The 278,450-nt window shown below is 41.4% G+C and overlaps 1 protein-coding gene across 1 annotated transcript; it reads right to left on the bottom strand.

Annotated features, from left to right (window-relative positions):
- Positions 1 to 124,213: 124,213 nt before the first annotated feature.
- Ola1 (Obg like ATPase 1) lies at positions 124,214 to 271,714 on the bottom strand. The gene is made up of 11 exons (XM_004660331.3): positions 271,582 to 271,714; positions 269,890 to 269,990; positions 256,157 to 256,300; positions 254,534 to 254,661; positions 185,687 to 185,862; positions 169,876 to 169,956; positions 169,454 to 169,551; positions 130,946 to 131,086; positions 130,162 to 130,258; positions 128,066 to 128,188; positions 124,214 to 124,729 (listed from the first exon to the last, which is right to left on the bottom strand). The coding sequence occupies exons 2-11, from the start codon at positions 269,988 to 269,990 to the stop codon at positions 124,628 to 124,630; spliced, it is 1,191 nt and encodes a 396-aa protein (XP_004660388.1). The 5' UTR covers positions 271,582 to 271,714; the 3' UTR covers positions 124,214 to 124,627.
- Between the last annotated feature and the right edge of the window lie 6,736 nt (positions 271,715 to 278,450).

The raw sequence follows: 278,450 nt of genomic DNA, 5'->3' as shown, positions 1-278,450 counted from the left end.
CCTAAGGACCCCAGTTTGAGGCTTGATTACCCAGGTCCCATGTTAGCCAGATGCACAAGGGGGCGCACGCGTCTGGAGTTCGTTTGCAGTGGCTGGAGGCCCTGGCACGCCCACTCTGTCTCTTTCTGCCCCTTTCTCTCTCTCTTTGTCTCTCTCAAATAAATAAATAAAAATGAACAAAACAAAATTAAAAAAAGAAAAACCTCAAGGGTTATATCATCCTGCCAGCAAATATTCTTATTTTGCTATAAATATGTATGTATTGTATATACATATTTCAGTGAGTATTTTAGTCTATCAAATTTTCTATAGTCAATATTTTGTCTTATTTGAATTATTTTATTTCTACCATGGTTATTTGATGATAAGTTCTTCTGACTGCACGCTCCTGTGAGGTAATCTTCCTACTTCATATTTCCTCACACTGAACTGAATAAGCCACTTATCTACTTATGCTTCTAGTCCACTCAAGTCATTTCATTCCTCTCTGTATTGACTGGCCCTCCCTCTAGTTTTGTATAACAAGCTTACTGCATGTTCCCTCTTCCAAGTCATTGACATATAAAATGAATAAAATTGGTCCTAATATTGATCGTTGGAACTTTGTAGCCCATCCATTCCAAACTGTTCCACACTTTGATATCAAAATCAATGTTTAATCGACTTAAGTAGTTCATCCCTATGCCATACTTATCTACTTCTAGGTTAGCTGGCTGTATAGGATCTTTTCATAGTACTTTATCCCAAAGTCCAAATAATTGGTTCATGGCTTCTCTTAGCTGATATTTATTTATTAGACTTGGAGGTTCTTTCACATCAATGAGGCAGATAAAGTGTGAGTCCATGCTGGCTCCTTTTAAATTAAAGCATAGCTTTCTGATACTCCCAATTGTTGACTTCCTACAAAATCCACTCATGTCTTCTCTACCGATGTTAAATTTAATAATTCAAATTGTGTACTCAGGAGAAAAGGGATGTTTAGAGAAATAATACTTCAATGAGAGTTGTACCTATTGTGGCTTTAACAGATATATTCAAAGCATTTTCAGGGTCCTTTTGTTCTTATGGAAGAATCCAAATATTTATTAAGAATCAAGGGCTGGAGAGATGGCTTAGCAGTTAAGCGCTTGCCTGTGATGCCCAAGGACCCCAGTACAAGGCTCGATTCCCCAGGACCCATGTTAGCCAGATGCACAAGGGGGCGCATGCATAGGGAGTTTGTTTGCAGTGGCTGGAGGCCCTGGAGCACCCACTCTCTTTCCCTCTCCCTCTCTCTCTCTCTCTGTCTCTCTCAAATAAATAAATAAAAATAAAAAAATAAATAAAAACAAATGGAAAAATCAAGGAGCTAAGGAGATTGTTCAGCAATTAAAGGTGTGTGCTTCCAAAGCCCATCCAGGTTCAATGCTCCAGCCAGCCATGTAAAGTTGGACCCAAAAAGTGGCATAAGTATCTTGGCATTCTTTTTTTTTTTTTTTAAACATTTTGTTTTTATTTTTATTTATTTATTTGAGAGTGACAGAGAGAGAAAGAGGCAGTTAGAGGGAGAGAGAATGGGCGCGCCAGGGTCTCCAGCCACTGCAAACGAACTCCAGACGTGTGTGCCCCCTTGTGCATCTGGCTAATGCGGGTCCGGGGGAACTGAGCCTCGAACCAGGGTCCTTAGGCTTCACAGGCAAGCGCTTAACCACTAAGCAATCTCTCCAGCCCTATCTTGGCATTCTGTTTCAGTTGGCAAGAGGCCCTGGTGTGTGCATGCACAAGTACACACACACACACACATACACACACACACACACCAATAAAGTTTTAAGCTGGGCATAGTAGCACATGTTTTTAATCCCTGCACTTAGAAGGCAGAGGTAGAAGGATGACCATGAGCTCAAGGCTACCCTGAGACTACATAATGAATTCCAGATCAGCCTGAGCTAAAGTGAGATCCTTCCTCAAAAAACCAAATAAATAAATAAGTAAATAAAACCAAAGTTTTACAAAAAAGAAGAATCAAGGAGAGGGTTGGGGAAATAGCTCAATCAGTAAAGGGCTCACCTCACAAGCACAAGAGCCTGAGTTTAAACTCCAGGATGCACATAAAAATATCAGGTGTGGTGGTATACACTTGTAATTCCAGTGCTGGAGAGGAAGAGACAGAAGGGTTCCTGGGGTTCACTGGTCAACAAGTCTGTCTTAATTAGTGAGCTCTGGACCAGTGAGAGACCCTGTCTCAAGAAGAAGTGAACAGTAATATTCCTGACTCACCTCCTGAGTGCTAGTATTATAGGCTTGCATCATAATGCTTAGAGGTGGTGTTTTTGTTTTTGTTTTTTGGTTTCTTTTTAGATAGGGTATCACATTAGCTAACTTCATACTCATGATCTTTCTTTCTGCCTCCGTTTCCCAAGTGTTAGAATTATAGACATGTACCAATACGCTACCTTATTTAAAAAAAAAAATTTTTGTTGTAGTTGTTGTTTTTTGTTTTTCAAGGTAGGGTCTCACTTTGGTTCACACTGACCTGGAATTCACTATGTAGTCTCAGGGTGGCCTCAAACTCACACCAATCCTCCTACCTCTGCCTCGCGAGTGCTGGGATTAAAGGCATTCACCACCACATTGAGCTTTTTTTTTTTTTTTTTTTTTTAACTGCAAATGAACTCAAGATGCATGCGCCCTGTTGTGCGTCTGGCTAATGTGGGTCCTGGGGAATTGAACCTGGGTCCTTTGGCTTTGCAGGCAAGCACCTTAACCTCTAAGCTATCCCTTCAGCCCCCTGGCTTTTCTTAAAAAAATTATTTTATTTATTTTATTTGAGACAGGGAGAGAGAATGGGCGCAGCAGGGCCTCCAGCCACTGCAAACGAACTCCAGACTCATGTACCACCTTGTTACATCTGGCTTATTTGGGACCTGGAGAATTAAACCTGAGTCCTTAGGCTTTGTAGGCAAGTGCTTTAACTGCTAAGCTATCTTTCCAGCCCCATTACCTTATTTTTAAAAATAAACTTTTTTGTTTTTTGGAATGCTTTTAGATTTACAAAATACAACAAAGATAATATAGAGTTCCCATATATCTTTTACCCAGTTTCCTCATTGTGGGCTGACCAATCATCCCAGTCTATCTAGACTGTCTTGGCTTCAGCACTGAAAGCCCCGCTTCCCAAGAAAACCCTCTTCCAGGCAAACCAAGGTGGTGAATGACCCCACACTGTTAATATCTTCCATTACCATGGTATATTTGTCAAAACTGAGAAACCAACTGTGGTGGTTTGATTCAGGTGTCCCCCATAAACTTAGGTGTTCTGAATGCTAGGTTCCCAGCTGATGGAGATTTGGGAATTAATGCCTCCTGGAGGGAGTGTATTGTTGGGGGCGGGCTTATGGGTGTTGTAGCCAGTTTCCCCATGCCAGTGTTTGGCACACCCTCCTGTTGCTGTGGTCCACCTTATGTTGGCCAGGGGGTGATGTCCACCCTCTGCTCATGCCACCGTTTTCCCCTGCCATCGTGGAGCTTCCCCTTGAGCCTGTAAGCCAAAATAAATCTCTTTTTCCCAGAAGCTGCTCTTGGTTGGGTGATTTCTACCAGCAATGTGAACCTGACTGCAACACCAACTCTAGTGTGTTTCTCAGCTCTTCCTGATCTCTTGTCTTGTTTGAATGTGAAATGTCCTCCACAGGCTGATGTGCTTGAGCAAACCTGTCCCCAGCTGGTGGCTGTTTCAGGTCTGGAGAGCCTTGGAGGCAGGAGGCAAGGCTGGCGGAGGTAGGTCCCTGAAGGCAAGGCTTCTAGGGCTATAGCTCCACTCCACAGCCTTCTGCCTCCTGGTCCTCCTGGGTGTGAGGAGCCTCAGATACAGCTCCCACCACCATGAACTCAACCATGCTTCTCCCCATGATGGACTAAAACTAAAACTGTGAGCCCAAATCAACCTTTGCTCCCTTAAGTTGCTTCTGCCAGGGAGTTAGTCACAGTGACACAGAACTAGTATGGTTACAACCTTTATTCTTGCAGGAAGATTGGTAGAGCATTTCTCTCAATCTGAGTTCATCTGGTGTTTTCGGTATGCTCAGACTGTGTTGTGGGCTTTGGGGCTCTAATTTATTTTGACACTGCAAATGTTCCTTATGGAATTTAGACTCCATCTATCTCAAGGAAAACATGGAAGAGTCATAGGGGAGAACACCTGACATTCTCTGACGTCCACATGCGTGTGCCTGAGGCATGCACATCTGCACATACACATGCATACACCACACACATTAACTGTTGCAGTCAGGTTCGCATTGCTGGTAGAAATCATCCACCCAAGAGCAGCTTGTGGGAAAAGTGGTTTATTTTGGCTTACAGGCTCAAAGGGAAGTTCCATGATGGCACGGGAAAATGATGGCATGAGCAGAGAGTGGACATCACACCCTGGCAACATAAGGTAAACAATAGCAACAGAAGAGTGTGCCAAACACTGGCAAGGGGAAATTGGCTATAACACCCATAAGCCCGCCCCCAACAATACACCCCCTCCAGGAGGTGTTAATTCCCAAATCTCCATCAGCATTCAGAACACCTAAGTTTATGGGGGTGTTGCAGTCCGGTTCGCCTTGCTGGTAGAAATCACCCAACCAAGAGCAGCTTCTGGGAAAAAGATTTATTTTGGCTTACAGGCTCAAGGGGAAGCTCCATGATGGCAGGGGAAAACAATGGCATGAGCAGAGAGTGGACATCACCCCCTGGCCAACATAAGGTGGACCACAGCAACAGGAGGGTGTGCCAAACACTGGCAAGGGGAAACTGGCTATAATACCCATAAGCCCGCCACCAAAAATACACTCCCCCCAGGAAGCATTAATTCCCAAATCTCCATCAGCTGGGAACCTAGCATTCAGAACACCTAAGTTTATGGGGGACACTTGAATCAAACCACCACATTCCGCCCCTGGCCCCCATAAACTGATATCCATACATGATATAAAATACAATGCATTCAGTCTGACTTTAAAAGTCCCTATAGTTTTTATCAATCCCAATGATGTTCATACATCCCCATAGTCCAAGATCTTTTAACTGAACCATAATACCAAAAAATAAACTCAAAAACCCATAATAGCACAGAATAAATTTTCACACTGCAAAAGATGGCATTGGGCATAGCAAAGAAACATTCAACCAATACAAGATTTAAAACAACCAGGGCAAACATCAAACTCTGTAGCTTCAAGTCCAGCAACTCTAACCAGTGACAAATCTCCAAGACTGATAATTCTAACCAGCAACAAGTCTCTGGCATTCCAATTCTGCCCCTCCCACTCACAGTCCTGGAAAACTTCACAAGGGCCAGCAGCTCCTTAGCAGCCATCTCATGGTCCTGGCATCTCCACTGGGTCTCCACTGCAAGCCACGGTTCATCCTCATGGCCCCATGGGGTCTCTATGCAGGCAACCAGCAAACCCGCTTCACACTGCCCATGGCCATTTCCAAAACACAAGACTGTGTTGCAAACTCAGTGACCCTCTTTCCAGCATTTCTTATACTCCGCGATACCAGGTAGGGTGCCAATTTGTTAATCCAGGAGGGAAATAAAGCAGACTTTGAAGAACAGGACACTCCTTGAGCACCCAGGCCCCTTCAAAAGAGTTGACATTCTTCCTGTTGCCCCAGCGAGGTCAGCTAGCCCAGTCTCAAAGGTTGTAATCTCTCAGTTGCAGCTGAACAGGCAAGAATTTACCCAAAGATTTTTCTTTCTGTGCCATATCCCTCTGCTCACACCAGTTCATTTCTATGCAAAGCAACCCTGCACAACTTCTCAGGACATGGGCATAAGAGCAAGCTTCTCACACAAACTGCTAGCCCAGTTCAAGCAAAGCTCTTTCTCACCCTCATAAGCCAAACCTCATAGTCCATAGTTTTTACTGCATTCAGGTCTTGCAGCTCAGACCAGAACAGTCCATCAAGCTGTACTTACAGCACTGTAAGGTATCTCTTAGACCAAGGTTTCAAATCCTCACAAATTCTTCTTGAAAATCAGCTCCAAAAGGCCAAAGGCACACAGTCGGGTGTCTAGCAGCAACCCCACTCCTGGTACCACTTTCCTGTTGCAGTCCGGTTCACATTGCTGGTAGAAATCACCCAACCAAGAGCAGCTTCTGGGAAAAAGAGATTTATTTTGGCTTATAGGCTCGGGGGGAAGCTCTGCGATGGCAGGGGAAATCAATGGCATGAGCAGAGGGTGGACATCACCCCCTGGCCAACATAAGGTGGACCATATCAACAGGAGGGTGTGCCAAACACTGGCAAGGGGAAACCGGCTATAATACCCATAAGCCCGCCCCCAACAATACACTCCCGCCAGGAGGCATTAATTCCCAAATCTCCATCAGCTGGGAACCTAGCATTCACAACACCTAAGTTTATGGGGGACACCTGAATCAAACCACCACACTAACCATACCCACAACACACACCAAAAAGAAAAGTTTTTAAACTTCCCAAGTGCCAGAGCCCACTGCCCAAGTTACCTTTGAAGCCATGAAACTTTTGTCTTTTTTTCTGTGTATACACACACGTTTTCTTTTGTAAAAATTAGATACTACTATATGCCAATTTTAACTAACTTTAAAATTCTAATATACCATGTATAATTACACATCTCTGGCACTGTTTTAATACTTGTGTAAAATTTCATTGTATAGTTTATATATATTTAAAGATTTTATTTTTATTTATTTGAGACAGAGAGAGGGAGAGACAGACAGAGAGAGAGAGAGAGGAAGAGGGAAAGAGAAAGAAAGAGAGAGGGAGAGAGAAAGAGAGATGAAAAGGGAGAGAGAGAGAGGGAGGGAGAGAATGGGCATACCAGGGCCTCTAGCCACTGCAAATGAACTAGAGATGCATGTGCCACCATGTGCATCTGGCTTATATGGGACCTGGAGAATCGAACCTGGATCTTTAGTCTTCATAGGCATGCGCCTTAACTGCTAAACCATCTCTCCAGCCCTAGATTATATATTATTTAACATACTTGTAGTTAAACATTTTCACAAAGCCATGATAGTTATTTTTAAAGAGTAAGTTCCTTAAACTATACTTGCTATGTAAAGCATATACTCATTTTTAAGGATTTTCTCTGTCTCTTCCTCTGTTCTTTTGTGAGACAGGGTCTCACACTGTAACTTAAGTTGGCCTGGAACTCATTATGTAGCCCAGACCTGCAACTTGCTGCAATCCTCCTGCCTCAACCCCAAGTACTGGTATTACAGGTATGCACAACCACTTAAAGTCCAATTTTATTTTATTTTATTTTTGGTTTTTTGAGGTAGGGTCTCGCTCTAGCCCAGGCTAACCTGGAAATCACTTGGTAGTCTCAGGGTGGCCTTGAACTCACGGTGACCCTCCTACCTCTGTCTCCCAAGAGCTAGGATTAAACGCATGCGCCATCACACCCGGCTTGTTTTATTTTTTTGAGGTAAGAAGTCACTCTACCCCAGACTGACATGGAATTCACTATGGAGTTTAGTGTCAGGGTGACCTTGAACTCACAGGAATCCTCCTATCTCTGTCTCCCAAGTGCTAGGATTAAAAGTGTGTGCCACCACACCTGGTTTAAGTCTAAGTTTAAAGTTTCTGATATGTATTGCCAACTTGCCCTCCAAAGTATATAAATTTACCCGTTCATACACTTGCAACTTATAAAGGTACTCATTTCACAACATACTAACTCACTTTCCTTCCTTTCTTTCTTTCTTTTCTTTTTTGGCAGGGTCTCAGTCTAGTTCAGGCAGGTCTTGAACTCAAAGTGGTCTTCCTGCCTCAGCCTCCTGAGCGGTTACATGCATAAGACACCACTTTTGTTGTTGTTTTGTTTTGAGACAGGGTATCCTACATAGTCCAGGTTCACCTTGAACTCACTAGGTAGCTTAGATTGGCCTAGACTCATGATCCTTCTACCTCATCTTCCCAGTTGCTAGGATCTATGAGTACCACCACTCACTTCCAACTTGACTTTCATTTGTATTTCTTGCCCATTTTATTATTATAAAATATCATATTTTTGTTTAAAATTGCATTTCTTTGACTACCAGCGGTGGTGAACATTTTTATAGGGTGAGTACCGTTTGTAATATATTGTGAGTAGTTGTATATACCTCTAATCTTCTATTAAGCCATTGTCTCTTTCAACATCCTTCATATATTTTTTTCCTCAGTTTTTCATTTGTCTTTCAATGATGTCTTGTTTTTTGGAAGTGTGAATTGTTGTCTATTTGTTTTCTGGCTTTGAAAGTTTTGGGGTTTTGGTTGTTTTGGGTTTGGGGGTTGATTTGATTTTAATGTGAAGCTCAGCAGTGAATCTGGTTTGCTCCCTTCCCCCTCAGGGCAGTGGCTTAGTCAGTCCTCAAATCTCAGAGTTCTGTAGTCCCCTTGTGGTTGATAGCACTTTCCTTCCTAATGAGGCAATCCCCCTGGGTCGTCACAGTCCCAAGATTTATCAGTTTAAAAAAAGAGAGAGAAAGAGATAGCTCAGCCATTAAGGTACTTGCATGCAAAGCCTAACAACCGGGGTTCAGTTTCTCAGGATCCATGTAGAGCCAGATGCACAGAGTGGCCCATGCATCTGGAGTTCATTTGTAGTGGCTAGAGGCCCTGATACACCCATTTTTTTCTGTCTTTCCTGCCCCCCTCCTCTCTCTCTCTCCCTCTCTCTCTGTCCTTGCAAGTAAATAAATAAATAATTGCCAAATTCATAGGCACATTGACCTGAAAACAACCAGATTCAGGCAGCCTTCCACCTCTAAGGAAACAAATCCCAAAGACAGTAATAACCCCCAGTTAAAAAACAAACAAACAAACACCCACCATCTTTTATACAATTCAGCTCCAAAACCTCCAAATGGTTTGTTTTACTGTCTTTGCTGTGGGAAGCAAATAAAGATTCCTAAGTGCACTGGCTGTGAGCCACCCTACCCTCCAGGCCTGTTCCCTGAGCAAGGACTCCTATCCTGGCCCTGGTGTCTGCCTCTGGGAGGCTGAGGTTTCTCTTCCTTTTCTCTCTTCTTTGCCTCCATTGTCAGACATTTAAAGTATGCCAGTTTGAGGATAAATGTCAACAGAAAGTACCAGAAAGATTTAAAAACCTTCTTCCTCTATTTTTTCAAATTTTTATTTATTTATTTAAGAGTGACAGACAGAGGGAAAAAGAGGGAGAGAGAGAGAGAGAGAGAGAGAATGGGAATGCCAGGGCCTCCAGCCACTGCAAATGAACTCCAGACGAGTGCGCCCCCTTGTGCATCTAGCTAACATGGGTCCTGGGTAATCGAGCCTCGAACCGGGATCCTTAGGCTTCACAGGCAAGCGCTTAACCTCTAAGCCATCTCTCCAGCCCTCTTCCTGTATTTTTTTAAATGAAACTGTTTAAAGTCAAAAGCTTTACAGTGTTTACATTAAATATAAATAAAGGGAAAAATGAATAAAGGAAAAAGTAGAGTCAAGAAGCGAAGCCTGATTCACAGGTAGTAAGCATAATTTCTTTCTTTCTTTCTTTTCTTTATTTTTTTTCAAGGTAGGTTCTCACTCTAGCTCAGGCTGACCTGGAATTCACTCTGTAGTCTCAGGGTGGCCTCGAACTCACAGTGATCCTCCTACCTCTGCCTCTCAAGTGCTGGGATTAAAGGCGTGTGCCTCCATGCCCGGCTGTTTCTTTCCTTTTTTCTTAAAAATTGACCCAAAGTGTGTGAATTATGGAGTGCAACATAATGTTTTGAAATATGTACACACCATGGAATGACTAAATTCAGGAGACTTCATATATATATATCTTCATATACTTATATTTTTAAGTTTATTAGAAACACTTAAAATCTACTGCCTTGGGGTTGGGGAGATGGATCAGCAGTTAAAGGTGTTTGCTTGCAAAGCGTGCTGGCCCTGGTTCAATTCCCCAGCACCCACATAAAGCCAGATGCACAAAGTTGCCCATGTGTCTGAAGTTTATCTGCAGTGGCAAAAGATCTTGGTGCACCCATTGCTGCCCCCCCCTCCTTCTCTCTCTCTTCCTACAAATAAATAAATAAATATTTTAAAAATCTATTGTCCTGGCAAATATACAGTATATTGTTATTAGCATCTGGTCACTTGAATTTATTACACCTAACAAAATATCTTGTATCTCTTCATGAATATTTCTGCACTTCCTCCTGCTCCAGGCCCTGGCAACCACCCCACCCTCTACTGTGTTTCTGTATGACCAGCTTCTTTAATTCCAAATATAAGTGAGATCATGGGGTATTTATCTTTCTGCGCCTGACTTATTTCATTTAGCATAATGTCATATAACTGTGTCTAATTCTAAAGCTATAAATCAGAAACAACTCAATATTCAGCCAGCAGCCCCAGGTCATTCCGCTGGTTCCAACAGGCTTAGCCCAGCTTCTGCTCAATGAAGCTGTGTTATAGAAATATTTTCGTTAACACTTGTAAACTGCCTGCTTTCTAGAGTTTCCCTGCTGGTGACCTTATTTTGCCATCCAGTTTCAATATTAATGCAGCATGGAAGAGGAGAAGGGAGGTTCTAGCCTGAGCTGAAGCTGGGCTCCAGTCCAGGATTCAGACTCGACTGGGCATGTCCAATGGGCTTGCCAGGAGTCTCTCCACAGGAGGGATGGAGGATACTCATAGAAAATAACATCCTACGGCATTGGGTGTGGGGGACACATCACAGTTTTCAGAATCACCAGGGAAACTGAAAAATATGGGCTCCCTGCACAAACCCATTCCTCTTTCTGGCAGAGAGAGAGAAAGAGAGAGAGAGATACATAGGCCCATAATAGCAAGGAGTACTTCTCAGCACCACACTTGGCCCTTGGCTTTATACAGACCAGCCCATACCAGGGATGTTAAGAGCTCCAGAGAAAATAAAGGTGACTTCAGTACCTACGTGCTCCCAGGCCTCTGACAGTGTGAGCCTGCTAGGTAGCTCTGAACACTAGAAGCTTCGGGCCTTCAGAGACTGCTTGCCATAAGGAATTCTTAACCCTAGGCGGTCCACCCTTAGTTCCCAAGGTCAAAGAGCAGCTGCGGCTCCCGACAGTCCAAGAGTAGGCATAGGGGTCCAGGAATTCCCTGGACACACAACTTAGTGAGTGTATGTGCTTATTTTTCTAAAGAGAGGTTCTGTGAGTTTCACTTGGTTTTCAGAGTTGGATATGATCCTCCAAAGGCTAACAACTACTGCCCTGGCAACTGCCAAAAAATATTGGAGCAAACAGATTTTTGTAAGATTCTGAAAGTGCTAGTAAGGAAAAACAACCCTGTTTTCTGTTTTTCTTTTCTTTTCTTTTTTTTTTTAGTTAATGTGACTTTTTGGGGGCGGTGGAAGGGATGTGTGTGTGGTAAATATGCATGTTCACATATATGTGGGTGTATGTATTTGCCAATGTATATGTACATGGGTGTATATGTATATGTGTCTATGTGCACAGGGGCCAGAAATTGATGTTGGATGTCTTCCTTAATTGCTCTCCACCTTATGTGTTGAGACAGGGTCTCTCACGTGAACCCCGAGCTCATGATTTAGTTAGTCTAGCTAGCCAGCTTGCCCTGGGGAATCCCCTGTCCCTGTTTCCCAATCTCTGGATGACAGGCAGGCTGCCATGCCCACCCCGCTGGGTTAAGGATGCAACCTCAGGTTCTCATGCTTACACATGTTCTACCAACTGAGCCGTCTATCCCATCCCATGTGGCATAGTTTTACCTTGGGGCATCAGTGACCTGGCAAAACATTGACTATGTGCAAAATATGAAATTGAAATCCTATTTTTAAATTTTTTGTTGTTTATTTTTAATTTATTTGAGAGCGACAGACAGAGGGAGAAAGAGGCAGAGCGAGCAAGCGAGAGAGAGAGAGAGAGAGAGAGAGAGAGGGCACGCCAGGGCCTTCAGCCACTGCAAACGAACTCCAGATGCGTGCGTCCCCTTGTGCATCTGGCTAACATGGGTCCTGGGGAATCGAGCCTCCTACCAGGGTCCTTGGGCTTCACAGGCAAGCGCTTAACCACTAAGCCATCTCTCCAGCCCTGAAATCTATTTTTTGCTTAAGCCCAATTCAAATGCTTCTACCTCCTCTCCAGCCAAAACTCATTGCTCCCTCGCCTAACTCCTCTTTCGTAATACCCAACTTTTTAGCTAATGTTTGAGACATGAATATACACATCCCATCTCTTCTAATTATAGCCTTTGAGAGTAGGCATTGTTTCTTGTCTGTCATCTTTCTAGTTCACAGTACCCAATATAGCACATTTACCTAGTTACAATTACGTGAGAGAATAAGCAAATGATAAATGTATTACATCTGGCAGACTTTCTAACTCTGCTAAAGAAAACTAACCCTGTACACTATGCATTTTATTTTATTTATTTATTTATTTTTAATTTTTAAATTTTTATTAACATTTTCCATGATTATAAAAAAAAATCCCATGGTGATTCCCTCCCTCCCCACCCCCACACTTTCCCCTTTGAAATTCCATTCTCCATCATATTACCTCCCCATTACATTCATTGTAATTACATATGTACAATATCAACCTATTAAGTATCCTCCTCCCTTCCTTTCTCTTCCCTTTATGTCTCCTCACTATGCATTTTAAGTGTATTCTTTATAACTGTTAGTGATGTGCTCAATTAATTTACCTAATTAGTTATCATCCAATATTTGCCTATGTTTTCTGTTTACTCGGTTATGAACTGTTTGGAGGTAAGAGTCACATATGAACCCAAATTATGTAAGCCTACACGCCTCTTGTGAAGAGCGCAGTGTCCTGCTGTGCACGTGTCTCACAGCATGGATACACCTTGGGAGATGTTTCATAAGATACAGATCTGGGACTGGAAAGATGGCATAGTGGTTAAGGTACTTGCCTGCAAAGCCAAAGGACCCAGGTTGGATTCCCCAGGATTCACATAAGCCAGATGCACAAGGTGGCACATGTGTCTGGAGTTCATTTGCAGTGACCGAAGGCCCTGACATACCCATTCTCTCTCCCTCTTTCTCTCTCTCTCTCTGGCTCTCTCTAAAAATAAATAAAACTCAAGAAAAAAATTTAAAGAAGACACAGACCTGGACTGAGCAGAGGCTGGGAGAAATGGGAGGGAGAAAATAAAATACAACTACAAAAATTGGAATTGAGTGAAAGAGCCAAGTCATCAGTTTATGCAATATCACTTTAAGCAAGTGCATTAACCGCTGAGCCATTTCTCCAGTCCTTCCCCATCCCCCACTCCCGCTCTGGAGTAGGATTTTTAAGAGGAGATACGCCAAAGGGAAAGCAGCTCAAACCTGTCTAGAGGAGAGAGCAAGAAGGCAGCCTAACCCCAGAGATGGGTGTCGCTTTGCAACAGACCTGAGTTTTGGAATTGGCTCCACATGGACTACGCAAGTGCTGTCAAGCTTTTGCCAACACTACAACTCTGTTTGGTTTATTGCAGATTTTTTTTTCTGTGTGTGTGTGTGTGTGTGTGTGTGAGGTAGGGTCTCACTCTAGTTCAGGCTGACCTGGAATTCACTCTGTAGTCTCCGGGTGGCCTTGAACTCATGGCGATTCTCTGACGTCTGCCTCCCAAGTGCTGGGATTAAAGGTGTGCGCCACCACGCTCGGCTTATTACAGATTTGTGTCAGACTTTTCTCCTGCTCAACAATCTCTGCCTATAGTTATTCAATGTGAAATGATGTTGGTGAGATTTAGGTGGCCTGTTTTCAAAGTGGAACACAAACAGGACACTTGTAAACTGACCAGAGGCACCTAGGGAGACTTGGCACCTTTCTCCTCTTTTTCTCCTTTTCTCCTCAGTTTAATATTGCATTTACTTATTCATCCATCCACACGTTAACACATTTTTAGTTCCACACAATCAACATTTCCAGCAATTGTGCGACCTGCTGACCATTTCATCTTAGCAAATGAATTGTGTTATAGAATGGTTCTGGAGACGTTGATTAACAGGCAGTGGGCACAGTCACCAATGTCAGACCAACTATGCCACAGGCAAAGCTCAAGTTAGGGACTGTGAAAGTCGTAGAAATTAAGCCCAAGCCAGTACATGGATAACAGCTCAGCTAGTGAGTCTTAAATAAACTATTGTAACCCCCCACAGTAGCCCAACGGCCCAGGTATAATTTTAGAGTTAATTTACTTAAATAAATGAATGTTATATTGTCCTTTTATATTATCATGAGGTTAAAGTATCCATTAGTCATTTAACAAGCTTGGTGAATGACTATGTGCAGGATCCATTATTAAAACAAAGTCTCACTCTGGTTAAGTTACATTCTAACAGCAAGAGCCCACTTGGGTGTCACCTGTCAGTCCTTGTGATAATTTGCATCTCTTGATCTGAATCTTTCTTTTCATGTCTTGGCCCCAAATGACTTGCTGTTCAAGCCCCTGGGTATTTGGAGACGCTCTGCATTTTTAGGCTTCAACCCTCTCACAAAACAATGTGCACCTGCTCAGAGTGTTACATTCCTCATCACCTCAGCCTGGGGTTCTTTGGCTCTGGCCATGAGGGAACTCAGACCAGTGAGAAAGGCTGCAGGAAAGAAGCTGGGAAAATATGTGTGTATTCAGCAGCTCAAGCTTCCTTGATTCGTCATGGAGGAAACGGTCCAGAAAAGCAAAAGGACTTGTCAGTGTCACACACTGGGCTCAGAAGTGTCTCTTTTTTTTTTTTTTTTTGAAATTTTGTTTATGTTTATTTATTTATTTGAGAGCGACAAACAGAGGGAGAAAGAGGCAGGTAGAAAGAGGGAGAGAGGGAGAGAGAGAATGGGCGCGCCAGGGCCTCCAGCCACTGCACACGAACTCCAGACTCGTACGCCCCCTTGTGCATCTGGCTAATGTGGGTCCTGGGGAATCGAACCTTGAACTGGGGTCCTTAGGCTTCACAGGCAAGCTATTTCTCCAGCCCCAGAAGTGTCTCTTGACCTCTTCCTCCCAGCCTAGTTCTTTATATCATATTAATCCCTACTCCCTACACACAAACATACAGAGAGAGAGAGAGAAATGACACACTGTGTGGGATCCAAAAGACCAAAAGAGCCAGAGACGTGGCAGGCCAGGGTCAAGGAGAGCTCACACTTAGGAATAACAACAGAGAGGACTGAATAGATGGTTGCACAGGAAATTCACCCTAGACTATGTATTTGAGTTCTTCGGTACAGGATTAAAGCAAGGCACAAGGTGCTCTGAAAGTAACAGTGGTTGCAGGCTAGATGATAATTATTAGAATTAAAAAAAAAAAAATCTAGGGCTGGAAGGTTGGCTTAACGGTTAAGGCATCTGCCTACAAAGCCAAAGGTCCCAGGTTCGATTCCCCAAGACCCACATTAGCCAGACGCACAAGGGGGCACACACATCTGGAGTTCATCTACAGTGGCTAGAGGTCCTGGCGTGCCCATTCTCTCTCTGTCTCTCTGCCCCCCCTTCTCTGTCAAATAAATAAAATAAAAATCTAAGTCCATTTATATGTGTTACTTTATTTAAGTGTATCTATATTTTCTTTCTCAGTTTACTTTTTGAGAGGGTTCAATGTTGTCACAGTTGGGCTGGACTAAGCTAAGAGGAAGGAATTTTCCTAGATCGCATTTACTAATGGAAATCATTGCCTGAGCCAATGGTTTTGATGAATGTGGGACACAGATAACCGAAGCCTTGGGAAGCTTAAACTTGCCTTATATTTTAAAAGAGTCTTTAAAAAGCCCTAACAAAATTTACATATTTACTATGAAACCATATAATCCAGGATATATATACATATCCAGCAGCTCTTAACTAACCAACTATCAGTTAAATAGAAGTACAGGTTTGGGGTCATATTTAACTTCCTCACATACCAAGTTTATGACTGGGGCAGGTTCCTTAACTTCTCCGAGCTGAGCTCTCTCACCCATAAAGTAGACATAATAAAAACTGTCCCAGTTACCTCTCTAGGTTGTGAAAATGAAGACAGCAAGCACAGAAATTCATGGTATAAACTGCAAAGCACTATAAAATTTTGGTTATCGTTATTAATTATCATTCAACTTTAAAAGTTTCTTTATTGAGTTCAGCCTTAAATTTGTTATAATATGAACTTGAAACTCATAGTTATAATTATGTTAATGAGATGTTCTTTTATTTTTTTTTATTTTTTTTGTTTATTTTTATTTATTTATTTGAGAGTGGCAGACAGAGAGAAAGAGACAGATAGCAAGAGAGAGAGAATGGGCGCGCCAGGGCCTTCAGCCACTGCAAACGAACTCCAGACACGTGCGCCCCCTTGTGCATCTGGCTAACGTGGGTCCTGGGGAGCCGAGCCTCGAACCAGGGTCCTTAGGCTTCATAGGCAAGTGCTTAACCGCTAAGCCATCTCTCCAGCCCTTTGTTTTTTGTTGTTTTTTTTTAATTTTTTTTTTTGGTTCATTTTTGATTTATTTATTTGAGAGCGACAGACATAGAGAGAAAGACACATAGAGGGAAAGAGAGAGAATGGGCGCACCAGGGCTTCCAGCCTCTGCAAACGAACTCCAGACACGTGCGCCCCCTTGTGCATCTGGCTAACGTGGGACCTGGGGAACCGAGCATCGAACCGGGGTCCTTAGGCTTCACAGGCAAGCGCTTAACCACTAAGCCATCTCTCCAGCCCTGTTTTGTTTTTTTGAGGTAGGGTTTCACTCTAGCCCAGGCTGACCTGGAATTCACTATGGAGTCTCAGGGTGGCCTCGAACTCACAGCAATCCTCCTACATCTGCCTCTGAGTGCTGGGACTAAAGGCATGCGCCACCACGCCGGGCTTTTCCTCCTCCTCCTCCTTCTTCTTTTTGTTTTTGTTTTTGTTTGTTTTTTGAGGCAAGGTCTCTTTCTAGCCCAGACAAACCTAGAATTCACTGTAGTCTCAGGGTAGCCTCGAACTCACAGCGATCCTCCTACCTCTGCCTCCCAAGTGCTGGGATTAAAGGTGTGTGCCACCATAGCCTGCTTTTTTTTTTTTTAATTTTTTGTTTATTTTTATTTATTTGAGACTGACAGACAGAGAGGAGGAGGAGGAGAGAGATAGAATAGGTGCACCAGGGTTTCCAGCCACTGCAAACGAACTCCAGATGTGTGCACCCCCTTGTGCATCTGGCTAACATGGGTCCTGGGGAATCGAGCCTTGAACCGGGGTCCTTAGGCTTCACAGGCAAGCGCTTAATTGTTAAGCCATCTCTCCAGCCCGTGCTTTTCTTTTTTTTAATGTACAATATATTTCCTTTAAACAACATTTATGTATCTATTTGTGTGTTGGGGAGAGATGTGTGCCATGGCACATGTGTGGAGGTCAGAGGACAACTTTGAGGTGTCTGTGTTCCACCTTCTTAGAGACAGGGTCTCTTGCCACTGCAAATGAACTGCCAGCCTGCGCAGCAATGTCAGAGTAGCCACTCCACAGGCACTGGCATTACAGATGCAGGCACCACTTTGCATACTGGTAGGAATTATACCTAGGCCAGCCATCTCTGCAAGCAAGTACCTTTAACCATGGAGAAATCTTCCCAGTCCCCAACTTATTTTCTTTGTGACAGATAAATGTTTTATTTATTTATTTATTTATTTATTTATTTATTTATTTATTTGGGAGAGAGAGCGAGAGCAAATGGGTGCATCAGGACCTCTAGCCACTGAAAATGAACTCCAGAAACATGTGCCTTGTATATCTGGCTTACATAGATCCTGGGGAATCGAACCTGGGTCCTTAGTCTTTGCAGGCAAGCACCTTAACAGGTAAGCCATCTCTCCAGTCCACAGACAAATGTTTTAAAATAGAGCCAGTTTTTACACACTTTGTGGGGCAGATATTGCTACTCAATTTCTGGGCTACTCAGCTCAGCCAGGAAAGTGCTTGCCTTCAAGCATGAAGACATGAGTTTGATCCCCAGAATACACATTTAAAAAGCCACGCATAGTGGCATGCATCTATAATCCCATGCTGGGGAGGCAGAGACAGGCGAGTCCCTGAGGCTTACTGGCCTACTTGGCAAATTCCAGGCCAATGTAGGCAAAGGTTCTTCCTCAAGAGAAAAGATGGGTAGGGTCTGAAGAACACCACCTGAGGTTGTCCTTTTGCCTCCACATGCATGTGCACACATGTACACACATGTGCACCAACACCCACAAAATATACTGATTGCTCTGCTCTGGAGCAGAACTCCAGCTGTTGTTTTCAGGAGTTCAACTCCTCTTCCTTCAAAGGGCTCACACCTGGATGATGAGGAAAATTATGTTCCTTCAGATCCCGTCCTCTCATCTTCCACCGTGGAAATGTTTATGATTTGTATGAAAACGTTCTTTGCTGAAAGCAACATCTAGCCACTTTCTGTCTCTTTGCTCGAAAACCAGTTGTACAGATTTGGCTGCCTAGACCAGATGATGGATGGACAGATTTACTAGCTGTCCTTGGGTGTTAGCAGAGACAATGAGCACATTCGAACAAAGAAAAAATCGGGGAACAACCGGTAGCTCACAGTAAGTAAAAAGAAGTCTTATTTCTAGGCTCCTGGGGACAAGCCAAGTCCTTTGTTCATGGAGACTGAGGCACATTTGCAAGAGAGTTTTCCTAAGCAATTCAAGAGACAGGAGTTGATGGAGGGAAGAAAAATTACAAGAGGAGAACAACAAACTTTTGGAGCAGCAGAGTGAGTGAGCTACCAGCCAGGCCCAGGAAAGTCCCCAAGTACACTAAAGAGCATTGCTGAATGACCTCAGATGGTCAGGGGTGTATCTGATTCTGGAGATGTAGAGTCCAACCTTTATACTTAATTAATGCCTTCTCTGTTTAAGTTTCCTATCACTCTTAGCTGGCGTTATCACCGTCATTTTCCAAAATAGGAAAAGATTGATCTCTCTCTCTCTCTCTCACAAACACACACACACACACAGTATTGGGAATGAAAACCCAGGGCCTTAAATTGCAAACCAAGCACTTCACCACTGAGCTATTTCCCTAGCAGCTTCCCATGTTTTCTTTTTTTAGTTCTATATTATTTTATTTTTATTTTTATTTTTATTTTTGAGGTAGGGTTTCACTCTAGCCCAGGCTGACCTGGAATTCACTAGGTAGTCTCAGGGTAGCCTCAAGCTCATGGCAATCCTCCTACCTCTGCCTCCCAAGTGCTGGGATTAAAGGCGTGCACCACCATACCTGGCTTCTATATTGTTTTAAAACTTAAATACAATTTATCTATTCTGCACAGGCAAATCATAATATTAAGCATACAGGTTATAAACAAATGTACACGTACATTTAAATACTCACACATGCATGTACAGTACATATACTCACATGTATGTCTGTGAACTTAGCCCCCCTTCCACAGCAATAACAACACAGGGAAACATAGTTAATCCACAATCCAAAATACTGGGCCACTCAATTTGGTTTCCTTAAAATGAGCACACCCTAATTTTTCTTTAAGCTGCTACAAAGTTTTGCATTGCTATCAAAATATTTTTGGAAATTTGGTAATGTTTCTCCTTTTCCCCTGGCTTCTTATTTCTGGCAAGGACTAATTCCCAAAATATCTTTCCTCTGGGACACTGAAATAACAGTCCCAAAGCAGCTGCCAGAGCTCGAGCTACGCAGAGACCTGGGACAAATTTCGAAGGAAGGCCACTTGTCATTGTAATTGTTTGGGTCAAGAGCCCAAGCCTTCTAAGATGTTCAAAGGGCAGGTGTGCACAGGGGTTTCATCTCTCTGGGATCCTCTCATTTTCCTTCACAAGTCTGTGTTGTTTCACTTCCATTTCTTCCCCTGTTTTGCCTCAGCCCCACCCCTCCTCTGGGTTTTATTTTAGATGTGAAAAAAAAAAAACAAAACAAAAACAGTCAACCAGCCCCTCCCCCAGGGCCCTGAAGTCATATTTCTCCTCGGCTGACTTCCTATAATGGTGCCTCACAACTGGCTTCTTGTTACCCAGAACCACCTCCCCTAAGTTCAAAGCCACTTAGAGGGCACATCTGGCAGAGGAGGAAGTTCAGTCTCTGCCTACAAGCTCAGCTTGCCTGGCTCGGAGAGGCTTTCTACAGATAAACCAGGCTCAGGCCCATTGTGTGGTACACAGGGTCTTTTCCACGCTTGTGCCCAAGACACTCACCCTAAGATCAGTGGTTCTTGTCTCAGAATCACCTGGGCATTGTTTTTGAAAATACCTTTGTCAAAAAAAAAAAAAAGTTTTCAAACAAAAACAAACAAACCTTTGTTCCAGCCTGTTGAACTGAATCCCTGGGCCTGTGCCTGGGCGTTGCAATTTTTTTTTTTTTTTTTAACAGCTCCCAGATGATTCTATTGTGCAGCCTGGTTAAGAACCACTGATGTAGATTCCGCTCATGGAAGTTATCCAACCCTGAGCTTACTCCCTTCCTTCCAAGTGCACCCCAGGAGATTCCTCTGCCTGTTCTCACACCAAAGATTTCTGGGAGCCAGGAAATAAAGTCAGGCAAGCCTAGGGAATGCAGCTAGGTGGGGAGAGGAAGAGGGTTGAAAATAGAGACTGTGCCAAGCAGGGAGGCCAGTGCTTAAGCCTCTCCCTCCCCTCTGAGCGTGTGGGATGCATACAGCTAGCTGGTGGCCTTGAAGCCACCTCCTTTCTCCGGGACCTGGCCCTCCTAGCCTTTGGGGAATGACATACTTTAAGTGTCATCATGCTCAATTTCTTCCATGCTGGGTGCAAGAGAGGAAAACATAAGCACCAGAGGACCCTGGAGGCTCAGGAGCCATGGTGCAGAGATCTGAAAAAGAATGTCATCCTAAACCAGCAGAGGCCAATTCAAAAATTAAGTCCCATTTACGCTGGAAGGGGCCAGGACAAATGTAAATAGGGTTTTATGTGCAAAGGAGCCTTGAGAGACACATAGCTGCTGGCATGTGTGATATGATGCAATCTTTTCCTGGTCATATGAAGGACAGAGGTGTATGTGTGTGTGTCCTCAAACCAGCATGGTCCCTTCAGACTCTCCAACTGCTTGTCCCTCAGTTAAGAAATGATGAACAACAGCAGTTAAGATGCTTATCTGCAAAGCCTAAGGAGCCAGGTTCGATTCCCCAGGACCTACATAAAGCCAGATGCACAAAGTGGCACATGTGTCTGGGGTTCATTTGTAAAGGCTAGAGACCCCAGCACACCCATTCTCTCTCTCTCTCTCAATCTTTTTGCAAATAAATAAATAAATAAAATATTTATTTAAAAAAAAGATGAACAAGTCCCAGCTTGGAGCCTAGCACTCAGAGGAACTCTGCCTCCCTCAGCTTTGACCTCTGGTTGCTTAGGCAACTGGTGGACCCCCATAGGACATGTGATTGTGCCTGGAGAAGGACCTGCCCCGTGGCTGAGCTTTTGCACAGAGCTTCTTGGCCACTCGCCTGCCTTCTTGGCGCGGTTACACTGCTATTGCACTCTTGGCTTATTCCGTAAGAGAAGGTCTCCCAGCCTCCACCCTTCTTTCTGTCTGCCTCTCTCCCCAGATGTCTCCGAGTTTATGTGGGAAAGAATGTTTTTACAGCCGATTTGAGACTTTCAAAGTCAGGCCATCCCCTGCAAGGATGGGAGTCAGCCCAGCCTAGGTAGCCTGTGAAGGGGACCCGTTAGTACGGTGTAACTGGGATGCATTCATTCTCTGGGTGGAGTAGCTGAATAGCTGTGGGTTTCCCCTGGCACTGTCCTCTGATTCATGAGCATCCAAATCTCAGGTCCTCGTCCTGAGAACAACCCTTGGCAGCAGGATTAATGCAGATGTGTGATATGGAGGTGTGCCAGTGGGAGAGAAGCAAGGGTTTCTGCTTTGTTTTGTTTCCCACATTTTCTGGTGCAAAGAAAAATCCTCCCCATTCACATAACCTCAGCCCCTCCTGTTCGCGAAGCTCTGTTACCTGGAATTTGGATGTGTTTCGCGTTTTGCTTTCGTCCACAAGATAGGCAGGCAAAGGCTCAATGCAAGAGTGATGTCAGATACTGGACCTCGGGAGCGCTCACCCTGCTGTGCCCCATCACCGTACCAGCATGTGTCAGGGCCTGTGCCAGTCACCACCTCTCCCTCCTGTACTCAAGCCAACAGCACAGCTCCTCAGGGGCAAACGTGCGCACCTCCCAACCTGAAGAATCGCTCTGTACATGAAATGTACCCACACAACCAAACTGAAATTTGCATTCTGATCTAATGGTCACACTAAGGCACTCCTGAAATACTGAATGTGATATTACTTTAAAACTTGGGGCTGGAGAGATGGCTTAGCGGTTAAGCGCTTGCCTGTGAAGCCTAAGGACCCCCGTTCGAGGCTCGGTTCCCCAGGTCCCACGTTAGCCAGATGCACAAGGGGGCGCACGGAGTTCGTTTGCAGAGGCTGGAAGCCCTGGGGCGCCCATTCTCTCTCTCTCCCTCTATCTGACTTTCTCTCTGTGTCTATCGCTCTCAAATAAATAAATAAATAAATAAATAAACTTGTCCAAAGGGTTTGGAGTAGAAATGCCCTAAAGGCAGATCCTCCCACTAGAGCAACTGGCTGGCCAGAACACCCTGCCGGGGTTTCTTGCCACTCTCATTTTTAGAAGCCAGAAAAACATCAAATGTAGAAGGGCTCCAGTTCTAACCATTCCACCTAGGTCCGGCTCCAAGAAAACCAGGAAGTGGGCCAAGAGGGCAAGCGCAGGAGGGCAATGCCAGGCCTCGATCTGCCCCTGTGAGAGACCAGGAATCTTCTTCACAGCTCAGGGTGGCCTGGGGTGGCAGGCGGGCTTATGCCACACAAGACTTATAGCCCAGCAGAGCAAGACTCACACGTGTGTCAAGGAGTCAATCTACTGGTCATCCCGTGTTGCGGTGTGAATGAAGTGCCCCTCCTGGGCGTGTATGTTTTGAATACTTGGTCCCTAGCTGGTGGCCATTTGGGGAAGTTGAGGGGCTTTGGGGAGGTAGAGCCTTGCTGGAGGAGGAATGCCACCGGGTGTGGGCCTTGGGATTTCATAGTCCAGTCCTCCTTGCCAGAGCTAATGCAGCTGCCTGTCTCTACTACCTGCCTATTAATACACAACCAGGTGAGCCAGCCTCCTGCTTATGTCTGCTTCCCCACCATCATGAAACTTCCTCTTGAAACTGTAAGTCTCCATAAGCCGGTCCGGCCCATGTGGGCCTTTGTGCCAGCGATAAGAAGGTAACTACCAAATCCATAACCATGGCCATGAGGGTACTTATTCTACCCCTGCTACCAAAAGGTTTTGTGACCTGACCCCAGGCAAATCATTTAAAATATCTCTCTCGGACTGGAGAAATGGCTTAGCGCTGAAGCGCTTGCCTGTGAAGCCTAAGGACCCTGGTTCGAGGCTCTACTCCCCAGGACCCATGTTAGCTAGATGTACAAGGGATGCATGCATCTGGAGTTTGTTTGCAGTAGCTGGAGGCCCTGGCATGCTCATTCTTCTCCCTCTCTCTATCTGCCTCTTTCTCTCACTGTCGCTCTCAAACAAATAAATAAAAATAACAACAAAAAATTTTTAATCTCTCTCTCCCTCCCTCCCTCCCTCTCTCTTTTTACTTGTAAAGTGATTACCATGCAAGCCTGTGGTTTGTCGCAAAAACCAAATGAGAGCATGTGAGACCTTTTCGAAAATACAAAGTTGAGAGCCGGGCGTGGTGGCGCACGCCTTTAATCCCAGCACTCAGGAGGCAGAGATAGGAGGATCGCCTTGAGTTCAAGGCCACCCTGAGACTACAGAGTTAATTTCAGGTCAGCCTGAACCAGAGTGAGACCCTACCAAAAAAAAAGAAAAGAAAATACAAAGTTGGTTTGTAACTTACTTAGAAAGTTCACTCTTAAAACTACTTAACACAAAATAGATACCATACTTAATATTAAACCTAGTAGACAATATCTTGGGTTTTTAAAAAATGATTATGCAGGATTGGTGAATACATGTGCCATATCACATTTTTTTCTAATATTCCAAATGGGATTTGTAAACAAAGCAGTTATGTCATCCAGAGCAGGCTTCTACCTAAAGATACGAACTAGTTTCAAGGGTTCCTCGGGGGTGCTTGATGTGACTCTGAGTGGGTGGTGCAGATCTCTAACTAGACTACATAAAAATGCTGTCTATTCTCATTGAGTGCAGCCATCTCTATAATTTGTGAGTTGGCTGCACAATGCGCTCAGAAAAACATCTCCCTCCAACTCCATCTGGCAAGATGTCAAGACTGGAAAACATATTTCCCGCTTCTCCTTCTTGCCCCAATTGGGATAGATGACCCTAATTCTCACCACCCCATTTCCCTAAGCTATTAGCAGTGATTGAATCTCTGCCCATCCCAATGAGCCTCACAGACCATTTTAATGCACAGCAGCACCCGTAATAGAGAGAACTATGTTGTGAAACTTCAAATCTACTTTTAATTCCATCTTTGACGGACCAAATTGAAGCCATGGGTTATACTTTGCTATGGCCACTTAATGCTAGCTGCAAACTCAGGCATCCTCCGGTCTGTACAAGTTTCCCTCTCTCACTAGCTTTCCATCAGATAGAAGCTACATTTCCCTCTCCACCCCCCTCGGTAGGGTCTCGCTCTAGCCCAGGCTGACCTGGAAGTCATATGTAGTCTCAGGGTGGTCTCGAACTCACAGCCATCCTTCTACCTCTGCCTCCCAAGTGCTGGGATTAAAAGCATGAGCCACCACGCCCAGCCTGCATTTCTCTCTTGATGATGGCTTTCCATCCACAGAAAGGGTTCATCTGGACAGCCAGAAGCAGGTGTCCCTGAGCAATTGGGGAGCTAATAGGAGAGAGATGGTAAGACAGACAAGAGTCCTTTCGCTGTGCACTCATTCACTACACACTTGGTAAGTGTTGCTGGGCAAGGACGCAGTTTCATTAGACACATGCAAACATTCCAAGCAACATTCACAGTTATATGTGACCAAGCAACATATACATATTTATTAAAACTCATTGTTGAGCTGGAGAGATGGCTTAGTGGTTAAGTGCTTGCCTGAGAAGTCTAAGGACCCTGGCTTGAGCTCGATCCCCCAGGACCCACATAAGCCAGATGTACAAGGGGGCACACGCGTCTGGAGTTCATTCATAGTGGATGGAGGCCCTGGCGTGCCCATTCTCTCTCTCTGTCTGCCTCTTTCTCTCCTGTCTGTTGCTCTCAAATAAATAAATAAAAATAAACAAAAATAATAATAAAGAAAACACTAGAAAAACTTATTGTTGACCAGGTGGTGGCACATGCCTTTAATCCCAGCATTCAGGAGGCAGAGGTAGGAGGATCGCTGTGAGTTTGAGGCCACCCTGAGACTACATAGTGAATTCCAGGTCAGCCTGGGCTAGAACGACACTGGACCTCCACAAACCCAAAACAAACAAACAAAAGACCCATATTGTTTATGTTTTTCATTTATTCTACTATATATTTATATATTTTTATTTGTTTGTTTTATTCAAGGTAGGGTCTCACCTTAGCCCAGGCTGACCTGGAATTCACTATGTAGTCTTAGGGTGGCCTTGAACTCATGGCGATCCTCCTACCTCTGCCTCCTGAGTGCTGGGATTAAATGCGTGAACCACCATGCCCGGCTGTACTGTAAATTTTCAAAGAAAGAAAAGATGAAGCAACATCATTGCTACCTATTATCTTGCTTTATCCTCACAACAAACACATGATCTGCATGTCATAGATGGGAGGCTTAGCAACATTGAGTAATTTGCTCAGTATTTCATAGGTGCTTGGTAGTGAGCAAAATTCCAACCCAGATTTCTCTGATCTCTAGATCTTTGCTCTTAACCAGTCCCCTCAGCTGTCTTCCAGAGTCAGGCAACCTTTCAGAAGGTGAATTTTGGATTTGCCTGGAAGGTAGCGGCATATGATGCAGATTGCTGTAGGTTTGTGGGAGAAAGGGAGAGGGTGTAATTCAGATCTCTAAGCTTATTTTCCAAGGACCCCCCCCCAAAAAAAAACAATGATGGATGGATGGATGGATGGGAAACAGCATAAACAAGGGAAGGAAGATGGGTATTAGGATGAGAATCAGAGTTGTGAAAGGGTATGGCATAAGATGGTGGACAGAACAGAGACGTAATGGCAGTACAGTGTTTATTCTATGTAGGACCCAAGGTCATGTAAACTAAGGAGAACCGTTTGGAAAAGATCTTGGAATTCTCAGGTGAGGAATTTGGATTTAGTTCTATGAACCATTGGGAAGCTAATTCCCAAACATGAGCCTGATAAGGCAAAGCTATGATTCATCTGGTTTGAATGTATAGAGAATGAGACAGGATGACTCGGAGGAACATGCCTGGATGGCCCGAGGGTAACTAGGAAGCTAGAGGAAGTGTCCCACACGGACACAGTTAAAGAAGCAAGAGAATTGGACATCCTATTATGACTGGATCACAGAGGATAGCAGGTTCCTCTGTCATCTTCACAGGGGTTCAGATAGAGATGCATTTCAGACTTTCCCACAATTTTACTTAAATAATCACATTTTAAATCTTTGGTGAGCAGGCAAAAGAACTGGCTATTGGTCTGGGGCAAGTAGGGACAAATGCTTTTAGTATTTTCCATTGGCTTTAGGAGGGACAATAGAAGTCCTCAAAGTAGAGCCATCCCTTTGTCAAAGTTACATGGATATTGCTATTGATGGTCATGAAACATAAGTCAGCCATTACTGTAGAGGCTGCCCCAGTAAGATAACAAATTTGTTGATAATAATGGCCCAGACGTCTCCACCTGGGAAGTCCCATAGAAGGACCAGCTCCAGGTAGATAGAAATGAATGCCTCACAAATTCATATTGACTTGTTTTTCCAGAAATGGAGAGAGTTTTCACCTTATGTCTTGTACAAATTTGGCACCTGGAGGCAAATGCTCAAAGACCGTGGCATGGTGACACACGTCTGTAATCTTGGCTCTTAGAAGGGAGAAGCAGGAGGATGAAGAGTTCAACGCTAGGGCTGGAGAGATGGCTTAGTGGTTAAGGCGCTTGCCCGCAAAGCCTGAGGACTCACGCTGTACCCTCCAGGTCCCATGTAAGCCAGATGCACAGTGACCCAAGCACGCAATGTTGCACATGAGCATGAGAGGGCGCACATGTGTGGAGTTTGATTGCACTGGCTGGAGGCCCTGGCATGCCAATTCTCTCTCTCTCTTTCATATACATACATACATACATGCATGCATGCATACATACATACATACATACATACACCAGTCTGTTGGGCTTGCCTCAAAAAAAGAAAAATTAAGCCAGACTTGGTGGCACACACCTTTAATTCCAGCACTTGGGAGGCAGAGGTAAGAGGATCGCTATGAGTTTGAGGACACCCTGTGTCTACATAGTAAATTCCAGGTCCACCTGGGCTACAGTGAGACCCTACCTAAAAAAAATGAATTAATTACTTAAAAAATAAAAATCAAAAAGTTTAAGGCTAGAGCCTGGCGTGGTGGTGCATAACTTTTATCCCAGCACTCAGAAGGCAGAGATTGGAGGATTACTGTGTTCTCAGGAATAGGCACTAGATAAGAGAAGCCAGCTAGCTGTCAGTGTTTGCTGCACAATTATTTCTGTTTATAACTCTGCCAGTCATGGGGACAGAGCACTAATGGTACTAATGATAAAGTAATAAGGACAAGTGATGACTATCTTACCTTGTCCTAGACTTCATTTTGAATGCAAGACCCTTCCTTCCCTGCCAACGAGTCACGGCTGCGTAAATAGAACTGCAGTTTCCTCTTTCTTGGTGGAGCCAGCAGGATGCCAGGGCCTGCATCTTCCCAGTTAGTGCATGGCTCTTTTCTGCCCTTGAACTTACGAAGGACCTTTATATACTTCTTGTGAGGTGCAAATGTTAAGTCTCTGTTCTAGGTGCCAAGCTATTATAACACACTTATTTTCAAGACTTTCAAATTCCAACTGTCAAATGCAGAAAATTATTTTAACTGGTCAGTGGGCCAGGGATATGATCTTGAACAGCCTAATTTGTAGAAAATTCTCACACGGGCCTTTCAGGAATCCTGAACTATAGCACACAGCTGAGAAAGGAAGAAAGTCCAAACACGTTTCTGTTTCATGACTGGCTTGTGAGTGGAGTTCATTGCTATTAAGAGGCTCTGTTCAGACACCCCGACCCACATCTGCAAACCACGTCCTCTTGCTTCCCGCCCTGCTCCTCATCTTCCCCCTCACCTCGCTCAACACAGCTCGGCCTTCCCCGGCCATCAGCTGTGCAGACCCCGAGCTTGGGGCTCCAACACTTGAAAACTCATGTGCGTCAAAGACGCTGAACTTCTCCTTTTAGGTAATTGACTGAAAGTTGCTTTATTTCCTTTCCTTCTATTAAGCAATCCTCTTTGCACAGAAAAACACAACCGGCCATTTAGATTTTAGAATTCAAATAATAAAAGCAATGGTAATAAATATGACAGACTGACATAATTGATTCCATGTTCACTATACACCTTTCTTTTTTTCTTTTGAGGTAGCATGTTGCTCTAGCCCAGGCTGACCTGGAATTCACTATGTAATCTCAGAGTGGCCTTGAACTCACAATCATCCTCCTACCTCTGCCCCTCCCCCCAACGTGCTGGGATTAAAAAAGTGTGCCATCATTTCTGGTCCACCAGATATGTCTAAGAGTATATTGTGAGCCCTTTCTGAGGAAAAAAAAATGTTACAAGATGAAAGCATCTGTCTTTACAAAGAAAGAAAAAGAGCATGGTTTAATCGTGATTTGAAGTGGTAAGCAACACTTCCTATTCAAGCAAAAATACCACAGGCCATCTTACACATTCGATTTCACGTTAACAATGAAGCCACTTATTTATTTCCAAGCCTGGTGTAGAACCAATGGACCCTATTAAAGCACAGCAAGCAAATGGAAACCTTCTTCTTCAGGAAACCTCCACTTATAAACATTTTCCCTCTGCTCTGTCCACTCATTCATTCATGACTCTTGACATCTACTGAGCAATCCTGCATCTCACCCATCTCAGCCAGCCCCCTTACCTGGGACAAGATGAAGTGATTTGGCCATGATTCTAGAACAGGTTCCAAGACTAGAAGCAGAACTTGAGTGCCCTTACTCCAGGCTAGTGCACTTTTGCCCAAAGTCACTAGTGAAAAGTTAAATGACTGTCCCAGCTTCTCAGCTTCTGACAACACCAGGCTTCTGTGACACCCCTCACTTACCTCAACGCACACAGCACAGTACACAGGGGACAGTGTTACTGTGGCAATGTGACCTGCACACAGTGTTTCTCTACATCATCTGCTTGAGTGCTGCTTGTCTTCCATTAAGGGCCGCTATTCAAGCTATGTAACTGGGCTGGCCGCTGACCCAGGAGACACAGGCTTACTGCTGAATCAAGGAATAGATGGTTCCTTCTCCCTGTAATATGCCCAGTTAGCTGAAGGTCAGTGGGGTTCCAGGGAACCTTGTGGAAGGACCAGTCTTCTGTAACTTGTGTACCACATGTATACTACTTCTGATTTTCTGCCCCATATCGATGAAGCACCAACAACATGCAGAACCCTATGGGAAAATGAAGTCCTTCAGAGATGATCTTATGTGCCCCTTGATTTCCTGGTAGGATTGATACGAAATACACACTGATAGTTATAATAGAAAGCACAAAGTTGATTATGTTTGAAAATATATCCAAGAAAATAGGTATAAAAAGTGGGGGCATCTTCTCTAGCTGAGGGTTTCCCAGAGCTCAATTTTAGTGGGACGTAAAGGGTGGGGAGGACTTGGTGAGGTGGGCGCACAATTCAGAGGTGGGTGCTGAAGGGGAACGGCAGCAGTATGGCCTGGCAGGCTTGAATCCAGGCCCGGAGGTCACTGATTGTGCAAGCTCGGGCATTAGTGCTGAGTGGATGTGATAAGGAGGAGAGGAAAGGATTGACCACCAGGCTCCCAGTTGAGTTCCTGGAGGTTCAGGGCCTGCTCCCTGGAAGTCCTCTGGTTTCTAAGTCTAGCCGGTATCCTCCTCCCCTGGGCTTGGTTCTAGCCCTCCTGAAGAGCAAGCAGGCATTGGCCCAGCAGTGTAAGGGATTACATGTCCTTTCTGGGGTCTACAGGGCCAGGAAAGAATTGGAGATTGAATTCTGCCCCCAAGCTGCTGGGAACAGCAGGCTCTCACAGGATGCTTAGAGGCAGCCAAGCCCCAGCGGGGCACTAGACAGCCTGACTCCTGAGCCAGGAGGGAGCACGTGGAGAGGTGGGCGGTGGGTGCTCCCTGGTTCCTAGCACCGACTCAGTGGAGGCTGGAGGTGGGCACAGGCCAGGAGAATGAGTGACGCTCAGGGCGCTGTACATGAAATTAGGAAAGTGTTCTAAAGTTGCTTTACTTTTCAGACAGGATCTTACCCTGTAGCCTAGCCTGGCCTTAAACTCCTGGCAATCTGCCTGCCTCACTTTTGCACATCACGTGTAGTACATAAAGGTGCTTCATGAGTTTAGTTCAAGGGCAGAAAATAGCCACGTGCTAACTGGGAAGACGCAGGCCCTGGCATTCTACTGGCTCCACCAAGAAAGAGGAAACTGCAATTCTATTTACCCAGCCGTGACTCATTGGCAGGGAAGGGTCTTGCATTCAAAATGAAGTCTAGGACAAGGTAAGATAGTCATCTCTTATCCTTTTTACTTTACCATTAATACCATTAGTGCTCTGTCCCCATGACTGGCAGAGTTATAAACAGAAATAGTTGTGCGGCAAACACAGACAGCTAGCTGGCTTCTCTTATCTAGTTAGTGCCTATTCCTGAGAATAGCCAAGTCCTTCCTTATGACATTTACCACTCTGCCTCCTAACCTGCCGCCTGGTGCCCTCAGTGAACCTGCTGAAGTACATCCTGTGTACCCACACCACCCGGTTCTCAAGCAAAGCCCTTCCCTATTGTATTTTTTAAAATTTTTGTTTATTTTTATTTATTTATTTATTTGAGAGTGACAGACAGACAGACAGAGAGAGAAAGAGGGAGAGAGAGAGGGTGGGGGGTGCACCAGGGCCTCCAGCCTCTGCAAATGAACTCTAGATGCATGTGCCACCTTCTGCATCTGGCTTATGTAGGTTCTGGGAAATCAAGCCTCGAACTGGGGTCCTTAGGCTTCACAGGCAAGCGCTTAACTGCTAAGCCATCTCTCCACCTCCCTATTATATTCTTTTTAAAATTGAAATCTAAATTATATTCCCAGAGCCCATGAATTCATTAGAAAAATCTTTAAGGACTTTTTTGCATTTGTTTTCATTTTAAAGATATATATAGTTTTTGTTTGTTTGATTTCTTTTTCTAGGTAGGGTCTCACTCTAGCCCAGGCTGACCTGGAATTCACTATATAGTCTCAGGTTGGCATCGAACTCACAGCAATCCCCCTACCTCTGCCTCCTGAGTGCTGAGATTAGAGGCAGACATGGGCCAGGGCAGAGAGAGAGAGAGAGAGAGGGAGAGAGGGAGAGACACAGAGAGAGAGAGAGAGAGACAGAGACAGAGACAGAGACAGAGAAACAGACAGACAGATTGGGTTCATCATGGCCTCCAGCCACTGCAAATGAACTCCAGATGTATGTGCCACCCTGGGCATCTAGCTTTATGTGGGTCCTGGAGAATCAAACTCCAATCATCAGGCTTTGCAGATAAGTACCCTAATGGGTGAACCATCTCTCCAGCCCCAATACAAACATTTTTAATCCACATATCAACAGCGTCACACCCTTTTTCCAGAGCACTGATGGGCAGTGCCAATGGCCAGTCTAGAATTGCATCCAAGGCTGTTTTGGCCAAGTTTCACCTGAAGTCGCACGTTAGTTTGAAGGATATGTTTCTCAAACTGGGGTCTATTCAAGAGTCTATGTTATCTCAAGTGTGAAAAATGCTTCCTACTGCAAATAATCTGCCAAGCTGTTTTACATATCAGACTGCTATATGCCACAAGCTGCTGACTTGATCCTTTTTCATTTACTTGCCTCGAGTTACAGGGCCCAGAAGTTACTGGACCTGTGAGGCTGAGCGTGAGAACTCTTTTATTGGTACCGATATATTGCAAATCGGTGAGTAGCAGCCAGATGGTCCCCTCCTGAAAAGCCCTATTTACTTGTGCATAACAGGTGTATCAACAGTGGTTGACCAGACAGAGTAATCTTATTTGAAATAGGAGACTTTATGTATCAATACCTTAATAATTACTCTCCACTTCCTGGAGCACAGATAATAAACTGATGCAGGTCACGTGGGGATGTCACGCTCGTCATTTCATGCTTCCTGTCACGCTGGGTTGGTCTGTCCCTCCTCCAGACCATGCTCTAAAGGAGTCTGCAAATTGTCAGAACAGTGACATGGGAGAGGCATGATGTTGCACTTACCTCTTATTGCAGGGACAAAATACCTGACCAGAGGTGGCTTAAGAGAGAAAAGGTTTGTTGCAGCTCACATTTCTAAACTGTAGTCCATGATGGTGGGGAAGGCATGGGGGCATGCGCTGGTCACGTCTAGTCCCAAAGTGAGGAAACAGAGCCGACTGATGAATGTTCAGATAGCCTCTGCCTTTTCATACGGTCCAGGAACCCAGCCCATGAGATGGCGCTGTCCACAGTTAGGGTGGGTCCTCCCACTTCAGCCAATCTAATCTAGAAAATTCCTCACAGACAGGAGCAGAGGCTTGCTTCCATAGTGATAGTGGAATCCTGTCAAATCGATAACCTGAAATTAAACATCATGTTGGACCAAGAAGATTAGAGAAAGCTGTCTCTGGGGTCTACAGACTAGCTCTCATGGAACGGTGAAGAGTTTCTTAGGTCTATCTGGAGCGGTTAGACATCATCACCAAAAGAAAAGAGAAAAAATGCTGGGCGTGGTGGTGCACACCTTTAATCCCAGCACTTGGGAGGCAGAGGTAGGAAGATGGCCGTGAGTTTGAGGCTATCCTGAGACTGGATAGAGAATTCCAGGTCAGCCTGGGCCAGAATGAGACTCTACCTCAAAAAACAAAAACAAAACAAAACAAAAATAGTTAAACAGACCTTACACCATCCCCAAAATTAACTCAATTCAAAGCATAGAGCTAAATGTAATATACAAAGTTATAAACTATTGGGGAAAAAAACATGAGTGAAAACCTGGGTTGTTATAAGTATGGTGATGTTTGTTTATTTATTTATTTATTTATTTATTTATTTATTTATTTTTGGGTTTTTGAGGTAGGGTCACACTCTAGTCTAGGCTGACGTGGAATACACTATGTAGTCTCAGGCTGGCCTCAAACTCAAGGCCATCTTCCTACCTCTGCCTCCCAAGTGCTGGGATTAAAGGTGTGCGCCACCACGCCCAGCATTTTTTCTCTTTTCTTTTGGTGATGATGTCTAACTGCTCCAGATAGACCTAAGAAACTATTCACCGTTCCATGAGAGTTAGTCTGTAGATCCCAGAGACAGCTTTTAAAGGCGTGCGCCACCACATCTGGCAAGGTGATGTTTTTTAGATACAACACCATACTTACCATCTATGGAGGAAAGAGCTGATAAATTCAACGTCATTAAAACTTAAAACATCTTGGGCTGGACACATGGCTCAGTGGTTAAAGGCACTTGCTTTCAAGGCCTGCCAACCCAAGGTTCAATTCCCCAATGCCCACATAAAGTCAGACACACAAGTTGGCACATGCATCTGGAGTTGCAGCTGGGAGGTCCTGGTGCATGTATTCTCATTCTCTCTGCTTGTAAATAAATAAAAATATTTTTTAAAAAACTTAAAACATCTGTTCTATAGAAAACTGTCCTGAGAATGAGAATAAACCACATATTAAGAGAAAATACTCATCAGGAGATAGACGATAAAAGACCATTATCCTCAACAATAAGAAAACAAACTCAATCTAAAACATGGGCCAACCATCTTAAGAAACACACACCAAAGAAAATATACAGATAGCAAATAATCACCGAAAAAGGTGTACACATATATTGCTAGATAAATGCAATTTGAAACAAGAGAGATACCACTGCACATCTTTCATTTATTTATTTATTTTGGTTTTTTGAGGTAGGGTCTTGCTATAGCCCAGGCTGACCTGGAATTCACTGTGTAGTCTCAGGGTAGCCTCAAACTCACAGTAATCCTCCTACCTCTGCCTCCCAGGAGCTAGGATTAAAGGCATGTGACACTATACCTGGCCACCTCTCTCTATATATCTATCTATCTATGTGTGTGTGTGTGTGTGTTTTGACTGGGCTGGAAAAAATGTATTAACAGTTAAGGTGCTTGCCTGAGAAGCCTAAGGACCCAGGTTTAGTTCCCCAGATCCCATGTAAGCCAGATGCACATGGTGGTGCATGTGTCTGGAGTTCATTTGCAGTGGCAAGAAGCCCTGGTGCGCCCGTTCTCTCTCTCCCTCTCTAACAATAAATAAACAAATAAAATAAAAGAGAAAAAAACTTAAAAACATTTATTTATTCATCTTTGAGTGAAGAGAGAGAAACAGATAGAAAGACAGAGACAGAAAGGGTGCACTAGGGCCTCCAGCCTTTGCAAACTCCAGATGCATGCTCCTCTTTATGCATCTGGCTGCACAAAGGTACTGGGGAATCAAACCCTAGGCTTTGCTGGCAAGCACCTTAACTGCTGAGCTATCTATCCAGCCCTGCACATCTCTTTGAATGGTCCAAATTCAGAACATTAGGTGCTGCAGAAAACGTGAAGCATCTTTGTTACAACTGATGGACCTGAATTAGATACATCATTATCCCCCAAATCCCAGAGTTTGCATGAAGCATCAGTCTTGATGTGTATTCCATGGGCTTGGGTGAGCACAGATGTATGATGAGATATATCCATTATCATAACATCATACGGAGCATTCTCATGGCCCTAAAAACCTGCACACTCTGCCCTCCTGTTGGCTCTGCTTGCTCATGGGCAGAGTGTAGTTGCCAGAAACCTACAGGTCACATACATGCCTCCTCATATAGGGACATTCCTGCTTAGCATTCTCAGCAAGTATTCCAAGATTTACCCTGATCAGAGCCCACTTTTTTCTTCTTTAAAATATGGCATGCATCACTTATTTGGGTGTCATCCACTTTGATATCTCTTTTCTCCCACATTCCACATCTAGCCTGTTAGAAAACTGATTCTACCGCTGGGCGTGGTGGTGCATGCCTTTAACCCCAGCACTGGAGTGGCAGAGGTAGGAGGATTGCCATGAGCTCTAGGCCAACCCTGGGACAACAGAATGAATTCCAAAAGGGCTGGAGACATGGCTTAGTGGTTAAGGCGCTTGCCTGTGAAGCCTAAGGACCCAGGTTCAATTCCCCAGTATCCACATAAGCCAGATACACAAGGGGGCGCATATGTCTGGAGTTCATTTTCAGTGTTTGGAGGCCCTGGTGCGCCCATTCTCTCTCTTTCTCCCTTCCTCCCTCTCTGCTTCTTTCTGTCAAATAAGTAAATAATATACATAATATATCCAGGAGTCTGCAGAAAAATGGATGGACCTGGAAAGGATTATACTAAGTGAGGTAACCCAGGCCCAGAAACCAAGCGCCACATGTTCTCCCTCATATGTGGATCCTAGCTACAGATGATTGGGCTTCTGCATGAGAAGGAAAAAAACTCAGTAGCAGAGGCCAGTAAGTTAAAAAGGAGATATAAAGGGAAGAGAAAGGAAGGGAGGAGGATACTTAATAGGTTGATATTGTATATATGTAATTACAATGATTGTAATGGAGAGGTAATATGATGGAGAATGGAATTTCAAAGGAGAAAGTGTGGGGGTGGGGGAGGGAATTATCATGGGATATTTTTTATAATCATGTAAAATGTTAATAAAAATTTAAAAATATATATATCCAGGAGTCATCATCTTCTCCGCATCTCCACTGTTGCCACCCATCAACATCTCTTGCATGGCTGACTACCATCACCTCCTACCTAGCCCCCTGGAATCAACATCTGCTCCCCTACAGCCAAGGGATAGTTTATAAATGGCAGATTATGCCTCTGCTCAAAACCTTCTAATGGCACCCCATCTCCTCACAGTAACAGCCAATAACCTTCAAATGCCCTTGCAAGGCATGATGGAGCTCCCTTGCAATCCTAACTTCAACTCTTTCACTCTCTCCCCCTCTTCCACCCATCCACTATGGCCTATCCTACAGTGGGGAGTGTTGCCGTAGCAGGGACAAATATGGGTGCATAGAGCTTGGATCCGAGATTCCGCTCTAAGAAAGAAACTGGGGCTCTCCTCTCTGCTCCTTGTCCACCATGATGTGAACCGTTCTGCCACATCCTCCCCGCCATGACGGATAGAAACATTTCAAGCCATCCCACCTTTGTGGCTGACTGATGCTCCGTTATGTCTGTATGCCACAGTCTGTTTGTCCACTCACCCGTGGCTGAGCACATAGGCTAATTCTGTAACTTCCCTCTTGTGAATAGTGCTGCAATAAACATGGGCATGCAAGTTAACAAGAAAAGAAATTGGTAAGAATGAACAGAAAATCAGTGAGGTTAATGGCATCTGTGTACACAACGTGTTTATTCCTAAGTGCCAACACAGATCTCAAAGCAAAGCCATTAGGGATAGGAGACATAAATCTGCTTCATTTTCTTTTTTCTTTTTTTTTTTTTTTTGATTTTTCGAGGTAGGGTCTCACTCTAGCCCAGGCTGACTTGGAATTCACTATGGAGTCTCAGGATGGCCTCGAACTCATAGCGATCCTCCTACCTCTGCCTCCCGAGTGCTGGGATTAAAGGTGTGTGCCACCATGCCCGGCTCATTTTTTTTTAAACTAAACAGGCCCAAGTGATTTTTCTATTCATTGAAACTGAGAATAGTCTGGGGACTGTGTGTAAATACTTGGAATGAGCAATACTGGGAGATATACACTGGAGTGTAACTAAGAAAACTGAGACATTATAAATGATCTTAACACATCCGGGGCTGGAGAGATGGCTTAGCGGTTAAGGCATTTACCTACAAGGCAAAGGACCTCAGTTCGATTCCCCAGGACCCACATAAACCAGATGCACATGATGGCACATGCGTCTGGAGTTTGTTTGCAGTGGCTGGAGGACCTGGCACACCCATATTCATTCATTCATTCTCTCTCTCTCTCTCTTCCTCTCTCTCTTTCCCTCTCTCAAATAAATAAAAAAGAAAACATTTAATGCATCTAAAGAAAGACCTTGGATTTAGGAAAAGGACAAAGAAAGTCAAACCAATGTTTTGGAGAGTTTTTTTTTTTTTTTTTTTTGGGCACTGGCCAAGAGATGAAGCATTACATCTAGGAATTACAACAGATTTTGTCACCAGACAGGGCTATATGGTGATTTGTCAGGCTCCACCATGTGAACAATCCTCAGAACCATCTAAATGAGCTTGTCAGGGCTGCTATTAACAAGACACCATAAACCAGAAGGCTTGGACCACGTGCTGTCTCCCAGTGCTGGAGGCGGGAAGTTTGAGGTCAAGGTGTCAGAAGGGTTGGTTCCTTGTGAGAGCTGTGAGGAAGAATGTGTTCCATGCCTCTTCTGAGGTGCTGGTTGGGGGGGTGGGGTGTGCTGTAATCTTTGGCTCATGGAAGCATCACCCTGCCCTGCCTTCATCTTCAGAAAAAGAGCACCCCTCTTGCGTGCCTGTGCCCAGTTTTCACTTTTCACAAGGAACATGTCACAAGTCATAGTGGAATGAAGGCCCACTCTACTCCAGTTTTATCTCTTCACTGATTTTACCTTATTTCCAAATAAATTCATTTTATGTGGTATCATAGGCTAGGAATGTCAGACACAAATAAATTTAGGGAGACACAATTCTACCCATAATATCATTCATTTCCCTTTCCAGGTTTTGAGGTCTTCAAACAATGTCCTGGAGGCTGGCAGTGTAAATAAGGGGTAGAACATTTGCCCAGCACATGGAAAAGCCTAGTTTCCATTTCTAGCAACAAAACAAAGAACTATGGTTATGTTGTCCATTTCATAAACAATTTTCTGGTTACTAGAAACCTTTCACACCCAATTTAGCAATGAGGGTCCTGGGGAAATACATGAGTCTATTGGTCGCCAGAGATGAATGTCCTCATTGTGAACTGAAAATCTTGTCACTCATGAGTCTTCTAAGTCTGGCTATCAGGAATGAAACCCTGAGAGCCTGGTCACTACACATTGATGATGTGAGGTTTGAGGACTATAAAACTATGATCCCATTAGGACCTGCTGTGGTTTAAATATGTGTCCAAGAGTTTCATGATTTGGAAACTTAATTCCCAAACTTAAATATTAATAGCATTTGAAGGTGGGGCCCCTGGCAAATAATTAGGCTTAGATGAGCCTATGAGAATGGGACCATATGAAGGATTTAGTGACTTTCTAAGGAGAGGAAGAGAGACCACAGCTATCCTGAGTGCCATGTTGGCCATGTAATGTTCCCCAGCATGTCATGATGAAATAATATGACCTTCACCAGATGCCAAGCAGATGCCAGCACCATGCTCTTGGACTTCCCAAGCTTCAGAATCATGACCCAAATGTACTTCTCTGTCACACTTCCAGCTCTGGGCATCTACTTAGAGTAAGAGAAGCCATGCTTGCAGAATTAGTAGGCTTTTCTCTATGACATTATCAGGCCCTCTGTCTAACTACAAGAGGAAAACTCCATCTTAGTAAAACAGAGACAGTAGACATCACAGTACACATTGTACCCTAATCCTCTCTCTCAGAAATCTTTGTATCAAGGATCTAGGCCAGACATCCATAAAAAATGAAGGCTATTAGTGGAGTGTGGTGGTGTGTGCCTTTAATCTCAGCATTTGGGATTAAGGCCACCCTGAGACTACACAGAGAATTCCAGGTCAGCCTGGGCTAGAGGGAGACCCTATCTTGAAAGACAAAAAAAGAAAAAAGAAAAAGAAAAAAAGAAAAGAACAGAACAGAAGTATCTGAACCACAGGTAGAGATTCCCAGATATTTTGCAACAGACTGGCATCATCATCTCTGAAGAACAGGAATTTTGCAAAGGGGTAAGCTTCTGAGAGCTCATCCTACAGACCAGAATAAATGAAGCTTTCAACCCAGGAAAACACTCACCTTGCCTTTATTATGCTGCTTGGCAGAAAAGCACCCAATGGCTTTCATGTCTGAGAGCATCCAACGAGGAGAAGAAAGGTCTTAATTTCAACCTAAATAGTCTTGCTTGTCCTACCCTTTTCTGATTCTACCAAACATATTTCAGATTCCATGTCTCTGGAGAAAATATGGTGCTAAGACTTAAATGGAGAGTCTCAGAAATCTCAAACATTGTCCCAAGCTGGGATAAATATTTTCTTAGATTAGCTTAGACATTTTCCTAGTCCATCTCATTGTTCTATACAGAATAAAGGAGATGATCAAATGGCTTTAAATTGGCTCAGTGATGGTTGGTTAAATATGTAACAAGAACTTTGTGGGCCATTAGTACTGACTATAAGATTGAGAGCTTTAGATCTAAGCCAGGTATCATTAAAACTCAAACCATAACAGCCAAAGCTTGAGTGACCTGAGATTTCCAAACCCTGGTGGTTGAACCAGAAATTTAATCCAACAATATTTTAATACAGTAGCTTCTCGCAACTGAACACTGCTTAGCCAGCTCGCTCTGGATGGAGAGAATCTCTCACTCTGTCCAATAGCCATTTGTGTCAGTGTCAAGAGTGCTAGAACTCTGGGTCAATGTACTGGGGTGAAATACATTTACTAGGTCATGACTGGTATTTTAAAAATAATACAGGGCTGGAGAGATGGCTTAGCAGTGAAATTGAATGCCTATGAAGCCTATGGACCCAGGTTCAGTTCTCCAGGTCCGACATAAGCCAGATGCACATGGCGGTGCATGCGTCTGGAGTTCATTTGTAGTGACTAGAGGCCCTGGCACACCCATCCCCTCTCTCTCTCTCTCTCTCTCTCTCTCTCTCTCCCCCTCTCTCCCTGCCTCTCTCTCTCTCTCTTTTTCTAATAAATAAAAAAATAAAAATAAATCTTAAAAAATAAAAATAATACAGAGTAGATGAGTCAGATGTGTAGAGTTATTTATTTATTCCAAAACATGGCTTAGAGGTTAAGCGCTTGCCTGTGAAACCTAAGGACACGGGTTTGAGGCTAGTATTCTCCAGGACCCACATAAGCCAGATGCACAAGATGGCCCATACATCTGGAGTTTGTTTTCAGGGGCTAGAGGCCCTGACACTCCCATTCTCTCTCTCTGCCTCTTTCTCTGTTGCTCTCAAATAAATGACAACAACAAAAATAACCATGAGAAAGTTTCATTAAAAAAAAAAAAAAAAAAAAAGCCAGGTGTGGTGGCTCACGCCTTTAATCCCAGCACTCTGGAGGCAGAGGTAGGAGGATTGCAGTGAGTTCTAGGCCACCTGAGAATACAGAGTGAATTCCAGGTCAGCTTGGGCTGGAGTGAGACCCTACCTCGCGAAACAAACAAAAAAAAAGTACAAAGAGTAGTCTCATGGTCTCATGTCAGGAAGAACTACCTAATTATAATGTAGCCAAATAAGGGAGTAGAATAGGAAGCCATTACCTTATGAATGGACCAATACCCCCATCTCAAAAGTGGGTTATGGGGCTGGAGAGAGGTTCAGCGGTTAAGGTACTTGCCTGCAAAGCCTAATAACCAGGGTTCCGCTCCACAAGTACCCACATAAAGCCAGATGCGCAAAGTTGTGCATATGTCTTCAGTTTGTTTGCAGTGGCTAGAGGCCCTGGCATGCCCATTTTCACCCCTCCCTCTCTCTCTCTCATCGCTCTGCTTGCAAAATAAACAAATAAAAATATATTTTTAAAAAATTGGATTATTGGGCTGCAGAGATGGCATAGCAGTTAAGGCATTTGCCTGCAAAGCCAAAGGACCTAGGTTCAATTCCCCAGGACCCACATAAGACAGATGCACAAAGTGGCACATGTGTATGGAGTTTGTTTGCAGGACTGGACGCCCTGGTGCACCCAATCTCTCTGTCTGCTTCTTTCTCTCTCTCTCTCTCAAATAAAAATAAAATAAAATATTAAAAAAACTTTTTTAAAACATGGATTATCATATCATGAAGGGTAGCTTCATTTTGAAAGTGGGTCTGGGCTAGAGAAATGGCTCAGCCGTTAAGGCAAAAATGAGCCAGGTTCGATTCCCCAGTACCCATATAAAGCCAGTTGCACAAAGTGGCCCATGTGTGTAGAGTTCATTTGCAGTGGCTGAAGGCCCTGGTACACCCATTCTCTCTCTCTTTCTCTCTCTCACACACACACCACACACATCTGCCTCTCTGTCTCAAATAAATAAATAAAAATATATAAAAATTATTTGTTTTTTTTTTGTTTAAAAAAAATGAAAGTGGAAGTCAGGAGTGGTGATGCATACCTTTAATCCCAGCAGTGGGGACTCGGGGGGGGGGGGAGGTAGGAGGATCACCATGAGTTGGAGGCCACCCTGATACTCCATAGTGAATTCCGGGTCAGCCTGGACTAGAGTGAAACCCTACCTTGAAAAACAAAAAAATAAAACAAACAAGACAGTGGGTCTGATCCTGTCTTGCACCTTCATGCTCATCTCTTGTTGACATTCCACCTTCTCATGCATAACAGCATACAAGCCATTCCCATGCGCCTGCAACATGCCCTTGGACTTCCCAGGCTTCAGAATCCGGAGCCACCTCCGCAGCCCCTAGTTTTTTTTTTTTTTTCTTATTTATTTTCTCAATTTTTATTAACATTTTCCATGATTATAAAAAGTATCCCATGGTAATACCCTTCCCCCCCACACTTTCCCCTTTGAAATTCCATTCTCCATCATATCCCTACCCCATCTCAATCAGTCTCTCTTTTATTTTGATGTCATGGTCTTTTCCTCCTATTATGATGGTCTTGTGTAGGTAGTGTCAGGTACTATGAGGTCATGGATATGCAGGCCATTTTATGTCTGGAGGGAGCATGTTGTAAGGACTCCTTCCCTTCCTTTGGCTCTTACATTCTTTCTGCCACCTCTTCCGCATTAGAGCCTGAGCTTTGGAAGGTGTGATCGAGATGTGACTCAGTACTCCAGTCACTTCTTTCCAGCACTATGATACCTTCTGAGTCATCCCAAAGTCGCAGCCCTTAGTTTTGATGTTTTTTTTTTTCCTCGTTCAGACTGACCTGGAACTCACTCGAGCCCAGGCTGGCCTCTAACTTGTGGTGATCCTTCTACCTCAGCCTCCCCAGTGCTGGGATTAAAGGTGTGTCCCCACCATACCTGGTTTATTTTTATAATCCTCACTTGACAACTGTGAAAACTGATGTAGGGAGCTTAAGTAACTTGCAGGAAGTCTTAGAACTAATTGGTGGCAGAGTTCAGATTTGACTGTGAAAGTCTGTCTCCAAAGCCCAGCTGTTAATATGGATTCTATGCGAAGTCCAAAAGCCTGGAAGAGACATCCATCCAATCACATGTGGGCAGAAACAAATGTCAGAACTTGCAACCTGGGACTGGAAGAAGGAAGCGGAGGGGAGGGAAGGGGAGGGGAGGGGAGGGGAGGGAAGGACTGTGGGTCACTGAGAAATCAAGCTGGAGCTGAGCTGGAACCTTCTCCCTGTTGACTAGCTGTCAGGATGGTGGAAAGAGCTATGCATCCTGTTGGGGGAGAAAATCAACAATGAAGACCATACCAGCAGTGGACCCTGCAATTCATACGGCTGGCCAGCCAGGCCAAATGTACCAACTGGTACAATGGTGGCATGTTTGTTATGGGGGAAACCAACTACTCTTTTATCAGATCTGAGACCTGCTCCACAAGAGGGAATTCGTGCCTGGTTCTGAAAACTCAATCAAAATCTATAGCTGGGGGGAGGTCATAATCCCTATGGGGGAAATTACTACTATGGTCTAGCTAAATGCATATATTATGCCCACCAAACTGCCTTCTGAATACATGTTTATGCCCATGTATTAATGTTACTCTCACTTTTGGTGAGAGAAATTTCTCTTTTCAGATGGCAGTGACCACTGAGGAGACTCAAAACTCACCAAAGTGCTTAGAAGAAATGACAGATGAGTGTTCAACAGCAAGTGACACATCTCTATCACACCCTGCAAGGTTCAGCGGACATTGTTGAGAGGTGGTAGAAAAAAAAATGTACCAGTTTGGGCTGGAGAGATGGCTTAGTGGTTAAGCACTTGCCTACGAAGCCTAAGGACCCTGGTTCAAGGCTCGATTCCCCAGGACCCATGTTAGCCAGGTGCACAAGGGGCGCATGCATCTGGAGTTCCTTTGCAGTGGCTGGAGGCCCTGGCGTGCCCATTCCCTCTCTCTATCTGACTCTTTCTCTCTGTCTGTCGCTCTCAAATAAATAAATAAAAATGAACAAAAATTTTTTTTAAAAATAATGTACCAGTTAAAGGAAGGGGAGGAGTGTTTTGCAATATTGTCTTCTAGATACAAAGTGGCCATGGTATCCATGACCTCACAGTGTCTGTTGCTACCTACACAAGACCTGCATAATAGGAGGAAAAGATGATGACATCAAAATAGAAGAGAGACTACTTGGAAAGAAGAAGAAATTCAGTGGAAGGGGAATTTGGAAGGGGCAAAAGGGAGGACAGTGGGAGCGGGGTATGATCGTGGTATATTGTCTATATGTACAAAGGTTGTCAATAAAAAGTTTTAAAGAAGGGGCTGGAGAGATGGCTTAGCGGTTAAGCGCTTGCCTGTGAAGCCTAAGGACCCCGGTTCGAGGCTCGGTTCCCCAGGTCCCACGTTAGCCAGATGCACAAGGGGACGCACGCGTCTGGAGTTCGTTTGCAGAGGCTGGAAGCCCTGGCGCGCCCATTCTCTCTCTCTCCCTCTATCTGTCTTTTTCTCTGTGTCTGTCGCTCTCAAATAAATAAATGAAAATTTTTTTAAAAAAAGTTTTAAAGTTTTGCAACATTGATTCTTTTTAGTCACGATCATTAAAAAAAAAAAAAAAACTACCTTGCCATTTTTTTTTTCTTTACTAACATGCATCTGAGAAGAGGGATGTTACAAAATCATAGAGTGTCAAAATAATGAAAAGGGAAATGATTAGGAAACATTCAGTTAGCCCAAATAAAACAGCTTCCTTGTTGTTTTCAGAATCCTTTGGGCCTTTGACAAGTGTGTCGTGACTCAGAAGAGGTGCAAGGGTCAGCACTTCTGGACTGACTCCAAGCCCACCTTTTACCCACTTCCTAACCTGCCGTGTGGACTAATCTACTCACGATTTCTGAGCTTTTGTACCTGAGGCAGAATACTGTGACAATTTATTCACCTGTAGCCAAGAGCTTGCACATAATTTAACCTCATAGATTCATTAAGTAAACTGTCTTGAGTGCCTTTGTGCCAGGCATGGGCTGCGGGTTCACAAGCACACAAATAAGGAATACTCTAGTCCACAAGGCTGCCAGAGACTCTGGAGAAAAACACCAGTGGCAATGCCATCAGCCAGCCATTCTGAGCAGGTGTTTAGTGTCTGGGGGTGAGGTCTTAGATGCAGGAGCTCCTAGAGGCCAGGCAGGGAACATAAAGATGACAAGCAGGAGGTGGGAAGAACTAGAGACAGAAGGCTTTTCGAGGTAGGGTCTCACTCTAGCTCAGGCTGATCTGGAATTCACTATGTAGTCTCAGGGTGGCCTCCAACTCATGGCAATTCTCCTACCTCTGCCTCCCGAGTGCTGGGATTAAAGGCGTGCGCCACCATGTGTGTGTGTGTGTGTGTGTGTCCGCACACACACACATATATATTTTTGAAACAAGTTCTCACTATGTAGCCTAGGCTGGCCTTGAACATCCTCCTGCCTCAGCCTCATGAGTGCTGGGATTGCAGACGTGTGTCATCATGCCCAGCTTGTGATCTATATAGTATGTGCATTTTACCACAATAAAAGTGTGCCCTGTTTTGTTAGGGAAAAAAAGTTGGGCTGGAGAGATGGCTTAGCGGTTAAGCACTTGCCTGTGAAGCCTAAGGACCCCGGTTCGAGGCTCGGTTCCCCAGGTCCCACGTTAGCCAGATGCACAAGGGGGCGCACATGTCTGGAGTTCGTTTGCAGAGGCTGGAAGCCCTGGCGCGCCCATTCTCTCTCTCCCCCTCTATCTGTCTTTCTCTCTGTGTCTGTCGCTCTCAAATAAATAAATAAAAAATATTTTAAAAAAAGAAGTTAATGCTTGCTTTCTTTTTCTTCTTCCTGGATGATGTTATCCAGGCTCCTATTATGCCCCTGCTCCTGTTACCATGTTGCAAAGAACAACTCCGATCTGTTTCTCAAGCCTAGCACTGGGTCATTAACTCCAGGTCATTGTGGCCAAAGAGTACACATTTCTAAAATGGTGTCAGACACCCCTAGAACGCTTCCTATGAAGACCTGGATGTGTCACCGATACCCAAGTCTTTCTCCCCTTTTCCTGTCCTTGTTGATGATACCACTGCCAATGCTGGAAACCAGGAGAAATGGTAAGCCCCTCATCTTCCTACCTTCCCCCCACTGGCTCAGGCATTAGGTTAGACCTCAAAAGAGTCAGTCATGCCTGCTCCGTGCAGGAAGCCACCTTGCTTCAGTCCATCTCTCATCTCCACCATGCATTCAGTGGTAACGTCGCTGACCTCCTGTCTCCAGGTTCAAACCCCCTGTGGTGGCTTGAATGTGAAATGACCCCCCACGGGCTCACAGGCTTGAGCACTTGGTCCCCAGTTGGTGGCATAGGTTGGGGAGCCTTTTGGTTTAGGAAGTGGAGTCTGGCCGCAGGAAGTGAGTCAGTGGGAGTGCATTTTGTGGCTTTAAATTGGCCACCCCCTCTTCCTGTTCACACGCTGTGCTTCCTGCCTCTGGCTGCAATGTGATAGGCTGGCTTGCCTTGCCGCCCTCACCGTGATGGACTGGATCCCCTCAAAATGTAAGCCAAAATCAACCCCTTAATTCCTTAAGTTGCTTCAGGTCAGCTTTTTGTTCATTGCAGTGAGAAAATAGCTAATACACCTTCTAATTTGACCTCAGGCCAGCTGGAGGGGGCCACAGATAGCAATCTGGGCATGTCACCCCCACTTGGGCTCCTCACGCGTCTCTTCCGCATTAGAATAATATCAACCTCTGCTGCCTGTCTCCTCAGCTCCTGGGTGGTGTAGGTCTCACTGACCCCTCCTGCCTTCATCCTCAGCGCTTCGTTCCTTGCATGTTTTACCCTTCAGCAAGTTATTGTGGCAACAAGCCTGTGACCCCAGCATGTGGGAGACTGAGGCAGAAGGGCATCAGCGGCCAGCCTGGCTCACATAGTGAGATTGTCACCAAAACAAAATGAGCGGCTGGAGCGAAGGCATCGCGGTTAAGGTGTTTGCCAGCAAAGCCAAAGGATCCCCGTTTGATTCTCCAGGACCCACGTTAGCCAGATGCACAAAGGGTCACATGCATCTGGAGTTCATTTGCCGTGGCTGGACGCCCTGGCACACCCATTCTCCCTCCCTCCCCCCCTCCTCCTATTTCTCTCTCTCAAATAAATAAAGAAAAATAAAATATTTAAGAAAAAACACAATGAAACCCATGAACATTATTACCATTGTACTAATAATGTTGGTGAACTCCAAACGTGTGTGTTCCAGTGTCTTTGTCAGCTCCAGGCCTGCCAATGACAAAAGTGCATCATACTTAAAGGACTGAATTGATGTTTTTGTCATTCTAGAGTTGGGTAGCGCCTCATGAAATAGTTTCATGCAGTAGGGCAAAGGAGGCCGGCTTTCTAGTCAGGGAGAGTTGAAAGAAGAAACAAAAGCAAAAGTTGATTTCCTTATAAAGCTTAAAACAGGAAATTTCTTTATCTTGCTAGCTAACATTGGCTTATTTTGAGGATTTGACTTTCTCTCTCTTTCTCTTTCTCCTCAGAAGGTCACATAACTGTTTTAGTGAGGTAGTATGCATGACTCTGAGTTTGGCCAGCTGGGCCAAGTGCAGGAGGTCAGTATAAGCAAGAAGTCTAACACAGATGTGGGCTGGTGGAGAGATGGCTTAGCGGTTAAGACGCTTGCCTGCAAAGCAAAAGGTCTCAGGTTCGACTCTCCAGGTCCCCCGTAAGCCAGATGCACAAGGGGGCGCACGTGTCTGGAGTTCATTTGCAGTGGCTGGAGGCCCTGGTGCGCCCATTCTCACTCACTCACTCTGTCTCTCTTCCTTTCTCTGTCATTAATAAATAAATAATACAGATGTCATTTAACAAGGCTTCACCCAGAAGGGCCGCTATGTTTTTTCCTGTGGGCAACAGCCCATGCAAAGCCTGCACAGGGCGCCCCAGGCACTTGAGTGTCCCCAGAGGCACCTCCTTTGCAGGCTTCTGGAGCGACTTCCACCCTCGCTCTTCCCAGCCACCTCGCCTTTCATTCTGGGTGACATCAGGAGCCGTGGTGCTTGTCTCATCAGCAGACACGTGACCCTGAGTGTTAGAAGGGCTGGCTGTCAGTGGCATTGCCTTGTTTTGGAGAAGACTGGAAGGCTGCGTTTCTCTTCTGGGCCCTGTGCAGTCTGTTCCTGCTTCCATCCAGCGAGGCTTGATGGAATTCCCTCAGAGCAGAGAAGCTGCCCAGCCACTGATGGAGCTCGAGTGACATTTCTCCATGGCAGCAGAGCTCGATGGCTCTATGTGTATCATTGATGAGGACCAGGCTCATTGGGGCAGTCATGGTTTTCAAAACTAGTTTGTTAAAAGAAAATGTAGCTTTGCATGGTGGCGCATGCCTTTAATCCCAGCATTTGGGAGGCAGAGGTAGGAGGATCACCGTGAATTCAAGGCCACCCTGAGACTACATAGTGAATTCCAGGTCAGGCTGAGCTAGAGTGAAACCCTACCTCGGGGGGTGGGGGGGAGAGAAGAAAGAAAATGTAGAACAAATAATAACCTAAATATTTTTTATTTTTTATAATTTTTTATTTTTATTTATTTTATTTGAGAGTGACAGACAGACAGAGAAAGAGGCAGATAGATAAAGAGAGAATGGGCAAGCCAGGGCCTCCAGCTACTACAAATGAACTCCAGATGCATGCACCCCCTTGTGCAACTGGCTAACGTAGGTACTGCGGAATCAAGCCTATAACTGAAGTCCTTAGGCTTCACAGGCAAGTGCTTAACCACTAAGCCATCTCCCCAGCCCATAACCTAAATAATTTATCTATCTGTATATGCCGATATATACATACATATACATATATATATATGGAGGGGGGAGAGAGGATGAAAATGGATATGCCAAAGCATCTAGCCACTGCAAACTCCAGACTCATGCACCACCTTGTGCATCTGGCTTATATGTGTACTGGGGAATTGAACCTGGGTCCTAAGGCTTTGCAGGCAAGCAGTTTAACCACTAAGCCATCTCTCTAGCCCTGGTTGCACTTTTATACTGACTTTGTTTGTTTTTGAGGTAGGGTCTCCCTCTAGCCCAGGCTGACTTGGAATTCACTATGTAGTCTCAGGGTGGCCTCGAACTCACAGTGATCCACCTACCTCTGCCCCTTGAGTGCAGGGAATAATGGCGTGTACTGCCATGCTCAGCCCTATACTAACTTGTATACTTTATTTATTTATTTGGTTCTTCGAGGTAGGGTCTCACTCTAGCTGAGGCTGACATGGAATTCACTACGTAGTCTCAGGGTGGCCTTGAACTCATGGCAATCCTCCTACCTCTGCCTCCCGAGTGCTGGGATAAAGGCATGTGCCACCACGCCTGGCATTTATTTATTTATTTATTTATTTATTTATTTATTTATTTATTTGAGAGCGACAGACACAGAGAGAAAGACAGATAAAGGGAGAGAGAGAATGGGCACGCCAGGGCTTCCAGCCTCTGCAAACGAACTCCAGACATGTGCGCCCCCTTGTGCATCTGGCTAATGTGGGACCTGGGGAACCGAGCCTCGAACCGGGGTCCTTAGGCTTCACAGGCAAGCGCTTAACCACTAAGCCATCTCTCCAGCCCTTTTTTTTTTTTAAGACAAGATTGCATGTGGCTCACAGTGGCTTTGAACTTCCGGGCCTCCTGCTTTCACTTCCGAAGAGCTGGCATGACAGGTGTGTGTCACCAAGCCACTCCAGCAGTTTCATGATGTTGCACACTACAGTTAAGACTGTCCAGGGATTGCCTTTGGATGCTTGCCTGTGTGCACACAGGGACGGTCACAGCTGTCACCATGCAGCAGCAGATTATCTGTTTAGTTATCTATTCATGCCCTGCACACAGTAAGTCATTCAATACTTTCTCTGAGAAAAACACGTCCACACTGTCAGCAGTGACCCTGTTTCTTGGTGAGTGATTGTGTCACTCACTGTTAGTCCCGTTAATTTTTTTTCCCCACAAAATGAATCCCTCAGCATTGGCTGATCATTTTTAGTTTAGTTTAGCTTTTCGAGGTAGGGTCTCACTCTAGCCCAGGCTGACCTGGAATTCACTACGTACTCTCAGGGTGGCTTCCAATGTAGCAATCCTCCCACTTCTGCCTCCCAAGGGCTGGGATTAAAGGCGTGTGTCACCACACATGTGGCCATGTTTTTTTTTTTTTAATTTTTATTAACATTTTCCATGACTATAAAATATATCCCATGGTAATTCCCTCCCTTCCCACCCCCACATGCGGCCATGTTTTTTAATGGCCAAATTCAGTGCCATATTAAAATAGTTACCTAACCTTCTGAGAAGAAAGTGGGGGGGGGGTCCCCAAGCCACTGGCCATCCAGGCTTCCTGCATCAGTGTGAGTCGAGTGACCCCATCTCCACCACTGGTCAGCAGCTCAGAGGAGTATGCTGGCCTCATGTGATGGTGACCAAACTAGTTATGAGTCAGGATTTGGTTGTTCCTTCTTCTAAGGACTAAAGTTACATGGTTATCAACACTTTCTACTGAAAGAAACTAGCCAGTATAATTTGTCTACCATAATGCTTAGCCTACACATCAAGGGTAGGATAATACTGAAAGAATCACAGATTTAGGTTGCAATAAGAATAAATTACAGAAACAACTAGAACATAACTCAGAGGTAACAAATGTTCCCTGTCGGTTAGGCCATGCCCTGAGTACTTTGTATATATTGACTCTTCCTCTAAAGCCTCTATGACATAGATGTTGTTGTTAGCTCTATTTTTTTTTCTAGCCCATCTTTTTTTTTTTTTTTAAATGTTTTATTTATTTATTTGAGAGCGACAGACACAGAGAGAAAGACAGGTAGAGGGAGAGAGAGAGAATGGGCGCGCCAGGGCTTCCAGCCTCTGCAAATGAACTCCAGACGCGTGCGCCCCCTTGTGCATCTGGCTAACGTGGGACCTGGGGAACCGAGCCTCGAACCGGGGTCCTTAGGCTTCACAGGCAAGCACTTAACCACTAAGCCATCTCTCCAGCCCCTTTTTTTTTTTTTTAAATGTTTTGCCCATCTTTTTTTCTAAACAACTTCCGTGATTATAAAAAATGTCCCATGGTAATGCCCTCCCCCTATTCCCCCTTTGAAACTCCATTCTCCATCATATCCCCTCCCCCTCTCAGTCAGTCTCTCTTTTATTTTGATGTCATGATCTTTTCCTCCTATTATGATGGCCTTGTGTAAGTAGTGTCAGGCACTGTGAGGTCATGGATATCCAGGCCATTTTGTGTCTGGAGGAGCATGTTGTAAGGAGTCCTACCCTTCCTTTGGCTCTTACATTCTTTCCACCACCTCTTCTGCAATAGACCCTGAGCCTTGGAAGGTGTGATAGAGATATTGCAGTGCTGAGCACTCCTGTCACTTCTTTCCAGCACCATGATGTCTTCTGAGTCATCCCAAGGTCACTGCCCTCTGAAAAGAGAAGATTCTCTACCAAAAGTGAAAGTAAAATTAATATAAGGGTATGAACATTAAGAGAAATGCTTACTGTGCAGTTTGATGAGCATAGTATATACATTGAGCCAGACATCAGCAGACGTTACACCCCTAGGGCTCATGACTACCCCTGTTGTAGGTTTTCAGTATCAGGGGTTCATTCCCTCCCATGGAGCGGGCCTCCAGTCCGATTAGAGAGTGTTTGGTTTCCACCATGACAGATGTGCCACTATTGCACCCATTGGCTCATTTGGCCTGGCTGGCCAAATATAAGGCTTGCAGTGCCCACTGTTGAGTATCTTCACTGGTGACTTCTCTTTCTCCCATTGAAGTGCATGCAAAATGTTAGCCCTATCTTTTTCATAAGAGAAACTGAGTCAGGCAGTTTTTACTGAGGACACAACCAGCCAGTTTGCTCCCAGAGCCCAATCTCCACCTGAAACAATAACACCTTCTTTACCACCAACAACTATGGATCAAGTCCTGTGACAGGCATGTGGCTGGCTTTACCTGTGTTCACTTAAAAAAAATTATTTATTTGAGAGAGAGAAAAAAAGACTGAATGAGCTCACCAGGGCCTCTAGCCACTGCTCTAGACTTGTGCATCTGCTTGATGTGGGTCCTGGGAAATTGAACTTGGGTCCTTTGGCTTCGCAGACAAGTGCCTTAACCACAGAGCCATCTCTCCAGCCCAGTGTTCACTTTTAACACTCACGGAAACCCCAGAAGTAACTGTGATCACAGTTTACAGCAGAGGAGCAGAGAATAGTTGGATTTATTTAAGATAAGTTGTCCAAAGTCACATAACTTAAAATATATATATTTGGGCCAGGAAGATGACTCTGTGGATAAAAGCACTTGTACAAGCACAAGGACCTGAGTTCAATCCCTGGCATCTACATCAAAACCTGAGGGTGACCATGGGCACTGGCAACCCCAGCCCTGAGGGCGGCCAGGAGCAGGATTGCTGGGGTTTGCTGGTTAGCCAATCTACCCCCAAAACCATGAGTTCCAGGTTCAGTGAGAGACTGTGTCTCAGAGCCATCAGACAGAGGAGCAATACAGGAGGATCTTCTATGTCCTTTTCTGGCCTTTGCATGTGTGCATATCTGCATAGAACATCTGTGTACACCACACACATACTTACCAGAATTTTATTTATTTATTGACAAGTTTATACTTTTTTGCTCATTTTTATTTATTTATTTGAGAGTGACAGACAGAGAGAAAGAGAAAGAGAGAGTGGGTGCACCAAGGCCTCCAGCCACTGCAAACAAACTCCAGATGCGTGTGCCCCTTGTGCATCTGGCTAACTATGGGTCCAGGGGAATCGAGCCTCTAACCGGGGTCCTTAGGCTTCACAGGCAAGTGCTTAACCATCTCTCCAGCCCCTACATTTTTTTAAAATATTTGTTTGTTCATTTTTTATTTATTTACTTGAGAGCGACAGACACAGAGAGAAAGACAGAGGGAGAGAGAGAGAATGGGCGCGCCAGGGCTTCCCGCCCCTGCAAACGAACTCCAGACACGTGCACCCCCTTGTGCATCTGGCTAACATGGGACCTGGGGAACCGAGCCTCGAACCGGGGTCCTTAGGCTTTACAGGCAAGCGCTTAACCGCTAAGCCATCTCTCCAGCCCCAGCCCCTACATTTTAATAATGTATTCTGAGCACATTACCTTCTCTTGTCCCCCTTATACTCTTGGTAGACCCCTTCTTCCTAACTAGTCCTCCTTCTCCTTTGATGCCTTTTCTTGCAAGAGCATGGAGAAGGGAGTTATATACCTGACTATAGCCAACTTGCCAGTGCCCACTAAAGGAAACATCTTCCCTTCCCCTAGCAACCATTAACTGCCAGTATATTCTTGTGGGGGTGGGGTGGGAAATTTAGACTCACAAACCCTTCCCCCATCCGTGATGGAATGTAGATAGGCCCAACGTTGTGCGGCTGCTGTGAGTTCACAGCCATGTCATGTCCAGAAGGCAGCATTCCACAGCACTCCTCCCCATCCTCTGGCTCTTAGATTCTTTTCAACCTGCTCTTTGAGATGTTCCCAAGCCCTGGAGGGGGTAACGTAAATGTAAATGTTCCATTTAGGGCTGAGCACTCAACAGTCACTTCTTCTCAGCACTTTTTTTTTTTTTTTGGTGTTTCGAGGTAGGGTCTCACTCTAGCCCAGGCTGACCTGGAATTCACTATGGAGTCTCAGGGTGGCCTCAAACTCACAGTGATCCTCCTACCTCTGCCTCCCAAGTGCTGGGATTAAAGGCATGTGCCACCACGCCCGGCTCTCAGCACTTTAATATCCAGTTGTGAGTCTGTTCTCTGATTAAAGCTGAAAGCAGCACTAATCTAGAGGCATAAGCCTAAATATTTAGAAGGCAGTTTGACGGACACCACATATCCATTTAGCAAAATAACAATAGTAGTCCCTCCCCACACAACACCCTTCCAGGGACGAAGACCTCCTAAGCCATGGGCTTTTGGTCAGGTTTACAGTACTAGGCATGAATTCCCTCCTGTGGAGTAGGCCTCAGATATAATCAGAAAGCAGTTACGTTACCCTCCAATGGGCACATCTTGCCTGGCAAGTTGTGCAACATGCAGGGTCCACAGTTGGTGAGTTTTCTCCCCCAGCAGTCTGTATCGTAATGTTCCTACACTGTGAAAGCTAGACAGCAGGAAGGAAGCTTCCAGCTTAGTTCCAGCTTGATTTTCCCCTTTGGGAACCAACATGTGGAATGACTCTAGCAATAGGAGCTCACTGTCTTGTTCCAGTGGGCAACCAAGAGTTGTGATACTAGCTTGTATTGTTTGGGGCTTCCCTGACCAATAGGTCATAGACAGGTATCCCACCCCTGGCACTAGGATTTTATTTAATAATTTTATGGCTTTATCAACTTACACAGGGTACTGTGTGTATGTATATGTATGTGTGCGCATGTGCCCATGCACACAGGTGCATGTGTTAACAAGGCAGGGCATCTTGCTGCTGGAAAGTAGCTGTCAAGTTTTACGTAGATGGCCAGGGACTTGAAACTGGATTGGTAGGTTTTGCAAACAAGCACCTTTAACTACTTAGCCATCTCATTAGCCGGCAAAAATATTTTCTTTTTGTTTTTTGAGTTTTTTTGAGGTCTAGCCCAGGCTGACCTGGAATTCACTATGTAACCTCAGGCTGGGCTCAAACTCATGGCCAGTCTCCTACCTCTGTCTCTGAGTGCTGGGATTAAAGGGCTGTGCAACCATGCTTGGCCTCAAACATTACTTATTTATTTACTTATTTGAGAGAAGGAAAGAGAGAGAGACAGAGAGAGAGGGAGTGAGAACAGGTGTGTCAGGGCCTCTGGCCACTGCAGACGAACTCCAGATGCATGTGTCACCATGTGCATCTGGCTTACGTGGGATCTAGAGAATTGAACCTGGGTCTTTAGCCTTCACAGGCAAGTGTCTCAACCACTAAGACATCTCTCCAGCACCCTCCCCCAAGGTTTTTGATACTCTTTCCTCCAGACTAGAAGCCAAAAGCCTTGTCCCTGGAGTGTAGACTGAGCTTAGTGACTTGGTTCTAATAAGTAGAGCCTGCAAAAAAAAAAAAAAAGGACTATGCATGTAGCTCAGTGGTAGATCACTTGCCTAGCATGTGCAAGATCCTGGGTTCAATGTCTAGCACAAGAAACATGAGAGAGGAATGGGAGGAGAAAGAATAAGAAGAAAAAAAGAAAATAGTAATGGCAGAGTTGTGAATTTTGGCATCTGGCACCTTGATTGAGGTCAGTTTTATCCTTTATGTGGAGATCAATATCGTGTATCCCCTTATATGGTGTCATAAGAAAAGCACTTTCTCTCAAGGTCACAAAAAAGCATGGAAATCCCAAGAACCTGTCACAGGCTGGAAAAGATGAAGGACACATGATGACTGATTATTATGTGATATTCGGGACTGGATTCTGGGACAGAAAGGGATATGAGAAATCTGGCAAGCTCTAAATAGTCTATAGTTAATAGTCTCATGGCAGTCAGATGTGGTGGCACACACCTGTATTCCAAGCATTTAGGAGGCTGAGGCAGGATGTTCACAAGTTCAAACTACATAGCTATAAGAACTAAGCTCAGCAGGTGTAAAGCCCAGGGTTGGAGCCCCAGCACTGCAAAAAAAAAAAAAAAAAAAAAAAACAGAAAATCTCAATGTTAGTCTCTTGGTTTTTGTAATTGGATCCTGGCTATGCAGTTTATTAACATCAAGGGAAACTGGTTGGAAGTCTAAGGGAATGCTCAGTGAGGACTTTGAGGAGGTGGGGAGTACCTGGAAATTGAGAGCTGGTGGATTAGCTAGATTTAACCTCACCATGACTAACACAGCTCAGGGAGACAGCTTAAGGACAAAGGATTTATTTTGGCTCACGGTTTCAGAGGACTCTCAGTGGTGGCCCAGGTGCTTGGGCAAAACTTCCTGACAGCAGGAGCCTTTCACATCACTGCAGATATGAAGCAGAAAATTGGCAAGAAGGGACCAGGGGCAAGATACCATCAAGGACCCTTCCCCAATAACATACTTCTTCTACCTAGGTTCTAGCTGCTAAATTTTTCAGAACCTCCCAAAATAGTGCCACTAGCTGGGGAACAAGCTCCTAACACATGAGCCTTTGTTGGGGGGAACACCTCATATTCAAACCACAGTAGCCAGGAGGAAAGTATTGGAAATACCTGGCATTTGAAGATTGCTTTTTTAAAAATATTTTTGGTGTTTATTTTTATTTATTTATTTGAGAGTGACAGACAGAGAGAGAAAGAGGCAGATAGAGAGAGAGAGAATGGGCACACCAGGGCCTCCAGCCACTACAAACAAACTCCAGATACATGTGCCCCCTTGTGCATCTCGCTAAAGTGGGTCCTGGGGAATTGAGCCTTGAACCAGGGTCCTTAGGCTTCACAGGCAAGCACATAACCACTAAGCCATCTCTCCAGCCCTGAAGATTGCTTTTTAAAGCAGAGACAGAGAGAGAGAGAGAATGGGCACACCAGGGCCTCCAGCCACTACAAACGAACTCGAGACACATCTGCCACCTTGTGCATCTGGCTTACGTGGGCATTGGGAAATCGTGTCGGGGTCCTTAGGTTTTGCAGGCAAGCGCCTTAACTGCTAAGCCATCTCTCCAGCCCTGAAGATTGCTTTTGATGCTTCTATATGTTTTCTCATTAGACGACTCACCTGTGGTAGTTTGAATGGCTGTCCCTCAATAGATTCAGTAGTTTTATTTGCGCTTGTAAGTTGGTGTCACTGTGGCTGGATCCTAGGGTCTAGCCCTAAGGTTTGGGGGTGGATCTGGAATTTCAGATTAAAGATATATAGAGTGCCTGAACTCTGCCTGGGGATCCTGGGGTGTATTTGCTTATGTGTTGGTGGTGGTATTTCTCTTCGTGTGGACCTGTGAAAGGTGGCTAGCTTCTCCTGCCATTATGGAACTTCCCGTAGATCTGTAAGCTTCAATAAAGCCCTTCGTCTTCCCCTAAACTGTGTGTGGTCTTCCCAGCAATGTGAAGCTACTGCTTACCAAGACTTGCGATTTTTCTGTATTATTCTTTTAAAGCTTGGATGAGAGTTTGAGAAAACAGGTAGCCGGATTAGGATGTGGCAGAGTGGCATGTAAGTCCAGATGGTGATAAAAGTTACAATATTCAGAATAAAATACAGACTTTAGTCCACCATTTATCACTGTTAGTTCATTAGTTATAAAGCATGTCCTACGGTAATGTGAAAATATTAATAAAGGAAGCTGGATATAGCCAATGGGGGAAATTTCTGTGTTTCCTCAATTTTTAAAAAATTGTTTTCACAAATGATCATAAATGTTGGCGGGGATGTGGAAAAAAAGGAACCCTTCTGCACTGCTGGTGGGAATGCAATCTGGTCCAGCCATTGTGGAAAACAGTGTGGAGGTTCCTAAAGCAGCTAGAGATTGATCTACCATATGACCCAGCTATAGCGCTCCTAGGCATATATCCAAAGGACTCATCTCATTTCCTTAGAAGTACATGCTCAACCATGTTTATTGCTGCTCAATTTATAATAGCTGGGAAATGGAACCAGCCTAGATGTCCCTCAACAGATGAGTGGATAATGAAGATGTGGTACATTTATACAATGGAGTTCTACTCAGTGGTAAAGAAAAATGAAGTTATGAAATTTGCAGAAAAATGGATGGACCTGGAAAGTATTATACTAAGTCAGGTAACCCAGGCCCAGAAAGCCAAGCGCCACATGTTCTCTCTCATATGTGGATCCTAGCTACAGATGACTGGGCTTCTGTGTGAGAATGAAAATACTTAGTAGCAGAGGCCAGTAAGTTAAAAAGGAGACATAAAGGGTGGAGAAAGGAAGGGAGGAGGATACTTAATAGGTTGATATTGTATATATGTAATTACAATGATTGTAATGGGGAGGTAATATGATGGAGAATGGAATTTCAAATGGGAAAGTGTGGGGGTGGGGAGGGAGGGAATTACCATGGGATATATTTTATAATCATGGAAAATGTTAATAAAAATTAAAAAAAAAAAGAATTAAAATAAAATTTCCACTGAAAAAAAATAAAATAAAAAAAATTGTTTTCAGTTCTAAAAGTAGTTTATTTATAACAACATAATAATGAAAATAATGTAATAATAAAAAAGTTGTCCCGTCTATGATTAGTAAACAGCACAGAGAACCCCTGATGGTCACGCAGAGCTGCCCTGCTTTGGTTTCACTCCAAGGGACTTGGCAGGTGTCCAGAGAGAATTCGAGGTGGCAGAAGAAGAGACACAGCAGTGCTGGGAAGAGGACAGTTAGCTTCAGAGAGAAGGAAGGGCAGGGGGAGAAAGGAAGGATACCACATGCTCCCAGCAGGTCCTTGTCCTTGGCTCCCCGCCTGCCCCTGACTCCTGCTCTGCCGCCCTTACCTCTCACCCGGCAGGCTCTGGCTTCCTCCTCACAGGCTCAAGGGCTGTGGTAGCTATTCTGTCCTCAGGGTCTCACCAGTCCTTTCCACCCCAGCTGTGGCTCCCCTAGACCAGCAGGAGCTCTGAGAAGAGGTGGGAGACCCTTAATCCCTTTGTCCATCCTAGTGCCCCTGGCTGGCTCCCGCAGAGGCCATAGCTCCTGAAAGCTGGCTCTGCCTCCAGCTCTTTCCTGGGACTTCTGGAAGCTGCCCCTGCTTTGGTCCCCTCAGGCCCTCTAGGAGTGGAGAACGACTGGGCAGGACACTCCTCCTTGTTGTTTTCCCTGAATTCTGCCCACAATTTGGTAAATTGTCCTGTTATTAACTTCTCAGTTACTTGAGTATTTTGTCACAGCAACTTACAGAGAAAAAGAGCCTCACTCATACTTTTTCACTGTCTACTGTGTTTTTCTTCCTTTTTAGAGTGTGACCTCCAAGATGGGCGAGATTTTGTATACTTTTTCACTGTGGTGGGAAACCATCAATATCTGGGAAAGAAATCCGTGCATTTGTTTTGAACTTTTTTGAGGAGACATGAACAAATATCCACTCATCTAAGACAGGGCACCAATGACAGAAACAAAGAAACAATCCTGCAAGTGGAACTCGATGAGCCAATGAATCTAACTGGAATTACTTACAGGATCATGGGTGAAAGGTTACCTACAAGGGAATGGGTGAAAGGTTACCTACAGGGCTGGAGAGATGGCTTAGGGGTTAAGGCACTTGCCTGTGAAGCCTAAGGATCCAGGTTCGATTCTCCAGGTCCCATGTAAGCCAGATGCACAAGGTGGTACATGCTTCTGGAGTTTGTTTGCAGTGGCTAGAGGCCCTGGTGTGCTCATTCTCTCTCTCTAATAAATAAATTAATAAAAAATATTTAAAAAGAAAGGTTACCTACAGGGTCATGGGTGAAAGGTTACATACAAGGGCATGGGTGAATGATCACTTACAGTGGCATGGGCAAATTATGGACAGCTACCCTGCTGAAGAAAATCTCCCCCCACCCCTCCTACCAGTGGTTAACCATTTATAACTCCTAGGGAGGGGTGTTGCCTCATGAGCCTTCTCTCCCCTGTAACCAGTAACAAATATATAAATCCTTGGGGAGCAGTGTGGCCTGGTAAGCCCCTCCCCTCCTTCCAATGACAGAAGGTTAATGAGCCCAATCTCATGTGGGTCTCCTGGTAATCACAGTAGTGACAGTTCAAGATGGTAGTGGTCATGCCATGCCTAGGAAAACAGCATTCCATAACTGTTGTATCTGTACGGCTTCATATGGCTGTCACTAGCTGCTGGGGACGCTTCAAAGGTGATTAAAGTGAATGGAAAAATAATCCTTTGGGGGATCTTTTTAGGATCTCTCTGTATATTCTAGGCTGACCACACATTTACCGCCCCCCCCCACGCGCCTTACTTGGGTTTGGCATTACAGGAATACACCACCATGTCTGGTTTAACTTTCAAGATAGAATAGCTGCTTTGGCTAGTGGCTAGCGTCAAAGACAGTGTCTCTGCGTCTGAGGCAGTTGGCTCACATCTAAAGTCCACTCTCCTCCTGGTGGGGTTAAGACAGTTGAAGCGGCAGCAACAGTAACTGGATGGTTTTGGTGGCTTCCTTGTCCTTGGATGCTGAGCTTTCTGGCTTCTTTCTGGGCAGGCCTACTTGGGAATATATGTCCTGCCTTTCAGTTTTTCCATTTGAATGCGATAAAACAGTTATAGTGCTTGCCAGGCCTTAAAACACCCGCCTCTTCTAAGAGCTCTGGCCCCTGGCCAAGGGAGCCTCCAGCTGCTGACTGGCCGTGCCTGGAAAAGTCAACGTGGAAGAGACGCAAACGTCCTAATCCTCTTGCAGACCACTCTAAGTAGGTTTATCCAGTGACCTGTAAAACCAAATTAGTAAAGGGACACTTTAATTCCACCTCGCTAGAGAGCTTCTATAATCTTTGAAAAAGCCCACACAACAAATTCTGTGCTGGGGCACTAAGACAAACATCCCATTTTCAAAAGCAAAAATACCCCTGCTTTTCAACAGTTTCTCTTACACACAGAATTTGGCATGTAGAAGATCCCCCCTCCCCCCGGGCTTCCTCTGGAATCCCAGTGAAAGGGGAAAGCGGTTTTTAAGGAGAAAAGTATAATGGTCCAGCGAGGTCCGGTGACAGCCACCCCACTACCAAGTTGTGCCCAATCCGGCCGGGCTCAGGCCTCCTGTTCTTACGAGCAGCCCCTGGAGCCGGCTGATTGCACAATATCAGGAAATAGTCCATATGCAAGCCTGGCCCACAGAGTGTTCATGTTCTGGTTTTCATTCGGCAGCTTTTTTTATAATACGTGTTTTCCTTTCCCATAATGTCATCTGGAAGCAATTCTCGCCGCCAGCTGGATCTGCTTTCTCAACTGGTAAACACGTAAAAGGGAAGGCCGCCGTGGATGGGTGGGGGGGGGCTCCACCAAGAAGCTTCGAGCTTCGCCCCCACCAGCTTGGCTCGCGTTCTGAGGTTTATCTGGGCTCTCTGCACAAGCCTCATCAAAACCCAGGGTGTCTTCAAACAGGCGACCCACACGTTGCATTTCCTCCTGCACAGGGTCACCATGTTCTTGGGGGGAGAAATTTTCTGAATACTTTCACAGACAAAAACTGGTCAGATGCAAGCCCCGATTGCCAGATTACCAGCTGCCAAGCGGGTGCCGGCTCCATGTGGAGGCCAGCCGAGCGTCGGACCACGGCGCAGTCAAGTCCTGGGGAGGTCGCCCCGAGCGCACACTTCCCATGGCCCCTGCTGTCCATGGCCATCCAGACACGACAAGAGCCCCAAGTGGCTCACGCCCCCACGCTGCTGCTCCAGGACCACCATCCTAGGAGCCACCGCATAGCTGGTTTGGTTTTCAAGGAGTTCAGGGGCATGATAGAAACTGGAGTGCCACATGAAGCTGATGGTCTCCATCTCCCACAGAGAAAATCCTAGTCTTTTGGTCAAAGTTTCCAGCATTGGGGGAACTCAGCTGAGCACACGGCCAGCCCTTGGAAGGATCTTGGAAACGTGCCTGAGAACACTGGCCCAGCTGTACTAAGGGTCAAAGCACAACGCTGGCCAGCTTCAGGGCGGGGTGGGAGAGACTTCCTTGTGGGCACCACGCCCCTTCTAGATGATCGCCGGAGTTGCACTCGCTCCATGTGAACAGGACCCGCTAGTGAAATAAGGCTTTGACTACGAAAGTCTCCAGCGATGGGCATCCTTCCCGCTGTCAAGGGGGTGCGCCAAAAGATCCCCGGGAAGGTGACTGCCCACCCACGCGCCTCCACCGTCCACACCTATGCAGTGTGCGCCCTCATCCCTCTATCCCGTGGTCTCTTCTCTGTCTCCTCTAGCCTGGGAGGAGCTTTATCTTGGTGGGAACCCAGAAATAGAAACTACATCACACACACACGTGTGTGTGATATATTGGCAATTTTTTTTTTTTCCAGATTTTATGGTCTCTTCTGGACCTTGAAAATCCTGGAGTTTCTGGTTCCATGCCAAGGTCCATTCTTTCATTTGCTCTGGTCTCATCACATGGATTGCTGGGAAGGACCTGGGAGTAACTTGGAGAAATTCATTGAAACATAGGATAGAGGGATGGGGGAAGGGTGAGGGCAGCTCACTGGTTGATATGTCAAACTGACCTTCCAGATTAACGAACTGACGACATAGCAACCAGATGGGAGGTGGGGACCTTGTCTGTATCCTCACTTTAGTCAACTGGGAGAAGATAGTTTGAGATCACAAGGAACATTTAAATAGGGACTGTGTGTAAGAAACCATTATTGAAGAATTACTGATTATACAAGCTTATACAAGAAATGACCTTTTTTGCTTTTCCTGAGCTAGGGTCTTGCTCTAGCCCAAGCTGATCTGGAATTCACTATGTAGTCTCAGGCTGGCCTTGAAAGCACAGCGCTCTTCCTACCTCTGCCTCCCTAGTGCTGGTACTAAAGGTATGTGCCACCATGCCTGGCAGAGAGAGAGAGGGAGAGATAATGGATGCATCAGGGCCACTGTCACTGCAAACGAACACCAGATGCCTGCGTCACTTTGTGCATCTGGCTTTACGTGGGTACTGGGGGATCAAACCTGGGACATTAGGCCTTGTAGGCAAACATCTTAACCACTGAACCATCTCTCCAACCCAGAAATGTCCTTTGAATTTAAAAGGTGTATGTGGAACTATTTAAAGGTAAACTGTAATGTTCGGTTTTTGTTTGTTGTTTTGATTTTTCGAGGTAGGGTTTCACTCTAGCCCAGGCTGACCTGGAATTCACTATAGAGTCTCAGAGTAGCCTAGAACTCACGGCAATCCTCCTACCTCTGCTGGGATTAAAGGCATGCGCCACCACGCCCGGCCGGGTTTTGTTTTTCAATACTTCAGAAAACAACAACAAAAGATAAAGCAAATATGCCGGGCTGCTGATGGTTAGACCTAGATGATATGTATGTGGTATAGAATTCTCTATTTTTATGTGTGATAAAAATACTTTTCTAATAAAGCTTCATTTATCATAAAATCAGATGTCGCTCTGTTTCCAGCCTCTGTGGTAACAGAATTCTGGACCAGGGTTCACACTCCTCCCAGGGATATAGGGGGAAGTGACAAGAGGGGTCTGTCCAAGAGGCTGCCACAACTTTGACCCAGGTCCTCAGGATGCTCTCGGCACCTCTGCCCGGCCGGAAGGCAGGCGAGAGCATGTCTCAGGACAAACCAGCCCCTGCCCCCTGTTCTTGGCTCCCAGGGTTGTGATTTCCTCAGCTGGGCTGCAGTCTGAGCAGCTGAAGGGCGTGACAGGGAAAGGAGGACATATACCATATGCCCCTGAGTGACAACTGCTGTGATTGCTTCAGGCTGTGCTGCTGCGCAGCCCGTGCCCTCCCGTCAATGTGTTGACCACTGACTTACTCAACAGACTGACCTCCAGGAGCTGCCCCGTGCCTGACCTCCTTTTGGACACTGCGTGCAGATGGAGGCTAGAAACCATCCTTCCAGGGCCCCTGAGATGGCCTCTTGTGAGAAGAGTTAAAGACAGGCTTCGTATGTACTTTTCCACTCCCTGGTCTTGCTACCAGCTCCCACGTCCATTCAACGCTCATCTGTGACACCCCTCCCCCCACCAGCCTCGGCCCCGTCCAAAGGCTAAGTTCCCTTGCTACACTGTGTTCTCTTTCTGGCCTATTCTGCAGGTTTTTCATATTGTGTCGTGTTGTTATTTTTTGCCTGGTGTTGCAGTCCGGTTCGCATTGCTGGTAGAAATCACCCAACCAAGAGCAGCTTCTGGGAAAAAGAGGTTTATTTGGCTTACAGGCTCGAGGCGAAGCTCCACGATGGCAGGGGAAAACGATGGCATGAGCAGAGGGTGGACATCACCCCCTGGCCAACAGAAGATGGACCACAGCAACAGGAGGGTGTGCCAAACATTGGCATGGGGAAACTGGCTATAAAGCCCATAAGCCCGCCCCCAACAATACACTCCTTCCAGGAGGCATTAATTGCCAAATCTCCATCAGCTGGGGAGCTAGCATTAAGAACACCTAAGTTTATGGGGGACACCTGAATCAAACCACCACACCTGGGTATGTAGAGTATGTGTATGGTGTAGTGTCTGTGAGATGTGGTTTGTGCATGTGTATGAGCAGATGCCTGTGTGCCCGTGCATGTGCTTGAGGAGGCCAGAGGAGAACATGGTGGGGGGGCGTCCTCTTTTTATTTTATTTTAAATTATTTATTTTTATTTATGGATTTGCAAGCGGAGAGGGGAGGGGGATGAAAGAGAAAGGGAATGGATGCACCAGGGCCTCCTGCTACTCCAAAGGAACTCCAGATGCATTCACCACTTTGTGCATCTGGCTTTCCATGAGCACTGGAGAATTGAACCCAGGCTGTCAGGCTCTGCAAGCAAATGCCTTCAACTGCTGAGCCATATCTCCTGACCTTTTTAACCCCCCCCCTTTTTTTCTGAGGTAGGGTCTTGCTCTACCTCAGGCTGACTTGGAATTCCCTATGTTTTCTCGGGGTGGCCTCAGACTCACAGTGATACTCCTACCTCTGCCTCTCAAGTGCTGGGATTAAAGGCATGCATTGTTATGCTGGCTCTCCTTTTTAAACTTAAAAAAATGTTAAATATTTTATTTATTTATTGGCCTTTTTATGTGTGTGAGAGAGAGAATTGGAACACCAGGACCTCCAGCCAATGCAATCCAGCTGAAGACAAGTGCGCCCCCTAGTGCCTACGTGAGCTCTTGAGTGCTTCTGTCACTGTGGATCTGCCTTAGGTAGGAAGGACCTGCAGAGCAGAACATGAGTCCTTAGACTTGGTAGCAGGTGCCTTAACCACTGAGCCATTTCTCCAGTCCTGAGACTCTTTTTTTTTTTTTTCCAAATTATTTATTTATTTATTTGAGAGCGACAGACACAGAGAGAAAGACAGATAGAGGGAGAGAGAGAGAATGGGTGCGCCAGGGCTTCCAGCCTCTGCAAACGAACTCCAGACGCGTGCGCCCCCTTGTGCATCTGGCTAACGTGGGACCTGGGGAACCGAGCCTCGAACCGGGGTCCTTAGGCTTCACAGGCAAGCGCTTAACCGCTAAGCCATCTCTCCAGCCCCTGAGACTCTTTTTTAAAAAAAATATTTTGCTTGTTTATTTGAGAGAGAGAAAGTATGGGTGCACCAGAGCCTCAAACCACTGCAAACGAATTCCAAACACATGTGCCACCTTGTCCAGCTGCTTTACATGAGTACTGGAGAATCAAACCTGGGTCCTTAGGCTTCACAGGCAAGCTCCTTAACCACTCAGCCATCACTCCAGCCCAAGACTGATGTTGCAGTCAGGTTCGCATTGCTGGTAGAAATCACCTGACCAAGAGCAGCTTTTAGGAAAAAAGGGATTTATTTTGACTTGCAAACTCAAGGGGAAGCTCCATGATGGCAGGGAAAATGATGGCATAAGCAGAGGGTGGACATCACCCCCTGGCCCACATAAGGTGGACAATAGGAACAGGAGTATGCCAAACGCTGGCATAGGGAAACTGGCTATAACACTCATAAGCCCGCCCCCAACAATCCACTGCCTCCGGGAGTCTTTAATTTCCAATTGCCATCAGCTGAGGAACCTAACATCCAGAACACCTAAGTTTATGGGGGACATCTGAATCAAACCACCACAAAATGACGACTCTTTTGAGGGCAGAAATAAATTTCCTCTCTTAGGGTACTTAACTCATTCATAACTGGAATTTAGTTGTGATGTCGCTGAGGATGGCCCTGAACTCCTGACCTTCCTGCCTCCACCTCCTAAGTGCTAAGATTACAGGCTTGTGCCGCCACACCCCACTTATGGGCTGCTGGGGATTAAACCTAGGGCTGTGTGCAGGACAGGCAAGCTTTCTCCTGGCTGAACTACATCTCCTGCCTGCGGGAATTTAGAAAACCTAAATCATCTAATTTAGCTAATCACTAAGAAATTTGAAAACCCAATCCTAATAAGGTCATGGAAAACCCCATGATGGACAACTCTGGTCCCCAGAAGGCTGAAAGTTCTCTGTGGGAGTCAATTTCCTGCCTCAGAAATCTAGCAAAAGAATTCATTTGAGGATTGAAGTCTCAGAAAAAAAGACCCAAGGAAGGAGGCAGAGAAGGGGAGGTCCTTTCCAGGACCCAGAGATGAGGGGTGTTTAGACACCACTTAAGAAAGGGACTGGATGGAATCTACATGTGTGCTTCCATTTGACCGTGTTCCTTGAGAACAGGGAAGGAAGATCAGAAGCCCTGGACGTCATTAGGGCAGTGGATTCAGAGGAATGCTTACTCCCGGCTGAAGAGACAAGAAGTCCCAGTCTTTTTTGTCTATTTGTTTTTTGAGGTAGGGTCTCACTCTAGCCCAGGCTGACCTGGAATTCACTATGTAGTCTCAGGGTGGTCTCAAACTCATGGCAATCCTCCTACTTCTGCCTCCCGAGTGCTGGGATTAAAGGCGTGCGCCACCACGCCCAGCATCCCAATTTTTTTTGTTTGTGTCTACCTCTATTGAAATATGACGTTGCCAAATCTAAAAGGGGACAGATTTGGGATTTTACAACTCTGATGAAAGTGAAATGAAAGGACATCCGTATCATCGTAATCAAAGCCTGTGCCACCTGAGTCCCTTGGCATTGGTGATGCTCATGTGCTGGAGGTTAAGGGTTTGTTAAAGAAGATGGGTTTTGATTAAGTGTCACATTTAGTGTGATGCAACATGCTCTTTATCATTGCAAGGGAAGACTGGAAGCTGGGGGCGAGCTTTATAGTTAGTTCCCAATATAAATTAGGAGTATTGGAAAGTGGGTGCTTTGCAGCTGGCCTTGATCTTGAATGTGTGTGTGTGTTTGGAGAGACATCAGAAAAGTCAGCTTCCAGGCATTGGCTCTAATGAGCTGGTTCTCCTCTTGGAGTTTGACGTTCAATTGTAACACAAGGCTCTGGTTCTAAACTTATCCTCGTTCTTAAAGTACCAGGCAAAGGTTCCCCCATGCCTTCACTGTTAGGGAATTCCAGTGCTGCCACTGAATAGATCTGGAGATGGAGAAGAACAAGGAAGCATTCTAAGAGTTAATGTCATTTCTATGTGGAGTCCATGGACAATGCTTCACCTTTCACTAGAAGAAAGAGAACGGGCAGAGCTAGGCCTCCTGCTTCTGTGTCTACAATGCTCAACATGCCTCGAGCTTCAGATTGTGAGGAACCAGGCGCAGTGAGAGCGCAGAGAGCCTGGGACGTGGAGAAGCCTCCGATTGATCCAGAACGTTGATGAGAAGCAGGTGTAGGGATAGGAATAAGTCAAGAAAAGCATGTCCAACCTCCTGGTACATCTCCAGACTAATCTTCCAGAAGTGTCACTTGTGTTTGATCTCTGGCCTGATCAAACCCCTTCCATGGTTCGTTCTTTCCCTCCCATTTCCTACAGAGGACAATCCACACTTCCCTCCCCTCCCCACCCCCCATGGCAATGGAAACCCACATCCTAGACATGTCCCAATAGAAACCATCTGCTCATGGCCTCACAAGTGCCCAACTCGTTTCTATCTCCAAATCTCACCCCGGGTGGTTCCCTAGGTGGACTGCCATTCCATTTCTCATTCCCATGGAGAGGCTCCCCATCTTCCCAGCAATGGTGGAGACCCTTCTGATGCATAAAGGAACCACCTCCTACTGTGATAGCCTCAACTCCTTTTGTTTAATGCATTCATGTGAGCTGAGAGCCTACTTGAGTGCCTGGGATGGATGGAAGCAAACCCAGGATACCCGTCTTAAAGGAGCTGGACTGTAGTCCTTCGAGGACTGCCAGCCAGTGGAAAACAGAATGCAGAAATCGTCTGAATTGTAGATGAGAACTGTCGTGGGGAAATGGAACTAAGTAGTAGAGAAGGGAACAGGAGCTCCAGTAGTGTGGGGGAAGAGACAGTAGCAGGCTAGTAACCTGTGCTCCTCCACACTGTGTGTCTTATTGGGGTTCCAACGTTACCCACATAGACCCCTGGAGGGAAGAGTTCTAGGATGAGTTCTCAGTCCTCTGGGGTGGTGGCACCCTCTCCTCCCCAGTGTGTGGTTTTGGGAAGATTGCTCTCTGGTGCCTTCTCTGGGAGACTCTGCAGACAACAAGGAAAAAAAGAAAATCCACGATGTTGAACACTGAACAGAAAGGTTTCTGACATTTGCTGCAACATTAAGAAAGAAGTTAGAGCTGATGCTGAGCAGAAAACCTTCTCCCTGTAGCCCAGCCAACTGAAAGCTGGAAAAAGCTGCACTGTATGCAGCCCATGGAACACAGAAGTCATCAGCAGTGAAAACAGTGGACACTGGAAGCCTCAAGCTTGGCCAGACAGGCCAAATGACTGAACAAGTGCAATAGTGGCATGTCTGACCTGGGGGAAACCAACTGCTCTCTAATTGGACTGAAGGCCAGCTCTAAGGGAGGGAATACATGCCTGGTACTGAAAACTTAATCAAAAGCCTATGGCAGGTGAGGTCATGAGCCTTAGGGGTATAAAGCCTGCTCTTGTCTGAATAAATGTATATATTATTCTCACCAAACTGTCCTGAAAGCACTACACTTAATGTTCATATTCATATATTAATGCTACTCTCAGTTCTGGCTAGAGAAGCTTCTCTTTTCAAATGGTGGTGACCACTGGGATGACCCAAAAGACAACATAGTGCTGAGAAGTGACAGAGGAGTGTCCAGCACTGAAACATCTCTATCACACCCTCCAAGGCTCAGGGTCCATTGCAGACGAGGTGGCAGAAAGAATGTAAGAGCCAAAGGAAGGGTACCACTCCTTACAATGCAACTGTCCAGACAGAAATTGGTCTCGATATCCATGACCTTGCAGTGCTTAGCAATACCTACATAAGACAATGACATCAAATTAAAAGAGAGACTAATGGAGAGAGGGTGGGGGAGGGGATATGATGGAGAGCAGAGTTGTGAAAGGGAAAGTGGGGGAGGGGAGGGAGATATCATGGTTTATTGTAAGTATAAAAGTTGCCAATAAAAAATAAAAATTTTATATATAACAAAAAAGAAAGAAGTTAGAAAAATAATGGAGGGGGTTGGAGAGATAGCTCAGCAGTTAAAGGCATGTGCTTGCAAAGTCTGACAAGCTGAATTTGATTCCACAGTAACCATATAAACTAGAGACACAAACACATGTCTGAGTTCATTTACAGAGGCAGGAGGCTCTGGTCTGCCCATACATTCTTGCTCAAATAAATAAATAAATAAATAAATTTTTAAAAAGAGAGAAAAGTTAGGAAGGAGTGCTTAGATTTTTATTGCTAAATGCAAAAGTAATTTCTTTTTTAATTTTTTTCTTTTTTGGTTTTTTGGTTTTCAAGGTAGGGTTTCACTCTTGCTCAGGCTGACCTGGAATCTACTATGTAGTCTTAGAGTGGCTTTGAACTCACAGCAATGCTCCTACCTCTGCCTCCCAAATGCTGGGATTAAAGGTGTATGGCATCATGCCCAGCTTCTTTTTTATTTATTCGAGAGAGAGAGAGAGAGAGAGAGAGAATGGGCACACAGATGCATGTGCCACCTTAAGTACATCTGGCTTATGTGGGCTCTGGAGAACAGAACCTGGCTCCTTAGGCTTCACAGGCAAACGCCTTAACCCCTAAGCCATCTCTCTAGCCCCCAAAGTAATTTCTATTTTTTAAAATGTTTTGTTTATTTTTTTATTTGAGAGCGACAGACAGAGAGAAAGAGGGAGAGAGAGAGAGAGAGAGAGAGAGAGAGAGAGAGAGGGAATGGGCACGCCAGGGCCTCCAACCACTGCAAACGAACTCGACACGTGCGCCCCCTTGTGCATCTGGCTAACGTGGGTCCTGGGGAATTGAGCCTCAAACCGGAGTCCTGAGGCTTCACAGGCAAGCGCTTAACCGCTAAGCCATCTCTCCAGCCCAGTAATTTCTTAAAGACACGAAAATTATAAAAAGCCAGTCTAGAGATGTAGCTCAGTGGTAGAGCACTTGCCTAGCGTGGATGAACCCTGGGGTCATACCCAAGTGCTCGGTGACTGCTTGCTACAATAGAAAATACCAAACACATGAATCACCTGGGATCCCTCTGCTCGGTGACACAATCCCGCTCCTCTCCTCATCTTTTGGTGACTCACCACTCCCCTGTTACATGGCTCTGCCTTACCACCCGGCCACCTCCTCACCTCTTTCTAGGGACAATCTCCCTGGACAATTCCCCAGCCCCATTCTCACTCAGGTGTGCCTGTCCCCCACTTCCTATCTGTGTAACCACAAGCAAGTTCTGCAGCCCGTTAGAACCTCATTTGATGCCTCTGTGAATGGGGATAGCTTCATGTTCTGTGGTTTCCTGGAGATAACGCATGCACAGCGCTGGATACAGGACCTCAACACCACAGGAGCACCTCTTGGTGCGCTCTGACCAGGGTTTCACGGCCCCTGCTATCTGTGGCTCGCTTCCTCTTTCTGCTTTAGCTGCTCCCCACAAGTCCGTCCACCCCACAAGTGCTGTGGTCTCCCTGGCCTCTGGCGGCTGCTTCTCCCCACACTCCCTCTTCATGGCCACCCATCATTTACATTACAGTAGGGGCCACCACCCCAATTTCTCTAGTCCAACCACAGCACCCCTCTTCCCAGGTGCTGAATGCCAACCCAGAGGTCTCATTGCCCTCCATGCAAACCGGCCTTCCCTCCTCACCTCCATCCTTTTCCCATGCCCTTAATGCCGCCCTCAGTGTCCACATATTGGTGCCAGAGATCTCATGGAACCAAATTCCCACATGTAAAATGGTGTTTGCATATAACTTAAGCACATCCTCCCATATACTTTAAATCATCTCTAGATTACTTATAATATCTAATGCAATGTAAATGTTATGTAAATAGTTGTTATACTGTAGTTGAGGGAATAATGACACGGAAGAAAAAAATTCTGCCTGTTCCATACAGATGCAGCCATAGGCCTAAGGAGGTTCCTACCTTCAGGAATCTCCCAGGGCCAGTCCCAGGCGGATTGTTAAAATTCTAAGAGGAAAGTAGTTTGGCAAAAGTTAGATCAGGACCTGAGCTAGTGGGGAGGAGAGGGGCCGACCGAGCCCAGGGTCTCCTGAGACCTTTCCAAACAGGGCTGGAGTTGTCCAGGCAAGACATGGGCAGCAGGAAGGGACATGCATAAGTGGTCATTGTGGAGTAGCCCAAGGGTAGGATGGGAGGCCTCTTGATTAGCTAGCTGCTTTTTGCTTCAGGAAAGGGACAAATACAGCTTGGCTTGCAAGACCTTCCAGCCTCAGGCACTCTTACCCTGCCCAACACTGGAACAGTTGTTAATCATGCATCTCTCATCCACATCTTACATCATTATGTTGCTGATTCTGAGATTTATCGTATAGCTTCACTTTTTGAAAATTATTTGGTTACCAAAGTCAAACCAACTAGCTTGCTATTATTAAGATTTCTCTCAAGGAGAGAAACCCTTATATATGAGAAATCTCTAAACTCAAGCTTGATAACAAACATGAAATATTTATGCTCTCAAAAGTTAACAATTGGGGCTGGAAAGATGGCTTAATTTAAGGCACTTGCCTGCAAAGCTTGATGGCCCAGGTACCATTTTCCAGTACCCACGTAAATCCAGATGCACAAAGTGGATTATGTGTCTGGAGTTCGTTTATAGTGGCAAAAGGCTCCAGTGTACCCATAGTCAGTGTTTGTCTGTCTCTCTCTCAAATAAATAAGTGAAAATGAAAATAGGGCTGGAGAGATGGTTTAGCGGTTCAATGCTTGCCTGTGAAGCCTAAGGACCCCGGTTCGAGGCTTGGTTCCCCAGGTCCCACGTTAGCCAGATGCACAAGGGGGCGCACACATCTGGAGTTCGTTTGCAGTGGCTGGAAGCCCTGGCGCGCCCATCCTCCCTCTCTCCCTCTATCTGTCTTTCTCCCTGTGTCTGTCACTCTCAAATAAATAAATAAAAAATGAACAAAAATGAAAATAAAGTTAATGATTAAGGGTACTGAGCTTGACATGGTAGTACAAGCCTGTATTTCTAGCAATTGAGAAAGAAGGTGAGAGGATCAGGAGTTCAAGGCTGTCTTCAAACTACATAGTGAATTTGAGGCCAGCTACATGAGATCTTGTCTCAAAAAAAAGGGTACTGACATAGTTCACCTTTCATAATCATTGAAATATTTACTATTTTCATGACTTCACTTTTCTTTACTGCTGAATAGAACTCCATTGTGTAAATGTGCCCCATCTTCATTATCCAGTTGAGGGACATCTAGGCTGGTTCCATTTCCCAGCTATTGTGAACTGAGTGGCAATAAACATGGTTGAGCAAGTATCTCTAAGGTAATGAGATGAGTCCTTAGGATATATGCCTAGGAGTGCTATAGCTGGGTCCTATGGTAAATCTACTTTTAGCTGTCTTAGGAACCTCCACACTGATTTCCACAATGGGTGGATGAGATTGCATTCCCACCAGCAGTGTAGAAGGGTTCCTCTTTTTCCACATCCCCGCCAACATTTATGGTCCTTTGTTTTCATGATGGTGGCCAATCTGACAGGAGTGAGATGGAATCTCAGTGTAGCTTAAATCTGCATTTCCCTGCTGACTAGGGATGTAAAACATTAATATTTACTATTTTCAACTTGGCATTTGTCTTGGCTTTGGAGATAAAGTTCTTCCAAGTCCATTTCAAGTGCTTCCATGGAACCTAGGCAGGTCTGTGGTCCTAGTATTCAGTGGGTACCCGCACCATTGGAGCAAGCCCGAATCGGGTCCGTGGGAAAGAGATACTTACAGTGTAGATCTGGTAGAAGTTAGTGAAGGATCAGCTGTTGTACGAAGAGAGGAATTCAGAATGACTCTGGGAGTCTGCGTGCTCCACAGGGCGATTCCCCAAGGACATAATGAAGGAAAAAGACATTCGTACTGAAGGCCCCAGAATGCGTAGGTGTTCCGAGAACTCTGCATGTATGGGTCTGGGGAGGGGGGTGGGAAGAAGTCTCCAGGTTGAGCGCTGATCACATGACCAGGGGCGAGCACACCCTGTGGGCTGTGTCCTCCCTACACCCCACGCGGTTCGCAGGGCTCTTTTCTGCACCCTGCTGCAGGGAGAAGGAACCGGTCCAGTGTCCCACAGACGTAGGTCACTGCGCTCTGCCCTAGCCAAGCCACTCAATTTAGATGGTGGGAAGGAAGGAACAGGAGGTGATTACAGCTTTGGGATAGGAGGCAAAGGCTAGAGATTAGAGAGAGATAAAATGACTCCCGGGGGATGGTTGGGGGAGGATGCCCAATATGTTTGGAGAGTCCAGGTGGGGGAATAACTAAATAAGAAGTTGCTTGCTGGAAGGAAAGAAGGGGAAAAAGTGCTCTCTAGAGGGGAAGCAGGGTAACTGGACGAGTCTCAGACCGTGAGTGGATGAGGAGATAAACTCCATGCTACACACACCCAGGTAGCTAGACAACTTGCCAACTGAACCTGCCTTGGCAATCACCAGATACCAACTCCAGCCCAAATTACCTACGCCTCACCTCACTGTTCCCCACAACAGTGACAGTTTTCAGTCAGTCCTGTAGAAGGAAGAAAGCCAGCCAGACAGCTTTCTCCAACATAATGCTGAGTCCATGTAGCCTGCAATATGACATTGGGCCCCTGAACACAGATTGCTGAGGGCATGCAGGGCACAGGGCAGCACCTGAAGGCAGCACCTGCCACGTACAAGAGATTGAGATTCACACATGTGGCTAACTCTCCACGTACCACCACCTACTAAAGCAATGCAGGCTGCTTGAAAAGTACACCTCACAGACCCACCCTCTAGAAACAACTATGACTTGCTTTTCTAATCTTCTGGCAATTTTCTCTCTCTCTCTCTCTCTCTCTCTCTCTCTCTTTTTTTTTGCTATTGTTCATTTTTATTTATTTATATGAGAACGAAAGAGAGAGAAAGAGGCAGAGAGAGAGAGAGAAGGGCCTCCAGCCACTGCAAACGAACTCCAGATGCATGCACCCCCTTATGCATCTGGCTAATGTGGGTCCTGGGGAATCGAGCCTTGAACTGGGGTCCTTAGGCTTCACAGGCAAGCACTTAACCACTAAGCCATTTCTCCAGCCCAATTTTCTCTTTTTTTTTTAATTGAATTTATGTATTAGCAGAGAGAGAGAGAGAGAGAGAGAACGTACACCAGGGCCTCTTACCACTGCAAACAAATTCCAGAAGCATGCACCCCTTTTGTGCATCTGGCTTTATGTGGTTACTGGGGAATTGAACCTGCATTGTAAGGCTTTGCAAATAAGTGTCTTTAGCCACTGAGCCATATCACCAGCCCTCCTTTTTAAAATATTTTTTGTTTATTTGTTTATTTGAGAGCAAAGAGACAGAGAGAGAGAGAGAGAGAGAATGGGTGCACCAGGGCCTCAAGCCACTGCAAACGAACTCCAGACACATGAGCCCCTTTGTGCATCTGGCTTACATGGGTCCTGGGGAATCAAGCCTCCAACCAGGGTCCTTAGGCTTCACAGACAAGTGCTTAACCACTAAGCCATCTCTACAGCCCCCCCATTTTTTATTTCTTACCCATTAAACTTTTTTCCTAATTTTAATAATGTTTTAATCAAGCAGTGTAGTTGTTTGAGACGGGAGATTATAAGACATTTCCTTAGAGCAAAGTGAAGGACTGCTCATGTTATGATAACTTCCATCAAAATCAAGTCCAGATTACAGGAATCTGAATTCCGTGAGTTTGGCACCAGGCTGAATGCTGGTCAAAGACTAAACCCTTTCCTTAGCGTCAAGAAGCCTGGAATGTGCTTTCATTCAGAGTAAAAGCCACAGCTCCCCACAGCACCTCACAGCTTGACTTCAGAGAACAGCAGATGGACCGTGTGGGAAAAAATTAAATATAGTGCTGTGAGTTTGTAAAAACCTCTTCTTTTTAAAGTGATATTGGACATTCCCTCCACGTATATGGATCCTGCTCCAGTTTTTTTGTTTGTTTGTTTTTTGAGGTAGGTTCTCTCTATGGCCCAGGCTGACCTGGAATTCACTATGTAGTCTCAGGGTGGCCTTGAACTCACAGTGATCCTCCTACCTCTGCCTCCTGAATGCTGGGGTTAGAGGCATGCGCCACCACGCCCAGCCTAAAGTTTTATTTTTATCAAATGCTTGTGTAATTTCCATGTGAAAACATTTTACATGTGTTTCTTGTTAAACCCTCCTAATTTGTGAGGCCATCGCACAAATTCATACTCAGCTTTTCCAATTTACCATGTTGTATTTCTTTTGGTCGATTACTCAGTTTAGTTTACTTTAATGAATGCATAAATGTGTCAATGTTTACTTAAACATTGTCCTGTAGGTGGGTATTTAGATTGCTTTAAATATTTTGTTATGGTAAATTTTTTCTTACTATAAATGTTTGAGCAATGTATATGTACTATTAAGATGGAGTCTCAGAAGTAGAATTACTGAGTAAATAGATAAGAAAGTTCTCTGAGTTTGAGATAGAGTGTCACTATGTAAACCCAAGCTGGCTGAGGTCTCTCCATCCTCCTGCCTTAGCTTCAGTGCTGGGATCATAGGTGTGTGTCACCATCTGCAGCCCAAGGCTTAAATTTACATTGCCAAATTGCTCCCCAAAGAGGCCTGGATTAATGTATGCTGCAACTAACAGTGTCTGAAAAATTTAATCATGATGACTTCAAACTCATAGACTATGCTCATCATATATATTATATAAACATATCTGTGCATATTGATGTGTTAAGTAGAAATTGGGCTTGTGCTTCATGTAAAGTTACATCACTTACTCAGAAAATATATTTCTCATAAAGAAGTGCATTTTCTTTTTGGAATATTTTTATTTTTTGACAACCCCATGCATTTCTATTACTGTGCTTTGATTATATTCACTCCTCATTACCTCCTCTCCTGTGCCCCTCTCACACTCCCTGAATTTTCTTTCCAGCTACTTCCTCCTCCTATCTTCATGATTTTTTTGCCTTTAACTGTGACCCACTGAGTTTAATAGGGTTGCTTACATGAGCATGGGAGGGGCGTTACTTACTGGAGCATGGACAACTCACTCCTGGGAACCATTAACTGCCAGGGAGGGGTGGGGGCCTCACAGGCCCCTCCTCTATCCACGGTGGGATGTTGAGGGGCCCAATCTTCTATCAGTCCTGTGTAGTTAGGCACAGCTGCTGTGAGCTCCTGAATGCAACAGCCAAGTCATGTCCAGAAGAAGGAGGTGGGTTTTTATTCAGTGAATCCCTTTGAGTAAGCAGTACGCACATCAAGACACAGTATTTCCAGAACCCTGGGCCTGGCCCAAGGGGAAATCACCATCCTGCTTTCTCACACTGCAGGCTAGTTTCGTAAAGTGGCTTTGTTGGAATTCTCATTTCCTGGATTGCCAGAGGGGCCGACTGTTTTTCCGCATCTTGGCTGATGACTTGCACTTCCTCTTCTGTCCATTATCTTTTCAAGTTCTTTGTCCAGGAAATGGTGGATTCTTAAGCAACCTCTTAATGTTAACCTTGGCTGAAGTGGGAGTGAGGCTCAGAAATGGAGAGGAGAGGCGTATGCAGTGTGGGTTCACACTCTGATGGCCTCCCTGCCCCCCACAAGCCCCTCCTCCTCTCCCTTGTGCTTCCCTCAAGCAAACAAGATGGCCCCGCTCTGGGCAACACCTGGCAGGAGTATTTTTTGGGTGACAGAGAGCTGAGCCTAAATAGACCCTGGTGTTCTTTCAGTGCCTGTGAGCATTACAGAAATAGGTCACTGAACCTTTTTAAAAATAGAACTGACAGATTCGGAGAATGCATGTTTTCTGTTGAGATAGCTCACAGCACAGGACAGCAGGATCTTCAGAGAGTGAAATAATTTAGACGGTGTTTAAAATGAACATGTACTCTTAATGATAGTGACTGACACATCGTGTCTAACGTAAAAGTGTCTTTATTAAGAAAGATCTCTAAGCAGTGTTGTTATCTGGATAGTCAAGCCAGTTCTCTTATATGGATTTTTCTGAGGCATAAATGATTGCTTGCAAATCTGTCCAGTCAACACTTGGCAACACATTTTGATGGACAGGAAAGGCCACATCATCAGTCAGTCACAGACAGTATTTTCCCTCCCACCGAAGCCAGGATCTTCTGTCTCACTGTTTGCTTCCCCCTGATGTCACAACAGCCCCCCACCCCAATCATCCGTGGGCTGCATACATGGCTGCATTCCCTGGGACAAATTTCTCTTTCCACCTGTAAGCAACAGCGATTCAACTCTTCCAAGAACTTGGCTGATCTGCGACAGGCCCACCTTAGTTACCTTTGCCCAGGGTCCCCCGAGGGTGACCACAGCTCCAACTCTGCTCTGCATCAGCTCTTTGTGGCCTGCACCTGTGCTGTGTGACCTCAGCTCCTCCTCGCCTGCTGCCCTACTCCCCTCAGAAGCCCACCACATTGGGGTGGTGGTTCGGGTCTTTCCAGGACTCTGGGGGAGCCACCTCTGCTCCCAGGATGTGCACCTCACTGCTGTGACCAGCAAGGCCAGCTGGCTGGGGAAGCTGAACCTTGGGTGACTTCGAGGAAGGCACTTGACTCACTCCCAAGAATTGCAGGAGAAGACATACAAGGGATATGTCTGTCCCTCAAAAGGGAGGTGAATAGGCAAAAAGGGTGGATACAGAGCTGGGGCAGGGTAAACTGAGTTTTAGGAAGGGCAGCAGGGAGAAGAGGGGGCAGACTGTTATTTACCTGGTTAAGGTGGGAAGTAGGAGGGACAGAGGGATGGGTGTGAGTCGTTGTTTAGAACACCCTTGACAACTTGATCGCTTATGCATCTACACTAAGGCAAACAGAAGCGTCAGATGCTGATACAGCATTTCTTTTTTGTTTGTTTGTTTCTGTCTATTTTATTTTATTTATTTGAAAGGGAGACACACAGAAAGAAAGATAATATGGGGATGCCAGGGCCTTTAGCTGCTGCAAACAAACTCCAGACACATGTGCCACCTTGTGCATCTGGCTTACATGGGTCCTGGGGAATTGAACCTGAGTCCTTTGGCTTTGCAGGAAAGCGCCTTAGCCACTGAGCCATCTCTCCAGCCCTGATACAGAATTTCTAACAAGAACCAGTTCTTTTTCACTCTACATCCACCCATTCGTAAGGATGTGCAATGTGCCCAATTTGCATTGATTATGCTGTTTACTCTCTATGCTGTTGACAGACTTCCCAAAGGGTGTGTCCAGTTCAGCAGAGAGGGGCCAGGCTGTACTGACAACAAGCAAGTGAATAAATAAAAAACAATGATTGGGCTGGAGAGATGGCTTAGCAGTTAAGGCACTTGCCTGTGAAGCCTAGGGACCCATATTCAACTCTATAGATCCCACATAAGCCAGATGCACAAGGGGACACAAGCAAGGTCACACATGTGCACAAGATGACACACACACGTCTGGAGTGCTATTGCAGTGGCTGGAGGCCCTAGTGCACCAATTCTCTCTCTCTCATAAAAATAAAAAAATGATGATTATCCATATTTATAACCACTCTTGGAAAACAAATGGGGCTGGGGGATGTGTGATTGGAGACAGTTTCTAAGGAAATGAATTCCTTTTGAGACCTCAATGATAAAAAAAAAAAAAAGCACCAATTAACAGAAGACCCTGGGCAAGAGCATTCTGGTTAAATAAAAGAGCCTCAGCCAAAGGGGTAAGAATGACCTTAGCACACCTGAAGAAAGAAAGAAGGCCCCTGTGTCATGACCCAAAGTTTAAGAAGTTTGGATGGTGTCTGACCGGCTTGCTGAGCTGGGCTGGAAGCCTTCCTACCTTAGGGCTTTATCTTTAGCTTGCAGGCACTCTAGGGCATGTCCACATCTCTTTTCTTTTTATTTCCAGATGCGTTTAGAGCCAGGAGTGAAACTAATAGACATAAAACCCCACCTAGAGTGTGGGAGGGAACTGGAACCAACTCCATCCTTCAGAAGCCAAATGGAGAGCAGGCTGTGGGGCTGACCTGGCTCCTTTTGCCAGGATTGTGGTTCTTACTCAATCTTAAAAAAAAAAAAAAAATTATATATATATATATATATATATATATATACACACACACACATATACATTTATATATACATATATGTATACATATATATATTTGAGAGACACGGGTGGGGGGAGAATGGGCACACCAGGTCACTGCAAATGAACTCCAGTCTAGCTTTACGTGTGTCCTGGGGAATCAAACCTAGGCTGTCAGGTTTGTAAGCGAACACTTTTAAGCACTGAACCACCTCTTCATCCTCCTTAATTACTTTTGATTCACAGATCGCTTCAGCAAAGTGCTAAAGGAAAATTGTACACATTCATAATTCTGTGGATGGCTTCTGGAGGGTTAACAACCGAGCAAAGCTGATAGGAGACCCTCTCCTACCGCCTCTGCTTTGACAGCCCTCTTTAAGTGAGCCTATTTCTTCAAGAGGCATGTCCTTCTGCAAAACAGAGGGTGCAGGGTGTGGGGGTGGGGGGGAGATGGAGAATTCCCTTATAAAGAATGAATCAGCCTTTTGTTAAAGTTTTTATGACTATTACCTCTTCAAGAGAGATATATCTGTCAACAACAGAATATAACCACAGTGGTAAAAACATGCTTGTATAGGGGTTCTTACTTTGCAGCAACCAGATCATGTAATGCCATCCACGTCTTACATGGAGCGACACTGAAGAGCTTTAGGCTAGGCAGCATGCCCGTGGTGACACGGCCCTGGAAGAAAACACAAGATCTTGTCACTCCCAGGCCCAGGTTCCTCGGGAAGTCTGTCAGGGTACTGAGCATCATGACTTCTCACTGCCTTCCCTCCCCCATTCTTGACCTGTGGGATAGGTAACATTTTCTTGAAAGGCAGTCCGAGTACAAAATTGGTCCATGCAGGCCCCTCGTGGGAAACCCAGGTGTGGGAAGAGACTCATGGAGCCTGCCTGGGAAATCCAAGATTGTGTTGACGAGGGGAACGCTCTACAAGGGCTTCCTCTTGACCCATTACACCTTCGGCGACTTCCTCTTCTGAAGGTTTACAACGTCTCTTCCTCACTTCTGCAAAAGTGAGTCTGCAGGACCGCCACCTAGTGGCGCAGACCATAAGGGCTGTCAATCATTTTCCCCACCCACCCTTACCCCATGGGGCGACCTTGCCTCGAAAATTGGACCCATACTTCTTGTCAACCACTAGGATAATACTCTAAAAAGATCAGAAAATCCTGATGTGAAAATTAAAGCCACGCAAGGGTTAGAAGAAACCTGCAGGGATGTACTCGGATCTTGTGTAGGTGGGGGGAGTCGCCAGTTCAAACTCGGGTTGCAAATCAAAGGTTATTCTAGAAATCTGTTCCTCCAGCTGAGACAGGAGACGTGGGGCAGCTTCTGCCCATCCCAGGGAGGGCCCTTTTTCCTCAAAGAGGGAAACAGAGGAAAAGCCAATTAGGCTGCTTGGGTCCACTCCCCAATAAGACCTTGTTGAATGGCAAAAATTTCTCCCCAGGAAAGACGTAAACAACTACCGCCAGGTTTTAGGAAAAGCAGCTGGGACAACTCAAGACCGCCCACCTGAGCTCTCGGGCTCCCCCAGTGCCAGCTGTATGCAGGGATGCCCAGGGTCACATGGCCTGCGGGGAGGTAGCGAATATAAAGGGCAAAAGCTCAAGGAATGCTGAGCTCCACGCAAGCAGTTTCTTTGGGGTGTCTACGCTCTGTAAGTCTTTGCCCCAAGACTGAAGGAGGAGCATCCGCAGGGGGGATCTCCCACATCGTGAGCCCCACTGAAGTGCTGCTTTGAGGTCATCACCCCCTCCAGGCACGGCCAAGGACTTCCTTGGAACAGCCAGGGGCCAGATGTCATCAGGGTGGGATGAGACTTCCCAGGGGTGCAACTCTTCAGGAGTCCCCTTGTTCTCCCTAGTAAGTAAAGCCCTGTGCTGAGGGAGGAACCGCTAGGCAGTAATGTTGATTTTGCAGGAAGCCCATCGAAGCCGCTGCCTTGGGGCTTCCTGGAAATAACCTGCCATCCTGCTTTATCATTTACCCCAACAAACTCAGCGGTTCTCCAAACTGGCGGTGGTGCGCTCATTCTTTGGTCTACCGTCTGAGCCCTGTCTGGGGTGAAGACAGGTATGCATGTCTCCATAGGGGGAAAAAAAAAAGTTCCCAAGACAGGCCTTAAAGATAAAGGTCTTCATGGTGGACCTCACCAAAGGGAGACAATCTGCTGGGCACGGTGGTCCACAGCTGTAGTCCCAACTATTGCAGAGGCTGCCGGAAGAAGATCAAGTGAAAAAAATCAAAGTAAATACAGCGTAGATGTAGCATGCTATTTTGTATATAAGTAAAAAAAAAAAATATAAGAAGATTAAACTAAAAACTCAAATATGTCCCATGACACCCTTTGTCCTGTACAAATAATATACCTTAATAAAATTTGCGTGTGTATAGTATGTGTGCTGTGTGTGGTGTGTGCATGAGCATGTGCTGATGTGTGCCCGGTGCCCAGGCCTGCAGAAGTCAGAGTAGAAAGCTGGGTGACCTTTCATTACTTACTTGCTTGCTTTCCCTTGAGACAGAGTCTCTTACTGATTCTGGAACTTTTTCAAAAAATATTTTTATTAGCCGGGAGTGGTGGTGCACGCCTTCAATGCCAGCACTCGGGAGGCAAAGGTAGGAGGATCACCATGAGTTCAAGGCCACCCTGAGACTACACAGTAAATTCCAGGTCAGCCTAGGCTAGAGTGAGAACCTACCTTGAAAAAAAAAATATTTATTTGCAAGGAGAGAGAGAGAGAAAAAGAGAGAGAGAAAATAGGCATGCCAGGACTTCTTGTTGCTGCTGCAAATGAACTCCAGACACTTATGCCACTTTGTGCATCTGGCTTTATGTGGGTACTGGGGAATCGAGACCAGGCTGACAGGCTTTGCATGCAAGCTCTTTAATCGCTGAGCTGTCTCTTCAGCCCTCTGGTGCTTTTTTTGCAAGCTCCAGCGATTTTCCAGTTTCTGGTCCTCACAAGACTGGGGTTATAGATGGATGTGGCCACACCTAGGAGTCTATGTAGATGTTGGGGACTCAAACTCAGGTGGTCTCAGGCCTTCATGACTGTGCAGGAAGTAAATTTAACCAACGAGCCATTTCTCCAGCCCCTAATTTAAAAAAAAATAAGTTAAAGGAATAAACAAAAACTAGTAAAAATGGTTGTATATAGGGGATTAATAGAAAAAGAATGGAAGGAATAAAGATGAGAACAAGGCTACTCAGTATACTTTTTTAAGGCACAGTTTATTTATTTATTTATTTTTATTAACAACTTCCATGATTGTAAACAATATCCCATGGTAATGCCCTCCCTCCCCCCACTTTCCCCTTTGAAACTCCATTCTCCATTATATCTTCTCCTCTCAATCAGTTGCTCTTTTATTTTAATGTCATGATCTTTTCCTCCTATTATGATGGCCTTGTGTAGGTAGTGTCAGGCACTGTGAGGTCATGGATATCCAGGCCATTTTGTGTCTGGAGGAGCATGTTGTAAGGAGTCCTACCCTTCCTTTGGCTCTTACATTCTTTCCGCCACCTCTTCCGCAAAAGACCCTGAGCCTTGGAAGGTGCGATAGAGATATTGCAGTGCTGAGCACTCCTGTCACTTCTTCCCAGCACCATGATACCTTCTGAGTCATCCCAAGGTCACTGCCATCTGAAAAGACAAAGTTTTCTACCAATTAAGGCACAGTTTTGATTTTTATACTAGGTGAAAATTTTTCATATTTACAATAATTTAAATAAAACTTAATGCAAATAGAAACCATGTAACTTAACTGCATATGAAGTTGATAATGGAAGTATACAAGAGAAAGAATTTAATGACTTGTGAATACAGTATTATGCCCATATGCCTTTAATGGGACATATATTTTTGTTTTAGTGTTCTGGTTTTTTTATTTTTTTTTTTGAGATAAGATCTCACTCTAATCTAGGCTGACCTGGAACTCACTCTGTAGCCCACACTGGCCTCAAACTCATGGTAATCCTCCTACTTCAGCCTTCCAAGTGCTGAGATTAAAGGCATGAACCACTATGCCTAGCCCAACTTCTTTTAGGAGATTTGTTGTTGGAAATAGCATTAGAGTAGGAATTCTGAGTGTTCAGGCCACATTGGAGGAAAGAGGAAAAGGAAATTATTGAATTTGTTGATATTGAGAATTGAGTTTTTTATTGTTGAGGGAAAAACATCAACTATAGAATGGGAAGATAAGGCAGAACTCTGAAGATGGATTTGAATTGGAGAAAGTTTCCTTATAAAGAAAAATCCTTTTTCTTTGAACAAAAATGCATGTTCTAGCTCTGTCTACTAAAATGGCTTTTAAGTAATGATATACCAACAGCAACAAGCAAACATGTGGCCAGAGCTTAATTTCAGAATGTCATTCACCACTAAAGGAAGCTGTGGAGAAATGGCTGGTTCTCTTCTGGGGCAGGAAACTACAAAGGGAACCAGAAATCTAGGATGCGTGCAAAGAAAAGCCTGCAGACATCAGCTTGAAGGAACTTCCACTAACTGGATTTCAAGTGATCTGACTATAAAAATAAGTCAGTGCAGATCTGGGGGATTAACTCAGTGATGGAGGGCTTGGCTAACGCATGGTAGGTCCTGGGTCTAATCCCCAGCACCACAAATGAAGAATAATAATAAGAGAAGGGGGCTGGAGAGATAGCTTAACGGTTAAGCGCTTGCCTGTGAAGCCTAAGACCCCAGTTCGAGTCTTGATTCCCCAGGACCCACATTAGCCAGATGCACAAGGGGGCACACGCGTCTGGAGTTTGTTTACAGTGGCCGGAGGCCCTGGCGTGCCCATTCTCTCTCTCTCTCTCTCTCTCTCTGTTGCTCTCAAATAAATAAAAATAAATTAAAAAATTTAAAAAAAATAACAGAAGGAAGAGGAAGAGGGGGAAAAGGAAATAGAGGAGAAGAGAAGGAAGAAGGAGAAGAAGAGAGTGTTATTATAATGGTCTGTTAACAACATTCAAGTGGCTACTGGCCAACTTCCAGGGTCATTCATGTGGGCTCCTCCACAATGGTGATTCACAACATGGCAGCCGGCTTCTTCTAGAGAAAAGGACACAAGAGAACTCCAAAAGGGAAACCAGCATCATTTATAATCTAAGGTCAAAGTGACATTCCATAATTTTTAAGTAATTCTATTTTTTGGGAGCAAGTCACTAAGTCACATTCAAAGGAAGGAGGACACCAAAGGATATGAATTCTAGGCACTTGGAGCTTTGAGGGACATTTTAGAGACGATGGAAAATACGCAATGTCACCTATGTGGTGGTGTTGAGGTTGAAGGGAAGATAGACTCAACAGAAAAAACAATACAGAATGGGGGGCAGTCTATGAAAAGTAACTCTCAAAATGTCAATATCATGGGGGAAAAAAGTCAAACTATTTTAGAAGACTAAAGAGACTTCAGTGTTATATGTGATCTATTGTGGGGTCTTGGATTGAAAAGCTACAGCACTTAGAAGGCTGAGGTAGGAGGATTGTATTGAGTTTGAGGTCAGCCTTGGCCACGGAGTGAGTCCCAGAGCCGCCTGGGCTAGAGTGAGATCCTGCCTCAAAACAACAGCAGGGCTGGAGAGATGGCTTAGCGGTTAAGTGCTTGCCTGTGAAGCCAAAGGACCCCGGTTCGAGGCTCGGTTCTCCAGGTCCCACGTTAGCCAGATGCACAAGGGGGCGCACGCATCTGGAGTTCAGTTTGCAGAGGCTGGAAGCCCTGACACGCCCATTCTCTCTCTCTCCCTCTATCTGTCTTTCTCTCTGTGTCTGTCGCTCTCAAATAAATAAATAATTTAAAAAAAATTAAAAAAAAACAACAGCAAACAGTAACAGCCAAAATAATAATAATAATCAACCAGTTAGGAATTTGAATATAGACTATATATTAAACTATTTTGTGTTAACTTGTTAGGTGGGGTAATGGGATTTTGGATATGCAGGAGAATTCCTTTTTCCTACAAGAAACATGCTGAACTCTTTAGGAGTCAAGAGCAAAAGAAAAAACAAAACTTTGGAAATGTAAATTCCAAGTGTTTGATGTCTGCAAGTTATTTTCAAGTAGAGAAAATGAAACCAAATCTATCAGATAAATGCATGTGTAAGTATTTCTCATGTTCATTGTTCCACTCTTTGAACTTTTCCCAATATTTCCAAGCAAGTTTTCCAAGCAAACCATTGTGGAAGTAAAGACTGCCAGGAACTCACCCCCATCTCTGTGTACACCCTTTCTTTAAAAAAAGTTTTCTGACATTTAATTTTCTTAATTATTATTATTACTTTTTTTTTTCTTTTTAGATAGGGTCTCATTCTAGCCCAGGCTAACCTGGAAGTCACTCGGTAGTCTCAGAGTGGCCTTAAACTCACAGCAATCCTCCTACCTCTGCCTCCCGAGTGCTGGGATTAAAGGCGTGTGCCACCATGCCTGACTAATATTTTATGTTTATTTATTTATGGGGGGGAGGGGGGAGGAGGAGGGAGAGAGTGGGCATGCCAGGGCCTCTAGCCATTGCAAAGGAATTCCAGATGTATGTGCCACCTTGTGCATCTAGCTTATATGGGTGCTGGGGAATTAAACCTGGGCCCTTAGGCTTTGCAGGCAAGTGCCTTAACTGCTAAGCCATCTTTCCAGCCCTGTGTGAGTACTCTGGGTGTTTGCTAGGCTTCGGGAAGAGTGCGGGAAGCCTTCACACAGTCTCTCAGGAGTATACAGTCCACATGTTGAGAGTGCTGTGAGCTGGTCCTCACTATGCGATGGGTAAAAAGGTGTTCTACAAGGGGGTGCACACGTCTGGGGTCCATTTGCAGTGGCTGGAGGCCCTGGGGTAACCATTCTCTCTCTTTCTCCCCCCACCCATCAAATAAAAATAAATTTTTTTTTTTTTTTTTGAGGTAGGGTCTCACTCTAGTTGAGGCTGACTTGGAATTCACTATGTAGTCTCAGGGTGGCCTTGAACTCACTGCGATCCTCCTACCTCTGCCTCCCGAGTGCTGGGATTAAAGACGTGCGCCACCACACCTGTCTAAAAATAAAATATTTTAAAAATAACAAAGTGCTCTCTTTGTGCTGCTATGACATAATAGCTCTACAATTGATAAGAACAGAACTGTATCAGCTCATCATACGAGGGGCTGGAAAGTCTGAGATCAAGAGAGCAGCATGTGTTAAAGGCCTCCTTGCTGTCTTACTGTAGAAAGGCAAAGGAAAAGGGGGCTAGAACAGCATTAATCCCACCCCTGAGGAATGTACCACAATAGCAACAAAATTTCTATAAGTTTTGGAGGAGACAAACATTACAACTAACTGAGTATGGTGGCATTTGCCTGCAATACTAGCACTAAGAGGCTGAGGCAGGAGGATTGCATATTTGAGACCAGTTTGGCTAGATAATGAGATGCTGTCTCAAAAAAAAAAAAAAAATTCAAACAATACCAGGTGAGGTGGTTTGGAGAGTCAGTCAGATATGTATTCTCATTCTTCCTCTGTAACTTTGGCAAGCTAATGAAACTTCTCTGAGGCTCGCTGTCATCATTTATAAAATGCAAGTGAGCCCTCTCACTCTGCAGGGAATAGCTCTCGACCCTTGCAGTCCTCGCCCAGGCTCGTTCCCACACTGTCAATTCATCCAGTAGCCAGCTGTTGTTATTTACAACGGGGATAGGAGACAAATACAAATAAAGTTACTTCAGGGAACTCAGATCCAATGGGGTGAATCCATGTGGTCAGTGCTGAAAGGTAAATTGCTGGTCAATTTGGGCTGAGGACTTGCCCCAGAAGGTTTCACAGAAGCTGTGCAGGAGGTGCTGAGTCTGCAGTGGTGAGCCGGAGGTCTGCACAGGAGGTGGAGGAGCATGGAACTGCTACGAGGGTTTTCCCCAGTACAGGTACTGGGAGGTAAGGGGTCCCGCAGGTGGCTGACCAGGGGAAGAAGAAGTTGGAAGTCTGGGCAGGTCATGTCCTTCAGGCCCAGCTATGCATTTCCAAAGGCTGTCTACTCCCAGCATGGCAGACCTGACTTGATGGTTGATTCAGAAAATGGGCAGGGGAGCCAGGTGTGGTGGCGCACGCCTTTAATCCCAGCACTTGGGAGACAGAGGTAGGAGGATCGCCATGAGTTCGAGGCCAGCCTGAGAATACAGAGTGAATTCCAGGTCAGCCTGGGCTTCAGTGAAACCCTACATTGAAAAACCAAAAAGAGGGCTGGAGAGATGGCTTAGCGGTTGAGCGCTTGCCTGTGAAGCCTAAGGACGCCGGTTCGAGGCTCGGTTCCCCAGGTCCCACGTTAGCCAGATACACAAGGGGGCGCACGTGTCTGGAGTTCGTTTGCAGAGGCTGGAGGCCCTGGCGCGCCCATTCTCTCTCTCTCCCTCTATCTGTCTTTCTCTCTGTGTCTGTTGCTCTCAAATAAATAAATAAATAAAAATTAAAATATTAAAAAAAAAGGTGTGTGCCACCACACCCAGCTTAAAAAAAAAGAAAAGAAAAGAAAAGAAAAACCAAAAAGAAAAAAGAAAAGAAAATGGGCAGGGGAGCTTGGCTATGCTGTATTGGTTAAAAAGAAAACTCAGCTCCTACCAAATCAGACAGCCAGAGACCCAGAGGACCCCAACACCTCATCACTGCGGCAGACCAAAAATGAACCCAACATGGCTCAGGGAAATTTTGTGGAAGAGGGGGCAAAAAGAATGTCAGAGCCACATGTTGGGTCATGATATGCAGACTTTTATCCTACCCATAACTGTGGGCTAACTCCAGAATGCATGACCCATGTACCTCAACAAGGAGGGGCCGAGGGGAGGGGGTAGGACATGGATGAGCCTAATAATGGTACCAAACTGCCTGTATCCGCTGAGTACAAAACTAATTAATAAAAAAAAAAAAAAGGAAAGAAAACTCAAGAGGCTGGAGACATGGCTCAGCAGTTAAGGAGATTGCGTGGAAAGCCTAACTTCCAGGGTTTGATTCTCCAGTATTCATGTAAAGTCAGATACACAAGGTGACACATGCATCTGGAGTTCATTTGCAGTAGCTAGAGGCTCTGGTGAGTTCTTTCTTCCTTCCCTTCCCTTCCCTCCCCTCCCCTCCCCTCCCCTTCCCTTCCCTTCCCTTTCTTTCTCTTTCTCTGCCAGGTGTGGTGGCACAGGCCTTTAACCCCAGCACTAGGGAGGCAGAGGTAGGAGGATCGCCATGAGTTCCAGCCTGAGATGACATTATGGATTCCAAGTCAGCCTGGGCTAGAGTGAGCCCCTACCTTCGAAAAACCAAACAAGAAAAGAAAGAAAGAAAGAAAGAAAGAAAGAAAGAAAGAAAGAAAGAAAGAAAGAAAGAAAGAAAGAAAGAAAGAAAGAAAGAAAGAAAGACCACTTGACTTGACAAACGGAAGGAAACTATGGGCCTTAACATCCTCGCAGCCTTGTTCCCAGAAGGGGAAGAGAACAGCTGAGTTGGTACCTACCCTGACAATAGAGGCTGCTCCTCAGAAGGGAGTTACTGAGCGAAGAGAGGGAAGCTTGTCTGCCACCTGTTGCCACCATTTTACCCAGTCTCTCTGTCCCCCAAGCACCCAATGCTCTCCCCCACACACCTAGAATACAGAGGGTACTATATCTTTGAATTAATTGTTATTTTATTTATTTATTTATTTTTGGGTTTTCGAGGTAGGGTCTCACTCTAGCTCAGGCTGACCTGGAATTCACTATGTGGTCTCAGGGTGGCTTTGAACTTATGGCGATCCTCCTACCTCTGCCTCCCCAGTGCTGGGATGAAAGGCGTGCGCCACCACGCCCGACCAATTGTTATGTTAATTGTACAGTTGTAGAATACAGTGTGATCATCCGTGTGAGAATATAGTGTGCAGTATTATCGAATCAGCACACTTTTCACTCCCATCTCTCTAAGCTTTCTAGTTTGGTTTCGTGGTGTCAGAGATGGAACCGAGGGCCTGGTGCGTGCCAGGGGGCATCCCCCGCGCCCCGTGAGCTGTAGAGCCCTTGGCCTTACTCCGCGAGGTGCTTGCTCGCAGGCTTACCCTGCTGCCCCCAAACTGCTGCTCTCCGAACCACACCTCCTCACAACGTATTCACTTTCTTGTTTCCACATGTGTAAATTACTTTTGTGATCAGACCAAAAATAAAATCAAAAGGAGAACCCCAAAAGCCCACTTCCCGCACCAATCTAGGTTTATCTTTCCAAAACCCATTTCTTCCTGCCTTACCACCATAACTCCAGCACCCTCATAAGTCTCTGTTGCCCCCTTCCCATTTTTAGACAGTTAAGAAGGAGGAAGGAAAGGGCGCCACAGTGTCCGGCCTTGAGTCCTCGCTGTGGGAAGCCAAGGACCACCCCCGCAGCAGGTGCCAGCCCCGCGGCTGCGAGCTGGGGGTCGGGGTCCCTGGCAGAACTGTGGGTCCCCGCAGGCCAGAGCCTTAGCCCCGCCGGCGGCGCACATGTGGAAGGAGGCTTCATGCCTCATTCCGAATCATTTCTTCTAAGAACAAAAACTATGTACAAATGAATATTTCCATCTTTATTTCAAATTCTAGGTTTCAACTGCAATATTAATGCTACTCCACAGTGTAATTTACTTGTAATAATATATCATTATTTCTATTTTACAGTTCTCTTCTTAAAGTAGTAAAGCAAATGTTTAAAACAGCACAAATCCACAGCCCCACAATTCTCCATTCAGGCTCAGAATTTGTGCTCTCCTTTCAGAATTGCACATAATTGAAAACAATGAAAACCCCTGATGCGCTAAATGCTCTAGTCATTAAAGCATTTTTTTTTTTAACTTTGGAATAAAAGACCGTTCTTATGGTGGTGAGCATAATTTATTTATTTATTTTGAGACGCCCTAAACAGGCTTGCTTTCTGTTCCCAGACTGACATCTGCTGGGGACCACAGACTGACCTGACGGGCTTGGGAGGCAGGCCCGCAGCCAGCTGCCACTCCTGTGCCCTCTGGCTGGCATCTGGGCTCAGCAACAGCCCAGAGGGCCCCTGTTTCTCCGTCATCACTTCTAGCAGCTGAGGTAAGCTCAGAATGGCACTTTTTTTTTTTTTTTTCCTGGCATAGTATCCCTGGGGATGGTGGGTCCCTCCTGGAGCTCATGGGCAGATGAGAGTTAGTCTGAGGTTTGAACCTGGCCGACTGGAGGGGACAGTCCCATCCTGCTCTCTCTAGGCGCGCCTCTCCGTTTCTGTATTTTCTGGTTTGAAGAGAACAGCCCTCTCTCTTAGGTGGCTGTGAGCATCCAGTCCTCTAAAGAGATCTCAGTACTGAGACTGATTGAGATGGGGAGGGGTATGATGGAGAATGGAGTTTCAAAGGGGAAACTGGGGGGAGGGAGGGTATTACCATGGGGTATTTTTTATAATCATGGAAGTTGGTAATAAAAATTTGGAAAAAAAGAAAAAATACATATATACTGTAAAGCTGTCTGCAGAAAAAAAAATATCGTATTGCTGTGGATTTATGGTAAGTACACTCATATGTGCCTCTTCCCCATCATCTATTTTCTTTGAATCCTATAGTGAGGGAGAAAGCAGCTTGTATAAAAAAAAGGGAGGGGGGCTGGAGAGATGGCTTAGCAGTTCAGGTGCTTACCTGCAAAGCCTAAGGACTCATGTTCAGCTCTGCAGGTCCCACATAAACCAGATGCACAAGGTGATGCAAGCGCGCAAGGTTGCATATGCACACAAAATGGTGCACGCGTCTGGAGTTTGATTGCAGTGACTGGAGGCACTGGTGTGCCAATTTTCTCACTCTTTCTCTCTGATAAAAAATAATAATAATAATAAAAACATGACTCTAAAAAAAATGAGATCTCAGTTCTACTATCCACAATTAACCAGAAACCAATCTCCCCACCCTCAGAAAGAATGGGAGAGGCCACTGGCCTGTGCCCAATTTGTAGGCAGTCTGAATGTGAGCCATGGAGAGAGCACTGGACCCAGAGGCCCCGTGGAAAGCTCATCTTCTCTCTCCACAGTAACAGTCCAGTGGGCCTGGATTCCTGTGCTCTGCCACCTCCATCTGTCCCTTCCTCCCAGCCAGCTGACCAGCCTAAGCAGTGGTCTTGCCCTGCCCATCTCTGATTTCTTCTGGTACAGCCAAACTCATCATCCTCCCCCCCTCCCAAAACCGTTTTCAAAGCCACCCCTCAAATCCACTTTACCACCTTTAAATGAAACTTCATTGCTCACTCAGTCCCCTGGCCTGATGTTCACAGGCACCATGTCCCAGCTCAGTGCAGCCATCCCCCTCCTGAGAGCCTGGGGTGCGGGGAGAGAGTCCATAGAGTGATTTTAGTCAGGATGAGAAGGCATTACTAATGTTCTTACTGAATGAAAAAGCAATCCTGAGCTAGGGAAGGTCTGGTTTGATGCTAGTTGACTTAAAAAAAAAACAAAAAACAAAACTTAGTTTTAAGACTTAAAGAAAAGTTGCAAGAATATTACACAGAATTCCTATATACTCTGCAACGATTTCCCATTTGTTTCCTGTGGAGACTCCCTGGGTCCTGAGTCTCTCCAGCAACATAGACAACATCTGAGTTGGAGTCTAACAATGTTGCTTAGTTGGTAATGAATGCATTTTCTGTTACCTTCTAGTCCCAGCAAATGATAGCACACATCCAAACATCTACATTCCCGAGTCCAAAAGGCCCGAAAAAAAAAAACGGGGTTTTATAAGTTTGGGGCAGGACATATGTCATCTTTATCTTATTTGGCATAAATATCCACATGTGTCTCTGAGAAGTGTGCACCAATTCTTTTGGCCTGTGGGGGTGCTCACAGTGTGATTGTATGCATTGCCTTCTGTGGTAGTTTGAATAGATGGCCCCCCCCAATATATTCAGTGTTTTATTAGTTTGTAGTTTGCATCCGCAGGCTGGAGGCAGTGTCACTGGGCAGATCTGAAGGCGTGGAGGCGGGTTTCAGATTTCAATGTAAAGATATGCAAAGTGTGCCTAGCTGGAGCTCCTGAAGTGTGCTGTGCTGTGTGACTTTTGGCTTTGGGCTTGTGCTTCTCTATCTCTGCCTAGTCCTGAAAGAGGGGGCCAGCTTCTGCCATTATGGAGCTTCCCCTGGATCTGTAAGCTTCAATAAATCTCTCTCCCTCCATAACTGTGCCTGGTCTGGAAGTTCATCTCAGCGAACCTGAATCTGTCAGAAAAAAAAAAAAGTGCATTCCACGCCACCTTGGGCTCTGTGATCACCCTGCATAAGGCTGCGATAGAAACTTTCTCCTAAGGTTAAATTTAAGCACAAAGAACAAGTCCTTTAAGGAAAAACAGTGAGCACGTTGTAAGTTCAGGAGCCCTATGCTCGAGTTTCTCTTTTTTCCACCCTTTACATCAACACAAACAGCACCAAAGACAAAACAAGGACTCTCCTTTGCCTGGGTGATGGACACCCAAGTCCTCGGCTGGTGGATTCTCATCTGTGCTTCACCCCTCACACTCATTCCCTACAGGCCTTTGTTCCCCGCTACAAGAGGTTGGTTGGCCTCTGTCTGCGGGACCTTACACTCTCCTTCCTGCCTCCGTGAAAGGCCGGGCCTCTCTTCTTTCCCTGCCAGATGCCTGGCCCTTCTTCCAAGCTCAGCTCAGATGCTACCTCCTCCAGAAAGCTCTTCTGGTCACATGAGTTCTTGTCCAGGTAGTACCCTGGGCAATCCACCATCTACTACATCCCCTGTTGAGGTGAAGAAAGAGGTTTAGGTTTGTGTGTTGGGGGGTGTCACTTAGTTACGCTTATGATGTTTAGTTAGTGAGATTAGTGATGATAACTAATTACTGGGTTCGAGCATTGGTCTGAGTGTTTTACACGGGTGAGTTCATTGAATCCTCACAGCAAGCCTGGCAGGTAGTAGTGTGGAAAGCTTCATTGCAGCAGCAAGTTCCCTTCCCCAGAGAGCAGCAAGGCAGTGCCTGTGTCACGGGTTACCAGGAGGATGAGGGCAGAACCTAGCCACGCATTCTTCGAGCATCTCGCCCTGCCAGGTCTCGGGGTACTCCAGGCCTAGCCACATGCCATTCAGCTGCTTTGGGAGGGCAGCTGCTGACTTGCTCCTAGGGAGATCTCAACCAGGGGCCTACAAGCCTCTGTTCTCTGCCGCTCCATTCTTTTTCATTTCTTCACTGGAATCTCCCGCCTGGCCTGAGCCACGTGGGGTCTGCCTATAGTGCTTTAGAATGGGATCCGAATGTATGGTTTTGGCCTCTCGCTTTGAGCTCAGCCGAAGAAAAGAATGTGTCCAACTTATATTTGAGTTTTGTCCGGTGCCTTGCACAGGGACCAAACCAAGAGAGCCCAGAAGCATGAAGAGAATAGATGATGAGATGAAGGAATGGATGGATGGATGGATGGATGGATGGATGGATGGATGGGTGGATGGATGACTAATGAGGAACGGACACTTTTTTTTTTGCCCTTGGAAATTTCCAACACATTTGCCCACGCCGTGATGGAAGGAGAGTGCGAATTAACATTTTCCAGATAACACTTTTCTAACCAGATGTTCAGAGACTGAACAGAAAAGGAAAGAACGAACAAGCCTTCACACTGCTTTGCATTCTGTGGCTGCATTCCCGGTAGAATAATGTGGTAGTCATATTTAGCCCTTGTGATCTTCACTGGAGATTGAGAAGCTGGAAAAAGGAACACTTGACATTCACGATAAAGTTAGAACGTTAGCTGTAGTGGGATACACGTGGTGGTCTCTTCCCATGTAGAAGTGAACCTGAGGCCAGCAAGCAGCAGCAGCAGCGGTGTGAGTGACGCAGGCGCTGAAAGGCGCGGGCCGCACGTGTCTGGCTGTGATGCCGGCCCCTGTCAGCACTAGGAATGCCTTTAACCCCCGACAACGATCCACAACCAGAGGTCCGTGTAGTTGGCCCAGGATCTCGGAGCTCATCACCCACAGATTCAGATGACTGCAGATTGAAAAGATGCGGGGGTGGGGGGGAAGCCTCTACTCTAAGCATGTGCGGACTGGTTTTTCCTACTTTTGCTTCACACAGTGTACTGAAACAGTACTTTGCAGTGTTCATAGTGTTCTTGATTTTCAGGGTTCAGCTGGTTGTCCCCATCTTAATGAGAGCCAGCGAGACAAGTTGAAGGGTGAGTTAGCAGAGTTAGGGCTGGGGAGATGGCAGTTAAAGACACATGCTTGCAAAGCCTGACTGCCTGGGTTCAATTCCCCAGCGCTCACAGATAGTCACATACCCAGTGTTGCATGTGTCTGGAGGATGTTTTCAGTGGCAGAAGGCCATGGTGTGCCTATTCTCTCTCTTTCTCTCTCTTAAACAGATAAATATTTTTAAAAGCCTGCAGAGGGCTGGAGAGATTAAGCTGTTTGTCTGAAAAGCCTAATGACCAGAGTTCGATTCCCCAGTATCCATGTAGAGACAGATGAGCTAGGTGACACATGCATCTAGAGTCCGTTTGCAGCAGCTGGAGGCCCTGGTGCACCCATTTTTTGTCTCTCTTCTATCTCTCTGTGCTTGCAAATAAATAAATAAGATTGTAAAGGAAATGTTTTAAAGCTTGCAGAGTTTTTTCTTGTTGGAGAGGGAAAATGGGGGCCCCAGCAGCATTCTGGAACAGTCTTTTGATGTGCTGTGAAGGGGTTTGACAGGTTTGTGCCTAGATAAAAATTTGGCATGGGGGTGGAATGAACTTTATTGGTTAAATTTAAGTGTATACACAGACTTGTTGGGTGGGTCAGGGAGAAAAGACCAGACTCAGAAAAAGTCACCATGGGCAAAACCCCACCCCCCAAAAATTCCTAGAAGGAGACAGTGTCAGAAAGTAAAAAGAACAGAAGGCTGTCCACCCCCTTCGCCATCTGGAGAGTCAGGTTTCGCTTCAGTTTGGAGTTCCATTCTTGCCAAGGCAAGTTGACATGTATGTACTTTGGGGCAGGTGTTCCTAGCTAGCTCCATACGAAAGAGGTCAACCTCGTTCCTACTCTTCTCAATAGATTAGGTATTATGAGCAATGACTATGTAAAGTATACATGAGGATAAGCATAGGCTCTATGCAAATCCTGGGCATGTAAGAGACAAGCGTGCATGGTGGTGGATTTCCCCAAGGCACCTGGAACTCGCCCCAGCAGATACAGAGGGACTGTATTTCAGTGATTGCAATAGGATGAAGTGTCATTGACATTCCGTTTATCAGATTACTGTTTCTTTATAAAAATATTTACTAAAATTATTTTTATTTGTTTGAAAGAGAGAGTGTATGGGCATGCCAGGGTCTTCTGCATGGGCACTGGGGAATTGAATCCTGGGTAGGCAGGCTTTGCAAGCAAATGCATTTAACCACTGAGCTGTTTCTCCAGCCCCAGATTACTGTTTCTTATCTTCCTCTACTCCTTAAAATTCAGCAGAAGGACGTGATATTCATTAAGGATTGCAGCTTTTACACGTAACAAACAGTTAAGTGTGGGATAAGAGGAACTTACTCTGCTGGAGAGAACTAAGCAGCTCACGGGTCTGGGCATGGCACACTCGGGCACTGCTATTTAATTTATAAGCTATTTATTTATCTCCTTACTTACAATTAGCACCAGGTAATTTGCTGATCTTACGGTGGTCCTTAGGATTCGTTACCATGGTTACCACCAATGCAAAGGCTACACTATATAAAGGAAACATGTTAGAAACGGCTGGCTATTAAGTCCTACCTTTTCACCTGGTTTTGAATTCATGTTAGCCTGGTGGAGGCTTTACATTTTGGTCTCATTTTGAAATCAATGCATCAGGTGTCTACCGGATTTCAAGATGCTTTCAGAGACATATGCTCTCACAATGGGGAGCAGAACCCTTTTTTAAAAGAGCCATCAGCCATCCCAAAGTGGCACCTTGTGAAAGCAAATGCAACGGGTGGAGAAGGATGCAATCTCATTTAAAAGTGTTCAAAAAGCCACCAAGAATAGAAACTCCTCCTCCTGTAAACTCAGCCCTTGAGACACTGCAAACACAGGCTTATATGGTTTCAAGAGCCTGGGGCCTAGGTAACTCACTTTCCCTCTGTTACCAGATTGTGAACCTTAAGGACAGCTTGGGGCACCTCCTTGACACATACCTGGTTTCTCCATAAGCCAGGGAGGAGAAGCTACTTGCATAATTTCTTCTTCTTCTTCTTCCTCTTCTTCTTCTCTTCTCTCTCTTCTTCTCCTTCCTCTTCTCCTTCCTCCTCCTCCTCCTCTTCTTCTTCTTCTTCTCCTTCTCCTTCTCCTTCTCCTTCTTCTTCTCCTTCTCCTTCTCCTTCTCCTTCTCCTTCTCCTTCTCCTTCTCCTTCTCCTTCTCCTTCTCCTTCTCCTTCTCCTTCTCCTTCTCCTTCTCTTTCCCCTTCCCCTTCCCCTTCCCCTTCCCCTTCCCCTTCCCCTTCCCCATTCCCCTTCCCCTCCTCCTCTTCCTCCTCCTCCTCCTCCTCCTCCTCTTCTCCTTCTCCTTCCTCCTCCTCCTCCCCCTCCTCCTCCTCCTCCTCCTCTGCTGCTGCTGCTGCTTCTTTTAGGTTTTCTAGGTAGGGTCGCACTCTAGCTCAGGCTGATCTGGAATTCACTGTGTAGTTTCAGGGTGGTCTCAAACTCATGGCGATCGTCCTACCCTTGCCTCCCAAGTACTGGGATTAAAGGCGTGCGCCACCACGCCCAGCTATAATTTCTTAAAACTGTTTCAATGTCAACTAGGTGTGATGAGGTGGGAGTCTTTTCGGATATGAACCCCTCTACTCATCTCTCTGTTCTGAACCATGGAAGCAGATGAGGCAGAGCACTGATTTCAGATGTGGCCTCTGCTACGATAAGAAGCAAAACAACCTGTTTCAAACCCTGGGTCCTCAGGAGAAGCCAGCGATTCTGAAACAAAGACTACATGAATGCAAGCAGGCTTATTATCCTAGCTTGGAAAAAGATTTTGGGGAGGGTGCATCTAAAAACGAAGAGTAGGTGGAAAGACTAGCAGTGTGTGTGTGTTTAGGAGGCAACTGGAGAAAGGAAGGGGAGGATGGATGAAGAGCAAACACTGGCAAGGGGACACTGGCTATAACACCCACAAGCCCACCAATTGATACAAGATTTATACAGGGCAAACATCAAACTCTGTAGCTCCAAGTCTAACAACTCTAGTCAGTGACAAATCTCCAAGTCCAATAATTCTAACCACTGACAAGTCTCTGGAGTTCTAATTCTGCCCCTCTGGTAAGGCTACTCACAGTCCGGGAAAACTTCATCTGGGGCCAGCAGTTCTCCTTGGCAGCCATCTCATGGTCCTGGCATCTCCACTGGGTCTCTACTGCAACTCACAGTTCATCCTCATGGCCCCATCAGGTCTCCATGCAGGCATCCAGCAAACCTGCTTCACACTGCCCATGGCCATTTCCAAAACACAAGACCACATTCAAATTCAAGGACCCTCTCTTTCCTGCATTTCTTATATTCCATGATAGGTAGGGTGCCAATATGTTAATCTAGGGGGGAATAAAGCAGACTTTGAAGAATAGGATACTCCTTGGGCATTCAGGCTCCTTCAAAAAACTGCATTCTTTCTGTTGTCCCAATCAGGTTAGCTGGCCCAGTCTCAATGGTTGTAATCTCTCATACAATTGCAGCTGAACAGGCAGAAGTTTTGGCCTAAAGATTGCTTTCTGTGCCATATTCCTCTGCTCATACCAGTCTGTTTCTAGGTAATGCAACCCTGCACAACGTCTCAGGACACAGGTATAACAGCAAGCCTCTCACATGAACTGCTTCTAGCCTAGTCCAAGCAAAGCTCTTTCTCACCCTCACAAGCCAAACCTCACAGTCCATAGTTCCTACTGCATTCAGGTCTTTGAACTCTGACCAGAATAGTCCATCAAACTGTACTTACAGCACTGCAAGGCATCTCTTAGGCCAAGGTTTCAAATCCTTCCACATTCCTCTTGAAAATCAGCTCCAAAAGGCTAAAGCCACACAGTCAGGTGTCAGGCAGCAATGCCACAGTTGGTACTAACATTACTGTTGCAGTCAGGTTCACATTATTGGCAGAATTCACCCAACCAGGAGCAGCTTTTGGGAAACATGATTTATTCTGGCTTACAGATTCAAGGGGAAGCTACACAATGGCAGGGGGAAATGGTGGCATGAGCAGAGGGTGGACATCACCTCCTTACCAACATCAGGTGGGCAACAAGAACAGGAGAGTGTGCTGAACACTGGAAGGAGACACTGGCTATAACATCCATAAGCCTGTCCCCAACAATACACCGCCTCCAGGAGGCATTAATTCCCAAATCTCCTTTAGCTGGGATCCTAGCATTCAAAACACCTGAGTTTATGGGGGACACCTGAATCAAACCACCACAATATGATTGATTGACTGATGCTTGATTGCTACATGGTTGATTTTAACTGACACTTCTTGACCAGGAATCCTACCCTCAATCATAGTGGCTAGATTTTTCTGGCCTGGCCAGTCTACCCTAAGACTCTGCCCCACAAAAAGACCTTCTGATCAGGGATGATGTAGATTAGTTTCAGAAGCTGAGAATAAAAGCGAGGACTTGGGGCTTGGACAGATGCCTCAGCAGTTAGTAAGGCATTTGCCAGCAAAGCCACCCAGGTTTGATTCCCCAGTACCCATATAAGCCAGATGCACAAGGTGGTGCATGCATCTGGAGTTCATTAGTAGTGGCGAGGGGCCCAGGTGTGCCCATTCTCTCTCTCTCTCCTTATAAATAAATAAATAAATAAATAAATTACATATATATATATATATATATATATATATATATATATATATATATATAGTTTTTCAAGGTACGGTTTCACTCTGGTTCAGGCTGATCTGGAATTCATTATGTAGTCTCAGGGTGGCTTTGAACTCACACTGATCCTACCTCTGCCTCCCAAGTGCTGGGAATAAAGGCATGAGCCACCATGCCCAGCTAACATTTTTTTTAAATTTTTATTATTTTATTATTATTTTTTTAGTTATTGATTTTATTTACATATTTGGGGGGTGGAAGAGGCAGAGAGAGAGAGAATGGGAGCAACAGGGCTTCCAGCCTCTGCAAATGAACTCTAGACTCATGTGCCCCTTGTGCATCTGGCTTATGTGGATCCTGGGGTCCTTAGGTGTTGCAGGCAAATGCCTTAACCACTAAGCCATTTCCCCAGCCCAATAAATAACTTTTTTAAAGTGAGGACTCTCTTTGGGCAAAGCCTAATTTTTTTTTTTCCCCCGAGGTAAGGTCTTGCTCTAGTCCAAGCTGACCTGGAATTCCCTGGCCTCAAACTCACATCGATCCTCCTACCTCAGTGCTGGAACTAAAGGCCCGGCCTGACTTTTCAGAACACACCATAACCATGAAAACCTAGAATAACTATGTGAATGTTTTCCCATGTCCTCCTTGGCGAGTGACATAGTTGCCAAGGTGTGTTCTTATGCAAGAGGATTGATCTGTGGAAACGCTGATTATATGGACTTCTGTTTCCAGTGGGTTTTCTTTCATTCTGTATGTGTCTTTTTGGCAAAACTAAGTGAAAATTCTATCTCTTGTGTGGTCTAGCTTTTGTGGGTACATGAAATCATACCACTGTCCCCCCATCATAACTCCTCCTCCCCATCCTCTTATGAGAGTTAGATAATGCTCATCCACTAGCAGATAGTTCCTCTGACCTAAACCATCTAAAGCTAAGTAACAGACCCCTGGGGCCACCTACCCCTAAGGTCCCAAGCTCTGTTAAAGTACTCACAGTGGACACACTGAACTGGCTCCCTGTCCTACCTTTCCTGTGGAGCCACAGTGAGGCTCAAGTCTCAGCTTTCTCCTCACTCCTTTCAGCCGATTGCCCAGTACTGATGCTGCCCAACATGGCCTTGTGTGCTCTTCTACTCCTGGGAAATGTAAGCAATTGATTTTGCTTCTTAAAATTTTTTTATTCAAAAGTTTTTTGTTTATTTTTATTTATTTATTTGAGAGTGACAATCAGAGAGAGAAAGAGGCAGAGAGGGAGAGAGAGAGAGAGAGAGAGAGAATGGGGGCGCCAGAGCCTCCAATCACTGCAAACGAACTCCAGATGCGTGTGACCCCTTGTTCATCTGGCCAATGTGGGTCCTGGGGAATCAAACCTGGGTTCTTAGGCTTCACAGGCCAGGGCCGTCACCGTTCAGCCATCTCTGCAGCCCCTGATTTTGCTTTTCATAGCATCAGCCTCTCCACGCTGTCATCATTCACCTCCACAAATTAGCATCCCACACGAAGCATTGAGGGGATTTTGAAACCCCTTTTCTCACAGACCCAGGTTTCCATTCTGCCTGGCCCCGGGGCTCATCCAAGTTTGCTAAACTTGAGGCCCATGTTTCATACTCAGTTCTTGCTCTGGCAGTTCAGGAGATGAATTATTCATCTCACTTGCTGCAATCAGCGCTCCACGTGGACTTTGAAAGTTCAGTTAGCCACATACAGAATGCGCATCGGCCTGCACAGCTTCCTGACTAAAGGCACCGAGAAGACTTCTGCTCTAGTGTGGCCGCCCCTTGGCATCCTGCCCACTCCCAACTCACTTGCTTAAGCCACTAAGCTGTGCCTGTTGCCCATCAGGAAGTCTGCCTTGGCTGCCCTAAAACCTGAAGTGCAGACTCCAGGAAAAGTTGCGCTTGTTCGTTCTAGCTCGTCACATGGTCAACGTCTGCACGTGTGCTGCGATGTGATGATTTTTGTTTATTACAAAATACCAGGGATTTTCTGGACTGAACACCCTCCCTTCCTAAATATTTTCATTATCCTTTAGACAAAGATATGAAAAATGAAAAGCCTGCGAGATTGGGGTGCACATTGGGTAGCTGGGTCTGTAAATCTCCACATGTTATCGTCTATTAAACTAACTCAATAATCTCCGGTTTAACTGTATTGTCACATTTTTAAAAATATTTTTTTAACTTTTTTTTTTTTTTTTTTTTTTTGGTTTTTCGAGATAGGGTCTCACTCTAGCCCAGGCTGACCTGGAATTCACTATGGAGTCTCAGGGTGGCCTCGAACTCACAGCAATCCTCCTACCTCTGCTTCCCGAGTGCTGGGATTAAAGGCGTGAGCCACCACGCCCGGCTTTTAAAAATATTTTTAAAATTTATTTTGATTTGGGACAGAAAGGGGGAGAGAGAATGGGCAAGCCACTGCAGAAGAACTCCAGATGCATGCGCCACCTTGTACATCTGGCTTACGTGGCCCCTGGAGAATCGACCCTGGGCCCTTAGGCTTTACAGGCAAGATCCTTAACCACTAAGCAATCTCTCAAACCCTATTCTCACATTTTAAAGGATTTGCACTGAAAAGATATGAATGGAGTAAAAAGAAGAGAAAATGAGATAAAAATATTAAATACAAAGTGCTCTGAGTCACCATTTCACAAAGACACTTAAACATCCATGTTTGTTACTGCACTATGTATAAAAGCCAAGAAATGGTACCAGGGGGGCTGGAGAGATGGCTTACTGGTTAAGTGCTTGCTTGTGAAGCCTAAGGACCCTGGTTCAAGGCTCGACTCCCCAGTACCCACGTAAGCCAGATGCACAAGGTGGCTCATGCATCTGCAGTTTGTTTGCAGTGGTTGGAGGCCCTGGTGAGCCCATTCTGTCTGTCAACTCTGCCTCTTTCTCTGTCTGTCACTCTCAAATAAATAAAAATAAGCAAAAAAAAATTTAAAGAAGAAATAGTACAGCCTAGCTATCTATCAACAGATGAATAAATTTAAAAAATATATGCATAAGGAAATTTTATTCAGCAGTCAAGAAGAATGAAATTATGACCTTTGTAGGAAAAAGGATCAAACCAGAGATCATTATGTTAAACAAAATAAGCCAGACTCAGGAAGACAAATATTGAGTGTTTTATATGTGGAATCTAAGTTTTAAATATATGAGCACATATACACATGTATATGAAAATAAAAATGGGATTATCAGAAAGGTCCAAAGGCAAGGGGTGGAGAGAGGGTGATGAAATATATGTGACATGAAAGCAGGAAGGATAATTTGTGGGATGGATGGGAACTGTCAGGTGGTGGTGGTGGGGACAAATAAGACACCTATGAAAATCTTACAGTGAGGGCTGGAGAAATGGCTCAGAGGCTAAGATGTTTGCCAGCAAAGCCTGATGACTGATTTTGATGCCCTAGTACTCACATAAAGCCAGATTCACAAAGTGATGCACACATCTGGAGTTCATTTGCAGTGGCTAGAGGCTCTGGTACACCCATTTCTTTCTCTGTCTCATTCTCTCTCTCTCTCTCTCTTTCTCTGCTCATAAATAAATAAATAAATAAATAAATAAATAAATAAATAAAATAAGTAAGTAAATAAATAAATAATCTTACAGTGAAAACTATCACTTTATATTTTATCTTAAAAAGTTAATAAAAAGGAAAAATATTAAATATAGAACAGATTTAAGCCTCTAGGAATATAAGTGGGTAAAGTGCTAAAGTTGTGGACAATAAAAACTTAACAAATGCCATGCCATAAAGAATGAGGAACATTCTAGGTTTTGATAATATAGGTGAACTTTTATAGGAAAACAAAAAAGACTGCCTCAGGAAATGGTGGCTTGGTGGCTTCCTGATAATCCCCAAAGTCTGACCCAATTAAGAACTCAAATTCTGAACTAGAAACTTTTAAAAGCACTTTAAAAGAGAAAAACTCTGAAATGGCCACTTAGGAATAATGACATTCTCTTACTGTAGGTTAGTTATTAAACATAATTTTATTTATAATATCCTATTTTGCCAAAGTACATGAGAAAAATCAGAATAATTAAAACACTTTGCTTTTTATAATACTCTTGGATATTTAACAGTATTTAACGAGCTATTAAGGAACCAGGTCTTAACAGCCAAGTGGCAGATGGGGAATTGTTTTCACGGAGCCAGGGCTAAGAGTGTTAGTCAGCAATGCTCTTGAGCCTGGCAAGTTCTGTGAAGTCAGGTGTACGTGGAGGATTTTAGCTACACGTAACAGAACACTCAGCAGAAAGTGACTTCAATAATAAGAGCACTTAATTCTTACACAAAGAAGAAGTCTGTTGGCAGGCTGCTCCAGCCTGGCTTCCCACCGTGTGGAGGCTGCTTCTCCATGGTTTGCCTCCCCTCCAGAGTCCCTGGTATAGTTTCTCATTAAATCTGTGGCTTCTTTCTCTCTCTCTCTCTCTTCCCTCTCCCATCTCCTCTGCAGCACAGGTGATGAATCCAGGGCACTGCGCATGCGTATGCCAGGCAAATATTCACCACAGAGCTATATGCCCAGCCACAGCTATCTATTTTCAACACAAAAAGATAAGATGTCTAGGGCTGGAGAGATGGCTTAGCGGTTAAGCGCTTGCCTGTGAAGCCTAAGGACCCCGGTTCGAGGCTTGGTTCCCCAGGTCCCACGTCAGCCAGATGCACAAGGGGGCGCACGCGTCTGTTTGCAGAGGCTGGAAGCCCTGGCGCGCCCATTCTCTCTCTCTCCCCCTCTATCTGTCTTTCTCTCTGTGTCTGTCGCTCTCAAATAAAAATATAAATAAATAAATAAATTAAAAAAAAATAAGATGTCTAGATAATCCTGGAATCCATGGCAAGTCCCCACCGTGGGAGGAAAAGGGAGTGGATATCTCCACCTCTTTGTATCAGGGAAGAAAATGTTCCCTAAATGTCTCTGCGAAGCCTCATCCCCAGGTCTCCTGTGTCCCAGGCCCGAAGTAACTCACCTGCCTCCATTTCACTGGCTAAGGAGAAGGAGGGTCCGGATGACTCCAGACAAAGAGTGAATTGTCTCCTGGACCTGAGCAGACTCAAACCAATTGTGAGCAACAATAAGGGTAGGTGTGCGTGTGAGAGGGAAAGGGTAGGTGTGCATGCAGATGAGCACCGGGCAGCCTTAGTGTAATTGGAGGCACTGGGCCACGCCAGGTGAGACACTGATCCCATCCTGAGTTACTCATTCCTTGTCCAAGATGCATATCAAGAAAGCACTTCTGAGGGCTGGAGAGATGGCTTAGCGGTTAAGCGCTTGCCTGTGAAGCCTAAGGACCCCGGTTCGAGGCTCAACTCACCAGGACCCACGTTAGCCAGATGCATAAGGGGGTGCACGCATCTGGAGTTCGTCTGCAATGGCTGGAGGCCCTGGCATGCCCATTCTCTCTCTCTCTCTCTCTCTACCTGCCTCTTTCTCTTCACTCTCAAATAAATAAATAAAAATAATAAACAAAAAAAATTTTAAGCATTAAAAAAAAGAAAGCACTTCTTTCATTTTTTATATTGCTTACACTGGATAAAGACTCCAGTCCAAGTAGACATCATATGGAGCTTTGGAGGAGTTAAGCACAAGATAGATTCCTTCCTTGAAATTACAGCCTGGCTGTCTATTCCTGAGAAATCCAATTCTTGCTTAAGTCTATTTTTTCAAGTTAAAAAGAAAAGAAATGAAATCATGTTCTAAGATCCAGTCCAAAATGACAGAAATACAATAAGCCAAATGTCTAAAATCACACACAACTTTTTACCAAAGCAAATAAGCTTGCTCTCACGCTGTGCTCAGAAGAGCAGGAAACTGGAGGCTTTGTTTGAAGCCAAGAGAACACGAAATTCTAAAGCTGAGGGTACTCAGAGAGAGAAGAGATGTTAGTAAATAGGGTTAGAAATCCACTTGGGCAAAAGCCTCAAAAGTTCAAGAGGTGCTCTCTTGTCTGCGCTTTCATGGGATTTCAAAGGATTGCGAGCAAAAGCTATCACAGCACACACACACACACACACACACACACACACACACACACACATTTATAGCACTGATGTTCACAGCTAGGACATCTGGATTGCACTGAAGAGAGATGGGAATTTATGTGAAGGGTGGTGGTCCTAAACAGAAACTGTTCAGATTTGCCAGGTTTCTGGAGAACAAGAACTGGTGGATCTTATCACAAAAATCAAAAGATAAAATTATAGCCTAATGAGAGGTCACCTTGACCCTGAGGATCTCTGATTCACCGGGACATACAGGAACAAAGGGAGTGAGAGTTTTCTGTCCTGGGAGACCCTCAGGTTTGGATCTGACCCCTGTCCAAGTTGATGAAATGGAATCCTGCACCTCACTCCATCCAGGAAGTAAAGGGTTAATGAATGGAGGGGCGGGAGAGGGAGCTGAGACACTTCTGGAGTTTAGGTGAAAAGCAAACCGCTCAGAGCAAGTTGAAGAGGGCCTGGTGGAGCTCTTCAAGCCTCTCCATGCGTTCTGCTGAGGCTGCGGACTCAGACTTCAGAGACCAGCCGCCCCTGCGGAAGGCCAGCCCTGCACCTGGCACCTGGCCCTGTAGCTGCCTCTGTCCTCTCTTGGTCTTTTGCCTAAGGGCCTTAAAGCTCCTTTCTCAGAAGGATGGCCATCAGGCTTAGTTAGCGGTTAAGGCGCTTGCCTGTGAAGCCCAAGAACGCGCAAGTTCGAATCTCCAGGTCTCAGGTAGCCAGATGCACAGCGAAGCAAGGGGGTGATGTGCTGCATGCGCACAAGGGGGCTCGCAGTTCATTCACAGTGGCTGAAAGGCTCTGGCGTGGCCATTCTCTGTTTCTGTTTCTGTCTTTCCCCTGCCCCCACCCCTCTCAAAGATAAAATAACAGGGCTGGAGAGATGGCTTAGCGGTTAAGTGCTTGCCTGTGAAACTTAAGGACCCCGGTTCGAGGCTCGATTCCCCAGGACCCACGTTAGCCAGATGCACAAGGGGGCGCACGCGTCTGGAGTTCGTTTGCAGTGGCTGGAGGCCCTGGCGTGCCCATTCTCTCTCTCTCTCTCTTTCTCTCTCTCTGTCTGTCCTTCTCAAATAAATAAATAAAAATGAACAAAAAAAATTTGTTTTGAATAATAAAAAAAAATAGCAAGGAACACAAGGCCCTTAAAAAGAGAGAGAGAGAGAGAGAGAAGGATGGCTATCAACATCCAAATACACCTGAGCACTTACCACTGCTAAGAAATCAAAACCAACCAACCGAACTAACACTAAGAAACGAACAAAAACAGCCCTACATGCCTGCCCAGCCGCATCCAGCCTCTCCCCAGTCACTGCAGTCCCTTCCGTGGCACAACGTCTCCAGTAGTCCACATTGCTTTCAGATGGAGAAGGACTCGTGTGCAGCCTGGTAAGCATGGCTCCCTGCCAAACTCTGCCCAGCTCTCCTGCTCACTGGCTGCCTCTTTGAGGGGCCCTGCCGCTGTCTTACACTTCTGAGCAGATTCCTTCCTGGGGTTTCTCTTCTCTTTCTAGAGCCTCGGTCACACAGGTGATCTACTCGAGTCCCCAAGCTTTACTGGTTCTGTGTATATTCCTGCACCCTAAGTGTGGCTCTGAGCTGACACATGCATCTAACGGGCAACTTGATAGCCACCCAGGGGCTTTAATAGCCACCTTGAACCTATATTCAGACATCTTTAATTGGGCTGTTCATTTCCTTGCTGTTAAATTTCAAGAGGATAATGATGCAGATATAATCTCTATAAAAACAAGTCTCGCAAATGTTTTCTCCCAGTCTTTTGTCTTCTTACACTCCTGATAGTATCTTTAACAAAGAAGTTCTGTTTTTTTAAAATTTATTTTATTGTTTTTATTTATTTGAGAGAGAGAGAAAGAGGCAGCTTGAGAGGGCACATCAGGGCCTCTAACCACTGCAAATGAACTCCAGGTGCATGCACCACCACATGCATCCAGCGTATGTGGGCACTGGGCAATCAGACCTGGGTCTTTAGCTTCACAGGCAAGTGCCTTAACCGCTAAGCCATCTCTCTGGCCCAGAAGTTCTGCTTTTGTCTCTGTTGGTGTGCACCCGCGTGTGCGTGATGCATGGTATATGCATGGGTGTGTGCAGCTTCATGCATCTCATGTGAGTGCATGCACAGGCCAGGGAGAACAGCAGGTGCCCTCACCACTCAGCTGGGTATTTCTTTCCCAGCAAGAGAGTCTCTCCCTTAACCTGGAGCTGCTATCCAGAAGTGAGCCCCAATGATTCTCTGGTCTCCTCTCCTCATGGACTGGGGTTACAGACGTGACCAGCTTTTTATGTGGGCTTTGGGGAGTTAAATTGATAGTATTTGACCCAAGATGGCCTCATGTTTAAGTGGCAAGCACTCTTAACTGCTGAGTCATCTCCCAGACCCACAAAGTTCTTAATTTTAGCCCATTAGTTCTTTCAAATATCATGCCTTAGATGTTTTATCTAAGGTGCTATTTCCACACCCAAGGTCAGTTAGGTTTGCCCCTTATCTTCTAAGTTTTATGGTGTGTGTTTTGCATTTACATTTAAGTTTGTGGTCTAGTCTAAGTGAGTTCTTGTGAATGGTGTAAGGCCTATATCTGGATTTTTTTTTTCATGTGAGTGTCCAGTTGTTTCAGCACAATTGATCACAAAGGCTTTCTTTGTTCCATTCTAATGTTTTTTTCAAAAACCTCCAATACTTAGTTGGGGGGGGGTCTCTTTCTGGGTTCTCTAATTTATTCTATTGATCTTTTTGTCTGTTACTTCACAAGTACTATACATCTAGAATTGTAAACTGTATCATTTTTTAAATTTCCTGACAATGTTCATACATATACATAATGTATTTTGATCCTGATTCTCTCTTATTACTTTCTTTTGCCCCCTTCTCCCATCTCCTTTCCAACAAACCCGTTCTTCTTTCTAATTAGCTCCTCTTCTATTTTGATGTCATTTTTTATTTGGCAGCGTGTTGCTGAGCTCAGTGTTGCACAGACCATGTTCAGGTAACGACAGCCACTGTGAGATCCTGAATATCACTGCCACTTTGTGTCTGGAGACAGTGTTCCAAAGCACTCCATCCTTTGGCTCTTACACTGTTTCTGCCATCTCTTCTGCAATGGTCCCTGAGTCTTGGATGGCATGATAGAGATGTCTCTTTCAGTGCTAAACACTCAACTGTCACTTCTCAAGACACTTGATGAGTTTTGAGTCTCCCCAGCTGTCACTACCATATGAAAAGAGAAACACTTCTAACCAAAAGTGAGAGCAGCAACAATATGCTTACACAAGCATAGATATTTAGAGGAAAATTTGATGGGCGTTGTATATCCATATAGCAAACAACAGTAGTAGCTTCCCCAGTAGGGTTTAATGACTTTCCCAGCCATATATTCTTGACTAGGGTTTCAGTACAAGGCATGAATTTCCTCCTATAAATGGGCTTCTAATCCAATCAGAGACTCCTACAACAGACATGCCATCTGATTACAGTAGTGGGCACATCTTGCCTTCCTAGCTGCTTGTATAGCTTGCAGGGGCTGCGTGACTTTTCTTCCCCAGCAGGCTGCATAGCACTTTCTAGAACTAGGACAAGTAGTCAGCAGGGAGGAGACTGCCAGCTCCATGCTAGCTTGATTTCTCAGTTTCCTGAAACCAAAGCATGTGTATCTGGACAAGAGGGCCTTACCTTATAGTTCTGGTGAGCCTGTATGCTTTGGGGGCCTCCCTGACCAACAACACACTTGGAGGTATCCCACTGAGCTTTTCCTGTAACCACCTATGGTTTCTCAGCTTAGTATTATCCACCCCATAGGGCACTTCTACCTCAGCTCTCTCTGTTTAGAAAATAATAAATGTTTTAATTAATTCATTAACTAAGAGAGAGAGAACGGGTGCATCAGGGCCTCTTGCTGCTGCTGCTGCTGAGTTGCAAGTGAACTCTAGATGCCTGCGCCACTTTGTGCATCTGGCTGTACGTGAGTACTGGGAAATTAAACCCAGGCAGGCAAGCAAGTGCTTTTAACCACTGAGCCATCTCCCCAGTCTCACATGTTTTAAGTTATCTAATAAAGAAGTTCACTTCCATATGGCTTATTCATAACATCTTTAATTTTGATTAACCCTCGTCCCACTCCCTCTTCTACTCTATCCCCCCTCCCTAACCCTACATTTTTTAAAAATTTTATTTATTTATTTATTTGAGAGCGACAGACACAGAGAGAAAGACAGATAGAGGGAGAGAGAGAGAGAATGGGCGCGCCAGGGCTTCCAGCCTCTGCAAACGAACTCCAGACGCGTGCGCCCCCTTGTGCATCTGGCTAATGGGGGACCTGGGGAACCGAGCCTCGAACCGGGGTCCTTAGGCTTCCCAGGCAAGCGCTTAACCGCCGCTAAGCCATCTCTCCAGCCCTTCTTTTTTTTTTTGAGACGGGGTTGTGCTGTGTAGTCCCGGATGGACTGGAACTTGCTGTGTATGTAGACCAGTCTGGGCACTAACTTGCAGTGGTAGTCCTGCCTCTGCCTCTCAAATACTGGGAGTAGAGTAAGTCTTGAACTCAGGTATTGTTATCAACACTCCAGAAGAGATATTTGATTCTTACTGTCATGCACATTCCACATCTACTCCATCTCATCTTTCCCATCGCAGGAATGACGTCATCATGCATCCAGCTGCACAGACTAAAAATCTAGAAGTCACGTATATATAGTTTGAGATGGAGTACAGTGTGCACAGACTGGCCTGGAACTCACTAGCTAAAGATAACCTTGACCTCCTGATCCTCCTGCCTCCATCTCCTAAATGCAGGGATTATAGGCATGGGCCACCGTACTGGGCCCAACATCATTCGTGTGTGTGTGTGTGTGTGTGTGTGTGTGTGTTTGTGTGTAAGGCAGAAGATAACCTGGAGTGTTGTTCCTTGCCTTCTACTTTTTTTTTTTATTTTTATTTTTTTATTTGAGAGCGACAGACACAGAGAGAAAGACAGATAGAGGAAGAGAGAGAATGGGTGCGCCAGGGCCTCCAGCCTCTGCAAACGAACTCCAGACACGTGCGCCCCCTTGTGCATCTGGCTAACGTGGGACCTGGGGAACCGAGCCTCGAACCGGGGTCCTTAGGCTTCACAGGCAAGCGCTTAACCGTTAGGCCATCTCTCCAGCCCGCCTTCTACTTTTTTGAGGCAGGGTCTCTTGTTAAATGCTTCATTTGTCAGTGTAGCTGGCCTTTGAGCTTCTGGAAAATTCTTCTATCTCCACCTCCCTTTTCTCTGTAGGTGCACTGGGATGACAGATGTTTGTGTGCTATCACCTGGATTTATACGGGTCCAGGGGATCTGAACTCAGGTACCAAATGCTTGTGCAGTAAGCACGTTATACCTGAACCATGTCCGCAGCCCCAGAACTTCTTCGTCCCACGAACAGCAAATCAGGCTGCATCTATTGCCGCTCAGTCATGTCCAGAGTTAACTGCATTGGTATGAATGTGACTGGCCTCCCTCTTACGTGAAGAAGAAATGAGGATTTCTCATAGTGTTTACATCCGTTTTAACTGGGAACACAGTCTGGGCAATATATGTATTCATTTATTTTTATTTATCTATCTCTCTGTTTATTGTGTGTATATCTGCACACAGGGGCAGGTATGTGCCATAGCACAGGTGTAGAAGCCAGAGGACAGCTTTTGGGTGCTGATCCTCACCTTCTACCTTTTCTGAGATGGGCTCTGGTGTTCACTGCTCCATTTGTGAGCTTCTGGAAAATCCCTGCCTCCACCTCCACCTCCTTTCCTTGCTATAGGTACAGTGGCATTACAGAAGCTTGCCACAGCCTTCAGCTTTTAGGTGAGGTCAGGTCATCTGAACTCAGGTACTCAGAGTAACCCAACAAGTGCTGTATCCACTGAGAAATCTCCTCAACCTAATGCAGTAATTATTTTTGTTGTTGTTGTTTTTGAGGTAGGGTCTCACTCTAGCTCAGACTGACCTGAAATTCACTCTGTAGTCCCAGGGTGGCCTTGAACTCATGGCGCTCTTTCTACCTCTGCCTCCCAAGTGCTGGGATTAAAGGCATGTGCCACCACATACTTTTGATAAGATGTGGAGATCGGATGGGGATGAGAGCTTGGGTTAACGTCCTTAGGAGGAAAGGCCAAATCCTGGCTTTGCACTGCCCAGTGTACTAGCCACAAACAGCATGGAGCTACTGAGCGCTAGCAATGTGTTCTGATCAAGAGTCTCCAATGCAATTGAAGCACTCTTAATTCTAAAAGTGTTTGAGCATCATGGCGCTCAGATAGTTTTGGATTTCACAACATTTCATACTCAATTTCTTTCTTTCTTTCTTTTTTTTTTTTTTATGAGAGAGAGAGAGAATTGGTGTGCCAGGGCCTCCAGCCACTATAATCAAACTCAAGATGCATGCGCCAGCTGGTGCACATGTGTGACCTTGTGTGCTTGTATCACCTTGTGTGTTTGGCTTATGTGAGACATGGAGAGTCAAACATGAGTCCTTAGGCTTCACAGGCAAGTGCTTTAACCACTAAGGCATATCTCCAGCCTATTTTTTTGGGGGGGGGTGGTTAAGGTAGGGTCTTACTTTAGCCCCAGGCTGGCCTTGAACTCACAGCAATCCTCCTACCTCTGCCTCGCAAGTGCTGCCTATTACTTTTAAAAAATGTGGCTAATGGGCTGGACAGATTGCTTGGTGGTTAAGGCATTTGCCTGCAAAGCCAAAGGACCCAGGTTCAATTCCCCAGAACCCACGTAAGCCAGATGCACAAGGGCACACGCATCTGGAGTTCGTTTGCAGTGGCTGGAGGCCCTGGCATGCCCATTCTCTGTCTCTATCTCTCTCTGCTTGCAAATAAATAAAGAAGATTTTTTTTTTTTTTTAAATGTGGCTACTATCCAGATTTGGTGGTGAACATCTGTAATCCCAGAATTCAACAGGCAGGGGCAGAGGCAGGAGGATCAGCCAAAGTTCAAGGCCAGCCTGGCTTTCACAGTAAATCCCAGGCCAGCTAGGGCTACATAGCAAGAACTTGTCTCAAAAGAAAAGACCACTTTGGCCCCCTGCACCGTGCCTTGGGTGTCCTGCCTGCTCAGGCCCCTGGCCTCGGCACCGCCCTTCTGGCTCCCCTGATCTCTTCTGCGCTTCCTCCAGCACAGCCGCTTCTTGCTCCCAGGGCTCACGACTGGGATGAGGACAGGGCAACAGATGGGGCAGGATGCCAGCTAACCTTTCAAACTTCACGCCCAAACATATGAATGTTGTGTGATAAAGGCACTTGGATGCAAAGCCTGGGAGCCTGGGTTCAATTCCCTTGTACCCACATAAAGCACAGATGCACAAAGTGGCCCATGTGTCTGGAGTTCATTTGCAGTGGAAAGAGGCCGTGATATGCCTATTCATTCTCAATCTCTCTGCTTGCAAATAAATAAATGAATAAATAAATGAATAAAAGATATCACTCTTGTCTGAAAGCTTTAAAAGGCTATCTATTGAGGTTAGAGTAAACCCTATGGCCCTGTGTAACATGGACTTCCTCCACTTCAGCCCCTCCCTTGTCCACGCCTCTCAAGCACCAGGCTCTTTGCCTCAGCCTCTTCCTTGGCTCTTGCTTCTGCCTGGGAAGCTCCTGCCACTTTTTTGTTTCTGTTGTTGTTTGTTTTTCTAGATGGATTTTTTTATTAGCAACTTCCATAATTATAAACAATATCCCATGGTAATGCCCTCCCTCCTCCCATTTTCCTCTTTGAAACTCCACTCTCCATCATATCCCCTCCTCCTCTCAATCAGTCGCTCCTTTATTTTGATGTCATGGTCTTTTCCTCCTCTTATGATGGTCTTGTGTAGGTAGTGTCAGGCGCTGTGAGGTCATGGATATCCAGGCCATTTTATGTCTGGAGGGAGCACGTTGTAAGGAGTCCTACCCTTCCTTTGGCTCTTACATTCTTTCTGCCACCTCTTCTGCAATGGACCCTGAGCGTTGGATAAACTTCCTTTTCTTTTCGCAACATTAAAAACAATTCTTGGGCTGGAGAGATGGCTTAGTGGTTAAGGCACTTGTCTGTGACGCCTAAGGACCCAGGTTCCATTCTCCAGGTCCCACGTTCACCAGATGCACATCATGGCACATGTGTCTAGAGTTCGTTTGCAGTGGCTAGAGCCCTTAGCGTGCCTATTCTCTCTCTTGTGCACTCTCGCCCTCTGTATCTAATAAATAAAATGATAAAAAACTTAAAAAAAAAATTCTTGCTTTGATAACTGTACCCTTTTCATTCCTTAAGTAAAGGTAAGTTTTCAGACGTGATGTAATTCCAGATGTTTTTACATTGCCTTCAAATCTTTAATTCAGCTCTCTCTCTCTCTCTTTTTCTTTTTCTTTTTTCTTTTGGTTTTACGAGGTAGGGTCTCACTCTAGCTCAGGCTGACCTGGAATTCACTATGTAGTCTCAGGGTGGCCTCGAACTCATGGCAATCCTCCTACCTCTGCCTCCCGAGTGCTGGGATTAAAGGCATGTGCCACCATGCCCGGCAATTCATCTCTTTTTAAAAAGTCAGTTTTTTTCTTTTTAAAAAATATTTTTATTTATTTATTTATTTGCAAGCAGAAAGAAAGAGGAGAGACAGAGAATAGGCACTACCTAATTCTGTCCTTTCAATGAAAATGTTAACAATACATGTGAAATGATCTCATTTATGCAAAACTGTATGTAGATGTATTCATCTATGTAAATACATTGGCAACTCTTCACAAGGACGCATCCAAATAGTTCAGTGAGATTCCCTCAGGGAACCTATTACACATACTACTCTGCAAGTCCCTTTTCCATAAAGCAACATGGATGAGAGATCTTCCTATGTCAGCTCACACACATATACTTTATCCCTTTTAATGGCTGACGGGATTTTTTGTATGGAGGCAATATAATTCATTTCATTTTCTTATATCAATGGATATTTAAATTGTTTCCAATTGTTTTTGCTGTTGCAATTGAATCTTATTACAGCTGGTCGTATTTCAATTCTTTGAATCACAGAAAAGAATTTACCTTCACATCTATGGAAACCAGTCTTTTTTTTTCATCATGGTTTCTGAAATAATATATCCTGCTCAGTTGTGAAATGTGGCCATTGTAAGCACTAACAAGGTTTTTTTTTTCAGTTTATATATTGATGTAGTCTCTAACTAAGATCTTTAAAATTTTAAAGTATCTAAGCACTTCATAAAGACCCAATATTTACAGAAATATTGTGTTATAATAGTCATTCAATTCAATGATTTAAAATTTTTTTTACATCGTGGTGCAATATATAAAATGCACACATTTTGATTATACAGCTTGATGAAATATACATATTCTCCAAGTAAAATGTTTAACATTTCTGATACCTTAGCAGATGGACGGACATTTTTTCTTTGGGAAGATGGGGTCTCACTATGTTGCCCAGGCTGGTCTCACATCTCTGAGCTGCAACCTCTAGAGCCCTGGAACAATAGATGCATAACCGCCCTAACAAGCTGAGGACATCGCATTTTAAGGAGGGCACATTTCGAAAGTTTTCTTCTTGTTTTTGTTTTGTTTTTCGAGGTAGTCTCTCACTCTAGCTCAGGCTGACCTGGAAGTCACTATTATGTAGTCTCAGGGTGGCCTTGCACTCACGGTGATCCTCCTACCTCTGCCTCTGAGGGCTGGGATTAAAGGCATGCGCCACCACACCTGGTTTAAAAGTTTTATTCTTTACATTTCTATAGTTCTCACTTCTTTGTGATGAACTCACCTTCCATTCTTAGGGCACCATTAGCTTGGAGAAGGGAGTCAGGGGGCCAAGGGAACCACAGGATTAACTTGGGTATCTTTTCATCTCTATTTGTGGGTCAACCAGCCTGGATTTAATGGAAAAATAATGCAGGCTGAGCTTTCATCCAAGTCTTCCAACTTGATTATGTTAACTAAGGATAACAGTAATTCAATTCAAGCACTTTTTAGTATTTAACTGGTTTTGAACATTTTTCTTTGCATGTAAAGTACGTGTGGGACATGGGGTGTGATGTGCTGTGTATGCATGCAGATGTGCATCACATGCGCATGGGCAGAGGTCAGAGAAATGTTAGGATTTCCTCTTATCACCATCAGCACATTTCTTTCCTTGTGATGGGGTCTCTTCCTCTCCCAGGAGCTGCTGTCCAGCATTGAGCCCCAGTGATTCTCTGGTATGTGCACCCCACAACCCCCATGTATTGGGATTATAGCCATACATGGCCATGCCCAGCTTTTTTCTTTTCTTTTCTTTTTTTCTTTTTCTGAGGTAGGGTCTCACTCTAGCCCAGGCTGACCTGGAATTCACTATGGAGTCTCAGGGTGGCCTCAAACTCTCAGTGATCCTCCTACCTCTGCCTCCCAAATGCTGGGATTAAAGGTGTGTGCCACCACACCCAGCTATTTATTTTTCAAGCAGATACACACACACACATACAGAGGGAGAGAGAGAGAGAGAGAGAGAGAGAGAGAGAGAGAGGTTGAAAGAGAATATTAATAAAGGCTTGCCAGGGCCTCTAGCTACAGCTGATGAACTCCAGATACATGAGCCACTTGGTGCATCTTTTACATGGGTACTGGAACCCGGGTCATTTGACTCAGCAGATAAGTGTCTTAACCTCTGAGCCATCTGTCCAGCCTCATGCCCATTTTTTTTTTTTTTTTTTTTTTTTTGGTTTTTCAAGGTAGGTTCTCACTCTAGCTTAGGCTGACCTGGAATTCACTGTGTAGTCTCAGGGTGGCCTCGAACTCCTGGCAATCCTCCCACTTCTGCCTCCTGAGTGCTGGGATTAAAGGCATGTGCTACCACACCCAGCCCAGGTTTTATTTTATTTTATTTTTGTTTTTGTAATGTGGGTTCTGGAGAGTAAAACTTGGTAGTATCTGACCCAAAAGGCTCACATGCTTAAGTGATGCTTTTAGTACATCACTCCAGCCCAAATTACCTTTTCTTTCTTTCTTTTTTTTTTAAACAAAATAGTGAGCCCTGTACTTTGGGTTAAGAAATCTAATTTGTCTATACAAAAAAGCAGTAACAGGAGAAACAACTGGAGGAGGTTGTGGCCAGATTACAGGTGGCTTCAATTGTCAAGCTTGTCTGTTTAGACTTTCCAAGCCTTTCTTTCTGGTCTCTCCTCTCTGCTGTCAAGATAACCTTCAGCATTACACAATCATGCTGAGTAGATGTTTGGTGCTATTCTAGAAGTATAATCAAAATTTCCTGTGAGAAAATTAACTCCAATTGTCAAATACTAGTTTGTAATTTTTTTTTTCTTTGAGGTAGGTCTCACTCTAGCTCATGCTGACCTGGAATTCACTATGAAGTCTTGGTGTGGCCTTGAACTCATGGTGATCCTCCTACCTCTGCTTACCAAGTGCTGGGATTAAAGGTGTGCAACACCTCACCCAGTTTTACTAGTTTGCAATTTTTTTTAAAAAAATTTTTTATTTATTTATTTGAGAGCAACAGACACAGAGAGAAAGACAGATAGAGGGAGAGAGAGAGAATGGGCACGCCAGGGCTTCCAGCCTCTGCAAACGAACTCCAGACGCGTGCGCCCCCTTGTGCATCTGGCTAACGTGGGACCTGGGGAACCGAGCCTCGAACCGGGGTCCTTAGGCTTCACAGGCAAGCACTTAACCACCAAGCCATCTCTCCAGCCCTAGTTTGTAATTTTTAGAACACATTTTATTTGTTCATGATGTCATTCTGCTTAGCATTATTTAATCCAGCTCTGTGATCTCAGGTGAGCCACCTAATCTTCCTGTTGCTTAGTAACTCCTAATTTACACAAATAGGTGAGTTAAGCGAGATATCCTGAAATGACATTTTTAGTCTGAAAATTCAATTATTTATTCGAGCATGATTAGCAAAATGTCAACATTTATCATGCAAATCTTTCAGCATATTCTTCAGCAACATTAAAAAATTAATAATTCTTGGGCTGGAGAGATGGCTTACTGGTTAAGTGCTTGCCTGTGAAGCCTAAAGACCCCGGTTCGAGGCTTGTTCCCCGGACCCACATTAGCCACATGCACAAGGGGGCACACGCGTCTGGAGTTCGTTTGTAGTGGCTAGAGGCCCTGGCGTGCCCATTCTCTTTCTCTCTCTGTCTGTCGCTCTCAAATAAATAATAAAATTTTAAAAAACTTAAAAGTAAATTACAATTCTTCTTCAGAGCAGATATTTAATCTCAGAAAAATGCACTCTATAATTTTCTTATGTGTCATACATAAGCATGGGGTCTCTTTTTTTTTATTATTGAAAGGTATGTATTTATTTTGCTCTCTTGTATTAACTAGCATTTGAGTATGGTTTGTTTTTTCCAGGCTATTATATGTGTACTTTTCTTTCTGTTCAGCATGGAGGATCAAGCATGGGGTCTCTTAATGATGCTCACTTTGAGGTGATATTAAAGGTAACTATATGGGGGAGCTGGAGAGATGGCTTAGCACTTAAGGCGCTTGCTGGCCAAGCCAAAGGACTCAGATTCAATTACACAGTATCCATATAAATCTGGATGCATAAGGTGGCACATGCATCTGGAGTTTGCAGTGGCTAGATGCTCTGGCATGTGTGCTTTCTCTTTATCTACCTCTTTTTCTCTCTCTCAAATAAAATAAAATGAAAACAAACTTTTAAAAAAAGGGACAGGCATGGTGGCGCATGCCTTTAATCCCAGCACTTGGGAGGCAGAGGTAGGAGGATTGCTATGAGTTCAAGGCCGCCCTGAGACTACATAGTGATTTCCAGGTCAGTCTGGACTAGAGTGAGACCCTACCTTGAAAAAAAAAAAAGGTAGCTGAGTGCGGTGGTACACACACCTTTAATCTCAGCACAGGGGAGGCAGAAGTAGGAGGATCACTGTGAGTTTGAGGCCATCCTAAGACTATATAGTAAATTCCAGGTCAGCCTGGGCTAGAGAGAGACCCTACCTCAAAAAAACAAAAAAAAAAAAAAAGTAACTATATAGGGTTTGACATTAATGAGAGGCTATCTCCTCAGCTCTTTCATACTAGGCCATATGTTATCTTTGCTATAACCATGAAGACTTGGAGGTTGGAAGAGCAACTTGCACTGCATGATACTGAAGTGGAATCCAGTGATAAAGAGCTCACTCCAAAACTGGACATGGTGGCCTTTAAGTGCACGCCTTTAATCCCAGCACAAGGGAGGCAGAAGTAAGAGGATAGATGTGTTGGAGGCCACCCTGAGAATTCCAGGTCGCCTGGGCTAGAGCAAGACCCTACCTTGAAAAACCAACCCTCCACCCTACCAAAAATAAATAAATAAATTAAATAAAATAAACCTCACTCCAGTGTATAGTCATGCGTTTTTAGAATAGAGAATAGAAGCTATGAACTCAAATGGATGTGGAAACAAGTTTAGAAAGTATCTGCACTTTCAAGAGTAAAAGCTAAGCCGGAACTACGGAAGCATGTTAACTCAAATACAATAGTAGCTAGCACAGTCATTTATTTTTCCTTCATGAGCACCATGGTAAGCAGCCAGCTTCATGGGTAGCTATGTGTCCCAGAGATGCAGGTTCCTGCGATACCAGGATGTTGTCCTCGTATGCATTATTAACAAGTTCTCTGAAAGGAAGAGCACACAAGAGGAACTTCAGAACTATGACTCTGAGAATAGCTTTTGTTTTTTAATTTTTTTTTTGTTCATTATTTATTTATTTATTTGAGAGCGACAGACATAGAGAGAAAGACAGATAGAGGGAGAGAGAGAATGGGCGCGCCAGGGCTTCCAGCCTCTGCAAACGAACTCCAGATGCGTGCGCCCCCTTGTGCATCTGGCTAACGTGGGACCTGGGGAACCGAGCCTCGAACCGGGGTTCTTAGGCTTCACAGGCAAGCGCTTAACCGCTAAGCCATCTCTCCAGCCCTAGCTTTTGTTTTTTAAATAAAAGTATATCAGTGCTGGAGAGATGGCTTAGTGGTTAAGGTGCTTGCTAGCAAAGCCAAAGGTTCCAGATTCGATTCCCCAGTACCCACGTTAAGCCAGATGCACAAGGTGGCATCTGGAGTTCGTTTGCAGTGGCCAGAGGCCCTGGTACACCTATTCTTTGTCTATTTGCCTCTTTCTCTCTCTCTCAAATGAATAAAGGAACAAACAAAACATAAGGGTATCAATACACGACGTAGTCATACATTCCTACTTAATAAAAATTATATCAAGAGGACTAGGAAAATATGAATATAACATAATTCAATGGACATTCTTTGAACCCTAAAGCAATGAAGATGAGACTTGACCAGAAAAAACAAAATGGCAATTTACATGTGGAGCAGAACACATCACTATCCACTTTCCCATATTCTACTGAAAAAGAATATACTGTCTTTCCTTCAAATGCAGCCACGTGGCTAGGTATCTTAGGAAGCCTGCTTCCTTGGCTGCTTGGCACAGTGCGAAGCAGCTCAGTCATCGAGTATGGAAATACCCCCTCCCTCCGCCCCCCAGGATGGGCAGCATCAAAGTAAGACACGTTCTGTTTTGTAAACATAAACACAGAGGGAAAGGAAATGCTGGGTCTGAGAGCCCCGCCTCACACAGCTGAGCTGCTCTCGTGGCTCCTAAAGAAATCCGCGGCTCACCCTGGAGCTGGAAGGCGGCGAGGCTGAGCATGCCCAGCATCATGTCCACTCTCATGTCCCCAGAGTATCTGAAACCAAGTGTCAGCCTGTCATCCCAGTGACCTTGGAACGGCAAGACTAACAATCCGATCATTGATCAATCACACAGAAGTATCCTCAATTGGAGACATCCGCTTACATTTTCCGTCCAATTTTACACTCACCAGCAACTTTTTATTGTGTCATTTTGTCTGTTGGGTGATCATGGCCACAAGAAAGTACTTCATGCATTAAAAGGATTGCTGTTTACTGAGAACGTATTAGGCATGAAGGAATTCTTATTTAATGTGTAAGTTTAATCCTCACTAAAAACCCACAAAGAAGACGCTACAGATCCGGACTGGTTAAGCAAGTGGCCAAACCAAAGTTACACAGGGAGGAAGCAGTGCCTAGTAACAAGAGTCAAATGTGCCTGCGCAGTGCCTCAGTACGGATGGACCTTGGCCACCACCAGTCAGCTCGGGAGCACGTTGTGGTGGGCATGAAGATGGCACTCTGGATGGATTTTGGAAGTCTGCAAAGTGTCATGAATGCATTAAGACAGGGTGGAGGAGATCAGTACCTCGGCCTGCAAAGGCATGGACTAGATTCTGCGTGGTTTGAGGCCTCTGTGCGAGCTCTGCTGTGTGTGTGTTGGGGTGGGGTGGGGGGCTCTCTGTTATGGTCCCTGACTGCAGCACTGGGTATTTACACACCACGAAGGGAAAGCAAGAACGCATGTCCGTAGGGCTTGCTACGGAGAAAGGATCTCACTCTAGGCCGGAATGGCCTCAAGCTCCCAATACTCCCACTTCAGCGCCTTGGGTGCTGGGGTCATAGGTGTGCACCACCATGCCTGGAAGGAACTGTCCGTTTTGATGAGGCCTCAACCCCAATTTTAAGCAGGCAAAAGTCACTCGCAAGTCAAACTTAACCCCAGCATTTTATTGTACTTCTACATGTCTTGAGACCAATTTCCCCGACTCGAGTTTACCATTAGAGGCAAACCAACATTTCTGAAGGCCTTGGAACAAGTATTAACTGAATTTAGGTAGACAAGTCAGGAAAATGTGAGCGGCAGAGCAAGATTTTTCATTGTCTCTGAGAGAGAGGAGGCAGGGCTACAAAGACCGTTGAGAATGTCGGGGGACAGCGGAAGGCGAGCTGCGGGGTGGCATCCTAACATAGGAAGTGCATTAACAGTGAGTAGGAAGATGTACTCCACCACAGTGCTGCTGCATTACTAGTGAACAGAAGCTTCATTCAGAACCAACTTAATGCGAGTCATGAGAGCTTGTGCTTCTTCAGGAGACCTGGTTCTGATCCCTGTCATGCACCATGTGCAAGCTATAAAGGCAATCAAATCTCTTTTAACTATAGATTTGACTAAGATGAAGGTTAGCCACACAGGTGAGAAAATGTTTACTTATAGATAAATTGTAAACATGTAAATGATCACCAGCAGATTAAAAATTTCAGATACAGGCAAACACCTTTTCGTTCATAGACAATAGTTCTTAGAATTCTAAATTTTTGTAAAAAATTGCAATTTCAGGGGTTTGGGAGGTGACTCAGCAGTTGAAAGCATTTGCTTTCAAAGCCTGCTGGCCCTGGACCAGGTTTGATACCCCAGTACCCACCTAAAACCAAATGCAAAAAAGTGGCACAAATGTCTGGTGTTCATTTGTAGGGGTGAGACCAGGTACACCCATATACACATACAAATAAAAATATTTTAAAAGGGGCTCACTTAGCGGTTAAGGCATTTCCCTGCCAAAAGACGCAGGTTCTATTTCCCAGGACCCATGTTAGCCAGATGCACAAGTGGGTGCATGCATCTGTAGCTCATTTGCAGTGGCTAGAGGTCCTGGCGCACCCATTCTCTCTTTCTTTGTCAAATAAATAAGTAAATAAAAATATTTTTAAAAATGCGGGCTCAGTGACTGGACAGCTTAGTGGTTTAAGATGATTGCTTACAAAGCCTAGGGACCCAGATTTAATTCTCTAGTACCCACGTAAGCCAGATGCATAAGGTGGTGGCACATGTGTCTAGAGTTTGATACCAACACATGACATGTCCATACAAAGTTTCTACTTAATAACAATAAAAAAAAGCAGCAAAGCGTGGTGGCGCACGCCTTTAATCCCAGCACTTGGGAGGCAGAGGTAGGAGGATTGCCCATGAGTTCGAAGACACCCTGAGAATACAGAGTGAATTCCAGGTCAGCCTGGGCAAGAGTGAGACCCTACCTTGAAAAACCAAAACACCCAAAAAACAAAAAAGAACCCAACTCTCCCTCTCTCTATATATATATAAAATGCAATTTTATGCATATATAGGATAACGCAGAACTTAAAATGTGCGTATGAGTGAACACATGCACACCACATGTGTAAGCCAAAGGACAACTTCTGGATAGGTGCTCACCTTGCCCACCTCATTCGAGGCAAGGTCTCACACTCTGGATTCTTTCTTTGCTGCACTTGCCAAGAACTCCTGTCTCCGCCTCCCATCTCTTGAGCCAGCATGTTCGATTACCGAAGTCCACCATGGCTGCTGGCTTTCAATGTGGGGTTGGGGGATCAAAACTCCAATACTCTGGCTTGAGCGGCAAGTGCTTTATCCAGGTTATCTCCCCAGCCCTGAGAATGCATAATTTTTATCCAAATTACACATTTCCAGCATTTGATTTCAAGCCTATCTCCTTTCTATTAGTGGTTCTATTCTACAATGTGCAATGATCACATTAGAAGCTACAAAGTTTTCCTTATAAATCTTAGTGATTTAAAAATAAGATTTCAAACTTATCTAAGACGTCTAGGCAGGGACTGGGGAGATGTGCTTGCTGCACAGGCATGAAGACCTGAGTTCAGATCACCAGCACTCGTGTAGATGCTGGCCACAGTGATGTGTGCCTGTAATCTCAACACCTGGGAAGGGGAGGCAGGGAATCCCAGGGCTAGACTGTGAGCTCTGGTCTCAGCACGCATGAGCACGGGCACATACATGTACAAAAAAGAACACTCAAAGATGCTTGATTTCTTATATTGCGAATTATCTAACAATCCACTAGTGTACACATTGCTTCAATATAGAAATGTAACAATTCTTAGCAAACTTGGTCAATACCTGCGGCTGAGTTTCACTACCTATTAGCCAGAAAGCTTCTAAGTTACATTCACTATTCAATTCCACCCAACGTCTTTACTATTATTGAGAGAGGGCCTTAGTCTTTAACTCAGGCCAGCCTCCAACTTATGGCAACCCTCCCAAGTAAGCCACTGTTCTCAGCTTTTCTCCTTGTTATCTATTTATTTGGTCTTTCAAGGTAGAGTCTTGCTCTAACCTAGGCTGACCTAGAATTCTCCAAGTAGTCTCAGGCTGGCCTTGAACCCACAGGAATCCTACCTTAGCCTCCTGAGTGCTGGAATTAAAGGTGCATACCACCATACCCGAGAGAGTCAGGGGGGTTGAGACAGAGAGAGAGAAAAGGGAGAGAGAGAGAAAGAGAGAGGGAGGGAGAGGGAGAAAAACAAAGGTGGGAGAGAATATGAAGGAGAGTGGGCACACAGGACCTCTAGCCACTGCAAACTCCAGATGCATGTACCACTTTGTGCATCCGGCTTTACGTGGGTGCTGGGGAATCAAACTCGGGTCATTAGGTGTTACAGGCAAGTGCCTACTGAGTCATCTCTCCAGTACTCTTGTTTTTGAGACAGAGTGTTGCAAATGTAACTCAGGCTGGCTTTGAACTCACTATCCTCCTGCCTTAGCCTCTTGAGTACCGCCTTCTACCATCATGCCCAGCTAACTCCATTCCCTTTAAATATCCTTTCTTAGGGATAATCAACTCTCCCTAAGAAATTACCTCCTTTCTGCCATTTGTGCTAGACTGCTGCATGCTTAATGTGACAAACAGTAAGAGCAAAGGCTGGCCTGAGTATGAACCTGCATTCCATGGAAATGGTCATACCATCACGAGGGTGTTAACACAGGAGAGAATAGGAAAGCTCATGGAAGACAGAATTCTAAGACTATAAATAAGGGAGTTAAGTGGCAAATGACCTCCAAATAACTAATTTGTCATTCTCACAATATTTCACTCTAATTTTACTAAAATTTCAACTGGTCCCAAACATTTTAATAGCAAGTGTGAAGGAAGTTTTACTGTGCGTGTGTGTGTGTGTGTGTGTGTGTGTGTGTGTGTGTGTGTGAGCTAGCCAGCCAGTTTGCACCAGGGGTCTGCTGGCTCACTCTCTCTGGCACTGTGATTATAGGCAGGCCATCACATCTGCACAGCATTTTTATGAATGCTGGGGAGCTAACCTTAGGTCCTCATGCTTGTACAAGTGCTTTTTCCACTGAATCATCTCCTCACCCCGGTATCTTTTTTTTTTTTGGTTTTTCGAGGTAGGGTTTCACTTTGGTCCAGGCTGACCTGGAATTAACTATGTAGTCTCAGGGTAGCCTCAAACTCACAGTGATCCTCCTACCTCTTCCTCCCCAGTGCTGGGATTAAAGGCGTGCGCCACCATGCCCGGCCCGGTATCTTATTTTGAGACAGTGTCTTTTGTTGGTCTGATAGCAATTTAGCTAGACTAGCTAGCCAGCAAGTCCAGAGATCCTCTTGTCTCTGCTGTCTCAGTGATGGAATTATAGGCATGTGTCCCTGTGCCAGGCCTTTACATGGGTGTTGGCGATCCAAACTCAGGACTTCATGCTTGTGGCAAGCACTTAACCAGCAGAGCCAATGCCCTAGCTCCTGAGGAAGTTTTAAAATTATCAAAGTTTAATCCACTCAGTACATGAACTTCCGCATACTCTGCTGAATGGAAACAGAATATACAACCCCCCAGAAATGAGTCAAGTTTTACAATTTAGTAATTTCAAAGAAAAGTAAAAATGAAGTTGCCTTCTTGTATGGTCAGAACAATGGTAACAAACATAATTCTTAATCTTTGAAACAAAATTCTTTGTTTTCTGGTTAGAGTCCTCTATGTCATAGCTTTTATAATATCATTGTTATCATCTTTCAGTAAATGACCATCTACAGATTAATTAACTTTTGTTGAGACAAACCCCTGGCATATTACTTTTCTAATTCCCATGAAAGACTCACTTTTAAGATGCAATTGCAGCTGCCCCACATTGCCAGTTGCTGTGTCATACACACGCCTTAAAATTCTGTAATCAGCAACCACCAGGTGCCGTATCGCATTCAGCACACCACAGTCAGTCAATACAGACATCCCCAAACACACCAAGGCTGGTTTTGTCAAATGTTTTATTGAGTGTAGACATCTGGAGTACTGTAAAACATGCATTATCTGTAGATTCAAAAAGGAGCAAGCCACATTGTCCACACTGTCAAATGTGTCAGGCTTGGCATACATGATGGAGATTAATGAAGTATCATGAGAGTAATATCGTTCCTGAAAGGGTTCTACAATTTGGAGTAGGGTCTTAATCACGTGAAAAGCAAAGCTGTTCACATTGGGTAACTTGAATTTCATAGGGGATACATAGTATTTTATAATTTTAAAACAAATAAAAAATAATTTGTTTGTAGAACATTCCCTCTTCCCCACCTTTATTTGTTCCTTCAGTTTTCAGCAATTTTAATAAAAAAAAAAACATATGCATTTTGGAAGTTGTATATTTATCTGAGTAATAATTAAAATTTATTTCTTTTTTGGTTGCTGAGGTGTATTAAATTTGAAGAAGATAATATCTCCATCTTCAACAATGTAATTTCTGCCTTGTTGTCTGTATTTTCCAGCAGCCTGCAAAAGGGGAATATAGAGAAAATAAACTTTTATTTCATAACCAAATCCATAGACAAACAGTAGAAGCAAATGCAAAGATATACTATTTGAGTCATATTAAAAAAATAAAAACATAATAAAGTATAGGAAGGCATACAAGTTAAAAGTAAACAAAGAGAAACAAAATATTTCTGATTTGGGAAGGAGTAGATGTTCCATATATACATAATCATAATGTATTCTCCACTAAACTGTAGGTACATAAATGTAATTATGCCAATATCATTAAGTTTCATTACATACTGTTTATGGTTTCTGATGTGTCTGCAAACATCCAGCAAGTCACTATAATAAAACAGATCAAACCAGACAGGGAAAAAAAAAAAAAAAAAAAGACTGCAAGCTTTATTTACTTTAAGAAATTCTTTGGTGACACTGGCAATGCAAAAAAGCTAAGTTCACTATACAAGAACTGATAAATTGCAGTGTACAGATGAACTATTTCCTTATAACTTTTTATTCTGTCTTGACAATGACCACATAATAGTGTATACTAGAATTTATCACTAAAGAAGTTGACTGATTAATGACTTAGTTTCGAGCAGACTCTAACAGGTTGGAATTGCAAAGGCAGATATTTTTTTCAACTTGTAAATCAGTCGACACAGCAACTGATTCCCCCTGCTGGCACATAGACCCAGGCAGCAATCTGTGGTGATTTAACAACACAAATGCAATTTCCGAAATCCAGGTTCACCCCAGGGCACAGCATACACTGACTTCGCCCTCAACACAACGAGCTCTTCGGCAACCATGCCTAATACTGTACACAACTGCGTGGTCCCAGTGACTCTGCCACCAGTTACTGAACAATGAGGACTCAGCATCTTTTGGAAAAAAATTCTCAAGTATTTTCCTTCTGTTAGAATTTACTGAGAACATGAAAAATTTGCCCAATAAGATTACTACTTTTTAGCCGGGCGTGGTGGCACACGCCTTTAATCCCAGCACCTGGGAGGCAGAGGTAGGAAGGTCACCATGAGTTCGAGGCCACCCTGAGAATTCCAGGTCAGCCTGAGCTAGGGTGAGACCCTACCACAAAAAATAAAAGCAAAACAAAAAAAACTACTACTTTTCCCTTCAACTATATTTATGAGAATGCTCAAAGTGAAATTATACTTATCAGTAACAAAAATACTAACAAAGATTATATGTCTGAGGCTTGAAACAAATTAGATCAAATAATCCTCATAAGCATATTTTCTATTATCTAGATTACATTAGAAAATTGACTTCTAACAGAATATACTAAGATGAAACTTTAGAAAAGATAAAGTACTTTATCATTCTACAGTACACAAATATTCACATGATTTTTGCAAGATGATGTATTGAAGGCCATATGCTATTTATTTTTAGAATCTAGAGCTCACCATTATAAAACTATAAGCTAAATGAAATACATATTGGAATGACATATTAGTATAAATTTATATACTTTGTTACACTCAGGTTTACTATTAATAGTGACAGCGTTTCTTTAAATTCTCTAGAGACTATTTAATCCATTTCCACTGCTATCAGAAACAGTGGTTGAAAAAAAATCAATACCCATTTGTGAATCTTGAGTATGTATTAAACAAGACACGTCTAACCAGTTCATTTGCACTTGAAAGCAGCCATCTGTAGAAGCCAGCTTTGCCTAAGCAGATATGATTGCTAATAATGTGATATCCCCGTAGACTACAAAGCCCACACAGAGCCATTCAGTATATAGTTCACAGCACTGGTATTAAATTCGTTATGCTGCACTGGTGTTAGAAATACATATACATTCATTCATTCATACATACATACATACATACATACAATCCTGTTCTCAAACCCCAAATCTACTTATAATGTGCAAACATATGTTGGATTAAAAAACATAAAGCAACTCATAAAAATGCTTCATTTTAGTCACAGTTCATATTTTTATGAAAAATTAAGCAATATTCTAGCCTGAAAAATAAAAGGCCAACCTTTCACAATTTGTAATATAAAGCTTGCAGTTAGTGTTAAATATTCTTATAAGCAGGAAATACTATATCTTATAATAATTTCTCTGAATTGTTAAAGAAAGTGGTTGCAATTCATGTTACCTGTGTTATAACATAAAATCTACTAAGGACTGGTAAAACAGACATCCAATGGAAGTACGGAAAAGAAGCACCCATTCTCTGAATTCTAATAGGAATATCCTCATTTTTATCTTCATTATGAAATGTGCCAACATGATACAGTATGTTGACAAATAATATGAGATTTTTAAGTCTAATTAGAATTCTAACAAAATTAAATCTCCATATCTGCAGATACAAATTTTGTATCTGCAATACAGATACAAAGTTAAATTTCGATATCTGCAGATTTATCTATATCAATACAGGTGAAACTTTAAAGTGTAACTTTATTTTTTTAAAAATCAAGAGCTTAACACTGAGCCAATTATATCAAGATTTTTCCCTTTTTCATTCTGAGGTTCCAATAGTCCAAAAGTTTTGTTGTGCAGTACGCTTGTCCTAACAATGCCAGTGGGCATGAAACATCTGAAATAACCCTTTTTGTATTCCTTTATGAAGCAATAATGAAATAGTAAACATAAAAACCTGCTTTAAATTCCTCAACATCCTCAATGATAGTTTTAAAATATTAAAGAATTATTTATCTGGCCTACTTATTTATTGTAGATTGATAGATTTCTCTATATAGAATCTGGGAAGCCAACAATAAATTTTGCAATAGAATTCACATTAAAAATCATTTACTACACATGCATAGCAATGCTTCACTATGATTGCAAATCAAATTATACTTATTAGCTAAAATAAAGCACAATTTTGGACCTGCCCTCTAGTGTTGAGAAAGCAAATCAAATTCCCAAAGATCTTAAAAAAAAAAAAAGGAAAGAAGAAAAAAAGAAAAACAAAGAAAAGGAAACTATGAAGTTTCAGTAGCAGGTTTTACTTAAGTAGGTATCTATTTTCTGAGTTATAGGCATATTCAACTTCTATTTCACTGACTATCAGTGAACAAATTCTTTGGATTTATTGGCTTACAGCCAATTCATCTTTTATTTTCAGTTACAGAAAAAAAAATAACCCATACAACTGTTAACAATTCACACTTTTCAAAAATAATCTACAAGCACATGACCAACAGAGGTCTTCAGTTCATTGATAGTTATAATAAATCCCAATAATATTGTTATTTTATATTACAGTTTAAAAGACAGCCATCTTTTAAAAATCATGGATCTCTTCATATCAGTGCCAAAATTATGAAACATGCAAGTAAGAAATCATTACTTACCTTGACTGCATTTTCAGAACCTTCCTCTTTAAAATCTTCATATTTCATTACTTCAGCCATAATGAATCCCTTTTCAAAATCTGTGTGAATCTTTCCTGCAGCCTGAGGAGCCTTAGTTCCTTTCTTTAAAGAGAACAAACAGAGAAAACTAATTGCATTTAGGATGACTGACTGTAAGCAGTTTCTTTTCTGATCTGCAGTTGGCTCAACTAAACTTAGTTTAACGGTAGTTAAGATGTCACTGAGAACATTTCCAGCACTGGGCACTACCAGTGCAGGCACACTGTGCAGACACCTCAGCAGATATTAAAGAAGCACAGCTCTGCTTTTCCTAACAGCCATCTACAGTTGTATTGATTTAGATATAGTGGTCTGGTTTTGGTGTAGGTTTCACTTCGATTTTCTATTCCTCATAGTGGAAAAGAAAATAAAGACTTTTAAGTAACTTTCAAGCTGAATTATCAAAGGTTTTACAAAGATAAAAGCTCTAAAAATTTCTGCTCAACCAAAGAACATATAAAAATCAATATATAAAAGCACATTTTACAGCATTTCTAGCAACTCAGATTATCTATTTTGAAATAATAAAGAAATGTTAATAGTAATATTTTTGAGCATTTTTTGTAATACTCCATACCTCTAACAGAGATGAAGGAAATTCAAGTTGAGATAGGAAGGGAAATGTTTTATAATTACCCCATATGTTAAATTACAAGGACACACACAGCCATACAAGAAATCTGAGAAATGATGGTGACCTAAAGGCTGCTTAATAAGGCATGTTAAAGTGATAAGGAGTCTGACACTATAAAGCTCAGTTTTTACAATAAAAGATGTATTAGGTTAATATGGCTACTCACTGATGCTTACCTGACTAAGTATCTTAGCACATTAAATCATGGATACTTAGAATCAGTCTTAAGATAAACCAGCTTTCACATTTCCAAGCCCAGAGCATGCTCTTTCCTGCATCGTATACTTAAGTTTGATGTTTTAAGGCTTTAAAATACATCTTCGACACACAGAGTAACAGTATACATGGGCAATTTGTTTACAAACTTGAATTTGCTTTGACACTATTTTTAAAGTTTAGATACAAAATAACCTTAGAAGTCACCCCCCCACACACACTTTTAAGCAAGGGGAGAGATACAAGTGAATCTCACATTCACAAAAGCACATCTAACATGTTGAACTACGTACATGTTTCTATATAAAGTAAAAATAAATGTAACAGTTGTATAAGATAGACATCAAAGCAGCATTAGGATTCATTACAAAACATTTTAAATAACATAATACAAGACTTAACTGAGAACTGAATCTAAAAGTACAGACAGACATTATTTTTATATTCTGTAACATGCTATTTAGGACTGCATACATTTCAAAATATTTTTCAATAGTAACTACTATATAACAATACATTTGCATTCAAAAGAAAACCAAGCCCATTGTCCTCTGGGAATATATTAGTCATTCTCTCTGGTCATCTTCACTGTACACCAATATTTAAAATATGTATCACATTTTTAAGGAAGGTTGAACATACACGAAAAATAAATATTACTTCCATGAATTCAAATAAAAAGGAATGAAATATTACACATTGAGTTCAGCTTTTTGAGCCCAACTGTGCATCTATGAGGAGCATAATGATGTCATATTGCTTTTATTACTGAAAATGTAATCCGAGCAAAGCAAAGAAGGAAAGAACCACCCGCAACCCAAACAAACTTAGCGAATACAAAATGAAAAGCAACATCAATTTCACTGCAGACAAACCCAGTCACACAGATTAAGCAAGCACAATACTGGTGCGTCTTATCTCTGACCACAGGAGGAGGGTAGACAGATTCTACAGGATGAAGAAATTCAGACTATGTAATAGGCAGAATCAATTGTTACCTGCCTCAATCAATGCCGCTCCACTTTCACTGTTCAGCAGCTCACAAATAATTAAAGTTATCCTGGACAAAAACCTCATCTGTAATGACTAGCTAACCGCCACCATGACAAACTTCAAAGTCAGTGATATCAATCTGAATTCAATAGTGTGGAACTGGATATAGCTGATGAATAAGTATGAATCTTACCCTGATGGTCCATGCACGCACTTCATCTGGGCCTGCAGTGAAAAAGTATTCTAGTTGGAGTGCTGCAAACCCAGCCTTAATGATCTTTGGCAAAGCACTGAAATAAAATGAAACAAATTCACTCAACACCTAAGTTGACTCTGCCAGAGATCAGTATAGAGCTAAAACTATGCATCAAGCAGATAATGTTAAAGATACCTGTGAATGACCATCCATTTTTCATAACATACTTGAAGAGGTGAGACAACTGGGGGGCTATTTCTAAAAATAGCCCTGCCGAAATCAGTTTAAATTATATTAGCCCAGACATTTTGAATTATTTACTACTTAAAAAAATGAAAAATTAGATATGCCTAGCCTATGACTATTTTCATCTAATATAAATTATTTCCAAGACCTCAGCCATGAAAGCGAAAATTATTTGATTGAAATCCAATCTTCTAACACTATATTATTGTTACTCAGAAAAAATTATGGCAAGTGATTCACTCTTTCCCCTCCCCCACTGAACATGACGAAAGAGTTTTGGCGATCATCCCTCCTCAAAAATATACATAACTAATACCTATGTTATAATTAAAACACTGTACGGAGATGACAGATGACAGTTAAAAACTTAATTTAAAATAAATCTTTTCACTCTGTCTCATGGTAAAGAAAGGAGAAGATTCCCTCTTTATAATGGTAATTACTCTGTCATTTATTATTCTATCAGCGCAAGCAATTAAATTACTGCAAGGAAATAGTTGATAATAAAGTGTAGGGAAAATGAATGCTAATTAACCTTTGTGTCATGTTCGCTTCCAGATACTTCTGTCTCTCCTCAGCACTCAATTCTTGCAACTTGAGTTCCAAGGCCCCACTAAAAGGAATGACCAAGGCACCTGGGTCATACTTGTCCACCCACTCTTTAATTTTTATCAACCTGTAGACAAAAAAGGGCACAACATTATCTTGTAGTGCATGCATGACTGTACCACATTCATTATTATCAAGTAGCACATACATATTCATAAGAATTGCATGGTTTTATGATGCCATCTTTTTGTGTATAGCTTTCCAAGGTCAAGGCATTAACAGGCAGCAATTGCTTCAGGTATACGCCATAATATTTTATTGTAACCTAGTTTTACTTTATGGCATTATCAGTAGGAATAAATATTTTAAACTTTTAAAAGTTAAACTAAATTTGTTCTGCATTAACACCAATACCTTTGAATAAAGAGTCAATTTTGTAATTTCTTTATTTTCTTTACAAACTAGTTCAAAAAAGGTAAACTCATTAAAGTTTTGCTTTTACAAAAATCATACCTTAAAATGCCAGCTAATTTTGAAGTGCCACTGAAAAATAACTTGTCCACCAATATATGCATAGTCTGGTTTTGGTCCTTTGTGAACAACATAAGCTAGAGCTGACATGGGGTTTTGTATTTTTTAAAAATATTTAATTAATTTATTTGAGAAAGAGAGAAAGTAAGTATGGGCAGGACCTCCTGCCACCACAAGCCAACTCCAGATGCATATGCCACTTTGTGCATCTGGCTTTATGTGTGTACTGGGGCATCAGGTATTGCAAGCAAAGACCTTTCAATGTTGAACCATCTCCCCAGTTTGGGGGTTTTTTAGTTTTGGGGGAGATGTTTTGCTAAGAAAAAGGAAAAAAAAAGGCAAATACAGATGTACAAATATAATAAGTATACATGTTCTTATAAACCTGACTTTTGTGGGGTCATGAATAGAAATGTAGAGGAAATAAATTCCTTTAATCACTAAAGTTATGGAAAGCCAAATCAGTTATGAAACTAATACCAGCTATTACCTGAAAAAGACATTATCGAACCCCCATCAGCACTACTTCCCAAAGTATGGAGTATTTTAATAAAGTAGTAACTAAATCACAAGAGAAATAAACTTAACAAATATAAAGGTTTTACTCCTAGTTTATTTTTTTAAAGTAGTTTTACTTTTTGGTTATGCGCACATGTATGTATGGGTGCCCCAGAGCCTCTTTGCTGTTGCAAAATGAAACCAGATACACACTCCACTTTGTGCATCTGGCTTTATGTATGTACTGGGAAACGGAACTCAAGTCAGCAGGCACGCAAGTAAATGCCTTAACTACTGAGCCATCTCCCCAGCCTTAATCCTAGTTTCTCATTCTGGGCAATTTACGGTACCTTTTTCTATGCCTTAGTTTTCTCATTTTTAGGAATGGAAATAATGTATTATAAAGAACCTAGAAAAATAATGTCTGCAAGTAGTAAACAAATAGTAATAGTTACTATTCACTTCCTTTCTTAGATAATCATAGCATATCCTCCTATGAGTCTGTAACTATACTTCATATAGGTCTAATTACAGGTTTAATACAAATGTACATAAAAATTTGAATATATGCCATAGTCTGACATACGTTTACTAGTCTCCTGTATTTAGACTGAAGTTGATTTTTATTTTTATTTATTTATTTTTGAGGTAGGGTCTCACTCTAGGCCAGGCTGAGCTGGAACTCGCTCTGTATAGACTAAAGTTTTAATAGGGTTGGTTGTGGTGGCTCATGCCTTTAATCGCAACACTGAGGCTGAGGTATGAGGATAAACATGAGTTTGAGGTTAGTCTGGGTTACACAGTGAGCTCCAGGACAGCCTAGTTTGTTAGCTTGCCTTAAAAAAAAAAAAAAGTAAGTTGCAGAAATCTTTCAAATCAACAATATATATGCCACATTTAGGGAAAAAGAAAAACAAGAACTCAAGAACAAATCCATCACAATTTCACTAACATGGGGCTAGAGAGATGGCTTAGCAGTTAAGTGCTTGCCTGTGAAGCTTAAGGACGCTGGTTCGAGGCTCGATTTCCCAGGACCCACGTTAGCCAGATGCACAAGGGGGAACACGCGTCTGGAGTTTGTTTGCAGTGGCTGGAGGCCCTGGTGAGCCAATTCTGTCTCTCCATCTGCCTCTTTCTCTGTCTGTCGCTCTCAAACAAATAAATAAAAATAAACAAATTTTTTTTTTAATTTCACTAACAAAGGGAAGGATAGGAATTCATGACCTACCCAACAGGACAGACAAAGGGTTAATAAAAAGTTATATAAGGGCTGGAGAGATGGCTTGGTGGTTAAGGCGCTTGTCTGAAAAGCCAAAGGACCTCAGTTCAATTTTCCAGGACCCATATAAGCCAGATGCACAAAGTGGTGCATACATCTGGAGTTTGTTTGCGGTGGCTGGAGGCCCTGGCATGCCTATTCATTCTGTCTCTCAAATACACACATAAGAATAAAATATTTTTTTAAAGTCATATAATAGTTGGGACATTGTTAGTATACATATACTATTAGTGGCTTTTGATCTTTATAATATTTTTATCCTTTTGCTTGCATCCTAAAAATACAAAACAACCCTTAAGCTTTATTTTGGAATAAAATAGATGGCCTTAAAATATAATTCAAACAAGATATTTTCTTATCAAAAATTCTAATGGACAGGATAAAAGAAAAAAAAGAGGAAATTGCAAGACACTAGGAAATGGAAAAACATCCCATGTTCTTGGATCGGAAGAATCAATATTGTGAAATTGGCAATCTTACCAAGAGCAATCTACACATTTAATGCAATCCTCATCAAAATTCCAACAGCATACTTCAAGGAAATAGAAAAAAAGAATCCACAAATTCATTTGGAATCACAAAAAGTTTCGAAAATCTAAAACAATAGTGAGCAATAAAAATAAGGCTGGTGGTATCACCATACCTGATTTTAACCTATACTACAGAGCTATAGTAACAAAAACAGCATGATACTGACACAAAAGTAGACATGTAGATCAATGGAACAGAATAGAGGACCCAGATGTAAGTCCAGGTAGCTATAGCCACCTGCTATATGATAAAAATGCCAAAAATACTCATTGAAGAAAAGACAGCCTCTTCAGAAAATGGTGCTGGGAAAACTGGACATGTACCTATAGAAGTATGAAAATAGATTCTTCTCTCTCTCCATGCACAAGAATTAAGTCCAAAATGGATTAAAGACCTTAACATCAGACCTGAAACTCTGAAACTGCTAGAAGAAAAAGTAGGGGAAACCCTTCAACATATTGGTCTTGGCAAAGACTTTCTGAATATAACCCTAATTGCTCAGGCAATAAAACCACAGACTAACCGCTGGGACCTCATGAAATTACAAAGATTTTGTACGGCAAAGAACACTGTGAATAAAGCAAAGAGGCAACCTACGGAATGGGAAAAAAAATCTTTGCCAGCTATACATCTGATAGAGGGTTAATATCTAGGATATATAAAGAACTCAAAAAATTAAATAAGAAATCAAACAAGCCAATTAAAAAATGGGCTATGGAGCTAAATGGAAAGTTCTCAAAAGAATACAGATGGCATATAAGCATCTAAAAAAAAAGTCCTACATCCCTAGTCATCAGGGAAATGCAGATTAAAACTATGCTGAGATTCTATCTCACTCCTGTCAGATTGGCTACCATCATGAAAACAAATGACCATAAATGCTGGCAAGGATGCGGATTTGAGGAACCCTTCTACATTCTTGCAATCTGCTCCAGCCATTGTGGAAATCAGTGTGGATGTTCCTTCAAGACAGCTAAAAATTGATCTACCATATGACCCAGCTATAGCACTCCTAGGCATATAGCCTAAGGACTTACCTCATTACCTTAGAGATACTTGTTCAACCATGTTTACTGCCACTCAATTTACAATAGCTGGGAAGTGGAACCAGCTTAGATGTGCCTCAACTGATGAGGGGATAATAAAGATATGGCACATTTATCCAATGGAGTTCTACGCAGCAGTAAGGAAAAATGAAGTTATGAAATTTGCAGAAAAATGGATGGACCTAGAAAGAGTTATACTAAGTGAGGTAACCCAGGCCCAGAAAGCCAAACATCACATGTTCTCGCTCATAGGTGTATCCTAGCTACAGATGACTGGACTTCTGTGTAAGTAGGAAGAAAACTCAGTAGCAAAGGCCAGTAAGCTAGAAAAGAGATATAAAGGGAAGGGAGGGGGGTACTTAATAGGATGGTATTGTATATATGTAAGTAGAAGAATAGATCAACGGGGGTGAAAAGGCCCATGAGAGGTCAAGGGAAGAGATTGAGTAAGGAAAGGTGGAGGGAAGACTAATCAAAATCTAAAAGGATATAAATAAATGATATGGAAGCCTAATTTTTTGGACAATGGAGCACTCAGGAGCTGTGGATTATTGCTAGAAATTTTTCAGTGCCAGGGATGGGATACCCTCCAGTGAGTTGTTGGCCAGGAAGGTTCCTGATGCCCCAAAACATTACAGGCTATTGCCGAGGCCCTTGGTTTTCCACCAGGAATAGATGGTAAGACCCTATTGCTGAAGACTCCACATGTTTAGGCTGCAAGGCCACTGAGAAATCCTGCTGGAACTGAGCTCATAACCTCCTCCATGTAGGCCAGCAGACAGAAAGCTGGAAGAAGCCATTCTGCATGCAGTTCAATGGGAGAGAGCGAAATCATCAGTGAAGATACTCAACAGTAGACACTGCCAGTCTTAAATTTTGCCAGCCAGGCCAAATGAGCCCATGGGTGCAATGGTGGCACATCTGTCATGGTGAAAACCATGCCCGCTCCATGAACACTTAAAACAGGGGTAGTCATGAGCCCTAGGGATATAACGTCTGCTGCTATCTGGCTAAATGTATATACTATGCTTATGAAGCTGCCCAGTAAGCACTTCTCTTAATGTTCATACCCTTATATTAATGCTATTCTCACTTTTGGTAGAGAACCTTCTCTTTTCAGATGGCAGTGACCTTGGGACGACTCAGAAGGCATCATGGTGCTCGAAAGAAGTGACAGGAGTGCTCAGCACTGCAATATCTCTATCACATCTTCCAAGGCTCATGGTCTATTATGGAAGAGGTGGCAGAAAGATGTAAGAGTCAAAGGAAGGGTAGGACTCCTTACAACATGCCCCTCCCCCCCACCTGACACAAAATGGCCTGGATATCCATGACCTCACCTAGTGCCTGACACTATCGACACAAGACCATCATAATAGGGGGGAAAGATCATGACATCAAAATAAGACAGAGACTGATTGAGAGGGGGAGGGGATATGATGGAGAATGGACTTTCAAAGGGGTGGGGTAGATGAAGGAGGGCATTACCACTGGATATTGCTTACAATCATGGAAGTTGTTAAAAAAATTATTTATTAAAAAAGGAAAAGATATAAATTAGTAGTTTTGCCTATCATATCATAAATTCTAACTTACTTTATAAATTTATACTAAGCCAAACTCTGTATTTAAACATTATCATGAATAGTTTAGTAATATACTTTTATTTTATAAGTTAAGAATCAAATGTGTAATTTTAAAAAGCAGATCACCCACCAAATAGAGTCAATGAAAATAAAACAAGTCATGTATAAAGAAAATGTAAGAATGTCATACATTTTGTTTCATAAATATGGTCAATATAACTAATAAAACTGGAACTGTTATAAAACAAGATAAGAAATAATTACTTTGGCTAAAACATCAATTCAGACTAACAATGGTTCTACCCTGTCATTTTCACAGCCTTTCCTGCAGAGCCCTCAGAGGGATTATTTGCATTCCTCAGGTGTTCTATTGTACAATTCAGATGAATAAAGACTTACAAATCATTCCTCTACCGCCAATGTAAGACTTTGATCTAGTGAATACACCATTGTACCTTAACTATAATTGGCAAAAAAAAAAAAAAAAAAAAAAAATCCTGACAGTGTAGAGCATCACAAGCTTAATAACAAAGGGGAATATCTCAAAGTGTTGACAGATGATCTTCATAATGCAGAAGCGGAGCGAGCACATTTCAGCAGTAAATGAGCGCTGAGGTCTAAAGGTCTAAAGTGACTGACATCAGACCTGCGATAGCCTCACTAAAGAAAAAGGTACTGTCGCACTCTCCATAAAGTGAGTTAGGCTCTTTGCCTGTAAGCTTCACTTTTGTGACTTTCACTGTCATAGACAACACAGAAAGATTAAAAGTGACTTAGGTTCTTTGGCCGTCTGCTTTACTTTTGTCACTTCCCCTATCAAACAAAAGTAAGAAATGTTCTAAGGTGATTTTTCATTATATATTTGAACTAAGGTTTGGATAATTACAAAAATGAAACTCAATTTCAAGACTATCAATGGAAATACTTATGTTATACCTATTAGGGTCAATGTTTTAAGAAATGTGATAATGAGGCTGAGATCACAAGTTTGAACCTCATAGGGACCGGTTACCTTTTGCTATGATCCAAATTCAAACTATAGCCAGTCATCTGAGAGATGGGTTCTACTGACACATGAGAGGCAGGGGGGATTTAACACTGAGTTTAGCTGCCACCACTAGACAGTCTACCAAAGTGGCTGAATAATAATCTCCACATATACAATGTTAGCAAATGTCTAAAGAAAGCCATTTAATTGTTAGTGACCAAGATAACAATGACTTGTCACAGGATATCAAATTATATAATGGGGAGCAGGAAAAGTAAGGACTGTAGACTCGCAAAAAGTTAAAAAATATATATATGACTCATCCTTCCTGATAAGGAGTCAAAAGCATGCCTGACTGAAGAACTATCAGGAGATGTTTATTTCTTCCTGATAGCAACTGCACAGCAACATGACAGAATAGGGAGGGACGGGTAGTTTTAAGACTAAAAAGTGATACCTTGAGATACATTAGCAGGTTGTGATCTGCTGAGAGATTCTTGGTCTTAAATTTCCATTAGAAGTCTAAAGAATTATGTCCGTAATTTACCTTTTACCTTATATTACCTTCTTATTCCATACTGAACTTCAGATTCCAAAAATTTGATTTTCCTAAGGCTAGTTCACATTGTCTATTATTTCTTTACCCAGATAATAATCTTATTCTTTATCTCTTTAGACAAACACTATCACTGGGCCACTCAATAGTATTACAATTCTATTTGTTTCCTTTTTAAATGAGATTGTGCTTGTTCAAAGTGCTAAATAAGACATCTGTATCACTCTCTCCAAGTCTGAGGGAACAATGTGTAAAAGAGGTGGCGGGGGTGGGGGAGGTGAAAGAATTTAAGAGCCAGAGGGTGAGGAAGAGTACTTTGGCACACAACAAACAAAGCAGCCCTTACTTCTTGACCTCACAGCAGCTGTCACTACCTCCACAAAAGCAAAAGCTGCATAACATTAAGGTCATCAACATTTTGACATTTTCAGATAGACAGAGGGGAGGAAAAAAAAAAAAAGCAAAGGAAGAGGAGGAAGGGGATGGGAAAGAAGATAAGGGAAGAAGGGAAGGAAGGAGGAAGGGAAAAATGAAGGCATAGAGGGTTAAAGGGCAAGTTCAGCATTAGAATCAAGTTAAACTACCATTTATGGTACCTTTGTTGAGTATTAGAACTTTCTTAAATCTGCTATTTTACTTTGCAATATCAAGATATACTTCAACAAATTTTAACATGCCATATTAGATCCTTATTCATACTTGTGGTTTTGTTGTGTGAACTTGTTTTTTTTTTTTTTTTCTCACGTATTTAAGGTCAGCAATGACAACCTATTTCTGACAATGTAACTGGTGGTAAGAGCCAGAGGCCAATATTCAGAAAAAGTAAGTAAGAAAAAGTAAGGCTAGTGGAAGGTTAGTTCAGTTTCCCTAAAGATTACATTACAAAACAACAATACTCAACAATACTGGGACTTTCAATAAAATGTGTGCAACAAACAATGCATAAACTTGAAATACATGTCATAGATAATATCCTTTTATTTTTTTTTCCCTTTGGTCTTTCAAGGCAGGGTCTCATTCTAGCTCAGGCTGACCTGGAATCCACTATTTAGTCTCAGGGTGGCCTCGAACTCAGGGAGATCCTCCTACCTCTACCTCCCAAATGCTGGGATTAAAGAAAGTGTGCCACCACGCCTGGCTGATAATAGCCTTTTAAAGTCATGAAGTTATCTTTATAAAATCGAGATATCAACTCTTCCAAATTTTCGGGTTGAATAAGAGATTAAAAACATCTTTACTTGTATATATTCATTGAATTGGGGCTAGGAAGGAAGCCAATAACTGGACTGGGTGGCACCGGACTATAATCCTAGCTACTCAGGAGGTTTATGCAGGAGGATTTCAAGGTCTGCCTGGGCTACAGAATGAGTTCAAGGCCAGCATGAGCAACTTTATATGAGCCCCTGCCTCAAAATAAAAAGTAAGGAGAGCTAGGGATACGGCTCAGTGGTTGAGTTACAGTGCTTGCCTAGCATGAATAAAGGCCAGAGTTAAATCCTTGTAACACAAAACAAGCAAGCAAGCTAGCTAGCATGCAAGCAAGCACGCACACACGTGCGTGTGCACACAGAGAAGTCAGTATTTACAAAAAGGCAGGAATAGGGTAACAGAAGAAATTCCAAGAAAGTAAATTCCAGTCTTGACTAGTGTCTACAGGTTTAGCTAGTGTTTACAAATCGAATCCCTCTTCTAAGACAGCCTCATCTTGACATGTGAGGAGACTTCAAGTTCCAGTGTTTTGGCCTGCCTTCTTCATGAGGGTGTACAGCCCAATAACAAGGTTTTACTCCAAATAGAATCAGATCACTTGAGTGCCTTGTTATAATACAAAATGTACATTTTAGTAAGGTCTCAAGGTCATGAGCCTACAAGTTACATTTTTGGAAGCACTGTATTTAAGAATATTGAAAATAAAAGCATTTAACTGAAATGTATGAAATACCTTCGCAGACCTACAGATAACGAGGCAGACTGACTGCACAACACAAGAGCAAGACAGCTTTAGAAACTGAGCAGTCTACTTCACTTTGCAGTCACCATAAAGTGGTGTGTGTGCATCCCTGTGTCTACGTGCATACACATTTATAAAAAGCAATAAATTCTTGCCAGGCATGGTGGCTCATGCCTTTAATCCCAGCATTTGGGAGGCAGAGGTATGAGGATTGACATGAGTTCGAGGCCACCCTGAGACTACATAGTGAAACCCCACCTTGAAAAAACCAAAGAAAAAAAAAGGGGGGGGGAGAGCAATAAGTTCTAGAGAAATAGGTGCTACTTTTATTTTCTTCTTTTGAGTCTCACTTAGTGCAAGCTGACCTGGAACTCACTTTGCAGTCTGGTCTGGCCTTGGGTTTACAGAGATCTTCCTCCCTCTGCCTCTGGGAATAAAGGTGTGTGCCACCATGTGCAGTGAAGGTATTATTTTTGCAAAGTAAAATTTTATTTCAGGATTTTTGCTTGGAGGATGAACACATTTCAGAGTGTACTGATAACTAGAAGACTATTACAAAATTGAAATAACTAAGTAATATGTGTTAAGACAAGCAGGCAACATTAAAAACAAGTTAGAAAAGCTATCCTCACATTTTGGGCTCACCATGACTGTTTATCCCTCCATATGCTTCAAAAGTGCGAACACATGTAATTAATCTCTATGTGACGGACAAGTAACAAATGTATGGAAACAGCTTCTATGTAATAAAAGGCTACTTTAAAAAAAAAAACAAACAAGAAAAAAACAAGGTTCATTGCAATATAAAAAAAAGTTGAAAGAAAATACCAGGGTAAATTCTTACTCATCTGAGTCAATCACAGCTCTCATTTTCTAGCTAGTACACGGAGTGGGCCTGTGGACCAGGGTTGTCAATGGAATCAATAGGCACTGGGGGAAACTACCAGGGAGCTTTAGGACAAGGTTTCAAAACACTCACTTGGCTCTTAAAAAGAGCACTGAAGAGGGTCTCAGCTAATCATCATTTGATCTGACCACTTAACACTAGTAGCCAATATGTGGTGACAAGAACAGAAGTGGGGAAAGATAGGAAAACTTACTCTTTTTAATATTTTATTTATGAGAGACAGAGAGAGACAGAATGGGTGCACTAAGGCCTCTAGCCACTGCAAAGGAACTCTAGATACATGTGCCACCTTTTGCATCTGGCTAACGTGGCTCCTGGGGAGTTGAACCTGGATCCTTTGGCTTTACAGGCAAGGGCCTTAACCACTAAACCATCTCTCCAGCCTGGAAAACTCCTTCTTGATAGCACCAAATTTTAAACTAACATCTTAGGAGATAAACTACCCAAATTTGGTCTTAAGCTTGTTCCCATTATGTGCACCAGGAATGGTTGTGGCAGGGATCCTCCTCCCTCTGCCTCTGGGATTAAAGGTGTATACCACCATGCCCAGTGAAGGTGTAATCAATGGAAATACTTATGTTACACCTAGTAGGGTGCTTAGCTGCTCCTGGAAGAGTGATCCTCATTTGAGTATACTGCTACAGGGCCTCTTGGCTAGCTTTACTTCCATTTATTCTAAGCCACAAGTTCCTCAAGAACTTTCTGTGCGTTCTCATATGAACAGAAGCTATTGCCACATTTGACTCTATGTTGTAATTGCATGGTTTCTTGTTTCTCTCCTTCACCTGCAGAAAACATTTATTTATTTATTTTACCGGGGGAGGGGGAAGTGGGTTAGGGTCTCACTATGTAGCCCATGCTGGCATCAAAATGGTGATCCTCTGCTCTAGCCTACTGAGTGCTGGAATTTCAGGAGAGAGAGAGAGAGAATGGGTATACCAGGTCCTCTAGACACTGCAAATGAACTCCAGATGCATGCACCTCTTTGTGCATCTGGCTTTACATGAGTACTGGGGAAGTGAAGCCAGGTCGTTAGGCCTTCAAGGAAAGTGGCTTAACCGCTGAGCTACCTCTTTAGCCCCAAAATAAGCATTTTTAAACTTTCAGATGCTTCTGGAATCTGCATCTTCTAAACTAACTTTCTTTACGGCCACTAAGTTAAGATTCATGCTAATACTTAGTGGTTCCAAAAAGAATACATTTTTGAAATTTGGGAGCACTGCTTCTCAAAATATAGTTTGTGGACAACTTGTAAAAAACATAAGGTTTTACAAAAAAAAATCTAAACTTATGATCTTTAGAAGTAAGAACTTGCATCGAATCTTTACAAGTCATTGCCTTCTGATGTTTGGTAGTCACTATTTGTGTTGTTTGTAATTTTATATTCTGATCTTAAATACTGCTCATACAGATTTCTGTAGTTACAATTGTGACGAGATATGAAGGCAGTAGTTGTATCTTGAGACTATAAATCCTGTTAGCTATTAGAAAATTTCCCAATACATTATCATTCTATATAAAATGAAATTATTTTTGGCCTTATGGCCCTAGATGAAACTATCTTTTTTTCTTCAAATTTGTTTTAAGAGGGTAATACAGCCTTAAAAAAAAATCAAAATATAAATTCATATAGACAGCTAGCTACTAATCTCGATTTAACTATCACAGGTATAATTTTATAGGCATGCAGATGGTACTAAAGATATTTCTTTCATATCTAGACTATGAACATGACACAAGGCCAAGGCTACCATGATATGCAGAGAAGGTGCACACAGGACACTGGGGAGAAGAATGTGTCAGCATGATAGCACACGTGCCCCAGAGGTGCGACACGCCAAAGGTGCAAGGTGCCACAGAAATGAAGAGAATGTCAACACCTATCTTTTCGGGATCGGTCAAAAATTATGAATGGATGTAAATGCAAAAAAAAAAAAAAGTGATAGAAAGACATTTAGCAAAAGAAGTGTTACAATTCTGCATGGAAAACTAGAAGGCAGCAGTAAAAATGAAAGAGCTGAGTAAATGGAGAGACACCCACATTTGTGAATGGAAAATAGTGTGGCAATATTTCCCAATTCAATCCACTTGCAACCCTTGTCAAATTTAAGCTGCCCTTTTCTTTATAAATTAAAAAGCATATACTAAAAACCATATGAAAATGTAAGAATTGGGCTGGAGAGATGGCTTAGCGGTTAAGCACTTGCCTGTGAAGGCTAAGGACCCCGGTTTGAGGCTCGTTTCCCCAGGACCCACGTTAGCCAGATGCACAAGGGGGTGCACATTTCTGGAGTTTGTCTGCAGTGGCTGGAAGCCCTGGCATGCCCATTCTTTCTCTATGCCTCTCTCTCTGCCTCTTTCTCTCTCTGTATGCTGCTCTCAAGTAAATGAATGAATGAATGAATGAAAGAAAATGCAAGAACTTGGGGCTGGACAGATAGCTCAGTGGTTAAGGCACTTTCTTGCAAAGCCTAAGGACCTGGGTTTGATTCCCCAGTACCTACGTAAAACCAGGGTGGACACGCATCTGGAGTTTGTTTGCAGTGGCTGGAGGCCCTGACACGTCCATGTCCGCTCTCAATCTCTCTCTCTAAGCCTGCAAATAAACAAATAAAAATACTAAGCAGGGCCAGGCTTGGTGGTACATGCCTTTAATTCCAGCACTTGGAAAGCAAAGGTAGGAGGATTGCTATGAGTTAAAGGCCACCGTGAGACTACACAGTGAATTCCAGGTCATCCTGGGCTACAGTGAGACCTAACTCCAAAAAAAAAAAAAAAAAAAAGAGCAAGGACCAAAAATAGACAAAACAATCTTAAAAAAAGAACAAAGTCGCACAAAGTTTGGCTCTGTCTTTTGTTTTGTTTTGATTTGGTTTCTTGATATAGGATCTCACTCTAGCTCAGGTTGATCTGAAATTCACTGTGTAGTCTGAGGGTGACCTCAAACTCATGGTGATCCTCCTACCTCTGCTTCATGAGTGCTGGGATTAAAGGTGGGCACCACCACTCCTGGCTCCATCTTTTTAAAAAATATTTTGTTTTTATTTATTCATTTGAGAGAGAGAGAGAGACAAGCAGATAAAGAGAATGGCCACGCCAAAGCCTGCAGCCACTGAAAAAGAACTCCAGATGCATGTGCCACCCTGTGCATCTGGCTTGCATGGGTCCTGGGGAATTGAACCTGGGTCCTTTGGCTTGGCAGGCAAACGCCTTAACTGCCAAGCCATCTCTCCAACCCGGCCTCTTCATATAAAATTTATACTACAACATTCAAGACCATGTGGTTCTGGCATTGGCTAGGAAGCAAGGAAATGAAAAGATCCACAGAGTGCAAGGCAATCTTTGGAAATCATATATATAATGGAGGTGTAGTATTAAGAACCTACAAGGCCTTTATAATTCTTCAACAGTAATAAGGAACTGGGCAAACACAGGTATAAGACTGAATGGCTATTTATTCAAGGAGGACATACAAATATCAATGAACATGGAAAGATAATCAACACCCATTACTCTGAATTAGAACCAAAGTCATGGTGAGACTACTTCATATCCAGTAGGCAGCTATAAATAAAAACACAGGTAACAAGTGGCAAATCCATGCAATGAGTATTTAGCCATCATAAGAATTACTGATCCATGCTGCAACATGGATAAACACTGACTGAAGTATCACACAGTAAAACAAGCCATACACAAGTGCCACATAGTATATGATTCAATGATAGGAGATTGTCTTAAAAGAAGTCAAATAGGCATACTGGTGGCTGCCAGTTAGAGAACACAATGAGACTACTTATTAATGTGCATGGTTCTTTTTTTGTTTTTTCCAGGATGACAAAAATATTCTGGATTAATGGTGATGATACATTCTGAGATTCAAAAAACCACTGAATTGTACACTTTAAAAGGGAGACTTTTACGTATGTGAATTATATCTAAAAAATGAAAAATTCTGAAAGTAAACTAAGCACCAACTTAAAGATTAAAATAAAAAAGAATGCTAATATCTCCACATTATGATCCTACAAAGTTTGAACTTCCTGTGGAGGTAAGCATAGAAAAACAATAGGAAAAAAAAGGCCCAGAGATTAGGAATATGGTAAAGCAAATGTCAAAATTTAAATTACAGTTCAATTGCATAGTAACTAACTACGTGAGCCCAGAACAGCCTTTTAAACTTCCTGAACCTCAGTTTAATCAGCTATAACAAAAATAATACCTCACAGGGCATGGTGGCACACTCCTTTAATCACAGTACTTGGGAGGCAGAGGTAGGAGGATTGCTGTGAGTTCAAGGCCATTCTTAGAATACACAGTGAATTCTAGGCCCCATTTTGGGTTGGAGTGAGGCCCTACTTAAAAAAAAAAAAAAAACCCAACTAACTGTATAGGGTGAAGTTAGGATTAAAGTTTCTGAATATAAGAGGCCTTCAAATGATAGCCCCCCAATCTTAGCTATCTCTTGTCAGTAAGTGGACCATTCTAGTTATTGCAGAGTTAAAAATATTATTGGACTACCCATGACCAAAGGATGGAGTTGTTTAAAAATAAGGCTCAGGGCTGAAGGGATGGCTTATTAGTTAAGGCACTTGCCTGGGAAGCTTAAGGACACATGTTTGATTCCCCAGGACCCACATAAGCCAGATGCTCAAGGTGGTGCATGTGTCTGGAGTTTGTTTGCAACAGCTGGAGGCCCTGGTATGCCCCTTCTCTTTCTGTGTCTCTCTCTCAAATAAATAAATACAGTATTTAAAAAATAAGGTCCCTGTTTCTAGAAGTCTTCTTGCCTAGTGGAATATAGGGAGATAACTAATTGAAAGGGAAAGAAATTTAAGCACAAAGACTATGAGATATATATAACATAATGATGTGTTTTAATCAGCATTATGCCAACTCTTGGGGATGCAAGTTTGAAAAAGGAGTGTAGGGAATGGGGAAGAAAAAAAAAACCAGACAAGTCATAGCAAAAGTATGGTAAGTATGGTTAAGTGTTGGGAGCAGGGAAGTGAGGTGCCTTGGGCATAATGGGGGGTGTGTGATCCAATAAACTAGAGATTTTTGGGAATGAAGCCATACCTTTACTTATCTTTCCAATTGTATACTAAAACATTTTTTAAGGTTAGAATATTAAAAGCAGTAGAGGAAAGGTTACGTTCATAATAGAACTAGAATTCTGGGACTAGTAAGAAACCCTCAAAGAAAAGATAAATGAGTATGTATGTCAGAACTCATTTACATGGGCACTTTCATAAGTGAGTCCTTAGTCCTTGCAGTTGATCTTAATTCAACCTCTTGAGAATGATTCCTTATTCTAAAGAGTCTATTCTATGATCCCATAAACTGTATCTTCTCACTATTTACAATATAAGCTTCATAAAGGAATAGACACAAAGAAACACAGCCAAAGTCAACAGTCATTGTATAAAAGGTTAAGTCATTGTTTCTTTATCTTTGGAAAAAAGGAATTCAAGGCTAGAAAAGAAACAATGACAGCCAAAGAAGGAAAGGAGTTGTGGCTCTTACTCAAACTTCAATACTTACAAATAGGTACAAAATCAATCCCATTTGTGTATCATTTCAGTGATGCTAACTTATGCTAGATAATAAAGTGTCTTAAAAATATTCACTTTTGGGGTTTGGGGAGATGGCTCAGCAGTTAAAGGTGTTTGTTTACAAAAATACTCACTTTCTACCCTTTTCTCTAATAATGGCATGTAACCTATGATAAAACTTTGAGCTGTTTCTGAAAGAATATCATTTATTCCCTTTAATGGGAACATTTATTTCAACTTGATTTAGACTGTACAACCTTATACATAGTGCTAACTGGCTTTGGAATATTTTGACAAAAAAATGGAAAATAAATAGAAGTAGATTCCCATTCACCAAACTTTAGAGTTTACAGTTTCTAGTTTGTTTTAACAATGAACAATAAGACAGAACTAACGGTTTCACTGAAAAGCTATTGTATGAAAATAACTGTTTGTAAATAAAATATAAAGGTTAATTTTTTAAATGGAGGAATTTTGATAATTAAAGACTCTCATTGGTAATCAATATGCTCAAGAGGCTGTATGAATATGGTTGTAGAGTAGTGAGGCCAGAGAGAGGAGGGATCCTATCATACCACAGAACCTTCTAAAGCCTCACTTTATTCATCTAAGAATGAAGACAGTAATAGTGCCTATTTCAAAGGGCTGTGGGAAGATTAAATGAGAACATATAAGTAATGCTTAGCATGGTATTTGACACAAAGGAAGTCCTCAACATACATTACATATCATTACTTAAAAGGTAGAAGAATGGCTTTATGTTTTCAGGACTCATCAATGATAAGTTAAAAAATTTCTTGAAGAAACTGTCTTGGGCAGATCTGTGATCTGACTAGTGACCAGGTTTATGAGAAGGCCGATAAAAGTACTAGCCACTTCAAAAGCAATTTTCTTATTCCTCTAGTTGTTTCGTCTATGTACAGGCAAAGAGAAAATTTAGCAACTCATTAAAAATCATTGCTGAATGTAGCAGAACACAAAATCAACATATAAAACTCAAGCCAAGAGTGATGGCACAACCTGTAATTTGAACATTTGGGAGGAGAAGGCAGGAGAATAGGGAGTTTGAGGTCATTCTTGGTTATATAGTGAGTTCAAGACCCTGTCCAAAAAAAAAAAACAAAAAACAGAAAATCCAAACAAATAATCAAAAACAAAATTGGTGGTCATTTTATGTACCAATAATGAGCTTGCCGGGAAAAAAGTTGAAAAAAAAAATCCCATTCACAATCATGCCAATCACCAACCAACCTAGGAATAAATCAAATCAAGGAGATGGAAGACCTCTATGAAGATGCTGAAAGAACACTGGAAGATGGGAAGACCTCCCATGCTCATGAATTGGCAGAGTATTATAAATATGGCTATAATACTGAAAGCAACCTACAAATTCAATACAATCACCATCAAAATTCCAATTATTTTCTTCATAAAACTAGGAAAAAACTACTAAAATTTACATGGAAGTACAAAAGACTCCAAATAACCAAAGTAATCCTAAACAAAAGAACAATGGCGGAGGAATCACACTATCTGATCTCAAAGTATACTATAGGACCATATTTTCATGTTTTAAAAAATATTTATATTCAATTTCAGAGAGTACGAGAGAATGGGCACACCAGGGCCTCTAGCCACCGCAAATGAACTCCAAACACATGTTCCTCCTTGTGCATCTGGCCTATGTGGGTCCTGAAGAATCGAACCTGGATCCTTTGGCTTTGCCGGCAAGCACCTTAACCACTAAGCCATCTCTCCAGCCCTACAGAAACATATTACCAAAAACTGTATGGTACTGGCACAAAAACAGACAGGCAGACCAATGGAATAGAATAAGGGATCCAGAAATAAACCCACATATAGCTGAATAATTTTCAATAAAGGAGTCAAAATATAGGCATAAACTAGTGAGGTATGTTGGTACACACCTTTAATCTCAGAACTCCAGGGTCGGGTAGGAGGATCACTGTTAGTTTGAAGCCAGCCTGGGACTATAGAGTGAGACCCTGCTCTGAAAAAAGAACAAACAAAAAATAGGCACAGGCAAGGACTTTTGGAAAAAGAATTCTAATAATGCAGGAAATAATCTTAAGAACTGACAAATGAGATTGCATGAACTTAAACAGCTCCTGCATAGCAAAAGAAACAATCACTAGAGTAAAGAGACTGCTACGGGGCTGGAGGGATGGCATAATGGTTAGGGTACTTGCCTACAAAGCCAAAAGACTCAGGTTCAATTCCCTAGGACACACCTAAGCCAGATACACAATGCATGCATCTGGAGTTGGTTTGCAGTGGCTGGAAACCTTGGCACAACCATTCTTTCTCTCTGGATATCCATGACCCTATAGGGCCTGACACTACCTACACAAGACCATCATAATAGGAGATAAAAGATTATGATTTCAAAATAAAAGAGAGACTGATGGAGAGGGGGAGGGGATATGATGGAGAGTAGAGTTTCAAAGGGGAAAGTGGGGGGGGAGGGGATTGCCATGGAATGTTGTTTACAATTATGGAAGTTGCTAATAAAAAATTAATTAATTTAAAAAAGTAGCATCTTTGAGAGAGAGAGATTGTTACAAAAGGGGAGAAACTTTACCAACCATACATCTGGCAGGAATTATGTAAGGAACTCAAAATATTAAACACTAAAATGTCAATCAATAAATGTGTAAATAAACTAGTTTTCAAAACAAGAAATAAAAACAGCCAATAAATTTTTGCTTTGTTTATTGGAGGTAGGGTCTCACTCTGGCCCAGGATGTCCGTACATTCACTATGAACTCTCAGGCTGGCCTCAAACTCACAGCAACCCTCCTACTTCTGCAACCCAAGTGCTGGGATTAAAGGTATACACCACCACACCAGGCTACAGTAAATGCTTTTTTTTTTTTAATTTTAAAAAACATTTTGAGGGCTGGAGAGATAGCACAGCGGTTAAGCCCTCGCCTGTGAATCCTAAGGACCCCAGTTTGAGGCTTGATTCCCCAGGACCCATGTTAGCCAGATGCACAAGGGGGAGCACGCGTCTGGAGTTCCTTTGCAGTAGCTGGAGGTCCTGGCGCACCCATTCTCTCTCTCTCTTCTCTTTCTCCCTCTTTCTCTCTGTGTCTGTCACTCTCAAATAAATAAATAAATAAAAATAAACATTTAAAAAAATTTTGAGAGAGAGAGAATGGGCATCAGGGCCTTCAGCCACTGTAAACAAACTCCAAACCAAAGGACCAAAATAGACAAAATAATATTGAAAAAGAAGAAAGTTGTACAAAGTTGGCCCCATCTTTTTAAAAAATTATTTATTTATTTGAGAGTGACAGACAGAGAAAGAGGCAGAGAGAGAGAGAGAGGGAGGGAGGGAGGGAGGGAGGGAGAGAATGGGCGCACCAGGGCTTCCAGCCACTGCGAACAAACACCAGATGCGTGTGACCCCTTGTGCATCTGGCTAACGTGGGTCCTGGGGAATCGAGCCTCAAACCGGGGTCCTTAGGCTTGACAGGCGAGTGCTTAACTGCTAAGCCATCTCTCCAGCCCCCGTCTTTTTAAAAAAAATCTTATTTTTATTTATTTATTTGAGAGCGAGTGGTAGGCAGATAGAGAGAATGGCTGCACCAGGGTCTCCAACCACTGCAAACAAACTCCAGACACAAGCGTCACCTTGTGCATCTGGCTTACATGGATCCTGGGAAATAGAACCTGGGTCCTTTGGCTTCACAAAGCCATCTCTCCAGTAAATATTTTTAAAAGTGTTAAATACACTTAGCCATCAGGAAAATGCTAATTAAAACTGCTTTGGGATTTCATGTCACCCCAGTCAAAATGGCTATCATCAAGAACACAAACACCCACCAGTGAGGATGTGGGGAAAAGGAACCCTTATATACTGTGGGTGGGAATGTAAACAGGTGCAGCCACTATGGAGTCAGGGTGGAGGTTCCATTAAAAATATTAAAACTACTATATGACCCAGCAACACCTGAATATATACCCGAAGGACTCTTGTGTCAACAGATCACAGAGATACTTGCATGCCCATGTTTATTTATTGTGGCACTTATTCACAACTACAACAGCACAGATAGAGATCAACAGATGAATGAAAAAAGAAAATGTGGTACATATTCAAAATGAATTTTTTCCTGGCCTTACAGAAAAATGAAATCACGGTATTTGCAGGAAAATGTGTAGAATTGCAGAGTATTATCATAAGTGAAATAAGCCAGACTCAGAAAGGCAAATACTGCATATTTTCTTTTGTATGTGAAATGCAGACTTAGGGGTGTGTATTAAAAGCAGAAAGAAAACCATAAGGAGGGGGAGAAGATCTTAAAGGAGGAGGAGGAAGGGCAGGGCAGTGGAACTCATGTTACAATAGACATAGAAGGGGAGGACTCCTTGAAGGTGAAGAAGGGAAGGACGGGTGTCATACTGAATAAGAAAAGTATCATGACGTACATAAGAAAACAGTGCTTTACATGTGAACTTAAATTGTAGTAAAAGTAAGAGTAAATTAAAATATCACTTGCAGGCTCCAAGAAGCTATTTATTGTCACAAATACCATAAAAGAACAAGACTTAGCCGGGCGTGGTGGCGCACGCCTTTAATCCCAGCACTCGGGAGGCAGAGGTAGGAGGATCACCGTGAGTTCAAGGCCACCCTGAGACTACAGAGTTAATTCCAGGTCAGCCTGGACCAGAGTGAGACCCTACCTCGAAAAACCAAAAAAAAAAAAAAAAAAAAAAAAAAAGAACAAGACTTGAGGCAAACTAGTAGGAAGTGTATTTGGCTTTACGTTCTCTGACACAGTAAACTCCAGGTAGGTTGGGGATGAGGAGTGGTTTCATACATTCTATTCTGTTTCTAGTACCAAAATCTCTCTCTACCACCTACTACACTGTTTTATACTTATCTGCTACTTTCATATATATTAATTCACTTGAAAAGCAATTGGCAAAGTAATTTTACTATGGACATGTTATAATTGAATGAATATTTGAGTGGTTTTTCTTCATGTAAGATTTCTTCTTATTGCATACATAAAAGTAATTAATTACAGCCGGGCATGGTGGCACACGCCTTTAATTCCAGCACTCGGGAGGCAGAGGTAGGAGAATCACCATGATTTCAAGGCCACCCTGAGAGCACATAGTGAATTCCAGTTCAGCCTGAGCTAGAGTGAGACCCTACCTTGAAAAACAAAAACAAAGTAATAATTATAAATGAGAAATCAAATGCTTTGTAGCTGACTTAAAGACATTAAAATTTTTTCCCCCGTGTAAAGAAATACAATGTTAGCTGGGTGTGGTGGCACACGCCTTTAATACCAGCACTCAGGAGGCAGAGGTAGGAGGATCGCCGTGAGTTCGAGGCCACTATGAGACTCCATAGTGAATTCCAGGTCAGCCTGGGCTACACTGAGGCCCTATCCCCCTCCCCCCCCCCCAGGAAGAAAGAAATACAATGTTTCCACCTTTTAATAATTAAAAATTAAGACTTATAGCCATTAAATGTATTCTCTTTCCTTTATAACCCAGGAAATAAAAATTTTAAAAAAATGGGCTGGAGAGATGGCTTAGCGGTTAAGCGCTTGCCTGTGAAGCCTAAGGACCCTGGTTCGAGGCTCCAATCCCCAGACCCCACATTAGCCAGATGCACAAGGGGGTGCATGTGTCTGGAGTTCGTTTGCAGTGGCTGGAGGCCCAGGAGAAAGGCTATGGCTATGTAACTCGGGGCTAGCAAATCTCTGCACATAAATACTTTGGGGGAGGGGCATGGCTTCCAAGCTGAAAGCTGTTTTTGCAGTTTAAATCATCTCTTAAAAATAAAATATTTTCTAACAGTAAAATTACATGGTTTTTTCCTCAAATTTCAGTTTCCATAAATGGAAAAATATAGAAACAATGGCATCTTATTTATATATTGGCTATGGCTGTTTTAGACGTTAGAATGGCAATGCTGAGTAGCTACAACAAAGAGGTCCTCAAGGCTAAAAATATTGACCTTCTGACTCACTGTAGAGAGGACATTTGATGACCCTTGGCACAGAAGGTCCTATCATCTGTGCTCTAAGCCATAGATGTATCTAAGCAGGACAGATGACTTCGAATGATCTAGATATTTTTTTAATGAAGACTAAAAGTGAATGTTGAAACGAAGGAGACAAATCCAAATGACAAAATCAGTCATCAATATTTACTGAGTCTAGTGTCAAAACACTGGAAATATAAAATAAACCAGCACAGTAGTTATTTTTGCAGAATTTATATTCTCAAGAGACAGAAAAATAAGAGGCAACTAAGCAAAATCATATTGCTGTGATGAAGGCACTGAAGAAATACATAACACTGATAGTGAACAAATGGGAGGTCAGGGGATTACTCTGGCAGGAAAGGGTTTCCGAGGAGGAGCCAATCATGGTGGGAGGATGTGGTATGGGTAAAGACGACTCTTAAATGTCCTTAAGACTTCCACGGACAGAAACGGGCCAGGAAAACTACATTGTAAACAGCATATATACAGACTACTTTTCCTGGTAAATCTTCCAATGGTATCTTCACTACAAAGTATACACAAGTATAATTGTGCAATAGGTCCAAATAGTTCACAAACAATATCACATAACTATTTCATTACCCAAGCAACAGAAATGATTCCAGAAAGCCATTTCTATTTATCATGTATATACACTGAAACTTATTTTTTCTACCGTGAATAAACATTCTACACAATATAAGTTTTATAAGATACTGGCCAAATACAAATGTGCCCAACAAAGTAAAAATGGCATTGCTTAAAAGAAAATTATGCTTTTCTTGATTTATACTCTGAAAAAAATACAATTAAATATTAAAAATGACTATAAAAGGGTAAATAATTCTAGAAAAAGTTTAGTTGTAATTCACACATCTGTAATGCAGCAGAACATACCAAACAAAGCTTGACAAATGAGACCAACTACAAACTTTGGAACAAAAGCTAGAATCATCTAGTTCTTGATTCAATCTCATCCTTAAACTTTTTTTTGAGGCAGGATCTCAGTGTAGCCCAGGATGACCTGGAACTCACTCTGTAGCCCAAGCTGGCTTCAAACTCATGGCTAATATTTCTACCTCAGCCTCCCCCATGCTGGGACTAAAAGCATGAGCCACTACATCAGGCTGAAAACCTCAATCTCATTCTTGACATAACACAAGTACTAGAAATACAACATGCAGGCTGGAGAGGTGCCTCAGTGGTTAAGATACTTGCCTGTAAAACCTAAGGACCCAGGTTGGATTCCCCAGTAATCTCATAAAGCCAGGTGCACAATGCAGTACATATTATCTGGAGTTCATTTGCAGTGGCTAGAGACCCAGGTACACCCATTCTCTCTCCCTTTTCCTCTCTCTCTCATAAATAAATATATGTATCTCTACATTTTTTTTCAAAAGAAATAGAACCTGCGTTTTTTGTGGGCTGCCTTTGCACTTTGTTCCATGTCTTAAACTACTGCTTTCGTGTCTTGCTGCTATAGTACAAACAACTTTCTATGTAAAATTTAAGCATATTAAAGCACTATAAAATCAACTGCTCAGTAATTCTTAGATACTTATAAAATAACTCATGCAATTCTAGTTTATTTCTTCCTATGAAAAATGAGAAAACATGATTTCCAACCATTTGAAAAGCCAGACACAGGTCTATCAAAACGTAAGGTGCAGCTCAATGTAATGATTCATGGTGTCTCTAGCAGAAAGATTCAGTAGTTCTCAATCAAGACCTTTATTCCTTCTCTGAATAAATGATGCCTGAAATTTTTATTCTTGTTCTAATGGAATTTCAATGGCCTTCACTGCAAATCTACTGGAAATTTTTGCATATTAAGTGGAAAAAATTAAATGATGTTAACCACATTTTAATGTGATTAAGGCTGACAGGGTCATTATTTCTGCTAATCACTCAGTTTAAAAAGCTCAAACAAAACTTTATAACAGACAAGGTTTTTAATTTTATGTATATCTTAATGAAAATTTTAAAAAACTGAAGAAAGAGACAGAAAAAAATACAACACGCAGCCCTTGACAAAAACCAATGAGTAGTTCCTACAATTTGCAGATGGATTTCATTCTACTTAATCTGGTGACGTAAACACAAGAATGCAAACAATCTCATACTGCACATGCCCCTCTGATTTCTCTCCTTTTAAACGTGAAGAGGGTAAGAAATGTACTTTGTAGAATTCTGAGTTCTGTGTTTCCTATTTGCTGCTAAATGGAAACAAATATACTTTTTTCTTTAGATCTTATAGCAAACTAAAAACAGAATTAATGCATAATACCACCTCAAACAATTCTTCAATGCTCTGTTTTTTATATTAATCTATGCCATGCACCGAGTATTTCAAATATATAAACTAAAAATCATTGATAAAAATCTCCAAAAGAAGTGATACTAACTGCCTTTAAAAGAATAATGAGCAGTAGTACGTACAATTTACCTTTCCTGTGTTTTGATAAGAAATTTGCCTTGCTCATTGGTCATTCTATACTAAAAACATAATATTAAATTAATTCTTCAAGCTCATAGCAGCATGGAGTAATGACTCTGATATGCCATTTTGCAAAGGACAATTTCTATCAGCACACCATTATATTCTAAAAGTAAAAATGAGTGTAAGCCTAGAACAACCAATATTCTCTAGTTTTTTGAGCATTTCAGTTTCTTCATAAAGCGGAACAACTAAGCGAGCTATATAACATATACAACTACACAACTGAACTGAATACCTCACTACCTCTTTTTGTTGGATGCTTAACTAATAATGTTTTCTGAAAATTATCTTTCAACTTCTGAATTGGTAATTTCTAAAAGTGATCTGAGGACCTTTCCTAACCTAGCAGCTAGTTTTTATAGAATTACAATTAGCCTTTAGGAAATGATGACAAGAAAATGGTTTTTGAAAAGAAACACACACCTGAAGTTCAACCTATCTAATTCATGTTGATTCACCTCCATCTAGTAAACTTATACCAAATTCATTAACTAAAAACAAACATCTCATATACAAAAAATTAAGTAAATACATTTTGCATTGTAGTTTCCTAAGGCAATATGAAACTATGATCATTTCAAATAATAGACAAACTAACAATTATAAAACAAGCTACAGGTGCAGTGCCTCTATCAAAAACTGATCATCCTTTTCATGGTAAATTAGTCAATTGCATGCAAATAGAAAAATGAGTTTACTTCCTTTATCATAATCTAAGCAGCTAACAAAAGCATAGCACCTGGCCATAAGCAAGTCTTTGAAATTTAATTTATGCTAAAGTTTGAGAAATTGCTGTTCTATTTTCATATTAAAATCATAGCTAAACTACCTTTTTAGAAAGAAGCTCAGGGTTTTGTGAAGAGAAAGTGATTAAGAGTCTGTAGCAGATTATATAAATATCCAGAAAACATTAATGCTGCATGGTGCCATGATCCTTGTCCATGGAAAAATTACTATTGTTGAAATTTTTTTTAGAGTGATGTTATGCACTGGCGCATCAACTAATAACCCTCCAGAATTTCTATGCTCATCTAAAAAGAGTCCCTGCTGAATGTTCTAATGCATCTTATTGTGAATCTTCAGCAAATAAAACTTCATGTATGAGCTCATGATGTGCTTTGCAGTCAGAAAGTCACAGACTCTGTGGGAAGCTCTTTATCTTCCCAGCAGTCAGTTCTCTGAGAACATCAGTGCAGCTACTGTAGTTACCTGTAGATTACTTGTATTTTCTCACATCTGTGTCCAGCAATCTAAACCATGATGATAAAGGGTCATTAGGTTTTGAGTGAGGAAGGGGATGGACTAGACAATTTGCTCTGATAAGCTCCTTGTTGGGAGCTCCAGTTTAGAATGTGAGATGTCAGATATGTACAGCTTTACACGAAAAGGAAAAGGAATTTCACTTCCCAGTACAAACAATTAAAAATAATGTAGCTTAATGTCTTACTATAGTCTGCTGATTCTCATTTTATTTGGGTGCTTCATAATTAAAAGTATTTAAGACAAATAATTTTCTGCTTGTAAAATGGACGTCCATGCTCTATTAGCCACAAAGAATTCAGGTACAATTACTAAGATAACTGCTGTTTGGTGCACAGCAAAGCAATTTCCCACAGTGGGACTTACAGTTCAATTTACCAGTTGGGCAAATATTTTGTGCTCTGTAGTGGCCTAGAGAGTTAAAAGCTCTAGGTAACGTTCGAGTACAGTTATACTTGGAAAAAAGTTTCTTCAATACAAATGGCTGGTTTAGATTTCAAAGTACAGACAATGTCCTAAAAACATTTCCCAAATTAATAATATAATTTTTAAAACTACCACAAAATAAAGTTGTTACAGAAACCCTGATAGACCCAAAAACAGACGCTTAGAATGTAGAACTCAAACTTTAATGCTATTTGCATATTCTGTTGGATCCTAAATCATTCTGATACTTAATCGCATTTCCCCAGCAATCAGCTGATAGAATATTATATTCTTGATTAGATTGTGGAATGAGGATGCTAATTACTTTATTTTAAATGGTTTAATTAACTGTCAGATTATTAAAATAAATTTTTTAAAAGTTTGTTTTTTGGCATCCCTCAGATAATTATATGACATATAGACAGGTTGAAAGAAGTATATTAGTTAGTGAAAGGCAGAGGAGGTTTAAAAATGCTTTCCACATTTATCTTCCCAATTTGCCTCCTTTTAGGCATTCATAGTCTAGTGCAATATTATGTCTTTTCAAAATATTTAATTATCTTCCCATAAGAGGTTTAAAAGAAAACAGTAACTGGTACAAATAAATACTACCCTGCCTCAAAGAAGTATATTAAAATAATGACGGTATTTTTCATAAAAGCATAAATGAAACATCACATAATAATATATTTTTAGGGGGAACAGTTTTTAAATGGTAAATTTTGACTTTTGAAAGCTTTCTAATATTTAAAAAGATAAAAATACTTATTTTTTAAAGTTGTTTGCTAGTGTTAAACACAAGCAAATAATATTTTCTAACAAAGATAAAAGCATTTTAAACTCCTTTTCTTCCTTTTAAATATGTGAATTATCTTTAAAAAAAAAATCCTTTCATGAAAGCGTGTAAGAGGGAGGATATGTCACTATTATCAGTGTAGAGACATTTCTTAAAATAAAAATTATAAAATATAACATTTTGGTAACTAACATTAACATCCTAAGGCAATGAGAACACAAATCCATAATAATTATTCATACACCAAGCCACTGTAAGCCTAAATCATTTCTGAAGACCTGAATGTGTCAAGAACTTTGACAATTATGACTGGAGCCAGGAAACTGTAGCATTGCAGAATTTCTTATGAATTTCTCCAGTTACTTTATATGAATGCTGTCTTGGATGACAGCTTAATGTGTACCACATGCAATATTTATTCTTCTTCAGTGTCAGACTGTCTAGCCATCCAAAGGAATACAAAGAATGTCACTTATTAGGATAAAAGCACAAGGAAGGTAATCAAGGACATATGTAACATCAGCCAATCATGCCCTATTTCAACATCCTATTCCATTCATAACAGTTCAACAATTATTTGCTTACTGATAACTTGCTTTCAGGCTGTTTGTGTTCACCATAATGGTGGTTTGCATTTATTTTGCTCTTTAGAATTGGACACTTGCTGTGCCATACATGTTTGTCAAAACTTTATATCTTCTGTCAGAAATGGCTTAGAATATAAAATAATTTCCATTTGTCAGCAACTCCTAATAAAACAATCAGTAACCCTTGATGTCAATAGGGCACTAAAATAAAACTATAAAACAGCAAATGCATAACTACTAAATATTTCATAGGAAAAAAATTCCATAAATGATACACTGTAGAAAGCAGATATTCTTAGCTAAGCCACATAAACACACCTCTAGCATATGGCTGTGAATGCTTGCTTGCATTGAATTTCCTTTTGTTTCACTTTTCTAAACTCATACAGCTTCCAGAATATCACAATCTAATTTGCCAGACTTGAAGCTACATATTCCAAATCATCAAGAAATTGCAAGTCACACTGAAACATAGATACTTAGCAACCCATATATATTTTATACAGTAACATTAAAAATGTGCTAGCACATATCATAATCATGTACTATGTAATTATGCAAACACAATTAATTTTTAAATTTTTATTTAGTTATTTATTTGGGGGGTGGGGAGAGAGAGACAGATAGAGAAAATGGGCATGCCAGGGCCTCCAGCCCCTGCAAACGAATGCCATACGCATGTACTGTCTTGTGCATCTGGTTTACATGAGTTCTGGGGAATCAAGCCTGGGTCCTTAGGCTTCACAGGCAAGTACCTTAACTGCTAAGCCATCATTCCAGCCTGCAAACATATTTAATCATATTTTGTTTAAAATTTTCAACCAGATTTGGCTTTAATGATGCATTATACCTTTTTTTCCTTTTTTCTTTTTTTTTTTCCCCCGAGGTAGGGTCTCACTCTGGTCCAGGCTGACCTGGAATTCACTATGTAGTCTCAGGGTGGCCTTGAACTCATGGCAATCCTCCTACCTCTGCTTCCTGAGTGCTGGGATTAAAGGCGTGCGCCACCACGCCTGGCTTATAATACCTTTTAAAAGCTTTTGATTCAGACAACTAGACACTACCCTTGAATGGAGTAAAGAAAACAAATGGCTGGTATCACTAAGTTCTCCCTGTGTTCTCTAGTCTTGTTTCTCTCTGCTATAGGTTTGATCTTAACTGAAGTTCTATGACATAAGAAATTTGTTATACAAACTGCTCTACTTAGCTTCTTAAAATAAAATTAGGGGGGAACCCTGACTTTTAAAAATAACAGAAACATTATAAGTTTCTCTTTGCCAGTCTAAATCTGTCTTGTAATTCCACCGTTTTATAAGTTAAATATAACTTGTGACTGTTAAATTATTTAATGTATTAAGTGACTTTTTAAAGTTATAGAGTACTGCAATGTGCCTGCTGATTTGAAACAAAAGCAATATGGCAAAGATTGAAAATCCATTTGGATAGGGTTAGAAAGGTACAGGGACAAATGTTGATTCATGAAAAGAGAAACACAGCAAGATCTCCTACAGGCTGCTGTTCCACTTATGTCTTAAATGTCTACAGAAGAGTCACATATAGTTGCAATAGTCTACATAAGAAAGGACACCCAGGTGTGGTGGCGCTCACCTTTGATCCCAGCACTTGGAGGCAGAGGTAGGAGGATCATGGTGAGTTCAAGGCCACCCTGAGACTCCACACTGAATTCCAGGTCAGCCTGGGCCAGAGTGAGACCCTATCTTGAAAAAGCAAAAGAAAACACACACACACACACACACACACACACACACACACACACACACGGGACACAAATTAAAGAAAATTTACTATGTGATTAGAAGTGCCAGGCACTAACCAACTACTCTATATCCATACACATACATGCATTTTCCCATAGAATTATGAGAATGAAAAAAGATTATACATCAAATAAACCTATTTCTGCCAGAAGTTAACATGTATGTAACATTATTTAAGTCTCAAAACTTCTTAAGTAATATTCTATCTGGCAGGTGAAGAAACAAAGGCCTACAAGGAAGCCAAACAAACCGCACTATCATGTTTATATAAAATTTTCTGTTTTGTTTGCTCTTTAGGAAAATTGTAAGTTTCTATATGTAATTTTTACTAGGACACAAATAACACAGAAAATTCTCTGTGTGTCTTTTATTGCATTGAAAGCATGCTACAAATGCACTGAGAAATAGTTTTACTTTCTCTCATGAGTAGGCAAAGAAATCTTTCAAACATTAACTATATTTCTTATTTCTTAAGCCTTAAGTTCTTTTCATTAAATAGGTAGTAATATGCCTTCCAAGGTTGTTACGAGAATTGAATGAACTGACAGAACATATTTAAATGCCCCAAAGTCTAGCATATGATCATCATCCAACAAACGGTAGTCATCATTTTCTTCCCATGATTTAGAGACACACATATATACACAATATACATAAGTAATGTTCCATCCACTATATTGCTAGGTGCTAATAAAGGACTTGACGTAAAATATATTCATATATTTTTACTTTACCTAATAAAGGAGATATGTATTTACACACATACATACTTCCCTACTCCTGAAGTAGTTCTCAAAAACAACTGCATTTTGTTGAAAACAGAAGGAATAGAGTAATATGTGATTAAAACCCATGTAGGGCTGGGAGTATACTTCAGTGGTAGACCACTTGCTGGCATGTTTAAGGCCCTGGGTTTGATCCTAAGCAATAGTTAACAAATAACTAAATAAGTAGTTATCTTTAAAGAATCAGCATGTAATTTCTACATAAAAATAAACTTTTAGATTATTGTCCCTGCAAATGCCTATTAAATTGGAAGATAGTTTTCAGTGATAAGTCCATAAATATAAAGATATAATGTTTATGTTGCTTTTAAATTTATTATTTATTTGAAAGGAGGGGGATGGGCACACCAGGTACTCTTGCCACTGCAAATGAACTCTATATACGTATATGTATCACTTTGTGTACCTGGCTTCACATGGACACCAGGGAATTGAGTCTAGGCCAACAGGTTCTGTAAGAAAGTAACTCTAACCACATCTCTAGAACACTGCTTTTATACTTCTGTTACTACTCTCTAATCATGTTTTGGTGATTTTTTCAGGAGGGTGTTTCTAGGCAGGGTCTCACTCTAGCCCAGACCAATCTGGAATTCACTATGTAGTCTCAGGCTGGCCTTGAACTCACAAGTGATCCTCCTTCCTCTGCTTCTGGAATACTGCAATTAAGGTGTACATCACCACACCCGGCTATGGTGATATTTTAAAATTTCAAATCTTATACTACACAAATTGTTTAACAATAAAACTTTACTGAAGTAAAATTTGTAATAAGAAATGTGACTGATATGTGGCCTATTTATTAGGTTTTGTCTACCTTCCCAACCTCACCAATGACCTGACGCTGAGGTAAGATGGTATAGTAATATAGGACCTGAGCTCTGCAGATGACCTGCTTAGGGTGGAATCCTTGCACTGCTTTCCAGTTAATATTATCTTTGACCAACTTCCTAAATCTATCTGCACTGATTTCCCTTCTTCAAAATGTGGGTGACTGTAATAGTTAGTTTACACAGTTGTTTGGAACCTTAAATAGACCATGCTTAGTTAAGTATTGACTGACATGACTGACTACTCCTAGTACAACATTACACATACCAATCTGCTGTTTTCCTTTCCCTGTTCACTTACTTATCAACTTATTCACCCTGGTACTAAAGAATTTTCTTTTTTCTTTTCTTTTTTATTTAAACAAACTATGGTATCCTCATGTTGTTTTTTGAGGTAGGATCTCACTGTAGCCCAAGCTAACCTGGAACCCACTCTGTAGTCTTAGGCTGACCTTAAACTCACAGCAATCCTCCTTCCTCTGCCTCCCAAGTGCTGGGATGAAAGGTATGTACCACTTTCCTATTTTGAAAAAGTCAAATCTTGCATTTTAGAGTGATGAAGAAAGAAGCATTTTCTCATCAAAAACATTAGATTGTGAGACCCACCATAGAAGCTTACTTAATTGATACTGTAGTGAAAATAGTACAGTTAGGTGAGGCGTGCTTTGTTATCTGTGCTCATTGTTATCACCAGTCTTAAATTCTCCTCAAACATATGTTCATATTAACTTATAATAGCTAACTGTTATGCTTTGGGGAGGTCTATTCTGTAGCAATACCAACTATTTTATATTTGGCAGTTTTATGCAATTTAAAAATTTCAATAACATCCATTGAATTTTCTCCACAAGAATGTTATATATAGTACATGCTTAAGAAGGGATGCTAAAATATACTGCTTTTGTCTCTTAACAATAAAGTATTATACAGCTAATAAAATTTCAAGACAAGGCAAAAACAGCAGCAGCAGAAGCTTATTATTCCAAGAAAAGCATGTAGGTCTCAGACTTGTGGTGATTCATAAGCATGCCCTGTAACTCCGTCTGGCTATCAGTCATCACATGGGGAACAGGCGTAAACATTCAAATCAAGTGGATCTATCTATTTTTGACACTTGCTTGTTCAAGAACATGGGCATACCGTGTAATCTTTTCCACGGCTGGCCCTAGCTTTAAGATGGGGATGATATTTTTATACATATGTTTTACTATTCTCTATTAGCAACTATTAAGCTCAAGGTGCCTTTTTTACATGGGAAGAACTTGAGCAAGTGATGGTAAAAGTGTATATTAAAGTTGCTGTAGTGAATAAGTGATGGTTTGCTATGTAAGTCTTTTAGTTTGACACAGGAAAAACTAAAACCAGTGACAACGAATAAAGAATCAAAAATTAAATTTTAGAATGTATATATGATATGAACTTGTCTTCACACTTCACAGCCTTTTGATGATCTATAACACTCATAATAAAAGCCAAGGTCTTCATCATAACCTATTAACTTCTACATTTAACTTTTAAAAAAAGGATGCTGTGCCATTTAATGAAAATTTTACATTAGTAGATGTCAAGCAGTGACACTGACCTCATTTAAGTTGCAAATAGTAAAGTTACAGGGCCATATACATAATGGAAGTAACAACATGGGAGTCTCACTGAGCCACGCACGTGTGTGACACACTTTGTTCTATAATCTAACAGAAAGACGAACCAAGGGTAATATCCAGATGACACAATCATAAGGTTAAATAAGTCTTTCTGCTACTGAATTCTTTTTCTTTTAGATATGATAATTAAATTCAGGGAATTTTGTTTATATAGAGCATATTTTATGTAAACAACAGAATGAACTACTGCTTTCTACATGAAAAGCTAGTCAAAAAGCTAGTGAGGGGCTGGAGAGATGGCTCAGTGGTTAAAGGTGCTTGCTTACACAGCCTGATGGCCCAGGTTTGATTCCTCAGGACACACAGAAAGCCAGATGCACAGTAGCAAATGTATCTGGAGATTGTGTTTGCAGTGGCTGGAGGTCCTGGTGCATGCCCTTTCTTTCTCTTTGTGTAATATATATATGTGTGTGTATATATAAGCTAATGAGCAATAAAGACTACAGCAGTAGTATTTCAAATTTTAAAGCAATTTTTTTTTGGAGGGGGTTGAGGTAGGGTCTCACTCTAGTTCAGGCTGACCTGTAATTCACTATGTAGTCTCAGGCTGGCCTTGAACTCAGTGATTCTCCTACTTCAGAGTTCCAAGTGCTGGGATTAAAGGCATGTGCCACCATGCTCAGCTAAGGCAATATTCTTAATAAACAAACTTCCTGACAATACCTTCTCCCTAATTTACAATTAGAACATATTCTGTGAGTGTCTTACAGAAACAGTGTTATGAATGGTGCCCAAATCTCAGTCTGGCGAACTTTATTAACCCCCAAAGTGGGCCTCAAGACGGGAAAACAAGCAGCACAGATGCAAAGGGCAGGGAAAGTAAGCTCTCTCCTGTCCTGGACAACAGGGCACAAAAGGCAAAGGACAGAAACAGTTCAAATCAACCCTTCTCTGCTCTTCTCAAGCCTTCTCCCAGGCAAACCTGTACACCAGGCAAGAAGGCTCCATTCTAAACTCCTTACAAAGTTGTGCTGTCTCTTACTTCCAACAGTCCTGCATTTCAGAGCTTCAAAATTTTCCACTTCTACAAAATACTAGTCAAATTCCCATTCACAAGGGCAGCTTATCCTAACTCTTAGTTTTAGAAACAAAATCTGAACCAGAGGTCTTTCATCTCGGAAGCACGGTGTTACAGAAGCTTGTCCTTGCATTATTTGCTGGGTTAAGGAGTCAGAGAAATTCTTCAGGTACATAAATTATTGGCAATTATGAAAATGCTGCAGAATTATAAACCAAACTTTTGTTATTCATTTCCTAGAGCACTGATGAAAACACATGTTTTAATTATATATGAGAGAATTCTAGCAGGCATTCTTTTTTTTTTTTTTTTAAATAAAAAGTCAGCTGGGTGTGGTGGCACACGCCTTTAATCCCAGCACTCGGGAGGCAGAGGTAGGAGGATAGCCATGATCTCAAGGCTACTCTGAGACTACATAGTGAATTCCAGGTCAGCCTGAGGTAGAGTGAGACCCTACCTCAAAAATAAATAAATAAATAAATAAATAAATAAATAAATAAATAAATAAATAAAGTAAAAGTCTGAGCCTTTTAATTTTGAAGCCAGAAAGAATGTGAAACTTTACCTATTTATATATGGAATAAAATACGTTAGTTAGTTAGTTAGTTAGTTAGTTAGTAGTTAGTTAGTAAAAGATAAAAATTTATGTTGCTTAGAAATCAGGATGTTACTTATGAAAATTACAATTGAGGCTCCCAAATGTGCCACTATTTAAATTTAGTGACTCATCTTGCAAACAGAAACCATAATGAGCCAAGTACAAACAGGCTAGCATACATGCATACACTGTGGGTCAATAGCTTTAAGTTCATGATACACTTCTATAAAATGCAAATAGGCTAGCATATATGTATACACTTTAGGTCAATAGTTTCATGTTCAAGAAACATACATACATTTCCATAATTGCCATTATCATAATATGAGATCAGAAGTTCACCAGTTACAGTAGTATCACTTGGCTAAGAATTTGACATTGGAGCCAGGCATGGTTTCACACACCTTTAATCCCAGCACTCAGGAGGCAGAGGTAGGAGGGTAGCCATGAGTTCAAGGGCCACCTGAGACAAATTCCAGGTCAGGCTGGGCTAGAGCAAGACCCTAAGTCAAAGAAACAACAACAAAATCTGAAATTGTTGAAATAGTAACCCATTTAGTGAAAGCCAAACAGAAGTCAGACATAGTGGCTCACCCTTATATACGCTAGTATTTCAAATGCTGAGGTAAGATTGCTGTCAATGAGTCCAGCCTGGACTAATGAAAGAAAAGCAGGGCTGTCAAGATGGCTCTATCAGTAAAACACTTGAGGACTCATGCCCAATCCCTAGTACTCAGATAAAGCTGAATATGGCAGTGTTTGCCTGAAGAGAGATAAGGGGTTCCCCTGGGGCTTGCTGGCTAGCTAGCACAGCCAAATCAGTGACCTATAGGTTCAGTGGGAGTTCCTGACTTAAAAAAAAATAAGGTGGAGGGAAGCAACTGAGGAAAACACCCAACATTAACCTTGGATCACCATACAAGTAAGTACCCATATTCATGAATGAACACACATATATACACCCCCAAAAGAAAACCAAACAGAAATTACCAGGTATTATTGCATGTAAAAATATGTGCAAATGTGAAAATATTTTTAAAAACGAATTCAAGATATCAAAAAAATATTTCCCCCCCAAATGAGGTCCACAATGTATATTACTCTCAAGCTACTTTTAGTTGTTATTTATAAATGGGGGAAACTAAGAACAGCAGAAAGTTGAGGCTAAAAACAATCAAATCACAATTAAATAAGAATTAATACCAAACTTCTGTTCATTTTAAGCTTATTTAGTGAACTGGACATATTGCCCATGATTATTCTGTGGCTTAAAGGATTTTTAAGTATTTGCACCTTATATCAATTTTATTCCTTAAAATAACTCACAGATTAATCAAAAAGTAGTATTAGGTGACTCTAACACCACCACAGCTTAAGCAAATGTGTGCATCACACATGTACATACGCACACATTAAGGAAGTCAAGAATGTCTTAAACTATGTTTTTCAGGTGAGCACAGATCTAATGCCTTAGACAAGAGAACAAAAGAGTGGAACATAATTGGCAGCTATTAGGTGTAAAAAATATCTAAAATTAGTTTGTTCTACTGATTTTACGAATTAGATGACATACACTACTAACAGAGTACCAAAGGTACAAAGATTGAAATTCAAATCCCCAATTAAGCAATGGCTTGACAGTTTGAATGTCCTGTACCTGCCTGCCATCATGACTCACTAGGCAATCTAAAATGAAAATTAATACTGTGTACAGTATACCCTCAGCTGTAACAACTGATTCTCTTCAGAAAATGAAAAACCCCAAGTATTCAAACATCATTAGCACCCACCAAAACTTCTACGTAGTTTTATTAATTCACTTGAAATAACAACAAAGTTTTGGTGGGTTAGGGAGTCAGTCTCTCACAGTATCTTGATTACTGTCATCTGATCATAACACAAGTACAACCAATCCAGCTCGCACAGCAGCTTCTCTTCAGGAGCCAGGTCTTAATCATAAATCAATGAAATAATGAAGTCTATCTACACTGTTAAAATAGTAAGGAGATATCTGTTTGGCACTCCAGTTTTTGTATCTTTCAAAGGGTGAATACATCTAGTCACCAACATAATAGGCTTATCTAGCAAGATGCTTGCTTTTTAGTCCCAGGATAAAAATAAGTAACATGCCACCATTTAAACTTAAAGTGAATTTTAGCTACTAACTAAAGTGCTTACCATTTCTTATATAGCACTCTGATGAAATACCATTTTCCTTTATGGTCAACAACACAAACCTTTCCTGCTCTTTTCTAACCATTTAAAATTGTTTTCTACATCTAAAAGGTGTGTGTGATTTAAACTTTTTTCTTTCAGTGCTAGGGACTGAACCTAGGACCTTGTACATGTTAGGCAAATACTTTACCATGAAGCTATATCCCCAACCCTCATGAATATATTACTACTTCCTTTTTTTTTTTTTTTTTTGGTGGGCGGGGGCGGGGTGCTCGAGGTTGGGTCTCACTCTAGGCCAGGCTGCCCTGGAATTCACTACAGAATCTCAGGGTGGCATTTAATTCATGCTATCCCCCTACATCTGCCTCCAGAGTGCTGGGATTAAAGGCGTGCACCACCATACCTGGCTACTACTTCCTTGATCAGTCTTAATTTACTTAGTAACATTACTTGTTAACCTTAAGAAAACAAAACCTTTTCTTTTGCTAAAAACCCTACTTCTGAAAATGAGGCTTAAAAATAAACATTAACAAAAAAATAAGATGCTAATACAATTAAGTAGATTTAGGAATTAAAATGAATTTTAACTATTTACATCTGTTTGCAGTGTTACAAATGATGAAAACCTAGTGCTCATATCCTTCATAATAAAAATTTATTCTGTACTTTAATACAAAGGCTATGTTGCATAAACAGAGGATTTAAAACTATAGCAGAGTGGCTGAATGAAAGGAAAATGGCAATCTTTCTGGCTCCAGTAGATGCCATTCCCTATCACACAATGTTTCTCACTCATAAATACATGACAAATACTTCCTCAATCATTTTTTACGAGCAGGGATGCACAGGGGGTAGTCAATGGCTAGCTTGAGGGAAAATAGGAACAGCAGGCGGCAGAAACTGTACAGAAAATGGCTATGTGGTAAATTCTCTTCTGGAACATCACTCAGTTACTCAGTCTTTGATCTTCCAGCTACAATTACACTAACTTCCACAAGAACTGGACACCACCCCCGCCCAACACACATACCCCAACTTCAAACTAGATCATTAGTTATACTTAAACCTACTAAAATTGGTTTTCTAAAACAGGATCATTCATACATCTACATTGTTATAAAATTAAAATTTGTTATTTAGACAACAGCTTAGTTTCAATTGGCTGTAACCATATCATCATCACAACTGGTCTCACAAAAAACATGGGGTGTCTGGCGACAGCTAAATCACAGACTGGCGTCTCCTAACAGTCTGTCTACCATTAGGGTCTGGGAAATGGCATTTACCATACAATTAGAGCCATGGAGCTCTACCTGTAATCATCCAAATACAGGTGTGAGAAGCCCCTTTGGGCAAGGAAACTGACTCATCCCTTTTCATGCAAACTTTGATGTCTGTATTGTTTCATCCAGCCTCAGGAAAACCTACCATTCATACTACAGTAAGATTTATTAACTAGGGTTAAATAATAAATTATAAAATTCCTTCTTTTAAGAGAAGGAAACAATTTTTAACACATTAATCATCAAATTTATAAGAATTTAAAACAAGATAGAACTGGTTATTATATAGTTAATTACTCGCTGGAGGACACTGACCAGTCTGCACGACATTTTTATGTTAAATTTATGCTTTCTAGAACATTACCAATAACAAGGTTAAATTCAGCTTCCTATCAGGAACACAAAATGTCTTACAGTAACATCAACAGGGCATTTTTAGTTAGGGTAATTTCACAGAATTTATTCTAATGATTTATTGGAGTTAACCATCTGACATTAATTATTGTTTTGGCTTCTAGTCTATGAATGTTTATTTTTCAGTTTAAAGCCTTCTCACTCTTTGATATCATATGGAAATGAGAATTTTTAATGGAAAATTGAAACCATGTGCATCTAAGTACTTAATGAAGTACAGGGAGAAACTGACAATATATTTTAGGAGAACTCAGATATTTTTCTTTGGGTGATTTTGATTTGTTTCTATGACTTAATAGTAGAAAATGCCGAGGGTCCAGTGAGGCAAGTCAAAGTGTGTGCTGTGCCAAATCGGTACATCACCTAAGGAAGCAAAACCAATCATGTACATTTTGGTTGCATGTTAAAATGGTAATATATGAATGCACTACTTTGACCTTAATACACTAATGAAGTGTTCAAAACAGGGCATTGGCCCTTCTACCCTTACAGCTTGTTTTCTAAATCTTCAATCTGGATATTACAATTTATGCCCAGCTACAAACCCCAAGTGGAGGTTTTAAAGTCTTATACAATATCCAAGTAGCTAGAAATTCTTGGATTAAAGTTTCTTGTCCAACTACATTTTATTCTCATCTTGTAACAGAATTATGTAAAAAGGTCTTAATAATCTTAAATTTGATAAATACATATTGTTCAAAATTTCCTAATTTAATTTTTCTTTTTAAAGTTCTTCTATTGCAAATCAATTAGAAGTCTCATCTCTGAATCTAAATATAACATCAGAAAAAACATTATCCATTTTATACTTTTTATAAGGAAAAAATGCTAAGATGAAACACATTAATAAATATATGTACATACATATATATGCTTGTGTGTTACAGTACATGTATATGGCATATTGGGAGAGGAAAAACTTACCATTTGTTTTTCTTTCTAATATAGTCTTTTTCAGAGAGATTAACCAAGTAGACCATTGGTTTTGAAGTCAAAAATAAGTGTTTATTCAACACTTCAATCTAAGTAGGAAAAAGAGAAAGAATCCCTCGTAAAAGTTGAGTAAATATAGAGCACAACACTGAGTCATTTGAAAGTAAACATTCTTTAAAACAAGGGGGCATTTTCATTTTTATACTTCTTGTTTTTAAAAAATTAGATATAATGAAACATTAAGAGTAAGGGATGAGGGGAAAGAATAAAATAAGCCTGGGAATAAACAACTGCTGACAGAAATAAAAATTTAACTACATAAAATAAAAAGTATAAAATAATGACCAGTCTAATTTGTTCTCTAAGAAATCAAAGCAAAGGCACTAATAAATGGAATGTTATTTATAACTCACCTCTTTGTCATTCCAATCATGATAGAAGCGAACAGGTTTCTTTTGGTCTATCACCCAGGATTTGACTTTGCACATTATATCCTATTCATGATTGAGAAAAACGTAAGCACAAGGTGAATACTAAGCATTACATACTAAATACTAAAATCAAAAGTTCTCAGATACTGAAAATAAAAATAACATTTAATGACAAGAGAACTAAGATACACAAATAATGTTTTCAGTATCTCAAAAACCCCTGATGAAGCACTGTTGAAGCATGGAAAGTTTAAAGTAGAAAATGAAGACAGCAAAATTAGTAAACAGATGATTAATCTCAAGACAATTCAAATCACATCATAGACAAAATATGAGTTAGCATCACTCAGCGGTGCCACATGCAAGAGAAACATGCTATTAGGAAGTGGGGGAGGATAATGCTGAAGAAAGACTAAATTATATTTTTTCCTTGAGAAGAAAACAAACACGATAGATGAAATTGATCCTATTATTGACGATTTACCTTGCAAAATATTACATTAACTGACCAAAACCCTTTTTCTTCTGAAATAATTTTTTGCCAACACCTTCTCCCTGCCCACTTCTCCACTGCTCCCCCACCCCAACCTGCCAGAGCCTCCATTACACAATGGCAAGAGCCCTGCACTGGTGACCTCCAACCAGCTGCATTCACTTTCAGAACATCTCTCTCTGCTGGAAATCTAAAGGCCTTTTAGTTAGCAAGCTAGTGTGCATTCAGAAGGAGTAACTGCGGGAAGAGCCCAATGTGCTTTGTTTCTCTGGCCTTTCTTCACAGAAAGATTAATCATCTGTGAAATGGAAACGGCAAACAGCAAGTGACACAAACTGAACCCTTCAAGCCTTTCCTCATCAGTTTTGTGGTTCTGAATCTAAAAGCTGCGTGTGGCAAGGTTCTCCTTACAGGCAGGTGTTAATAAAAGGCTCTCAGGTCTGAAAGGTCAAACTTAGCTCTTCCAGAGGAAGCACATTTGAGAGTCATCTGGCGTTTGTGTTTTCTTCCCCCCCCCCTTTTTTGGTTAAAGATAATTTATGGAAGTGTTTTAAATATGCATTACTCAATGTTTATTGTAACACAATTACTATTAATAGATTTCTTGGATTTTTATGGATGTATTTTAAATACTTTACCATCTCTCTTATAAATGTCCACTCATAGAAATTATCTCAGTATTTAGTATACTATCCTTCCAAATCTCACTGTTACCATCAGGAAAAATAAGGAAAAAGCCCAAATCCTTAGATCCTGATTTGAAACTCTCCAGGAAAAAGACTTCCCACAGATTTTAACAAGGAAGGGGCAAGCTGAAAACTTTTAATGAAATCTAACATGTTCTGCTTAAAAATAATCACTTTTACTCTTCTATAACTGAATTTCACTCATAAATGTTTAAAAGTGGCTAATGTAACACCATTTCCTACAAGGAGAAGATCAAAGTGCTATATTACAAATGCATTATGATTAAAAAAGCCCTGTGCAGCCTTGCTATTAACTGTTCTTTAAACCCTAAAAGGCTTCCCATAGATCTCACTTGGCACTGCATATACAACCTTTGACAAGTAATGTAGACCATTTTTATTCATTGCCTAAAATTGTAGGCAATTATGTGCGTCACACTGGCCACCTGCAAATTCTGAATGCCTGCTGCAGTTGTCAGTGCAAAAAACTAATGTCGGAGGGGATTAATCTAGGGGGAGAGAGTCCTCTTTAATGGCTCCAGCAGGTGAAATGGCCCAGCTGGTTACTATGATGAGTGGCCAGAAAAGCTTATGTAGAGACACGCAACAAGATTATACAAAAGGAGAAAACAGTGGTACCATCTTATATTTGGTTCCATTAGTTTTTTTTTAATTAAAAAAGAAAAGAGAAAATAAAACCAATTCAAAAACAAGGAAGAGAATTAAATCTTAATCATATAAAAAGTATAAATACTTGTGTAGTAATAACTTTTTGCCAAATCAAAAGCCCTCAATAAATGCTGATCACTAGTGAAGGAATTTCAGTATTTCTCTTTCGTTTTAAATTAACTACAGATCATTACTTCAGACATAGAAGTCTTATCACAAAAGTATTTTGGCATTAGTTTTAAATTTTTTGCCCTCATAGTATAAACTGTAAGCACTCCAATTTTCACACCCAAAGGTCTCAAACTATATATTCCTTGAAGCCAGTGAAATCTTTTAAAATAATTTATAAACCATAACCTAATTTTTGGACAGTGTTTGAACCTAATGCTCTCTTAATCATCCACATAAAACACCCAGCAGTCAAAACATGTTCGATTGACTAACAGACATGCTTTACTTAAGATGAACCAGAAGTATACTGCAATCCAGTAAGATCATCTTATATGAATGATCAGTAAATGATACTTTTTAAATGATACTTTCATTGTATTCTTGTATAAAAGAACAGTTTGGTTTTTTGGTTTGTTTGTTTTTGTTTTGTGCCACCACGCCCGGCTAAATAAAATATTTAAAAAACTAGTAATACTTTACTTACTTTTAATAAATGCAAATAAAAAACATAATCCCTTTGTTAATCTTTGATGCATTTAAAGCTATTTTAAGATTTCACATTTCTTAGCCGGCGTGGTGACACACGCCTTTAATCCCAGCACTCAGGAGGCAGAGGTAGAAGAATCACTGTGAGTTCGAGACCACCCTAAGATTCCAAAGTGAATTCCAGATCAGCCTGGGCTAGAGTGAGACCCTACCTCGAAAAACCAAAACCAAAACCAAAAACAAAAACAAACAAACAAGAAAAAGATTTCACATTTCTTTATTATCATTATGTAGAAATATAGACTTGAGTACTAAAACAGACTATTTTGATAATTAACACATTTTTCATTTTAAAAAATAAATTCTGCATATTATGAAGATATATAATAAAAAAATCTTATCATTTGAACTTCTGGGTTAGACTGCAGTTTTTTTTAAGTTTGTTTATTCATTTGAGAGCAGCAGATACATAGAGATAGAGATAGAGATAGAGATAGAGATAGAGATAGAGAGAGAGAGAGAGAGAGAGAGAGAGAGAGAGGCAGAAAGAAAGAGAGGATGGGCACGCCAGGGCCTCTAGCCATTGCAAACAACTGCAGACGCATGCACCCCTTTGTGCATCTGGTTTACATGGGTACTGGAGAACTGAACCTGGAAGGCAAACACCTTAACTGCTAAGCCATCTCTCCAGCCCATATTGCAGTATTTAAGTCTAATAATTTATGAGCTAACAACATAATGCCTAAGTACGGGACCAAATCCTAGATCTACTACCTAGCATGTCTGTAATCTATTCCACCGGTAAAATGATGATGCTATGTATTTCTGGAGATAACTGTATAGATTAAAAGAGACCATGCATATAAAGAGGTTAGCACAGCACCTAGCACTGAATAAGTTCTTTTGGAGGAAAGTTTGTTTTTCTGAGATAGCCACAAATGACTTAAAACTAGCCATTCCCCCACCTCATCTTCCCAGGTACTGTTACAGTAGTGTGCCACCTTGCATAAATGTGAGCGGTTGTCATTGCTGGCAGTGCTGCATGGGTACGTACATGTGTGTCTATACCACATGCCAGCGTGCGTGTGTGGACGTCGGAGGATAACGTTGGGGTCTTGGTTTCTTGGTGCTTGCTGTTGGGAATATCTTCGAGACTTGGGATCCTCCTGACTCTACCTCCCACTGTCCGGGCACACAGGGATTACGTGCTATTTGTGTTCAGCTTTACCTGGATTCTGGGACCTGAACTTTGGTCATCAGGCTCGTGCATCAAAAGTTTGAATCACTAAGCCATCTACCCCAGGCCCCCAAAAGGCAATATATTCTTTTGTGTGGTCCTTTAAACCACATATATATTGACTCCAATCTGTAATTATTCATTAGTCCTCTTCAAATTTTTCTGTTACTAACACAACACTGGCTTTCCTGGTAAAATCTCAAATCAAGCTTCTAATATTGACCTTCTATAAGAACTAGATTTGGCAAAATAGCTACTCTATGGCATTTCCTTCCTTCCTTCCTAATTCCCTCCTTCTTTTCCTCCACCCATTTACTTACTTACTTTTTGGTTTGAAACAGTGTCATACATGGAGCTCAGCTGGCCTCTACCTCACAATCCTCCTGCCTCTCCTGAGGGAGTTCTGGGATTATTAGCATGTGCCATAGTAACTCCGCTACTGCCAGCTTCACAACTCCCTTTTCACTGTACCCACCACCTTGAATACCCTGCTCTGCTTCAACTCAGCTGATAACTTCACATTCAACTCTATAAATACTTTATGTTCTTGATTATTTTATTATTGTTATTGTTAATGACAACTCTAATGTATTTAAGACTCTGAGAGTATGAGTGAATGTCTAAATTTCCATAGCTAGTAACTTAGCAAAGCTAAGATTTAAATGCAGGGTCTAAAGGACTCCAAAGCTCATGCTCTAATACCTTGGCCTATTTGTCTTCCTTTCTGCCATTTTTTACTTAACCCAGACAGCTCTAAGATTGTTATTCAAAGCACTCATTATATTCAAGTCATCGGGGAATTCAATACTCTTATTTTTATTATATGGGTACATTATTTGACCATCAATCCATGTATCAACCAAACAGTATTTCTCTTTGCACACAATAACATAATCCAGCCAGGTGGCTTACTAGACCTTTCTGGACTACTTACGAGACTTCTTTATTTTGGTATTCTTCAATTCTTATAGCAAGAGTCATTAACCTATGATCTACTTCTTGGCGGGGGGTGGGGGAGACATACGAGAGTCTCGCTCAAGCTCAGGTTGACCTGGAACTCACTCTGTAGCCTAGGCTGGCTTTGAACTCCCAAGTGATCCTTCTACCTCAGCAAACAAATTTTGGGGTTACAGCTATGCGTTACCTACCACACCAGGCTTCCAAATGCTTTTCAAAGGAATCAGTGGTCATCAGATCCAACAACTATGGTTAGTAACTGTGGCAATGTTCCAACATGTTCCAACACTATCCAAGTAAGTCAAAGTTTTAGGTCCATGCATTTCTGTACTACAGATTGAGACAGTCACTTGAAACTTGCTTTAGCCAGATTTGGCACTCAAAACTTAACTATTCTGATTAACAGTGCTAGCAAAAATTCTACTCATTATAATGTTTGTTAAAATTTTAACCGAGAGGTTAGACAACATTATAAAACATGTATGTCACTTTTCTAACAAAGTTCATTGCATGAGGATAAAAAGTGCTTAGAGAGAAGGGGGTGGGGAGATAGTTCAGTGGGTAAGAGTGACTGCACATGAATGAAGGCCTAAATTCAATCTGCAGTATCAGACTAGGTGTGGTTGTGTACAACTATAACCCCTGTGCTGGGCGGGGCGGGGCGGGGCGGGGCGGGGGGATGGGGAGTGCACAGACAGGAGGATTGACAGGGTTTGCTGGTCGGCCAGTCCAGCTGAAAATTAATGAGGCTCAGTGAGAGACCCTGTCTGAAGGAAATGAGGCGGAAGAGCAATAGAAGAGGACACGCAATATCCTCCTCTGCCCTCTACATACGCACAGGGCCCGCTTGTTTGCACTCACAAGTGATGACAACGTAAGACGAATACACCACACGTATCACACACCAAAAACAAAATAATCTTAAGAGAACTTGTCCTATTTCATATTAAAATAAATCATAAAACTGCAGCAATTGGAATGTGACACTAGCACAAGAAGTATATATGCTATGTACAATCTAAAAAGGTATTAATTACGTATTAGCTAATAAACTATTGGACAGATAGATCAATTATATCCAACAAGACAAGATATCTATACATACATATTCACACTGGGAAAAGATCAGTTTAGAATAGTGGAATAAGGTTAAAATATGATTTTAGAAATTAGGAAGTATGTGGGGTGGAGAGCTGGAGATATGGCTCAGTGGCTAAAGGTGCTTGCTTTATATGACTGCTGACTGCAGCTCAAAACCCCAGCACCCATGTAAAGCAGGAGGGAAAGTGGCGCATGAGTTTGTAATCCCAACGTGTGGCGGACAATGGGAGGCAGGAGGAAGGTCTAAGGGTTAGCTAGTACCTAACAGCAAAACAAGAGACCCTGACTCAAAGTGGAGAGGCCAAGCATCCTGAGGTTGTCTCCACATGTACCCATACACCATCATAACATCATAACATACAAACACACACACAATAACAACAATAAAGAAATCAGTAAGTGTAATACAGTACACAAGAATAATTAACCATAAGATCATTTCAAGAGATGCAAAAATGGCCTGTGATAAAATTTCGTATCCCTCCATGATAAAAGCCCTGAATGAAAAAATTAGGTATAGAAGGATCATGCAGCATAACATATAAATAAATAAATAAATAAATGTGCATATATACATATATATATGTCACAAACATAAAAGATATGAATAGATCAAATAAATATAAAACACACACAAATTAATTGCTAACATCTGGCATGGAAGAAAACTGAAAGCAATTCCTCTGCAACCAGGAAAAAGACAAAGTAGTAGGATACAAAAATGAACACTCAATAGAAGCTTTACCATGCAACAATAATGAACTTGCTAAGAAAGAAACAGGAACCAGTCACAATAACCTAAAAATGTAAATAAACAACAACCTTAGAAATAAATTTAATCAACGGGCTGGAGAGATGGCGTAGCAGTTAAGGCGGTTGCCTGCAAAGCCAACAGACCCAGGTAAGCCAAATACACAAAGTGGTGCATGGGTCTGGCGTTTGTAAAAAAAAAAAAAAAAAAAAAAAAAAAGAAAAGAAAGATATCTAATCAAGGAGGTGAAAAAGCTCTACAATAGAAATTACACAACACTGAAAAAAGAAACTGAAGAAAACATTAAAAGTTGGAAAAACCTTTGATGTTCATAGATTAGAAGAGTTAATATTCTTAAAATGGTCATACTACAAAAAGCAAATTCAACATAATCCCCATCAACATACCAATGATAGGAGCTGCTAAGATGCCTCAGTGGGTAACAGTGCTTGTTGCCAAGCAGGAGAGGGCCTGACTTGCCTCAAGTTCAATTCTCTAGCATCCAAATAAACAGTTGGGTATGGCCGCACATGCCTGTCACCCTAGTCACTCTGGGGCTCATGAAAACAGCAGCTCCAGCTTCAATGGGAGACTAAATTTCAAGAACATACACAAATGAGCAACAGAGGAAGGCACCAGATAGACGCACTCCTCTGGCCTCTGCAACTGTGAGCACAGGGGATACACAACTGTGCACACCTATCATGCCTGCACACGCACAATGTATCTTACATATTATGCAAAAATGCACCAAAAAAATTAAAAACCAATAACCTTCACACATCTAGAAAATGAATCTTAAAATTCATATGGAAGCCCATATACCTGTCAAGTGAAGGAAGACATCTCTCTATGGGTATGACCTTCTTCCAAAATGTTACATATGGCCACACCAATGTTCACTTTTACTCCTAGGGTTTTTTTATGTCTTCTACTTCCTCTCTTGGATCTAGGAAGCAGGGCAGAGTCCTGGGACTCTGTTTCTGTATTTCTCTGGGTTAGAGAGAAACTTAGCCAGGGCTGGGGTTATGGGTCTGTCAACACATTTTCTGGCCATGGTAGTGGGAATGGCAGTAGAAATGCAGACCAAAGACTGCGCTTATGAGGTATCAGATGGAACAAGGACTTTAAAGGACCTGATTTGAAGACCATTTGCATTACAGCATGGCAAAGAATTTGACGGCCTTCTGCCTGTGTCCAAAAAAATTAAGTAAGGTCGAGACCTGGAGAGATGGCTTAGTGACTAAGGTGTTTGCCTGTAAAGCCAAAGGACCCAGGTTCAATTCCCCAGGACTCACGTAAGCCAGATGTACAGGCTGGCACATTCATCTGGAATTGGTTTGTGGTAGCTTAAGGCTCTGGAACGCCCACTATATTATCTCTGGCCCCCTTTCTCTTTTTCTCTCAAGTAAAGAAAAATAAACTTAAAATGAGTTAAGGTTGAATTCAAAAAGTTATGGACTAATTTGTTGGCAGGGGAAATATCAAGATAGTATGCCACTCAGGCTGTGGTATGATTATAGCTGACTGCTCTTATACAGGTTTACAGTGAGAAAAAGCAGAAACTGGAGCAGAAATATAAAAACTGTGCAATTTGGTGAGTTGGACAGGAGCATGAACTAAAAAGTTGCCAACAAGGAAGGTACAGGCAAAACTTCTGTCTGTATCTGTTCATGGGATTAGCACCGTTAAAGAGGAACTACAGACTCTGCATTAAGACATCAGAAAGGGTGTCTTGAAGGTACAAAGAACTGCAGGGTATACAATGCTAATCCATTTCAAAGCAGGATTCCTAGAAAGATCACACCTTGGGGTACATTCCTGGAAACAACTGCATAGATCAACGTTTTCCAAGTTCAGCCACAAAGACACACAGCCACTGCTGTAGCTATGGTGCAGGAGTCCAGACTACTCCTCAAGCTGACAGCAGGATTTAGCATCACCATCCATGGTTTGGTAATGGTATTGTAGAGTAAGGAGGGCATAAAGAATTCTAACAAGATTCCAGAAAGCTGTTGAGGCAAGGAATGCATGGCAAGGTTGGACTCTCTGATAGGAGGCTCTGATATACCATTGTGTGAGGCCATGAAGATGAAGGCAAAATTGCAATAGAGATCCCAGGACACTGGAGATGCCGGAAATACGGGATGCTTGCTGAAGAAAGGTGCAAGCACTGAATGGAGCCAGCCCAAGAGAGGCTACATGCAACAGAGATGGAAGAGTGAGGTGAGGCTATACAAGATGGATGGAACCCAGATAAGGCACACCACAGGCCTCTTACACTGGACACAGATGTAAAGCATTTGATGTTTGCTCTGCTGGCGAGATTCTAGAGTTTGCTGGCTAGCTAGTCGTGCTATAGCAATGAGCTCTAGGTTCTGTGAGAGACCTGTCTCAAAATAATAATAATAGTAATAATAATAATGTGGAGAGCAATTGAGGACACGGATGTCAACCTCTGACTCCACACACATGGACGCCCACACACATAGGAACACTCATACACAAAACATATACATACACACACTGCATTCACATACTCATGCCAAGATGACTATAAACAAACCAAAATATCATGTTAAAATGATCACTAGAGCCGGGCATGGTGGCACGCCTTTAATCCAAGCACTTGGGAGGCAGAGGTAGGAGGATTACCATGAGTTTGAGGCCACCATGAGACTATGTAGTGAATTCCAGGTCAGCCTCAGCTAGAATGAGACCCTACCTTGGAAAACCAAAAAGAAAAAAAAAAAAAAAAAAGACTATTAGAGAGCTGGAGAGATGGCTTAGCAGTTAAGATGCTTGCCTGTGAAGCCTAAGAACCCAGGTTTGATTCCCCAGGACCCATGTAAGCCAGATGCACAAGGTGCCGTATACATCTGGAGCCCATATGCAATGGCATGCCCATTCTCTCCTATCTCTCAAATAAATAAATACATAAATAAAATTAGTTAAAAAAAAACAATTATTAGGACCAGGCATAATGCTACTTGCCTTTAATCCCAGCACTTGGGAGGCTGAGGTGGGAGGATTATCTTGAGTTTGAGACCACCCTGTGACTATACAAGTGAATTCCAGGTCACCCTGGACTAGAGCAAGACCCTACCTCAAAAAAAAAAAAAAAAGATTATTAGATTAATCCTATTCATTCAATTATGCTGAGGATCTCATGCTTCTCAGTTCAACAAAATGGAAACACTATATCTCACCCTTATTTCCCAATGATCCTTAAGAGCAGCACTTTCATAACCCCTCATCAATGCTTACCATAATCACTATGATAATCATTTCTTCTATATCCATGAAGTACTTTACCATGGTTTGATTCACACTGGAATTGCCACATCTAATTTAAAAACTGGTCTCCCTACTTCAAGTGAGCTCAGCACTCTTTTTGCTGTAGCTTTCTACCTTATCATGTGGCCTTATGTGTTTCTGGTGATGGTGATGCCAACCTGCCTTCCACTGTGATATGATACAGCCAAGAGAAACTTGTCAGTAATCCATGCTATGCTATTTAGGCCTCTAGCCCAAACTGAAAAGTGTGAGCTAAATAAGTTTGTCTCATGTAGCCCAGACAGGCTCAAGGCCTTGAGCTCCCTGTGTAATCAAAGATGATCTTGACTCCTGATCCTCTTGCCTGTACCTCCCAAGTACTAAGATTGCAGGTATGTACCACATGCTGAGTAATAAACATTAAAAAAAACTTGAAAAATTCACAACTGCTTTTCTACTTTTGTCAAATGTGTTTTATGTATACCCAAATAATAAACCAACAGTATAGAACCATACTGCTGGTTCATATACTTTTAAATGGGATACTGTGCTTGATAAATATTTTTAGCTCTGGGGTTCATTTTATAACAGCAATAAAAACAAAGTAAAGGGCTGGAAGGATGGCTAAGTGGTTAGGGCACTTGCCTGCAAAGCCTAAGGACCCAGGTTCAATTCCCCATTACCCATGTAAAGCCAGATGCATGAGGTGGCACATGCATCTGGAGTTCATGTGCAGTGGCTAGAGGCCATGGTGTGACCATTCTCTCTCTCAAATGAATAAATAAAAATAAAATATTTTTTAAAGTAGAAATATATTTAAGGGGTAGCATTCAAAACTTTACCTCCTTAAATCACTATCACTTCTTTCTTCCTCCCTTCTTTTGCTACTGGGGATTGAACCCAGGGCCACATGCATGTTAGTTTTCTGTAGAATGTTTTATCTTTTCAGACAAGGTCTAAGTTGCCCAGGCTGGCCTAAAAATTTTTCTGTAGTCCAGGTAGGCTATCAACTTGTGATACTACTGCCTCAGCCTTCCAAGTAGCTGCAACGAGAGACTTGTGTTAACAGGCTGGATCCTTCCAGATTGCTTTCAATGAAGATTACTTCATAAGCATCATAACCACAACATATACTCATCTTTTTTGTTTTTACCATTTCATATATAAACATATTGGTTCTCTTAGAACTAAGGCAGATTAATCTAAGCATTAACTGGTTCGTGTAAAACATAAACAAATGCTTTATGATGCTGCTGTGGGGAGTAAACAACAGGCACTCCCAAAAGATATTGCATAACGATGTTCATAAAGCTTTATTTCCAATAGGCCAGAGGTAGAAAACAACCCCATATCTACAAAACATAGCATATGCATATAATATTGTTCAGTCTTCAATAGGACTGAACTTTGATTCATGATGCATGTATAAGTCTTGACTGCATTGTGCTGAACAGAATAAACCAAACACAAAAGGGCAAAAACCAAGTAATTCTACTTTTATGAGATACTGAGAATAGGCAAATTCAGAGGTGTAAAGCAAAATAGAAGTAATCAGGAACTGGGAAGAACAAATGAGGAGTTTCTGTGCCAAGATGATTTCATTTTCAGTTGATGAAAAGTTCTGGTGATGATTATAAAACATTATAATGTACTTAATAACACTGAACTGTATACCTAAAACTGGTTAATGTAAATGTTATATTTTATTTATATATATATATATATACATATATATATATATCACACACACACACATATATGTACACATCATGTATAATTTACCACAATGAAAATATTTTTAGAAACATTTAATAGAAAACTTCTGATTTAGACACAATTTTGAAGGATGATTAAAAAATGGAGGTTCAAATGTGGTGGCTTTGGCAGGAGGTTCATGAGTTTGACTACAGCTTGGGCTATATAGCTAGACCCTATAACAAAAGAAAAGAAGGGCAAGGGAAAGAGATGAGGAGATGGGGGAAAGGGAGAGAAGAAAACTGGAAATGAAGGAGTGGCAAATAGGCAGAAATTTGGTAAATGAGCTCATGTGACATTAGAGCCCTAAGATCACTGTCAGGGTAGGTGGGGGGGGAAAAAAGACACGATTAAGTCAGGCAAAGCCAAATTACAAAGAACTTTGTGAATTATGCTATGTTTGCAGTATCCTATAGGAAGATGGTAAGAATTTTAACAATTTTAGCTAAAGGAATAACATGGTTAAATGTTGTATTTTATATTTGTGGAAAACAAGAACAAGACAAAAGGTACAGAGGGCAGTTAAACAACACAAATAACTTAAGAGCTGGGAAGATTGCTCAGCAGTGAAGGAACTGACTTGCAAAGCCCCGGTTCAATTTCCCAGGACCCACATAAAGCCAGATGCACAAAGTGGCGCATGCACCTGGAGTTCATTTGCAATGGCAAGAGGCCCTGGGGCACACCCCCTCTTAGCCTTTCTCTCACACTCACACTTTCTCTCTCCTAAACAAATAATTTTTTTAAAATCATTTAAGTATAAGTAACCCTAAAGAAGCAATTATGTGGGCTGGGAGATGGCTAAGTGAATAAAATATCTGCTGTGCAACTCTGAGTACTGAGCTCACAAGATCCCCAAGTCCCATGTAAAAAGGGGGAAGGTGCAGTGAGCTTCTGCCATCCAAGGTCATCCACGTGAGAAGGAAGGAGAATTTCCCAGAAGCTCATCAACAATGAGACTGTCTCAAACTAGATGGAAGGTGAAGACCAGACTCCAAAGTTGTCCTCTGACCTGCACACACATGTGATGTCATACACATGCATGGCAACACACACACACACACACACACACACACTTGAATGAACATTCAAGAATTTAATAGGATAAGATAGAGAGGGAGAAATCAAAGAGTTTTCACTTCAAACCACTTGACTCGGTTAACTAGATACTATAAGATACTATTAAGAGAATATGGGAGAAAAGATGAAGAAATGCTATTCATCCTGATAAATACCACTTGTTCTTTTAGAAGTGAAGTTTTAGAGACTAAAGATGCAACTCCATTTAAAGTACTTGCCTACTATGCATGAAGCCTAATATGCACAAAATCTACCAAGTACAAAATGAGATTAAATGTTTAATTGCTGAATTATCCAGAAAATAAAGAAGATACATTTCAAGTGAACAGGAAGGGGATCAGCAACATTAAAGAACTGTCAGATCGGTAATCGACGTCTTTCCTTCGCAGCTTTGGAGTAGCTTTCTCTTAGCCATCAATGCTTTGAGACTGTTAGAGACCATAAAGAAACATTTTAAAATGAAACTCCATGTAACGCCTACTTGTTATCATAATCATATAGGTAACATCAAATTAGCCTTGGGATATAATGTAAGTCCAAATATATTTATTAGGACGAAAAGCTTCATGCATACTGGGTGAAGAGATGTGGAGCAAAAACTGTTCATGTCTGGCCATTATCCCTATGTTCTTACAGATCCAGTGTATTCTGATGGCTCCTTATGCATGTGTAATTCTGCTGTGCCATGTGCTCAGATCAGACACACATCAACAGCCAAGGAGTTAACACTCTCCTACAAGCTGCCCATAACCAGTAACTGATAGAAGACAGTTGATAATCATGCCAACTTATTCACTCCTATAAGTGAAAACACAAGATACTTTCAACACAGTCTCCAAAACAAACAAACAAACAAACAAAAAAAAAAATCAAGGACAGCTGGGTGTGGCGGCACACGCCTCTAATCCCAGCACCAGGGAAGCAGAAGCAGGTGGATCACTGTGAGACCAGTCTGAGATTACAGAGTGAAATTCCAGGTCAGCCTGAGCTACAGCGAGACCCTTCTTCAAAAACAGTAAAAATGAAGACAGAAGATGGAAGTTTTCACAAGGCCTTGGGATTAATCCCTAGCGCTATAAAAATAGACAAATATAATAAAATTGTAAAAATGTCAAACAGCACCTAACTCCATAAATACAAATCAGATGTTAATACATTTAAAGAGTAACATTGTATTGCATTTTCTCCCCAAACCAAGTTACAGGTAACTAGAATTCCATTTTTATTAAATAATTTAAAGGGCCATTTGTTTTGCTATATTTAGATACTGAGTTTAAACAGGATGATTTAAAGCGTGTATTTTCAATAGGGGTAATATGTCTTGTAGAAGGGCAAAAAGTTGGCTCTAAAATAAAAAACATGGGCTGGAGAGATGGCTTAGCTTATGAAGCCTAAGGACCCAGTTCAAGGCTTGATTACCCAGTACCCACATAAGCCAGATGCACAAGGCATGCATCTGGAGTTCGTTTACAGTAGTTGGAGGCCCTGGTATGCTCATTCTCATTCTCTCTCTCTCTCTCTCTCTCTCTCTCTCTGTCGCTCTCAAATAAATTAAAAAAAAATTCATTAAGAATAAAAACATCTTAGCTATCTAAAATCATATATGGCCATCAACAGGTCAACCTGACCTAATAAAATCCCTTTTCTTAAGTGTGTGGGAGTGTGTGTATGAGTGCACAGACACACGGAGATGAGAGGTGTCCTTTGAATTTTGCTGAGTTGACTAGCCCAGCTAGCCAGCTAGCCCTGGACATCCTGTTTCTGTCTTTTGAGTCCTGGGATCAGAGGTGCAATGCCATGCTTGGCATTTCTGTGGTTCCTGGGGATCTGAACTCCAGTTTTCACACATGTGCTTTATCCACATAGCCATTTCCCCATCCACTATCTACTAAAATCTTACTAGTATCTCACTGCAGAGGAATTTAAACACTTTTTTTTTCTCCTTAGAGTAATAATGAAAGAATGGTTGCGAAACACCGACATAATTTTTTTCTAAAACAGCTGAATCTAATATGAGGAAAGGAAAAAGTAGAATAAAAGTTTCTGGAAATGAGAAAATTAGGTTATGATACTTGCTATCTACTCAGAAAAGCTTAACAGTAAAGGGAAAAATGAAGGGGGAGATCTTCACATTTTTCTATGAAAAAAAGCTGAACTTATGTTTATAAGAAAATATACAGTTAGGACAGTTTTCAAATGTAAAAGACAAAATACATTTAAGCCCAAAGCTTCAAACACTGATTTTAAAACATTTATTATATTACTACTAATAATTACTAATCATGAGATAGAAAAAATATATGAGCCGGGCATAGTGGCATACATCTTTAATCCCAGCACTTGGGAGGGAGAGGTAGGAGGATCACCATGAGTTTGAGGGCATCCCAAGACTACATAGTGAATTTCAGGTCTGCATAAGATAAGAGTGAGAAACTACCTTAAAAAAAAAGAAAAGAAAAAAGCAAGTTTAGTAGGAATAAAGCTTTGATTGCAAAATACTGTAAGAATAACAACTATATGCCTTATTAAAAATTCTATTAAAATTACCTATTTGTAAGGGGAGAAAGAAAGAAAGGAAGGAAGGAAGGGAGGGAGGGAGGGAGGGAGGGAGGGAGGGAGGGAGGGAGGGAGGGAAGAAGGAAGGAGGGAGGGAAGAAGGAGGGAGGGAGGAAAAAAAGTGAATGAATGAATATGAATGATAGTGCCAGGGCATCTAGCAGTTGCAAACAAACTCCAGGTGCATGTGCCACTTTGTACATCTGATTTTACATGGGTACCTGGTCATTATGCCTTGCAGGCAAGTAAGTGTCTTAAACTCCAAGACAATGGCCAAAAAATTTTTAATCAAAAATAAATTCAGGCTGGAGATGGCTTAGTAGTTAGGGCACTTGTCTACAAAGCCAAAGGACCTAGGTTTGATTCCCCAGGACACATGTAAGCCAGATACACAAGGTGGCACATGTGTCTGATTTGCAGAGGCTAGAGGCCCTGGCACACCCATGCTCTCTCTCTCTCTCTCTCTCTCTCTCTACCTCTTCTTCCTCTCTCTCCCTCTGTGTCTGTCAAATAATTAAAATTAAAAAATAAGTAAGTAAATTCAATTGCATAAAGAAATTGTAAATTTTACTTACATATTCAGGTTTTAGTTTTTTATCCCCTCCTCTCACAGCCACCTTTTCTAGCTTATCTATAATGGGCCCAATCATTTCTTCATCTTTAAGCTGAAGCTCTTCGTGTATTATTTCTATATCTCGAATGGGATCTACACTTCCTTCAACATGCGTGATATCATCATCTTCAAAAGCACCTAAAATGAATTAAAGGAAAACAATCCAATAAACAAGTAATGCCAAAAGTGATTATGATTACAGTGAGTGCAAGATACTTAGAAAGTCAACAAATAGTGAACAAATTATTCTGAACTCTACTCAAGTAGAACATAGTACTTTTTTCTCTATTTGGTGATGCATAGGTACTAGCAACAAAACAGTTCAAGAGCAACAACATTTTGAAACCGGATAGAAGAAAAATTATTATCTTTACAAGAAAACTACATTATATTCAAGAATATTCAAGAACTACTGGCATTTCTAAGTTTGGTACTTTAAAAGATGCTGAATTCCAGGCATGAAAGCCTGAAGTTCTAAACTGCACTATTAGGGTTTCCATGGGAAACCAGATTTGGAGGGGGAGGCTGAAATCATCTGGCAGACCTCTTCCCTGCTTCAATCTACTTTATCACTGTGGTTCTGACGGTGATTAGATAATGAACCACTCAGACACACAATTTACACAGCAGCTAATTTCATCGGCCTGATTTGAGGGTATGGTTTTTAGGGGCTATCAAAGAAGCAGATGAAGGTGCATTTGTCATATATGAGTGACAACCATTCACACTATCTGAACAAAATGGTTCTGGCCCTTATTAGAAACACATGCTATTATCACATATTTAAAGTGCAGTTGAAGCCATAATTTCAAATTGCCAACTGGAAACATAAGGGTAAAACAACCAGATATTACTGAAGCATGTGTACTGACTTTATGCCCTTTTGAAGACATAATGTGGCAACATAATTCAACTGGGATTTACTCAAATTACCAGATAAAGAACAGTATCACAAAAATGAACAAATACTATGAAATATTATAAACAGAAAACAATGATACATCTACTAAACAATAAGCACACTTATAAACTAATTTCATTGAAATTATCAATTTGATTACATAAATGAGATGTTTTCTAACAAAGTATCAATTATTTTAGATAAAGATATTGTGAAAATCAAGAGAGTATGCTTGAGTTTGATAAGGGAAACAGTGAATATAGTTCAACCTTAGATAATAAAAATATATCCTTGCTATAGGTTATAGTTTTAAAATATAATTGACTCGAATAAAAAAGGTTACTTATATCAACATAGATTATTGAATAATAAATTAACGTAATTAAAATTTAAATCTTTAAAGTATGATTTAAGCATTTTAGCAACATAACTTATTTATGATGTCAACTTCATGCATGCAAACAACAAAGAGCTATATTTTATTAGTGAACACAATAAGCAGGTAAGCCCCCACCAAAGAAAATATTGTTAGCTTCTTGTGATCTGTCTTAAAACTGACACAATAAAATAGGAAAATAAAAACAAAAGTTAGCACCCTGGCAGGCAGAACAACATAACCTGGCAGTGAGTTATAGAAATAATCAAGCTTTCTATGACACTCAGAATGAGAAGCACCTTCTACAGTTGTCTTCATAATTAAATCTACTTCAACAACGTGCCTATAGTAAATGCATTAGGAAGTTTTAAGGCAACTTCTTAATTATGAATTTCAAATTTTTTTAACCAAATGCCTAACAGAGAAGAACTTGGTAATGCAATTCTTCTAGAAGAATTAAGAATTTTGTTAATTTAGGGCTGGAAGGACGGCTTAGAGGTTCAGATGTTTGCCTGCAAAGCCAAAGAACCCAATTTGATTCCTCAGGACCCACATTAGCCAGATGCACTGGGATGGGGGTAGGGGGGAAGGGATGCATCAGGAGTTTGTTTGCAATGTCTGGAGGCCCTGGTGCACCCATTTTCTCTCTCTCTCCCTCTCTTTCTCTGTCAAATAAATAAATAAATAAATATAAAATAAATATTTTTTAAAGAATTATGCTAATTTAAACTTCTTTGTCAGTTTTCTCTCACTTAAACTTTTATAATGAACACATGGTTTTACAAAAATAAGCCATTCTTTAAAAAAAATACAATATGCTGGGCATGGTGGTGCATGCCTTTAATCCCAGCACTCGGGAGGCAGAGGTAGGAGGACTGCTGTGAGTTCAAGGCCACCCTGAGACTCCATACTGAATTCCAGGTCAGCCTGGGCTAGAGTGAGACCCTATCTTGAAAAACCAAAATAAAAAAAACAATAAAGACATTATATAAATTTTAGTTATACTTTTGGTTTATAGTAACCAGCCAGAAAGTAGACAACCTTACAACAACAAACAGAAAACACTTATGGTCTAATTATTTCTACATATGCATTTGTATATTTTATATATGAGTGACTGAAAATAATGTGAAGTATAATAAACCACTTTTCATACTACTGAAAAAATTAATTGTAAACTAGGCTTAAATTGGATCCCATTATGAAGATTTGAATGTGTGTATCCACGGGGGTGGGGGTGGGGGCAGCCACAGACTGACATGGAGTGTCTTCCTCAAATCACCTCCACCTTATTTAGCCAAAGCACGACCTCTCACTGATATATCTGATCTCACGAATTTAGCTAGACAAGCTGGACAGCACTCCCTGGGGATTCTCATATCTCCACTACCAGCTCAGAGGAAATGCATACACCACCACATCCAACATTTTTGTATGGGTACTGGGGATCTGAACCCAGGTCCTTGTGCTTGTGCAGCAAGCACTTTACTATTGACCCATCTCCCTAGTACAACACAAAGACTTCTTACCCAACAATCCCACCATGTTTTCTTTCATAACACAATGTATCCTCCTTTCAACACTTCTTTCCTAAGTCCTTATGACCTGACAGATGGCTTACCTTTCTTTTTTCCCAAGAAAAATGCATGCTGTTTGTGATGAACCAAACCCATCACCCCTTTTGTTTTCACTTAGCCTTTCCTTCTTCTAGAAGCAAAGTGGGAAACACTATTTTGTAACAGTTACTTTCCTGTTGCAGCTTATGGGAGGGAAGGGTTTATTCTGGCTTACAGTTTGAGGGGAAGTTTTATCATGGCAGAGAAAACATGACAAAGCAAGAAGCCAGGGTGTCACACCTTGTCACAACAGCAGGAAGGCAGCAGTCTTAGAATGAGTTAGTTCTCAACAGCCACTAGGGCCAGACCAATAAACCTCAAGGTCCACCCCCAAAGACACATGTCCTCTATATCTCCCAAAGGCTTCACCAGCTGGGGACTAAATGAGAGGCTAAATCACAAACACTTAAAGCTGGTGTGTGTGGGGGGGGGACGGCAGTTTGCATTCAAGCCATCAGGTATGTCTAGTTCTCTTTACTATCTCAGTTCCAGATCTTATAAACTCCCACAAATGTTGCTTCACAGACTGTTCCTTTTATTTCTTAAAACCCTAACATATTATACCTCCCTCTTCCTTTTATTTATACCATATCTATGTCTACTAATATTTTTCTTGCAATACTTCAGTAGTTATAAAATTCTACATTAAATCAATTATATCAATCACTCCTGAAAATTAATGGCCACTTTAGTTATCACTTTTTCTTCTTCTAGTTCAAATCCAATCTTTCTAGAACAGCTGTCAATGCCTGCTAAGTCTCTACTTCTTAAGCTCTTACTTATAACCCAACTCACAAGTCTAGCAGGTGTTCTCCATCATGCTACCAGAAATCTAACTTAGAAGAGATCCCACTAGCAAGGTATAGTGGAACACACATAGATTCCTAAAATTTGGGAGATGGAGTTATGAGGATCATGGATTTAGGGCCACACAGGGGTTCCAGGTTACCCTAGGCTACACAGCAAGATCGTGTCTCAGGGACAAAGACATAAAAATAAAAAAGGAGGGAGCAGCCAGGCCAAATAAGCCAACGGGTGCAATATTGGCACATCTGTCATGATGGAAACCAACTGCCCTCTAATTGGACTGGAGGCCCACTCCATGGAAGGGAATATATCCCTGATACTGAAACTTAAAACAGGGGTAGCCATGAGCCCTGGGGTGTAACGTCTGCTGTGACCTGGCTAAATGTATATACTATGCTGATCAAACTGTCTAGTAAGCATTTCTCTTAGTATTCATACCTTTATATTAATGCTACTCTCACTTTTGGTAGAGAATCTTTTCTTTTCAGATGGCAGTGACCTTGGGATGACTCAGAAGGCATCATGGTGCTGGAAAGAAGTGACAGGAGTGCTCAGCACTCCAATATCTCTATCACAACTTCCAAGGCTCAGGGTCTATTGCAGAAGAGGTGGTGGAAAGAATGTAAGAGTCAAAGGAAGGGTAGGACTCCTTACAATATGCTCCCCCCGACACAAAATGGCCTAGATATCCATGACCTCACCTAGTGCCTGACACTATCGACACAAGACCATCATAATAGGGGGGAAAGATCATGACATCAAAATAAGAGAGACTGATTGAGATGGGGAGGGGATATGATGGAGAATGGAGTTTCAAAGGGGAAAGTGGGGGGAGGGAGGGCATTACCATGGGATATTTTTTATAATCATGGAAGATGTTAATAAAAATTTGAGGGGAAAAAAAGGAGGGAGCAGAAGAGGTGTCTCAGTGATTAAGGCGTTGGCTTGCAAAGCCTAAGGACTCATGTTTGACTCTCAGGTTCCAGGTAAGCCAGACACAGTGACACAAGCACACCAAGTCGCACATGGGCACAAGGGGGCGCAAGCACTGGGAGTGCAACTGCAGTGGCTGGAGGCCCTGGCATGCCAATTCTCATTCTTTCTCTCTCTCATAAAGGGGGGGGGGTCACTTGTTGGGCTTGCCTCAAATAATAAAACTAAAATAAAAAATAAAAAAAGGACTCCAGGATTTGCCTTCTTGATGTTAAACCAAACACCACTCTTCACGAATGACAACTCACTTCCGAATACTTGGAAGTCTTTCACTGCTTCTTGCTAACCAGTCTCCTGATTTTCTGCTCTTTTCTCTATTCACTTCTTCTCAGGTTTTTTAAATCTATTCTTGATGCATTTGTTAATATTATTTGTCTTTTGTTTCATTTTTGCTAGTGCTTAAGATTGACCTCATAGCCTTCCACATGTCAGACAACTTTTACTGAGGTACACTCCCAGCCCCAGCTTTCCTTTATTACTTATTACAATAAAACTAGAGTTATATTAGTTTTGCGAAGCATCCTTAGCTAGATGTTGAAACTAAAATTTTAAAATACATGATTGTGGGCTGGAAACACACTCAGCAGTTAAAGGTGCAAAGTCTGCTGGTTCAAGTTTAATTATCAGGCCACTCACACATGCAGGACACAGTAAGTGGCACAGGCACGTGGTATTTTTGTCAGTTCATTTGCACTGACAAGAGGCCCTGGAATGCCTAATACCCTCCTTCCTCTAAGAAAATAAATATTTAAAAAATAAAACACATAACATATTTAAGAGTATACTCTTCACAGCAATGCTTTAGCCATGTAACATGGAAACCTTAATATTTCAAGCAGCATACCCAGTTTCCTTGGGAATAAGAGATATGTGGGCAAGATAGAACTGGTAAGACTAGCGTTCTTTCTGTCCTCTACCACCATGTACTTAATGCACAGATAAAAATTATTTGAGGAGCTGGGCGTGGTGGCACGCTTCGGAGGCAGAGGTAGGAGGATCACCGGGAGCTCAAGGCTACCCTGGAACTACATAGTGAATTCCAGGTCAGCCTGGGATATGGTGAAACCTCTCCTTTAAAAAAGAAAAAATAAGTAAATAATTTGAGGACTGGTGATATGGCTTAGTGGTTAAGGAGCTTGCCTGCAGAGTCTAAGGACCCAGATTTGATTCCCCAGTAGACAAGTATGCCAGATGTACGAGGTGTGTGCCTGGAGTTCATTTGCAGTGGCTATAGGCCCTGGAGCACCCATTCTCATTCTCTCTCTTCTCCCTCTCTCTACCTATCTGTCTCTCTTTCAAATAAATAAAATTTAAAGATATAGTCGGGCATAGTGGTGGTGCATGCCTTTAATTCCAGCACTTGGGAGGCAAAGGTAGGAGAATTGCTGTGGGTTCGAGGCCACCCTGAAACTTACAGTGAATTCCAGGTCAGCCTGAGCTACAGTGAGACCCTACCTCGGGAAAAAAAAAAAAAAAAATTAAAGAAACTATATGACATGTAAGCTTATGCTCTTTTAACACAGACGTAAAAACGAAGAAGATTAATAGCAAGGCCCTCAAATAAAATTAATAATAGGTAATCTGCAATTTTTTTAATAGAGGTAGTTAGTATGGGTAAAAAAAAAAAGGGTGAAAACATGGCATAGCAGGAGAAAGCATCAGATAAAATGAAGGCTGAAAGGAAAAATGCTTGATGGAGAGAGAGCTGATCACAGTGAGGAATTACACTGAAGAGCAGTAGAAGATAAACATTTTATTATAGCAGGTAGAATGGATGGTAGATTGTGCTGATATCAGAGTTAAGTCTGAATCTCATTTGCTAGTTAGGAGGGAACCAACAATGGTTCTATATTAGTGACTAATAAATGGAAAACAGTATCTTAAAAAAGAAATAACCAGAAGTAGGGAACAGCTAACAGCTAGGGAACTGCATGCCAAAATATTCCAAATACCATGAAACAAATCAAATTGCACCAGGATATTGATAGGAGAAATAAAGACAGTATGAACAGTGGGACAACTGAAGAAAACAATGTCAACTAGAAAAAAATAGTGATGGGGTGAGAGGGAGACAGAGGGAAGAAAGAGATCAGGATAAAGATCTTTATTTGCATTATGATAAAGCCAATGCATATAAAATTAAAAGTCCAAGCAGGTGTGAACCAAAAGATATTTAGTATCTCCAAAATGTATAGTCTAGAAAAAGAGAAATAAAAAACTACTACACAACATATAGTAGCATTAAATTAGCACCAAAATGCTGGGCGTGGTGGTGCGTGCCTTTAATCCCAGCACTTGGGAGGCAGAGGTAGGAGGATCGCCATGAGTTCGAGGCTACCCTGAGACTACATAGTGAATTGGGTCAGCCTGTAGAGTGGGACACTACCTCGAAAAAAAAAAAATTGCACCAAAACATCTGTATGTTGCACGATTTCACATTACTTTCCACTCTGTCTTACATGGTAAATAGCAAATGCTTTGAACATCCACATTCTGATTCAGAGTCATGGTGCATTCCTCTAATCCCAGCAGTGGAGAGTGGTATAGGGGAAAAAGTCAGGAAGAGCTGCAGTACTTACTGGCATAGGGATAATAAATTAAAAATTAATGATAATAGGGCTGGAGAGATGGCTTAGTGGTTAAGCACTTGCCTGTGAAGCCTAAGGACCCCGGTCTAAGGCTTGGCTCCCCAGGACCCACATTAGCCAGATACACAAAAGGGGCACACACATCTGGAGTTCATTTGTAGTGGCTGGAGGCCCTGGGGAGCCCATTCTGTGTGCGCCTGCCTGCCCCCCCTCTCTCCCCCCTCCCTCCCTCCCTCTTTCTCTCTGTCTATTGCTCTCAAATAAATACATAAAAATAAATATTTTTAAAAATTAATGATAATAATAAAGTAGGGGCTAGAGAAACGGCTTAGCAGTTAAGACACTTGCCTGCAAAGCCAAGGGAACCAATTCCGATTCCCCAGTACTCATAAGTCAGATAAACACATGTGTCTGAAGTTCATTTGCAGTGGCTAGAGGTCCTGGCATAACCATTCTTTCTTTTTCTTTTTCTTTTTTTCCTCTCTCTCTCCCATCTGCCTCTTTCTCAAGTAAATAAATAAAAATAAAAATATTTTAAAAAATAAAATAAACAGGGCTGGAGAGATGGCTTAGCAGTTAAAAGTGCTTGCCTGCAACGCTAAAGTTCTACAGTTTGATTCTCCAGGACCCCCTTAAGCCAGATGCACAAAGTGGTGCATGCATCTGGAGTTTGTTTGCAGTGGCTGGAGGCCCTAATACATCCATTCTTTCATTCACTGTCTCTTTCTCTAATAAATAAATACAAATAGAATATTTTAGAAATAATAATAATGAATAAGAGGTTCTTAAAAATCTTGTTAAGAACTGGAGGTGGGGCTGGAGAGATGGCTTAGTGGTTAAACATTTGCCTGTGAAGCCTAAGGATCCCAGTTCAAGGCTCGATTCCTCAGGACCCATGTAAGCCAGATGCACAAGAGGGCAAATGCATCTGGAGTTCCTCTGCAGTGGCTGGAGGCCATGGCACGCCCATTCTCTCTCTCTCTCTCAAATAAATAAATAAAAACAAAAAACAACAACAACAAAAAGAACTGGAGATGGCTCAGCAGGCAAGAGCACTTTCTATTCAAACATGAGGGGTGGAGAGGTCTGAGAGACAAATCAAGTTTGATACCCAGGCCCCACATAAACAGCTGGATGAGGCAATATGGGTATGTAATCCCAGTCCCATATGGGAGCAGAAACCCAAGAACCACCAGAGCTCGTGAAAAACTAAAACCAGCAAGCTCTGGGATCAGTAAGAGACTCTGGCACAAATAACGAATAGGCAGAAGAGCGATGAAGTGAGACACCTAATGTTCAGTCTCTGGCCACCAAGGGGAGGGCATCACAAGAACACATACACATGCACCCCCTCTCCTGCAGACACCACAATACACACACAAGGAAGAGCACCTTGAGTTTGATGCAAGCATGGGCTAGGGGAGGAGGGGAGGGAGGGAAGGAGGGAGAGAGCCATGACGGTGCTACAGCTCTCTATGAACAAATGAGGCCCTCAAGTTAACTAAGACAAGGGCAGAGACACATCTAAGTTAAGAGCACACAAGAAGGGCTGAACAATGTCCTAACTGTTGTGAGGAAAACTGCTGCCAATAAGAAATCAGGCCCCTTTCTCCTCCTGGGCATAGTAAAACCTTTATGGGGGGAAAAGCTGAATAAAATTAGGTTCTGCCTGTAAAGGTATTGCCTAATAGGGGAGATAGATCAGCACACACTAAGAAAGTGAACCAGGAATGAAGGAGAGTGAGGAAGTGGATGGAGAAAGACAGCCTCAAGGCTTCAAACACTGGGATTATATTAAAGCTGTTTTAACATTTAGATTTAGATTCATGCGTAGGTATTGGTGAAAACAGAAAATATTTTAATCCCATACTTAAGCGTATTGATGCTGTAAAAGATAAAATATTGTTTCCACCAGTGTGTGAAGCTGATATTTATTTTTATTTTATTTAAGTAGGTTAGTACACTTTTACTCTTATTTTTCAGTGTACATAAATGTGTCTATGTCATGCACGGACATGCTGGGATTATAGAAGCTGCCATGACTCCCAGTTTTTACATGGAGTCTGGGGGTCTGAACTCAGGTATGCAGGCTTACATGGCAAGCTCTTTATCCACTAAGCCATTTCCTCAGACCCAGAAGCTGATGTTTAACTTGTAAAATATAAACATATGATAGGTAAAATTAAAATTAACAAATAAATATAGCTGCTAATGGGGCTGGAGAGATGACTTAATGGTTAAGGTGCTTGCCTAAAAAGCCTAAGGACCCAGGTTTGATTCCCCAGTACCCACATAAGCCAGATTACACGGTGGCACATGTGTCTGGAGTTCATTTGCAGTGACTAGAAGTCCTGGCATGTGTGCACATATGCATTGGAGCATACACACACACACACACACACACACACACACACACACACACACACACTTTCTTTCTCTCTCTCTCTCTCTCAAATAAATAATTTAAAAAATGTTTTTAAAATAGTTGCCAAAATTTTAAATAAGTAATACCAATGGATTCTGACTTACATCTAGTTTTCTGAGTTACAGACGGGGGAAGAGATGGGATGGAAAATGAAGATTCAACGTTTAATGTTAGACTTGGTAGGTGATGGATGACAACATCCACATTACAAAAGGGGCTCATATTCTTGGATCCAAATGAACTTTGAAAGTAGACATTCAAAAAGCAAGCAACATAGTTCACAAAATAATAACTTCTTAGCTACAGCAACTTACAGTTCCAAAATGAGAAGAGAAACAAGGTCTTGGCCTTAGAGAGATGAAGGACAGTCAAGCGACCGTGTCCTTTGGAAGCAGACTGTGTGAGGCAAGCCACTGCATATCACCTAGTCTTCCAATACAACTCGCCCTAATTGGCCCAACAAAATAGGTACCAATTACCTGAGGGGTTTCTAGAATGCCCACAGCACCACAGCACTCCTCAAGTCCTTGTCGGAGGGCAAGGTCTAGTCATTACCACTGATAGCTAAGCCAAAGCAAACACTCACCACCAGGTGGTGCCAAATCAAAGCCCGTCCTAGAATGGGTTTGGATGGGTCTGGACCTTGTCGCACCTGTCAACCCCATGTAGTTAAGCAGGTTCACCACTACCATTTCATCCATCTAGCAAAAAAGAAACTCCAAATTTTGTGCGACTGACACTTTGGGACCCACATAACACATTATAGCACAGAAGGCCAGTTACTGTATGATATTATTTTGGGGGAAGAGGACAGTACAAACTCACTCACTGAAGACTATAAATCAATAAAAATTTTAAATTATGCTCTAAACCCCTTCATTAATAGAAACTTACAGCCATTAAAATAGCTAAGGAATTGTTCTTAAGATCGCAATACACACAGAAGTTCTTACATAACCAAGACTTCAAACTATTAAATATGAATACAATTAAAATTTCCAGGTTTCCTCCTATGGTTGCTCTAACAACCATGATCGTCAATAAAAATGAAAAGATATATTGCGGGTCTGCTTAACAAAACTTAAATGATCCTGCTAGGTCCTTTATCTTTATAGCTATTTTGTCTTTAGAACACAAAACAGAATATATGGTAATTAATAAGCCAAATCTCTCTAGTCACCCCCAATATAGAATCAAAATAAAAATATGGATTGTTCTCTGAATTCTTTCAGATTACTTCAAATTTTCCAGTAAAAGACTACATGTTAAACTTAAGCCTTCCATTTCTATCCCCTCACCCCACCACTAGAATTTTAGTACTGCTTATATGTTATACCTGTCAAGATCTGATGACTGTATGTTATGTATTCATCTGAACAGAACCACTACACTTAGTTACAGGCTATCATCAACCAATTCATTCTCCTGCTAAAATCAAGTCATCCAATTACTCCTTGACTAATCAAGGCTGTTTTGGCTTTTTCCTTTTTCAAAAGGTACTCAACAGCATAAACAGTTCACTTACAAGAAATGGAAAGGGGCTAATCAGCAGAATTATTGTTTTGCTGCTACAATTTGCAGTATTTAAATTTAGTTGCTGATTGGACTGAAAGTTTTATGATATAGCATATGAACTAGTTTAATACAACTGTGATGCTGTGTAGCTGTATTGTCTTTCCATGTCTACTTTGTAGAAAATTAACTACTGTCTTTAAAATAAGAAAATTTAAAGTATATTTCAGAGGACTTTGTAACATATACTGGTTTTATATACAAAGGTACCTAACTATTGCTTCCTGAGCATTAACATTAGTAATTATGTGTACAGCTACCAACATGAATTTTTAACAAACTGTAAGAAATGTAACTGCATAGACCACTCACATTTATTTTGATTTCTAAACAATAAACCAAGGTGACATTACTGAATTAGTATTTAAGGAAATAAGGCTCATCTAAAATAACATGTTTTAAGTATATATTAAATAAATGTCAGTTGTATATAATAGAACAGCGAACATTGTTTTTCTAAAATGGAGAGTGCCCCAATAAAAATATTCCTACATGCACAATAACTATAAAATAAAATTACTATCTATCAATATTGCTATAGCTTATTAGGATTGAATTTCTTAAGACTAACAGAATGACTAAAGCTGAAACTCTAAACTATAACCTTGAATTTTTTCTTTTATGTTTATATTCATTATAAATTACTTCAGAAAAAATATTTTAAAATAGAAAACTGACTGAAGTCTTAGAAAAATTTCAGAGATGAGACAGTCCTCAATAAATACCAACAAATGTTAATCAAAAAAATGTTTGTCATTTTGTTAAATTGTTTTCTCTATAACTAATTTAATTATAAAGTATAACTTTTGTAAAATGTTATATTAAAATGGTTTAGGTGATTAAAAATCTTAACAATAAACAAATTCTTTAAAAATGAAAGCAGTGTTATTATACACTAACCATGAACCAGAAACTGCATCACAGGAGGAAGACCATACTAATAGAATTAAAATAAGTTCTGAGCCTCTTATATATGTGGACACATAAAAATAATATTACATATAATTCTTCATATGCTTTGATTTTGCATGGTAAGACCTATATAAGATTTTAAAAATATGCTTACATTACATGTCTAATAGAATGACCTAACAGAGACATTTCAGAAGTCTTAACTTCATGACTGTACAGATAAGACAGATAAATGCCAGTATATTTCAAATGAATTATCCACAATCTCTTTTTTTTAAATGCCACCATTTTAGTGATTAGAAAATTTAAACCTGGTTATCTATGCTGAAATTCAAGGAAGCAACTACACTTAAAACCAAAATAAATTAACAACAGAGTACTATTATTCTTTAACGATGAATATTTCTGAGTAGGCACACCTGCTAATAGATTAAAATAAGTAAATCAACTACAAAAGTGTAAATCAAATGCCATGGTAGACTTGACTTCTCGAGACAGCATTTTTAGCCGTCTTTTGTGGCTTTGTTTGGCGCCATAGTCCTTTAAGTTTTGTCTTCATAAAGCCCTAACTAGTTGTAATCATTTGCAGCCTAATTGTGGACATTTATCTGCTTTTCTTATGCATAGAACATAGCTATTAAAGCTGAATGGTGATGGTGTGAAGTATAGGTTAAATTGGGTGAAATTAAAGCAAATTACTCCGGGATGTGGAAATCTGAAAATAGAAACCACCAATGATTTGCAAGCCTCTTGATGATCAGCTTCACAGAACCCTAAACGACAAGAAAACTTACATATTTTAAAGTTAACTAGGTTTTTAAAAATAATATGTATAAATGTATTTTTAACTACATGCATTGCTTATAAGATTATTTGTTTAACTCAGCTGCAATGCTAAGAAGATCTCAGGTTTCTATTTTAAATAGTTTATTTTAAAAATAAGATTTCTTCTCATTCATATACATTTGTCCTTTTAAGAATACATTCAATTTTATGAAACATGGTATCATGTTACTTTGCTAGCCAAGTTTTAACCTTGGACAAAAGTATTCATACTAGAGATGATATAAGACTGAAATCATAATACCAAAATCAAATGAACAATGTAAACATAACTATTATATCTACAGCTTTATCTACAGCTATTATCTATGAATATTTTTACATATTCCACATATAAATCTGCATGTGACTAGCACAAAACAAATCTATCAAGGCGTAGTAATACATAGAAAACATTGAAATATAAAAATATTATTTTCACATAATTTAAAATTTTAACTGCTCTAATCACAGATCTGAAAAAGATAATAAAATATATCCATTTGTGCCTTGAATATACTAGTAGGAAACCAAGCAAAGGTGTATATAATCTTTTACTATATCACAATTTATACCAGCTTACTTTAAGGCAGAAAACAATATAAGCAGTTGTCACTAATATTCTTCTTTCTGTTATTGTTAGCTCTGTCAAAACCTAAGTATCTAGGAGAGACCAAAGGGTATGACATGAGGCATACCTTCAAAGAGCTTACAGTCTAACTGGAGAAATATATCATAAAAAGGTACCTGCATAAAGAGCAATCCTAATCCAGAAAATGAAGGAGCAAACAGGGGATGAAAGGAAAATAGTTAGCAAAGGATATAGCCCTTATAAAATAAAAGTGCTAGAGCTAAGCAAAGGTAAGGGCTAAATGTACAGGGTACATTCAAGGCATATAAAGGGTCAAACTGGGGCCGGAGAAATGGGTTAATGATTAAGGCCCCTGGCTGCAAAGCTAAAGGACCCAGGTTTGATATGTCTGGAGTTCATTTGTAGAGGCTGGAGGCCCTGGTATGCCCATTTTCTCTCTCTCTCTCTCAAAGATAGATAAATAAATAAATAAGCAAATAAATAAAAAGGAAAGTAACAAACAATTACAATATTTTTGTTTTGTTTTGTTTTTCAAGATAGGGACTCACTCTAGCCCAGGCTGACCTGGAACTCACTATATAGTCTCAGGGTGGCCTCAAACTCATGGCAATCCTCCTACCTCTGCCTCCCGAGTGCTGGGATTAAGGGCGTGTGCCACTACGCCTGGCAAACAATTATAAATTTTAAAAAAGAGCCAATCTGTCTGAGAAAATCCAGAACTGAAGAGTGTATGCTAGAAAACATACTAATGCTTAACAATAAAGAGCCTCGAGTATTAGAAAGAAAATGGAAGATATGAATATTTTAGAAGAGGCAGTAGCATAACCCAGAGCAGTAACTCACAAGAGTTTGTAATTTCTCAGTGGCTTGTCCACAATCAAAGGGGCTATGACAAGAATGTGGTTCTCTGAAATACTAGCAATATCCCCAAACACTTTTTTCCTTGCTTCACATCATGCTCTGAAAGTACTGTCTCTTATTTAATAAATGTATGCTCATGTATTTATTGTTTTAAAGCATAGAGGGGGTAGGGAGATGGCTTGGCGGTTGAGCGCTTGCCTGTGAAGCCTAAGGACCCTGGTTCGAGACTTGATTCCCCAGGACCCACATTAGCCAGACGCACAAGGAGGCGCACACATCTGGAGTTTGTTTGCAGTGGCTGGAAGCTCTGCCCCCCCCCCTTTTCTCTCTGTGACTGTCACTCTCAAATAAATAAATGAATAAAGTTAGCATAGAAAGGAGATATAGTGCAGGGTTAGAACATTTATAAAGTTAGAACAGTGTAAAATTCAGGGCTGGAGAGATGGCTGAGTGGTTAAGGCACTTGCCTGTGAAGCCTAAGGACCTAAGTTCAACTCCCCAGAAGCCACATATGAGCACAAGTTGGCACACACATCTGGAATCCGACTGAAGTGGCTAGAGACCCTGGTGTGCCATTTTCTCTCTCTCTCTTATAAAAATGGGGGGGGGGGCTGGAGAGATGGCTAAGTGATTAAGGTACTTGCCTGTAAAGCCAAAAAAACCATGTTTGACTCTCCAGATCCCACGTAAGTCAGACACACAAGGTGACACAAGGGCACAAGGCAGTGCACACATCTGGAGACCTACTGCAGTGGTTGGGGGCCCTGGTGTGCCAATTCTCATTCTCTCTTAAGAAAAATGTATAAAACAAGAATAGTATAAAAGTCAGTAGTCGTTAGTATATTCAGTTACTGCTAGATTTTCATTTGTGTGCATTTTAAACCACAGCGATATACTTTCTCTCTCATGTGTGGCGCACACATATCTGGAGAAATGTGCATGCCCCATGCACGTGTATGGAAACCACAGGAGAAAGTCAAATGTCCTTCTCTTATCACTCATTCACCTAAATCATTCTTTGAGTTAGGGTCTCTCCCTCAACCTGAAGCTGCTGTCTGTAAATAAGTGATCCCCAGTAATTATCCATTCTGCCCCTCAACCACCATTGAGATTACATACGTGTGTTCATGCCCAACTTTTTACATGAGTTTTGGGGAGTTGGACCTGGCTGTGTCTAGACTGAGAGGCCCTCATGCTTAAGCAGCAAGTGCTCTTAACCACTCAGCCACCTCACCAGCCCAATAATACACACTTCTGAAGAGTACTATAAAATCACACTATTACTTCCCATTTCATTAAAAGTAGGCCTTCTCCCTTCCCCCAGGATCTGGGACCAAAATTCCTGGACAGAGTTATTAATATGGGATATAAGAATGGTTGAGAATTCCTAGTCTTGAAGTATGAAAATGGAGAAAGAAGAAACTAGAATCTCAAAAATCTTCCAAGGTGATTTTCAGCCCTCTTCTTGATTTTTGGATTACTAGGAGTGTTACTTGAAATTCTGCAGTTGTTTAAATAGCAGAAACAAATTTTGTTCAAAAACATGTATATGGGGCAGATGATTCCAGAGTCACACTGATTAGAAATGAGGACTTCAGTAACAATTTATTGCTAAGATCAGTTAAGTGGTGATGGAACCACAGTGAATAGAAAAAGAAGAGATTTGCATTTAGAAAAGAACTTAAGAGATTATAGCAATAATATAAATTATCAAGTGTTTTACCTCTTGGAGTATAGAATTATTTTATTGAACTGAAGAGAATATATAAACAGAGCTAAAATATACACAACATGGCATTAAAGAAGTTTTAGATTTACAATATACCATCATTTACTGGTATGGAAAACTTAGAATTAGCATTGTTCAAAAAACTAAGAGGTTTAACAACCATTCTGCTTTATGTTTGGTGATCTCACAAAGGATGTCTTACTCCCATTTTCATGAACAATAAACTTTACCACATATTTAATGAAGAGGAAATATTTTTATTATAACTACTGAAATTTTGTCAGAATTATACTGCTCAACTCTCATAATAATAATCTGATCTTTAAAACCAGTACTATGAGGTATTACCATAACAAAATGGTATTTTCCAGTCAAAAAGCAATGTGAATTTGCTCCTAAAAATTTTTAAATTCAAACATTAATAGGCATATTTTCCCTTTCTAAGTTAATGCAACTGGTAATCACAACATTCAAATCTGACAATCATATGTACAGATTTAGTGTTGACTCCCAACCAAACCTGTCTCTATCTTCTTCAAGCTACCCAATGGATTAGGAATTTAGGTAATTTTCGAATAGATTAATTTACACAGGGGTGTTCAATCTTTAGGATTATGAGCCACATATCAAATAATTGGGCATGTGACCTAAGCTGACACTAGTGAACAAATTTCAGGAGGAAAAATTATTAGAGGGCAGGATAGATAGCTTGGCAGCTGAGGAATGTGCCTGTGAAGCCTAGGGAACTCCTGTTCTATTCTCCAGATTCCACATAAGCCAGACGCACAAAGCTGAGGCAAGTGCAAGGTCCCATGTGACCACTAGTTGGCACAAGCATCTAAAGTTTGACTGCAGTGGCTGGGGTCCTGACTTGTCAATTCTCTCTCCCTGTCCCCTCGCCCCTCCCTGTCTCTCTGTCAAAAATTATTGGAAGAGCCGGGCATGGTGGCGCATGCCTTTAATCCCAGCACTCGGGAGGCAGAGGTAGGAGGATTGCCATGAGTTCAAGGCCACCCTGAGATGACAGAGTTAATTCCAGGTCAGCCTGGACCAGAGTGAGACCCTACCTCGAAAAAAAAAAAATTATTGGAAGTTATTCTTTCCTCACAGACATGTTGCCTAAAAATTGTATGGCTAATGTGAAGCAACAAGCCATTTTAGGCTGATGAAAGGGGCCATCTTAGGATGAACCTGGCCAAGGCTGAGAGTACAAAAGGGAAGAAATTTTGGGCATATATCTTGTCTATTTTTATTTTTATTTCATTTTATTTATTTATTTGATTTTTTGAAGCAGGGTTTCACTCTAGCTGAGTCTGACCTGGAACTCTATAGCCCAAAATGGCCTTGAATTCACAGTAATCCTCCTAACTCAGCCTAAGGTGTGGGTCACCATACTTAGCTAAACTGCTTTTTTGTTTTAAGTCATTTAACTAAGATTTACTAAGACTTAATTAACTTAAACCTTCTTCAACATAATTTTTTTTTTCCAGTTTTTGGTTTTTCGAGGTAGGGTCTTGCTCTAGCCCAGAATGACCTGAAATTTACTATGTAGTCTCAGGGTGGCCTCTAACTCATGGTGATCTTCCTACCTCTGCCTCCCAAGTGCTGGTATTAAAAGGGTGTGCCACCATGCCTGGCAGAAAAAAATATTTTAATGTTCTCCTTTAACACCTATTTGGTGGAGAATTTACTTAATATCTTCATTTATAATTGGTTAGGCAAATAGGTCAATTGTAGTTAGAGCACTTGCCCAAAAGACTGGAGGCCCTAGCTTGCTCTGCAACACTGCAAAACCAAACCAAATGAATAAACAGTGAAAGAGGGCTGGAGAGATAGCTTAGAGGTTAAGGTGCTTACCTGTGAGGCCTAAAGACTCAGGTTCCATTTCCCAGGACCCACACAATAAGCCAGATGGACAAGGTGGCGCATGCGTCTGGAGTTCATTCGCCGAGGCTGGAGTCCCTGGCGTGCTATTCTCACTAGCCCCCTCCACCAAGCAAATACGTAAATAATATCAGAAAAGCAAAAGATACTGTTTGTTTTATAATGCAGATTGAGTATCCCTAATCTGAAATGCAAAATGTGAAACTTTTCCAGTGTCACAGCTCAAGTTTCAAATTTTAGAACATTTCAAATTTTTAGAAATAGCAATAATTATCAAAGTAAAGCAGATAGAAATATTCAAAAATATCTGTAAAAAAATTTCCAAATTCAAAAGCACCTATGAGTCAAATCATTTTGGGTAAGGGAAATTCAATTTGTATCATAGTTATTGTTGTGCAAGATAACAATTACCTCTTAAGGTTCGAGAGCGAGAGCTCAGTACAGGGCTTGCCTTGTTAACATGAAGATATGAGTTTGATCTCCAGTTCCCACAATAAATGCCAGGCACAGTGGCACACAACTGTAATCCCAATACCAGGAAGACAGAAACAGGAGATCCCTGGAGCTTGCTGCTATCCAGTCTAGACTAACTGATGAGCTTCAGGCCAATGAGAATGTCTCAAAAAAGGTGGATGACTGCCAGGCATGGTGGCACATGACTTTCAGGAGGACTACTGTGAGTTTGAGGTCACTCTGAGCCTACATAGTGAATTCCAGTCTGCCTGGGCTAGAGTGAGATTCTGCCAAAAAAAAAAAAAAAGGGCTGGAGGGATGGCTTAGCAGTTAAGGTGCTTGCCTGCAAGGCCAAAGGACCCAGGTTCAATTCCTCAGGACCCAAGTTAGCCAGATGCACAAGGGGGTGCACGTATCTGGAGTTCGTTTGCAGTGGCTGGAGGCCTCGGCATGCCCAATCTCTCCCCCTTTTTCTCTGTCAAATAAATAATAAATAAATAAAACTAAAATATTTAAAATATAAAAAAACTAAAAGTTGGGTAGGAGAAGGATGGCCTTCCTAGGGATGATACATGGAAACTGTCATCTGTCCACCATGCACCTACACACGTGTAACCACTCACATGAGAACACAGACATGCATATCACACACATTTATATGCAAAAAGATAATGTTCATTGAAAGGAATCACAAAATCCAGTGTGTGTGTGCGTGCCTGCAAAGCAAAAGGACCCAGATTCAATTCCCTAGGACCCATGTTAGCCAGATGCACAAGGGGGCACATGTGTCAGGAGTTCGTTTGTACTGGCTGGAGGCCCTGGTGCGCCCATTCTCTCTCTTTCTCTGTCAAATAAAATATTTTCAAAACTAAATAAAAAATACATTGTAAATATTATTTTAAAAATTAAAAAATAGCGCTGGAAAGATAGCTTCGTGGTTAAGGCACTTGCCTGCAAAGCCAAAGGACTCAGGTTTGATTTCCCAGGACCCACATAAGCCAGATGCACAAGGTGGCACATGCATCTAGTTTGTTTGCAGTGGCTGGAGGCCCTAGCATGCACATTCTCTCTCCCTCCCTCCCTCTCTCAAATATATAAATAAAAATCAAAAAAAAATTAGAAAGACAAATACTGACTTTAAAAAAAATGAACAAAGTATAAAATGCAGCTACATAAAGGCACTACAGAGAAAAGGAATCAGACTAGCTCAGATTATATACTCAGAGAGAGAGAGTTACATGAAGTGGTTTCTTCCTTTCAAGACTTTGAACAGTATGCCAAACATTAGCAACAGTCAAGAAGCAGATAAACCATAGTCCTCCTGAACCGGGAAGTCACAAAACTGAAACATAAATGAAAGGGAGGGTGGGGGAGCCAGCCAAACAAATAAAAGGTCTTGCAAAGTCAGCATTCGCACCTCTGACTCCTATCAGAACCATAATGCGGAGGCAGGGCTGACTCAGAGCAGATCAGCCAACAGCAAAGTTCTGAGGTGAGCTGGGAGCTGCCATGTAGAAATGGAGTTGGCAGCCTAAGTCCAATTGTCGACCATACCAAGGAAACATCACATATTGGAGAAAAACAATGCCATTAGGAAATCACAACATTCATAATGTCCAGGATATAATATAAAATCACCTAAAGAAAGCCAAGGCCACTGTTGAGAAAATAAAACAAGACTGGACTTAAGATGGTCCAGATGTTGAAAGTAGTTTTAAATTTTTGTAAGTGCCCATTAAAACTCTCTTCAGCTGGTCATGGTGGCACACATCTTTAATCTCAATACCCAGGAGGATCACCATGAGTTCGAGACCAGCCTGGGGCTACAAAGTGAGTTCCAGGTCAGTATGGGTTAGTGACACTTTACCTCAAAATAAAACAAACAAAAAAATTATCTTCAATAAATAAAAGTAAATTATGTACAGAATGAACAAAAATATAGAAATTCGTACCACAGAATGCAGAAAGGAAGGAAAGGGAAAAGGAGAAAGAGGTGGATAGAAAGTAAAACTGATGAACACAATACTTTAAAATTTTTTATTTACTTATTTAAGAGAGAGACAGAGACAGAATAGTTGCACCAGGGCCTCTAGCCACTGCAAACAAACTCCAGATGCATGCACTGCCTTGTGTATGTGGCTTTACATGGGTACTGGGGAATCAAACCTAGGTCCTTTGGCTTTGCAGGCAAGCACCTTAACCACTAAGCCATCTCTCCAGGCTATACAATATGTTTAAGAAAAAAGTACATATATATGGACATCAATAAAGTGAGATGAGTGAGGAATGAAATGTGTTAACTAAAAGACCCTACCTCAAAAAATAAAGGAAATAATAATCTGATTATAATCTGATCTTAATTATTTAAGACTAAACAACAATGCACAGAACCTCCAAGAACCCGAATATAATATGAAGTGGATAATATGGATAATATGCACGTAATTGGAGTCCTGGGATAGAGGGAGGAGACACAGTAGCTCAGTGCTTGCTACCCAAGCATGAGGACCTAAGTTCATATGCCCAGCACCTGTAACAAAATGCTGAGTGTGACGGTAAGTACCCATAATCCCAGGGCTGGGCAGACAGACAGAGAATGCCTGGGACTCAGAAGCTAGCCACTCTAGCCAAACCAGTGAGTTCCAGAGTCAGTGCGAAACCCTGTCTCAAAAGAAAGAAAGAAAACATTTAGTAAAATACCTGGTCAACCGCTGGCATCCTTATGCATACACAGTGAATTCCAATTTGCCAAAAAGAATCCATAAAGAGCTTTATTTAAGTGAAAAAGTGAATGTTCTTGACTTAGGGGTAAACCACAGAATAGGGTTTGATACTATCTGCACTTTCAGATAGCCCCAGGGGTTCTGAAATATATCTCTGGATAAAAAGGGACTATTGTAAAGTGATCAGGAAAGCATGATACACATAAAAGTATAAAATATGCATAGCATGTATGTATGTATGAAGACAAAGTTGACATAATTAAAGATGATATGGGCAATCTCACAATCAGAACTAGAAATCTTTAATACCTCTCTACTATCTATTAGATGTATAGAAATACTAACAAACTGATAGAACTAGACAAAAAAATAGTAAGCAGTTAAAATATAAAAACAATGCTACCACTCATCTTAACTTAAATATTTATAGACTATTACATGTACTAAGAAGAACACCTTACTCTCTCTCCCTGCATTCTCCCCACAGATTCAATGTTGTATATAGCCCAGGCTGGCCTCAATCTGCTGCCTCAGCCTCCAAAGTACTGGGATTACAGGCATGCATCAACATAACTGACTTAAGAAAATACATTCAAGGCTGGAGAGATGGCTTAGCAGTTGAGCACTTGCCTACGAAGCCTAAGGACCCCGGTTCGAGGCTCGACTCCCCAGGACCCACGTTAGCCAGATGCACAAGGAGCACACACGTCTGGAGTTTGTTTGCAGCAGCTAGAGGCCCTGGTGCACCTATTCTCTCTCTCTCTCTCTGCCTCTTTCTCTCTGACTGTCACTCTCAAATAAATAAATGAAAATAAACAAAAAAATTTAAAAAAAGAAAATACATTCAAGAGCACTATATATCTTAATCACACTAAGCAAAACTCAACTCTCAATAAACTGTAAAAGACAAATTATAAAGTTAACGCTGACTACAAAAGAATAAGTCAGAAATCACTAAGGATACTGGAAAAAACCCCAAACATTAGGAAATACAGACAAATCTTTCTTACTTTTTCTTCAGTACTGGAGATTGAACCCACATACATGCTAGGTAAGTACTGGACCACTGAGCTACATTCCCACTCCCATGCATACTTCATAAGAATAAATGGTTGATCCAGGCATGGTGGCACATGCCTTTAATCCCAGCACTCAGGAGGTAAGGGTGTAAGTTTGAGGCCAGCATGGGCTGATAGAGTTCCAGGTCAGCCTGGGCTAGAGTAAGACCCTACCTCAAAAAAAAAAAAAAAGAAAAAAAAAGAAAAGGAGAGGGGTCTAGAAAAATGGCTCAACAATTAAGCCTAACAACCCACATTCAAGTCCCCGGTGTCTACACATGCATCAGAGCTTGTTTGCAATGGCTGCAGGCCCTGGCACTCCCATTCTCTATGCCAGCCCCTCTACTCTCTTTTTCTTCTTGCTTACAAAAAAATAAAAATATATTTTAAAAAATGGTTGAGGGGCTGAGAATGTTTGCTCAGTGGTAGAACATTTACCTAGAATCCTGAGGCCCTGGGTTCTACTCCTAATAGAGCAGAACACACACATAAATGTGTTTATGTGTAGATAAAGGCATGAGAAACTAGTTAGAGAAAGTGAACAAATAAAAGTCAATGAATTCATTGGTCCATTAAAAAGACCAATGAAATTGATAAGCATCTAGAAAGACTAGTCAAAAGATAAAACTACATCTTGGATTGGAGCGACAGCTCAGTGGTTAAGGCACTTGCCTACCAACCCTAAAAGTCCAGGTTCAATTCCCCAGTTGCCATGTAAAGCCAGCTGCACAAGATGATGCATGCGCCTGGAATTCATTTATAGTAGATGCAGGCCCTGGCATGCCCATTCTCTCCCTCCCATCCCCCTCTACTCTCTCTGTCTCTTATCTCTCGTAAACAAGTAACTAGAACATTTTAAAACTGAATCTTGTTCTAATAACAGAAATGAAAGTGGGGTTATTATAGATCCTAAGTCATAAAACACAATGAGAATACTAATAACTTTATGCCAATAAATTTGACAACCTAGATGAAACAATCGAAATTCTAGAAATAAACTACTAAAAGTGAACCAAGAAGAAATTTTAAAAATAACACTTTATGACTAGATCTGAAAAGTACTGTACTAAGTAGGGTAATCTAGGCCCAGAAAGTCAAATCTCAAATGTGGATCCTAGCTATAAATGATTGGACTTCTATGTAACTAGGAAGAAAACTCAGTAACAGAGGCCAGTAAGCTAGAAAGGAGATTAAAAAGGGAATAGAGAGGAAGGGAGAGGGGACTTAATAGAATGGTATTGTATATATGTAAGTCGAAGAATAGATTAATGGGGGTGAAAAGGCCTAAGTGAGATCAGGGAAAGAGACTGAGTAAAGGAAAGGTGGAGGGAGGGCTAATCAAAATCTAAGAGGATATAAGTAAATCATATAAATCCTACTTTTCTGGACAATGGAACACTCAGCCATAGATTGTACTAGACAAATTTCACTCCCAGGGATGGAATACCTTCCAGTGAGCTGTTGGCCAGGGAGGTCCCTGATACCCCCCAAACATTATAGGCCATTGCCGAGGCTCTTGGTTTCCCACTAGGGATAGATGGTTAAGACCCTATTGCGGAAGAGTCCATATACTTGGGCTGCAAGGTCACTGAGAAATCCTGCTGAAGCTGAGCTGAAAACTTTCTCCATGCAGACCAGCTGACAGAAAGCTGGGAAAAGCCACCCTGCATGCAGTTCAATTGGAGAGAGAGAAATCACCAGTGAAGATACCCAACAGTGGACACTGCAAGCCTTATGTTTGGCCAGCCAGGCAAAATAAGCCAACAGGTGCAATAGTGGCACTTCTGTTGTGGGGGGAAACCACCACCCTCTAATTTGACTGGAGGCCTGCTCCATGGGAGAGAATACATCCCTGATACTGAAAACCTACAACAGGGCTAGTCAGGAGCCCTAGGGGTATAATGTCTGCTGCTGTCTGGTTAATGTATATACTATGCCCACCAGATTGCCCAGTAAGGACTTCTCTTAATGTCCATACACATATATATTAATGCTACTCTCACTTTTGGTTAAAGAACCTTCTCTTTTCAGATCACAGTGACCTAGAGATGACTCAGAAGGCATCATGGTGCTGAGAAGACGTGACAGAGGAGTGCTCAGCACTGAAAATCTCTATCACACCTTCCAAGGCTCAGGGTCCATTGCGGAAGAGGTGGCGGAAAGAATGCAAGAGCCAAAGGAAGGGTAGGACTCCTTACAATGTGTTCCTCCCAGACACAAAATGGCCTGGATATCCATGACCTCACAGTGCCTGACACTACCTATAAAAGACCATCATAATAGGAGGCCAAGATCATGAAATCAAAATAAGAGAGAGAATGATTGAGAGGCAGGAGGGGATATGATGGAGAGTGGAGTTTCAAAGGGGAAAGTGGAGGGAGGGAGGGAATTACCAACGGGATATTGTTTACAATTATAGAAACTGTCAATAAAAATAAGTTAAAAATAAATAAATAACATTTTAATTTAAGAAACTTAGTTTGAAATTAAAAGTTCACCACAAGGCAGAGGTAACAGGATCACTGTGAGTTCGAGGCCACCCTGAGACTACAGAGTGAATTCCAGGTCAGCCTGAGCTTGAGTGAGACCCTACCTCAAAAAACAAACAAGCAAAAAGTTCACCACAAAGAAAACCCCATGCCTGCAAATAACTCTGCTGGTAAATTCTATCCTTTATCTAGGGGAGGATTCACATCAACCTTTCACAAATTCACTCAGAAAATCCATGATAAAACAGTGAATATTACTAGTGAATATTACAAGGTTAATACTACATTAGTGTCAAAATCAAAGATAACAAGAAACCTACGGAACTGATAATCCCTCATAAACACAGATGCAAGCCGGGCGTGGTGGCACACGCCTTTAATCCCAGCACTTGTGAGGCAGAGGTAGGAGGATCACCGTTTGAGGCCACCCTGAGACTACAGAGTGAATTCCTGGTCAGCCTGGGCTACAGTAAAACCCTTGTGTGTGTGTGGTGGGGGGGGGGTGAAACACAGATGCAAAATCTTTTAAAATGTAGCAAACTAAAGTATAATGATATATAAACATGCACGAAATCTCATAATCAACCCCATCATTTTGTATGCTAAAATGTCGTAATAAAAAGAAATAAACATAAAAATAAAAATGCAAATGTAAATACTGTATAGAAGAAAAGATAATGAAGAACTGTGTATGCTATTGACTGAGAGCCATGGCAAACATGACCATACCTGGAATTCTACTGGTACACATGTCACTTTTGAAACATGAGGCTGGGGCTGGAGAGATGACTTAGCGGTTAAGGCGTTTGCCTGCAAAGCCAAAGGACCCAGGTTTGATTCCCCAGGACATACATAAGCCAGATGCAGAAAGGGGTGCATGCATGTGGAGTTCATTTACAGTGGCTGGAGGTCCTTGTGTACCTATATTATCTCTTTGTGTCTCTCTCCTTGCCTATTTCTATATTTCTCTCAAATAAATAAATAAAAATATTTTTTAAAATATCAAAAAACAAAAACAAGAGTTTGGTTAAGGACCAAACAGGATTTCTGTAAAACCCAAAACTATCTTTGCCCTGCAAATTTGGAGCACAAGCAAAAGAATTAGCAAACAAAACCTAAAATTATATAAAAATGACTCATCACAAACCAGTGAATTTTTCTTGGCAATATTAGTGATTTATCATCCAAAATTATCTATGTAATTCACTACATTAATACAACAAATACACATATTATTTCAATGACTGGAAGAAATGTATTTGGCAAAAGTCAACACTCAATAAGAATAAAAACTCGGAGCTGGGTGTGGTGGTGCACACCTTTAACCCCAGCACTCAGGAGGCAGAGGTAGGAGGATTACTGTGAGTTTAAGGCCATCCTGAGACGACATAGTGAATTCTAGTTCGGCCTGGGCTACAGTGAGACCCTACCTTGAAAATCCAAATAATAATAATGATGATGAAGAATAAAAACTCAGGCTGGAGAGATGGTTTAACCATTAAGGCACTTGCCTGCAAAGCCTAAGGACCCATGTAAACCAGCTGCACATGAGTCTGGAGTTCATTTCATTTGCACTGGCTAAGAGGCCCTGGTGTACCCATTCTCTATCTCCCTCCTCTGTCCCTCCCTCCCTCCTTCTCTCTCAAATAAATAAGTAAATAAAAATTAAAATTTAAAAATAAAAGAATAAAAACTCTTAGCAAACTAGAACTATGAAATTTTATTGAAGACACCAAAACTCTAATATTGCTTATAACAGAAAAACGTGAAGCCTGGAGAAATGACTTAATGGTTAAGGAACTTGCCTGCAAAGCCAAAGGACCCAGGATGGATTCTACAGGACCCACATAAACCAGATACACAAGATGGCACAAGTATCTGGAATTAGTTTGCAGTGGCTAGAAGCCCTGATTTGCCCATTCTCCCTATCTGGCCCTGCCTCTCTCTCACACACATAGCTTTCATAAATAAATAAATACAAGTTTTTAAGTGAAATACTTAAGAGATGCATTTAACAAAATGTAGTATCTTCATTCTGTAATGTGCACATCATTATATAGATACACCTAAATGTAAATAAATCAAGAAATCTATCATCTTCACAGACTAGTAGTCACCACTGATAATAATGAAATTCCAGCAGGGGAGAAGGATGCTTGTTTTCATTTTGAGACAAAGTCTCTCTATGTAGCTTAGACTGGCCTCAAACTGGCAATGTAGCCTAGGCCTCCTTCCTTAATCTCAGGAGAGATGGTATAAATATAGTCTATCACCCACACCCATCTAAGAAAGGGGAGAAGGGAAGAAAAGAGGAAGGGAACAAACTGATTCTACGATTTGTACTACTGCAAATACAGCACCCTGATTCTATCATTGATGTACAAATTTAAAGTATCTAGCAAAGCTAAAACAATCATGAAAAGGAAAAAGAAAGTTAGAAACACCTATACTACCTGATTTTAAGACATTAAAGCTACAATAATAAGGACAGTTTGGAACTGTTAGAAAAATAAACAGATCAAGGGAACAGAAGAGTCTAAAATAAGCTCTTATTTGACTGCCCAAAATGGTCAACTTACTTTGAGCACAGTGCAAAGTTTATTCAATGACAGAAAAATAGTCTTTCCAAGAGATAATTTTGGAACTACATATTCACATGAAAGAAAACTAGCTTTAATCCCTTACCTCATGCCTTAATATAAAATTAACTAGAAATGCAAGAGTTAATGTTCTTAAACTTCATTTATTGTATGTTTTAGTTAGTATACAAAGATTAAGATATAATTCACTCTGGTTCTTAAACTTTAAGTAAAGGAAAAAGAATAAATCCCCAGAAAGCTGAACATGCTAATTTAAAAAAAATGTTTGAGCCGGGCGTGGTGGTACATGTCTTTAATCCCAGCACTCAGGAGGCAGAGGTAGGTGGATTGCTGTGAGTTCAAGGCCACCCTGAGACTGCATAGTGAGTTCCAGGTCAGCCTGGACTACGGTGAGACCCTACCTTCACAAAAAAAAAAAAAAAAAAAAACAGTTTGTTTTCTGAAAGACGGAATGAAGAAAAAAAAAAATGAAGCCACTAGGTGAGAGAAAATTTTCTTTTCTTTTTTTTTCCAAAGATTTAAAGAGACTTTGTTGGACTAAGAGGAAAGAAAAGTGCAGAGAGCTCCTGCCATGTGGAGGAAGGAAAGAGGATAGAGCCCACAAGGGAACAGGACCCCCTCCTTTTCCCATCTCAGCCCAGCCACGCCAAGATGAGGGGGACTTACCAAAGGAGGGACCCAGAAGTTCAGGAGAGATGAAAAGCCAGAAGACAGGAGGAGAGAAAATTTTCTAAATAAATTTTTTAATGCTTTTTAAATTTATTTATTTATTTGAGAGAAAGAGAGAAAGGGGAGAGAGAATGGGTGCATCGGGGCTTCCAGCCACTGCAAACAAACTCCAGATACATGTGCCACCTTGTGCATCTGGTTAATGTGGGTCCCTAGGAACTGAACCTGGGTCCTTTAGCACATTAACCACTAAGCCATCTCTCCAGCCCTTCTAAATCTATATTGAGAAGACCTATATAGAAAGTATAAACTTCCAGTCAAAATGAGACAAACAATCCAACAAAACATGGGAAAAGATTTAAAACTCTACTTCAGACACTTTGCTAAAAGGAAGTCACACAGATGGGTAGAACATGAAAAGATATTCATTATTAACCACTTAGAAAACAAGCCACAATGAGATGTCTTAAGTTTATATGATTGACAATGTCATGTGTTAGAGAGGATACAGATGAACTAGAACTCACGTATTGGTAGCAAAATATCAAAATATTATAGAAATTTTGGAAAACAGTGCAGCAGTACTTTGTACAGTTAATATACAGTTATCATATGCTTCACAACCATATGTAGGCACTTAAAAAAATAGAAATGTATGACCCTCCAAACACTTATAAAGAAATGTTCATAGTAGTAAAAACTGAAAACAATGCCAATATCTACTAACTCAGGAGTGGATAAGCAAATCATGATATTCTATAATGTTCAAGGCTAACAGCAACCAACAGAAAGAAAATATTAATGCACACACTATGGCTAAACCTCAAAGACATGCAAGCAAAGAAAGTCAAATACTTAAAAGGGAAAAAAAAAAACACCTAAACCCCAATGAAATTCTAAAAAGTAGACCAGTAATTGTTTGAGGATCAAGGTTAAGAGAATAAATAACAACAGAATATGAAAAAAACATTTTATAGTAATAAAACACTGAATTTTGATACATGATACGTGACAATGGATACATCAAACTAAGAAATGTGACTTAGGGGCTGGGAAAATGGCTAGGTGGTTAAGACATTTGCCTGTGAAGTTTAAGGACCACAGTTTGATTACCCAGGACCCACGTAAGCCAGATGCACAAGGGGAAGCGTGCATCTGGAGTTCGTTTGCATTGGCTAGAGGACCTGGCGTGCTCATTCTCTCTATATATCTGCCCCTCCCTCCCTCCCTCCCTCCCTCCCTCCCTCCCTCCCTCCCTCCCTCCCTCCCTCCCTCCCTTCCTTCCCCTCTCTTTCTCTCTCAAATAAATAAATAAATAATATATTTTAAAAAAAAAGAAATGTGATTCAGTTATATGCATGTTACATCTTTAAAATGTTTGGAGAAAATATCATAAGAAAAACCTGGAACACAAATTATCTTAAAAAATTTTTTGTTTATTTTTACTTATTTATTTGAAAACAACAGATAGAGAGAGAAAGAGACAGATAGGTAAGAGGATGGGCGCGCCAGGGCCTCCAGCCACTGCAAACGAACTCCCAATGCATGCACCCCCTTGTGCATCTGGCTTATGTGGGTCCTGGGAAATTGGGCCTCGAATGGGGTCCTCAAATAGGCTTTACAGGCAAGCGCTTAACTGCTAAGCCATCTCTCCAGCCCACAAATTTTCTTTGATTAGGTTTCTAGAACTCAACATTACAGGTACTTATAAAGCAAAGACTAAATTTTATTTATTCTGAAATCTTCACATGGGAGGATAACAGTCTACTATGTGATAAGCTACCATATTAATTTCAAAAAATTATTTCATCCTAACTTTCTACAAACAGAAGTTGATTCTTAGTATTTACTTATTTTTTTATTTTTATTTTTTTTGGTTTTTTGAGGTAGGGTCTCACTCTGGCTCAGGCTGACCTGGAATTCGCTATGTAGATTCTTAGTATTTAACTTAATATAAAAACAGTAGAAAATAAATTCTTAACATTTAAATTATTATCAAAACAGTGTAAGGGCTGGAGAGATGGCTTAGTGGTTAAGGGCTTGCCTGTGAAGCCTAAGGACCCCAGTTCAAGGCTTGATTCCCAGGACCCATGTTAGCCAGATGCACAAGGGGGTGCAAGTGTCTGGAGTTTGTTTGCAGTGGCTGGAGGTCCTGGTGTGCCCATTCTCTCTCTCTCTCTCTCTCTCTCTCTCTCTCCCTGTTGCTCTCAAATAAATAAAACATAAAAAATATTTTTTAAAAAGGGTATAAAATCAATATAAAAGGCAGTTGCACATATATTCAATGAGAAATAACTTTTGAAGAACATCTTGCCTTACAGAGATGAATTACTTGCTATTCCTAATTATTTCAGAAGTTTCCTAGACTCCTCCTCAATGATATTTGGACTTTTCTAAAACTTGCTCTCAGATATTCTCTAGTTCTGTAAGAAGGCTCCTCTTGACATAGTGCTTCAGATAGTAAAAGCTGAACATGTCACCATGGTAATGCATTAGACTTTAAGAAATAAAGAGTAAGTATACAGGGTGTTAAAACAAAGAAAAACAAATCATGTTTCTACCCAAACTTTATTTAAATGGAACCATTTTATTTTGATCTCAAGCTCATCAATGCAAAATCTTGTTTTCAAAAAGATTTCCTCAATGAAGTAGTTCATTTCAGTGCTAGTTTGCTGCATTTTTACAAGTACCAGGCTGAGCAAACCATGATTGAGAGAAGCCATCACATGCACATTGCTGTTGTCCCACATCATTCAGAACAAACCTTTTTAGATCGTTAACTACCACAGGAGTGCTGATTACACAGGCACCAGCAATTTCCTAACCAATGACCACCTGAACAATGATGTGTTCAGCTTCTCAGACCCTGCAGCCTTTCAAAGGTGAATCATTTCACAGTTTGGAACTAGATCTCCATAGCAACTTCCCTTTGAGGGTTTTAGAATCACCATCCAGTAATTCTATGATCATCAAGCTCAACCATTCCCAATGGTTCTTTTCACAGCAGATGGAAAAGGATGCCTTGAAATTTTACAGTCTATTTCAAGCAATTCATCTGGCAGCCTATTAGAATTCAAAATATTTCGACCTTCAATCACAAAGCATGTTATCTGAAGCTGTGGTGATCTCAAGTCAAGACAAGCAGACGTTTTAGTCTAATCATCCATGATGAGAAGAGACTGACAAAAACTCTTAATTCAACCACCATCAAAATGCTTATTTTAACTGCATGAAAGTCTTTCAACAGGCAATGAAAACACACCATGGACCATTTTATCACAACCTTCTGTTCAAGGAAAATGTGAATTTTGAATATTGACATGGATCTCCACACTTCTTAGACCATTCAGAACAAATATGTTCCTTAAAAGTCAGCACAAATTCAATTTAAGAGCACTATTATTCTCTGCTGCAGAAGTCAGAAACCATAAGCAAATGGCATGGAACTTGAGATAAGGTAAGTCAGTTTAATAAAAATCAAGTACATTGAGAATACCTACGTTTTTTCAGGCACACTCTATCATAATCAATCAGAAAATTAATAGGCACTTTGGGAAATTAATAAATTAAAAGACAAAGGCATATACTAACAAATAATCTCATTTACAAAAAGTTGCTGACTTTTCCCCCCAATTAATTTTCTAACGATTTAAAATACTGGATCCAACCATAAGACAAAACTGCATGTTGCAAGCTGCTGCTTAAAAGCAAGTAAGTAAATTATTTATCTAAGCCCTTTGATCTTTGAAAGTTCAACTATGTAAAAATTTTATTAAATAATTTTTAGCACTTACTAAGTATTAACTAAATATGTGCATCTATTTCTGGTTTGGGTTTTTGTGGGGAGAGTAGAGATTTCTTTCTTTTCTTCTTTTTTTTTTTTTTTTCCCCGACGTAGGGTCTCACTCTGGTCCAGGCTGACCTGGAATTAACTCTGTAGTCTCAGGGTGGCCTTGAACTCACGGCGATCCTCCTACCTCTGCCTCCCTAGTGCTGGGATTAAAGGCGTGCGCCACCACGCCCGGCTCTTTCTTTTTTTAATACAGTCTTACTTTATAGCCCAAATTGGCTTCAAACTTTCAGTCCTCCTTCCTCTATATCCCAAGTTTTGGGATTGTGGGTATACACCACCACACATGGCATATTTCAATATTTATTCTGAATATTTAAAGGCACATTAGATGCCCGTGAAAAAGCAAGTACTCATTTCTAATTATTAGTTAAGTCCAATAACAGTTCCTTGCAAAGAACTAAAGTAACTTATTAAAGCAGGATCAGAGCCAGGCATGGTCGCACACGCCTTAAATCCCAGCACTTGGGAGACAGAGGTAGGAGGATCGCCATGAATTCAAGGCCACCCTAAAACTACATAGTGATTTCCAGGTCAGCCTGGACTAGAGTGAGACCCTACCAAAAAAAAAAAAAGGATCATTTCAATTTGTGAACCTACCTCTTTCCACACCAAACACTATAATAAACAGGTTCCAGTATCAATTCTCAATAATTGAAAAAGTAAGATTTAGGGGAAGGTTAATGGCTCTGTGGATAAAATACTTGAGAAGCAACTGTGAGTTTGCATCCTCCCAAATGGTGGCACATACACCTGTAATCCCAGCATGCCTACAGTAAAACTGGAAAATCCCTGGAAGGCCATAGCAGCCGTGGACAAGAGACCCTGCCTCACACAAGATGGAACATGAGAACCAGTAACTGTGGCTGTGACCTCACTGCCTGTTGGTCTCATGTTCATATTCTCTCCCCCCCATACACACACACACACACACACACACACACACACATATAAACAAATAAAAAATTAAAATTAAACTCATACTTCTTATTTATTTAAGTGACAAGTCAGGTTCAATTAAGATACATTTAGAAAGATATGTTTATTTCCTGTCACTGACCGTGACTATGTAAAATTATGCTATGAGAAATGACTCCAGCTCCTTTGAAGTCATATAGATACATATATTTTTATTTTTATTTTCTTAAGACAGAATCTCATATTGTATGAAACCCAAAATGGTACAGAACTGGCCATGAAGTGCATGCACGCACACACACACACACACACACACACACACACACACACACACACACAGAGACGGGGGGGGGCGGGGGGGGAGGGAAGGAGGCAGAGGTTTTTTTTAAAATAAATAAAGAAACTAATCACATTATGAGTAAAAACAAAATATTGTACTTCTTTAAATAAACACATATATACATTTTACATGATCAGATCATACTGCTGTATTATCTTCTCAGTAAACTGCCAACTACTTTAAATTGTATACAGGCCTATATATTATAAGTATAAACATTACATAGATTATTTTCTGTTCACTAGCATTTATTTAAGCTTTATGCTTAGTTTAAATATAAGCATAACATGAGAAAACAACAAAATTATCTAATGTTATACAAGATTTTAAAAACTTGCAAATCTCTATACTCCAATTTCAGTAAGACCCACATTAAAAGTTGCTTCTAAGTAGAACTGCTTTTCTTTCTTTCTTTCTTTCCTTCCTTCTTTTCCCCCTCCCTCCCTCCTTTCTTTCTTTCTTTTTAACTTGGCTTCACCAGAAGGATGAATATAGCAAGAAAGAAGAGCTAGGTAAGATAGTGAGTGTGGTACAGGCCTGTAATCCCGTATTCTAGAGGCTGAGACAGGAGAATTGTTAGTTCAAGTCAGCCTACATAGTGAGACTCAGACTCAAAAGAAAGGAGTGAGCCGGCCGTGGTGGCGCACGCCTTTAATCCCAGCACTCGGGAGGCAGAGGTAGGAGGATTACCATGAGTTCGAGGCCACCCTGAGATTCTGTAGTGAATTCCAGGTCAGCCTAGGCTGGAGTAAGACCCTACCTTGAAAAACCAAAAAAAAAAGGAGTGGAGGAAGAGAGAGAATGAGAATGAATATGAATGAATCTTAACATTATGCCTTACGTTGAACTTCCAATTGTCTTATAATCTGAGCTCTATAAGACATTAAAATTGTCTTAGACATAAAGAAAGGTAAATATAAGTAGAAATTTAAACCAAGGAATGCTTATGCTAAAAGGATAATAAGCAGAAAAATATATACACATTTTTTATTTTAATAGTGTTTTACTATGCTCATATCCTGGGATAATGCATAACTAAAGGAACAAAAGATAAAAATAAGCTGGGCGTGGTGGCACACGCCTTTAATCCCAGCACTCGGGAGGCAGAGGTAGGAGGATCTCCAAGAGTTCGAGGCCACCCTGAGACTACATAGTGAATTCCAGGTCAGCCTGAGCCAGAGTGAGACCCTACCTCGAAAAACCAAAAAAAAAAAAAAAAAAAAAAAAGACAAAAATAAAACACAATTTTACTATAAAAATTCTCAATTACAAAGTTATGGCTATAACCTGACAATATGAAAAATTATGGTTAGTACCATAAGTCAAAGTTTAAATAAACAGAAACATCTTGAAACAATTATGCAAAAGCATTCTTACTTAATATGAGTTCAATTTATTAAACATTTAGAACTTCCATGTCCATATACTGGATATTCATATATGGCTTAACTTGTTTATAAAAACCTTATATTAATTTAAGGCAACCTATCATTTTATCATTTCTTTGGCTCAATTATCTGTCAAACAGAGGATCATGTGGTTAACTAAAAACTTGTAGATACATCTCTTGGAGTCACCAATTTAGTAATAATCTTTCTAAAACAACATTGCCTTTAGAGTACAAGGCAGATTCACATACTAGTTCTGAGTTATAAATAAATTTCATCATTTACCTTAACTCTCCTCTTTGCCTGTAACGTTTTTAAAGGAGAGATACACTAAGAATTTTACTAGCATAAACCTTAAAGCTCCTGTCAGTTATCGTAGCTGCTTAATAAATGTTTGCCATCAATTATTAGGAGTGGTGGCTATAAGTGAAAGTTTCACGTACCTGAAACATTCTGGACAAGTAATTAAATTTATTTTTCACTTCCAGTTACAAAACAAGAAAAAGAAATTTAGTAAGAAAACATAAAAAGATAGGTAATACGGTAATATTATCTTCATTTCTATTTCCTACCACGTAATATATAAGAAATCTGCTCCTAACACTAAGTTAACCTACTAAATACTTTTTTTTAACAGCCAGAGTAACCTTAAATTTATTTTATAACATATAATCAAGCAATATACTATAATTGAAGCAGGCTGAAAATAGCAGTTACTAGCTAATTAACATTAGCAGAAGCATTTCTCTCAATGAAGATTTTAAAATTCCATAATAAAATGTAGTTTGTTATAAATATTTAAATTACATGGAAAACAAATTTATATTCAATGTAATGCTAAGACATTATGAACAGACTTATCCATTTTTATTTTTATCAATACCTTTATCTACATTTTGACTACCAAATACTGGGAACATATAAACAAAACCAGACTACTCAGCTTTTAAGTACAGCACCAGAAATCCAGACACAGAATCTGGGAACAAATTTGTGTATTTATGTGTGCTCCGTTCCTTAATATACCTAAAATGGAGTTAGTGCACACAGGACTTGACCTGACTGGGGCAGCAGTCTAAAAGAAAGCACCTCTAGGAAACATGCAATTCCTCAGATAAAACAGCAGGATGCAGTACAAGGGATAAAACCTTTTTCCAAAAGGCAATCAGATTCCTTCAATGTTATCCTAGGTCCTACTGCCCACGGCCACACAAAACTTGAGAACTTTTCTTTTAGTCCAATTAGCTTTAACAGAATATTCAAGTATGGGGCTGGAGAGATGGCTTAGCGGTTAAGCGCTTGCCTGTGAAGCCTAAGGACCCCAGTTCGAGGCTCAATTCCCCAGGACCCATGTTAGCCAGATGCACAAGGGAGCGCACACATCTGGAGTTAGTTTGCAGTGGCTGGAGGCCATGGAGCGCCCATTCTCTCTCTCTCTCTCTCTGCCTCTTTATCTATCGCTCTCAAATAAATAAATTAAAATAACAAAAAAAATTTTAAAAAAAAGAATATTCAAGTATGAAACTACAAGTGACACTAGCATTTTGGTACACCTCATTTGATCCTGGAAATCGGGGAGTAGATATGATTCAAAAGTAATTAAAATATTTTAAGAGGCATTCATAAAAATTAAAAGCATTTAAAAACAAACACAGTTGGCCTTACATATTAATGGACTCTACATTGTAACACTGAACCAAACTCTAATTAAAAAAAAAAAAAATAGTTTGAAAGCCGGGCAGGGTGGTGCACGCCTTTAATCCCAGCACTCGGGAGGCAGAGGTAGGAGGATTGCCGTGAGTTCGAGGCCACCCTGAGACTCCATAGTGAATTCCAGGTCAGCCTGGGCTAGAGACCCTACCTCGAAAAATAAAAATAAAAAAAAAAATAGTTTGAGTTCCAGGCGTGGTGGTGCATGCCTTTAATCACAGTACTTGGGATGCAGAAGTAGGATTGCTGTGAGTTCAAGTTCACCCTGAGACTACATAGTGAATTCCAGGTCAGCCTGAGGTAGAGTGAGACCTTGGAGAAAAAAAAAAAAAGCTGAGCAGAACATGGTGGCACATGCCTTTAATCCCAGCACTGAGGAGGCGGAGGTAGGAGGATCATCATGAGTTCAAGACCACCCCTGAGAGTATACAGTGAATTCCAGGTCAGCCTGGTGGTTAAGTCACTTGCCTGCAAAGCCTAAGGATCTGGGTTCAATTTCTCAGTACCCATGAAAAGTGAAATACACAAGATGGCATATGTGTCATCTTGTTTGCAGTGGTTGTAGGCCCTGGCATGCCCATTCCCTCCTACCCTCCACGCCTCTTTCTCCCACATGGGGGGGGGGGCAGGAGGAGAAAAAAAGGGTTCCATTTTCCTACCATCATTCTTTAGCAGATTAGAATCTTTGTAGCAAATTAGTATCTTTGATTACATTAGATTTAAATGACTGATTTTTAAATTTGCTGTTTGGTTTCATGAAAAATCATGAAAAGAATTTTGGCTGAGTGTGGCCAGAATTTCCAACAATTTCTAAAATGGCCCTAAATATACTTTTGCCGTTTTGTACTACACAGTTTTGCAAAATGGTTTTCTCAGCATTATTATAAAATTTAAATATCAATCAATTCTAAAAACCACTGAAGATATTAAATATATTCTGAAGTATCAAATACTCAGCTAAAATGAATTTCTTTTGTGGGAATTTTTTAAAACTTTTTTTAAGTTTGCAGTTTTTCTTAGATTATGGAAGGAAGACAGAGCGCATGCCCAAGAAGAGGCATGGGCTAGGTCCTCATAAATGAGGAAGCCAGACTTAAGAAATGCAGAGCTCTTGCCCAAGGAGGTAAGAGAGGGTTTGAGAAACCCAGAACTTAAAAAGACTTCAAAGAACCCATATACACACAGTCATAGAACTTATGTCACAGTAAGCCAAACATTCTAACAGCTCATCAGAAAAAGCAAGTATTAACATGAAGGTCGTTAGTGATCTAAACAGTAGCATTTTAAAATGTTCTTTAAGGGGCTTTGAAGAGAACTCACCTTTAACCTGGAGCAGGGACAGTGTATTTGGGTACAAAGCATTTGCTGTGCCTTCTGTACTGACCTCTGTATCTTATAAACTTCAATCAGGGCTGTAAAACTGAAACTATCGTTTTATACATAGATGATTTGTTCCCTCTGCTTCTCTGTTCAAATGTTAACTTCTCAAGCAGTCCTAACTTCAAGTAAATCCACCTGTTTGACAAGATTTAGAATTACCATGGTGTGTGATGGTTAAGTTTTGTTATCAACTTGATCTGTTTAGGAATCCACAGACATTCCTCCAGGATGGGTCTCTGAGGTGGCTTCCAGAAAGGATTAACTGAAGGAGGAAGTCCTTCTTCCAGAGTGAGCCCTTCCCCCAGACTGAGTAGTCCCCAGGAGGGGGCTTTATCGAAGGAAGCTCTGGGAGAAAAGAATCCCTTCCTCCCACCTGGCTGCAGTGCTGCTGGCTGCCTTCAGCATGAACTGAAGACCAGTATCTCTCCAGGAAGCTTCCAGGCCTTCAGTGCTGGATTGGGACTGCCAAGGCCTCCAGCCTCGTGGACCGAGACACTACCCACCTCCCTGACTCTCGGGCCTGCAAGCTGCTATTGTTGGACTGCCTTAAACTAATCCAATAGATTCCCTTTAAATACAATCCATTCTATTGGTTCTGTTTCTATAGAGAACGCTGACTAATACACATGGAGAAAAATTTCTGGCCTTGTCTGTGAGGGATTTTCTAGATTGGCTTAACTGAGGTGGGAAGATCAACCCTAAAAGCGGGCAGCACTTTTTTATACAGCGCAGGACTATATAAAAAGAGAAAGCTAGCACAGCATTCGCCACTCTGTGCCCTGTGTACTGGATGCGACCAGCAGCCTCAAGTGCCTGCGCCATGCCTTCCCTTCGTGACGCACGAGAACTTCAAACTGTAAGCCCCCTAAAGCCTCCCTTCCTTAAAACAGAGTTCTGTCACATATTTTGTCCCAACGACTAAAAGGGTAACTAACTAATACACTACCCCACTTCCTCACCTAATTATTCTCCTTAGTATTTACCTTATCTAATAAACATGTGCTGTTTACACAAGGGGCCTATTATCTGCTTTCCTCTTCAGGATGTAAGCCCTTGGACAGCACACATGATTTGTTGCTTTTGTTTAATATCATACTCCTGTGAATGAACCAACATAGAAGAAAAAGGGCGTAAAGAGGAAAGAAGTCCAGGCAGGGCTACATAGTGAAACCCTAACAGAGAGAGAGAGAAATAGAGACACAGAGAGGAGGAGGAGACTGTATCTTGTGATGCAGGTGACAAAGTGCCATTATTTCCTTCTACAATCCACTTATGTACACATCTATTCTCAATATCGGGTTTAAAGAAAAGTATTTGTGAATTTTGTTTGACAACTAGTAATCATCACTAAAACAGATATGATAAAAGAAATTATCTTGGCAAAATATAACCACTATCAACATCTGAAAAATATATAAGCTATTTTTTCAAGGAACCTTTTTTTATTTAACAGACTATATATACACATAACTTCTTCATTTGAATTGTCACATACAGTTTAATACAGAAGACATGGTATTATATTGAATTACTGAAACTGTATCTAATTTCCTCTTAATTATATTCTAATTCTGAGGCTTTCTTCAAACCTTACACTATCTATGGAGGCTATCCCTAGCCCTGGCATGCCCATTCTCATATTCTCATTCTTTTTCTCTCTCCCGCCTTGTAAGTAAATATATATTTTAAAATAGCATTTACAGCCCGGCATGGTGGCGCACATCTTTAATCCCAGCACTTGGGAGGAAATAGTAGGAGAGAACTGAGAGTTTGAGGCCAGGTTGGGACTACATAGGAAATTCTAGGTCAGCCTGAGCTAGAATGAGACCTTACTTCAAAAAAAAAAAAAAGTATTTGACAACTAAAGAGACAATTACAAAACAGGCACCCTAGGTTTGTAATATGTTAGAGATTCACAAATAAAGAACACATAATTCCAGTTGGACAGGAAGAATAAACTGAAGAGTACTATTGAACATAATTATAACTATAGTTAGTAATAAAATATTTGTATATTTGAAAACAGCTTACATTTCAACAATTCTCAACATAAAAAATGAAGCAATACATATGTTATTGCCAGATTTAGCCATTCCACAATGTGTACATAAAACATCTTGTCATATACCATTAACATACAATTTACATTTATTAACATATATATGCATATACATAACAAAATAATTTCTAATTAAATGCTATTTAGAACATTGACAAAAGTATCTTAAGTGTATATTTACAGTAATGTCTTCAGATAAGCATTCCCATGCTATAGTATGAAGCACAGCATGACCTTCTGTTTCTAATCACATCCACACAACTTTTTATCCCTAAAGTTAAAATTATTTCTTGTATAAAAATTACTATTAGATGGATAGATATTAACGTGAATTATCTGAATTCTTCCTTATACATATGATTCCATATGTATATAGATTTTCATGCTCTGAATGTTCAGAACCCCTCCTGATCATGAAATATATGTAAAAACACATGGAAGTGTAATTAGCAACAGTTTTGATATTCTTAGGTTTAGATCACTGCAAGGTAGTATTGATATGTTGAATGAAAATCTACCAGCTTCTTGTTTTCTATTTGTTCTATTTTTTTCTTCTTTCCCTAGCTTGTCTTTAATTACAGGTATGCACCACCACACCCACCCTCTTTTTATAGATTTATAACTTAGGCTCTGTTTTAAAATTTTTACTAGTTGTCCAGAGGTTTACAGTATATACTTTGTGTCTACCTTTAATGTTTCATCACTTTATTTACAAGAATCTTATAGTAATATAACTGTAATTCTCCTAATTTCTATCTTTTGGGCTATTGATGTCATATTTTTATCTACTACAAATATATACATAATATAATGCCACTGCCACCCCCCCCCCTTAGGCTGACAATTATCTTCTAGAGAGCAAGAGTGGGCCAACTAGAGCCAACTGATCCAATCGGCTAATCACCTACCCACTTTTGGAAATAAAAGTTTTACAGGAGCACAGCCATGTTCATTCATTTAAAAATGTTACTCTTTGCTAGCGCAACTGATAGGGTCAACAGACTATGTTGCCTCCAAACCAATATACTGTCCAGCCCTTTATATAGTGGTGGGTTTTTTGTGTGTGTGTGTCTTCTCAAAGAGAGATGGCTCAGTAGTTAAGGTGCTTCCCTGCAAGGCCTAAGGACCCAAGTTCGATTCCCCCAGTACACACATAATGTCAGATGGACAAAATGGCGTATGTATCTGGAGTTTGTTTACAGTGGCTAGGGGACCTGGCGTGCCCATTCTCTATCTGCCTCTTTCTCTCTCTGTCAAATGAATAAATACTTTTAATACAGCTCTAACTTTATTATTTAGATATCACCAGCACTGATTTTCTAGATGAATGTATAAAAAATGTAACATGCTGTCTTCATATCGTGAGTAATCAAAAATAGAAAACTATCCTTGTATCAACTGAAGTCTCAGGGACAGATGTGCTGATTAGAGATTTCAATGTCACTCATGCTGCCTAAAAGGCCTTCTAAAGCAGATGTTCCATCTTGTGACTCATTTAACTATTTACTTGTATGCTGATGTCCACTAGTACACTACTCACATCAAAGGAGCCAAGCAGCAAAAAGAAACCCCAAATTTTGCTCATAAATATGAAGCTCCTATTTAGATTTAGATTATTTCTAAAAAGAACAAGAAGTCTCATTTGCAAATAACACTTTGCTTTTAAATTACTAAATGAATACAATTTCTATATACAAACTAGTGTTGAGGACTGGACAGATGGCTTACTGGTTAAGGTGCTTGGCTGCGAAGCCTAAGGACCCATGTTTGACTCTCCAGATCCCACATAAGCCAGACGCACAAAGGTGAGGCAAACACAAGGTCACACATGCCCACTAGGTGGCATAAGCATCTGGAGTTCAATTGGAGTGGCTAAGAGCCTGGTGTGCCAATTCTCTCTCCCTTTCTCTAAAAATAATACATAAATAAATAAAACTAGTGTTGAGGTTAAGCAAACTTATTATATCATAGAAACATACCACTAGTTGCACTAAAAAATGTCCATATACTGTGCTTTAACCTTTTACATATTAAAATAAAAGCCAAATAATTCTTTTAAAAATATTGTTATTTATTTATTAGAGCAGAAGAGAAGAGGGATGGATGGAGGAAGGGAATATTAGGATGAATGGGCACACGAGGGCCTCTAATCATTGCAAACAAACTTCAGACACATGTACCACCTTCAGCATGCAGCTTATGTGAGCTCTGGGGACTCAAACCTGGGTCCTTCTTAGTCTTCACAGGCAAGCACCTCGACTACTAAGCCGTCACTCCAGCCCCAGTTCTTTTAAAAAATATTTTATTTATTTATTTGCGTGTGGGGGGTTATGGGAACACCAGGGCCTCCAGCCATGGCAAATGACTCCAGATATATGCGCCACCTCTTGCACTGGCTTTAAGTGGGCACTGGGAAATCAAACCCGGATTGTTGTGCTATGCAGTCAAGTGCCTTAGCACTTACTCTTCCAATGCCCCCAAATAACAATTCTTAAAGCTTTTACAAAGTATGAATAAACTTACTTAATTCAATAATTTTATTTCACTATTTCTAAAACCTCTTTAGTGAAATAATTTTCTGAGGAAAACACTCGTAAATTTAAATAATGTTAATATATTAACGCTGTTAACTTACTTAAATTATAATCAGAGTTTTTAACAAGAGATCAAAGGAAAAATTTAGATTACTTAGAAGTCATTGTTACAGTTCTCTAAGCATCTAGATTGCTGTGCAAAATTAATGTTCATGCAAGTATAAAGAAGTTATCTAACAGTCTAAATATTTATTCTAGTATCAATCTCAAATATCAATCAAATGTTTAGATTTCGCTCCTTTCTAACAACGGGAAAAAAATCAAGAACAATAACTGCAACATATTTCAGTAGGAAATTTAAAAACTAGAACAATACTATTAGTGATAGTGAATGTATGTTAGGAGCATTTAATTCATTTAAAAATAAAGTTATTAGTTGAAGAATTTTTATACATACATAAGGTTATTATTTATTGAAGGTCAAACTTTTATTTGCTACTGAAATCAAGGAAATTTTCTTTATGCAGCTATCATTTCAAATAGTTGGTAGCCACATCCACTCACTAAACAAATCCAGTTAAGGTAAAAAATAACTACATCACCATTTAGTGGCTGAAATTTAGATTGTTCTAGCATGTAAACACTTTAATTGTATAAAACAAAGCTGATGTCACAAATACAAAAGAACTTCTTGTAAAACAAGTACCATTAAGTAATTTCTATGCTGCCACTAATGGATGACAAATCATAAGCACTTTGTTCATAGGTATGCATTATGAACATAAGAAATCAGATAGTTTATAAAAACAAAATATGAAGAGAACCTTTTATAATTCTTACAATCAATATTTTTATAATATGACTTATCAGAATCTTTGTATAGTAAAACAGTTCACGAATAGAGAACCATAATATTTTCAAGCTAAAAAAGGAGAAGTTGAATCAAACAAATTAGGATTAACACTAGACTAAAAACATTTATAAATCAGTGTATTGACAGTATTGCCAATGTCCTGACATGTTGCCAATGTAGTATATAAATTAATTCAAACCTAGAAAACAATTCAAGTTATAATACTTTAAAATATGTTTAATCATGTCATTATTAGCCAGGAGTATATAATTTTGCTATATGGAAGTTCAAGAGAGGAGTGGCTAAGGTCAGCTTCCACCACACCACTCCTGGGAATACTCCCAAAGGACTCTAGAACTTACCACTGAGATACTTGCACATCCATGTTCACTGGTGCTCTATTCACAATAGCAAGGAAATGGAATCAATCAGGATGTCCACAACTGATGAATGGATAAGATGTGATACATACATAATGGAATTTTATGCAGCAAAGAAAGAAAGAAATTTTCAGGAAAAAGGATGGAATTGGAACTATTAATCAGGTAACCCAGGCTCAGAAAGTCCGTTCAAATGTTTATCTATGTGCATTTATGGGAAGGTGAATGTATATGGAATACAGAAATAAAGTTCATTTGAAAGGGAAACTAGAAAGAAGTTCATCTGCAGGGAGAGGAAATGAGGCTTTAATGGTGGGAAGAGAGGGTCTTTGAAAGCAGGTAATACAAACAAGGAAGAAAGGACATGGATGAGTACAAAGATTTAAGCAGGAAGAAAGGGCAGGAATATGGAGAAGGGAAGAGGGAGGGAAATCAACCAAAACTAAGAATAAACGAAAATGCCATGAGAAAACTGCACGCATAATACATTAATTAAAGAATAAAATTTAAAGCAAAAATAAAGCATTTTAACAGAGTTAACTGGTGTGGGTGGCTAATGCTGTTTCCAGAAGCCATAGGTTGTTAAATGAAAATAATAGGGCCAGGACTGGCTACCTCCTTACAAATTGTTGGTTAGGGAAACCCAGGGGCCACCAAAACAGAACAATAGGCAATCGCCACTGCTACTTGCCCATCACAAGTAAATCTAAGACTACTGCTAAAGACACCACACACTAGTCTGAGGACAAGAGAAATCAAGCTGAAACTGGGCTGGGAGCTTCCTACCTGCTGGCTAACCCTCACAGTTCTGGAAGATACTATGTAAGCTGCTGAGGGAAAGTTGTTATCAACAGTCTTACTCAGCTGTGTGACTCTACTGACTGGCCAAGCAAGATGTGCCTACTAGTACACTAGAGTTAAGTCTGTTATGGGGTTAACCAACTACTGCCTAAACTGGGTTGGAAGCTGGTTCCACAGAAGGGAATTCATGGCTGGGTACTACAAACCCAGTCAAAAATCTCTATCTGGGAAGGTCACTGACCTAATGGGGAAACTACTGCAATTGATTTGCTAAATGGACATGCTATTTCCTTCCTTCCTTCCTTATTTATTTGCAAGTGGAAGGCGGGCGGAAGAGAACGAGCACACTGAGGCCTCCTGCCATGGCAAACAAAACTCTAGATCATGTGCCACTTTGAGCATCTGGCGTTATGTATGCACTGGAGAACTGAACCCGGGCAATCGGGCTTTGCAAAGAAGCACCTTTAACCACTGAGCTATCTTTCCAGCCCCTCAAACTACTTTTTTTTTTTTTTTTGCTTTTGCTTTTGCTTTTGCTTTTGCTTTTGCTTTTGCTTTTGCTTTTGCTTTTTCAAGGTAAAGTTTCACTCTAGTCCAGACTGACCTGGACATCACTATGTAGTCTCAGCATGGCCTTGAGCTCACAGCAATCCTCTCCTACCTCTGCCTCCCAAGTGCTGTGACGAAAGGTATATAGCAGCACAACCAGAAACGGCCTTCTTAATAATTATGTTTATGCCCATAGATGATTGCAGCTTTTATCATTGGTCAGAGAAGCTTCTTTTAGCAGAGGTAGGTCAGTGATAACTGCGGACACTCATAACTGGACACAGTAATGAGAATAAGTGATCACTGGATGATCAGTTATAAACAGAACATGTTTATCACCCCCTAAGGCCCAGAGACAACTGAGGGAATAGTATGGAAGGCTTTTCCTCCAGGCATGTTATGACTGTAGCCCTCCTGAACTCACAGCAGCTGGGATTATCTAAATGAGACCTGCACAAGATTGGCTCAGTCAATATCCTGTCCTGAAAGAGGGTAAGAATTCACAAGGTGCCACCCTTCTCTAAGGATCTGTATGAAGTTAATGGGAGAGGAAGAGATATTTCCTTCAGTGGTATAGCCACTGATAAAGTGCCATGCCCTTGAAAACAACCCTTCACTCACAGTCATATGCATATGTAAGCTACCCTAATGAGTCTCACTGGATCACCCAAATACAGACAGACAAACAAATAAACACAACAACAAAAAAACACATACATGGTGGTGCACACCTTTAATCCCAGCACTCAGGTAGCAGAGGTAGCAAGATCACCTTCCACTCGGGGCCAGTCTGGTCAGCCTGGGCTAGAGTGAGACACTACCTCAAAAAAAAATTTATGAAAGTAGAAGGGGGACTGTTTGGGGACAGGAAGGGGATCTAAAGGAATGGAAGGAGGACAAGAGAAGCCAAATGTACAGAATGGCTATTACCAAAATACACTATATACATAGGTGAAAATGTCATAGTAAACCCATGTCTATATATGCTAATAAAAATCATGAAAAAGGAAAATGCAACCATTAAACACATTCTTAGTACAATCAGCTTATTGTCGTTACTGTTAAATAAATTATGAAATAACTGGGCTGGAAAGATGGCTTAGCAGGTAAGGCACTTGCCTGAAAAGCCTAAGGATCCAGGTTTGATTCTCCAGGCCCCACGAAAGTCAAATGCATAAGGTGGCGCATGTATCTGGAGTTCATTTGCAGTGGCTAGAAGCCCTGGTACCCATTCTATCTATCTCTATCTCCCTCTCCCTCCTTCCCTCTCTCTCTCTCATAAATAAAAATAAAAATCTAAAAAAAATTATGGAATAATTGTTCTGAACCTTAGTTTTGACTTCCAATAAGTACTGATTACTGGGTTGGGAAGTGCTTGCTGCTAAAGCTAGAGTAGCCAAATTCCATTCCCAGATTCCACAGAAAAAGCCAAAAGCCACTGTTAGCTTCTGTAGTCCCACCATGTTAATAGCAAGGTGGGAGCAGCAGATATGCAAACAAGCAAACACAAAAAGATACCAAATTAATAAATAATAGTGCTGATTGTTTACCAATATAAACACAAATGTTGGATAGCTCTTTTATTTCTTAATTTTTTAATCATTTTATTTATTTATTTATTTATTTATTTATTAGATACAGAGGGACAGAGGGAGAGAGAGAGAGAGAGAGAGAGAGAATGGGCATGCCAGGGCCTCTAGCCACTGAAAACGAGCTCCCAATGCATGCATCGCAATGTGCATATGGCTAACGTGGGACCTGGAGAATTGAACCTGGGTCCTTAGCCTTCGCAGGCAAGCACTTTAACTGCTAAGCCATCTCTCCAGCCCTTGGGTAGCTTTTGATAATTTCAATACTATAAAAGTTCCTTAAGATTAATAGCTGGGCATGGTGGCGCACGCCTTTAATCCCAGCACTAGGGAGGCAGAGGTAGGAGGATCACTATGAGTTCAAAGCCACCCTGAGACGACATAGTGAATTCCGAAAGACATAGGTTTGCAGACTGGGTTAAAAAGCAGGATCCTTCAATTTGCTGCCTCCATGAAACTCACCTTTCTACAAAGGATGAATACTATCTTTGGGTGAAAAATTGGAAAACGGTGTTTCAAGCAAATGGGCCTAGAAAACAAGCAGTGATTGCTATCCTAATATCTGACAGGGTAGACTTCAGACCAATATTAGTTAGGAAAAATAAGGAAGATCATTTTGTATTGATTAAAGGCACACCCCAACAGGAGGACATTTACAAACATAAACATAAATGTACCTTAAGGGGGGGCTCTCAATTTCATGAAACAAATACTATTTAGAACTAAGGTCACAGATAACACCAAACACAATTATAGTGGATGACTTTAATACCCCACTCTCATCAATTGACAGGTCATCCAGGCAAAAAATAAACAGAGATGTATCTGGATTAAATGAGGCCATAGAACAAATGGACCTAACAGATACATACAGGACCTTCCATCCAAATTCTGCAGAATACACATTCTTTTCAGCAACACATGGGACATTCTCTAAAATAGACCATATATTAGGACATAAAGAAAATCTTAACATGAATGAAAAATGAAAAAAAAAAAGTTTCAATAACTGGGCATGGTGACACACACCTTTAATCCCAGCACTCAGGAGGCAGAGGTAAGTGGAAGGATCACTGTAAGTTTGAGGCCATCTTGAGACTACATAGTGAATTCCAGGCCAGCCTGGGATAGAGTGAGACTCTACCTTGGGGGGGAGGGGAGGAGCATCAAGGGCTGGAGAGATAGATGGCTTAGCGGTAAAGCACCTGCCTGTCAAGCCTAAGGACCCTGGTTCAAGGCTTGATTCCCCAGGACCCACATTAGCCAGATGCACAAGGGGGCACACATGTCTGGAGTTTGTTTGCAGTGCCTAGAGGCCCTGGCACGCCCATTTTCTCTCTCTATCTCTGTCTGTCACTCTCAAATAAATAAATAAAAATAAACAAAAAAAATGAGTTTCCTAAAAAAAAAAAAAAAGCATCAACCTTTCAAGGATCTTAAAGAACCAACTCATTATTTCATAAACTTTATTCTAGAAAAAATGACATTAAAAACCATGTTTTTAATATGCTATTTCCACTGTTAAAGAAGGCGGCATATTCCAGATGAAATGTTGATATATTAAGGCTAATTATCAGCAACCATACCATTAAAAAGGAAGTTTTACTTTCTTTACTACACATAAACTGCCTTCAAAGAAATCTATATAAGACATATAGATATTTAAAAGCCAAACAAAATTACAGCTTCACCCACTGAAGATGATTTCTCTTGCTTGTGGAACTATCCCTAGAGACGTATGTCAATAAGAATGTATTAAAATGAGTACTTTAGGTTCAAAAGAGGAATGTGAGTGCCAGAATGTAGATGCTTCCATGCATGTGTACACATGTTCATACATAAATGGAATGATTTTCTTGAGGAACTAGGTAACAAAATCACGTTAGAGTTGACACACTGTGATTCTACACCTAAAATCATCTATTACCTATGATAAGCTTCTTTACTTTTTTATTAGTTTTTAAATTTTTATTTATTTATTTGCAAGCAGAGAGAGAGAGATAGAAGAGAGGCAGACAAAGAAAGAATGGGTACGCCAGGGCCTGTAGCCACTGCAAATGAACTCCAGACACATGTGCTTATGTGGGTCCTGGGGAATCAATCCTGGGTCCTTTGGCTTCACAAGCAACACCTTCACCACTAAGTCATCTCTCCAGCCCTACTTTTTTTTTAAACTTCTGGAGACAACACATCACTTGTATTGCATTTTCCAGCCCAGCCTAGCTTCAAGCTTGTGGTTCCCCTGCTTCAGCCTCCTGAATGCTAGGATTAGAGCCATGCTAAGCTGTAAATATTTTTACTCATATTTTCCTTAGTTCTTAAAAAGTAAAACAGCAACCCCCACCCGTTCCTGTATAACTGAAACCCTTAAAATCCAAGTCACTCAGGGACTGAAGGTGTGGCTCAATGCCAAAGCAAGTGCTTAGCAGGCACAAAACACTAGGTTCAATCCTCAGCAACAGTATTTGAATATTCAAATACTTTAAATAGTTATTTACCAAACAAAACTGCTATCCAAAATACTCAAAATAAAATCCACCCAGTATACAAAAGAATAGAAAAGGGGGTAGGAAAAACCAAATCAAGAAAACAGCTGGAACACAGGTCTACAGTTTCAGATCTAACAGTTTACTAGTATTGAATGAGAGATAAGAGAGAACACAATTCCTAATATATAGGTAGGTAGGCAGGCAGGACAGGAAGTAAAGAAATACATATATATGACCCCAAAGTGTGTATGTATACACACACGTACGTATATATGAGGTAGGTATGCATACACACACAGACATGCTTGTAAACACAGGTGGGGGTTTGAAGTACCGAGGCTCTGGAACCACAGTATTTAGAAATGAGATTTATTAGTGGTCCCTAGGGGGTCTTTTGAGAAGGGGCAAAATGGAAGGTGAAGAACAGAATCAAGTCAGCTGCAGGGGCTCAAGATGGAGCAGGCTTCAATCTGAGCCTATGCCAGAGTGGGTCAGTGGTGGGGGGGCAGCTACAACCTGGTTGGGAAGCATAGGAGGAATGGAAAGAGGAAGAGAGGAGTAGACAGAGAAGGAGAAAGAGAGAAAGAAAGCCCACAGGTGTCCAATCCCCCAGCTATAGGCAGCCACTGGCTCACAATCAGTGGGGATGGGGGCCGGGTAAGAGCTAAAAATAACAAATAATAGGAGGGAGAGAGGGAGCCCGCAGCTGGTGAGCAGAAAGGGGGGTGCCGGGTCAAGGGATAAGAAAGGAAGGGGGAAGTAAGAGAGGATGAGAGAAAGAGGAAAAAGTATGAATGTGAGCAGAGAAGATGTGGTAGGTAGGCAGGACAGGCAGGAAAGTATTAAAGAGATATGCACCAGTGATGAAGGGGTCAGAAGAAGGACAGAGGCCAAGGAACATGGAACCAGGGCTTTGATGTCGGGGGCTTGGCAGACTGGCCACTTGGGGAGGCAGTGGGAAAGAGGCTTGTGGGGGTATAGGGGCCAAAGCTCTGGGGAGACAGGTTGTCTGGATCCCCATGGGGTAAGCCCTTTGAAAGACCTCAGTTTTCGTGGGCCATTTGGAGGGACAAGAGAGCCCTGAGACTGACAACATTTGCTGCCATTTTTCTATGCCTCTGTCAAACTAGAATGCGAAAGACCTTCACAACTGGTCTGAACAGAAGGTGAGCATAGTAGTGTCTTCCATCTCAGGAATTAGGAAAGAGGGGGAGAAAATGATTTATACTTTCTAATACCCAACCTCTTACCTGTGATATGCAAAATATCTAAAGCTTTGGAACAATGGTATTTTCTTTAGGTCTTAAAGCAAAAGTTAAATCAGTTAGGTCTAGGACAGACAGGCAATACCCTCTCTTCTTTCCTACAGAGAGAACAAGGACAGCAAAGATATAATTGGGACAGAAGATGGACCAAACAATGGGAACTTACTGTTTTAGACAAGCCAATTCCAGGCTCAGGTGCACAAGGCGGCACAGGCATTTGGCTTTTGTTTGTAGTGGCTAGCGGTCCTGGTGCTCCCATTCTCTCTCAATTATCTTATCTACCTCTTTCTCACTCACTCACTCTCTAACAAATTAATTTTTTAAAATTCCAGGCTCAGGCTGGAGAGATGGCTTAGTGGTTAAGGTGTTTGCCTACAAAGTCTAAGGACCCATGTTCAACTCTCCAGATCCCACAAAGATGAGGCAAGCACAAGGTCGTACATGCTCACTAGGTGGCACAGGCATCCACAGCGCAACTGCAATGGCTGAGGTCCTGGCACACCAATTCTCTCTCTCTCTCTTTCTCTCACGCGTGTGCATGCACTAACTCTCTCTAAAATAAAAATTAAAAAAAAGGGGGGGGTCTCTGGAGATGAGTCTCATAGAACGAATGTGTTGCTCCAGACAATGAACAACATCAGCAAAACAACATCCAGAACAGAGGCTATGACAGTGCTTGGGGAGAGAGCCTAGAGCAGGGTAATGGAGGAGGAGTAGAGAAGGAAGCTTGAGAAGGCACGTCAGTGAAGATGAAGTCCATGTGAGTATGCTTATCCACTGAAGTCTCCAAAAGAGAGTGCTTCATGAAGGAGTGAGCACCAAGCCCCAACAAATGCCACTGGTCTGTTTATGATGGTGAGGAACATGGACAACTCATGGAGAAGCTGGAAACTTGCATCTGCAACCACGATCAAGAAATTGAGAAGATGTGCAACTTTCACTACCAGGGCTTTGTGGACTCCATTACTGAATTGTTGAAAGTGAGAGAAGCCCAAAAACTCAAAACCCAAGTGATTGACACTAATAGAAAACTGCAGCATGAGGGAAAGGAACTGGTAATAGCAATGGAGAGCCGAAGCAGTGCCAGCTACAAAAGAGAAGTATTTCTGCCACTGTCGATAAATTACTGTTTATCTTCCAGTCCTAGAGATGTATAGCAAACTGAGGGACCAGATGAAAACTGAAAGGCATTTCCCTGTACTGAAAACTTGGGAACATTTGGAGTATACCTACCTGCCTCAAGTAAGCCACTATCAGTTCCGCAAGGTGATGGTGGACAACATGCCCAAGCTTCGGGAGGCAATAAAGGAGGTGTCTATGTCTGACCTCAAGGACTTTTTGGAGAGCATCCGAAAGCATTCAGATAAAATTGGAGAGACTGCTATGAAGCAAGTAGGTTCTGGGTTTAGGATAGGTTGGATAGTGGCTTTGCAAGTGTTTAGTGAATACATATTTCTCCTTGCCAAATGTCTTAACTTTTTCTTATGATTTTAGGGAACTCATGGTCAATGAACTTATTTTATATGCTCTGCATGTTTAGTAAATAGGATCGATTAGATATTATTTGAAGCCCAAAGTATTTCAAAATGTTGTAGTTAATATAATTGTGTTGCATGTGCCTTTGGCTAATTATTTACTGTATAAACAAGATGCTATGAATACATAAATAATTCTAATATTATCATGTAAGCATTATGACAGACAGTTCTGTTGTGATATACTGTGGGTTATGATCACAGAAAATAGTTTATTCACAGGTTATAAATTTATAGCCTATAAATGTGTTAGAATTTTTTTCTTCGAATATCTTCATCTCTAAACCACTAAAGGTATGAGCTATGAGGTATACCTTTTTGATTATTGTAGATAAAAGCAAAAATGATTTGTAGTAATACTTGCTTTTTTGCAATTTAAGTCACATTTTATTAAAACTTCTTAGTATGCCTGATGATGTAGCCTGCAACAATAAATAAAAAGATTAAGTTGTATACAGAAAAAAAAAAATCCACGCTGGGCATGGTGGCACATACTTTTAATCCCAGCACTTGAGAGGCAAAGGCAGGAGAATCACCTTTAAGTTGGAGGCCACCCTGAGACTCCACTGTGAATTCCATGTCAGCCTGAGGTAGAGTGAGACCCTATCTCAGAAAAATAAATAAATAAATAATCCCAGGCTCATGGTCAGTTTAGGGTCTTGAGGGGAGCCCTTGACTAATAAAAGTAGAGGAAAAAGAATTCTAAAGGTATCTTAGCCTGCTGCTTAGCCTGTGGCACTTACAGCCCTACAGTCAAACCCCCTGTGCCAGAACTAGCAAGTGGCAGTACTAAGCTGTAAGTTCAAAATGATGGCTTAGTGGTTAAGCGCTTGCCTGTGAAGCCTAAGGACCCCGGTTCAAGGCTTGATTCCCCAGGACCCATGTTAGCCAGATGCTCAAAGGGGTGCACGCATCTGGAGTTTGTTTGCATTGGCTGGATGCCCTGGAGTGCCCATTCTCTCTCTCTCTCTCTCTCTCTCTCTCTCTCTCTCTCTCTCTCTAACTGCCTCTGTCTGTCACTCTCAAATAAATAAACAAAAATACACAAAAATGTTTTTAAAAAACTATAAGTCACTAATGTAGGAACACTGTACCTGGCACACAATGGGTAGTTGAAGGAATCCATATAAAATTTGCAAAAGAATATGTTAATGAAATTGAAGGATCACTGTAATAAACTGCAAGGACTCATGTGATTTCATTCATTCATGTTAGGCTGAATACACTGCACTGGTTTTCAAAACCAAGCTAGCTTCAATACTTACATTTTTAACTTAGCATAATGACAGAGTTCTGACAACTAAGAAAAATGTGGTTCAGAATTTGATGCTTGAAGATCAAGAGATTCTTCAGAAGTTTCTTAGAAGTTGCCCTCACATCCCTGAGTAATTTTAACTCATTAGTGATACAAGAGTTACAAAAAGAACCCTTATAGTTGGCTATTTTAGGCAGAGAGGACAGGAAATGAGACCTCCAAAATATGTCAGGGGAAAAAAAATTCAAGAAAATTTATAAGAATGCTCCAATCAACTAAAATAGATATTAGGCCACCATGAATCTAAGGATATGCTCTCAAACAATTCAACTATAAATAGCAAGTAGTTTAAATAGCTTCATAGACCATTGAATGCAAAGTAGATAAAACTGTTTTCTATTGCTATATTTCCCATAGTATACAGAGGTCAGTTATTAGAATGCTTTGTATACGTAGAGAAAACTACTGCATAATTACTTATCCCACTGAATTTGACTGAAGAACAATAACAACAAAAAACTACAGATAGTTTTCAGTCGGATTATTTACTGTAATCCAATACTAGATTAATTTAATAAACACTGCTGAGTAAGAAATTACAGGACCCAAGGGGAAGGAGGAACTCCAATTATTTTAGGACACAATGAAGGACAGTTTTATATTGGCAATTTGTGTCTAGGCAAAAATGTGTGACTCATTTAAAACTTACAAATGATGGACTTAGGAGGGGAGAGGTAGGCTCTTGAAACAGTAATTTATGTTCATGTAATTAAAGGTGATTTACTAACATATAAACACCTAACTTAACCTAAGGAGTGGAGCAATTAAATGAAGGCATTTTTGCTTGCTTATTTAAGCAGTTCTATAAAGTGGCAGTACTGGCCTGCAGAAGTGTAACTCCATGTAAACAAGCAAAGCAACTAGAAACATTTTTCCATCAGTCAGTCTTACCTTCATCTTTTTTTAGCCAAACACTCACAAAAAAAAAAAACCCTAAAAGGAGTTCTCTGGAAACTTATTGTTAAAGCTCTAACCGAGCAATTTAGACATATGAAATTCAAATAGATACAGACGGGTAGTAATATAAAACAGAATGAAGACACATATGTCACTAATAACAAAGGAGAAAGGATAAGGGCTTTTATTTCTCCTTGCCAAAAATTCTAACCAGCTGCACAGAAATCATCTACATGTACTGATGTTACCTCTATCTCCGCAAGAGACTGACCAGCTTACGAGGGATAATGGCCAAGAGAAAAGTATAATCTCTTAGGGGCTTACAGTAATATTTGGAGAGAAGGAGAGATGAAAAGATTGAAAAGCTGAGATCTGGAGAAAGAGCTCAGTCAGTAAAGCAAGCATAAGAATTTGAATTCAATCCCCAGTACTGACATAACCCCAGGTGTGGTGGTATGCACCCATAAGCACGGCACTGAGGAAGCAGAGACAGGAGGATCCAAGGAGCTCAATGCACTGGCCAATAGCTAACTGATGGGCTCCAGGCCAATGAGAGACCCTGTTGCAAATGAAGCAGATGCTGTTCCTGAGGATAATACCTGAGGTTGTCCTCTGGCCTCACACCTCTGCGCGCATGTGCACATGCACACACGCCAGTTAATACACACATGCACACATATATTTAGGAAACTTCACTGATAATTTAGAAATAAAATGGCAACAAAATCTGACAGTCCAACCAGTAAGTACAAATGTACTTACTGCAATATGTTATTGAAGTTGGGGGTCAGTTCATTGGCCTTGGAAGCCTTAACAATCTATGCTTGGCTACTTAACCTCAAGCAGCCAAGTAAAAAGCCAAAACTTAAATAGTAAAAAGAAAAAGAAAAAAAAAAGAATAGATATTCAGTGATTCAACATGACCACACAGGGAAGAAAAACAAAGAGGACCAGGAACTCTCCTGCCCCAAGTTCATCTTTGGGGTCCTGACATGAGTCTACCACCATGCCTGTTTATCTATCCCCACCCCTAGGTACTTTGCTACAAAAGGGAAAGAAAATATGAAAAACAATATTTCTGTGAAGCAATTATCTTTATTGTTGGCAGCTCTCTTCCTCTCATCTCAAGTTTCTTTTCCTAGAGCTCTGGTATATTAGGACAAGAAATTTAATATATTAGAACATCAAATAAGTGGGTACCACATTAAAATGGTGGTAAAAATAGAAAAAAAAAAAAAACTCTACCATCAATTCAGTTTTAGCTGAAACCCTATTGTATCTGATTACCCAGCTTGCCATCTTCCTCCAATCAAGCAATACACACATTCATAAAGCTAGCTCTTTCCTGAATAAAAATCATTAATGCATCCACTTCGTTAAATCAATGTATTTTATCTTGATATTCCCATAATCTGATTCAACCTATCTTCCCATAGCCTCTATCTCTTCTTTGATATTGTTTATTACTAAATTAGTGTATTATTAGAAGCTGGTTTTCATATCTTGGGTCTACACTATTTCCAATTTCCTTTTAGATAGATAAAAGGACCTATGAATCACGGTCAGGCTAGGTTTCTTGAATTCCTACCCAAACCCCAGCAGTGCTCATGTGAACATCTATGAGGAAACAGCAGAATGGACAGGATAGGTTAGCTACCAAATCAAAGGATAAGAAGAAACGCCAACTTCAAAGAAACAGGGAAAGATTAGAAACTCAGTCTGAAGTACAGATGAACAGCTTATGGCAATAATATTCAAGAAGTAAAGCTTGGTGACTTGGAAAAGTTGGGAATTTAGGCTCTAGGGGGGAAGACATTTATCCTAGCCCACTGTCCTCTCCAAACTGGGCCTATTTTAAATAAGGCTATAAAACAGGGAAGAGGAATTCTCCTAAATAGAGAATAAACTGTTGATGTGATTATAAAACAAAGCATTCTATTTATTTTGTGTGTTTATGTGTGTTGGTACACATGTGTATGAGGGCACATGTATGCACATGTGTGTAGAAGCAAGAGGACAACCTGAGGTGTAATTCCCTCGGGCACTGTCCACCTTTTTATAAACTGAAGCAGTTTTAAATGAGTAATTTCACTAAGGATCTTTTCCAGGTACTCATACATTTATAAAAGCTTCTGTGTAACAATTCTCTTTTCATGATTTTTTTTTTTTTTTTTTGGTAAGCTAGCTTTCTGTCAGTATAACAAGTTGCCTGAGGTAATTTATAAAGAAAGATAAAAGGTTTGTTTAAGCTCACAGTTTCAGAGGTTCAAAATCTATGACTGGCCCTTTAGGCCTTATAGAAAGAGAACCTACCACAGTGGGAATGTGTGAAAGAGTAACCTGCTCACTTCATAGTCAGAAAGTAAAACAGAAGAAACAATGGTAGAGGTCCCTGAGACTACATAGTGAATTCTAGACCAGCCTGGGCTACAGTGAAACCCTACCTCAAAAACAAAATCAAAAACAACAACAAAAAAAATAAATAAATAAATCAAGGGCTAGGATATAGTTGGATATAGTTTACTGGCAGACTACTTACATAGTATGCCCTGGGTTGTTACCCCAAATATGAAACAAAAAGAGGCTTTCATATTTTACAAATCTAACAACTGGAATAACACATACTTTTTTGTTTGTTTGTTTCATTTTGTGATACAAAGTTTATGTTACCCAGGTTATCCTGGCTGATTTCAAGACCCAAGGCCTCTGCCTCAAAAGTAGCAAAGTAGAGCTATGGGTGTGAATAACATCATGCCTGCCTAAGTTCACTGCTTTTTTGTTGTTGTTGTTGTTGTTGTTGGTTTCTCGAAGTAGGGTCTCGCTTTAGCCCAGGCTGACCTGGAATTCACTATGTCATCTCAGGGTGGCTTCAAACTCACTACAATCTTCCTACCTCAGCCTCCCAGGAGCTGGGATTAAAGGTGTGCACCACCACACCTGGCTGTACCTACCACTTTCTTGTACTTCAATTCTATTCTCTAGAACTCTATCAACAATTTGGTGCATCTGTCAGTTTTCTTTATGCATATAGCATAAAACTAGGGAGACAGTTGGGCTGGAGAGATGGCTTAGCGGTTAACCGCTTGCCTATGAAGCCTAAGGACCCCGGTTCGGGGCTCGATTCCCCAGGACCCACGTTAGCCAGATGCCCAGGGGGCACACGTGTCTGGAGTTTGTTTGCAGTGGCTGGAAGCCCTGACGCACTCATTCTCTCTCTCCCTCTGCCTCTTTCTCTGTCACTCTCAAATAAATAAAGAAAAACAAATTTAAAAAAAACAAAAAACAAAAAAAAACTAGGGAGACAGCCAGGAGCGCTCCAGGTCTTGTTCAGCCAAATCAGGGTGCTTCAGATTCAGTGAAACCCTGTTTCAAAAAATAAGATGGCAAGAGACTGAGGAAGTCACCTCACCCTGACCTCTGGCCTCCACAAGCAATATACCACATGCATGAATACACACATGTATTCTCTCACACATATGAATATGTATGCACATCCCCCACACATACACATGCAAAAGTAATTTCTGGTTTTAGAGAAATTAGTGCATGAATGAATTTTAAAATAAGTTGCTTTCCATAATACAGTAACCTCGTTCTTCTATATTTAATTTTTGGCAAATAGATTTATCTGAGGACAATTAAGTTTGTGGAAGATAAAGAAAAAACCTAGGGCTGGAGAAATGGCTTAGCAGTTAAGGCACTTGCCTGTGAAGCCTAAGGACCCTGGTTCGAGGCTCGATTGCCCAGGACCTGTGTTAGCCAGATGCACAAGGGGGCGCACGTGTCTGGAGCTCGTTTGCAGGGGCTGGTAGCCCTGGCGTACCCATTTTCTCTCTCTCCCTCTCTCTCTAATAAATAAATAAATAAATAGAAATATTTTTTAAAAAAGAAAGAAAAAACCTACTATCATGTCATATGTTTTCATCCAAAAAAATCTTTAAAACTGGCTTTTCCCCTCAACCACTACTAACAGTTTTCTGAAATCCAATACTTACTACTTGCTCCCTAAAATACTACAAAAACTTCCTGCTGTTCTTTCTGCTCCAAACTTCTTCACACTCAAATCATGTTAACCTTTTTTTTCATTTTTCCCTCCTCAAGGTAGGGTCTCACTCTAGCTCCAGACTGACCTGGGCACTCACTCTGTAGCTGCAGGCGGGCCTGAAACTCCTAACAATCCTCCTACCTCTGCCTCCCGAGTGTCGGAATTAAAGGCATGCGCCATCAAGCCCAGCTTATTTCCTTTAAATTTTTAATATCATTTAAATAATTACCTTTTTTATTTTTGGTGCTAGAGCCAGGGCCTCAGTGAACTGCTAAGCAGTTACAGTTAAGGAACAACTTTAAAAACACATCCTTCACTACACACTTGCATTTCTGCTTCCCAGTGAATGAAGGTTTAGGCAATTTTATTTTAAAAAGCTGCCTCAGCTCATGTAAATAACCTTAAAAGAAAATGTAAGTAATTACCCTCATAAAAATTTAAGCAAGCCGGGCGTGGTGGCTCATGCCTTTAATCCCAGCACTCGGGAGGCAGAGGTAGGAGGATCGCCATGAGTTCGAGGCCAACCTGAGACTCCATAGTGAATTCCAGGTCAGCCTGGGCTAGAGTGAGACCCTACCTTGAAAAACCAAAAAAAAAAAAAAAAAAAAAAAAAAAAAAAAAGGGGGGCTTAATTTCTCTTAGATGAGTAGATGAGCTTTATAAACTATCCTGCACATGCTTGTGGCTCTACTCCAGTCTTTGCTTAAAAACCTCAATTTCTCTTAAGTGAACCTTATGAACTAACTACAATGTTTTCCATCTAATTACATGTTTCTTACTTCCAACATCTCCCTTATAAAATAAGCCCCACATTTTATGATTTATCCCTAAATAAACTTAATGGTTCATCATTTCTCCTTCTTGATTGAGTCCATCTATATCAATTTTTAAAGGTACAACAGAACCCAAACTTGGGGTTCATAATCCTGGAGAACCCCTCCTGAACCCCAAAGTCCTGCATCACTTGTACAGGATGAAGCTTCAGAGAATAGAACTCTATCATTAACCCTTAAGATCAAGGGATGGGGACTAGAGAGATGGATTAGTGGGTGATGGCTTGCAAAGTCTGCCAGTCTGGTTTGATTCCCCAGTACCCACATTAAACAAGGATTGGGATTTCTCTGCTAATGCACCAATAAGTTACAGGACTTTAGGGGTGCCCCCAGGTTCTTGTCTCATGAAGTCAGAAAATTGAAATCAACAAACCAAAGGGTAAGGTTTACAGATTTTATCAGATTAAGAGAAGAAAAGAAGAATATAAAGAGCTCCTGCCTATGAGAAGGTTGAGGTGGGGTCAAACTCTGAATACAGAGAACTCCTACCCATGAGAAGGCAAAAGTGGGGTAAAGCCCACCTACAGACCCAAATTGGGGTCATTTATAGGTTCTGAATGGGAACTGAGCTAACCTGATACCAGATTTTGGAGATTGAGCTAAACAGCTACAATACCAGGTTAAGGTTTGATCTTTCTAAAAATCTGAATTCTAGGAAAGGGAAACTCCTTCCTAGAGAGGTTGAGCTTATGGACAAAAAGATTTAGGCATCTCCTTTAGGCAAGAGATAAGGAGAAGCTGTATCCTTCTCTGACCTCTAGCAAAGTGGTAGAGGCAAGGGGCAGGCTCAAGGACATTTCTGCTTCTACTTTAGGTGGCCCTGTTACCTAAACTGCCTCAACACAAAGCCAGATACACAGAGTGGCACATGTATCTGGCGTTTGCTTGAAAAGACAACGGGCCCTGATGTACCCATAGAATTTTCCTTCCTTACTTTCTTTGCCTCTCTGAAATTAATTAATTTTTAAGATTAAGGGACAAAAGTCTCTGTGAGAAACTGAGACAGAATAGAAAAACAGAAAATTGAGGGGATGTGGGAAGGAAAAAGAGATCCTCATCCTTGATGGCTGAGCATCAAGAGAATCTCATACAACAATATTACAACTTTGTTTACAGTCAAAACATGTCTTGGGCTGAGAGATGGCTTAGCAGTTAAGCGCTTGTCTGTGAAGCCTGAGGACCCCAGTTCGAGGCTTGATTCCCCAGGACCCACGTTAGCCAGATGCACAAGGGGGTGCACGTGTCTGGAGTTCGTTTGCAGAGGCTGGAGGCCCTGGCGCGCCCATTCTCTCTCTCCCTCTATCTGCCTCTTTCTTTGTCACTTTCAAATAAATAAAAATAAACCAAAAAAACAAATGTCTTGACTTCCTTGTAATCTATATGTAGTGAGAATAATTTTGTCTTTTAAAAATATGTTTTCTTGGGCTGGAGAGATGGCTTAGCGGCTAAGCGCTTGTCTGTGAAGCCTAAGGACCCTGGTTCAAGGCTTGGTTTCCCAGGTCTCACGTTAGCCAGATGCACAAGGGGGCACACGCGTCTGGAGTTCGTTTGCAGAGGCTGGAAGCCCTGGCGCACCCATTCTCTCTCTCTCTCCCTCTATCTGTCTTTCTCTCTGTGTCAGTTGCTCTCAAATAAATAAATAAGTAAAACTTTTAAAAAATATATATGTTTTCTTTAGATAAAGTATAGCAAGGCGGACTAGAGAAAAGACTTAGTAGTTAAGGTGTTTGCCTGTGAAGCCTAGGGACCCAGGTTCAATTCCCTAGTACCCATGTAAGCCAGATGCACAAGGTGACACATGTGTCTAGAGTTTGTTTGCAGTGACCGGAGGCCCTGAAACACCCATACTCTCCCTCCTCCCATAAGTGAGTAAATAAATAACTTTTTTTAAAGTATGCCAAAACATTTTATTTAAATTTTTTAAATCTTTCAAATAATAACCTCCAAATCTTTCAAATAACCTCCAAAATCATATACATCGCTATTGTTAACATACTTAAATACCCAGTCTCCCGCTCTCTTCCCTCTCCTACTCACACTCCAGGGGTCTTCTCTTATATTTATACTCACCTTCATTAATGCTTGTGCTTAAATCGATATTAAAACTTTTTGTTGGGCTGGAGAGATGACTTAAGCACTTAAGGTGCTTGCCTGCAAAGCCAAAGGACCCAGGTTCAACTTGCCAGAACCCACGTAAGCCAGATGCACAAGGTGGCACATGCATCTGGAGTTTGTTTCCAGTGGCTGGAGTTCCTGGTGTGCCCAGTCATTCATTCTTTCTCTCTCTCCCTCCCTTCCCTTTTTTTTGTTTTTGTTTTTGTTTTTGTTTTTGTTGTTCAAGGTAGGGTTTCACTCTAGTCAAGGCTGACCTGGAATTCACTCTGTATTCTCAGGGGGCCTCGAACTCAAGGCGATCTTCCTACCCATGCCTCCCGAGTGGTGGGATTAAAGACGTGTGCCACCACACCCAGCTACCTCCTACCCTCTTTCAAATAAATAAACTGTATTTTAAAAATAACTTTTTGTTTAAAAAAACACTCAAATTTTGCCTTACAAAAGAGGCAAAGCAAAGAGCAAAAAGAGCCTAGGATGGGGAGGAAAAGAACAATGATGGTCAAATGATAAAAAATTTCAGACTGATAGATTGGCATGGGATGCATGGGTATATATGTATGTTCAGCATAGCATGATGAATCCATTTAATATTACAGTATTTTACATTTCAAAATTGCTAAGTGAGTTTTAAATATCATCACAGCAAAACTGTTAAGTACTTGAGATGATGGATTTATTATTGATCTCAATTTCATACTTCTAGATTATATTCACAAGTTATATTGAACTCCCATAAATTTATATAGTTGAAATTTATCAATTTATAGCAATATAAATAAATTTGGAACTAAGTGCAAACAACTTTAAAATCCTAAGAAAATTAGCCCTTTTCCATACATTATATTTTATCCCAAACACTATGTCTTCCAGAAGTGTGACAACAGACTTTGAGTTCATTCTACAGTATGTAACAGAAATAGTATGTTACAGAACTTTGCTGATTAAAAATCAGCAAAATAAGCTGGGTATGGTGGTGCATACCTTTAATCCCAGCACTGAGAGCCAGAAGTAGAGGATCATCATGAGTTCAAGGCCACCCTGATACTACACAGTGAATTCCATGTCCACCTAAACTAAAAGTGAGACCCCCAAAAAAGAAAACAAGCAAAAACACATTAAAATAGAAATTGAGTTCTCGTGATTCTTCATGCAAAAATGGTAACTTTTTAATATTTTATTTATTTGCAACTAGAGAGAGAGAGAAGGAAGGAAGGGAGGGAAATAATGGGTGTGACAGGGCTACTTCCCACTGCATAGGAACTGTAGACACATGTACCACTTTGTTCATTTGGCTTTACATGGGTACTGAGGAATTGAACCTAGGCTGTCAGGTTCTACAATTAAGTGCCTTTAATTGCTGAGACATCTCTCCAGCTCTAAAATGTGATAACTGATATATATTATAATTCTTTTTTCCCTACCCCCTTCTCTTCTTCATCCCCCTCCTCTGACCACACTTAGCCCATTCTATGCCCAGTATTCCACCCCTCTAACTTGCTTATCTACTATTGCCTTCCCCTAAGCCCTTTCTCTTCTCCCTCCCTCACGGCTCATTTGTAGCCTCCTGGCCTCTACTACTATTATTCCATTTCCAATACAAATGTATTCATTCAAAGCTAGGATCCACATGTGAGAGAGAACATGCTACATTGACTGAGAATGCGTTACCTTACTTAGTATAATCTTTTCCAGATCCAGGGTTTGACTATGTAGCCTTTGGCTGGCCTCAAACTTACAGTGATTCTCATTCCTCAGCTAGTCCAGTGCTGAGATTAAAGGCATGCACCACCATGTCCAACTCATATTTTTATATTTATGTTTGAACTTCCTACCTTAAATCATTAGTATTTTGGTAATATATGTTAACAACATGAAATGTCAAAGTCTTTTCTATTTATTTGAGACAGGAAGAAAGAGAGAAAATGGGCATGCCAGGGCTTCCAGCCACTGCAAACAAACTCCAGATGCATGTAGAACCTTGTGAATCTGGCTTACATGGGTCCTGGGGAACTGAATCTGGGTCCTTTGGCTTTGTAGGTAAGCACCTTAATCACTAAGCCAAGTCTGCAGCCCCATGAAATGTCAAATTCTTAATGCCTTACTCTCTTTTGATTTCTTAAAATATTCAAGTGCAATGCAATGAGTAATTTTTTATTTTATTTACTTACCTACTTATCTATTTATTTATTTTTGGTGTTTTTGAGGTAGGGTCTTACTCTAGCCCAAGCTGACCTGGAATTCACTATGGAGTCTCAAGGTGGCCTTGAACTCACAGCAATCCTCCTACCTCTGCCTGCCAAGTACTGGGATTAAAGGTGTGCGCCACCACGACTGGCAATGAGTAATTTTAAAATAAGCTCCTAGAACAATTTCGTTCCCTCACCTCCCCCTTTCCAATTAAAATCATTCATACTGAACCATCAGAAATAGAAATTTTAATATCATGAGTATGCTAAGATCCCCAACTACATCCCTGGGATCTTTCCACCGATCCTATTCGTCACCATTCCTTCTATCCACAGACAATTCATACGGCAGCAGGCTCCTTTCTGCCCATAGGGCCTTAAAACAAATTATTTTCTCTAACATTCAAACTTTCCTTTCTTCCTTTGGCTGACTTAGCTCCCAATCAAATTCTGCTACTCACAGTATAATCATTGCTCCCTTGAAGTTACACCACTGTGGTGGTTTGATCCAGGTGTCCCCCATAAACTTAGGTGTTCTGAACGCTAGGTTTCCAGCTGATGGAAATTTGGGAATTAACACCTCCCGGAGGGAGTGTATTGTTGGGGGCTGGCTTATGGGTATTAAAGCCAGTTTTCCCTTGCCAGTGTTTGGCACACCCTACTGTTGCTGTGGCCCATCTTATGCTGGCCAGGGAGTGATGTCCACCCTCTGCTCATGCCAGCATTTTCCCCTGCCATCGTGAGCTTCCCCTCAAGCCTCTAAGCCAAAATAAATCTCTTTTTCCCAGAAGCTGCTCTTGGTTGGGTGATTTCTACCAGCAATGCAAACCGGACTGCAACAACCCCCCCCCACACACACACACACAGAATCTCTCTTTCTTTGTACAAAATCAGAAAAGGATATCTAATATTTACATGATCATTCATTCAGTCTTAGATTATACGCTCCAAGAGGCAAGAAGCAATATTTACTTTTAGTCACCATTTCATTGCTCAGCATCTAGCACACTTAGAAGAGGTATTTTATAAATATATGTCAAATGAATGAAACAGAGAACATTATAAAGATTATAAGCCAAAGAAACCCCATCAAAATATTTATACTTTTAATCCCAGCACTCGTGAGGCAAAGGCAGGAGGACTGCCATGAGTACAAGGCCATCCTGAGACTACATAGTTAAAGCCAGGTTACCCCAGCTTTAACTAGTGAGACCCTACCTTGGAAAAAAAAATTGTATTTTAAACAAGTATAAATTTTTTTAAATGTTTTATTCATTTTTATTTATTTATTTGAGAGCAACAGACAGAGAGAGAAAGAGGTGGATAGAGAGAGAGAGAGAGAATGGGCGCGCCAGGGCCTCCAGCCACTGCAAACGAACTCCAGACGCATGCGCTCCCTTGTGCATCTGGCTAATGTGGGTCCTGGGGAATCGAGCCTCAAACCAGGGTCCTTAGGCTTCACAGGCAAGCGCTTAACCACTAAGCCATCTCTCCAGCCCCAAGTATAAATTTTTGAGACAATATATATCAAAAAACTAAAGAAAGTAAACAAAAATAAGGGAAATTCTAATTTTTTAAGTTAATTAAGTATGAATAAATATAGCACTTAATACATTAAAACTCAAGGATAAGCAGAAACTTCCACTCAACTTCTTCTATACCTTAACCTTTGTAAGTTCTAAACACTACTATTATATATATATATATATATATATATACACACACACACACATACATACACACACATATATATACAGTATATATATTATAATTAATTATATATATTGTCTCCATATTCTTCCCCTTCCTAAGTAATTTTAAACCAACTGTCTAAAACAGTAAGTCTAAAATATATAATCATAAAAAATTATATACTACTCATCAAAATAAACTAATAATAAAACTAACGTATACAATATGTGGCAATACACTTACGAGAAAGTGGGAGAGCTCAGATCAAGCAACCTAATTGCACATGTATTAATATAGTCATTCAATGTGTATTGTCACCAGTAGACTAAAAGCTTCATAGAAGATCAGATGCTACTTACTATATACCTCAAATACTCAAAACAAAAAGCATTTGTTAAGCTAGGCATGGTGATGCACACCTTTAAACCCAGCCCTTGGAAGGCAGAGGGAGGAGGATCACGGAGAGTTCAAGGCCAGCCTGAGACTACATAGTGAATTCCAGGTCAGCCTGAGCTAGAGTGAGACCCTACCTCGAAAAACAAAGGAAAAAAAAAAAATGTTATTGATGAAAAATGAGTAAGCTAACTATATCTTTGATTGCTTTAAGCTATTTTAAGTAAATTATCAAGTAAAGAGGAATCTGAAAATTTTTAAATTTTATTTTAGTTTTAATTTTCTTTTAGTTTTTTTTTCTTTTCTTTTTTTTTCCGAGGTAGGGTCTCACTCTAGCTCAGGCTGACCTGGAATTCACTATGGAGTCTCAGGGTGGTCTCAAACTCACGGCGATCCTCCTACCTCTGCCTCCCGAGTGCTGGGATTAAAGGCATGCGCCACCACACCCAGCTCTTATTTTAGTTTTAATCATCTAATTATTAAAAGTATGTAATTTATAAATAGTGTGTTATTAATTTTCATAGTTTCAGGCCAATCATTTTCATAATCTCTATAATTATTTTTTTTCTAACTATAACTATGTAAGTCTTTACAATTCTGGTTACAAATGTATTATCCTGTGGTCTATGCACTAGATAATAACAGGTACCATATTGCATCAATTCTGATGCTATTTTCACATTTTAATAACTCTGAAATCAACCGCTGTTAGAAAGCATTATTATATCTAGTTTACATGAATTTTCTTTCCTTCCTTAATGATGCCATCTCCAGCCTGAAAAAAATAAAGTATGCATGTTCCTAACCAAATTTACCACCCAGGATTAGAAAGCATATCAGATGTCATGTAACAAACAACAAAACAAAACACATGTTTACCAATAATACTTGTTCATGATTTCAGGCCATCAAAGACCTTATTGTCATCCTAGTCACTCCAGCTCTAGAAACTGAGTCAAAATGTGACTTCGTGAATGAAGAAAATGAAGAAAAAAATATGCCTTCCTCAGCACACAAACCTTACATCCACATGCCAGATCTAACACTATGCAAGAAAATCAGATCCAGGAGCCTTAAGTGTCTAGTTTCACTCCTGTCTTACTTTAAGCTCCAGACCACCCAATCAATTCGGGTTCTCTCACACTTCAATTCTCTTGCCACCAAACTTCTGTTACAAAGTTGCTGACAGCTATCCCAGTGTTTCAAGTAAAAATAATTTTCAAAATAATGTCTCACACAGAGCTCAACATCACCAATATTTGTTGTTCTTTCTACATTTTAACATCCTGTTTTAGCCAACAAATAGTGTGCGGAGGCCCAAGAGTTAGACCTGACTCCACCCTCTCTATCTTTGAAGTCTTAATAGTTATCACCAAAACCAATATAAAAATGCAGGAGAAAAATGAAGAGATGGCTCAGTGGTAAAGCACTTGTCTTGCAAATGTGAGTACCTCTCAATCTGGATCTCCCAGAACCCACACAAAAGCCAGACAACTGTAACAGGAGTCTAATGCCAATGTGCCTCCAGCAAGAAGGGAAGTGGAGACAAGAGAATATCCTAGAAGCTTGCAGACAACTAGCCTGGGAAACACAGGTGAAAAATATGACATCCTGCCTCAAAGAATGGAGAAGATAAAAAGCAACTCACGCCTTTAATCCCAGCACCCAGGAGGCAGAGGTGGGAGGACTGTCGTGAGTTCGAGGCCACCCTGAGACTCCATAGTGAATTCCAGGTCAGCCTGGGCTACAGTGAGACCCTACCTCGAAAAACCAAAAAAAAAAAAAAAAAGCAACTCACCCAAAGTAGTTTATGTCCTTACATGTGTGCCCAATTCATGCATGCATAGCATACACACACACACACACACACACACACACACACACACACACACGCACGCACACCACATACACACCCAAAAAGGAACGATAACACCCCAACCCCCATGTCATTCTTTGCTTACACCACAAACTCTCCCAGATCCCCCTATACCGCTATTCAAGGTATAGAAACCTAGATTGGTAGTTCTTAAATCACCAGTGGTGAATTTCTGTAAATTACAATGAACATGAGTTATTAAGAAAATGAGACTATAGCCGGGCGTGGTGGCGCACGCCTTTAATCCCAGCACTCGGGAGGCAGAGGTAGGAGGATCGCCGTGAGTTCAAGGCCACCCTGAGATGACAGAATTAATTCCAGGTCAGCCTGGACCAGAGTGAGACCCCACCTCGAAAAACCAAAAAAAAAAAAAAAAAAAGAAAATGAGACTATTTACAGACATAGAAAAAGTAACAGCACGATTTTCTTACTACTTGCTTTGTTTATTTTTTAATATTTTTAAAAAATATTTTATTTTTATTTCTTTGACAGAGAAAGAGGGAGAGGGAGAGAGAATGGACACCCCAGGGCCTCCAGCCACTGCAAAAAAATCCAGATGTGTATGCCCCTTTGTGCATCTGGCTAACGTGGGTTCTGGGAAATCAAACCTGGGTCCTTTGGCTTTGCAGGCAAACGCCTTAACCGCTAAACCTGCCCCTTAGTACTTGCTGGAAATAGCCAAAAATATTGATCAAATTCCTCTCAAAATGTCCCAAGTTTACTCCCAACTGCTATAGTTACTCAGTGAAGGAGCAGTGACAAATAAAAGCACTGAGCCAGGCCATCCTGGTCCTCAAGTTGAATGTTTCCTGTCTGCAGTAATTGTCCATCATCAGTTTCTAACCTGTTTCCTCTGTCTGCAGCAACTGCCCATCATCACTTATATGCTCAACCCTTGTATTTTGTTCTTACAGTCAAAAGAACACAAGTCAACCCACAACTCTGCTTTATTTTCTCTCTTTGCATTTTATCCCTGTCTCCTTAAGATCTAACTGAATTGATATACATTTTCTTTTTTTTATTTTCACAATTTTTATTAACATTTTCCATAATTATAAAAAATATCCCATGGTAATACCTCCCCCACCGGCACTTTCCCCTTTGAAATTGATATAATTTTCTTAATCATTTCATCTCTAGTAGATAACCTGAATTTTTTTTTATTCTTCTAATATAGTTAATAATATCACCAACAACAGAAGTCTCACTACCTTAAAAAAAAAAAAAAAAACAGCAGGGCTGGAGGACAGCACAGTGGTGTAGCACTTGCCAAACATGCACAAGGTCCTGGGTCCAATCCCCAATAGAATAAAAAAGTTAAAATACACTTTCCAAAAGCAATGAAGTTCACCCTGTGGTGGCGCAGGCAGAGGTAGGAGGATCGCTTTGAGTTCAAGGCCACCCTGAGACTCCATAGTGAATTCCAGGTCAGCCTGGACTAGAGTGAGACCCTACCTCGTAAAACCAAAAAAAGCAACAAAGTTCAGACAGAAAGTAGTTTGCATCTTTAATCCAAAACAGGGGATAAATTCAGTGACATTACAGTATCAGTACAGCATATACTTGCTATGGAATGACCCTTTGCATGTGGAGGTAGTAATACTAGCAAGGTCAGAAATCAACAGATTCATGACTTGTCTCGCAAAGCAATCTTCTATTGGTCAGTTGTTTCTAATTTTATTAGAGCAGTAACAGAAACCACATGAATCTTAATGAAATCAATGACTAAATAAGCAATTGTACTTACGTGTTAGATGAAAAATCCCATCACAGGCACTAATATGAGATAAAAAGGCATTCCCCAAGCCCTGCCCATTGTGAGCTCCTTTCACAAGTCCAGCAATATCCACTACATTTAGAAAAGCAGGAATTTTGCTGAAATACAAAAAAAATGACTTTATTATAAAATAATCCATATAGCCTGTTTAATAGCCAAATGAATTTGCAAAATGCTTTGTAGAAACCAATTCTTTGCTTTCTAGATTAGTATTTGGAAGGTACTCAAAAGTAATAAATGAGGGCTGGAGAGATGGCTTAGCAGTTAAGCATTTGCCTGTGAAGCCCAAGGACCCTGGTTCAAGGCACGTTTCCCCAGAACCCACATTTGCCAGATGCACAAGGGGGCACACGCGTCTGGAGTTTGTTTGCAGTGGCTGGAAGCCCTGGCATGCCCATTCTCTCTCTGTCTGCCTCTTTCTTTCTCTGTCTGTCACTTTCAAATAAATAAAAATTTAAAAATAGCAAAAAATGAATGCCCCCTAAAAACTAAAATATAAACTTTTTATATATCGTGATTTTCTTACTTAAAAAAGTAAGGGAGAAATGTAAAGCAGAACAGATATTTTATCTGAGATTAAAACTTGTATCATGGGCTGGAGAGATGGCTTACGGGTTAAAGCACTTGCCTGAAATGCCAAAGAACCCAGGTTTGATTCCCCAGAACCCACGTAAACCAGATACACAGGGCAGCACATGCATCTGGAGTTCGTTTGCAGCAGCCAAAGGCTCTGGCATGCCCATTCTGTCTCTCAAATAAATAAATAAAATAGAATTTTTAAATTTAAAAAAATTGTATCATACAAAAGTTCTGTTGGCACATGTACACATCCAAGCACCAACATCAACTAGTCAAATACGTCTGGGATTAAGTAAAATCCAGAATCAGAGAAAGACTTAGGTTTAGTGCTTCATAACAGGAAAAAAGTGGAGATGGTTCAGCTGGGCGAAGTTCTTGTTTCACAAGCCTGAGGACCTCAGTTCAGATTTCTGGTGCCACATAAATGCAGATGCAGCTGCGCACACCTATAATCCACAGCTGGTGAAGCATAAACAGGAGTCCGCAGAGTGACTAGGCTAGCTGAAGCAGTAAGCGCTGGTTATGAGAACCTGTCTCAATAACTATGGAGGAGAGCAACTGAGAAAAGACACCTACCAACCACCACTGATCTCTACACACTCACACACACATGTACCCCCACACGTATTACTAAGCATATATATCATAGACATGCAAAAACGGGAAGACCTAAAAACAAACAAAATTCTCAGCCTAAGATTCCACAGTGAATTCTAGGTCAGCCAGGGCTACAATGAGACCCTACCTCAAAAAAATAAAAAACAGCCGGGTGTGATGGTGCGTGCCTTTAATACCAGCACTCGGGAGGCAGAGGTAGGAGGATTGCCATGAGTTCAAGTCCATCCTGAGAATAAAGAGTAAGCGAATCCAGGTCAGCCTGAGCTAGAATGAGACTCTACCTCAAAAAAAAAAAAAAAAAAAAACTTTCTACTTGATTCTGAACATATCATACACGTATATTTAGTCAACCTGTGAGGGAATAGCAAATACACAATGACATAAAGCATTTCTTACCTTGCTGGTTTGTGATACTGGCAGAGAAAGTCAAACCTTTCGTCTGGCACAGGTACTCTGCTCTCATTAGGATCTATAGTGCAGAACGGGAAGTTTTCTGCTGAAGCCTGACTATTGGTCAATACATTGAAGAAGGTAGACTTCCTAAAATGAAAGTAAGCAATTTCAATCAGATGTTAAACTGCAAAGAAAAATGCAACTGCCACTAACTTCAGTGCTCAAGTAAGATCTATGAGGAATATAAGATCAATCAAAGAAGAGGGAAGAAAACACTTTTTACTAACAAAATACAATGAAATTTGATTATAATTAGGTTATGTTCCCTGCTTTAGTCAATTTGGAATGTTCTCAGAGAATCTTCATTAGAAAGGATAGCTACTTTAAGGTCATAGCACAAAAATATTTTTCGTAACATACCTAGTAATGCCAGCATCATTTTACGTGTATCTAACATAACCTTCTCTAACATGAAACACTGCAAGGTATACATTTAGTTATGGCAACTGCTTCCATTCTGAATTGAGGACTGAATGCTATAACTCATAGGAAATAGAGGGCTATAACTCAAGCTCACTTGTAATTATTGCTACACAAGCATTACCAGTAATTGTAAAATTATAAAAGTTGAAATGTGTCTAGGTACACCTTAAATCAAGACAAAAACCCATTAATATCAAATAAACTGGTTGCTGAGTTTCTAATTATCTAATTCAATATGTGCACTGAGGATGTCAGCCCAGATTAACATCCTCACATTTTTAAAATATTTTGATCTATTTTTTGAAAGAGATAAATGACGATAGATATAGATAGTTACATAATAGATAGATATATAATAGGTAGATATAGTGATCGTTTATGTGTGTGTATGTGCGCACGCAAAGCTTCTTGCCAAAGCGAATGAACTCTGATACAAAAGCCACTTTGTGTGTCTGGTTTTACACAGCTACTAGGGAAGTGAACCTAGTCCAACAGGTGTTACAATCAAGTGCCTTTAACCACTGAGCCATCTCCCCAGCCCAACCAGTCACTTTTTTAAAAGTACAATTACTGCCAAAAAGCATGGAGTAAAATCCAAAACAAAATAGAATTTTTAGGGCTGGAGAGATGGCTTAGTGGTTAAGCGCTTGCCTGTGAAGCCTAAGGACCCCGGTTCGAGGCTCGGTTCCCCAGGTCCCACGTTAGCCAGATGCACAAGGGGGCGCACGCGTCTGGAGTTCGTTTGCAGTGGCTGGAGGCCCTGGCCCGCCCATTCTCTCTCTCTCTCTCTCTCTCTTTCTCTCTGTGTCTGTCTCTCTCAAATAGATTAAAAAAAAAAAACAGACAAAATAGAATTTTTAAAGAATTGTTGATATGTTTTGGACTACTTTCCATTTCCACTGGTATGTAATAGATAGTTCACTGCAGTGAATATAGAACATACAGGAATTTAAAATAAGAATCCTTTCGTTTGTTTGCTTGTTTTAACTAGAAGAAATGAGAAAGTAGCTAAAGATTGTGTGTTAATTATGAGACCAGTCAGGGCTTGATAACTGTCTAGCTATGATTATGTAAAAATGTTTGCATATGAACTAAATTTGTTAACAAAAAATACTCAAGAAATATAATAGTCCTGCAAGCATGATGGAATTATGGGTGATTATTTTTCTCTCTTTTCCAAGAAAAATTCAAGGTAAAAATGTCTATTCAGATGAGATCTAATTAGCCTATATTCATCAGGAAAAAAATGTACTTAACCATAGTTAGCTCATCTGATTGAACTTATAACCAAGAAACCAGTCAGTCCTTTTTTATTTAATTCTGAGAGCCCTATAAAAGAATGATGAACAAAAGGTAAAAATCAAGGCTTTATCTAAGTACAGGTGAGAAGTATGGTTAACAAGACATTGAACTGCACCAACCTATATGTCTGTAAATACTGCTCTTATCACCTTCAGACGAAGCATTTCAGACAAGTAGAAATGTTTGCTAAAATAGACACATGAATCATTGCTGGTTCCTAAGAATACCACTAGTCAAATCAGTAGCTTGCAAATGCCTGGGTAAAAGAGATCAGTGAAGGGAAAGGCAGGCATTCTCAGGTCGCCCTTCTGATCACCTGATAAAAAACACTACGATTTAAATCTACTCAGGTATGGAGGGGTAAAGTCAGGTTTTAGAAATGCAGAGCTAATTGTCAAATAATAAAGTGAATCCTTTAATATGGAAAAAAAAAGAAGAGACGTGACTTTGAACATGTTTTAGTACTTGTTCATGGAGGCAAATACAGGAAGATGTTAAAGACACAGAAAAAATGAAGCCCAATCAGGGACTCAAGGGATCCTTACTTTCTACTCTCCCTCAGAAAAAAATGTATTCAGGACTGGAAAAATTTCTTATTGGTTAAGGGGTTTGCCTGTGAAGCCTAAGGACCAGGTTCTCTTCCCCAGTACCCACATAAACCAGATGCACAGTGTTACATGTATCTGGAATTCATTTGCAGTGGCTGGAGGCCCAGCTACACTCATTCTCTTTTTCTCTATCTGCCTCTTTCTCTCTCTCTCTTAAATAAATAAATTAATTAATTCAAAAATATAAGAAAGAAATGCAAGGCTAGAGTCATGTTCAGCTAAAAACTCATGGACTATTGGCAGACTTAAAGGATTTATAGTAGCAACTTTTAGGAGCCTAGTACCAACTCTAAAACTCCAGAAATAATGATTAAGAGGAAACCACTGGTTTCCATACAGCTGGCTTTTTATTTCAACCCTGTCAGACTAGATGTCATAATACTTAATTTACAATAGTCTTTACATCAGGCACACATCTTTAATCCTAGCACTGGGGAGGCTGAGATAGGAGGATTGTCATTAGGTTGGAGGCCAGCCTGGGCAACAGAGGGAGTCACAGGTCAGCCTGTGCTAGAATGAGACCCTGCTTCAAAAAACCCTAAATAAGCCGGTGTGGTGGCACACACCTTTAATCCCAGCACTCGTGAGGCAGAGTTAGGAGGATCGCCATGAGTTTGAGGCCACCCTGAGACTACATAGTGAATTCCAAGCCAGGCTTGGCTAGAGTGAGACCCTACCTCAACAAATAAATTTTAAAAAAACTAAATAAATAAACAAATAATAGTCTACTTATAAAAGTATACTCAGTCCATTTACTTCCAAAAATGCAGTAAAGCTTATACTGCTTTATTTTTTAAGTGTGTATGTGGTGTGGTACCCCATGCATTCTTCTGTGGCCAGGGAGGCAACCATCTAGAGGCCAGAGTAGAGCAGGGGGTATCCCACCCCATCAGTCTTCCAGCAGGTCTTAGTTTTAGCCACAGTCTCTACTGATCCGGAGCTTGCAGGACTCCAAAGATTCTAGTGCTTCTGTTCCTCTCCAGAACTGGTGTTATAGACACGTGTGGCTCTGCCCAGCCGTTTATATGGGATGTGGAGTGAGGTTGTTGCCCTTGATAAATATGACCTTGTGGTTTTTGGTCTTTTGTCATGTGTTTGTGGAAAGAATATGAAGGATTTGGTACTTTGGAATAGAGAAACTTTGCAGTGCTGAAAAGAGATCTTGATGGGCTGTTCTGGTGAGAATAAAAATAATAAATGTGGACCTGGGCGTGGTGATGCACGCCTTTAATCCTAGCACTTGGGAGGAAGAGGTAGGAGTATAGCCGTGAGTTCGAGGCCACCCTGAGACTGCACAGTGAATTCCAGGTTAGCATGGGCTAGAGTGAAATCCTACCTAAAAAATAACAAGAAATGTAGGCTGGAGCGATTGCTCAGTGGTTAAGGTGCTTGCTTGCCTGCAAAGTCTAAGGACCTGCATTTGATTCCCCAATACCCAGGGAAAGGCAAATGCACTAAATGGCACATGCATCTAGAGTTCGTTTGCAGTGGTGAGAAGCCCTGGTGCACCATATTTACTCGCTCTGTGTCTGCCTCTTTCTCTTTGTCACTCTCAAAGAAATAAATAAAATAAAAAATACTTTGCTGAAGAGATGGTTTACCAATTAAGGCACTTGTCTGGGAAGCCTAAAGACCCACATTCGATTCCCCAGATCCCACGTAAGCCAGACACATAAGGTGACACATCCACACAAGAAGGCGCATGCATATGGAGTTTATTTACAGTGGCTGGAAGTTCTGGTGCACCAATTCTCTCCCTTCCTCTACCCACCCCCTTTCATTAAAAAACAGTCCAGTCTGTTGGACTTGCCTCAAAAATCTTTTTTACAAATAAATAAAATATATATTTAAATAATAATAATAAATGCAGCTGGATAAATGGTTCAGCAGCTAAGACAGTTGCCTGCAACAGATGGTAAGACCCTATTGCTGAAAATATCAAATGCCTGGGCTGCTAACACTGAGAAATCAAGCTGGAGCTGAGCTGAAAGCCTCCTTCCTATTAGTCAGTTGTAAGAGTGCTAGAAAGAGCTGTGCAGCCTTTTGGGGAGAACAGTCATCTACATCCTTAGCCAGGAATGGAAGGAACTTGCAAGCTTTATGGTGAGCAAGCCTGGCCAAAGGTGCCAACTGCTACAATGGTGGCATGTCTGTTATGAAGGAAACCAACTATCTTTGCACTACAAGGTCACAACCAACTGTTCTCTGACTGGATTTGATACCTGCTCCACTGGAGGAAATTTAAGCCTGAAGTAGAAAACCTAATCAAAAGCCTATGGGCTAAACCAGGCGTGGTGATGCACGCCTTTAATCCCAGCACTCAGGAGGCAGAGTTGAGGCCACCCATAGACTACCTAGTGAATTCCAGGTCAGCTTGGACTAGACTGAGGATCTACCTTGAAAAGCCAAAAAAAAGAAAAAAGAAAAGAAAAGAAAAGAAAAGAAAGGAAAAGAAAAGGAAAGAAAGAAAGAAGACAAACAAACAAAAAGCCTATGGCTAAAGAAGTCATAAACAGTAGAGGGGAAACTACTACTGTTGTTTGGTCAACTAGATAATAATGCCCACCAAACTGCCCTCTAAACATGTTTATGCCCATATATTAATGCTACTCTCACTTTTGGTTAGTTAGAGAAGCTTTTTTCTCAGATGGTGAAAAATTACTGGGGTGACTCAAAGCTCACCATAGTGCTGAGAAGAAATGACAGTGGAGTGTTCAGCACTAAGTGAGATATCTCTTATCACACCCTCCAAAGCTCAGGGACCATTGCAGAAGAAGTGGCAAAAAGAACGTTAAAGCCAAAGGAAGAGGAGGAAAGCACTGTAACACTGTCTTCCAGACACAAAGTGCCTATGGCATTCATGACCTCCCAGTGGCTGGTAGAACAATGATGGTATCAAAAGAGACTAGGGACTAGATAGAAAAAGGGATTCAGAGGAGGGGGGCAGAGGATTGTGGGAGGGTATTATGATCATGGTATATTTATGGAAGTTGTCAAAAAAAAATTTTAATTAAAATTCCACCAAACAAAAACTCCTAGAAGGGATAAAAAAAAAAAAAGCTGGGCTGGAAAGACAGCTTAGCAGTTAAGCGCTTGCCTGTGAAGAATAAGGACCCCGGTTCAAGGCTTGAGTCCCCAGGTCCCATGTTAGCCAGATGCACAAGGGGGCGCACGCATCTGGAGTTTGCAGTGGCTACAAGCCCTGGTGTGCCCATTCTATCTCCCTCTTTCTTTCTCTGTTGCTCTCAAATAAATAAAAATTAACTAAATAAATAAATAAAAACTTCAGCAAGGTAGGAGAATATAAAGTAGCCTTCATATATATCAATAACAAACATAAAAAGAAAGAAACCAGGGAGGGCTGAAGAGTGGGCTCAGCAGTTAAGGCATTTGCCTACAAGCCTAAGGACCCGAGTTTGATTCCCCAGTACCCACATAAAGCCAGATGCACAGGTGGCACATGGATCTGGAGTTCATTTGCAGTAGCTAGAGGCCCTGGTACACCCATTCCCCCATTCTTTTTCTTTTATTTTTTGGTTTTTCAAGGTAGGGTCTCATTCTAGCCCAAGCTGACCTAGAATTCACTCTGGAGTCTCTCAGGGTGGCCACAAACTCATGGTAATCCTCGTACCTCTGCCTTCTAAATGCTTAAATTAAAGGTGTGCACCACCACACCTGGCTTCATTCTTTCTCTCTGTCTATTTCCCTCTCTCTCTCTGTCTCCCCCCCCCAAAAAAAAATTACATGGCTTGGAATTTCCCTAACCAAGGAAGTAAAAGACCTATAAAATAAAAACACTGAAGAAAGAACTAGAGGAAGACATGAGAAAATGAAAAGACTTCCCATGCTCAAGGACTGGAAGAATTAATATGGTTAAAATGTAAAGAAAATGTGTGTGTGTGTGTGTATGTATATGTGTGTGTGTATGTATATGTATTTGTATATGTATGTATGTATGTGTATATATAAATAAATAAATAAATAAAATATGGCCATCCTACCAAGAGCAATATACAGATTCAATGCAATTCCAATCAAAATCCTGGCAACATTTTTGGAGTTAGAAAAATCAGCCAGGCATGGTGGCACATGCCTTAAATCCTAGCACTTGGGAGGCAGAAATAGGAGGATCGCCATGAGTTCGATGGCAATACTGAGACTATGTAGTGAATTCCAAGTCAGTCTGGGCTACATCAAGACCCTACATCAAAAAACAAAAATACAAACAAAAAAAAAAAAAGAAGAAGAAGAAGAAGAAAGAAGGATCACTCTCAAAATTCATATGGATGCACAAATGGCCTCAGAGAGCCAAAAGCAGACTCAGCAAGAGGAACACCTCTGGTAGTATTACCATACCTGATTTCAAGTTATACTAAAAAACCATAGTAATAAAAACAGCATGGTATGGTACAGAAACAGGCACAAAGATCAGTGGAATAGAACAGAACTGAATTGAAGATCCAGATATGAGTTCAAGTAATTACATGTACCTGATCTTTAAACAACAGGACCAAAAACACTCACTTTAGCAAATGGTACTGGAGAAAATGGATAGCCATAGGTAGACGGATGAATTTGGACCCTCCCCTTTTCACCCTGCACAAAAATTATATCTGGGGGCTGGAGATATGGATTAGTGGTTAAGGTGCTTGCCAGCAAAGCCTAAGAACTCATGTTCAAGTCTTCAGGTCCCATGTAGCCAGACACACAGTGATGCAAAAGTACATAATGTAGCATATATACACAAAGGGGCACATGTGCCTAGAGTTGGTTCGCAGTGGCTGAAGGCCCTGATGCTCCCATTCTCTCCCTCTCTCTCTTCCTCTCTACCTAAATTTTTTTTAAATCATATCTGATAGGATAGAAAACCAATAAGACTCCAGAGAAACCTCCATTGCTCTTTGGCTAAGAATATTGGACATGGATTTCTAGGCTGTAATCCAAGCTGCTCTCACTTTTGTTTGGAGAATCTGTTTCCTATTATAGATGGTGGAAAATACTGGGGAGATCCAGGATATATCAATACATCAAGAGTAGATAATTGATTGCCTACCATGAGATGGGTCACCTCCACCACATCTGCCAGGGAGCCCCGAAGTCATTACAGAAGAAGCAGTGACACTCTCACACTAGGTTGAAAACCAGTTCCAGGGAGATGGCAACAGACACTGTGGTCACTCAAGCCTCATCAAACAGAGATCCAGAGGCTACACTAAATCACATCTCTATCTTGCCCTCCAAGGCTCAGGGAGCACTGTAGAAGAAGGAGTGAAAAGACTGTGTAAGAGCCTCAGGGTAGGTGGAATTAGCCAGAGGTACCACAACCCCCCCATGCTGACTGAGGCATTTCAGACCCCACAATATATACCAATAACCTCACTAGGACCTTCAAAAGAATGGGGGTGGGGAAGAGGAAATATAAGAGTACAACCTTTGCATTAAAAAAAAAAAAAAAAACTCAAGCTGGGCATGGTGGCACACACCTTTAATCCCAGCACTTGGGAGGCAGAGGAAGGAGGATCTCCATGAGAATGAGGCCACCCTGAGAGTACATAGTGAATTCCAGGCCAGCCTGGACCCTACCTCAAAAAATAACAAGCTTCTGGATTCTGACTCCACCTCCCATTGCGAGGATTACAGATGCATGCATACTCTTTGTGTCTGCCTGCATGTGGGTTCTGGGGATCCAAACCCTGGTCAGCAGGCTTGCACTAAGTCATCTTTTTGTGTTTATGCAGGTTCTTACAGAAGGGAGGAGGGAAGGAGGGAGGGAAGGACAGACTGGTGGGGAAGGGAGGGACGAGGGAGGAAGAGTGAGGGAGGGGGAAGAGAGGGAGGAAAGGAAGGAAAGCTAAAAAGAAAAGGAAGGCTGGAGAGAGAGATGTCTTAGCGGTTAAGGCACTTTCCTGCAAAGCCAAAGGACCCAGCTTTGACTCCCCAGGACCCACTTAAGCCAGATGAAACATCTGGAGTTCATTTGCAGTGGCTGGAGGCCCTGGAGCACCCATTCTCTCTCTTTCTCCACCTGCCTATTTCTATGTATCTCTCTCAAATAAATAAATAAAAATAAAATTTTAAAAAGAAAAATGAAGCTGGCTGGATAGATGGCCACCACAATAGCCCAATTAAAAAGGTTTACTTCTGGGGGAGGTAATATGATGGAGAATGGAATTTCAAAGGAGAAAGTGGGGGTGGGGAGGGAGGGAATTAACATAGGATTTTTTTTATAATCATGGAAAATGCTAATAAAAATTTTTTAAAAAAGGTTTACTTTTTTAAAAATTTTATTTATTTGAGAAGAAAGAGGCAGATAGAGAAAGAGACTAAGAATGGGCATACCAGGGCCTTCAGCCACTGCAAACAAACTCCCAACACATGCACCACCTTGTGCATCTGGCTTACCTGGGCCCTAGGGAATTGAACCTAGGCTCTTTGGCTTTGCAGGCAAGCACCTTAACTGCTAAGCTATTTCTCTAGCCCTGGGTTTACTTTTATGATACAAATTCTGACAATCCATTTAAACCTATGCTGTAATTCAAGACATGAGTGGAAAGGAAAACATGAAGAAAATTATGGTAAGAGAGATGATCTTTTCGTTCTGGGTTTGGTACCCTACTGAAAAATATGATTATATAAGAAAGATACAATAAATCTCTCAAGTCTTTGGCTCAAATTTCCTGGTGTAAATATTATTACTAGAGAAGAACTGAGCATGTACATGCTAAGTGGAGACATGTAACTGGAGACTATGAGCAGATATGAGCAGAATTAGAAATGTGAATAATGAACTTACACAATCTGAATAGAAGTACAAAGTAGAAAAATGGAAGCCAGCCAGATGTGGTGGTGCACGCCTTTAACCCTAGCACTCGGGAGGCCAAGGTAGGAGGAATGCTGTGAGTTCGAGGCCAGCCTGAGGCTACATAGTGAAATCTGGGTCAGCCTGGGCTAGAACGAGACCCTACATTAGCTTCCAGCCAGCCCTGGTAAGGTACCAGACGACCTGTGGAGGAAGCCCACAGGCTCTAGGGCTTGCCTGGCAATCTTCATTAAACACAGTACATGTGGCCACATGAAAGCTCTCAAGTGAGATGAGCAGAAGTTTCTCCCAGCTACTCTAAAAATTGTGAGAAATAATAAACTATTGTTTGAAACCATATTTTTTTACAACTTCATACATGTAGATAAAGTTCTTGGATCATATTAGCCACCTGATACGCCCTCCTGTCCACTTCCTACCTCTGCTGAACGCTTCCTTCTCAATTAGTCTCCCTCCTTACTTTTATGTCTTTTCTTCATTTCTTTGGACCTACTGAGTTTAATTTCAGTTGCTTGCAGGAGCATGGATGCAGGGTTATTTCCTAGCATTTGATCAATCTAGCAGTGGCTATCCCACTGACAAAAATGACTCCCCCGTCCCCAGCACTCACTACCTGCCAATAGCTCCTCAGGGAGCTACAGGGCCTCCGTGGGCCTCCCCGTTCAAGGCTGGAATGATGACGGGCAAGGCAAACGTCTGTAGTGTTTAGACTCATGTGAACCTTATTTTGGACATTTCCAAAACCTTTTTCCTCAGTAATAAATAGCTCTGACAGATTCTGTAACTGGTTTCTGGCATACTGGAAGAAGGTAAGTTGCAGGTACACCAAAGAACATCCCCCAGCAGCATCAGCCAAGCAAGAAAACCACTTTCCTGAGGCAGCAGTTCCAGAGGGTATGGACAGAGTATACTTAGCTGTCCCAAAATCCACGTCCATCCACCTTCCAGACACAGTTGGCCAAATTACTTGGCCCTTTGACCCTTTGGGTAGCCTGGAATTCACAACAGCTTTAGACCTTAAGACTAAGGTAACAGGGATGGAGAGATGGCTTAGTAGTTAAGGCACTTGCCTGCAAAGCCAAAAGATCAGGCTTCATTCCCAAGGACCCACGGAAAGCCAGATGCACAAGGGGGCGTATGCGTCTAGAGGCCAGGGTGCACCCAAACTCACTCATTCATTCATTCATTCATTCATTCATTCATTCTCTCTCTCCCCTCTCTGCCTCTTTCTTGCTCTCTCAACTAAGTAAAATAAATATATTGGGGATAAAAAAGAGTAAGGTAACAACAATCCTAAGGATTACTGAGCTACGAGCTGAGAAAAACCTGGGCTCTTGTCAATACCACAAAGAATGTCCTCTATGGCCAAAGCAGTCAATCTATGACTACAAAACATGTATTTCTGCATAAAACAAGAACCTTCCAATTAAACCTAGGTTATCTGGGACACTGTGGTGGCCCTAGTAGAATTCAGTATCATGTAAAGCAGTGGTAGCAATAAGAAGAGCAGTCCCTGACAAAAGCAAAGCAGTCTGGAATAGCAAGTCCTTTTCCCTAAGAGCTTCTAAACCACCACAATAAACTGGTCCAAGAGGACTCTCATTCACAAAGGGCCACTCAGATAATAAGAAGCAAGACAGAACCACAAATTCAATCCCTGTATTCCTACTCTGATACTTTCTTCTTCCTTAAAAGCACCATTAAAACATGATTTTCATTACAACTACATACAGCTGTCAAAGGAGGAAGATTATCCCATTCATAAATTACTGGGCACTTACTATGTTTCTAACACCTGTCTAAGCATTAGAAATAATCAATAAATAAGAACAACATAATCCTTGCCTTCATAGAATTTAAAGTCAATTGGGAAATGCCAAATATCTTATTAATGTAGACAATTTGTATGAAACACTCAGAACAGACATCTGCATATAGCACGTGTTCAATAAATAACAGATTAGCACCAGGTATGGTAGCTCACACCTGTAATGCTAGCCCAGGGATCTGAATCACAGGAGAGTTACAACAGATGAGAAACAACCAGAAGTTCATGTATGTGTGTGACTGACTCCACATGAACCTGCCTGCAGCACCCTTGCTCCGTTCCCTGCTGAAGCCTAGCTGTTCACTCGTTCAAATCTATTCATCTAGCAAGTGTTTTTCTTATTTAAAAATAATCAACACTGTGTTTCTTACAACTGATCCTACCTGATACAATTAAAGAAAGATGGTTCCATAAAAAGGAATTTTGCAATCAAAACCAAAACTCCATAAAAAACCTCTAAAATAAGTAAATTTGCATGTGTGAAATTCAAATGTTCAGGGGACTTGATCAAAACAAAAATAAAGTAAAAAAATACACACACACACACACACACACACACACACATACATAGAATGTGCTTTGGGGCTGTGGATATGGCTTAACAGTTAAAAATGCTTGCTTGCAAAGTCTGATGGCCCAAGTTCAAACCTAGTACCCACATAAAGCCAGATACACAAGATGGTATATGCATCTGGAGTTTGTGTGCAGTGGCAAGAGGCCCTGGCACACCCATGCAGGCTCTCGTGTTCTGTCTCTAACAAAGAAATAAAAATTTTAATAAAAAGTAAGTAAATAACATGCTTCAAAATAACTGAGCAAGAATATTTTGTTTAAAAACACAAGCAGTATATTTATACTGAATACCAAAATCATTTAAGTTATTTTCACATACACTGATTATTATAGTTAGAAAAAAATTACATAGAAAATATTTAGAATAGCCCCTTTTGAATGTATCCCATTTGAAGTAAAGTTGCTGACTACAATGACTCCAAAAGCAAGAGACGAATGTTAGTGTCTAAAACTGTCTTTCATACTAGTGTAGTAAAGCTCACAGCAAACATAATGATCATGTTTGCTTTCAGATTTATTGACAGTACCCTACAGTACTTTGCTTGATTATTTGTTTTGCTTATACTTCCACTCTTTATTTAGTCATACTTTGCAAGCAGATTCTATCACAGCAGGAAACCCCTTCAAAATGTAAACCTCTCTCACTCTAGGAAAAGACTGAAATTAGGACAACCACATTTGCTCATGTTTTACATTACAAGAATTTAAGAACTGGGGTACTTGAGCATATCATGCTCCTTTTGGTGAGGACTGACAGGGGCTCCATGGAGCAAGCACATGGAGCAACATGGCTGGCCTACCTGCCACCAATCTCAAGTCCCAAAGCACTTCCCAAATGCCCTTAGTCATCTTCATACATCCAGAATGGGTCTGTTACTCACCAGTGTAACCTAGACACTTTTGACATGGTATATATGAAATACTTCATGTAGGTGTGGTTGTACTTTTTGTTTGATTTTTTTGTTTCTGTGACTTTTGTTTTGAGACAGGGTCTCACTCTGCAGCCCAAGATGACCTGGAATTCTCTATGTACAGACCAGGTTGGCTTCCAACTCTTAGCAATGCTCCTGCCTCAGCCTCCAGAGGGCTGGAATTACAGATTTGAGCCACCATGCCTCGCTAAGACAGTTTATAAGATTAGTAGAAGGTAATATATAATAGAAGGATAAATAAAGAAAGAGCAGACATAGAATATGTAAGTCACATGTGTACAGATTAGTATGACAAATCACACATGTATTTTCTCACTGTTTTATTTGTAAATAAGAATCAACTTTAATTTTTCAAAAAGTGACAAAATTCAGTGTTGTTCTCAAAACTTTTAGATTTAAACACTTTTTAACAGGAACCCTTTACCAAAAAAACTTCAATAGTGGGGCTGGAGAGATGGCTTAGTGGTTAAGGTGTTTGCCTGCAAAGCCAAAGGATCCTGGTTTGTTTCCCCAGGACCCATGTAAGCCTGATGCACAAGGGGGCACATGCATCTGGAGTTCGTTTGCAGAGGCTGGAGGCCCTGGGGCACCCATTCTCCTTCTCTCTCTCTCTCAAATAAATAAATAAATAAATATTTTTTAAAACTTCAGTATTATATTCAAAGTTGTCACCTCTTTGACATTAAAAATTCACCTATCTGACCCCTACTCTGCCAAGAAACTCATCAAGCTTTATAAATAAGTTTTGAAACTACCACCTAAATTGGGAGTGTTGGTGCAGGCTCAGGTAGGAGGAACTCAGGTGAGTTTGTGGCCAAACTAGGCTACAGTGATTTCCAAGTCAGCCTAAATTGAGACCCCACCTTGAAAAAAACAAAAAACTACTTCCTAATTTATCCTTGTGGCCTCTCATAGCCAGCCTAGGAAGGAATACAATCCAAATCAAATACAATACTCTATTTCTCCCGCCAATGTTTTAAGCAAATGTGGTTTGGCTCACTGATATTATAATTCTCACTGCTTCATCTGAGCTTAGCAAAACAAGTAACTCACTTTGGTATTGTATGCATGCAATAAAATACACGTGAACTAAAACCTAGCTTTGCAACACTAGTATTATAGTCCCTTCAATTTGAAAGAAAGGCCCAAAATTTTTACAAAATGAAAGTAAGAAATTCCCTAATACTCACCCAACATTTGGTAATCCCACGATACCAATTTTCAATGATGTTCCAAATCTTCCAATGATTGGGGGTGGTTTAATTCCATCACCACCCTTTTTGGGGGGCATCTGAAATATCAAAACAAATTTAAGAACAAAACTTTTTTACTATCACTATGGACAAAGCATATTTCATCATATAAAATATATTACTGAATAAGCCGGGCATGGTGGCACACGACTTTAATATCCCAGCATTTGTGAGGCAGACGTAGATGGATGGCCCTGAGTTCAAAACCAACCTGAGACTAAATAGTGAATTCCAGGTCAGACTGGACTAAAATGAGACCCTACCTCGAAAAACCAAACATATATCTGGATAAAAGAATAAAATATAATATATACCAGTGCTAAAAGGGGGGCTAAAATCATTTTATTTTGCAACAAAAAGGGTGGAGGTGTTTCTGTGAGAAGATCTAATTTTAATGACTGTTAAGCAGTCGCTCCTCCTAACTAGTCTTGGAAAGACTGGGGCACCAGAAATAAATGATAAACTTGAAATCCTGTTCCAACCTTCCATGGCGACTGCTCAAAACTCACATTCTTTATCTGACATACTGTATGAAGGAAAGCATTTGGAAGAAGGTGCAGAAATGAAAGTCAAAGAAAGCCTGTTTTAGAAACACGGGCCAAGTCACCTCCAAAAGCCACACTATGATTTCTTTAATATTAATCTGCCCTTCCTCCCTCCTTCCCTCCCTCTCCCCTATCCCCATCTCTCAGAGGAAGGAAAAAATGCTGAGGATCCAAGGCTTCAAGCGCGCTAGCCAAGAACTCCGCCACAAATCCCGCATCCTATACAACCTATTTTTGTTGTTGCTGTTTGTTTTTTCGAGGTAGGGTTTCACTCTAGCCCACGCTGACCTGGAATTCACTATGTAGTCTCACGGTGGCCTCGAACTCACGGCGATCCTCCTACCACAGCCTCCTCGAGTGCTGGGATTAAAGGCGTGCGCCACCATTCAACCTTTTTAATTTACAAATCCAAACTTTATCCGACCCTCCGTGCTACTTCAGGTTCTACCTTGCAGAAACGATCTGACCTTAACCATTGCCAAGTGCACTTAAAGAGGACTGGCTGAGCCTCACGTCTTAGTAGTTGAAAACTGAAACACACGCTATATTCTGTCTGGGCTGTGCCTCCTACGGCCACTCTGGAGCCCTGTTCCTGGAGTGATATTCCAACCTCTAATCCCAGACTCCACCACCCCGCCTCCAAAGGCCAGCGATCTCCCTTTTCGCAGGGTCCTGACACCTGTTCTGGGCCAAACTCCAGGCCTCCAAAGAACAGCTGCAGGAGTAGATCCCGTCCAGTCGTCTGGCCTATCAGGAGGACGGCCGTCCCGGCAGCCAGAGAAGTCGTCCGCCCAACCCCTTTCCGCTCCGGCGTGGGACACACGCGTCCAGCCCGGGAGGGAAGGCTCTCCCTCCCGAGAGCGTGGCGGGGTGAGGCGTGGGCCGTTCCCGGCGACGCGCGGCCTAGTCCGGGAGCGCCTCATTCATCCTCACACAACCCCACGCCGCCCGCTGCCCTCAGCCCATCCCGGCCGCCCGGCCCGGGGCCTGCCTGCCGCCGACCTCAGCACCACTGACCCCCGGCCGCCCCCCACCCCAAGATCGGCGGAGGAAGCTCCCTCCGCCGGCTCCCGGAGAGTCTCACCGTGCTCGGGGGAGGACGATGACACCGGGGGTCCCCGATTACAGGAGCCGGGTCTCGCCGGCAGCCGGAGGCGGGGAGGAAGGCGGAGAGGAGCGCAAGGCCAGCCCCTCGGCCGAGCCGCACGCACCACGGCGGAGGCGTCCGAACGGGCGGGCCAGGGCGGCACCTGCGCGCAGGACGCCGCGCCCCGCCCACCAGCCCGCCGCGGGCTCCGCCCATTGGCCCGCGAGCCCTGCGGAGGCGGGAGCAAGGTGGGCGGGGCGAGCGGGATGGACGGGAGGCGGCCCGGCGTCCCCGAGCGCCGCTCTTCCGCCCTCGCTCCCACGTGGGCTCCCGGGCCGCTGGGCTCCGCTTCCGCCGTGATGCGCGTGGAGCTCCCGGAGCCCGCCAGCCCTGCGGCCCCCGCCCCTTGTAGCCTTCCTTTCCTGTCACTTTCTTCACTCGGTTCACACGATGCGCGCCCGGTAAACTTTATTAACGGCAGAGAAAACCCGGGCGTGGTGGCGCACGCCTTGAATCCCAGCACTTGGGAGGCAGAACAAGTAGGATCTCTGGGAGTTCGAGGCCACCCTGAGATGACAGTGAAATCCAGGTCAGCCTGGGCTAGATTGAGATCCTACCCCGAAAAAAATAGAGAGCTAAGGCTGCAAGGATGTCGCAAAGCCACTGGGGTCACCGCTGGAGAGCGAGAAGTCAGTTCCCAACACAGACCCACGCATTCACTTCCCCAGGAGATTTTCTGTATTGTTGTTGGTTGTTTTTTGTTTTGTTTTGTTCTGTTTTGTTTTGTTTTGTTTTGTTTTTGGTAGGGGATGGTCTTTCAAGGTCGCTCTAGCTCAGGCTGACCTCTAACTCACTGAGATCCTCCTCCTGTGCCACCTCGCCTGGTTTACGGGCCTTTGAAATTTGTGAAGCATTGTTTACTCGGATTCCACCATTCATTAACTGTATGGCCCTGGACTGAGTCGCTTTCTCTAGCTTCCAGCTCTTCCTGGATCAAAATGAGGCCTTTGGGATCCATCTGACCAGGTTATTGTGAGAATAAAATTAGCCAAGATGTGTATACCCAGCACAGAAGAAAGGCTCATAAGTAAGTAGTTACTGGTATTAGTAGGATTTTATCACATCCCACTGTCACCTACTGACCACACCATGAGCTCCACTCAAGTAGGGATTCTATCATTTAGGCTTCCAGTGGCCATTCAAGTATTTGTTGCAATGAATATAGTGTACTTGTCCAGAACTGTGACAATCGTTGTGTGTGGTTTTTTTTCCCCAAAGTTGCCAGTTGCTAGTAAATGTGAATTAGTCTGTGTCCCCAATTGTCAGACGAGGGAACAGTACCAGAAAGGAAAAGTAATTTGGATAAAGTCACACAACTAGTAAATGGCAAAAGTCAGATTTTAAACCCCAATCTAACTGAAAAATTGGTTCTCCTTTCTACCAAAATTCATTTGAATAGAAACTCACAAGCAGCAACTGAGCCACTATTTATAATAAAATTACATTAGGATTTTTTCCTAACCCTATGGAAATGATATGTAGAGATAAATAGTATTTTTAATTTTATAATGTTTTATTTTTATTTATTTAGTAGAGAAAGAGAAAGAGTGGGCATGCCAGGCCATTCAGCCACTGCATATGAACTCGGGATGCATATGCCACCTTGTGCATCTGGCTTATTTGGGTCCTGGGGAATCTAACCTGGGTCCTTTGGCTTTGCAAGTAAGCACCTTAACCGCTAAGCCATCTCTCCATCCCAAGGTAAATACTATTTTTGTAATTTTGAAGATTATCAAAGTCATAACTTGTCTTTGATTTTTATTATTTTTGAAAACTTTCTCTTACATATGCACTATTGTACTCTTAAGTCTAGTAATCTTGTCACATGTATTTGCAAAACGGATATCTAGGGTACACTTTAAAAAAATAAAAGGGACAATAACCCAGATTTTTTAGCCACTATCAATCATTATAACTCATATGAATAGCTCTAACAAAATAATTCTTCAATCCTTTACTGTTGTTTTCGTAATGAAGCTCTACAGTTGGGTTCATCCACAGTGCTACGTACAGGAATAGAGGAACCTTTACCTGAAAAACACTCAGGAAATTCCAAAGAGCCCTCTCTGCCCAGCTCCCAGCCACTCCAATACTAATTGAAAATGTTCCTCTGTTATAGAGTGTGTAATCTTCAACTTATCATTATCTTTTGGGCAAATCGAGCTACTTTGATCTCAAATTTACCCTTTCCCTTAAATTCACACTATCAAGTCCTTCAGCAAGTTCCATTTCTCTTGTACAGCTGCACATTTCCTACTTCCTTCCACCTTGAAAGTGCTTTGTCAAAGCAAGGCCCAGCAGGTAAGAAGTGAGCCGGGCAATCTTAGGAATGGCCGATTGCTGCTACTAACATTTGCCTGATGACATCTGTTTCCAACTTAACAATGCAGGGTGATGTGGTCAGTGTTATTCCCAGGAAAGATCTAATTGTCTTAGTTTGGGGTAAAGTTTCATCAAGGGCTCAAGGAACCATGGCCAGGTAGATAAGGGTCATGTAAATCATACAACCAGAACATCCTTTAAACGCTGGGCCCTCTCTCCAGACCTAATCAAAACATCCTTATGTGTGACTTCCTATCAATAAGGCAGTCTTCAGAGAACACCCTAGTGGATGTCTGTCTGTGTAATTCTATGTAATAAGAAGAGTCAGTGAAGTAAATAGGACAGTGAAAGTTAAAACTAATGTCACCTACTGAAGTGACTTTTAAGTATAGAAAAGTTTGTCCTTGAACTTTGGCTCAAAAGTGAAGTGTACTTAGTACCTCTTGGGCTCACTGAACTTTTTTTGTTTTTAAATCACAGAGAGAGGGTATCTGTTGCCCAGGTTATTCCCAAACTCAAGGGCTCGAACAATTCTCCCAGGCCTTAGCCTCCTGGCTATAGCTTTGTACCATGCACCCATCTAGTCTCTTTTATAACAAACCTCTCTGGAGAACATACCATAGTCTAATAAGAACTACCTGAAGAATGAAAGGAGGGACTACCTGGAAAGAATGCTCAGTGGAATGGGGGTCGTTGACAAAAGAGAGTAATGGAACAGGAACACAATTAATTACAGTGTGTTCATGCATTAAAGCTCTCAAAAAATTGTTAAACCGGGCATGGTGTTGCACACCTTTAATCCCAGCACTCAGAAGGCAGAAGTAGGAGGATCGCTGAGAGTTCGAAGCCACCCTGAGACTGCATAGTGAATTCCAGTTTAGCCTGAGCTAGAGTGAGATCCTACCTCAAAACTAAAAAAAAAAAAAAAAGTGTTAAATAGCCGGGTGTGGTGGTACACACCTTTAATCCCAGCACTATGGAGGCAGAAGTAGGAGGCTCTCTGTGAGTTCGAGGCCACCTTGAGGCTACATAGTGAATTCCAGGTCAGCCTGAACTAGAATGAGACCCTACATCGAAAAAAAGCAAACAAAAAAACCTGTTAAATAAAAGATTTTGGCTTACATGGCCAATTAAAAGCACATCTGTAAAAGGAAGGAAACAAAAAAAGACCTAATCGCCTTGTACTAGGCTTCATCTCTCAAAAGTTCTGTCCCCTCTTACTGTAGCCACACTGAGAACACGTGAACACTTGGGAATTGTGGTTAGAATGTGAAAAGTCCCCTATGAGTTTATGTGTTTGAACTCTTGGTCCTCACTGGTGGTACTGGTTTGGAATGTTGTAGAACCTCTTGGAGGTGGATCCTTGCTGTTGGAAATGGGTCACTAGGGTAGGCTTTGAGGATCTATAACTTAGCTTCACTTCCTATGCACTCCCTGCTTCCTGACTACAGACCCAGTATGACCATCCACCTTGTACTTCTGCCATGCCTCTCCATTCATGATGGACTGGATTCCCTGACATGTAAGCCAAAATAAAGCCTTCCACCCTGAAGTTGCTTTTTTTAAATTTTTTATTATTGACAACTCCCAAAATTTTAGGTAATAAACCATAATTCCCTCCCCCTTTCTCACTTCCCCTTGGAACTCCACTCTCCTTCATATCCCCTCCCCCTCTAAATCAGTCTTTTATTTTGATGTCATCATCTTTTCCTCCTATTATGAAGGTCTTGTATAGATAGTGCTAGGCACTGCAAAGTTATGAATATCCAAGCCATTTTGTGCCTGGAAGAGTCAGTTGTAAGGGATCCTACCCTTCCTTTGGCACTTATATTCTTTCTGCCACATCTTCCACAATGAACCCTGAGCACTGAAAGGTGTGATAGAGCTGTTTGTTTCAGTACTGAGCATTACTCTGTCACTTCTCAGCACTATGGTGCTTTTTTACTTTTTAAATATTTTTATGTATTTATTTGAAAGAGTGAAATAGAGCAAGAAAGAGGCAGATGGAGAGAAAGAGAGAATGGGTGTACCAGGGCCTCCTGCCACTGCAAACAAACTCCAGATGCATGTGTCATCTTGTACATCTGGCTTTTGTGGGTACTAGGGGGAATCAAACCTTGAACTGGGGTCCTTAGGCTTCACAGGCAGGCGCTTAAGCACTAAGCCATCTCTCCAGCCCCACTGTGGTGCTTTTGAGTCATCACAGAGGTCACTGCCAAATGAAAAGAGAAGCTTCTTTTACCAAAAGTGAGAGTGGCATTAATATATGGGTATGAACATTAAGAGAAGTGCTTACCAGGGGTTTAGTGTACACAATATATGCATTTAGTCAGACACCAGCAGGTGTTACACCCCTAGGGCTCAAGAATTTTTTCCAACAGTATCCAGCATGTGTTCCCTCTGGTGGAGTGGGCCTCCAGTTCAAGTACAGAGTGGTTGGTTTCCCGTATAACAGATATGCCACTATTGCACCTGTTGGCTCATTTGGCCTGGCTGGCCCAACTTAAGGCTTGCAGTGTTCACTGTTGAGTATCTCCACTGGAGATTTCTCTCGCACTGAACTGCATACAGCATAGCTTTTCCAGCTTTCTGTCAGCGGGTCTATAGGGAGGAGGTTTTCAGCTCAACTCCAGTGGGATTTCTCAGTGACCTTGAAGCCCAAGCATGTGGAGTCTTCAGCAATAGAGTCTTACCATCTATTCCTGGTAGAGAACCAAGAGCCTCAGCAATGGCCTGTAATAATTTGGGGGAATCAGGGACCTCACTGGCTGTTGTAGTCAGGTTTGCATTGCTGGTAGAAATCACCCAACCAAGAGCAGCTTGTGGGAAAAAGAGGTTTATTTTGGCTTACAGGTGTGAGGGGAAGCTGCACAATGGCAGGGGAAAGTGATGGCATGAACAGGGGCCAACATAAGGTGGACAATAGCAACAGGAGTGGCACGGGGAAACTGGCTGTAATTCCCATAAGCCCGTCCCCAACAATACACCATCTCCAGGAGGCATTAATTCCCAAATCTCCATCAGCTGGGAACCTAGCATTCAGAACACCTAAGTTTATGGGGCAAAACATGAATCAAACCACCACACTGGCCAACATCTCACTGGAAAGTATCCCATCCCTGGCACTGAAAATTTTCTAGTAACAAAGTATGGCTTCTGGGTGTAGAATTGTCCAAGTAGGTTTCCATACAGCTTATCCATACCCTTTTAGGTTTTGATTAACCCTCCACCCACCCTTCCATTACTCAATCTCTTCCCCTGACCTCACTTAGGCCTTTTTGCCCCCAGTAATCTGTTCTTCTGCTTACATATACACAATACCATCCCATTAAGTCCTCCCCTCTCCTTCCTCCCTTATTTCCTCTTTCTAGTTTACTGGGCTCCCTTATGACCTCTTTCTAGCTTACCGCCTCCCTTATAGCCTTTTTTTAGTTTACTGGCCTCCTTTATAGCCTCTTTCTAGATTACTGGCCTTTGCTACCAAGTTTTATTCCAACTTAACATCCAGTTCCAAACATTTGTAGCTAGGATCCACATATGAAAGAGAACATGTGGCACTTGGCTTTCTGGGCCTGGATTACCTCACTAAGTATAATCCTTTCCAGGTCCATCCATTTCCCTGCAAATTTCATAATTTCATTTTTATTTACCACTAAATAGAACTCCATTGTATTTATTTTATTTATTTATTTATTTATTTATTTGACAGAGAAAGAGGGAGAGAGAGAATGGGTGTGCCAGGGTCTCCAGACACTGCAAACGAATTCCAGACATGTGCACCCCCTTGTGCATCTGGCTAATGTTGGTCCTGGGGAATTGAACCTGGGTCCTTTGGCTTTGCAGACAAATGCCTTAACCGCTAAGCCATCCCTCCAGCCCAGGACTCAATTGTATAAATGTACCACATCTTCATTATCCACTCACCAGTTGAGGGACATCTAGGCTGGCTCCATTTCTTGCTATTGTGAATAGAGCCGTAATAAACATGGAGATGGCTCAGTAGGTAAAGTGCTTCCTTGAAAAGCCTACCAGCCCAGGTTTGATTTCCCAATACCCACATAAAGCCAGATTCACAAAGTGGTGCATGTGTCTGGAGTTCATGTGCAGTGGCAAGTGGCACTGGCATGCCAATACTTTATCTTCTTCCCTCCTTGCAAATAAATCAATAAAACATTATTTTTACAAAAGAATGACATTAAGCCGGGCGTGGTGGCGCACACCTTTAATCCCAGCACTCGGGAGGCAGAGGTGGGAGGATTGCCGTGAGTTCGAGGCCACCCTGAGACTCCATAGTGAATTCCAGGTCAGCCTGGGCTAGAGTGAGACCATACCTCGAAAAACCAAAAAATAAAAATAAAAATAAAAAGAATGATGAGGGCTGGAGAGATGGCTTAGTGGTTAAGATGCTTGCCTTCAAAGCAAAAGGACCCCAATTCAATTCTCCAGGTCCCACATAAGCCAGATACACCTGGTGGCACATGTGT

The sequence above is a fragment of the Jaculus jaculus genome, chromosome 4 (genome assembly GCF_020740685.1).
Source record: "Jaculus jaculus isolate mJacJac1 chromosome 4, mJacJac1.mat.Y.cur, whole genome shotgun sequence".
Lineage (NCBI taxonomy): Eukaryota > Metazoa > Chordata > Mammalia > Rodentia > Dipodidae > Jaculus > Jaculus jaculus.
Note: the sequence above shows the minus strand (reverse complement) of the source record. Positions and strands in the feature narration are given on the sequence as shown.

What these genes read in the sequence shown, in the direction of transcription:
- Ola1 (XM_004660331.3), bottom strand. Translation starts at nt 269,990, where the DNA reads ATGCCCCCCAAAAAGGGTGGTGATGGAATTAAACCACCCCCAATCATT. An exon ending in ATTAGAAAGAAAAACAAATG is followed by an intron (nt 131,087 to 169,453) that starts GTAAGTTTTTCC and finishes TTTTGTCTACAG; the next exon opens with GTTGATAAAAATTAAAGAGT. An exon ending in GAAGCGAACATGACACAAAG is followed by an intron (nt 130,259 to 130,945) that starts GTTAATTAGCAT and finishes ATTTTATTTCAG; the next exon opens with TGCTTTGCCAAAGATCATTA.